At 38.8% G+C, this 288,358-nt stretch overlaps 17 protein-coding genes and 1 pseudogene across 20 annotated transcripts; 7 read left to right on the top strand and 11 right to left on the bottom strand.

Annotated features, from left to right (window-relative positions):
• Positions 1-36,204: 36,204 nt before the first annotated feature.
• LOC125489777 lies at positions 36,205-43,229 on the bottom strand. The gene has a single exon (XM_048626792.1). It carries the CDS (start codon positions 41,698-41,700, stop codon positions 36,481-36,483), a length of 5,220 nt encoding a protein of 1,739 aa, XP_048482749.1. The 5' UTR covers positions 41,701-43,229; the 3' UTR covers positions 36,205-36,480.
• LOC125489788 lies at positions 41,966-67,736 on the bottom strand. Its single transcript, XM_048626855.1, has 4 exons — positions 67,421-67,736; positions 64,232-66,102; positions 42,639-42,980; positions 41,966-42,043 (listed from the first exon to the last, which is right to left on the bottom strand). Exons 2-4 carry the CDS (start codon positions 66,098-66,100, stop codon positions 41,966-41,968), a joined length of 2,289 nt encoding a protein of 762 aa, XP_048482812.1. The 5' UTR covers positions 66,101-66,102; positions 67,421-67,736.
• Positions 67,737-95,458: 27,722 nt separating this feature from the next.
• LOC119691426 lies at positions 95,459-97,460 on the bottom strand. The gene is made up of 2 exons (XM_038108756.2): positions 97,167-97,460; positions 95,459-96,778 (listed from the first exon to the last, which is right to left on the bottom strand). The coding sequence occupies exons 1-2, from the start codon at positions 97,243-97,245 to the stop codon at positions 95,922-95,924; spliced, it is 936 nt and encodes a 311-aa protein (XP_037964684.2). The 5' UTR covers positions 97,246-97,460; the 3' UTR covers positions 95,459-95,921.
• Positions 97,461-100,947: 3,487 nt separating this feature from the next.
• On the bottom strand, positions 100,948-103,825 carry LOC105396136 (phospholipase A1). Of its 2 annotated transcripts, none has more exons than XM_048627052.1 (2): positions 103,714-103,825; positions 100,948-102,058 (listed from the first exon to the last, which is right to left on the bottom strand). In XM_048627052.1, the coding sequence occupies exons 1-2, from the start codon at positions 103,751-103,753 to the stop codon at positions 101,130-101,132; spliced, it is 969 nt and encodes a 322-aa protein (XP_048483009.1). In that variant the 5' UTR covers positions 103,754-103,825; the 3' UTR covers positions 100,948-101,129. The 2 variants fall into 2 exon arrangements, with proteins under 2 accessions (XP_048483009.1, XP_011566422.3); XM_011568120.3 differs by lacking the exon at positions 103,714-103,825 and adding an exon at positions 102,533-102,819 and having other exon boundaries at positions 100,951-102,058.
• Positions 103,826-117,063: 13,238 nt separating this feature from the next.
• LOC119691453 (sulfotransferase 1C4) lies at positions 117,064-123,342 on the top strand. 2 transcript variants are annotated; one of them, XM_038108935.2, is made up of 7 exons: positions 117,064-117,213; positions 119,072-119,212; positions 119,953-120,052; positions 120,671-120,993; positions 122,185-122,279; positions 122,565-122,730; positions 123,117-123,342. In XM_038108935.2, exons 1-7 carry the CDS (start codon positions 117,135-117,137, stop codon positions 123,281-123,283), a joined length of 1,071 nt encoding a protein of 356 aa, XP_037964863.2. In that variant the 5' UTR covers positions 117,064-117,134; the 3' UTR covers positions 123,284-123,342. The 2 variants fall into 2 exon arrangements, with proteins under 2 accessions (XP_037964863.2, XP_048482907.1); XM_048626950.1 differs by lacking the exon at positions 117,064-117,213 and adding an exon at positions 117,220-117,347.
• Positions 123,343-142,642: 19,300 nt separating this feature from the next.
• Positions 142,643-150,824, bottom strand: LOC105389772 (NAD-dependent L-serine dehydrogenase). Its single transcript, XM_038109041.2, has 6 exons — positions 150,609-150,824; positions 148,632-148,814; positions 148,202-148,319; positions 146,728-146,938; positions 144,507-144,663; positions 142,643-142,831 (listed from the first exon to the last, which is right to left on the bottom strand). Exons 1-6 carry the CDS (start codon positions 150,753-150,755, stop codon positions 142,667-142,669), a joined length of 981 nt encoding a protein of 326 aa, XP_037964969.2. The 5' UTR covers positions 150,756-150,824; the 3' UTR covers positions 142,643-142,666.
• A 6,930-nt stretch (positions 150,825-157,754) lies between these two features.
• Positions 157,755-211,121, bottom strand: LOC105389790 (protein tweety). The gene is made up of 14 exons (XM_048626707.1): positions 210,820-211,121; positions 175,989-176,076; positions 174,400-174,541; positions 173,623-173,901; positions 172,684-172,827; positions 172,080-172,292; positions 171,207-171,335; positions 169,076-169,213; positions 167,770-167,914; positions 164,102-164,247; positions 161,822-161,919; positions 161,522-161,686; positions 160,526-160,728; positions 157,755-160,072 (listed from the first exon to the last, which is right to left on the bottom strand). The coding sequence occupies exons 3-13, from the start codon at positions 174,514-174,516 to the stop codon at positions 160,554-160,556; spliced, it is 1,749 nt and encodes a 582-aa protein (XP_048482664.1). The 5' UTR covers positions 174,517-174,541; positions 175,989-176,076; positions 210,820-211,121; the 3' UTR covers positions 157,755-160,072; positions 160,526-160,553.
• A 458-nt stretch (positions 211,122-211,579) lies between these two features.
• On the top strand, positions 211,580-213,071 carry LOC105389773 (cytosolic Fe-S cluster assembly factor NUBP2 homolog). Its single transcript, XM_038108953.2, has 4 exons — positions 211,580-211,743; positions 211,897-212,167; positions 212,268-212,439; positions 212,693-213,071. Exons 1-4 carry the CDS (start codon positions 211,633-211,635, stop codon positions 212,925-212,927), a joined length of 789 nt encoding a protein of 262 aa, XP_037964881.2. The 5' UTR covers positions 211,580-211,632; the 3' UTR covers positions 212,928-213,071.
• Positions 213,072-214,884: 1,813 nt separating this feature from the next.
• On the bottom strand, positions 214,885-236,586 carry LOC105389774 (cryptochrome-1). Its single transcript, XM_048626764.1, has 12 exons — positions 236,362-236,586; positions 226,222-226,371; positions 224,305-224,451; positions 223,686-223,873; positions 223,239-223,355; positions 220,361-220,494; positions 219,554-219,649; positions 218,848-219,048; positions 217,669-217,851; positions 216,709-216,876; positions 215,479-215,602; positions 214,885-215,052 (listed from the first exon to the last, which is right to left on the bottom strand). The coding sequence occupies exons 2-12, from the start codon at positions 226,349-226,351 to the stop codon at positions 214,927-214,929; spliced, it is 1,614 nt and encodes a 537-aa protein (XP_048482721.1). The 5' UTR covers positions 226,352-226,371; positions 236,362-236,586; the 3' UTR covers positions 214,885-214,926.
• Positions 236,587-236,852: 266 nt separating this feature from the next.
• Positions 236,853-237,921, top strand: LOC105389775 (39S ribosomal protein L12, mitochondrial). The gene is made up of 3 exons (XM_011560954.3): positions 236,853-237,013; positions 237,209-237,482; positions 237,655-237,921. Exons 1-3 carry the CDS (start codon positions 236,952-236,954, stop codon positions 237,856-237,858), a joined length of 540 nt encoding a protein of 179 aa, XP_011559256.3. The 5' UTR covers positions 236,853-236,951; the 3' UTR covers positions 237,859-237,921.
• A 159-nt stretch (positions 237,922-238,080) lies between these two features.
• LOC105389777 lies at positions 238,081-243,667 on the bottom strand. Its single transcript, XM_038109174.2, has 6 exons — positions 243,435-243,667; positions 241,889-243,126; positions 241,155-241,364; positions 240,642-240,846; positions 239,412-239,587; positions 238,081-239,064 (listed from the first exon to the last, which is right to left on the bottom strand). The coding sequence occupies exons 1-6, from the start codon at positions 243,568-243,570 to the stop codon at positions 238,171-238,173; spliced, it is 2,859 nt and encodes a 952-aa protein (XP_037965102.2). The 5' UTR covers positions 243,571-243,667; the 3' UTR covers positions 238,081-238,170.
• A 578-nt stretch (positions 243,668-244,245) lies between these two features.
• On the top strand, positions 244,246-253,090 carry LOC105389778 (nuclear autoantigenic sperm protein). Its single transcript, XM_048626721.1, has 8 exons — positions 244,246-244,656; positions 245,004-245,107; positions 245,352-245,542; positions 245,976-246,069; positions 246,335-246,475; positions 249,845-249,919; positions 250,134-250,378; positions 252,263-253,090. The coding sequence occupies exons 1-8, from the start codon at positions 244,481-244,483 to the stop codon at positions 252,473-252,475; spliced, it is 1,239 nt and encodes a 412-aa protein (XP_048482678.1). The 5' UTR covers positions 244,246-244,480; the 3' UTR covers positions 252,476-253,090.
• A 74-nt stretch (positions 253,091-253,164) lies between these two features.
• On the top strand, positions 253,165-262,754 carry LOC105389779. Its single transcript, XM_048626722.1, has 4 exons — positions 253,165-253,640; positions 254,005-254,084; positions 262,093-262,261; positions 262,576-262,754. The coding sequence occupies exons 1-4, from the start codon at positions 253,313-253,315 to the stop codon at positions 262,719-262,721; spliced, it is 723 nt and encodes a 240-aa protein (XP_048482679.1). The 5' UTR covers positions 253,165-253,312; the 3' UTR covers positions 262,722-262,754.
• On the bottom strand, positions 254,253-255,985 carry LOC105389780 (prostaglandin reductase 1). The gene is made up of 2 exons (XM_038109179.2): positions 255,811-255,985; positions 254,253-255,390 (listed from the first exon to the last, which is right to left on the bottom strand). Exon 2 carries the CDS (start codon positions 255,364-255,366, stop codon positions 254,362-254,364), a length of 1,005 nt encoding a protein of 334 aa, XP_037965107.1. The 5' UTR covers positions 255,367-255,390; positions 255,811-255,985; the 3' UTR covers positions 254,253-254,361.
• Positions 259,145-260,363, bottom strand: LOC105380242 (prostaglandin reductase 1). Its single transcript, XM_038109178.2, has one exon. It carries the CDS (start codon positions 260,293-260,295, stop codon positions 259,279-259,281), a length of 1,017 nt encoding a protein of 338 aa, XP_037965106.2. The 5' UTR covers positions 260,296-260,363; the 3' UTR covers positions 259,145-259,278.
• Positions 262,755-263,936: 1,182 nt separating the features above from the next.
• On the bottom strand, positions 263,937-270,385 carry LOC105380241 (neprilysin-4). Its single transcript, XM_011549761.3, has 13 exons — positions 269,950-270,385; positions 269,705-269,860; positions 269,478-269,614; positions 269,230-269,398; positions 268,273-269,135; positions 268,033-268,183; positions 267,768-267,954; positions 267,536-267,654; positions 267,067-267,459; positions 265,826-265,998; positions 265,088-265,272; positions 264,472-264,615; positions 263,937-264,113 (listed from the first exon to the last, which is right to left on the bottom strand). The coding sequence occupies exons 1-13, from the start codon at positions 270,297-270,299 to the stop codon at positions 263,937-263,939; spliced, it is 3,204 nt and encodes a 1,067-aa protein (XP_011548063.3). The 5' UTR covers positions 270,300-270,385.
• Positions 270,374-278,821, top strand: LOC105380282 (annotated as a pseudogene).
• A 1,667-nt stretch (positions 278,822-280,488) lies between these two features.
• On the top strand, positions 280,489-287,610 carry LOC119691459 (E3 ubiquitin-protein ligase CHIP). Of its 2 annotated transcripts, XM_048626968.1 has the most exons (8): positions 280,489-280,798; positions 280,884-281,082; positions 281,433-281,574; positions 282,297-282,399; positions 282,518-282,574; positions 282,974-283,090; positions 283,523-283,678; positions 287,411-287,610. In XM_048626968.1, exons 1-7 carry the CDS (start codon positions 280,679-280,681, stop codon positions 283,646-283,648), a joined length of 864 nt encoding a protein of 287 aa, XP_048482925.1. In that variant the 5' UTR covers positions 280,489-280,678; the 3' UTR covers positions 283,649-283,678; positions 287,411-287,610. The 2 variants fall into 2 exon arrangements, with proteins under 2 accessions (XP_048482925.1, XP_037964886.2); XM_038108958.2 differs by lacking the exon at positions 287,411-287,610 and having other exon boundaries at positions 283,523-285,376.
• The last annotated feature ends 748 nt before the right edge of the window (positions 287,611-288,358 follow it).

Here is a 288,358-nt window from a genome sequence, read left to right as displayed (position 1 = left end):
TCATGATATCTCTATACTGACGAAAACTTATTAAAATATATAGGTAAGTCAAGGTATTAAAACAAATTATTGAGGAAACCTAGGTAAGAAGGTGTAAGTGTAAAATATAATTATTTTATTTGACTTTATCCAAGCATGATAAATTGTAATATTTAAGGTATATCGGAGTACCAAAATGTGATAAATCCGAAACGCAACGGGCCCTCCCCGAGTGTAGTGGAATTTCGTGGATCAAATTGTCGCCGGCTCAGCGCGTGTTGCGGGCAAGTGTCGCTTATTGCGTCGCTTTCTGTCGCATTTTGTCGCGTTCTGTCGCGGAACAACGGTCTACTACGTGAACTGTAACTATCGGGTGCTTATGAAGAGCATAAATCTACGCACATCCACAATTAGTAGGAAACGTAAGTATTACCAAGTAAGCTGGGGCAAAAGTAAAATGCATTTATTACCAAAAATTTTGTTGGTAGGAAGAAATGACTGCACCTATATCGAGGAATTTATATCGTACATAAAATATCTAAGTAGGTCGTAAGTATATAAAATAAACACACAAATCTTATGAATTAAAACAGTTAAGTTTGGATGAAATTGTCTTCAAACTGTGCAAAGATTTTGTGAATTTTTTGAGCGTACAAATCTGTCGAATCTGTATGCCGTCAGATATTTATAGTCCCTGTCCATTTGCACTCGCTACTGGCACGCGGCCCGGTCGAGGGGCAATTTTGACACCAAAAAGTGGAGAATAAATACAAATTTAACGAGCTCAGACCGCCTCTGCTGCATAGGAAGTAGAATGGATGATGGAAAAATTGAATTTTTGTTTTAGGCGATTCAACAGAAAAATTGAGGTAACAGAACTTATGGAAGTCATAGTTTAAGAGAAAGTTACTATTTTCCACGTGTGTAGAAACTGTTATCGTTTTTCAAAATCGAATTAATCGTTCTGTTTCCCAAATACCCATAAGAATTAAAAAAGTAGCAGAATATTGGGAAATGTAATAGTTGAGCATCTTTTAAATAAACCTCTTTATTATTCCTGAAAATATATTCCCTTTCAGTAACAAAACTAAGTGCGGATTAAAACGAGCCCCAAACACATGGATTCATTTAAAACGGTGTACAAAATTTGCATAAAGCAACACTAAATTTAGCAAAATTATTACACTTCGGGACAGAGAAATAGGTGAACCTATACCAATATTATACTAGGTTATCACAATAATAACACAGAGAGACGTGTAAGTAATTCCGTAAAGCGTAAAAGAAAAAATCACCAAAGATACTTACATTTACTAAAAAAAGCGTCAACCTTCCGCCATCGTACGCAACGAACGCATCGCATTTGCATAAAAAATTCACAATTAGTGTGTCCACTTCTTGTGTTTCTCCATACATTTATGACAATCCGTTTGATGTGATACTAACGATAGGTGGACGCTTACTTGTAGATTTTTTTTACCAGGTTATCACTACCTATATATCACTATCACTACATATTACACAGAGAAGTACACAAAGTCCGTAAAGAGTAAGAGAAAAAAAACACATTAAGCAGTACTTAAAGTGTTCCAATTTTTCTGCTCGCCACTGCTCTACCTGCTCACGTCGCTTGAGTTAATCTCATTAACACTGCTCTTTGGTTCTCTATTTTTGTATGTGATCCTGCATTTTTAATGGAAGCCGCGTTTAGTTTAATTACTAAAGGTTTTACTTGCGAGGCACATTTCTGTGGAAAACTCTGGGATGGATTTTAGGAAACATTTTACAATATTAACGTTTACTGAGAATTTCAGTTTTGAAACTGATGCATGACATTCCAGTTGTTATTTAACTTCAGTGCCTATGTTTCATTTCTTAAATATGAAGCTATTTTACATATATAATGTTAATCTTTTAATTTTTTTTGTTATCAAGTTAAAGGTCTTGTAAAAATCGATAACACTGCCCATTTTGTACCTACCTATGTCTTAGCATATAAGTTATGTAACTTGTATAATAAATAATAATATTCCATCTATCAATCAAACTCCTTTAAGGAAAATCCTTCACGACCCTTCTAGTTTATCCGCGTTTTTCTTGTGGAAAAAACATCGTGTAACTCCATCGTTTCGCACTGAGAACATTATGAAAACACCTAATTTCAGGTGAAACACAGGTAATGCCCACAAAAAACAACCCTTTTCTTCAGATGACAAAATAAGTCCCCGAAATGTTGAACAAAACATTCCTGGAAGACCTTTCTTTGGGCTTACCTAGTGCAGGATGAATAGACCAGCGAGATCACTAGTTAAAAACAAGATCTTTTTACTTTTCTCTGTGTATAATAAACATATTATATTCTAAATGTGTGTATGCCTCACCCCACGCTGAATAAATAAGAAATGGTAATAATTTATTTGTCGACTAGGTGGATTTGAATGATGACTACAACTGGCATATAAGCAATCAGAAGGGCTAGTACGGGGCGCATCTCTCTCACTCTCATCGCGCAGCCTAAAGAGCGAGCGCGACGGAGAACTCTTGTCACGTCTAATAGCGCCCTGTGCTACAGGGCCAGTACTTATTAAAGTATATATTTTATAATGTATGCATAAAAGGTATCTCATACATTATACAATTTTCTTGTTGCTGGACAAACTGGAACAATTTTGTTTTCTTTCTTCCAAATCGACTCTACGCTTTATTGCGCTACGGTCACTTTTAGCGATAAGGCCGCCTTTATTGTATTATAGATTTTGAGTTTTAAATGTTATTTTAAGTGTTTTAAGTACAATAATAAAGTTATACTACTACTACTACTCTACCCAATTTAGAGTTTCACTAAAAAAAAGAAACACGCGGACCGGTGACGCGGCGGCGTCAGGAAGACGGATGGCCGGATTAGCGGCCGTGGACGTGCCGCGGCCCTAATGCGGGGGCTAACCGGCCGGATATATCATACCGGACCGATATCTCGTGAGCGAAACGGGCTTTATTAGGATTTTTAGCAGGCTTTTCTATTTTATATATTTACCTACAAATTTCCTTTTGGATAAATTGGCATGATAACCGGTAAAATACTTATATCATACCGGACCGATATCTGGTGAGTAAAGGGACTTGGAGCTTGCGTGTTTTATAACGCATTTATTAGCAGGCTTTTCTAAGATATACTTAAAAAAAAACTTTTTTTAACCGTTGGCGGAATGTACCATACGGGACGTATACATATAGAGTCAATACTTACACCTATATCCTATCACGAAGTCAAAACAAAGTACTTAACATTTACGAAGTAATTTGTGTCAAATTCTAAGTATTTGGAATCCAGAAATCAAGATCGTGATAGGTTCACTGAATATAAGTAATGATTGAGAATCCTAAATGACGTTTTCCGTTCTATAAATCTACAAAAGGAAGAGCACGTGCTCTCGACGCTACGGCCGAGGATTACTTCAATTTCTTTCATTTATACATGTTAACCGTAAATCTTTAACGAAATAAACAAAGTTTCAGGAAATAAAAACGTAAGTAACATTGTTTAAATAAGGTACCGTACCGACGAAGGTTACTTAGTAAAATTTTGGCAACACAAGTATATATTAAACATACTAGGTTGTACTTTACACTGTAAATGAATATTTTTTATATGCACCGATCAGTAGGTATATTATTAAATAGTTAACTCCATATTTATGTAGTCAAACATTCACAAGTTTCTTCACCAATATTAAATTTTGTTCAGAACAAACACGAAAGGTTAGCAGACTGCTGCAGTGATGGATGACGTCGTCCCAGTCCCCCACAGGGACCAATATATCGCTTACCAACCACCAACCAACCAACTTGGAACTGTATCCTTAGCTCTACAGGGTTTGCCAAAGTGGTATATATAGTAAGCAGGGGTGACTCAGGACCTCAAGTCAATGGTTTTACTTAGGACATTCAAGATATTATTAATTTCTTAGTATTATGGTCACTACAAAGACAATGCTATGTTCAGTAATTATGTTATGATTTAGGATAGAAGAACCCTTAAGTAGAGACTGAATAAATAAACTTTTTACGGTTGAGTTGCCAGACAGTATTTGTATGGCATTCTTCTTTTACGTAACCGATAAAGTTGTCAAAATAAAGTCTGTAATAAAACAGCCAATGAGCGTTACACATTACATAATATAATACTACCAATTTATAAACTGTGAATAAAATGCCCATTCGCACTACCGCCGGCTACTCTGGAAATTACCTGCAGTGCATCGGAAAGCCACAGATATCAATTAATCTGTTGACAACATAGATTAATATACAGCTTTGTTTCGTGCGGTTTCGCCCGCGTAATGTACTCGCTACCCGCGTAGTAAATGAATGCGACCGTGGCTATTTAATTTAACCTCGTTGGCATTTACAGGGTGTTGCAAAAAGGGCATACTAAGCCGAAACCTAGAAAATATTATGTCGGTCACGTGACTTTTTACTATGGAGAATGATTTTTTTTTGAGAATTTTGAAATTTTCATTTCATTTTCGGGCTTAGATATACATGCTGCACATGTAGGTTTTGGCTTAGTATACCCTTTTTGCAACACCCTGTATACGCATCAGGGGGTCACTCTCTACTCGACAACTAACGAACGAGAATTGCCACGCACTTGGCACGCTTAATGCAACAAGATGGATTCGTGGTTAGCGCTGCAGTTTGCTTTTTACTAAGCTTCGAAGCGCTGCGCTATTTATGTAGAAAGAGACTTCCCAGCTTCGCTTAGCCTTTTTAGAACTCCCGGAATCATGAACTCCTGAATGCTGAGGATACTGGGTTCGATCCCTACCATGGGCAGAATATCTTGAATTTTGGTTAGGTTTCTTTTTGCTTTTTGTGTTGTATATCTACAATCTGGTGTTGAGTGAGATCCATCATTCATCACGACCCATCACTTCCCAATTGATGTGGCACTGATCTCCTTCCAATGAAAGAAAGTTTAAGCCTAGTAGACCACGCTGGCCTAGTGCGGGTTGGTGGACCCCAACAAAGGCTTGTGTGAGATTATGGCATTAACCTTAATAGTATTTACAGAAGCTTATGTCCTGCTGTGGACTATTTACTGGCTATGTAAGCGTTTGTGTGTGTGTTTGTGTGTGTGTGTGTGTGTGTGTGTGTGTGTGTGTGTGTGTGTGTGTGTGTGTGTGTGTGTGTGTGTGCTTCATGGATAAAATTCAAATCCAATCCAAAAAAACAATCCGATAATCTCCGCTTATCATAATAATATTTAGTAGGAAGATTATGGATTTGGGATGTTTATTAATTTCCTTAATTACACGACGTAATATATATGTATAGATGATATATTATATAAATAAAATTTTAAACCTAATTCAGTAACCGATAAATAATTAGGTATACAACACACAGACAAAAGGCAGGATTATATTTCACTTTGACTAATATTGAACAAAGTTTAACAATGGAAATTGATAAAATAATTGAATATCCATGTACTGTTTAATTCTGATTTAATCACAATGTAAAATAGAACAATACAAATGGATAGCATGACTAGTAACTGATACCCCTCTGAAGCTCAATGGCTCGATTGCTGATGAATATGTTCGGGGTGTAGTTCTATTTTATCAGTGCCCTTTTAAGGTTTCTGTCTACCTTTCGGCATACGTACGCGACGGGCGCATCACATTCATTATATTATTTGTATAGGCATTCACATAAACTCGTCAGATAGATATACACAACACACACAGCTTCACAAATACACAGACATGTTAAACTTATAACTCCCCTCTTTTTCGTCAGGGCTTAAAAATTTATAAAGAAAACATGTAGGCATATAATAGAAGCCCATTCGTTGGCTGCTAGAAAAATTACGGTAACATGCAAAATACTCGATACAAAAACGCTCGATTCTCTACACTCTCGATGTCAATTACTACTCCCAACAGCCCCCAACGTGATGTCGGATGCCAGTGTCAGACATTTCACGCGATGAGGTGTCACGGTGTCAGGTAGCGGTTCGCATTTTTAACTCCAGGCCGAAAATTACAGGTGCTATAAGTCTGACGTTTATCTAGTTCTACTCGTAGTTGGGTCTGTTGTACGTTCTTTTGCAGTTCGAAACGTTACTTAAACCTTTTATGATGTGGTTCAAAAGTTTGTTTGATTCATGTATAAGTTATCTTTACTGCAACTGAATGTATTCTAAATGACTATGAGAAAAAGGATCCATTTAAGTATTTAATGACGATTAACAATTATATTTGCTATTGACACTACGGGCATTTATTTTAGGCACTCCAAGCGTCTTAACCTATGCTACAAAGGGCTGAATTTTCAATGGTCAGATAAACGCTATCTGGGGTATAATTTTGATGCCGCTGCGTCTGAATATTTATTTTGTATTTAGATGGTGATAGCAACAATTTCATTCATCTGATATCAGTATATCTGACTTAGCCCTAAGAAAAATATTTTTTGCAGTGAGTACGGCTTCATCAATGGACACTTTACACACCTACCCCCTTGTTCATAAAAAAGTGGCTGGACGCTTTAGCTAATGAACTGTTTTGTCACTCTCTGACAGAGAACAATTTGACAGAGAGTGACAAACAGTTCAATAACTAAAGCATCCAGTCACTTTTTTATGAATAAGGGGGCTACACTGGATAAAAAGTATAAAAAAAACAAACACAAACACGCACTCACGCCTTGTACTAATGTACTCCCTTGCGGGGTAGGCAGAGGTGCATTGCTGCACCCACTTTTCGCCAGAGTGTTATGTTAGTCCCAATGTAATAGGGGGCGGGCCTATTGCCATCTTACGGGCACATCCAAGACCCGAGAACAAATATCTGTGTCTAAACAAATATCTGCCCCAGCCGGGAATCGAACCCGGGACCATCGGCTCAGTAGTAAGGTCACTAACCACTACGCCATTCGGCCGTATACTTACGTGAGTACTACACAAACTATACACAGTCACACCGTCTTTTCGTTCCCTGGCGGCAATATATCAACCAATCAGGGACCTGCAATAGAATGTCACACAAAATGTCAGCAGTAATCCACGTCCAAACGTCAAACTCTCATTTCATGCCTCGCAAAATAAATCGAACGTTCCGTTTTATAGTGAAAAGTTTTTACTACGATATAAACTCTTTATTTTCAAGTGATAAAACAGTGTACGAGTATATGTAGTAGGTACCTAAAATAAGTTTTTTATTTAACAGTTTTATGTAAAAATATATTTTCATATTGTACTTACCTACCTACAGAAAATACAAGACATACCTACTTGTCACGCATATACAGCGTGATTATAGCATGTGGCATGCACTCTGACCTCTGACCACCCTCTGACCACTACGACCGTTAATACATTAAAACACCCCTACTTTTATTTATTTTTAAATACGAATACTTATCTAAATTTAGTACTTATAAGTTTTTTTTTGTTCACATCACATCCTTTCATCTTTAATATCAGCCAAGTAGGTACCTGTAGATAGATGTTCAAAATAGGGAGCGAGTTATGCTCTGGCACATCTAAATAAGTTATAAAAAGCGCCCACAATCTATCCAGCTGTAAGTACAACAATAAAACAGCGAGAAAGAACATGGCAACGATTTTATAGTACACAATAGGGATGTGTGATAGGCACTATTTATTTATGATACCAAATCATTGCTGCTAAGTATCAAAATTATAAAAAATTAGTACTAAAGTACTAACCGTTCGAATAGTATATTTCATTAACTTATTAAAAATAAAAATCTGTATGAATTTTTATTTTATGGAAACCCATGAAACGCTCATCTTTCAAAGTACCTGCGGAATTGTTGTTTAAATGCCGTTTTTGTTCTGAAACTCACGTATAAGTTATTACACGTAGTTGGAAATATGATTTTCTTAAAGATGTTCTATTCTAACAATTATCTATCTACCTAGATAGATAATTATTATAGAAAATCTTTAAGAAAGTACCTACTTTAAATAAAATTAACAAGATATATTTTTGCAATCCCTGTAGCAAAACCACAAGCCTCTGATTTACCCCTTGCTTACCCCATGCCTAGCGCGGCAATAGGTATCGCCGCTTGTGTTTGATGGCTCCGCATTACCATAATACCCCAGTATTACGGGGGTACGTATATCTCCCCTGAAGGGGTAAGTATCGATAAATATCAGTGCCCCGTTATGGTTGTATTACGGTTGCCCAAATTACCGATATGTGTGTTTGCCAGCGCAAGAAATCTTGTGTTATGAAGCGGTTGATGTTTTGCCAAAATGGTATATCACGTATCTTTGTAGAGTCAGCTGCATAAGTAGGTTATACCACAAGGTTATACACTTATTTACCTTGTCAAACTGAAACTGGAGTTTGTAGCTGGGACATCGATGGATTAATGAATATGTTATCGATACATACAAACAATATGTTTTATGTCACCTCACCTGTCATAGCATTTTAAAATGAAAGCGCTAGGGTATACACGGGATATGTCGCTTTTGCTGACTGTACAAACTTTTTATACATTCATCCATTATTAAGATATTCCTAACTGTAGGGTCTGGTTAGAGAAAGAAGAACAAAGTAATTAATCCATGAGAAACTTCACCTTCAACGAATAAAGACTTAACTCATTTTATCCAACCTTTCAATTTGAGTTTAAACTTTTACAACTTATTTAATTTCGTTAACTTTTCACTCACTTACAGATGTACACCTGTAAAATTATACAGGGTGTAATTTAAACAACTTTTATCGGTCTTATAATGAAACCTGCGCAATCGGGTACATTGGACTGCTTACGACTCCTGCGAAAGGTTTGCTGATCAAATTCCACTCTCTATATAAGTTTTCAGTACGGTTGTACTTATTTTACGGCTTACTTATATGAAATTAAGACTAGAAAACAAAATGACTTTAACAACCCTTTGTAAAGCATCTAAAACACAGCGACTGCTATCAGCAGTTAGCAGCGAGACATGCTCTGATTAGCTCGTTGTTAATTTAAATTCGAAAAGAACCAATCACGCAGCAGTCAGCGTCAAAGCAGATTACATTTCGTGCCCTGTGATTGGCAGCCTAATTCCAAGCTCAAAGTTTTTGTGCACACTCGTTTTGTACTCAATTTAAATATTTTATTATTAAGTTGAAGACAAACGGAATGGCGGAACTTAATTAAAAGTTTTCCCGGGGACTTAGCAGTTTTGTTGTGCAATGATGGCGCCTAAAACAAATGCGGTAAAGGCGAAACTTCACTTAACAAATTTTGGTGAACATTTGTGGCTTACGGATAATACTGAAAATTACCTATCTACTGCACATTATATGCACAATAATTTTTTTATAAATCTATAATAACGGTAAATACCGGTACCTATAAATACTTGTTATACAGGGTGTTGCAAAATTGGTATACTAAGCCGAAACCTACATGTGCAGCATGGTATATCTAAGCCCGAAACTCAAATCAGGATTTGGAAATTAGCGATTTTTTTTATTATTGTCCATAGTAAAAAGGCACGTGACCAACAAAGTTTCTATGGAAAATGAATTTTTTTTTTCGCGAATTTTCAAATTCTGATTTCAGTTTCAGGCTTAGATATACCATGCTGTACATGTAGGTTTCGGCTTAGTATACCCTTTTTGCAACACCCTGTATAATAAAGATTGGCCAGCTTAGCGTCAGTCGCTGAGTGCCCTGGGTGAGCCGGATATAAGGAAGAAGAATAAGGTATAATGTCTGCGATAAACCAACAATGAGTTTCCAATTCCTAAAGCTCAGCCAGTAACATCGCGTACCTACTTTAAGAAAAAAACAAAAAATATAAATTCAAGTCCAAACATAAAATTCAGGAAATTTGAGTAAACGACGGTCTATAATTAAAATTTGCTTTGATTAGAAACAGAATCAAAGTCAAAATATTTAATTTCCAAACGATGACAAGTGGGGTGAAACGGCAATAAGCTATTTTAATTATGCTTGATGTTTCCTAGAGTCAAGTATTTACAATCGTTAATTCCGAATTTCAATGGTCCTTTTGAATTCAGCGTTGAAATTTCGTGGTTTTTATTCGTTGACTGCCGAAGGAGGAGAGTAATGTTTTTTTTTGAATATTTTTTTTTAAATCTAGGTACCTAGGTGCAGCACGTTAAATTTTGTCGTCATCACGTCATTTCAGCTACTTAATAGCGACCCAGTTGTCACGTCACTTAGATAAGCTCCTTTCGTGCACCCCACAATGTATAATCTTACGTCATACCATATCTTACAAAAGATTTCCGATTACTGCATTTACGAAATGGATTCTCTAATAATTGGACGTCCGTTAATACTTGCGCGTCCGATTCATCGATGCTGAGCATTAATTGAATCGGCGGCCGCGGGCGGGATGTGAGCAAAATTTATATTCCATGAAAGTTTAATGAAGGACGCCATTGGTTTGGATCATCCCGAGCTCGCCCCTTGAACGAGGGTAGAAATGTGTTTATTGTGGCTGCTCGCCGGATGCTGCTAGCGAGTAAACCGATCAAATACAATGTAAAATTAAATTCGTGGTTTGTATAATTACTGTAAACGTGTGCTGGAGTGGAGACCACGACTAGGGAAACGTAGTGTAGGACGCCCTTCGGCTAGATGGGGTGACGACTTGCGGAAGGTTACTGGATCGGATGCGAAAAGCTATAGATCGCATCCAGTGGCTCGCTTTGGGACAGGCGTACGTCAGCAGTGGACTGCTATACTTAACTTACTAAACTATACTGCTATACTTATTTGATGATTTGATGATGGTTTATAAGTGTGGTTCTCGTAAGGAAAGGCAATTTTTGAGAATATCTAATATCAGGATGATCATGATATACCTAATCTAGTCTCGAATTCTGGATATCGTACTAGGGTTTGTACTGTACTGTACGCGTAACAAGCGGAATGTAAAAAAATCGTTTAAAACTACACATAAATACGCAACTTTTGAGACCCCTATGTTTTTGATAGCTTTATAAATACCTCCACACATCAACATCTAAATACCCTTGTGTGTACCTATTGAAGTACAAATTAGATCTATTACTCAAATGAGCTACTCACTATTAGCGATAAGGCCGCCTGTGGAGCTTACTCTTACTTTGTAAAGTAATAGGTATTTTGTGTGTTCTTTTTCAATAAAGTCATATTGAATTATATAGTTCCTAATAATGTTGAGGTATAATATAAGTAAATAAAGCTGTGTTCTGTGGTACTGAACCTATTGTTCGTGCGGTGGCTATTTATTTGTCAAACGCCTGTTTCGGGGCTGACTTTACACGTAAATTATACAGAAATCCAGTCAAAACATTCCTTCCACGAATACCATATATCTACAATTCTACATACCTTGTTAATTACGTCGACATACAAAAGGCCTTTCCCGATATGCCTATTGATTCCCCGAACCGTTGAATCTCTTCTAAATTCAAAATCAAACCGACCAGCCAATTTACATTGAACAGAATATGTAAATACGCAACATACTCTACTTTGTGTGGGAATTCCGGGGCTACAGAATCAATCTGGGTGGACACAGGGGCCGCGCCACGGGGGTCACTCTACATGATGAAATACGAAGTTTCGGAGCGCTACTGCGCGAGCCACGACTCTATCTCGTTGTATTAAACGTGCCTATTGCACGACAGCTCCCGGTCGGTCGTATTTTGACATTAGTAGAGTAACCCTCCAGTAGTAATCGAAATCGTATGCCCGAGCCGAATCGAACAATAGGCTACTCGATCCTCGATGTTGCTATTTTTACCTTTGCCTGCGCGAAAATGGGCCGGTTTTCTGAGGCGGCTGAAACTGTTTTATTTTTCTGATAAAAATGTTAAACTCAAGCCTCGTATTCACTAGGCGACAAATTGTCGCAGAACCTGTCTAGGCACATGTCGTCTACGTGTCGCCGCGACGTCGCGCTCTGTTCTGCGACGTCGCACGCGACTATACAGCGACATCCACGTGTCGCAGAACAGGTTCCGTGTTTTGGCTCGCGAGACAGAACTTCCTGCGACATCAGTCTAGCGCATAGAGTATATTTTTTTTACTAGGTCTAGCGACCGCTGTTGCAGAGTGTGGACGCGTGCGCGACTTCTGTATCACGACATGTTACCAAAATGTTCTGAGAACACGCACCGTAGATGTTCTGTAATAGTCTCAGAACTTGTGCCCTAGTGAATTCGAGGCTTCAAGAGCAATGACAAAGTTCCAGTGACAATAGAACCAAATTGCTAAGCTGAAAAGTCTGCAATATTGAAATAAGCACATTTAACAGCGCATCAGAATACCTATTACCAACAACAACAGTAGACAATCATAGGCTACAGATGATGATACTATAGACTAATACACTAATATGATACTGAATATGCGGTGACCATCAGTTTATATAGAGAAAATAAGCATAGAAATTATCACAAATCATGACTTAGAATATTCTGCCACAATGCTATGGCGGCCTAATTCTGCAATGGGAAACCACACCAATAGCAATTGGGCTCAGAATAATAACGGCCCCGCGCTCCGCTTTTGGATATCGGAGCGTATCGTAATAGCATACTCTGTGGTGACATTATTTGGCCGCAGCGGCAGCGCTATCTAATCTGTGAACGATCTAGATAAATTCGGTTTTGACTGGTTCTATTTAGTATAACGCCTTTTCCCCTCCTTTTCCCCCATTATAGTGTGACTGATTGTTACTTTATTTTAAGACGAGGGAGGGCCGGTCCAATTTACCAGGTTCAAATTCAAGTTTATTTTGAAAACAATGGCAGATCGGTCCGGTACTATATCCCGCTATCACCCGAACCACCAAGCGTAGATTAAGATATTATGGAATAATAATTTATTGTAAGTAATATACTTACTTTAATTAATATATTTGAATTTTTACGTAAGCACAGTACAATAATTAGACCAATGCAACCTTATATGAAATCTATTTATAAAAAAATAATCAGTATTTAACAGTAAACCTCTAGTAAATTATTTTCACGCCACATGAACCCACCCACTGCAGAAGTGAGTTTATGAAGTGCGGTATAAAATTAAAACTTTGCTTACTGACCTCTGACAAATTGAGCTATAAACTGGTCGTTAGGCCACCGACAATTTTACACTAACTTCCGTCACAGGACACTTTGTGACCCTCCAATTGACGCGCGCTGTGACGGAAAAAGTTTTGCCCTGTTTTGTTTGTGTAAAGTTGTAGTGGTGTTTTACTATGGAGGGTATACCTATACCAAAAATGGTAAATAAAAATGGTATAAAAAACATTTTTATGCGATGAATTGTCATAAATTATTATACTTAATTAATATAGAAAATAATCAATTTTTATGGCAAACGTACTAAAGAATACCTTACAGTCCTTACACCGACTATATTTAATAACCTACTACCTAATTTATTAAAACTAAAATGTTCTAAAAAACTATAAAAAATAAAATGAAATATCATTAAAGATTAAGCTACCTACAATGAGTATCATACATTAAATGCATATCTTTCATTAAGTACATCTATGTAATCTTTTAATAATAATTTGTACTAGCATAAGTTATTAAATTTATGTACATTAGTAATAGATATTGTGTAACTTACTATATAAATGCGAGTCTTTGTCTCCCGCTAAACTGAACTGCAGTTTGTGAGTATTTATGTAATTTTGTATCTTATAGGTACTCAGGTCAATAAATAAACGTTATAAAAAAAACTTATCATAAGTGTAAAATGTTAATAATAATTTTGTCACCTAAATCTTTTTATAGTTTCAATCATATTTCTGTGTTATTTTGTCCTTTAATCCGAATACGGATAATAATAAACCCACTGTCATGCAATATCGGTACGTTTAATGCAACCATTATAGAGTAGTAAGTATAGTATAGCCTGACACAAATAAATTATTAAAAAAACGAAGTTTCGGAGCGCTGCCCGCAGGTTTCCGCTTTTTGCAACACTCTGTATAATGACCATATAAAAGTGTACAATAATAACTTAAATACTAACACAGACCACTATTTCTCCGTAAGCTAGAGTGTCTTCAGTTTTCAGTGACAGCCCTGATGATACGACTATCACCGCATGACGTCACAGTGTCCCGGACGACTCATTAGCGCCTCTGCCCATTGTCCGCTCCCCGGTGACACGCCATTCATCAGCGGGTCGTCGTGGTCCAGGAGCTGGATGCACGATTGGTGTCCTTGCAACGTAACTTCATCATCACCCAATAATCATCCACTGCAGGACATAGTCCTCTCCCAAGGAGCGCCACAACACTCGGTCCTCGGCCTCAACCACTACCGGCTACCTGCCTAAGGTCCAGCGGGCAGGAGGGCGTCCCACGCTGCGTTCGCCTGCAACGTAACTACAAAAAGTAAAAACTTAATTAAGGTAAACGCAGCCATCACCGTCACCCAAAACAGTGAAGGTATCACCTTAAAAAACAATTTACTGAGAGTACAAGTCGATTTTAGCTTGAGTGTTATGCATCTAATAAGATAAAATTGGTGTGCGTAGCTTTGCTGTAAAAATAAATACCTATTTCCCGCTCAGTAGGGTTTACCAGGTTTTTTCAGTTGCAAGATCAGCCATGTAAGAACATTGGTTTTTTACGAACGTGTTTTTATACAGGGCGAGTCTTTCGTAGGTGCTATCCGGAAGTGTGTTACAGATACAGAGCTCTTCCTTCTGAACAAGTTTTGTTATAATGACCTTGGGATATAATGAAAAAAAAAAAGATGCTTCCCCATACAAAAATTGGTTGTTTACGTGACACTGTGTATGGGGAGTAGATCATTTTTTTGGAGAATAACCCAAGTTCATCCAAACAAAAGTTGTTCATAATGAAAAATTCTGTGTCATTCTTCCGGATATGCACCTACGAAAGAATCACCCTGTATATAATTATCAAAAACTTTCTTACTCCACCGCTCCCGGTCGGTAGCGGTGTCCGATATTTTCCGCTTTTATCACGGGCGTGTTACAGCGAGCGATCAGCGATCGATGCCCGCCGCAACATCGTGTGTCGCAGCCGAAGCGTCATTTCATCTTGTCAATGAAAAAAATTACACCATATTATGTCTGTAACAAGATTATCCATTCTTGGACCAACATAGCGCCTATCTCAGCTATTGCAACACCCAGGCTTGCTACTCCAGTTAACTCAGGAACTAGGCTGGCTGAGCTGAAATCAAGGGGATATGTACAAAAGTTCCACTTGAGAGAGCCACGTTAAAGAGTTTTGTTTATGCTTCTTTGTTTTGCTGTGACCCAATGGAATAAATTATGTATTTTATTGGAGGTTGGAGCCATTATAGTCAATACTCCTGGCAGCGTATCAAGTGTGCTGTTTGCTCGCCTTTGTTACTATGTGAACGATATTGTAATTAGTTTAGCGGTTTCGCAAATCGATAGATTGCTTTCTGGGTGTGTTGTTTGGTTGTTGTTGAATAACAGTAACAAGGGATTTGATGATCAAATAAATAAGTTTAGTAAGATTAGGTTTTATATCTGACACGCGCCTATATTTTTTATTTTTACATACAGCTTCTATACACTTAACTAAAAAAACCGGCCAAGTGCGAGTCGGGCTCGCGCACAAAGGGTTCCGTAGCAGCAAATATAATATTACAGTTAAATCAACCTATCTCAAAAACTATAAGAGATACTTTGATCAAACCAAAAATCGTTGAAAGAGTTAATTAGCATGCATCACCTCTATTTTTTTTAGAATTTTATACCCCGTAGTTATAAAAATAGAGGGGGGGGGACATACTTTTTACGACTTTGAGAGCTGATATCTCAAAAACCGTTCACTTTAAGAAAATGATTTTTAAAAAACTTTATATCATTTTAAAAGACCTTTCCATTGATACCCCACACGGGTATTTATATCGAAAAAAAAAATTTCATCCCTCAGTTACATGTATGGGGGGCCCCACCCCCAATTCTTTTTTTTACTATTTAGTGTCATATTTTTGTAGCGGTTCATACAACACATATTCCCATCAAATTTCATCACTGTAGTACTTATAGTTTCCGAGAAAATCGGCTGTGACAGACGGACAGACGGACAGACGGACAGACGGACATGACGAAACTATAAGGGTTCCGTTTTTGCCATTTTGGCTACGGAACCCTAAAAAGCAAAACTACTAAATAAATATACCCTTAAACTACCCACCACGTGGAAGCAGCCACATATTTATCACAGTCATTAGCAAATTAATAAACAAATCACAGAGCTCCAACGAAAAGTCCGAAGAAATCCACTCTGGAGCCGCGCCAACCATCCAAATTGCCTGACAACCATCCTGGACACGTCTTTAGGGGAAACTCCTCCTTATCACAAAGGGTTACGGTGTATCGAGTGTGAATGGGCTGAAGGAGCTACAGTTGCAGTTTTCATTGAATTAGGCCGGGACAACTAGCTGGGAACGATAATTGAAGGATTTGCTGATCAAATAAACGGGAATTGGTTGTTCTCTGAACTATGAAGGGATTTTTTGCAAGCATTTTTTACAATAATTAGTCCTGGTTTCTATCGGAAAAATGTTGACAATGATTTTTAGATTGAAACTGTATTGAATTGGACACTTATTACTTCGTACTTAAATGTAACTTCGTGTCGATTTCGCGATAGGACTCCTGCAATACTTTATCTACGTCATAGAGTGGCTATCATGAAGTTCCAACTCTTGAATAAAGTTTTGGGTAGAAGCTCTGTCCAGGTTGTTTTTCCTCCAGAGATGTGATGCGTTGCTATGCATGTGTAAGATATGCGTTTTATTTCATTAAATACACAAAGGTCACAAAGATTTTTATGGAACCTAAATTATGACGTAATTTCCTGTTTGAAAATTATGGACTTGCAAGTTAAAAAATGAATTAAATACGAGTCGCCTATTTTATTTATAATCATCCAATTAACGAATAGTAATTGGAGGAGCAAGGGGGAAGTTTGAAGGAAGAAACTGACCTGGCAGGAACGGTTGTCCGGCTGCGCAAATGCGTTTGACCTCTTCGATTTTTCCACCCGTTCTTCTCCAGGTTGATGTGCTGATGCACCGGTGCGCGGCGTACAGCTACGTGTGTTTTAGTACGCGGCGAAGTGTGCTTCTATCGCGGATTGAGTGACGGGAGCGTAAGGTGCGTCGACCGACTCGAATCGCGGCGGTGGTAGAAGTGGACGAGGGTCAGTCGTTGAGGTGGCAGATGACAGCTAGTGTTCATCTACCTGCAGTTTCCATTAGGATAGGGAAGGTGGGAAGGAGTTACAAGCATCTGTGTACCTGTCTGTCAGCTGTTTGTGTGTGTACCCACGAAGTTCCTTGACCCTATGCCTATGGCCCCAACATAAACCGCCCCCCAAAGAGCGTCTAGGCTCTTTAACGAGAAAGTAAAAACAAAATTTGAAAAAAAACATATAAGAAAGATGATTTTCCGAGGTGATTTTCCGCATGAAAAAAATAAAATAAAGTAATACCTACCTAAAAGTTATAAAACTAAATTACCTACCTAGTAAACCTAACAGGGCGGCTGGGGTGGGACCCACAAGCCAGCCTAATCCTGCAAAGTGGGAAGTCGACACAGCTTAGCCATCGAACGCAGGCATGTGCCAGAGCCCGTCTTGAGTTTGACAACCCGCACGACCCCTTCGGGTCCAGGGTGCAGCTCGAGCACTCGCCCCTTGCGCCATTGTAGAGGTGGCAAGTGGTCCTCCTTAATCAAAACCAAGTCTCCCAACTGAAGGTTGGGGAGATCTTTGGTCCACTTGCCACGCTGCTGCAGAGTGTGCAAGTACTCCAGCTGCCACCTGCGCCACACGTGCTGAGCAATCTGCTGCACAAGCTGCCATCGCTTCAAGCGTTGCATTGGGATATCCTCGAAGCAGGGCTCGGGTGGCGCCACCAACGGTTGACCGATCAAAAAGTGCCCGGGGGTGAGCGCCTCCAAATCATTTGGGTCATTCGACAGAGCACACAACGGCCTCGAGTTAAGCACCGCCTCTACCCGACAGAACACGGTCATCAGCTCCTCCAAAGTGAGAATCCTATCCCCGATGGTTCGTTTCAGCAGCTGCTTCGCGGACTTCACTGCGGACTCCCATAACCCCCCCATGTGCGGACTATACGGTGGATTCATGTGCCACCTGACACCCTGACCAACCAGAGCAGCGTCTATGTCACTCTGCTTGCTCCGCAAGAAGGTTTCTACCTCCGATAGATGACGCCTAGCCCCCTGAAAGTTCTTCCCACAATCGGAATGGACATCCGACGCCATTCCCCTTCGCGACACAAACCGATGGAATGCTGCCAAGAACGCCTCGGTAGTGAGATCTGTGGTGACCTCTAAATGCATCGCCTTAGTGGCGAAGCAAACGAAGACACACAGATATGCCTTGTGGGACTTCGCATTTCGCAAAGTGGAGGCCTTTACTAGGAAAGGCCCCGCGAAATCAATGCCGACCTTCAGGAAGGGACGAATTTGGCCTACACGGTTGGGAGGTAAGTCACCCATGAGCGGCTGCAAAGGTCTAGCCTTCAGGCGGTGACACCGGTGACACATATGTATTCGGTGTCGAACCACACGACGCGCTGAAGGGATCCAGAACCTTTGGCTCAGCACCGAAATCAAGCATGCAGGTCCGGCGTGCATGTGAGTGACGTGGTGGTAGTCGACGATCAGATCGGTCAGACAATGCTTCGAAGGCAAAAGGATGGGATGCTTTGCAGAGAATGGCAAGCCGGAGTGCCGAAGACGTCCACCTACACGAAGAAGACCCTCTGAATCCAAAAATGGACTGAGCTGAGTCAGTCGCTTGAGGGGTTTCTTCTCGCGCAGGGCTGTGATCTCCTCAGAGAAGGAAGTCATCTGCACCAACCTAATCATTCTCAGCAAGGCACCATCAAGCTCCGAAACCGTCAATGGTTCCGGTACGACCAACGGGTCATGTTTGGTCGGATGATTGCGACTTCGAACATTGCGGATGAATCGCAAAACCCAAGCCATTGTTCGCTTGGTTCTTGATAGAGAGCTGTAGCGACCGACAATGAAAGAAGGGTCTACAGCTACTACCTCTTCCTCGCTCGCAATGGTTCCAGTATGCACTTGGGCACTGGACGAGTTCACCCCAATGTTCTCCGGCCAAGTGGAAGGGTCGTCCCGTAACCAAGACGGGGACCACCATAAATCATGCCCGGGTCGAAGACCTCTACTGGCGCAATCAGCAGGGTTGAGCGCTGATGGAACGTGTCGCCACTCAGTTGAAGGAACGAGACCCTGAATCTGGGAGACCCGATTTCCTTCAAAGACCCCTAACTTATGCGGTGGAGTGTGAATCCAGGCCAAAGCGATGCTGGAGTCACACCACGCAATTGAGTGGTCGACGATCATCTTACTCTGCAACACCGTTAAAACATGATGCATCATGCGAGCCAATAGGAAGGCTCCTGATAACTCGAGGCGCGGTATGGTCATCTTCTGCTTGATGGGTGCCACACGGGACTTGCCCATGAGAAGATGCACCGTCGCCTCACCTGACGCGTCTAGCACGCGTAAATAGAGTACGGCTGAGTACCCAGATTCTGAGGCATCGCTGAAACCCATCAACTCACGGGTTTGAGGTTGATCAGACGATACAAATCTTGTAATCCGGGGCAGCCGTAAATTGACGAAGCCCTCTGCGAAGGAAGCCCACTCAGTAGTGAGTTCTTCGGGCAGAGGTTCATCCCAACCTAAATTGTGTGACCAAAGACCTTGTAGGAAGGCCTTGGCCTTGAAGGTCACAGGAGTTAAGTAACCACAGGGATCGTAGATACGAGCAACATTCGACATAATCTCCCGCTTACTTCTGCATCTCCCGAAGGGTGAAACATGGTAGACGAAGCTGTCCGAGTCCGAATTCCATTCGATCCCCAAGATCTTGAAGATGTTGTCCCCTGATTCCTCGAATCGAAAGGGACACTCCAAATGATCGCTAGGATAGCCATTGAGGACCTCATCACGGTTGCTGGCCCACTTCCTTGGAAATGACATTCGGACTAGAATTGCTCGAGCTTCTCGATAGTTACTTTGTACATTCATGGCTCAAATACGATCGAACGGTCTTGTTTGATTCTTATCTACCTCACTTTTGTAACATTAGAAATATTAGAATAACTTTTTTTCCGCCTGTTATTTTATTTTGTTGTTTAATAAATTAATTATTAAATTGATTTGTTAAGTAGATTAGTTTATTAACTTATTGGGAAAGAGCGTTCATCCCTAATACAGGTTCTGCGAACTTAAAAGGGATGTACTTTAATATAGATTAAGACTATTTACTTAATAAAGAAATTTTTGATTTTTTTTTTTGATTGATTTTTTGACTTCCGAACAGTGAAACCCCCTTGTGACAACACATCGACCACCTGCTGTTGCAACAGCTTCGCTTCCTCAATGGATCCGCAACCACTGACCACATCATCAACGAAGGTGTCTTCCCGAAGGATACGGGCAACCTCTGGACACTTGACCTCGTTGATGTTGGCTAACTCGTGCAAGACGCGGATCGCTTGATAAGCCGAGCTGGATACGCCATAGGTGACGGTTGTCAGCTCAAACTCCCGGAGGGGCTGGTCCGGTGACTCGCGCCAAAAGATGGTCTGGTACCGACAATCGTCGTCGTGCATGCGCACATTCCGGTACATCTGCTTTATGTCGCAAGTGAACACGACTGCGTATGTGCGAAAGCGCAATATGACGTCCGAAATGTGCTGTTGCAGCTTGGGACCAGGCATCAAAATTTGATTCAGCGAAACACCGGTGGAGCTGGGATGAGACGCATCGAAGACCGCCCTAAGTTTGGTGGTGCTGCTGCTCTCCTTGAGAACCCCGTGATGAGGTATGTAGTACCTTTCGTTACAGCTAGGCGTGGACATAGGCCGCATATGGCCAGTTTCAAGGTAGTCGGCCATGAATGCGCTGTAGAGCTGGTGAAGCCTGGCGTCTCTCTGTAGCTTGCGCTCTAAGTTAAAGAACCTTTTCAAGGCGTATGTACGGGTATCGCCCAGAGGCATGTGGGTGGATTTGAAGAGAAGTCGCACAATAAACCGTCCCGTCTCGTCCCGAGTGTGTGTCTCCACAAAATGCCTTTCACAAAGAATGTTCTCTGGATCTTGCACGGCGGTGGCTGGAACCTCCTCTACCTCCCAGAACTTGGACAAGGTAGAGTTCAGCTCGTCGGTCGTGCAAGACAGAGACATGAGACTACACACTTGAGAGTTGACTGGCGCTTGCCCCATCAAAATCCATCCAAACACAGATTCATGCGCTGTGGGAAACCCTTCACCCAACTGGTAAGAACCGCCCTTGAACACCTGACTATACAGGTCCACGCCTATGAGGACATCGATGGGACCCGGGGTGGACAGCCTGTCATCTGCAAGCATAAGATGTTGGCACCGCTCCATGACACGTGGATATACAGAAGCAGTAGGGAGATTACCCGTGATGCGCTTTAAAACTACAGCTGTGGTTACCAACCCAGGAGCTGACCGATCATGACGGGATGTCACTCGGATCTCAATGCTGCCATTGGTCCGCTGAGCAGATGAACCTCCCAAACCATACAAACTGCCAGATGAACTGCGGGGAAGCCGCAGCTTCTGGGCCAAATTCTCCGTAACAATTGATACCTGAGATCCGCTGTCCAACAAGGCTCTCACTATATGTACGTGACCATTACAGTCAAGTACTCCGACCATCGCTGTTCCCAGCAGCATGGTGCTCTGCACCCTACCGTCAGAGACCGTCGAGTTGAGGGATGCAGCCGAGTGCCCAGACACTGCGGGTAGACTTTCAGAGGGCACTACCATAGATGATGATGATGTGGAAGCTATCGGAGGCGATGATGATGATGACTGTGATGGAGACGTTGAAGATGAAGATGATGGTGCAAGATGCAATTTGGTATGGTGGCGACCATTGCACACTGAGCACCTACTTTTTGATGTGCATCTATTTGCAGAGTGAGAGCGCAGACAATTGTAACATAGGCGCTGCTGTGTGACTACCTCCTTACGTTGGCTAGGTGTCATGGCGTTGAATGTGTCGCAGTTATAAATGCTATGGCTACCCCTACAGAGCACACATGAAATGTCCATAGCGGCAAGACTTGTCCTGTTTTGTGAAGTCCCCGGAGTCCTCTGGTTGCTTGAGCCCCTGGAGCCACCAACAGCCTCCAACACCCTCAGCTGGTTCTCCAAGAAGGCAAGCAAGCAGGAGAATGTGGGTATGGTGCTAGAAGAACCATCGAGGCTAAGCTCAAACCTACTCCTAAGGTCTTGGGTAAGTTTCCTGAGGATGATGTGGAGTAATAAGAAGCTCCAGGACTTCACATCAAAGCCTAAAGCACCCAGAGCCATACTGTTCTCCTTAATAACATTAACAAATTTCCGGAGGTTGACTGCTGAACCCTGTCCCAATGATGTGGACAGTATGGCTTCTAGGTGCTTATCAGCTATAAGCCTCTTATTTTCATAGCGCTCCTTGAGAAGCTGATAAGCAATACTGTAGTTTCCGTCGGACAACTGCAGGTGCTTAACTAAGGCGAGAGGTTCCCTATCCAATGCGCCGACCAAGTAATGCATTTTCTGTACACTGGACAGACCCTCATTGTTGTGGATGAGGCTATCGAACAACCCTATGAAGTTGGGCCACTCGGTGTAGACACCCGAGAAACTCGGTAGATTTATTTTGGGTAGTTGAAATTGAGTTGATCTCGGCTCCACCCGAGTACCGCTGCTAGTCGATAAAAATCCCTCTGCTATCACTTTCACGGAATAGACCATCTCACAGAATTTTATATAATTATGGTCAGCCTGTTCCAGCGCGGACTCCTCAACCGACAGACCCTTCAGGCTCGTGTAGGCGTCCCGATATAGGTCACGCATCTCTTTAAGTCCTCAAAACGGACTCTGAACATTGAAACGCTAGCTGGGTCCGATTTTCCCTGCAAACTACAAGCTAGCTTGTAGATCCCAGCTAGGTACTGCTCTGCAGCCTCCAGCTGGGCCATAAACACTTTGGTGGGGTCGGCTGAGGAACCCCTAACCATTTTGCTTTCTGATTTGCTCATTGTTGTTTGTATTTTCGTCTAATAAAATAACCTAAAAGCAGTCCCAGATATTTAAAAGTTACGTGTCAAAACGAAAGTTGGTCTGTGAACCTAATTCTCAGAATACGGTTGGGTACTAGTGATGGGAACTCGACTAACCGATTTATGCCGATTGACCATAGACACCAAGAGAACAGAACAACGTGACGTAACGATGACACGCACAAAACAGCTGACTGAAGACTTCAGTTTCAGTTGTGAAGTTTAGACAGATGGTTGTAAATAAACCGGGATGGACTGAAAATAGGGAATCCGGTTTACGAAGGACCATGAAATGGAGGAGCAAGGGGGAACTTTGAAGGAAGAAACTGACCTGGCAGGAACGGTTGTCCGGCTGCGCAAATGCGTTTGACCTCTTCGATTTTTCCACCCGTTCTTCTCCAGGTTGATGTGCTGATGCACCGGTGCGCGGCGTACAGCTACGTGTGTTTTAGTACGCGGCGAAGTGTGCTTCTATCGCGGATTGAGTGACGGGAGCGTAAGGTGCGTCGACCGACTCGAATCGCGGCGGTGGTAGAAGTGGACGAGGGTCAGTCGTTGAGGTGGCAGATGACAGCTAGTGTTCATCTACCTGCAGTTTCCATTAGGATAGGGAAGGTGGGAAGGAGTTACAAGCATCTGTGTACCTGTCTGTCAGCTGTTTGTGTGTGTACCCACGAAGTTCCTTGACCCTATGCCTATGGCCCCAACAGTAATAAAGGGTAAAAAATACGAAATGTTGTGCATTATCAATCTATTTATACGTACACGACTACACGTGTACAAAGTGACATTATCAGTTTGCAGCTTAGCAATCTATTGGCAGAGCGAGGCCTAATAGGTACCACCGTGCTATCTCCGCCCATTACATCCATAACTCGATGTAAACTGCCAATTCGGTGCAATAATGTAGGATGCATAGCTTGTTTTGCTCTATATGTGTAGCGGTTGAGAATTATACTGCCACACTGAAATCCTTTCCTTATCATCATCACAACCCATCACGTCCCCACTGCTAGAACTCGGGTCTCCTTCCAATGAAGGAAGGGTGAATAACTGAATAGCGCCATCCAATGAACGGGCTAGTGGTTCAATCAAAAAGGAGATTAAACCAGATGCCTGCGACATATATATTAAATTTGTTAAACTTTAAAACGTATAGTATTAAAAAACGATAGTATAATTAACTTTTTCAGTGAGTATCTCTCATCAAGCGTTCACCACTGAAGCTGAAACCGCAACCTGAAAATAGGCAGCTGATGGCCAACCACAATACAACCACAGATATTTGTGATCCACCGATCGAGTGCGCGCTGGTTAAACAAAAACTGGTAAGCATCCGGTGGTCACCCTTTGTAGTCACGTAGGTGCTTTGTGTAGGCTTTTTGGCTTTGCATTTGGTTTTATTTTACCATTAAGACTGTGTAATGAAAATGATTTAGATGTATTCTAAAATAGAGATAATAAAAGTATTGAAAAAGCTCTCAGTACTAATCGAATGGTTGCCATAATCAACTGTATTTTTTTAGAAATTAATCATTACGTAGTATCTTACAGTGAAAGAACTTCGTGAAGAAACCTGCACATCTAGATTCTAGTTGTGTACGTGCATTGTATACTCATTTAAAAGCGGCGTTTGCTATCACTTGACTACAAATTGACAGCGAAAAGCCGGTGACTCGCTTGCGACTACCCCTACTGGGATTATAGTCTTGAGTACAATTATGTATGTATTAAATTACACATATACGAGTAATAAATACTGTATAACCTTACTTTTAATCTACGAAAATGCACGTCCACCCCTTCTACCTAAAAAATAATAATCATCTAACTATTACTTGGTGCGCCGACTACTGCCGACGTTTAATTCCGAGCCGTGCTTAATTCCGTGAATTGCCACCAGGTGACATGCACCCTCAATATGTAGCAGCACAAGTGCGGATTCAATTAAAGCTGCTCCGAGACCCGTTTCATATAAATAGCAATCAAAGTTCATGTCATGATAATATTATCATGATCATAATGAACCAAATAATGTTTACTGCTACTAAAGGTACAGTTTACAAAAGAGATTGGTAACCAGCAATGATACTACGATTTTTCGTTTAAAACAAACTAGATGGAGTATCAGTGAAAATGAATGCTACCACTGATCTCTTATTTTGAAGTAAGTATAGTTATTAGGTAGACGGCCGAATGGCGTAGTGGTTAGTGACCCTGACTACTGAGCCGATGGTCCCGGGTTCGATTCCCGGCTGGGGCAGATATTTGTTTAAACACAGATATTTGTTCTCGGGTCCTGGATGTGCCCGTAAAATGGCAATAGGCCCGCCCCCTATTACATTGGGACTAACATAACACTCTGGCGAAAAGTGGGTGCAGCAATGCACCTCTGCCTACCCCGCAAGGGAGTAGATTAGTACAAGGCGTGAGTGCGTGTTTTTTGTTTTTTTAGTCATTTGGTTGGTCTTACGCCGTAAAGTTTACGGCATACACTACTGTTTCGACATTCCTCACCACAATAATTTCAATAACAGCTGCCTGCTTACATATTTTAATATGTTGACTCAGTAAATATGAATTGTAAGTTAGTTGAAACGGGCCCTAGTGGTAATAAGATGCGGCCCGCTGCCTCGCAATTACTCGTCGTCTCTTGAAGGCTGTGTCTTGCCACCTTGCTGCAACGCAACGTACTGGGGCATAATTTAACTCATTAATTATGTATTTAATTACATGTGAAATAAGAGTTGTATTCTATTGGGCAGGATTAAGGGTAAGATTCTGGGACAGACTGATCTACAGTGAAGTAATACACTCACGGGCAATGAAAAAGTTCCACTCACAAAAGGCCACAGGCCAAATGAACTAAATATTTTCAACCATTTCATTTAAAATTGGAATAAAAAGGTAAATACTTTTTAGTTGGTAATATTCTGATGCGCTGTTAAATGTACTTCAATATTAAACTATTCTTTTCCGTTTATGAGTAATTTGGTGCTATTGTCACTGGAACTTTTTCATTAATCGCCAGTGTATTGTATATCACATCTGTTCAACCATTGTTTCTTTTACCAGTAAAACAAATATAATAATATATCTAGTCAAGACTCAGATTAATGAAAACGTGCCTAAAGTTATTCCCCATATTAAAATATACTAAAAGTGTATATAATTATGTAAGTATTTTAACGGAGCTTTTCGTAATTCATTGTTTTTCCTATTTTGAAACCCGTGCTCAAGTCTGCTCCAAGGTCGAGGCCGGTGTCGTCCATTGTCCTGCTCTCCTAATTATCCCCTCGGGAGGAAGATAATTCATCACTTACCTCGCAAATTTTACAAGGAAATTACAATTTTGTTAACAAAGTAATTACAGTTTGTGAAATAAAACTGAGGTGAGAAAAAATAGGCAAAAAATAAATAAACATTAACAGTTACTTTTGTGGGAACTACGGTAAGTTTATGCGTCAAATCGTAAAAAATAACGAAGACAGAAAATTCAAAGGAATATATAAAAACGTACCATTATTTATTAGGGTTGATGACAAAACAAAAAAAAAACTTTGTATAAATCCACAAATTTTTTGTCAAAAGAAACGTCCCTGTTTTTGTTCTATTTTCCCTTTCTTTGAATAATTTAATTTACATAAAATGTACATTTATTTTGCCACTAAAGGATTTTCGCGGAAAAATACAATATCGAGTAAATACATTTACTTAGGCATGTATCTTGTGATGATCACCAATCTATTCTGCGAACTTTGTCAGAACAAATTTAATTAATCAAGAATTACCTACATACAGAATACATCAAACATTCTCAAAAGAGAGTTTTGTACCAATAACAAATCATGACGGTAACAAATCGTGAATTTAACTTGGTATTCTAACAACGAAATAATTAATCTGCCAGTCAACAGGCTTGGAAACTTATGCTGATGTTCATTCAATAGCCACCCTCAAATGAATAATGAAAAATGTGGTTTCCGAACGAAACAGTACGATTTGAAATGGATTTAATTAAATTTCCCTCTGCTTTGGACGTCGGAATACATTTCTGAACCTAAAAATAAATTAAAAATATTTGAATCGCGTCTGCGTAATTATGGCTATGAAAAAACGTAGTGTAGTAAAATTACTGTAAAAAGTATTTAGTATAGCTTTAGTAACTTAATATTTTTATCAAAAAGTAAGTACTGATAGATTTTTGGAAAAAGGTAAAGCTCAATTGAGTCTTCCCTCGAAAATAATATATGAACTAGGTACATTTATCTAGGTACATCAGTCAAGTCAGTCCAGCTGTTTTGAGTTATAAATAGTTTAACTTTCACGTATTTTTTTATTATTGTTTCAGGTTTTCATTATGTAAATTTTTTGATTATTTTTTCTGGTCATTTTATGACAATGCCTATATTTCGAAGTTACGACGATCGGATTAAAAAATATATCTAAGTAAGTACTTGTTTACTCAGATCCAAAAGCATATCTTATTTTTTATTCCCATTTCTCTGCTCGTAAAGTTTTTTTTATTTAAAGTTCCCAGTGGACGTCTGTATTTACAGTTGCGCCATTCTGGGTTAATAACAATTTTTAGTCAGAGAGCATCTCCCGGGATTGAACTTGGGAACGGCACATCCGCAGCAAGCGGCAAAGATTAGCGACCTAATAGACAGGCACTTGTAAAGAAAGGCCGATGCACACACACTGTCTTCTTCATAATACTATATTATGTCTACTATATTATAATATGTATGTATACTAACTAAACAGTGTGTGAATCAGCCTTTACACAGGTTACCCCACGGCAACGCCACATGAATAAAAGGAAATATTTTAATTATTGTGATATATATATTTTTTGTTTTATTCAATTAATTGTTTTACCCGACACAAACTAAACACCTTAAGGTATTGATTACATGTTTGCTGCAATCTCTTCCAGGCAACGTTTGTGTCGAGGAACAACTTGAACAATATATATATGACACACGTTACAATTTTTACCAATTAAAAGAATGTTTGGTCACATCTGCATTACCAATGCCATAATCTGTGACGAGAAATGTTGTTTTCTAGAAATTAGGCATCCCTCCCGCTCTAGGCGTATTGCTCATTTGCATACAGAGAGGGTAGAGGGGGGGGGGGACACTTCGGCTGTGATTATTTTCATTGTTTCAATTTGATTCCGGCGCCGACGCGGTGCGAATGGTCCAAATTGGACGGTAATTTAGCACTGTGCTTTAGAAAAAATGCGCAAAAATTTTGCGTCAATTTCACGCGAGATTATTTGATTATTTATTCATTTTTTTCCACAAAACAGAGAGTTAACTTGATTTTGCTCTTTTTGTAAAGGGTGGCGTCTGCTGAGAACGAAATTTTGTTTGCAATAATTGCGTTTATGAAAGAATACAGGTTTTATGTACAAATAAAACCACCATTAATAATAATAGTACATAATATGTGGGGACATCTCACACACGGCCGACCCCAAGCTAGGCATAGCCAGTAATATGGGTATCGGACTGCTGATATTATCTATACTAACAGATACTACAATAGTCCAGCAACCCGCACTAGACCAGCGCGGTGGACTAGGCCTAAAACCCTTCTTTAGGAAGGAAGGACGCCCATACCCCAGCTAATCTTTATGGAATCAATATGACCCCGAAAACATATATCTGAAACACAATAATAAATCGGGCGAGAACCAGCGGAAATAGCAGTCACTTTCATTAGTTCTCCGCCAATATTTGTGGCGAATCCGTCTCGCTGTGGCATTGTTCGACGACTATTGTGACGTCACACATATACATATTCTGAGGAAAGTAAAACATATTTAATATACTGACGCGCATTGAAAAAGTTCCACCCACGTTCCACCTGCCATCAAAGTTCCATAATATATCATTATGTCACTAGAACTTTTTAATTGCTTGGAATTACATATTCGAGATTGACACCATGATTTTTATTCCACAAATAACTATTAATTATCTACTCATTTTGAAACAGGATACTAAGTTACTCACACATTATATTTAAATAAAAATCATGATAAGAATAAAAATATCAAAAGCCTGCCATAAAAAATCCAAGATACATAATAAAATATGCCTGAATAGTCAGAAACGGCCTGTCTCTCCCAATTAAGTGGAAAGTAATTGTCTTTGAAATCCTCTTACGACCACGACCGGGACAACCCTGATTGGACAGACGCTCCGATCCAAGGGGGTCACTCTATACGACGAAAAACTAAGTTTCAGAGCGCTGCTGCGCGAGCCACGACTCTATCTCGTTGTATTAAACGTACCGATTGCACGACAGCTCTCGTTCGTTAGTTTTTGTCAGTATATAGAGTAACCTTCCGGATGCCGTATTGGAAGAAGTCTTCGACTTCGGACAACATTGATGTAGGTACTGGTACTGCAAATTAGCAAAAAAAAGCAGCATAGCTTCACTAAGAACACGCTAAGAAGAACATGTCTTAAACCCAATTTATTCCACACAAAATAATGCATAAACCTTTTTGCAATTTAAGTACAACCAATTTTTTTTTTAGGCCAGCGTGGTAGACTAGGCCTAAAACCCTTTCTTCATTGGAAGGAGACCCGTGCCCCAACAGTGGGGACGTGATGGGTCGTGATGATGATTTTATATTATCATATCAATTTTTACAGCCTCAAGGGTTAAAAGAGGAGTAAAACCGTATAATAGCAAGCAGTAAGCAAACTCCATCCAACGTGTTCTGTTTGAGACAAAGGCTTCACAAAACAAAAAGAGAACAAGTAAAAAGTTTTCAAGTGCTCGAGGAGTGCAATGGCTTTTCTAACTTTTGGTTGAGATGCAACTGCAAAGCTGTGTTTTGGCTCAATAAACCTAATACAAAATAAATAAATTAAAAAACAAAATTTAAAAAAAAAAACTTTTTTTGTTGTAAAAAAAAAATTTTACCCGCAATATTTGAATATTGATACTACAGGCATATTCACACTCAAGCAATATTCGATACCGCATGCGGTGTATAAAACCAGCAAAAAGTTGTGCTGATAAAATAACCGTATACGATTTTGTCAAAAAACTGCTCTTATATATTTAAATATTATTATTATTAACTACCAGTTATCGATAAATATAGAATAACTGAAACTGGGGGCTGATTTTTCATTAGTCAGATAAGTGTTTTTTGAGGAATAAAATTGTTGCTGTCACATCTGAATGTTTGTATTAGACAATGACAGCAACAATTTATCCATTGAAAAACCAGCCCTAAATAGAATTAATTGTACACAACTCACTCATTACCGACCGTAGCTGGAACACCGGCTATCTCTGAACAGAACATCTATCGTCAAATTATTCGAGCTTAACCCTACCGGTGCCGGCGCCTGCGAGTCAACCCTCCACCGAGCGTGCAATTTGCATCACCGACTCTGATGCCGTACAAAGGGGTTACTCCAGTTACTCCACTCATTATTTTAGGTATACAAGTATAATTACATGTTAGTTTGCTGCCTCTGTGGTCTAGTGGTAGAAGCTTTGCTTCATGACCCAGAGGTCCCGGGTTCGATTCCCGGGTGGGACCATCAATTTGTGTTTCTAAATTGTGGTTCTAAGTTTGGTTAGGACATAGAAGGCTGATCACCTGATGTCCGAAACAGTGAAAACGATCCATGCTGTCGGATGGGCATGTAAAGCAGTCGGTCCTGCGCCTAGCTCTCTCCAGTCGTGTCGGTCAATCCGTCCCATTGGGCTATGAGAGTGATGGAACAGAGAGTGCTCCTGTGTACTGCGCACACACTTGGGCACTATAATCTACTCCTGCGTAGATGGCTGATCTCAATTGAGATTGGCCGCCGTGGTCGAAATTCGGCTAGGAGGACATTACATGTTAGTTTATAGATTTATAGTTTGTAGGTGCTTACATAGTAAGAAAACTTTATTTTAATTATTCCTTTAAAATTCTTTAGTACACGTTTTGACCCCTCTTTGTACATAAATATCCTTCCACCCTAAGGTTGTCTTGAAAAAATCGCTTTAAGCGATAAGGCCGCCATTTTTGTACATATGTGTTAGTAGGTATTTAAGTTATGTAAGTTTATTTCATGTGAGTGTGCAAATAAAGAATATTCTATCTATCTATCTTATACTAAAAATTCAAAAACTACTACTGCCGTAAGGTACTACCTGCCGATGTAGATGCGTTTGCTGCAACGAGATAGAGTCGCAGTCGTGATTGAAACCAGTTTTTCGTAGCTAGAGTGGCCTCAGATCTCAACGTCCATCTGTTTGCCGCAAGTTAGGAGAATCTACTATTTTAATGATATTATTAACATAATTATGGTCTCAGACGTACCATATTTACAAAATTTAATTTTTTAGTGAAATGATTGATATTGAAATAATTGATAGTGAAAATATAAATACCCAAGTTTTCGTAGCATTCGTAGCCGAGTATGGTAGTAGCATGCAAGTTTCGTAGCACATCGTAGCTATTATTACGTAACAAAAAACAGACTCTGAAAAAGACTGTGTATCTGTCTGTGGTAGCATACATCACAAACGGCAAAACCAATTTATATTTTGTTTTTTGATTGTCATAGGTAATGATACACAAAGTTAGGCATAACAATGTTACATAAAAATCGGTTTAGGAGTTCCAAATGTATGCGACTTTTGATGTTAAATCTCGGGGGTCTTTACGTTGCATAGGTTATTCAACTGAGCTGGTTTTCTGAACCGATCACAGCATAGCAAACTTCTCGCATCACCCTGTATATTTCCTACACGCTACAGCATGGTCCTCTACCCACGGCCGCCTCCCCCCCCCCCCCCTCCCCACTCCAAACACAATGGGGGGTTGTTTTTGTGGCTGAAGGACCAGTGGCGCTTGCATCATGTATTTATTAACGTTTTTCTTATGTAAGTGCAACCAGATGGACTAAATTAGGTTATAACTTAGGTCTATAAAAAGGCTGAGTTTTATCAGTGATGTTGTCATTGGCAAGTGAATGTACTCGTCATATTGAATAACTTTCATTATGGGTCCATGACTTTTAAGGTAAGCATCCACCGATCGATATCGTATGTACGTATTACACGTACGATATCTATAGGTGGACGGATTGTTATACAGGATGTTGCAAAAAGCGTATGCTAAGCCGAAAGAGGGTGACTCATAGGGTCATTGTAAACAACTTTTGTTCTACGAGTTTTCGAAATTCGCGAAACCCTTTTTACAACACCCTGTACATTTAGTGGACCCAATTGTGTGAATTCCTATTCAAAGAACACAGAATCCGATATACAAGATGGTATACCTATATATAAAATACAGTTGCAATGCATTTAAAAACTCTTACAGAATTTCTCAGAAAAACCCACGCACTCTCCGAATATTACATTCCAAAGTATAGTTCTAAGAACTTTCGTTTAAAAATTATATTGTAGTACAGTGGAAGCAATATTGAATCCAACATGCGCTTTCCAATTTAACCCTTACGGCACGGGAGTTTAGGATTATACGAAGTGTATATTTTATACCACGCTAAGTATGCAACTGTACGTTCTTTGTGACGGTTGTGGAAACGTTCGCGTATTTCTCAAAAGAAGGACTGTATTCCATCCCGGCGCTTGTTGAATGTTTTTTAATTTCAAAGAAGTCTTGCATCTGCAGAACCTGTAGACTGGCTCTCTAGGTACAGGCTTGGGGAAAGAAGGAAAAATTGTTCAAAACACTTTTATTACTTCGTATTTTTCTTAGAAATAAGAAATCTTAGGTGTAACTTTCAATAATAGTGGAAATAAAGAATTATGTTTGTTCTTAAAAACGGGGAAGGAGAAAACTTTGAATTTAAACTATAATAAAATTAAATATTAAATGTAATTTAAATAAAAATACACAAAGTTTCGTAGCTGGATTTATTTATGTATTGCCAAATCTTCTTCTGAGCGGTGTTGGTAGAAAATATACCTATAATCGTTTGCAATAGAATCCAACAATCATGTAAACAAATATGGCGGGCTGACATTGACAGCGTATTGTTTATGCCCATAGTGATGTCATAGTGTTCTAATTAGATTAAATATATAAGCCATATACTATAAAATAAAACTGATTATTATATAAAAAAGTGTTTATTAAAACCAATTTAAATCTTCGTCTTCGTCATCATCACTATCAGAAGTGTCGCCGGTGACCGTAATTATAAATGGAACCACTGTGTCATCGCTTGCCGTGTCTAAAATGCCGTCGAGCTTTTTCATTTCTTCCTCTTCCTTTTTTCGTTTTGGTTAATTATATTAAGCTCTTGAAATTTTTTTTTATTGTATTCAAATAATATTAAATTAAAATAATTTATTAAATTAAAAATAAAAGATAACTTAAGATTACGAACAACACTAACTTTTCAATGACTTATAGAGTTCGATGAGTAAAAAACTAAGATGACAGCTTGTCAGTTTGGTCAGTCACTGGCTCTACTCTTAGTGCCAATTTCTCCATTCTCGGTTAGAGCATAACCAGGGAGTAGTGGTTAACTTTTGACACATCTGTCATGAATTTTATATGGAGATGACGGTTAATTTATAAATCAATCCCTGTCGGTTAGATAACCGACAATGGAGAAATTGGCACTTACTCTTATAATAATACGTCACTGGAACAGTTGATACGTCTGAAGGAGACTGCTCGGCCACCGCAAAAGCCTAATAGAAGGCCGGCGCAAACAATAGGCTTGTCTCATTCTCGGAACCTCACAATACGAGTAAACACAATAAAATTCCCAGGAAATGCCACAGAGGCAGAGAGTTCTAGCAGGACTCCTGGCTGCAGGTAAATTCACCGTATTACCTCCATCACGAGACAAAGAGGTTATGATTGTAAAGAAAAAGTTGCATAGTTCTATAGCGAGCTTTTACTTGCTTGTAATAATATCTAATTATAAATATGAAAATTTGAAATAAAATAAATTTAATAGCTATTAATTTTATAATAATATAAAATAAATAATTTTAATTAATTAATTACTCATGGATATTGTCAATACTGGATTTTCATTAATTATTTAATCTATTGTAGTAGGTATTTAGTTATTAAATACATACTAGTTCTATATTTTAGAGATAATTTTACAACATTTGTTTTACCTTATTTGTGATAAAGTTTTTGTAATACACGTTTCAATTTATTAGTTATGTCTGCATGTTAATTTTAAGCATGTTAAATTTATATTAAGTCTACCAAATTGTACAAGTAAAACTCACAAACTGTGCTATCTTATGGAGGGCACTGTTGCCTGTAATACAGGGATGACCTAGTACGGGTAACAGTGACACTATTTAATTGTAATGTTACTATTTTACTGCTCAAATAAATTTTATTTTATTTATTATTATTTTATTTACTTATAGATAGAAACTCGACGTTTTATTTATAGATAGCTGTTTCCACGCGCTTCGCTTCGCCTTAAAAAGTTTTCCCGTGGGAATTCCGGGATAAAAAGAAGCCTATGTTCTTTCCCAGGGTCTAGACCGTATGTATACAAAATTTAATTCAAATCCGTTCAGTATTTTTGGCGTGAAAGAGTAACAGACAGACAGACACAGTTACTTTCGCATTTATAATATTAGTTTAGATGGGAAATTCCGTTCGTGAAATATTCCTGAATCCTATATTTTAAAGATTTTAACATCCTTATTTATAACATGTCTCTGGCAGTAGAAATAGTAAATTTGCTATCATACCGAAGATAGCACATTCTTAGCACTAAGTGCAATGGCTCGCAACACATACATTCAGATAAAATTTTCCAGTGCTGTGCCTTTTCATAAAAGTCACTGGTATAAAAATAAATTTTTGTTTTGTTTACAATACTCGTCGTTTAAAATACTATTGTTTGCGTTTAAAACCGTCGCCTTAATAATACATAGAGGTAAGGATGGAGTTGCAGTGAGAGATATACATTACAGAGAATTGTAAAAGTGGTATAGTAATCCAAACGGAGGTGACTCAGGGTGGGAGGAGGGGGAGTGCATCTTATGATGGCCGTTTTTTTTTAAATCGGTTTAGTTATTTGAGCCTATTTAACAGATAAATAAATAATAAAAACTTTCCATCTTCGTGCTCGTTGTATAAGTCTAGATTGAAAAGTAGACGTTTTAGCGTTATTCACTCTAACAATAGCTATAGGAGCGAATGCTCTGTGGGCAAAGTGGAAACTCTCCTTTAGACAGAAAAATAAAATAATGTTTTTGAAATAATTTCATGGTATAGCGGCCGGGCTGCGTGGCGGGAATTGTAATTTCTATCCCCAACATTACATTGTGATGAGAATGTAGAACTTTACATATTATTATGCAGATAACTTAATCCGTGATATTAAGTATTGTGAGTTACACTCCCGGGCAATGAAAAAGTTTCATTCAGAAAATCAACAAACTACTCCTATACGGAAAAAAAACTAACAAAATTACGCCTTTTGCAATATTTAATGGTGCATCAGAATATTAGCAACTAAAAACGTAAACATTTTGTTAAAATATCCGATCTGATGTTTATAAACGTACAGAACCTCATTAAACTTACAAAAGAGTTTATAAGCAGTTTGTGAGGTGGCTTGAACTTGAAGCTAATTGAATTTAGATTTTAGGACTGACACAAACAATAAATCCGTGTGTTTCGAGGTGGTTTCGAGTCAATTTACAAACCTTCTACAAAACGTAACTTATGAATACGCTAGATCATTCGTGTACACACGAGGTTCAATTATGCTAACCGTACACAGAACACTGCCGACACTCGAGGGACCACCGTGCTGCTAGTGATACTCCAGTGATACTCGCATTGTCTCAATGCAGCTCGGTGTCTGCATTGTCGTACCGAGGTACAGTCGGCGCCATTACTCGTCACGACACTGGAAAAATCTATGACTTTTACTAATTTTAGTATACGTCTTTCTAACCGTGAAGGTCATGGGGCGGAATTAGATCCGAATCGGAAACGTCAAATAGGCTGATTCAAATCTTCATATATGTCCACGCTATTGAGCGAGACATATGGAGGTCCTAACTAACTTTTCCCTATTTTGGATTTTAATTAAAACCTCGAAAACGTTTTTATACTTGTATTTTTAGACCAATATTTACAATAATAGATATACGAGTAAGTATGATTAGCGTAAGTAAAAAAGGAGCGGGGCATCGCGGGGCCCGCTTATATAGGCTTCGTGACGTCATCAGAGGGCAGGAGGAGGTGGCGCGTTCCGTCTCACGCATATGTAGAATTGGCGTGAACATAGTCCCCGCGCTTGAAGATTCGTTCTTCAAGAAATCTGGTCATCGTCGCCCTTTGGGAGTGGACAGAGTCTGGCAAACGGTCTTCGGATGCGACCCTTCAGAGTCTCGAGATCAGCGACTCGAGAGATGCCATCAGCGCCGGGATAGAGACGTGACACTCTGCCAAGTGCCCAGTTCAGAGGTGATGTGTTGTCTTCTTGGATCAGGACAAGGTCTCCGATCTGTAGGCTGGAGTGATTGGTTCGCCACTTGGAACGTTGCTGTAGTTCGCTGATGTACTCTCGCTGCCATCGTTGCCAGAAGTGTTGGCGGATCTGCTCGAGTCTGGCGTAGCGCCGTAGTGGACTGATGTTTTGTTCTTCCACGTAGGGGGACGGCAGTGATCTTAGTGGTCGGCCAATCAGGAAATGCCCTGGGGAGAGAGAAAGGAGATCTGTAGGAGAGGAAGACATGGGAGACAGGGGTCGGCTATTGAGGATAGCCTCAATTTGTGCGAAGAGAGTGCATAGCTCTTCGAAAGTTAAATTAGTGTTTCCCATGACTCTTTTTATGTGATATTTAGCCGATTTTATGCCGGCTTCCCAGTAACCAGCAAAGTGTGGAGCGTAAGCTGGTATAAATTTGAACTTTATTGATTCATTGGTTGCAAAGTCAGATAGGGGCGCTGAATTTGTCTTTAAAAATTGACCTACTTCTTTGGATGCAGCAACAAAGTTTCTTCCATTGTCACACAAAATCTCTAGAGGTTTCCCCCTACGGCTAATGAAACGACGAAGGGATAAAATAAAAGCTTCCTTTGATAGTTCGCTTACAGCTTCTAAATGAATGCATTTGAATCTTAGACATATAAACAAGCACAAGTAACATTTAGAAGTTTTTGCGCCTCGTCCTTTCCTGCTAAGTATTGAAAATGGGCCTGCAAAATCTATTCCCACTGATTCGAACGGAAATGCTGGCGTGACTCGTTGCGTGGGAAGGTTTCCCATTAGAGGATGAAGTGTTTGACCCTGAAGTCGCCTGCACTTGACACAGCCTTTTACTACGCGCCTAGCGAGTAATCGTCCGTTTACCGGCCATAAGTTTTCCCTAACTGCGTACAGTAGCGCTTGAGGACCAGCATGCATTAATTCTTGATTATGCTTGTGTTCAAAAATTAATTTGCAGAAATGATGTTTTGCACAAATCAGAATCGGGTTTTTTTTATCGTTTTCGTAAGTTGAAAGATTCAATCTACCACCTACTCTTAGAATGCCGTTCTCATCTAGGAATGGATTTAGATTTATGATTCGATTTCTTGAACTTAATGGCCGTTTTTTCATTAGTGAATTAAGTTCCGTTGGAAAGCTTTGACTTTGACATAATTTAATAAGTTCAAAATAGGACTTATCTAATTCTTCTAAGCTAAGATCACCGGAAAGTTTGGAGTTGGATTTATTTATGTTATGTATAAATCGTAAAACGTAGGCAAAGGAACGTACCAAACGCCTATATTTTGAAAATCGTTCAAAATCAACTACGGGTGGATCAGATGTAATGACAGCATGTGATTTTAATTCAGGTAATTCTGTCTTGATTGGAATTTTGAGTTGAGGCCATTGTGATTCTGCCTCTGTTAAAAAACTTGGACCTGTCCACCACTGATCCAAGTTCTGCAGCTGCTTAGCAGAAACCCCTCTTGAAACATGATCCGCGGGATTTGAATCGGTAGGAACATGACGCCAGGCATCAGATTGAGTAATCTCTATTATTTCAGCTACTCTATTGGCGGCAAAGGTTTTAAGACTGTTCGGACTCGTTTTGAGCCATCCTAAGACTACTGTGGAGTCGCACCAATGAACAAGCCTGGTGAAGGATAATCGTAGCGATTCAACGACCGCTTGGCATAATCTTGCAGCTAGAAGAGCACCACAAAGCTCAAGTCGCGGAATTGTGGATTGCTTTATTGGTGAGACTCTAGACTTTGCACAGAGCAAGCGAACAACTACTTGCCCACTGACATTCACTGATCGTAAGTAAACACATGCTCCATAAGCTAGCATGGAGGCGTCACTAAAGGAGTGCAGCTCAATTTGAACAGGGGAGTCTATTAATGAAAGTCGAGGGACTGATATTTGTTGAAGATACAATAGACCATTCCTAATTTTTTCCCATTCTTTTTTAAGTTCGTTGGGTACTGGATCATTCCAGTCAAGCTTTAGTATCCACAATTTTTGAATTAAAATTTTTGATTGAATAGTAAATGGACAGAGAATGCCTAGTACATCAAATATTTTAAGTGACTGAGACAATATTAGTCTCTTAGTTACTACTTTGTCGCTATCATTGCTATCTTGACTGTTGACTGGAAAGTATAGATTATCACATGAAGGGTTCCACCCTAAGCCAAGAGCACTGGTTGAATCACTTAGGGTGAGATTTTTTTGTAAATCTAGATTTGCAGATTTAAAGATAGACGGGTTGTTTGATCTGAATTTTCGAAGAGGAAAACATCCTTTGCTTAAAGCTTCTGATACTGACTCTAATATGTATAGTAGCTGTTCCTCAGTATCTGCACCCGTAATTAAATCATCTACAAGAAAATCATGCTGAATAATTGTTTTGACTAAGTCATCGGAGCACTCTTCTCCAAGCTGCCACAAACACCTTGTACTTAAGTAACTGGCGCTAGCAAAACCGTATGTCACAGTGTTTAACTTTAGCATTTTAATTGGTAGCGATTCGTCTTCTCTCCATAGTATCATTTGAAGATTCCTATCATCCGGATGACACATTATTTGCCTATACATTTTTTCTATGTCTCCAGTAAGAACGTATTTGTGCTGACGGAATCTTAACAGTATGGAGAATATAGAATCCTGAATATTCGGGCCTACTAGCTGCAAATTATTGACGGAAAAGCCTGATGAAGAGGGATTAGAGCCATCGAAGACGACCCTCAGTTTGGTGCTCTCGCTGTTAAGTCGAAAAACTGCATGGTGACATAAAAAGAACGAAGGTTCAGGTTTGACTCCGTTGAACTCCGAACAGTGACCCATGGTTGTGTACTCTTGTATAAAATCACAATATGCCTTTTTAAGCACCGGTTGCTTTCTAAATCGCTTTTCTAGGTAAAGAAGTCTTTTTTTTGCTACTTGGTATGAATCTCCTAAACAGTCAGGAGAATCTTTTAGTGGAAGGCGAACACAAAATCGCCCGTCGGATAATCGAGTTGTGTGTTGTAAAAAGTGTTTTTCGCATGATTGCTCATTTTCGCTTAAAAGCGATTTGCTTGGTAACTGTTCGAGCTCCCAGAAACGAGTTAATTCGTTGTCTAAACTATTAATAGGGGATTCGACTTCATTGCGTGAAAAATTGCATGTAAGTTCTTTGCTAGGTTCGCTACTCAAAATGATAGGACCGGAAACTATCCAGCCGAACAGCGAACTACGTAACCAGGGTTTATTTTTCCCCAATGACGTTTGATTATTAGTAATTATTTCCCAAAATAAATCTGCGCCTATCAAAACATCGATTGGTGCCGGCTGATTAAAAGTAGGATCTGCCAATTTGATATTGGCTGGGAGATTAAAGCATTTTGTGTCTACTAAAATCTTAGGAATATTACCCGTGAGCTCTGGCAACACTGGGCATGACATGCTAACTGAATAGTTAGTGTGCAAGGATTTGATTTGGATGGTACAGCGTTCGTCGAGAAAACTGCACTCCGTTTTACCTATACCTATGAGCTTGACAGTATCCATAGGCTGACCTTTGAGACATAATTTGTCCTTCAGTGCCTTTGAAATAAAAGTGGACTGGCTGCCGCTATCTAAAAGGGCGCGAACGGTCATAGTTTTCAAATTTGATGGGTTTATTATTTTGATTTGCGCAGTAGAAAGATAAACCTGATTCGAGGGCTGGCAAGAAAGATGGGCAGCTAAGTTTGTTTGCGTTTCATTGTTTGGAGTAATGGTAGTGGTGGAATTGGACCCTTCCTGTGACGAAGGAATCACGACTCTATGCAATAAGGAATTGTGACGTTTTCTACAATGCCTACAAGTGCCCATTAGGCACCTAAAACTTTTGTGTCCAGGTCGTAAACAGTTTAGGCATAACTTTAACTTAGAAGCTTCAGATATGCGTTGCTCAATTGATTTGGATAGAAATACTGGGCAGTCGTAAATTATGTGGCTGCCTTTGCAGATGACACATGTTTTATTCGGACTGTTATTATTTTTGTTGCTGTTGTTTTTTTCCTCGGTTGTGCAGGAAAATGATTTTGAGCACGGCCTATCTTGTACCTTCACTGAGGGTGAAGTGAGACTGATACGATTATTTTTTATCAACTTATTTTGGTGATAGGTTTCTAGAACATCGGCCCTGTCCTTTAGGAATTTACTAAACTGTTCCAATGTTGGCATATCTTCAAAGTTATTACGGCACTCCTCCCATTTCATGCTAGTATTGCCGTCTAATTTAGATGAAATCATATGTATAATGAGCGTATCCCACTGGTCAGTAGGCTGTCCTAAACTTGCTAACGCTCGCAAATTTTTATTGACACTGTCAACTAGTGATCGAAGTGCCTTTTCTGATTCACGTGATATCGGCTCCATATTAAATAAAGAATTTAAATGGTTATTAACTAACTGCCTTTTGTTATCATACCGCTCTGTGAGTAAATTCCATGCCTTTGAATAGTTTGAATCCGAGACTTCTAAATTGCTAATTACTCGAGAAGCGTCTCCTTCTAAGTAGGAATTCAAATAATGGAATTTATGCACAGGTTGAATACGGTCGTTTTTGTGTATTAGTGACGTAAACATATCGCGAAATTCAAGCCATCTATAAAACGAACCATCAAATTTAGCTATTTGAATCTGTGGTAATTTAAACCCCTGTAGATCCGATTGTTGACAATGAGAGGAACTACTCTCAAATTTATTACTTTCTGGCTCATTATTTGACGCATTTTTACTAGCTATATCTTGTGCGATTGCAATACAGGACACAAAACCTTGTTCAATAATTTCCCGCTCGGCCAATTCGGAATCAATTGTTGCTGAATTCACTATTTCAATTTCGGTTTGTAACTCTTCAAATTGACTAAACAAGTGTTCATGTTTCGCCGTTCTAACATTAAGCTCATTTAATTGGACAGAGTTTAACTTCGGTGTAGAAGAAATAGTGTTTAAGTAGTTTCTAAATTTTGTAACGCGGCCTTTTATAGAACTGCGCTTTGTAAGTAAATCGTCCAATTTAAGCATCTTGAATGAATAACAGTTATATTTCTTGGTTTTATATAGGTAATTTAATTAAACTTAATGTTAAAACATACGAAACACGGACCAAATACTGTGAAATTATCAACACGCAACCACAGTAGACCACCTTAAGTGACCTTGCAACATTAGAACACAAAATACACAAGCTAACTACCAAAACAGAAGAAAGCAGCTGATGATGATGATGATGATTAGTTATAAAAAACTGTTATCTTACGCTCGTCCACGTTACTGATTACCCAGGTAGCTACAGCGAGGCGGGGCGGGCGCGGCGGGGGAACCAGTTTGTTATTTTGCCAGTTGTGTGCCGGCCGCTAGACGAGCACTGGAATTGAGAAAATAACTAATTGAATTGTGGGATATTAATTTGTATTGCACTGTTTAAGGGATCGCAAGCTGTTATGATAGCTTAATGAGTTTGAGCAAGTGATTTATGTTGTAATTGTTATGGGAAACGTATGGCAATTAAATAAAATGTAAGTATTTCAGCGTTATTTGCGGAGAAAGGTTAATAAAGGTAACAATTATTTGTTTTGCTATTTGTGCGGCTGCAAGCTATGATCATAATAAGGTAGGTCCTATAAAATGAATAGATAGGTAGACATAGGCTACAAAGGGAACCTAGGTACTATGAATAAAATAGCGAAGTAGTATCTACTAACTTCGTAGCTAGCAAGCGGTAGCATAGATTAAATAGGTACGTGCGTTTGCAATAGGCATCTCAAAAATTAGAAGCGGTTGATCGCCGAGACGCAATAGCATTAATAACGCAAAAAAAATACTCTCTTCACACAGATTGAGACCGTGGAGAGTAGGAATGTGATGGATAGGTGATGTAGGACTACAATGTGAAAGGGTAGGATAGGGCTAGGTACTTAGCTTTGATTGGCCGACACGTGGCGGACGAACGTCCGAAGTACTCCGGGCGACGGCGACGGCGTGCGGCGCGTTCTTCTCCACGGGCGGGGCTTGGCTTGAGGCACGATGATGAGTGCCTGGAGGCCTGCTTGGCTCGACGTGACACGTGGTAGTTTGGTCGCTTCTGACTCCGGCTGGACGACGGTCTGGAGTTGCTTTATTGCTTGCTGCGCTGCGGTGTCGCTGCGGTAGACCCAGTTCGCGTAGCTCAGGTCGTAGCGGTGGTGGTCCTCTTCGAACCCAGGTGACCTGGCCTCGGCACGTGGCGGTGGAGCTTCCGGTGGGATGCTCAAATCTTCCTTCTGGTCGGTTCTCTTGAAACGGTCGCCAATTTTATGTCCACGCTATTGAGCGAGACATATGGAGGTCCTAACTAACTTTTCCCTATTTTGGATTTTAATTAAAACCTCGAAAACGTTTTTATACTTGTATTTTTAGACCAATATTTACAATAATAGATATACGAGTAAGTATGATTAGCGTAAGTAAAAAAGGAGCGGGGCATCGCGGGGCCCGCTTATATAGGCTTCGTGACGTCATCAGAGGGCAGGAGGAGGTGGCGCGTTCCGTCTCACGCATATGTAGAATTGGCGTGAACAATATATAATATTTGTTTATTACCAATGCTCACAGAAATAGGTAACACACCATCAAAATTACGGACTTTTATATAAATACATACTGAACTACATTTTAATGTTGGTTGCCGTAGGTATAATTCTCATACTAAAGTGCTCTTTGTTGACCTGTGAGTCGATTTTTACTGCTTGATCGGCTAAGCTACACTTGACCCTCAGCACAAAGCAAGGTTTCTGTCCCATGTGCTACTTCAAAATGGTCATTATTAGCAATGTGGCCGACAGTACCACCTCCTTACATTGCAGAAGCACTAATACACGCTTTTATGTACTTTTTCTTCCCCTTTCTGGTGCATTGAAGATTTTTCCGTCATGTTTTCATTACAGCGGCAACGTCGCTCGGATGTACCCGGCTCTTTGTACTGAAGAAATGCAGTGACGGGTCTGAAAATGTACGAATGCTTCTTATATTTTTTTGTAATATTGTGAAAATCTGGGTATTGTTTCAGTATTTTTATTTTTCTATATGTGTTTGTCCTTTATATAATGCCTGATATGTGAGAATATAGATACATAACCAATATATCTTAAAGTGGATACATTTTTAAGTGGTTGGTATTAGGTAGATTATTGTTTTTCTCCCTATACTAGTAAATTAATATAAGATAATATTTATAAAACTACACTTTTAGTATAACCTAGCTGCACCAACAAACAGAAATACCATGGCCTTAAACCGTACTCAATAAAAAGTATTATCTTACCAAAGAAGCCTTAGCAAGCCCCGACGTCAATTTACATAAAACCTTCTTCAAAACTACAACAATACTCAACTTTCCGCGTTCGTATTTCCATATTTCTCTTTCCAAGTTTCTGTTCAAGTTATTTCAATTTCACATTCGAAGGCTTCACCCTTCTAATTATAAGCCCGAGATGGCTTAAGAGGAATATTCCGCGCCTTATCCTCTAACTTTTCACGACATCATCAGACATTAATCGTTTACTGTTGAAATTGAGGAGCTTGTGCAAGAAACTTTCATTAAAAAAAAACATAAATAAAAGGGTCTATTGTATGTATTTTTAATTGATTTGATTTTAAAACTTGTAGTAGGTAGGTAGTTACTATTTTTACCCTATTTTTAAACCCACATTTATTTATTTTTTGAACTGAATGTACCTGTTTAGTATTAATTTTAGTGGACGGGATGTGGATGGGATAGCTACTGACACAGAGGAGGCATAAACAAAAAATATATATTTTAGCAGTCAGTCAGTACCTACCTATAAGCTATGCAAGAAATACCTTTGCCTCCCAGTAAAATTATATTACATTCAGAAGTTTTATTCACCTCTTCTAACGCAATCGCAAATATCTCTATCGCGATAGGCATAACTGTATAATAAGGCTTCAGCAGGGCGGTTCGTGTTTGCTTATTTCATAAATGGTGTATTTTTAACGACAAGCAACATTGTTGCGACGTCGGCGGCTGCCCGCCGAGACTTCTTTTATAATTTGCGTGGCTTCCCGCCAGTGACGTGGGAGAAATTATAGGAACTTCCACGTTATATAAATAAATATATGGGGACACCTCACATACGGCCATCTGACCCCAATACAGGCAGAGCCTGTGATAAAGGTAGCAGACAGCTGATATACGTATCACCTATCGGTACACATATACACTGCAGCCATATTAGAATATCAATTCTCCAACTTCTTTGTACAAACTCCCACTAGGCCCTTTCGTATGGTGATAAAGTTTATTAAAATGTAGCTTTTCTTATGATAGAGATCGTGATGAATTGAAAATTGTTGCAGCAGTTAACCATCTTCAGAACTATACATACATGTTGGTATTTCATCAGTGACGTTCCCTTTGATGGAGGTAGCTTTTCAGAATTCGCTAAGTAATAAAACTATACTAAGGTATAAATGTAAGTATATAAATTATATATTATGTTATTCAAATCTATAAAACAAATTAATAACTTACAACGATTACTTACAGATTAATATAACTGAGATATTTAAGTTCTAATAATATGTTAAAATGTATTAAGTAATTATAGCTTTTTCTCTGTAACAACGAAAGTACCAAATTATTGTTTGTGAAAACTTTACTGGCCTATGTACTATTCATTTGATAAGTAACATTATGTATTAAGCATGCTGTTTGTTTTCCAAGAAATAAATAAATAAATAAATAAATAAATAAACTGGCTAAATATGTCGCGTACATGAGTGATCGATAGAAGTTGCTCAGAATCTGTTAGGACCATCAATTTAGCAACGGTAACAATAAACATCACTGATAAAACCCCACCTTATTAAGCCTCAACACATTCCTACCTCTCTACCCCCAGTGGGGAGCAGCCGAGTGAATATTCCCCTTTTATATTTGAGAAATTACGTCAAGCGAAGAATTTTCACGGAGCGCTTGAAGCGCCCAGGAAATGTCAGCGAAGCAGCGTGACGTCACAGCCCTTGAGAGCTTCGCCCTAATTTAATTACTCTGTTTGTTTGAGCCGAAAATGAGATGTGAATTCTCTGGATGCTGCGGGAGTAGTGATTGTCTGCTTGGGCTGGTCGTTATGGGTGTTGGAACACTTGCATTGCTTTGGTAATGGCAGATTTGTTTTGTCGTGTGAGAGTGCTGAAGTGTTTAATTTTCACAATGAAAAGTCCATGTCAGCAGGCTTCTTCTTTATTGTATTATAGGGATTTACATAAGTGTTCCGTTACCTAAACATTTTGCGGCGAACTTTCTTCTTTCAAAATACTCATAATCTGTAGAGCCACATAACACCATCGCTCAGAGAGAGGCGTATTGCCACGGAAAATAGCCACGTTGCGTTTTTTTCCATAAATATTTCAGGGTCATGTCATAAAAACATATACTCATGGAAAACCGCACAGCATCGCATCGCAGTGTGGCCACAACACTCGTGTGGCGTCGCTCATAATCGCAAATGGAGAGTCTGTAAATCCATCCGGCAACAGATTAGTATGCAGCGGGCGCGCCGCAAATCACTTGTCAATTTGCCGCAGACGACTATCGGAGATAGATCAATACCTAACTACTTTATACATACCTAAATATTGAATCGAAAATTCTAATTATAATGGTTTTATTATATAACTGGGAAGAAGGTTTAAAGGCTGTTTCTAACAGCATGCGGATTTGATCACGCACGCGGGATCGCTCCGCACGCGTTCATACAAGTATTCATTGTCGCGTGGAATATGATGAAATCCGCATGCTGCGATAACAACAGCCTTATATTGCGTTTAAAAATATACTTGCTGGCATGAAATAAAGATCAAGATGTACTTACATAAAATAGAGGCTTTTAATACTTATATCTGTAAGTTCGTAAAGGTTACGTAAAGAAGTCACAATAAAATATTTCAAGATATCATAAACCTGTAAAGTAAATAATATAGAGATAGCGGAAATAAAATATGAAGCTGTAAGACAGTATAGCGGAGGAATCTCTTGCTTTATAAAACTTTGAATAGCTTCTCAGGCTACGTCATAAGAGCTAGAATTTAACTGAAGTGACTTCCACAGTACATCCAGTGTTCTGCTGTGCTGCTGAGTAGAAATTGTCGCAGTACTAAGGCTGTTTGTCGTAAAATATAGCTCCTTTTATATCCCCACCTCATTCCCCCACTACGTGCCTGAAATAAAAGTCAAATAATGTTGGTTTTAAGTCAACTTTAGTGGTCCATTGCAAACAAATCTAAGTTAACCTTACTGAAATAATAACTGTACATTTGCATTCTAAACATGTAAATATAATGTATTGTTTTATAAAGTATATAGTAGCTACAAAGTCTGAGTAAGTTTCAGATGACCTTTTTTAAGATAAGTTAATTACCTTAAAAAAATGAAATGCGTTTCACAACGAGTAGTACTTAGCGCTATTTATCGAGCATATAAATATAGTTCAATTAGTAATCGTGAATTTGTAAAATCAAATTATTTGAAACAAGCTTCAACGTTGTAATGAAATATTCAAAACCAATGACATAAATTAATTTAGGAAACAGCGTACAGTCAACAATTAGGTATCAGGTATCATTGATTCATGAAAAGTGAATTAGCAATGGGAAATAATTCAAATAATACACTATCGAGCAATGAAAAACTTAGGTTAGCACTAAATTACTACTAAACAGAAAAAAAACTATCTAGAAGTTTATTTAACAGTCCATCAGAATATTACCGTATATGTTGGTATGTTTGTCACCTCTTCACGTCAAAACGGCTAAACCGATTTTAATGAAATTTCGTATGGAGTTAGCTGACACCTTGGATTAACACACAGGCCACCGCGGATTTCCTACGGGAAAACTTTTCTAGGCGAAGCGAATCTCGCGGTAACAGGTAGTAATAAAGTAAGTGAAAACAGCTGAATCAATTTCGACGCAATGTTGTATGTAGGAAGCAGACACTTTGCATTAACATTAGAACACTTCTTAAGGCGCAGCTGGACAACAACTACACTCACGGACAATGAAAAGGTTCCCCTAAGAAAAGCACAAAATTACTCCTCAATTCTGCAACATTGAAGTACTTTTATCAGAGCATCAGGATATAACCAACAAAAAGCGGTAACATTTTCTTCAAATTTTAAATTAAATGTTTGAAAAAATTGGGGTGCTTTGGTGTCGGCATTTTGTGACTGGAACTTTTTCATTGCCTGTGAGTGTAGTTCACTTCAGCCACAGAATAAATAACTAGTATCTAACTGTAGAGCTCACGGCGGACTGTACCCACCGCAGTACGTAGGTGGGCACTATTTGTAAACACAACATGTATTGATGAACCGGCCTCATTGTTAGTACAAACAATATCATGGATAATGAAATACGAACGACCGATAGTTCTCTCTACGGGGTTGAACAGTACTGGGGGGTACTCTTGCAATCGGTACATACTACATACATGAAATATTACACATTATGAAACTGTGGCTAACGAAGCAGTACCAGTGGTTTGAAACTTAATGTAATAGGTATGTGGGGACATCTCTAACAACGCTATTTCAGTGTGATCCGACCCCAAACTTGGCATATCCTGTGAAATATAGGTGGCACCTTAAATATGACTGTATATAGATGATGTATGTACTCATATAAATATATTATACACATCATCATCATCATCATCAGCCTATGTCAATATATAGCCTATACACATAAATATTAAATATTATAAACATAACAACAACAACCCGACACTATGCAAACACAACTGATAATCACACGAATGCTTTGCCTTGGGCGGGAATCGAACCCGGGGCCCTAAGTTTCAGAAGCAAGGTCACTACGACCTTATCTGATACAGTACCGCAACTTTGTATTTCTAAATCAAGTACCCACACTGTAGTATACAATTAGTCTGTTTATTTTAGTGCATACGAATTGAGGTAATATTGGACAGTAGTTTCCGTAAACAGGGTGTTACAAAAAGGGTAAGCTGAAAGAGGGAAACTCCTCATTACCAGCAACATTTGTTTTGCAATAAAAAAAATTCAGTTACCTAATTAAAAGTCACGTCACCAATACTAACACTTTGTTTGGGTAAACAAAGTTTTTAATTGGCATATGAGCCAGTTTAAAATGAATCTGTACGTGTATATAAACGTGATACGAGTATCTGTCTATTCGCCCGTTTCTGTATTATGACAATTCAATAATTTTTTTATGGCAATTTTGGGGACTCAGGGGGTAATTTTAAACAACGACTGTTTGATATACAAATTAATGGCTCATTCATAGAAACATTGTTGATTAAGTAACTTTTGGCCATCTACTTAAAAAAAAATACCGATTTCCATAAGTCGTTTAAAATTACCACCTAAGTCACCCCTTTTCCGCTGACTATACCAGTTTTGCAGCAGCCTGTAAAGTGTATACCTACTCTTTGAAGAAGACCACATACTCCACAGAGTATAAACAGTGCGGACAACCGATTTACACAGAGTAGAAAGTAGTAGCGGGCATCAAAGACGGTTCCTTTGTTACTCACTCCACTTTGTGACAAAGGGAAAGAAATAAAATATTGGCGTTGGTTTCCAAGTGGAAACTGAGTGGAGACACATGCTGTGTGGCACGCTTGTCACTGTGAAGAGTGTTGTTGATAGCTTTTGTTATACTTGCAAAAAACCGGCTTAGTGGAGAGATATGTCTAAGGGCTACTTGAACTAAAATATTTAATGTGAAAAATATTTGGTGTGTAAAATATTTAGTGTTATATTTCGATGTATGGCCAATAATTTAAATAACGTTTCTTAAATCGAGATAAGACACTAAATCTAGATTTAACACATTGGTGCATGTCTCCCTAAGTATAATTATAACAACTCACTTGCAATAGAAAAAATCCACCTGCCATTGACGTTCCATATGACACTAGAAATGTCGGTCGGGGTTTCAATGGAAAAGAATTCTATTCTATTCTCTATACAGGGGTGTAAGTACCTGCACCTGGCTCTCTCGAGTGGAACCTTTGTGCTTATTCCCAAGGTCTAAACTGCCTTCCCAAGCTTGGACCATTTCCCACCACGCTGGTCCACTGCGGGTTGCTGGGTTCACATATCTAGATGTGCTAGATCTAGATATGCAGGTTTCCTCACGATGTTTTCCTTCACCGTAAGAGTGATGGTTATATGATACATTGTACTTAAGTTAAAAGAACCCATTGGTACATGTCAGCGCCGGGATTCGAACCCGCATCTCTTGCGTGAGAAGCGGGTGCTTACCCGACTGAGCTACCACCGCTCATAGAAAAGGTTTTTTTTCTGTGTTTTTTTTTTTCATTCAAAACTTGTAGAACAAAATTCGTTCAGAATGAATCCCTGACTCACCACCTTTTGGCTTAGGCTTCACCCTTTTTGCAACACCCTGTAGAAGTTAGGTTAGGAAATAGGAGTTAGGTTTTTAAGAACATAAAGAAAGATTTTCCTGAAACTTTTTTGGGAAAACGCTCTTGAAAATTTTTTTTTGGTGCTGGTGGCGCTTGTTTTTGTATTAATATGTACAGAATTAAAATTGCCTTCTATTCTATTCTATTCTATTCTGGTAGGGGGTGAAGATCCTGTACGTGGCTCTCTCAAGTGGAACCTTTGTACATATCCCCTTGATTTCAGCTCAGCCAGCCTAGCTCCCGAGTAAACTGGAGTAGCAAGCCTGGGTGTTCCAATAGCTGAGATAGGCGCTCTGTTGGTCCAAGAATAGATAATCTTGTTTCTGTAGTAGGTGGACAAGCTAACAGAATGTGTTCAACCGTCTCATCTACTTCCTTACATAAAATTGCCTTTTTCGGATGGTCTACGTTCAGGTTACGAAGCTGTGAATAATACAACGGGAGACGTCGGGACGAAGCTCACTCTAGCATCACGACACCGATATTTCGAGGCCCGGCTGCGATAGCCACGTTTTTAACCCTTGCATTAAACCTACCGATTGCTTAACAACTCTCCAAAACTTGGCATGTCGTCTAGAGTACCCCCTTGTCCTTAGTCAGACCCAGTGATATTCTATTAATGCCTCGTTATTTTTAGTCCTCAAGTCTGCTGCATTGATCGGGCGCTATGTCTAGCTGAATACCAAGAGGCTGGTAAATTTGCTGATGAAGACAGTGAGCTTCTGATGTGTATTATGTGTAGATTGTACTCTTTGGTCACATAGTTTTATGATATTTGTGTTTTTTTTTTGAACAATTGAAATTAATTCCCCAAATGACAATGCTAATAATATTATGGGTGTATATTTAGCACTTGAATTATGGAGCCCTAAATATTGTCATACTAAACATTAGCCTTCGTTGCCGCGAAAAAGGAAAAGTAAACTCACTTCCGCATTTATAACGAGAGAACGCTAACGTGTGTTGCGGTGTGAAACTTTCATTTGTTTTGCGGCGTCGGTAATGATGAAACGTTTGAAAGTTAAAACGGATTGCCAACAGTAAAGCTCTAACTTGTGAGGTTGCGGTCAAGAGGCTTGAACTGTAAGCTTTGCAGTTCGGTCTTCTTTGAATTTATTGAACTATTTGAAATTTTGCTATGTAATATTTTATACGAGTTCTCGAGTGGAGACCACGAACAGGTAAACGCAGCGTGGGACGCCCTCCCGCCCGCTAGACTGACGACCTTAGGCGGGTAGCCGGTAGTGGTTGGATGAGGAAGGCCGAGAACCGAGTGTTGTGGCGCTCCTTGGGAGAGGCCCATGTCCAGCAGTGTATGATTATTGGCTGATGATGATGATGATGATGAATATTTTATAAAATCTTTTCAATATGACCTTAAAAAATAAAAGCTTACAGCATACATAATTAAGTGTTTCGAAGACGTTTTCGTATATACATAATATAATCGTCAAGTTTTGGCCGGATGTTGCCGAGTGCCATATATTATTCACGGACCATTAGGCCGGATAGGGAAGTCTCCTGAATTCTTGCTCATCCTGTGTTATTAATGTAATTATCATAGTCATAGCTTCGGGGAATATTATCTCGTTTCGTTATCGGCGGGTGGCAACGTTGGATTGGTTGTTGATTCAGTTTGAAATAGTGGTTGAAGAAAATTGCCAGTTTTTCCTGATTCTACTTACTTTGCACTCTTTGTAAATACAAAACGAATATGAATATGGACTCGGCGTCAGAGATACCTCTATTCTATTATATTCTATTCTCTGTGGGGGTGTAAGTACCTGCACCTAGCTCTCTCGAGTGGAACCTTTGTGCATATCCCCAAGGTCTAAACTGCCTTCCTAAGCTTGGACCATTTCCCACCACGCTGGTCCACTGCAGGTTAGTGGGTTCACATAATTATCTAGATGTGCTAAATCTAGATATGCAGGTTTCCTCACGATGTTTTCCTTCACCGTAAGAGCGATGGTATACATTGTACTTAAATTCAAAGAACTCATTGGTACATGTCCGGGATTCCAACTCGCATCTCTGGCGTAAGAAGCGGGCGCTTACCCGACTGAGCTACCACCGCTCGATACCTAGTATTACTTCAAATATCTTATAATTTATTATTAGTTTTGAACGTCAAACGGCATACAGCAATCTAAAAGTGCAAATATTTATATGTCAGAAAGTCAGAATCTACATACATTTTAGATTGCCCTATGCCGTTTGCTATACAAAATAAATATTATTTTAGCTTGCACAAAATATTTATTTATTTTCACGCAGAAAAATAGATACATTTCCTGGACCGCCCAGGGCAACGTTTTTTTTCTGCAATAGGTAGGTCTATAGTTAGTAGTTATAACACCAATATGAGCTGAAGTACTTTTTAGGGTTCCGTAGCCAAAATGGCAAAAACGGAACCCTTATAGTTTCGTCATGTCCGTCTGTCCGTCTGTCCGTCTGTCCGTCTGTCACAGCCGATTTACTCGGAAACTATAAGTACTACAGTGATGAAATTTGATGGGAATATGTGTTGTATGAACCGCTACAAAAATATGACACTAAATAGTAAAAAAAAAAATTGGGGGTGGGGCCCCCCATACATGTAACTGAGGGATGAAATTTTTTTTTTCGATGTACATACCCGTGTGGGGTATCAATGGAAAGGTCTTTTAAAATGATATAAAGTTTTCTAAAAAACATTTTTCTTAAAGTGAACGGTTTTTGAGATATCAGCTCTCAAAGTCGTAAAAAGTATGTCCCCCCCCTCTATTTTTATAACTACGGGGTATAAAATTCTAAAAAAAATTGAGGTGATGCATGCTAAATAACTCTTTCAACGATTTTTGGTTTGATCAAAGTATCTCTTATAGTTTTTGAGATAGGTTGATTTAATTGCTGCTACGGAACCCTTTGTGCGCGAGCCCGACTCGTACTTGGCCGGTTTTTTTTGAACAAAGAGAGGAGAGGAGACTTGCATGATCGCACGCTACCGGAGAATAACAAAATAATGTAGCCTGTAGCTTATAAAAATAAATTGTAGCGATTTATTTTCAAGCAAACACAAAAATAATTTCACGAAAATCATTTGCGTCAATCCGTTTCCGAATTTAATTTACGCTAAAACGCGCCGGAAAGTCATAATCGCAAAATCCGCGTTTTAAATGTCCACAGAGTAAACAAATTCGAAAAAAGAATATGTCATATTTTCAAATTAGGAACGCTACACGGAAGCGACAAATTGGGTGCGGGCGTTTCACCCCCCCTTCCCCGCGCCAAACAAATTCAATCATCGGTCCACAAAACGGCTCATATTTTCGGCCAGTGCGCCTCCCCCGGGAATATAGTTTCATTATATCTGCAGTTACATCCTAACTTGTTATTCCAATTTCGAATGGAGTTGGTGGACGTTAAAGTTGCATATTCGGTGCGATACTGCGCTTTGATTGGTTTGTCTAAACCTACGTAGGTATGTGTTGGCGAAATACGGTTTGGAAATTGCAAATGAAGTTATTGGTGATCGGGATATATTACGTGTACAGGCGGACATTGCAACTTATCTGAATCTACTACCAGGTGTCCACTCAGCTGAGCACCATAGGTCCTGGGTTCGATTCTCAAGTTTTATTTTAAAGTCTCAAATAATGCAGAGATGGCAGAGATCTATGTATCTCTGCCCAACCAAGATAAGGCAACTGGGCAGTTCTTCTTTTTAACCTACATAATGAGTAAAAAATTATCCCAAATTCGAAAAAAAAAACTATAGCTTTTTGGTGAACTCTCATCATTTTTATGATAGCTTCATGTCTATTCTATCGAAAAAGGTGGTTGGCCGCGTAGTTTACCAATTTTTTCAATATTTTAAGGACATAATACGTGGATAAGGCACAAAAAATTACACCTTCGTCACATTATCTTTTATTTTTTTTAACGAGATAGCCTTCGTCGTTTGAAATGAAACTTTTTTGATACGCTAATAAACAAAATACCATTTTAGAAAACATATGAAGGAATGGATTTTTAGTAATAACAAAATATTTATTAAGTAGTTATTACCACTCTGTCACAATTTCAGCTAAAATGAAGCTTGTTTTTGTTATAAATATTTTTTCGCTGCTAATTACAGTAAAAAATTAACAGCATAGACGTTAACATCAATGACTAAATTTAATATGATTTTTCCAAAGTTGTACTACTTATAACATAACATATAAACGACCAAAAATAAGTTGACTACCAGGAGACACCAATCGTTACAAAGTGGTAAACGATGTGACAGAGTTGTTATTCTATTAAATATTAGGCAGGGTTTTGGAATAAAACAGTTTTATTTAATAAGAATAATTTAGTAACTTACATATAAATCATTATGGTTTCAATTTAGTCAAAGAATTAACTGGAGACATCTTTATAATTAGTATAACTAATTAAAATCACACTTGAGAACCTCTGGAGACTGAAATATCCGTATTTCAGGAACTTAAAGGACAAATTTGTTCCAACTACATAAATTAATGTTTATCTGCACAAATAATATTTTCGACAAACTAAAATTTAAGTAATATAACGAAAAATTACGTAATTTCTTAAAGTTTTAATCAGCCATATTTCGAAAGTACAGAAGTGGCTCTTAGAACTTGAAAAACTATTTTTTTTCCTTTTTTAATTACCTTAGAAGCTGGAAGGACTTTAATGTAATCATCAAACATCCGACAAATCAATCTCCACCATATTAAACAGTCTACCACATTCATCGTCTGTTCTTGAGAACAATAGCACGAAATCACCTTTTTCACTAACGAAACTTGTTATTACTGCAGCGCAAGTGTATTGGAAGTTCCTTTCGCTTCGTACTTTAACCAAAACGCGTAGTTTCTCTTCAATTTTTCGTTGATAAATATCCTCAGGTTGGAGTGTTTGGTAAGAATGTGACAGATTTGTCGTGTGACAGAGGGGTAAAATGTATTGCAAAGTCGAATAGTATTTAAACAGTAACATAAAATGTATTATTCACATGTTGATTGCAAAGTAATCGTTATTACCAATGAGTAAATAACAAAATAATAATTTAAATATATTTTATTTTAACAATTACCTACGTGACGAAGCTGTCGCCGAATAAACACACGCACCTCCTGTCACACTTTGCGGGTGGCCGATACGCGGTGTCTGGATCTCTAAGGGGAAATCTTACCAAGGGGGAAAGGAGATCTTAAACTCTGATCGATGGCAATAAGGACGAGTGGCTCAAACAAATATTTTAAATGGCAACCTACGTGACAGAGTGTAACTACTAAAACATTGGGTAGTGAGAGACAATTTTTCAACAATTTTTTTAAATATTTCAGAAATATTTTAAAAATATATATTTTGTTTTACTAAATAAGTAATATCTTCTGGAGTTTAAATAAAATTTTATATTTTATCTCATCATATATATTTTTTCTAACATTATGAAATATACGCAGGATGAAGTGGCAGGAGACAGCCAAGATTCGTATGTAATACACCTCTGTCACGCGGATTTACCACTCTGTAACGTAATTTTAAATACAAAAATATAAATTTATATTTTTGTAAACGTTCACAGCCGTTGTGTTTTTAGTACAATGCACGTTGAAATATAAATAAATAAATAAATATTTGTAAAACTCATGATATTTTCCTCACAACTGGTGGAGACACAGTTATGTAGTGTTCGCGACAATCGCTAGATCGAGTAGATCATTCGTGAAGGTTCTGGAACATTCCATCACTTTCCTGAAGGTTCGATAATGTTCTAGAAAGTTAAGTATGGATTCAATAGATCTACAATAGTCTGGAAGCTTCTAGAACAATAGTAAGGGAATGTTCCACAACGTCCGCGAACTTTCTAGGTGCTAAGTAATAAGAAAACTCCAAGTACAGCACAAATCACTTTATTCCTCTTCACAGATTCACTTTACAAATCACTTAAGATCACAATGCGCAATGAGGGCGCTACTGAGCTCTTGTTGACATCGACTCTGTATTATTTTAATTATAATAATTCAAAAAATAAACTGAATCCGGATTAAAGTGATTATTTGCATAGATAAAGGGATATAGCAAGCGAAGAATTGTTATCAAGGCAAGAAGTGGCGAAATAAACAAGAAAACAAGTGGAAAAAAGTGTAACGGTCAAATCCAGTTACCAGTTTATAAAAGTGAAATAAGAGCATGGATACACCTCCAAAGGAAAGTCTTGCAGGTAACTCCCCCAGGAAGAGTGATACACTGTAACAATCCACAATATTTCGCTATTTTCCTAATTTATAACCTCAAAAGATCGTAAAAATCGATTGTGCACAATCATCGAGCGATATCTGAAACAACGCCATCTAGGCAACAGTAGCAGAACGATTTAGCGCACGCACCACTCCAGAGAAAATATATTTACCAATAAAATTGATAAACCGAAACTACCGCCACCTAGAAGGGAGTAGCGGAACTTCGTCCTTAATTGAGAAGCATATCTAACTTATCTCTGTATTATTACCCAAAGCAAACAGAAGAGGGCGCTTATATCAGAAAAATGGAAGAAATTTTAAATACGCTTAAGCAAATCCAAAACGATCTGGCGACCCAAAAAAGTGACATGCGCAACATAGAAGAAAATATTAAAAAGGAAATAAACAGTCACATAGATCAAAAATTTACCACAATACAAGAAAAAACAGCAAACTTGGAGAGCCGAATTGATAAACAGCAGGAAACTATTGAACGCTTAGAAAAACAACTTAAAAAGAAAAATCTTTTGTTTTTTGGCATGAAAGAATCAGAGAGCAGCTACTATGATTTGTTAAATGCAATATTAAATATTTTAAATAACACTATGAAGATTGATTGTCAGCAAAGCGAAGTAGAGCTGGTAAGAAGATTAGGCAAGAAAGGGGAGAAAGTGAGGCCTGTCGTCGTTACGATAACAACTATGGGGCGGAAAATAGAGATTTTAAAAAAGAAAAAAATGCTCGAAAATTCAACTATATATATTAAAGAAGATCTCACAAAGGAAGCCCTAGAAAAGCGACGACAAATACAGGAAGAATTTAAAAAACAGCGAGACTCTGGCAAAAACGTTGTCATTCGATATGATAAGATAATTACATTGAGCAAAAGAGACCAAAGAAACACAACAGGAAACGAAAATAAAGAGATAAGAACCCAAAAAAGGAATCTATCAGAGTCACCTGAGTCTAAAAGTCAGAAAACCCCAAATCCAGACAAAAATATAAAACAAATACCCAAGAAAAATAAAACAAACAATATTACATCATACATAACTAATTCAAGATCTACAAAACCTCCAAATCAAACACAACAATGCAACAAAGATGATGTACATCAAAAAAACGTATAACTATAGTCCCTCCAACTTCTCCAAGCCGGCTGGTCACCGTGGAGGAGGACGACCAAAACCCCCCTAAAACAAATTACTCTGAAAAAAGTAAAGAAGAAAACAAAAATGATAATTATCTCTATATTGCAAGTTTGAATGTTCGGACATTATTAAAAGATAGAAGATTATTAGAACTAAACCATGCCATAAGCGAAATAAAATGGGACATCATTGGCCTATGTGAAACAAGGAGAGAAAACGAAAAAATTGAAGAACACGAAAATTTTATTCTCTATCACACAACTGGAACGAAGGGAAAAAATGGCGTTGGATTTCTTATAAAAAAGTCACTTAAAAACTCTATAATCAGCTTCAAATCTTACTCGGACAGAATAGCTGCAATCGAAATTCGAATATCTGATAAAGAGATATGGACGATTGTTCAAGTCTATGTACCCACTGAAAGCTATAGCATGGATGATATGGAAATTTTCTATCACACTTTGGATACTGTGTTGGACTCTATTCATACAAAAAATCTAATGTTAATGGGAGATTTCAACGCACAGATTGGTGAGAAACAACAAGGGGAACAATCAATTTTTGGTAACTACTCTCACGGGCAACGAAGCAAACATGGTCAAAGGCTGGTAGAGTTTGCACTTGAAAAGAATTTATTTTTCATAAATAGCATGTTCAAAATCAAACCGCATCAGAAATGGACATGGAAATCACCAGATGGATTATACAAAAATGAAATTGACTACATACTAACTAACCACCCAAAACGCACACACCATTTTAATATTATACACAATTTGAATTTTGCAACAGATCACCGAATGATAAGGTGTAAATTAAAGCTAAATGAAAAAAGAAACAGAACATTTATCAAGAAAACAAATACCATGTCAAGAGACCTACCAAAGTTGACTGGAACAAGTAGCAAATATTGGGAAGAAAAATTTATAGAGTCCGTCACCAAATCGCAAGACATACAGGAACAATACGAAAACTTTGAATTAGTGATGAAAGAACTGATAGAGCAAATTCCAAAACAGAGAAATAAAGAGAAGCAACCACTTAACACCTACACTCTACAACTTCTAAACGACAGGAAAAAATTATACCAAGAAAAAGGATCTAAGGAAATTAGACAGCAAATTACAACAATTAGTAAGGAAATAAACAGACACATATCAAAACACCAAAAGAATGAGAGACAAAGATTATTCGAAACATATATAGAGAAAACTGGAGCCATAAAAAAAGCATTTAAAGAGCTAAGATGTAAGAGTGAATGGACAGCAAATGTGAAAAACAAAAAAGGTAAAAAGCTCTACAAAAGACCGGATATAATAAACGAGGCCACCAACTTCTACGAAAACCTCTACACATCAAATGACTCATCAGAACTACCTATATATTCGCCTTGTGACTCTACCCTACCCGGATGTATACTAAAAGCTGAAATTGAATGTGCAATAAACTCACAAAAAAACGACAAAGCACCGGGGGAAGACCACGTTACTAACGAACTGCTGAAATCATTGTCAGAAACATTGCAAGGTCCACTTCAATTATTGTTTAATAACATCCTCCAATCGGGAAAAACACCTAAGCAGTGGTCAAAATCTACAATTATACTGATCCACAAAACAGGCGATCGAAGTGACTTGGACAAGTATCGGCCTATAAGCCTCATGTCAAACATATATAAAATATTTTCAAAAATACTACTGAATAGAGTGACAAAAATTTTGGACGAAAACCAGCCGCGCGAGCAAGCCGGTTTCCGCAAAAGTTTCTCCACAATGGATCACATTCATGTTGTATCACAAATAATAGAGAAAACAAATGAATATAATAGAACTCTATACATGTGTTTCATCGATTTCACTAAAGCCTTTGACTCACTGAACTATAGGGAAATCTGGCAATCTCTAAGGCAACAAGGTGTTGAAGAAAGATATATAGCTCTACTTTATAACATATACAGCAATAATTCAGCAAAAGTTAAACTAGAAAGAGAAGGTAGAGAGTTCCCAATTAGGAAAGGAGTCCGTCAAGGCGACCCGATATCACCAAAAATATTCTCAGCGGTATTGGAGTCTATTTTTCGTAACTTGAAATGGGATAAAAGAGGACTAAAAATTGATGGCGAATACTTGAGTCACCTACGCTTTGCAGACGACATTGTCGTTTTCTCGGAAAATCCACAAGACATCCAACAGATGCTGAACGATTTGGCAAGAAATAGTAAAAAGGTAGGTCTGTCTCTAAACCCGACTAAAACCAAAATAATGACTAATGGCAGTAGAGAAGATGTTATAGTGGAAGGCAGAAATATAGAGTTCGTGGATGAATACATCTACCTGGGGCAGCGGGTATCTTTCAAAAACCGAACTGAAAATGAAATTAAGAGACGCATAGCCATTGCATGGAGTAAGTACTGGAGTTTCAAAGAAATCATGAAAAACAAACAGATAAACATTAAAACAAAAAAGAAATTATACGAAACTACTATTATGCCAAGTTTAATGTATGGATGTCAGAGCTGGTCCTTAAGGAAAGAAGACGAGGATAGACTGGCAATATGTCAAAGAAAAATGGAAAGAAGTATGCTGAATATCAAACTACAAGACAGAATAAAGAACATTGATATAAGAAGAAAAACAAAGATCTGCGACATACTAAGTAGAATTAAGAAATTGAAATGGCAATGGGCGGGACATATCTGCCGAATGGAAAACTCCAGATGGACAAAGCGTGTCACCGAATGGATACCACGAGAAGGAAAAAGAAGTAAAGGACGCCAAAGAAAGAGGTGGGCAGACATTTTCCTACAAACATGTGGACCAAACTGGATGACCAAAGCTAGAGACAGAAGCTTGTGGAAATCATTGGGGGAGGCCTACGCCGTGGAGGCGACTACTACACAAGAATGTTTTTAAATAAAATCAAACATAATTATAATTAGGTATAATAAATTCAAAATTAATCTATTTATATGAAATCAATCAATTATTTAGTTATGTTTTTATTTAGAATTTTATTAATATTATGAACGCTATATATCTAAATTTGATTTCATTTAATTGCAAATGTTTTATTTAGAATTATAATACTTAATAATAAATTAAAAATGAAATTATGTAAATGAATTCAATCCACTAATTAGTAATGTTTTTATTTAGAATTTTATTTATATTATGTAATATGCATGCAAATTTTACGTGAATTAATTAGAATGTACATTATTTTAAATATTTCATGTGATTATTGTGAAAATGTTTTACTTAATTAATTTTAAGTACATTATAATATTCTATGCATGTACACCTTTAAGTTATAAGTAGTAGAAATAAAGGCTTTTTTATTTTTTATTTTATTTATTTTATTTATTTATAAGATCACAATAACAATCCACAAGTAGGTATAAATAATCTATGCTAATGTAACATCGACCATTCTCGTCGACTGACGGAGAGCGACTGAACCGAGCTAATGGCTCTCACTTGCTTTTATACTGGTTTGGCATCACTGCTCACTCTTACATTTAGCCATAGACGGCGGGACTGAGCAGTGTTGCCAAGTGTAAAAAGACGTAGTGAACTCGAATCATGACATTCGGCCATCCTACATCGCGTAGCCTCCCGGCACCCGTAATAAACAGTCAGACAGTCGTCTTAATCATAAAGTTACATGTACATATCAGCCTATCGGTTTAACACAAAACAAAAACTTTCCTAAACAATTTCATCAACTGGAATCATGACATTCGGTAAAGATATAAATAATTTATTATGCATAGCAATGATAAATTGCATACTTATCGTTATTCTGGGATACATATAATTTACATTTCTTTTTAATGTAACGTATAAACTATACAAGTACATAGGTACACATAGGTGTAAAATACTTAGAAGTAGTTTACATAATTTATATTCTACACATGTAATTTTATAACATACTCAATATTAGGTATTACATAAAAATAGTCTAGGTACCAAATCATATAAATAATTACAAAATCTATACTCCTTTAAATTATAAACAATTGAAATACACACATAATAAGATAGCAAGTAGATATTATAGACAGCACTTTGTAAATATTACGAACCTAATATTTAATCTGAATCTTCACTGTTATTGGAACTACTGTGGTCACTGTCGTGAATCTCTAATGCTTTTATGTGAATCCAAGGTCTTATCCTGTCTACAGCAATGACAGAGTCACAAGCTTTGCCCCTTTTTGGGAAACCAGGCACTTCAGTTACTCTATAACGATCATTACCGAGTACTTCGGAGATCCTGAAGGGGCCAATAAACTTTGACAGTAGTTTGGTACTTTTACCGTCATTGCCGTAATTGTTTCGCGATATTTTTACTAAATCACCGACCTTGTATGTGACGGCCGGTGCTCTTTTTGAGTTATGTCTACTTTTCTGTTTTTCCTGATCTTTTGCTATATTAGAGCTAATTTCTTCTCGAATAGTTTGTAAGCTGTCATTATCGTTTTCGGTGCCAATTTCTAATTTGTTTGACAGATTGTCTCGCATCCGAACACCAAATAGAGCCTCTGTTGGCGTTTTTTGGGTGGTGGAACTAACAGTATTGTTGATTCCCCATTGGATTTTTCCCAATTGCTTGTCCCAGTCGCGTTCATGGCTGTTACAATTTTGAGTAGCTAACGAGTTCAAAACAATTTGGTTATATCTTTCAGCTTGACCGTTGGCTCTGGGACAAGCAACTGCATTTAGAACATGCTTTATACCATTCTCGCTACAAAAATCCTTGAAAGCCGTTGACGTGAACGACGTTCCACGATCTGATATTATCCTAGCTGGTATTCCAAAATCATAAAAAATGCTTTGAAGCACCTTAATTGTACTTTTGGTTTTCGTATCCTTTACCGCACGAACAAAAACGTATTTTGTGAATCCATCCACAATTGTCAGTATGTGAGTATTTCCGGTCTTGCTTTTAACAAACGGCCCCAAGTGATCAATGTGGATGGTGTGAAACGGTACGCTTATTTTTTCGATGGGAAATAGGTGGCCTGTCTTTTGTCGCGACGCATTGTCTTTGTTATACGCACACTCTATGCACGCGTCCACATACTTTTTCACAAATCGCCTAAGTTTAGGAAACCAATATTCTTTTTGAATTCTTTCTAATGTTTTAGAATAGCCCGGATGGCCCATCTCATCGTGATTTGCTTTGCATATTTGCCACCTGGCGTTTCGCGGAACAACTAACCGTAAGCTGTCCTCTACCTTCCTATACACGGTTCGATTTTTGACATGATAATTCTTTTTAATATCTTTACACTCTTCATCTTCTTCCGGCTTAAGGATTTTAAACACCCGTGCGATATCGGGATCTGCCAGTTGCAATGTAAGAAGCCAATTATCCTGTTCAATGTTATAAATATTAACGCATGGATTGTCATCTGATCCCGCGGTTAGCGTGGCATTCCGGCTTAAGGCATCAACGTGTGTCATCTGAACTCCAGGACGATACTCAATTTCAAAAGAAAATTCAGAGATTTGAAGCCACCACCTTGCTATCCGCGGAACCAAGTCTCGTTTCGTTAATGTAGTTCTAAGGGCAGCGCAATCTGTATATACTTTGAAATGCAAACCAAGTAAATACACCCTAAACTTTTTTAGAGAGCAGACGACAGCCAACGCTTCTAATTCGTAGGAGTGCAAATGTTTCTCTTCGGCTGTCGTTTGCCTACTGAAGTAAGCGACCGGCTTTAATACCCGAGTTTCCTTCTGCCACTGCATCAAAATTCCTCCAACGCCAAGGGAACTGGCGTCGGTGTGCAGTTCAGTTTCGAGCTTGGGATCGTAAAGTGCTAAAACTGGTCTACTTACAAGTTTCTCCTTCAAAACTACAAAGGCTTTATCTTGTTCGTGAGACCATTGCCAGGCAGAATCTTTCTTAAGTAGGTACGTTAGGGGTCGGGCAATTTCCCCATAGCCTTGGATAAACTTACGGTAATACCCGGTCAAACCAAGAAATTGACGAACCTCGTGGATGTTACGGGGTGTAGGGAATTCCTCTACAGCCGCAACCTTTGCCTTACCAGGCTGTATACCTTCAGAGGATACTTCATACCCCAGATACTCAACCTTCGTAGTGAAAAATCGACACTTTGATAACTTTAAGGTCAGCCCAAACTGCCTAAAAAGTTTCAAAACGTCCTCCAATCGCTGAAACATTTCGTCAGCATTTTTAGAGGGTATCAGTACATCGTCTAAGTATGCAAGAGCATATTCGAATCTCTTATTGCCCAAAATCTTATTGATCATCCGCTGAAAGACAGCCGGGGCATTCGCTAGCCCGAAAGGCATGCGTTTAAATTCGTAATGCCCATCGGGCGTTACGAATCCAGTAAGATGTTGACTATCTTTTGCCATAGGGACCTGATAGTACCCGGAGGCCAGGTCTAATGTGGTAAAGTAAGTGTTACCACTGAGATTCGAGATCTGGTCGTTAATTATTGGGAGAGGAAAACGGTCTTTACACGTCTTGTTGTTGAGGGCTCGAAAATCAACACAAAGTCGCTGTTCACCAGTTTTCTTCTTAACCATTAGAATGGGGCTGGAATAGCTAGAACTTGATTCTTGGATGATGTCATTACGAAGAAGTTCATCAATAGTTTCCCTTACTTTTTCGCGCTCTAAATGTGACAGACGATATGGCCGATATACCACCGGTCTATTATCCAAAAGTTCGATGTGCATCTCCACATCTTTCACACAGCCAATTTCGTTTAGATTAGTGGCAAAACAGTCCCGATAATCTTGCAAAAGAGAGTATAACCTATCTACTATCTCTGTTTCTAAACCTTCACCTATTTTCACATCCTCTCGCTTCAAAGGTTCCAAATCAGCCGCATTGGTAACGATCCTATTCATTTGGCATGAATCTCTTTCTAAGAAAGGTACGGCTCTTGCTATCAAAGTGCCTATATCAAATTTCACAGCACCGGACGCCAAGTTGGTAATTATCAAATTACCCTTGCCATTTGCAAGGTGGTAAGCACCTTGAAATAAACCGAACTCTCGTCCGGACACAACAGAACAGTATCCCTCAATGTAAACATCACCAGTGTAGGTGGAATCACCAGCCTGTACAGTTACGATGCTTGTTTCCGTGACTTCAGTAGGCTCAGCAATGTATAGCTTAAGTGGAGCTTCATCAGTTTCGGAAGTGAACGGATTGCAAGATGGACTCTTGTAAAAGGTTAACCTATCACTGTTCTTTAAAACCGTAATGAACGGAAGTTCAGTAAAGTTCTGTCCGACAATAATAGATGTTGGCATTATTTCATCAGAAATTACAAGGATCTCAATAGATGCATCAACTTCGTCAATTTTAATCGTTACATGCGATTTATACAAAGGATGAATAGATGAATTGCCAAAACCCCTTACTACAGGTAACCCGTCGTAATTCTTGGTCAATTGCAAGGCGTTTGCATCAGTTTGACGAATGAGACTACACTCGCTACCAAAATCAATGTATGCCTCAAAAGTTTTGTTATTTACTGGGATAACCTTAAAAAATTTGTCGTTAGCCTTATTGGACACGTCAATCTTTAAAGTCTTTCTCTCAGATGTGGTATCTTCATGAGCTTGTGATCGCTGCAGCGGTGTAAGCTTACAGTCATCACTGTCATGCCCGATTCTATAGCAACGTTTGCATTTAATTAGTGGCTTCGGACATTTATAATAAGGGTGTCCTTTTGAACGACAGTTAAAGCAATTAACGTTATTATTCCTATTCGATTGGTTGGCATCGTTTCTATTTCGGTTGATGGTTCTTTGATTACCTCTACTATAGTTTCTGTTTTCATTTTGATTCAGTGACTGTGAACGTTGGGAGCAAAGGAAATTTAATAATCCTTCGGGTTCCCTACAATCTAGAGTTTGCGCCCCACTTTTAATTGAACCTTCACTTAAACCATGTACAATACAATCGACTGCTTTCTTGCCACTTATTTCACACCTGTTTAATAAGCTAAGTTTATCATAATAGTACTCCCTAAGGCTTTCATCATTTCGTGAAGTTCGGCTAAGCATTTCTTCAAGAAGACGCCCATAGTTCTCCTCACTAGGAAATGCCTTCTGAAGTTTGATCTGCCATTCACTCCATGAATAAACCACTGATGGTAGAGTTTCAAACCATCTCTTGGCCAATCCGGTTAATTTTTGTAAAGAGAAATGTACAATTTGCTTTTCGTCCCATGCATAAATGGTGGCGCATTCATTCACCTTCTTTAGCCAGCCTTCGATGGTTTGAGCTCTATTGGAAGGATCAAACTCTGGTACCACGTTGTTCAAGTTGTTACTAAAAGATGAACTCTTACTTGATTCACCCTTGAAGTCAGCCAAGAGCTTTAGAACATCCTCTGTAGTTAGCCTGCTCGAATATTTACGCACTTTCCTGGGCGCTCTCTCTTCACTAGAAGACGATGATGAAGATGTTGAGGGGCTTCTTCTCCTCCTCCTCTTCCTTTTTCTTTTCATAGGTGGCGTCGAGGGCGGTGTAGCGCCGTCATCCTTCTCGAGAGGCATAGCTGTAACAATTAATTTCCTCTGACTAGCTATCCATTCATAGTAACATTAATTCCTATACAATAAAGTATACTGTTCACATCCGATCTTGTTTTATTTTATTTCCAACTATGTACATGAGCACCTTAAACTTTTAATTTTTCCAGAAATAAAAGCAATCTTTAATTCAGTTAAAAAGTCTTGTCTAGTTTTCCTCTATGCATAATTTGGTATATGTCTTAGTTAATCATACTTAATAATAAAAAAATAAACTGTTTCCGTTAACTAGACATACCTAGTTTAACAACTAGTAAACATACATAATTCATTCAAGTAGTAATCCAGTGGACATGGCTAGTCCACTCATACTTCATAAGGACATACCTAGTCCTTTCTAACCAAATAATCCAGTGAACATACATAGTCCACTCAAGTAATAGTCCAGTGGACATACCTAGTCCACTCGTACTTCATAAGGACATACCTAGTCCTTTCTAACCAAATAATCCAGTGAACATACATAGTCCACTCAAGTAATAGTCCAGTGGACATACCTAGTCCACTCATACTTCATAAGGACATACCTAGTCCTTTCTAACCAAATAATCCAGTGAACATACATAGTTCACTCAAGTAATAATCCAGTAGACATACCTAGTCCACTCATACTCACTAACGGACATACCTAGTCCTATCTGACCAAAAAATCCAATGAACATACATAGTTCACTCAACTAATAATCCAGTAGACATACCTAGTCCACTCATACTCACTAACGGACATACCTAGTCCTATCTGACCAAAAAATCCAATGAACATACATAGTTCACTCAACTAATAATCCAGTAGACATACCTAGTCCACTAACTCTCATCAGTTTTGAAAAATCTAATAATTGAGATCAACAGAGATCTAATCTAAGTTCTATGTACCTACTCAAATTGTCTGTCTAATAATTATTCATGTCACCTTTGTAACCGGGTACAATTTAGGTAAAATATTTTGTTTGTTCATTTTTATTTGTATATTATCTTTATCTCAGTGAAATTTCAGCATGTAAGCATCATCATATAAATGTAATTGGAGCAAAAACTACAAAAACAAGAGCTAGGCAGTAATTTATTTGCAGCTTTTAGGTACTTTTAATTTAACGAGTCAGTACGATCGAAGAGTAGCCTCGACCACGTACAGTGTAATGTTATTTAATTATGTTTCTCATGCTTTATATTCAATGAGTATGAATTTATTCAAAAAAATAATTAACTGCCAGTCTAATTCTTGTAGCTTCAACTCATTTCAATTCGACATAAAGAAAAAATAAACCATGTGAGCGTACATACCTTGGATTTTATCCCGCTTCTGAAGTAATAAGAAAACTCCAAGTACAGCACAAATCACTTTATTCCTCTTCACAGATTCACTTTACAAATCACTTAAGATCACAATAACAATCCACAAGTAGGTATAAATAATCTATGCTAATGTAACATCGACCATTCTCGTCGACTGACGGAGAGCGACTGAACCGAGCTAATGGCTCTCACTTGCTTTTATACTGGTTTGGCATCACTGCTCACTCTTACATTTAGCCATAGACGGCGGGACTGAGCAGTGTTGCCAAGTGTAAAAAGACGTAGTGAACTCGAATCATGACATAAGTTAGGTACTTATAGTTAGTAGATAAGTATGGATTGTCTATACCTACTTAGTAATAATAATAATAAATAGTGTGACCTCGATTATCTCTGGAACTTTCGGGAAGATCGCTCGCCGGCCTATATAAAGCGAGGTGTCCGGCGCACATTAAGTTCAGTTTAATAGTAACAGTCGAACAGTTCAGTTCTAATATAAAGCTCGAATAGTGAACATCTCCAGAGATCCTCGAAGTGAATAGTGATAGTAATACTGGTGTTTTCTTTTAAGATTCGTACCATCCGGCATTCGTTATAGTTGTGAGTCGTGTCGAAGGGGCTCACATTTATGGTCCTTCGAGCCGGATAGTTATAGTGGAACCGGCATTCGTATTAGTTCGTGAAGTGACCTTACATTTATGGTCATTCGTGCATCCGGATTGGAAGAAGAGAAGATGCCTGTAACGAGGTCTCAGAAGTCGTACGCAGTGAAGAGGACTACGGACGAGAAATCTGCCGTCTCCACGACGAGGTCTGCAGATGCAACGGAGTACGCATCGGCATTGGGTGCAACCACAGGAGGTACACCAGGTCCACAACCGCCGTCAGAGCCGACGACGGAGACGCTGCACCCTCCATTGTTGCCACCCTCCCCTATAGTCGTTGCCGGTGTCACAACTGCCGTTGCCCCCACCGCCGCAGTCAGCGCTGCAATAGATAGTGTCGAGTCAACATCGACAAATCAAGGAAGATCACGTCTTTCGTGTTCATCGCACTCCACTGCTTCTCGTGCACGGCGAAGAGAATTGGCCCAGGCTCGATTGGAACTTCTCGAGCGACGAAAAGTGGCGGCCATTGCTAAAGCTGAGGCAGCTATGTTTGATGTCGAATTGGCTGCAGCCAAGGTTGCCGTGCTAGAAGATGACTCGGAAGAGGAGCAGATAGAAGAAGAGAATGAAAACATCAAGGTGGCGCGCACATCCGAGTGGGTGCGGAGAAGTACACCCGCACTCTCACCGCAAGACGTCGTCGCGTGCTAAGTCCTGCCTGAACCTCCGGGACCAGGATGCTATGCTGCACGAGCAGCCATGATGAAAGAACAAAGAAGCGTATGTCATGCGCCAGAGATGCCCACTAGCGTGAAGGCTAATGAACCTGGTGTGGTGAAGCACGACTACGAGGAGCTCGCTGCTGCCATAGGCTCTGCTGTTGCACGTTGCATGCAGCCTGCCAGTTCGAGAATAGTGGAACTGCCATACTTTAATGGTGGATCAACAGATTGGTTGCCATTTAAAAGAGCCTTTGAGGAATCTGAGCATCAACTCAGTGAACAGGAGAACCTAGCGAGATTGCGCAGGAGTTTGCGAGGCCTTGCTAAAGAGGCAGTGCATTGTCTCTTTGTTGGAGCAACAACTGCGCGTGAAGTCATGGAGCTTTTAGAACTTAGATTCGGTCGTCCAGAAGCAATCGCCATGGCTGAATTGAATAAGTTGCGCTGTTTACCGAAATTATCCGCAAACCCAAGTGATATCTGCGTGTTCGCTTCGAAAATTATGAACGTGACGGCAACAATACGAGCACTTGAGAAGCCGCATCATTTGTATAACGCGGATGTCGTGCGGGCAGTCGTTGAAAAGATGCCGTCTGCTTTACAGTTTCAATACTACAGGTTCAACAAAGAACAACCAAAAGACCAGCCGAACCTCATCACGTTAACCAACTTTTTCAAAGTTTTATCCAGTGAAGTTGGTGAATTTGCTTCAGCTGAAATTGTTACTGCTGAAGACCGGCGGGAGTTACATTCAAGAAACCCACAGCGAATTCATCATGTCACAGACACGTCGACGCCGTCTAACGCGCACACGTGCCCGGTCTGCAAACGTGACCACAGCATCACAGATTGTTACATGATGAAGAAAGCCAGCGTACAAGAAAGATGGGAACTGGCGAAAGCACATAAGCTTTGCTTCCGCTGTCTTAAAGTTCGACGGTTCGGCCACGTATGCAAGTTTAAGCCATGTGATAAATATGGGTGCCTATCATCACATCACCCAATGTTACACACGGACACAGTGAAGACTACATACAGTGTAACATCGCAAGTAAACGCAGTTAGAGTAGAGGCGACGAGAGAAAAAGTGAACTATGTGTCAAGAGACTTATCTTTTGACCCTGAAGCGAAAGAAGTCGTCGTCAGCCAACCTGTGGTGGAAATCTTGCCCTGCCTTCTCCCGCCTGAAGCTGTGGAAAACGTCGTTGCAAGCGCAGTTACGCCTGAACCTGCGGAAGTAGTCGTCGCCGGTGAAAACCGGCGGGAGCCACAGCGGAACAAACCGCTGCAGGGAAATAGAGTGGCTCCTGTAAGTAGTGTCACATCGACAACTGATCCAGTTAGTGCTGAAAGTGAGGGGCCTACACTGCCGCCCCCAGCTGAAGTCGTCGGAGCACTCACACCATCCATAGACACGGCCAAATATCGTAGTCTACAGAATCGTAGGATGAGTGTGAGTGCCATAAAAACGGAATTCGATAGTCCGACAGATAGTGAGATAGATCGGCATGCGTTGCCGTTTCTGGCGGACAAACCAAAGGGTTTACCGGCGGGAGAGACCGAACTGCTGTGGAAAGTAGTGTCCAACAGCAAGTGTGACTCAGCAGTAAGACGACTTGATCTCATAGACAAGAGATTAACGGACAAGTATTGGGCACGATGGATAAAGAAATGTATGCGAGATTCCCAGCATCGACTAGATGGAATCCTGAGTTCTGCAGCACTCTACCTTGGGGATGATCGAGGAGTTGCCCATCGACGAAGATGTCGCGACCGCGGATAGTTCAGCTACAAGAGCTGCGGCGGGAGTAATGTTCGCGACAATCGCTAGATCGAGTAGATCATTCGTGAAGGTTCTGGAACATTCCATCACTTTCCTGAAGGTTCGATAATGTTCTAGAAAGTTAAGTATGGATTCAATAGATCTACAATAGTCTGGAAGCTTCTAGAACAATAGTAAGGGAATGTTCCACAACGTCCGCGAACTTGTCTGGAAGCTTCTAGAACAATAGTAAGGGAATGTTCCACAACGTCCGCGGACGTTGTGGAACATTCCCTTACTATTGTTCTAGAAGCTTCCAGACTATTGTAGATCTATTGAATCCATACTTAACTTTCTAGAACATTATCGAACCTTCAGGAAAATGATGGAATGTTCCAGAACCTTCACGAATGATCTACTCGATCTAGCGATTGTCGCGAACATGTAGGTTAAAAAGAAGAACTGCCCAACTATATTTTCTGTCACCAACGACTTCTAGAAAAAGTGTAACGATACAGAATCAATCGATAAGAATAGTTTTTCTTCTGTTATGTTTTAATTTCAACCGTACCCATATAAATCATTGAAATAATTAAACGCGGTTTCAGACGAGCGTATTTTTTGTCAACGCTCGTACAAGTTGAGCATGTACAGTAAAAGGCAAATAAATCTGACCCCTCTCAGAAGCATTGTTACTATGAGAGGGGGGCCAGGTTTCTCTGCACATGACCGTACCTACCAAAAGGCGCTCCTATAAGTGATATCAAACACTAGCTCATAAGCTAGTCCAAAACCGCTCTAGGAGCCCTATTCACAATCGCTTCCAACCCGCGGAATAGGGCGCCGCCGACGGTGTTGGCAACAAAGTCCTCCCGAAGTTGCTCTCAAGGCGGCAGTACATCACGACCACTGAGTATATGAACGTGTACACTCGAGTAAATAATACATGGGTCCCGCGCGGCGCAAACTTGCCGAGCCCCACAGTTGGGGGGATACGACCTGTCACGTGGAGGGACACTGTTATAGTGGGTATAACTAGTTATAGTATAGTAGAGTTGATGTCATTGACCACGTTAGACCGTAGAATGCAACGGTATATAGAAACCAAAAATATATCGGTCTAACCAGAAAAACTAGATGCAGGTAAAACTGATGTTTAGCCCTGTATCGGTCAAATTACAAGCTAACACCCGTTAAATTGCGCAATTCACAGTTCCAAAGATAATTATAAAATGTATATCTTGTAATATAGGTATGTATAATACACACTTAGCTTAGAACACATAAAACGACAAAAAAACGATATATTACACCTCCCCTCTAACAAAACTCACACATGCAACAGAAAAAAAAAACAACGAGTAAAAAACAAAACAAGTGAACAGAAAGTTTTAATAACTGGAGTTATTTGGAACATGTCTTCTTTTGTTTCTAAACAACTAACGACGCAAGTTGCCCAGCCGATCGTTCACCCGATACTCTTAGCTTCCTGAAACTTTCGGGTTCCGTAGGAAAATCTTGTTTGATTTATATGTTTGACGAGATACATAGAGATAATTATACCCTAATGCTTAATGATATTATAGTGGTAGCATTAAAATGCATAGATAGATAGATAGAATATTCTTTATTTGCACACACACATGAAATAAATAGCTCTAAGAATGAAGCTACAAAAACCAAAGTGTAAACAGTTTGTTTCAAATAAATTTTATCAAATACTGCTCATAAATTTGCAGACTGAAATTATAGTGCTTTCTGCAGCAGAATAGGTAACCACCGACTAACAGTGTAATTTAGTTAACGCAAATTTTTCAAAGTGTGTGAAATGCCACTTGCCACCAAGGTGACAAAACCTGCCGCTAAGCCTTCTGGAGAAGAGATGCTGAATGGTTGAGCTTTGAAAAGTATTCAGTAGTGGCTGGATGAGGTAGGTCGAGGACTAAGTATTACGGCGCTCGTTAGAAAAGTCACTGTGAACCAAAGGACGATGATTGGCCCATGATGACGAGTCAAAATAATGTTTTTAATATCTTTAGAGCGCTTTGTTTGCTTTCGGAAAAATTGTAGTAAATAAATAAATTGGAGACCCTTGAAATTTCACTTGTTTCGCACTTGAGCGTACCCAAAAACGTATCATCAATCACTTTGTAATACGGTCGGCTGCATTTGTTGAAACAAAGACCGATCGCCGGTCAAAGAGCACGAAATATTACCTACGTAGCCAAAGTTTAAATAAAAATTCTTGCGAAAGTAAGAACTTCGATTAGGTATACTCTACATTTAATTATTTGGACGGTGCAACTTTTGTCCATGAAACATACAGAAAATTATTTTCTTGTAGGCTGAACATAATTTGATGCATTATTCAACGAGTACGCTCCGTAAAGTCACCTTTACTATACCTATACCTGAATTCCCTCAAATCAGGTAAATTTGAGAGCTAAATGGCCACAAAAGACACAAACCTCTAATAGGTACATGCCAAACGTATTTAACACCACTTTTTGAATGGGTGGTAAACGTGCGAGTATTTGATTGGAAAAGCAATAAGTATCGCGAGGCGGTGAGTGATCTGATCCCATTTATTTTTGGGTCAGAATTTGTTGGTAGGAAATTGAACAGTTTGTAATACAATTTGTAACTTAGTTTATAATCCTAGGCGTTGAGTTACTATTCTTCTTCGTCTCTGGGTACCCATCTAGTATGGGAGATGGGCATTCATCGTTGATAAAATCACCGTTTTTTTAAAGCAATGTTTCATAAAATACTTGAAAATGAAAAAAATGAAAAATGAAAAACGTTTATTTGCCATAAGTAGGTATACATTTTGGTTCCTGGCTCCCAAACTAGGATACTCTGTGCTATGGGTAGCCAGGCATCTTTCGTGTAAGTACTTAGGGTCAACTGTTAAAATGAATATAAGTCAATATAAGTCACTTTGTAATATCCCCCCCCTTGATTTAACGCTTCGGACTCTAACCTACCTATTTGAGACGTATTTTTCGCCCTACATAAACTGAAACGGAACTGAAGAGAAGTTTTGTAACGGTATACGTGTTTTGCATTATTCGTTTGGCCAATACGTGATCGTCTAGTCTAGCGGTTAGGACTCTACATTGCCGAAGTAACTCAAGTTCTTTTAGGAGGTTGCGAGAATCCCTACCCTAGCACTAATCCCTAGAACCCTAGTTCATAATCCCTAGTTTATCTATTTGTTAGGACAACAGAACAAAGCTCATGCAATAGTTATTTCTTAAAACATACATGATTTAATTAACCAAAAGTAATTTAAATATATACAAAATTATCTATAAAAAAGGGGTTTTTAATTTGAATAGAAGGTGCGCCCCGCCTCGCACACCCTATGAAGGACGACCAGATCTGTCCACCAGACCCATCTACCTTCTCTAGCCCACTGGCTCTATTCAAACTGTTTTTTTTGTCAGTCAGTCAAAGCCTAGGAAAGGATCTATTGATTGGGATCCAGATGATGTTAATAATATTTTATTCAGCTTCACAATTCAGCACGGATATCTCCTGAGCCTACTTAAGTATTTATTCGACACGGATATTTCCTGAGTCTACTTATGCATTTATTCGACACGGACACTTCCTGAGTCTACTTAATGTATCAATAATGTGTAATAGTTATTCGGCACGGATAGTTCCTGAGCCTACTTCTGTATCCATAATAAGCAATAATTATTCGGCACGGATATTTCCTGAGCCTACTCTTGTATTTTCGACACGGATATTCCCTGAGTCTACTTATACATTTATTTGACACGGATATTTCCTGAGTCTACTTAATAATGTGTAATAGTTATTTGGCACGGATATCTTATGTATCCATAATGTGTAATAGTTATTCGGCACGGATATTTCCTGAGCCTACTCTTGTATTTTCGACACGGATATTCCCTGAGTCTACTTATACATTTATTCGACACGGATATTTCCTGAGTCTACTCATGTGTATCGTCACAGTACAATGTCTTCCAATAATGGACATAATTAGAATATAATTACTATCTCCCATTTCAGCTTGTGTCAAGAGCAATCACTCAAATGTATCTCTATATTGTAGATCTCAGAGTTATGTGACAATTAATATTTTATCGATGCTGGCTTGTGTCTACCATGGTACCTACAAGTTGTTCGAGGTGGTTTCCCTGCCTCTAATTAACTTCATCACAGTCAAGCTCAACATTACTTATTAATAACTAACTGTCATCATCTCCTCCTGTATATGGTATGTATATTGGTCAGTGTGTAAGAAGAATCCAATTCAGCAACTGCTTTCCTTTACCCAAGCTGATAAGAAGTCATTTCAATTTATTTATCGGTAGTAAGTAACTCATGTACTATGAAAATATTTTCCTATCTTATTCCAAACTTAGTAAATTTTATTTAGAATAGAATACAGTTGAAACTCTTACGGTCGCCAATCGCCTCAATGACCCTAATTATAAATTTTGTTTAATATTATCAACATCTTATCCAAACCCAAATCAATAATTATTAATATTAGCAGAATTAAAGGAGGATAATAAGTATAATAAATTATTACTAATCACTTCATATGTAAAAGTTGTCATGGTCACAGTCAATAATATATAGCCAATGATATCCATTTAACCTTCAAAAGTAAAATTGCATGAATATTCACTATGGAAATATTTATTTTATCTTTTCCAAATATTTCAGTTAACTTAAAATAGTGTTAGTGCTCCTATGGCCGCCATCCAACACATTGACCCTACGGGTATAAGTATCTAATTGAAGGTATTTATTTTATTTAATCAGACAAGTAGATCACTTTAGTAAAAGTAAAGTTGGTGCTCAACTAGGTCGGCAACTGACTCATTGACCCTATTATTTATTAATTTTGTTTAATATTCTTAACATCTTTTCCAAAGCAAAATCAATCTTTATTTATATTAATAAAAGGGTATAATGCAGGTTTTTAAGTATTATAAATTATCATTAACTTGCTGAATATATAAGAATTGTCTTAGTCACAGTCAGTCAGGTACAAGTTATGGCCAATATAACCATTGAATAAAAGGAATACTTACTAAATTACATGAATTCTATTCTGTTTTCTGATACATAACTAGTAATTGAGGTACTGAAGTAAATACCTATTGAATTCCAATAAAGCAAACTTTACATACTTAGGTGGGTAAGTAAATACCAAAATCATATCTATCACATCAATGAGTAAGAGGCCTAGATCCACTAACTATACATCAATAACATTCACCACACATGAGATACAAAAGGATAGCATGTTTTCAATTCAATAACCTACTCTCCCACAGTCTAAACCTAACTGCTTAGCATCTAAGTGGTTTGAAGATGAAATGCATTTTATACAACCCCACATTTTACACAATGTTCCTAGTATCAAGTACCTAGTAAGTAAGTATAAATTAAGAATCTGGGTTTCTTAGTTCTGAACTAATGTTTTTAAAGTAGATTTATTTTGCAAACAATACAACACTTAAATGTTTGTTGGTTTTGTTGCTGCCTAATTGTTAAGTATGGTTTTTTTTCTTTTATGATAAACAATACTTCAAATACCTGAATTTCCCAAGTGTAGCTAAACCCATAATAAACCCATAGAGAATCATTAAACTAGTGAATCACACAAGTACACACAATAATTATTCAAGTAGAAACATAGTATTTTATGAAAATATGGTCCGGCCAATTTTCATCCCGGTGGAAAAATGTTTAAAATCATTTCAAATATTAAGAATACAAGTAATAAATAATGTTTATAATAACCACTCTTAGAGAATCAAAGTAGGTTGAGCTAGCTGTAGATTTTAAATTACTTAAGTACTAAATAGGAATGCTGATTCAAATAAGAATATAATTTTGCTAAATAGATTCATAGCTTAATATGAATAACCTGAAGCATATTCTTCATTCTGGTTTCAAGACTGAATAGATAAGTACATGCTTACATGAGAACTAGATGGAGTTGGTAGAAATAAGTTTATATAGTGTATCTCAGGAGATAAGTAAATAAGTACCGACTACCTAGGAATATGAATCTTCTTGTAACCTAAACAATTTCAGAATGATCTAATATGTTACCTAATAGATTTACTTAAATTGCAAGCACTTATCACTGAATAGGATTCCACATAATTATGTTATATATCTGATGAATCATCCATTATTATTACTTAGGTACTTATTCAGATTGTTGTGCAAGCCTAGTAAGGTTGTAAACCAAATATGTTGGAACATAGGTTATGATCCACCACAATGAAACATAGGTACACCTAATGGTCTGTATTATGCTAATTACTGTTCTTTACTGGGTATGCAAAGACTGCTGGGTGAAACAATTTCAGGTAGATAGATTGCTGTGAGTAAAAGTAACATACTTAAATACTTGACTCATTAGCCATCATCTCAATAGAACATACTATTCAATATCTGTACTATATTGATATAAGTAACTAAGTTTATTCCTTCCAGGTAAACAAACATAGCTTGATGAAACAAGTGGGGTAATTTTCCCATAGTCGAATGTACTTATGCTTGTAAATTGATTGTTTTATGTGATAGAATCTTTAAGGCTGATTGATGAAGTAAAAGGTGGTTTCCTTGGGTCTCTCCTAATAAACCTAGGTACCCTAGCAGCCTTCAATTTCAAAATGGCCAAGATGCTGAACAATTAATAATGGGGAACAAGTGGATTTTTAGGTTATGGAAATATTCGAATTTTGAAACCAGAACAAAATAAATAGATATTTTGATATTATGAATGGAGTGGAATATAGATAATAATATGCTGTGATACCTCGAAATAGTGGTTATTATAAAATCCAATCGACACTTAGCTGAGGTTCCTTGTTGCACCGCCGCCGGCTGGTCGAAGCTGCAATCCACCGTATCCACACACTTATAAAAATACATTCTCTATCCCCTTTTCCCTTTAAATAAAACTCTAAAATGCAAAGGCTTGATGTTATCACACGAAATCCCGCGGGAAGACCAAGGGCCAGTTTTCTTCCCGAAATCTATTTATAGCCTCTCCTGACCATCGACTCCCTTTTTCTTTTTTTTCTTTCTTTTCCGGTTCATCCATCGAACTTTATCGATTCAACTCCATCCCCAAGATCCTAGACTACCGGTGGCGCCACTGAGCTAGACAATAACACAACTATTAAATATTTTTAAGGTAATAAACCGATGGACTATTGTTCTATAATTATTGATAATTAATATTATTATTATTTAACTAGTATTTACTAATTTCAAGTCCTGATTCGATTAATTAGAACTAAAAGATACTCAGTTGAGCGTCAAGGAGGCGTAGTACGTAAAGTGTCGCGTAAATTAGTGTTGTGCAAATCTGATCCTCATAATAATAACTTATCACTATGGCGTCATTCATTTCAATAATCAAACAATAATTAACAGAGCCGTATAAACGGTTGAAACATAATATAACCGAATCTAGTATGATATCTCTTTAAACTCTAAGCGTCAACAATAAGACTTGTACTTATTCTAGGTATCTGTCGATTCGAACGGCACAACACCCCCCGAACATTACCATATAAGGAAATGCGTCATCGAGTCTAACCCAATAGATGGCACTAGTGTGGCATTTCTACATCTCGGTATGGTTGTGTTTTCCAACCAGCGTATAGTCTTATTTTGCTTATAATAAAAATTTCGCCCATCTATACATAAATATTGTAATAATGTATAAGTCTGCTACGGACGGACTATGTTCCGTTACAACCACCCCCTAAATTTTTAGGAAATGCAATTGGATAAAAATTTACCTATCTAAGACTTATACATTATACATGAATAACGGTACATGAAAATAACAAACTAATATCAGAACCTTACAATACAAATAAGTTTCGTTACAACCACCCCCTAAATTTTTAGGAAATGCAATTGGATAAAAATTTACCTACTTAACTTGATAGACAATGATAACTCTATATCTTAGTGAAGGTGATAAACCCCAATACTCTCATATTAAATTTACTTAATTCATAGTATTGTAACCAGTGTTTTATTGTCACTTAGTAATATTAAAACCAGGATATTCGAGGTAACAGTCGCTGTACCCTTCGCTATCTCGAATATGCAACGAGTTCGAGGCCCCCTACTGCAGATAGATGCCACCCACTCGGCCAGCGCACCCAATGAGGACAACAAAGGTGTCATTACCCGACAGGCGTGCACATAATCAATCCTATCAGGCAACTCATTTGATAACTCTCTTATAAGAATTCATCAAACGCCTTATATGTTTCTCAGTGATTTCTCCATACGATCGATGCATTGGGTGAATTGCTTACTGTTTTCTTCCCAATGTCTTTACAATTAAGAAAAGAACCTAAGTAACAAAGTTAAACTAAATACTTGAGTTGAGACCCATATCCCCTCTCAAATATGTGATCGATTAGAGCCCTCACTGTAGATCCTCACCGAATGTCCAGTCAAGCAGACACCATCTACGACACAGGTATCATTATCCAATAGGCTTACACTATCAGTAGTCCTGTTGAACAACTCATTCGATAGCCCCCTTATAGAAGCTCACCAAATGCCCTATGTGCCTATCAGTGGTTTACCCGAATCGTTTTACTTTTCTACTTGGATTAACTCCACTTCAACACCTTCACAACACTTTTATCAACAGAATTTTGTAAGGTAAATTTAAGAATCCCTGGGTCTTATCACCTTCAGCATTTACTAAACCTACCTAGCTTTATGTAAACCTGTAAGCTATAGTGACAACAGGATAAAAGTTTATAAGAAAAACAAATAACTGAACGAAACTTTTAACGAAAAGAAATGCATCTCTGGAAGTACTTCTTAATTATAGTTTAGTTACGTAAATATTAATTAATAAATTACGGCACACTAAAATTGTAACCAGTGGTAAGCGTAGACAAAGTATTCGAGATAACAGTCGTTGTGCCCTTCGCTACCTCGAACACGGAACAACTTCGAATCCCCCACTGCAGATTAATATCGCCCCACCAAACCAGCACTCCCGCGAAGGCGACAAAAGTATCATTATTCAAGAGGCTTGTATTTTTAGCCTAATGAATAACTCATCTGATAGCCCCCTTATAGAAGCTCACCAGACGCTCTATATGTCTCACAGTACTTTCTTAGAACGATCGGCTCATTGAGTGACATTTAAATTAGTTCCTCCTCAATGTCTTTGTGATTTATGCAAATCAATAATAACTCATTAATGAAAAATATTTGAGTTGAGATCCAAAGTCACACTATTCCCTTCTCAAATATGAGATCGTTGAAAGCCCGCACTGTAGACCATCGCAGAAAGTCTTAGTCGGTCGAGACAATAAAACGACAAAGATATCATTATCCAATAAGCAATGCTACTAGATAACTCATTTGATAGCCCCCTTATAGAAGCTCGGCAAATGTCTTATATGCCTATCAGTAGTTTATCCGAACTGTTCAGCAGTAGGTATGTATTTAAAAACCATCACTTATCACCTTCACAAAAAAATATATATTATAAAATGTAATCTATCACGGTAAAGTTATTAAGTATAGGAAGAAGTACTCCAAAACTACATTCCATTTCATTACCATACCAAAGTATAGTCACCGACATTAGCGCGCCCAAAAGTATAAAATTTACAGGGCCAATGAATAAATGACACGGTTACACGGTGTGACCATCATCACTGTACCTTCAGATAACCTGTACCTAAACTTAAATCCAAGTAGAAACTTATTTACTATCCCTCTTGTGTAAGTACACAACACACCCCCTTGATTTAAGAATTTATCCACTCTCCTAATCACTAATCATAATAACAATAATCCTATTCCAATCCATAACTTTTAGTTTAACCCAAAATCCTTTACAAAATCAATTAGTTATTTAAAGGAGTGCAATGAGAATTTAAATCAGCTATACTCAACCTGCGGCCCGCGTACAATGACTTAAACGTGTTTGTGGCCCTTACATAAAAAAGGTTGAGTACCAATGATTTAAATGGTGTATCACCCCCAAAATTAAACAACTCTAAAATATTTATCTATGTTGATGAAATACTTAGGTAAGTTAGGCACATTCGTTCACTCCAAGACAGTCAAATTTAAAATGCATTCAAATTGTCAAATAACCTAAGCTCTTATCTATTCCTGTAGATGAATACTCTCACCCCCACGTGTGTAACAACAGAACAATACTTAACCCACATTCACATCACGACCGTCTTTCCTATTTTATAGTATTGATTGACTCAATTCAATCACCTCACTACACTCTCATTCATAAACATTCCTACATTTTTTAAACCATATTTACTAATTTTAAGACACACCCCCACTCTCATATGTCACCTATTCCTAAACACACCCTACTGATGATGATGATGATTATAAAATTGGAGCAGCCCATATTTACTCACTTTAAGAGACACCCCCACTCTCTTATGTCACATATTCCTAAACACACCCTACTGATGATGATGATGATTATAAAATTGGAGCAGCCCATATTTACTCACTTTAAGAGACATCCCCACTCTCTTATGTCACCTATTCGTAAACACCCCCTATTGATGATGATGATGATGATTATAAAATTGGAGCAGCCCATATTTACTCACTTTAAGAGACACCCCCACTCTCTTATGTCACCTATTCGTAAACACCCCCTACTGATGATGATGATGATGATTATAAAATCGGAGCAGCCCTAAGGATACCTATTCTGTGACATTTACCTAATATTATGTTGAACCGCCCGATGATTATGAATCTTGGCCATCATAATCTAACACATCATTATAATCTAATACACATATTATAGTTTATAAAATATAGCATGAGTCCTTTAAAATATACCACGTTTGATTGACAGATCTTCCTGGTAGATGACTATCGACAAATAATTGTAAAGTTTTACGTCGACTAAACCATTTGATTACCGACATAGCTGTCAAAATATGCAAGCTGAAGTGGCAGTGGGCTGGTCATATCTGCCGAAGAACCGATAACCGTTGGGGTAGACGAGTTCTCAAGTGGAGACCACGAACAGGCAAGCGCAGCGTGGGACGCCCTCCTGCCCGCCGGACCGACGACCCTAGGCGGGTGGCGGGTAGTGGTTGGATGAGGAAGGCCGAGGACCGAGTGTTGTGGCGCTCCTTGGGAGAGGCCTATGTCCAGCAGTGGATGATTATTGGCTGATGATGAAACCATTTGACTTTGACTTTGGCTTATGCCTGCTAAATAAAGTTGGGTTTCCCTTGAAAGCGAAGAAGTGACAAATAAAATGTATGGATTTGACAGCTGTCATTCTAATCAAGCTATTTTTAAAGAACTGTAACATACATTCACTAGGCTCACCCCCACTATCTTATGCCTTCCAGCTTCCTCTCCTGGGAACAGTCCTAAACACCCCCTATATGTGATGACGACATTAAAGTAACCCTATGAATACCTATTTGTGTGTAACTTTTAATCTAATGATGTTACGGCCGATGATGATGATGAACCCAAGCCACCCTAATTTAACACATTGATAAAATCAGATATAAGTAAGTATGTAAATACGAACATAGTTTCCTTCACTAGCTCATTTTATTTACACCGTAATCTTACCATTCCTCTATCTCATAATATCCCTAATGTCGTGCACATTATTCACAATATCAATCCATACTCAATCGCACCTACACGCAATTAGCAATCCAGTACCTATACTATATGTAGCTGGCACGCACTCACGCGCAGCCTGTATTTAGGTATACACTGCAGGACACGAACGTCCTCCAATTCCCCAACAACAGAGAGCCACCTCCACAATCTCCATGCACATAAATTTAACACCACAACACACATTGAACACCAAAAACCCGAGGATCGAACTCGAGACAGTAGTCAAAGTCACTATCCACCACAACATTCGGTAGTGTAGCCAGCTAAGTATTTACATACATGTAGAAACATAAGATCATAATATCATAACCTCTCTTTCTCCACATGCTAGGTATCGATTTCCCCTCCTAGTTCCAATTATATACCTAATTACCTATACCTGCGTATTAGCAAAACGCATACCTACTACATACATGCCATTGAAGTAGGTACAACGAAAGGAGTGACATATCCACTGTACCCAACACACGAACAGTGCCTCCGGCATCGGCAAACAGCCACCGACAACTGATCCCACTACATAATCTTTTAACCACGGTGACAAACACCTTAGTGACAATCACTGGAGCTGGACAGCTGTTCGTCACTGACATTATAATAAGAAGTAACATTACCTATCATTGCCTAATTAAATAGGTACATACATGAAGGTCATTGAAACTGTACAAAACAGTCTTTAATTTTGTCGACACGAATGCGGTAACTATATACATATTCAGTTAACCCCACGAAAGCTGAATATACTATTACTAAAATCCACAAAACTCATAACAATAATATTCGCTAAACTTATAACAGCCCTTTCCTTTGTCCGTAAGATACCTACACGTCAGGTACCTAGAACTCACCTACATCCATACCAAATACATGACACCAATCCCCTTCTATCGTGGGTAAAAGTCACCTTGACATAAGACCCAACACTAATCCTATCTTTTCTATGCTGGCAAAATTTATTTGTCATACATAACTAATTCTCATTACACCCCTTTCTCTAGCGTTGAAAGTATAAATATATCAGCATATAAACATACACCAAACCTATAACAACACTCTTCCTTTATGGTTTAATTAAACCCACATAACGGACTACCTAAATAAATGAGTAAGAAAATTATAGAAATGCAAAATATTTTAATATGTATACCAGCGCCATCTGAATTAAAACTCTTGAACTGCAATTAATCATTGATATCTACAGGTAATCAGGTTCGAACATCAAATACAGCTAGCTAACTTCTTCCTGTTGTATCCTTATTTACCTTTTATTTAAAGGTAAGTAGAAGTATAAAATAACAGTAGACAGACAGTACACTTGGAATTAAACCTAAAATCGGATGCACACAATCAAAATAAATTTGCCATGAGTAGATATATCTCATCCGCCGCTGTGAAACTGACACTTATTAAAATGTGTCTACTATCTACCTATAATATGTGTATATGTATGTATAAATAACAAAAAATCTATTCCCTAGACAATCGTAGTCGTAGAAAAAGTTAAATAGGTAAACAAGTACTTAGGTATACTTACTAAAGTTTGCATTCACCAAAACATCTGTTAGTTATAGCTACCTACCACGCTAACTTCGAACGGTCTTTGACCTTACTAGTTTATTCTCGTTTACTTAGTAGGTACCTACTTTATTTTACTATAGGTACCCCTTTTCCTTTATTAATTTAATGAAATAATTACCGAAAATTTCGCAACATCCATGCGCCAAACCTACCAGTTTCAAGTGCACCATGGTAAGATCGGTATAGATGAACCATGTAAAGTGTGCGCAGCTTCTAAATCACAATGTCATGTCTTTACCAAAATAATAATGACAGGACGCTACCTATAACCTATTTGATTGTTGTACTAATGCATTTGTAGGCAACCTACACGTATTTTAAGCACACTATGTTTGAATGCAACAAATTTGAATACAATAGGGTAAAAGTACCACATATCGGCACTTCGAATGTTTCAAGCAAAATGTATAAAAGTATACAAATATTATGCTAAGGTTTTTTTTTTTTTTTTTTTTAATTTTATGTAAAGGGTAAAGTTACCAGTTATTGACCTTTTAAATGGTTCAAACAAAATGTATTACCTAAGTGTACACATTATATTATTATTTTTTTTTTATTTGTTTTTTTTTCTCTTAATGCCTATTTTATTGTACGCCTACACATATGATTTTTCTATTAACGTTTTCTCTCAATCTCCTTCCGTTTCACGGCAACAATTGTAGGCTAAAAGCCTTTTAAGTTTTTGAATAATGCAACACACAAATAAACTAACGTTCCTAATAACCCGATCCTGTTTCTAATAATTCTGATCACCCTATCCTGGTCTACGGCATATCAATTGTAATATCCCCCCCCTTGATTTAACGCTTCGGACTCTAACCTACCTATTTGAGACGTATTTTTCGCCCTACATAAACTGAAACGGAACTGAAGAGAAGTTTTGTAACGGTATACGTGTTTTGCATTATTCGTTTGGCCAATACGTGATCGTCTAGTCTAGCGGTTAGGACTCTACATTGCCGAAGTAACTCAAGTTCTTTTAGGAGGTTGCGAGAATCCCTACCCTAGCACTAATCCCTAGAACCCTAGTTCATAATCCCTAGTTTATCTATTTGTTAGGACAACAGAACAAAGCTCATGCAATAGTTATTTCTTAAAACATACATGATTTAATTAACCAAAAGTAATTTAAATATATACAAAATTATCTATAAAAAAGGGGTTTTTAATTTGAATAGAAGGTGCGCCCCGCCTCGCACACCCTATGAAGGACGACCAGATCTGTCCACCAGACCCATCTACCTTCTCTAGCCCACTGGCTCTATTCAAACTGTTTTTTTTGTCAGTCAGTCAAAGCCTAGGAAAGGATCTATTGATTGGGATCCAGATGATGTTAATAATATTTTATTCAGCTTCACAATTCAGCACGGATATCTCCTGAGCCTACTTAAGTATTTATTCGACACGGATATTTCCTGAGTCTACTTATGCATTTATTCGACACGGACACTTCCTGAGTCTACTTAATGTATCAATAATGTGTAATAGTTATTCGGCACGGATAGTTCCTGAGCCTACTTCTGTATCCATAATAAGCAATAATTATTCGGCACGGATATTTCCTGAGCCTACTCTTGTATTTTCGACACGGATATTCCCTGAGTCTACTTATACATTTATTTGACACGGATATTTCCTGAGTCTACTTAATAATGTGTAATAGTTATTTGGCACGGATATCTTATGTATCCATAATGTGTAATAGTTATTCGGCACGGATATTTCCTGAGCCTACTCTTGTATTTTCGACACGGATATTCCCTGAGTCTACTTATACATTTATTCGACACGGATATTTCCTGAGTCTACTCATGTGTATCGTCACAGTACAATGTCTTCCAATAATGGACATAATTAGAATATAATTACTATCTCCCATTTCAGCTTGTGTCAAGAGCAATCACTCAAATGTATCTCTATATTGTAGATCTCAGAGTTATGTGACAATTAATATTTTATCGATGCTGGCTTGTGTCTACCATGGTACCTACAAGTTGTTCGAGGTGGTTTCCCTGCCTCTAATTAACTTCATCACAGTCAAGCTCAACATTACTTATTAATAACTAACTGTCATCATCTCCTCCTGTATATGGTATGTATATTGGTCAGTGTGTAAGAAGAATCCAATTCAGCAACTGCTTTCCTTTACCCAAGCTGATAAGAAGTCATTTCAATTTATTTATCGGTAGTAAGTAACTCATGTACTATGAAAATATTTTCCTATCTTATTCCAAACTTAGTAAATTTTATTTAGAATAGAATACAGTTGAAACTCTTACGGTCGCCAATCGCCTCAATGACCCTAATTATAAATTTTGTTTAATATTATCAACATCTTATCCAAACCCAAATCAATAATTATTAATATTAGCAGAATTAAAGGAGGATAATAAGTATAATAAATTATTACTAATCACTTCATATGTAAAAGTTGTCATGGTCACAGTCAATAATATATAGCCAATGATATCCATTTAACCTTCAAAAGTAAAATTGCATGAATATTCACTATGGAAATATTTATTTTATCTTTTCCAAATATTTCAGTTAACTTAAAATAGTGTTAGTGCTCCTATGGCCGCCATCCAACACATTGACCCTACGGGTATAAGTATCTAATTGAAGGTATTTATTTTATTTAATCAGACAAGTAGATCACTTTAGTAAAAGTAAAGTTGGTGCTCAACTAGGTCGGCAACTGACTCATTGACCCTATTATTTATTAATTTTGTTTAATATTCTTAACATCTTTTCCAAAGCAAAATCAATCTTTATTTATATTAATAAAAGGGTATAATGCAGGTTTTTAAGTATTATAAATTATCATTAACTTGCTGAATATATAAGAATTGTCTTAGTCACAGTCAGTCAGGTACAAGTTATGGCCAATATAACCATTGAATAAAAGGAATACTTACTAAATTACATGAATTCTATTCTGTTTTCTGATACATAACTAGTAATTGAGGTACTGAAGTAAATACCTATTGAATTCCAATAAAGCAAACTTTACATACTTAGGTGGGTAAGTAAATACCAAAATCATATCTATCACATCAATGAGTAAGAGGCCTAGATCCACTAACTATACATCAATAACATTCACCACACATGAGATACAAAAGGATAGCATGTTTTCAATTCAATAACCTACTCTCCCACAGTCTAAACCTAACTGCTTAGCATCTAAGTGGTTTGAAGATGAAATGCATTTTATACAACCCCACATTTTACACAATGTTCCTAGTATCAAGTACCTAGTAAGTAAGTATAAATTAAGAATCTGGGTTTCTTAGTTCTGAACTAATGTTTTTAAAGTAGATTTATTTTGCAAACAATACAACACTTAAATGTTTGTTGGTTTTGTTGCTGCCTAATTGTTAAGTATGGTTTTTTTTCTTTTATGATAAACAATACTTCAAATACCTGAATTTCCCAAGTGTAGCTAAACCCATAATAAACCCATAGAGAATCATTAAACTAGTGAATCACACAAGTACACACAATAATTATTCAAGTAGAAACATAGTATTTTATGAAAATATGGTCCGGCCAATTTTCATCCCGGTGGAAAAATGTTTAAAATCATTTCAAATATTAAGAATACAAGTAATAAATAATGTTTATAATAACCACTCTTAGAGAATCAAAGTAGGTTGAGCTAGCTGTAGATTTTAAATTACTTAAGTACTAAATAGGAATGCTGATTCAAATAAGAATATAATTTTGCTAAATAGATTCATAGCTTAATATGAATAACCTGAAGCATATTCTTCATTCTGGTTTCAAGACTGAATAGATAAGTACATGCTTACATGAGAACTAGATGGAGTTGGTAGAAATAAGTTTATATAGTGTATCTCAGGAGATAAGTAAATAAGTACCGACTACCTAGGAATATGAATCTTCTTGTAACCTAAACAATTTCAGAATGATCTAATATGTTACCTAATAGATTTACTTAAATTGCAAGCACTTATCACTGAATAGGATTCCACATAATTATGTTATATATCTGATGAATCATCCATTATTATTACTTAGGTACTTATTCAGATTGTTGTGCAAGCCTAGTAAGGTTGTAAACCAAATATGTTGGAACATAGGTTATGATCCACCACAATGAAACATAGGTACACCTAATGGTCTGTATTATGCTAATTACTGTTCTTTACTGGGTATGCAAAGACTGCTGGGTGAAACAATTTCAGGTAGATAGATTGCTGTGAGTAAAAGTAACATACTTAAATACTTGACTCATTAGCCATCATCTCAATAGAACATACTATTCAATATCTGTACTATATTGATATAAGTAACTAAGTTTATTCCTTCCAGGTAAACAAACATAGCTTGATGAAACAAGTGGGGTAATTTTCCCATAGTCGAATGTACTTATGCTTGTAAATTGATTGTTTTATGTGATAGAATCTTTAAGGCTGATTGATGAAGTAAAAGGTGGTTTCCTTGGGTCTCTCCTAATAAACCTAGGTACCCTAGCAGCCTTCAATTTCAAAATGGCCAAGATGCTGAACAATTAATAATGGGGAACAAGTGGATTTTTAGGTTATGGAAATATTCGAATTTTGAAACCAGAACAAAATAAATAGATATTTTGATATTATGAATGGAGTGGAATATAGATAATAATATGCTGTGATACCTCGAAATAGTGGTTATTATAAAATCCAATCGACACTTAGCTGAGGTTCCTTGTTGCACCGCCGCCGGCTGGTCGAAGCTGCAATCCACCGTATCCACACACTTATAAAAATACATTCTCTATCCCCTTTTCCCTTTAAATAAAACTCTAAAATGCAAAGGCTTGATGTTATCACACGAAATCCCGCGGGAAGACCAAGGGCCAGTTTTCTTCCCGAAATCTATTTATAGCCTCTCCTGACCATCGACTCCCTTTTTCTTTTTTTTCTTTCTTTTCCGGTTCATCCATCGAACTTTATCGATTCAACTCCATCCCCAAGATCCTAGACTACCGGTGGCGCCACTGAGCTAGACAATAACACAACTATTAAATATTTTTAAGGTAATAAACCGATGGACTATTGTTCTATAATTATTGATAATTAATATTATTATTATTTAACTAGTATTTACTAATTTCAAGTCCTGATTCGATTAATTAGAACTAAAAGATACTCAGTTGAGCGTCAAGGAGGCGTAGTACGTAAAGTGTCGCGTAAATTAGTGTTGTGCAAATCTGATCCTCATAATAATAACTTATCACTATGGCGTCATTCATTTCAATAATCAAACAATAATTAACAGAGCCGTATAAACGGTTGAAACATAATATAACCGAATCTAGTATGATATCTCTTTAAACTCTAAGCGTCAACAATAAGACTTGTACTTATTCTAGGTATCTGTCGATTCGAACGGCACAACACCCCCCGAACATTACCATATAAGGAAATGCGTCATCGAGTCTAACCCAATAGATGGCACTAGTGTGGCATTTCTACATCTCGGTATGGTTGTGTTTTCCAACCAGCGTATAGTCTTATTTTGCTTATAATAAAAATTTCGCCCATCTATACATAAATATTGTAATAATGTATAAGTCTGCTACGGACGGACTATGTTCCGTTACAACTTTCAGCCGAGGAATTTAGTTTAGTTTTAATATTGTTTATTTGAAATTGTTATACTTCATCAAATAACGAAGTACATTTTTACTATGGCAATAGTAATCAGGGTGTCCACTATCTGGAAAGTCAGGGAAAGTCAGGGAAAAGTCAGGGAAGCTCAAGGTGGTCAGGGAAAGTCAGGGAAATTGATGGGCAACCTGGAAAGTCAGGGAAATTCATGCATATTTTTGGAAAAATATTAGTAATTAATGTTATTATTTTAGACGTGAAATACATAAAGCATAAAATAAAATCTCGTTTAGTTTTCAAATATTTTTAATGATCCATACTATTACATATAGTATGGTGATTTAATAAAATACAAATAAGATGGAAAAATATGTAATAGGAATTTAAAGATTAGCTACGTGTACATCTCTGTCTCAGTTCAGAGGTTTGAATGGTATAATGATGTCCAATATATACAATAGGTTGTTGCAAAAGGTGACTCAGCTCGCCATTCTTAACAACATTTTAATATATTTATTATTTAACATTTTTTTCAAGACTGTCGTCGTCTTGCGTCGTGTCGCGTGACCGCATCCTTGTAGAAGCGCTGTCTCGGCGCGGCACCTACTTAGTGTGAAATTTGAATGCGATCGTACAATACAAAAACTTTTTTGTTCTTCGGTTTCGATGTCGTAGTGAAAGACAAGTCATTAGATTACTAATAACCCTGCTACAAGTTTTATACTAAAAAGAAAAAGTTAATGTTATCTGCCTGCTTCCTTTCTCACACATTTTCTGAATCATGGTTTTCGGGAAGGTGTACTTTTAAAACCTACTAGATCAACCATAAAGTGAGCTTCAAACAGTTAAAACTTATCTTTTATGCAATAAAAACCAGTGGATGCCGCTTGGCTTTCCAAATGTTGTATGTCTTTATAAGTATTTATCTAAAAAAACTTAATACTACGTACTCATTATCGCAAATACAAGAAAGACCGCTTATGGCGAAATAAACGTGAGTTTGTTAGCAAAGTTTTTTTTGGGAATTTTAAGAACAAAAATGTTGACTTCATAAACGACATCACGACGACCGAATGGCGCAGTGGTTAGTGACCCTGACTACTGAGCCGAAGGTCCCGGGTTCGATTCCCGGCTGGGGCAGATATTTGTTTAAAGACAGATATTTGTACTCGGGTGTTGGGTGTTGATATTTATATTTAGTATCTATCTATCTATGTATTTGTGTAGATATATCAGCTGTCCGATACCCATAACACAGGTTCTGCCTAGCTTGGGGTCGGATGGCCGTGTGTGAGATGTCCCCACATATTATTATTATTATTATATTATTATATAAAACCTGTAAAAAGTAAGAAATAATTTAATGTGTAGACGAATTCTATGTGACAGTACAACTATACCTAAGCGGGTACGATTATTTTCTTCACATTAAGCACATTATGCACAGTGCTTAGGTATATTTGTACTGTCACATAGAATTGGTCTAAACATTAAATTATAATTTTATTGTTTTTAGTGTATTTGCAATAATTGACAATCAATTAATGTAAGGTGCAAAATGATACCAATAAGTCCTACTAGTCAATACGAATCATTCAAGCCTTTAGGCATGAGGTAGTTGTTATATCGTTGATGAGTTTCCTTGACTGCATTCCGTTACCATCATCAGATCAGATCCAGGTCACCATCATATTTTTTTTTGTTATAAGAACTATATTTATGTTCTAAATTTCATTAGAATCGGTCAATACGTGCCTCAAATGGAAATAAAAACCCAATTTTTTACTCGTTTTCCAACCCTAACGTCCCACTCATTACATAAAAAATAATCAAAATCGGTCCCTAAATGGCGGAGTAATCAGTGAACATACATTAAAAATATAGTTAACCTCCTCCTTTTTTCGAAGTCACTTATAATTTTGTTTAGAATGACCTCTCCTGAATCACGTTGCAGCCCCCTGTATAAATATTTTACGCAGTCGATATTTCAATAAGTGTCAAAGAAATGAAAGCAAAACTTCAGGCTTATGTCTTCAAATTACTTAAATTTGGTTTTTATTTTCCTCTCTGGTCAGGGAAATTTTCTGAAATGGTCATGGAAAGTCAGGGAAAAGTCAGGGAATTTTTTGATGCATTCAGAGTGGACACCCTGGTAATAAAAAAAACTACATATATTTATGCAACTTCGGTCTGCTTTTGATTAGATTGGTATGTGGCGCTTCATAAGAAATAGTATCGAAATTAAATTACGCCGCTTGGTCAGATATCTTTTTGGCTGGCTGTACTTAGACAAAATTTCATGCACGACACTGCCGCACTCCAGTACACACAAACAATAAGCTAATGACCATCGCCTCCAAACTACGCTAATATATAACGAACGCCGGTAGCGTACCAGCGTACTGTGTACGAATTAGTGTGTGACACAACTAAATGCATAAATTCATTAGAAACTTGCTTTGTGTCGCCGGACGCGGGGGAAACTATACAGGGTAGAAAATTATCTGTGAACATCCCGCATAGGTACCTCTGGGACTTATTCTAGGAAAAAAAATATCCTCATTTTCTCCAATACTAAAGCTTCTAGTATACTTACTTAAGATGAGAGTATAGCACTTGCTCGTCCATACAAAAAGAGAAAACGTTTTACTACCTCTAAATATTATCCAATTTCCATGATTTTTTAGTATGTTATTGACACAAGGAATAACAAGATTTATAGCTTTTTCTTTTTTCGAAATTTTTTATAGGTTCAAAGTTATAGGCACCTCAAATAACGTAATTTTTGTGTGTTGAATCAAGCCGTTGGTTGAACAATGACAATGTATTTTTAAAAAAAAAAGCGAAACCTATAAACCTAGAATATATTATGCTGAAGCGATTGACACCAAAATCTAAAAGATTGGTTAATATTTAGTTAGTGTAAAACGTTTTCTCCCGAAACTAGAATTTCATTATGAAAAGTGCCTATTTTCAGTCGCGTGCTGCAGTGCATCTCTATCGCACCCGTTCCCGGCGGGGCATGAGAGCGCAAGTGATAACAAATCTTTTCCTAAATACCTATTTCGCTAGAATCGCGAAGGTATACTCTCCTCTTAACTACGAGAATAATTAAGTTAATTTACTTACGTATTACCTCTTATTTCACCAATATTGCGTAGTTGCGCATTATTCAATAAATGCAGTACAATTTATAATATTAACATGTACTCGTCTAATAGTAGGTAAGTACATACATTGGTTTATGTTGCCACTACAGAGTAGTACTTATTTTTTTTTTAGGAATTTAGTTTAGTTTTTATTTTAATTTCTTTTTGTTGTATTTTAATTGTATATTTAAATTATATTGCTGTTTTTTTTAGTATTTGTGCAGCACCAAATAAAATCTTTTTCGTTCTTTCTTTTAACCATAATTATTTAAGTAAGGACCACGATAAAGTTGTACCCTGTATACAATGGGACGCGGTCTAATGCCTGTGACTGTAAACTTTTTAACTCGCTAGTGGATTATCTAATATTTTACACTTAATTTGACGACCGAATAACGGTTTAGCGGTACGTAGATATTTTTGCTGAAGATAATTATAATATACTAACTTGAAGATTTAAGGTACTTCCCGTCCCGGGTCAATTCATTTTTCCACATTGTATATCGTATATATAAAATAGCTAGATTAGATATATGTTTTTGAATAATTGTATAGAGATAATTAGGATAGTATAAAAAGTACCAGATTATAAAAAGCTTTTACCAACTTATTCTCAGTAAAATTTTAAAATACAAACTCATCATTAATCAACGAAAATGCCTAACAAAATTCCAAATAAAACTGCCCTAATGAAACCCTTTCATCGTGTCGAAAAATAAATGAAATTTATTCTATAGGGTTGTAAATTCGGCGCAGAATGACGAAATAAAACGGCGTATATTTCAAACGGGCCAATCAGCGACGATTATTTCGCGCCATTTCGCAACACGCGTCTCGGATTGGCTACATGTGTGCTCTAATTGCTCATTACACGCCCGACGTTCGTTGGTGATGCACGTGTTTTAAATAGCCTCTTTTTTATTACGGTTCCGGATTGCCGGATTAATAGGTTTTAAAAAGAAATTAGAACCTTTGGATTTACATTGTTGTTACTTTTATGTTACTCCCTCTTCGTCGATCAGGCTTGTGATTAAATTATGCTTGCTCATTGGGCCAGACTGAAATGCAACACAGTGAGGTAAACATGGATATATCCATAACAAGTATGCGAGTAAACCTATATATTCTTGTTGAAAGTCTGTACTCTGTAACACTATCATCATCATCATGAGCCAAAGTCGTTAATTGCCGAAAGTTTGATTAAATATAATGCTTTACGAGTGGAGCCCCTCCGAGTACCTACCATATCAACTAGTTACATAATATACTTCAGGCGCAATAATATCCTGGGCAGGCAGCGGCTGACGCCAATTTCACTGGCCAATCCTGTCACCACGGTGCCAAACCCTAGTTCTATTTTCTGTCACCGACACGCGATTTTGTGTTGAAAATTTTACTCAAACATGTTAAAAAGCACAACTGACCCTTGGGTCCTCTTGAGGCAAGTGACCACCTATCGATATCGCACGTATGGGACCAAACGGATTTTCATAAATGTATGGAGAAACGGCGTCGACAATGCCGATGAAGTGGACGCATTTGTGTGAATTTCTATACTAAGAATAAATCAATGAATGCGATAAATGAATGAATGAATGAATGAATGAATGAGATGAGTCCGTTGTGTATGCGTCGGTGCCGAAAAGTGTACCTAAGTACGCTTACCTTAAATCACTTGTTCACAATTTGTTTCCAATTCACAAACGATCAACGTGCTCAGTACCAGACGGTCGTGTCTCTCCAACCAGTTGAGTAATCCGATGTTTTCTAAGCGATTGCTCTCACCATCGCGGCCAGGATTTGCGGATCAATTTATTTTCATTTTTTCCTCCCTCCCGCGACCCACGTCACCGCAAATTGGATGTCGGCACAGATTCACGCACGGCGTCACGCCTAGATTGCCGAGTTTTAATTTAAAAGGGGCAAGCCGTGTCACATAGGCTCTGAACTCTCTAAAGACGATATGAAAATGAATAGAATACAAATAAAAGCGAAATAAGCTATGGGTATGTAAATAAATCTATTATCTTGTGAACCCAGAACTAACTGAATTTCATATGTGTAATATTACCCACAGGTACTGCTGCGTACCTAAATACTTACGTAACTCAGGTTTGGGAAGTATTTTATGTAGAATTTACGGTCTTAGCAGATATTTAGCTAATGCTTAGCTTATCTAAAGTAGAATTAGTATATTTATATTTAGGGTTTAATTTTTGCATTTTTGGAGCGAATTAATAATAATAATAATATTTGATAGTGACATATAGTTGCTTCTATCTTTGCACTAGGCATGGAAATTAAATAACTTTACTTCATTCTTCAGTCCCATACCAAACCTGTTACAAAAGTTTTCAACAAATTCTCTTCCAGCCAAATAAAAAAAACAGGTGAATCCAACTGCACATTGCGACACAGGGCGCGTAATAACAAAATGTTGCCATCTTTTGAGGACAGACAAAGGAGAGCGTACCGCAGAACAATCACTTTGAACGAACGAACGTGACAAACTCTACCGCAGTCTGAACTCAGGGACCCTTTGTGAACGACGGCGATCGCCGCCACTGAAATAACGATGTTCAGTTTCTAAACGAAACTTTCTTTTGACACAGCGTTTCGTTTGTTAATTAAGGATGAGTATTTTGTGTGTTCTAAAAATAGATTTTAAGATCCTGAACTTGTTTTGTTTATGTTGAGTGTAAAGTGAATCAATTTATCAATAATTTTACTGTTTCTCAGCATTTCTTTAAATCTAAATAAGTTATTGGGAGTTTCAAATAATGTAGTCCTTAACAAACTTAAAAATTTACATAGCTTAAACAGAATGCGACTTTGAAGATTTCGATTTACATACCATATTTCATATATTTTTATTTATATTCCATTAAAATTTAATGTGCTATGATTAAACAAAATAAAAAAGTTAGAAAGATTACAAAGCTTCACCTAACCTTGTTAGGTTAACAGCGAAAAAAACCCAATAAGTATAGTGCATGTCACGGGACCCTCAACTCCAGTAAACCTCGTAAGTTATTTCGGAGACGTTTCTTTTTTCATTCGGAACAAGATTTGCTTACGGCAGCCGCGGCGGCGTTTACCCGCCTCCAGAGGGCGCGAAGCCGTGACTCAAATAATGCCACCATAACTCTTTACGTTCACCAAACTCACGCCATTTTGTTTTTGTGGCTAAAATGGTTTCTTAAGTTGGTTTAAGGCTGTCGAGGGGGTGACTGGAATAAGTTTGTTGTGATAAACATAATTGTGTGCCGTGCTCCGATTTTAAAACCACGCAACCATGTGGATGTGTAGGGTTTGCGGGCATCAGGCGATTCCCAATAGTTCCATGTTATTGTGACGGTACATCACAAACAAGAGCCAGTGAAGGGCTAAAGCAATATGAACCAGGAACAGCCGAAGAAGGTGGCGGCACTCTGTAGCCCGCCAAAACAGTTTCACAACTACACTGTTTTTCATTACAGAGCCTGCTTTTCCAGATACCAGGCTGTATACTTGGTTGGAACGAGATTGGAGCACATTTGAAATGACTGCAACTCGACATCGTACATCCCTTCTGCACCGATCCACCGTCAGATATGAAGTTGTAATCGGAAATTCTCAGCTCTGTTCCCTCTCTAGTGCTGCAGTGGAAAGACACAACCGTGTCAGCTTGACCGGATCTAACGTGTTCCTTCGGACACTCCTGGTAGCACGGGCCAGCTGGATCCATAGCGTAAATTATTGGGAAAGGTGATCCAGCATTCTTGACCGTCTCCGCAGTGTACCCCATGATCTGCGCGCCGAGGCTATGCCCGCTGATGTTGATGTCCCGTATAGAAACTTTAGACAGAAGCTGCAGAACCATTCTTCCGATAGCCTGTCCGATTGATTTGGCGTAGTCGATCGCCCTTATGTACCCTTGGTTGGTGTATGCGGAATGGTCGAAAAGTATCGCCAGGGTTCCTTTGTTTTTGCAAGTGATTTTGGACAGGGTGCATCGGGCCACTTGTGACGGTTCGCTGTCTATGGTGTTGGTGTAGCCAGAGATGAAGATGTCGATGCACTGTCCGGGGTCGAAGTCCTGGCGATTCAAGATGGCGGCTGCGGCATCGTCGATGGTGTACACCTCGGATATACTAGAGGCGTAGTTGTAAGCGTAAACCTTCACTTCAGACACGTTGTATATCGACGAACGGTCGCAGCCACCTGAAATTAAAAAGTAATTAAAGTATTGGGCAGCAAAGTCTTTATCTTCCCATACTCCAAGATTAGCACTTTCGAACGTTAATCTCGTTAAGCACTTCAATATGATGTAATACACTCACGAGCAATGCAAAGTTCCACCAATTTCTCGCGAGTTTGTTTATAGACTAAGCAGTGTTCGAAAAATATAGCATCCCCTAGTGACGCACCACGAGTACTTTTTAAATGTAAGTCCAGCGCACCCTGGGTAGTCAATGACGCTATTGTGACTGGCTGATCCTATCACCACGCTGACAAAACCTAGACCAGCTTTAGTGTTTGTCACCAATCTGCTTAAAAAATCATCACCTATAGATTAAACAATAAATGCAATTGTAAAGTAGGTACTTACAAATTAATCCGAACGCATATTGGTCGGAATTTACAACTCCGTGGATTTTAGCAGCTAATAAAAGTATGTACAGTAACATACTTAACAGTTTTTTATAGGAAAATGAAAAAAAATCCTAGTAAGTATTTATATTTTAACAATAAAATGAAAGACATGCACCAATGCTATTTGAAGGTAGACTAGTAAATATATAAATATTATGCACCTTAAATAAGTCATTAATCATTATAGTAATAGAGGATGTAATTAAGGAGTTATACATAATTTACTGAAACTAACTTAATCGTATATATATGTGGACTAAGTTTTTCCCCCTAGCTTCGCTTATAACAGAGAGAATGCCCGTGATACTAACCAATTATAATTTAATGCTTAGTTTTAATTATACACCTTATAGTAACTTATTTCTAATCTAATTAATTATTTCTAATGTAATTTATTTTACTTAAATATTAATTTATTAGATATATATTTTATGGTAGTAAATCAAATGATGTATGAGCATTAAGAATTTATAATTGTGTGTTATTTAGAACAAACCAAGATATAAGGGTCAATTTAAGTAGGTATTATTACCATACAGAGTTTTTATACAAGTGTTGCAAAAGTAGCACTATAACGTAAGGTAATTAGCTCGTAATTTTGTTCTTTTTTTGAAAATAGTGGTCGTATAGTGTATATTTCTATAAAATAAATCAACCAATAAATTTTATTCAGATCATACAAACAGACAAACATACAAAAACAGGCTGTGTGTGAATGTTACGTTTCTTTTATCGCTCTGACTATGTACATATCTTAGGTACATAAGTGTGCTGCATAATACCTAACATACTAGTTTTAAAACCTGCGTTATCTACATATGAATTTTATGTATTCAGTTTGAAGCGTGATGCGGAACAAAAGAGCTTACACCACAATCGCAAGGCTGTTTATCAATTTTGAATTAAACACGCAGAGCAGTGCAGCGCTATTTACGACTCTATTTCGTTGCATTAGACGCACTGATTGCATGACAACCTCTCCCATAGGTACTTTGAATTTCATTACAAGGTGTTCGATTCCGGAGAAACAGAGATAACCTTAAATAGACCAATGAGAAAGTCTAGTGACAATTGCAATAGCACCGAATTACACCGAAGCTAAAAATAGTGGGTTAATGATAACGGCACATCAGAATATTACCAACTAAAAATATACCTAAATATTTCGATCAGATTCTAAATTACTTAAATATTTTTAAAAGGGTGGTAATTTGGAGTTCGTATATGTGCTTCAAATCCCCACTTTCGGGTAAAACTCAAAAAAGTTTCTCGTGTCGTGATCTGCTGAATATCTCCACCCTAGAGGTTATCTCCAAACCTCCAGAATTGAGTTTAAGGAAGAAATGATTGCTATTCATCTTAAAGCAGTTTCAGCATTCGCGTGAATATTTCCTTGGAGGAGGCGGCAAGCTCACAACAACCTGAAGACAAAGAGAGCTGAACGTGCCTGGAATAATGCATGCTTATTGTCAGTCGGGCAGAGAAGAGGCTTCTTTTTTATTAAAAAAATCTACATCATTTCGATTTGCGTTTTAGGCTTTTAAGAACCAAATGTAATTTACAATTATATTTTTTTGGGCCTGTGTTTAAGTATATTATTATGGTTAACTATGTGCCGTGCTGAAAAAGAATTACACCCTGAAAAGCGCTGTCCAAACTACAATTTTTGTTTATGACATAACGTACTAGAAATCAGTCGCGAGCACAAGTTTCGAACCTCCGTTTACGTTGCGTATCGTCAACTGTCACTGTCAAAATGTAAGGCAAAGTTAGTTCCAAAAGTGACATTTGTTTTTTCCATATGTTAGGTGGAATTTCACCGAACGCTAAACGTATTTAGTAGCCTATCATACGTCTGTCAGTCAGCTAGTACAAAATGTATTTAAAATTTGATTTAAATACGTTTAGCGTTTGGTAAAAGTGACCCTACGTGTAGATTCGAAAATAGTATCGAATCCGGTGCTCGCTGCACTGGTATTACACTCGATGAAAAAGTTCCAGTGGCAATAACGCCTAATTTCTCCTAAACGGAAAAGGCTAGCTTAATGACACGGTCTGCAATATTGAAGTACATTTAATAGTGCACCATAATATCATCAAGCGAAATCGTTAATAAAATTTTCAATTTAATGTTTTTTTTAAATGGGCTATGTGGTGCCGGCAATTTGTGAGTGTATCTTTTTTCATTACTCATGAGTGTATAAATTGTCCTAAGTTACCCTATTATTTTGCTCATATTTTATTTTGACGAAAATAAACTTACAACGGCCAAATTCTTTCATAGAATAACTGCTCCGATTAGGAAGCGTGGCATTGACTGCTAATTGAATGTACAGGATATTTTGAAGCCATACTATTATCATTGGATATGCTTCGTATTTTAGAATGAATATTAAATAAAATTAAAATAATCATAAGTAACTAAATGCAGTAAGTGCCAAAGCAATAAAACAGTAGGTTCTTTGAATAACGTGTTTATAAAACAACCAACGTACATAGTTATTTAAAGTATTTTAATAAATATAAAAAAAAATAATAGCTTCGTATTTTAGAATGAATATTAAATAAAATTAAAAGGGTAGCAATAAAACGAGTGACTGTAAATTACAGTTCTAAGTGTCAAAATTAATTAATTTGGGTTATAGAATTACTAAGTGAGCGACTGACTGCGAGTGACGAGAAATCAACAGAACAGCAACTTACAAACATTAATTTGAGTTACTTAAAATACAAAATGAGCAGCTTCATAATATTTGAGCGACCTAATATTTGTTTGAGTGTCAACGTTACGTCCTGCATTTTTTTCAATATTTGGCAAATGTATTTTTTATACTGAGCGGCATTTTATCTTAAATGAAGTGTTTCGAATACAAAAACCACTTTAAAAAATACACTAATGAGCAGAGTATAAAAAACATACACTCACGCCTTGTACTAATGTACTCCCTTGGGGGTAGGCAGAGGTGCATTGCTGCACCCACTTTTCGCCAGAGCGTTATGTTAGTCCCAATGTAATAGGGGGCGGGCCTATTGCCATTTTACGGGCACATCCAAGACCCGAGAACAAATATCTGTATTTAAACAAATATCTGCCCCAGCCGGGCAATCGAACCCGGGACCATCGGCTCAGTAGTCAGGGTAAGATAAAAAAGATAAAAAATATTTATTCGGTGACTAGCATCACACACCAAAAATACACAAGGAAACAACAAATAAAACAAAAAAACTTATATGACTAAACTTATAGTACTTATAGTTTAAATCTTTAGCATTTTCGTTGCAAAACAAAGCAAAAAAAGCGTGTCAAAATAAAAAACATAAGCCCTCAAATAGAATATCAGTAACCAATAATCATGAATAAATCGCTAAGTATAACCTCACTTAGAAAAATCGAATCTATCTTAGTATTGAAGTTGCCCTCTCTGTATTTCCAGTCGCTCACTTAGTAATTAAGTCGCTCGGATAAAATTTTAATATCTGAAATGGAATTATCATAATCCACTTTTTGTAAGCTCGTTTTGGATTTTATTATAAATCAATATTCGTCGTCAGTTTAGTTAATTTTTCGCTTACTCAAATTCATACCGCTCAAGTTATTTAAACAGTATGTCATCATCAGTCGCAAAGTTTTTTTTTGTTCGCTCGTTTTATAATTCCCCAAATTAAAATAATCATAAGTAACTAAATGCAGTAAGTACCAAAGCAATAAAACAGTAGGTTCTTTGAATAACGTGTTTATAAAACAACCAACGTACATAGTTATTTAAAATATTTTAATAATCTTTAAATCACTTTAAACCTAAAAGTATTATTAACTTGATTAAGTACTTTGCTTAATAAAGTATATAAATACAAATAAGGCACTGAGGTACTGTAATAAAAATAACTTTTTGAAAGTCCAATGAAAGGCAAATATTATCTATGTTTGGAATTCACATATCGGATCTACAGGGGTGACAAAATAGTATTTTCCCGGAGAGCTGGTCGGAAGCCGGCGGTAGCCCGCCAGAGTGCTCTCATGGAAATCACAATTGCCTTCAATAAAATCGTTAAAAGAATCACAACTCTTGGCCTTCCAGATATTGCTGGCGACCGCTGGAGACAACCCTACAGGAACGCACTGGTAGTGGCTGCAACTGACTGATTCTTCTCCAAACGGGTCTTTGAGCAGCGCACACCCATTTTGAGTCTCACCGTTGTTGGCATAGAAGTCGAAATCGGCCGCCTCTATCTTAGTCCCTACGACTGTGGTGCAGTGTGTCGTCACCACCAGGTCGGCTTGTCCAGATCGAAGATGTTCAAAGGGACAGTCCTCAAAACAAGTGCCGGTCGGATCCAGGGCGTAGATCACTGGTAAAGGATACACTTGGTCCCTTACTACTTCAGCGGCATACCCCATTATATGCGCTCCAAGGCCATGCCCACTGATGTTAATGTTAGCAATTTTGACTTTCGACAATAGTTTCACAATGAACTCCCCAATAGCTTGGCCGATCGATTTGGAGTACAACACGCTTCTTTTATACGTGACTGGGAGGTCAGTTAAGTCTGATCCGCCGCTGGTGTAGGCTGAAGAGTCAACGATGATGCCCATGGTTCCCTGTCCATTGCAGGTTATCTGTGAGTGGACACAGCGAGCGGTCTCGGCGCGGTTGTCGTGGATGGTGTTGTTGAATCCTTGGACGAAGATGTCGACGCACTGGAGAGGGCCAAAGTCTGGGCGGGAGAGGATGGCGGCGGCTGCATCGTGGAGGAAGTAGGAGGCATCTTCAGCCCCCTGGGAGCCGTAGTTGTACACGTGGACTTGTACCTCGGACACGTCCAGGGTTGAGAGGCGGTCGCAGTCACCTGTAGAAGGAAAGTGTTTTGATGCTGTAGAATAGAATAGTTATTGTTTTTATGTGGGTGCACAAAAAGGGCCTTCCCGACCGGAGTCTGACGCTCCCTCGGTAGTCAGAGAGACCTGCTCATCCTATCACCACCATTGACAAAATTTGTTAACCTCAACACGCTAAGAAGTACTGTTTTATTTAGATTTTTAAGCTACTAGTTTCCAAACATGACAGAGGCGTGAATCGGCGTGATGAACAGACGTTATGAACAATACTTATGAATACTAACTAGTCAATGATATAACTAAAGCGTGCCGTGTTATTGGCTATTAAGTACTATCGGTGATAAACAAAAACGTTTTACTGTTCATAACAAATATCAACAATAGGTTTTTCTTGAAAAACACGTGAATACATATCAGTCCCAGTAATCTATTTTTTATATGAACAGGTTTGTATGCATCCTAACTGTACATTTTCCATCACTTACATTCAACACTACTCCACAAAGTCTCGTACAGAGTCACATCGCCGCGCACTACAAACTGACTTGTTAAAATAAACAGAAAAGCAAAAATCAAATTTTCTCCGCCAATTTTCATTTTTAACAAAAGACACTGTGTCTCGACACTGAACTAACTTTTACAAGACTTTTATTGAGAATAATATTTTAAAGAATCCTTGCTTTTTAATTGGCAATTCAGTTCACTTATAAATTGGATTTGTTAGACTGAAACAACTGCTGTAAGAATTATGAACAGAGCAAAAGATAGAAAATGCATGGACATTTATAAACTTTGTAAATTTATGCAGATACCGTCAGCAACTCAGCATACATATTACACATAGGGTAACAATAACAATGTAAGTAAGATGAAGTGACATCTGTCGAAGAAACTTTAGGTAGGTAATTAACCGATGGGGTAAATTTTACCTATTACATAGTTATATGTAGATACATAGTATTACATAGTCAGTGCAAAGCATGGCTTGCAAATGATGTTGTCATGAGTTCAGTAACGTTGACGTGCCTTCAGTCTTTGGTGTTTATTGCCTTGTGTATTTGGTAACAATCTATATCTATTGTTTTTCATCTGTAATAATCGATATCTATCCTAACAGTAATTTAAATTTATTCATCAAAACCTAATAGTCACAAACATGCATACTATACAATACAAGCTTCGTAAAAAATATATATATGTATACTAACACAACTATGTCCATCCCCTCAGACTGCACAATTCTCTTACCACTTTGACAAACCCTAATCAAGCTTAGTGTTTGGAGGGACATGGCTAGCAATGGCTAGGTAATAGTTGCATAGCAATTATGGTTGAAGTAGTATAAGTAAATAATATTAACTTAATGACTAAGATACTTTTCTGTTGACTCTACTTCACTATACTTAATTACAATAAGAGACCTAAAGCCCGACTTCCGTCAATTATTTGTGTATAATTTGCGAAGACACAATTGAAAGATGAATCAAGTTATCGCTGGCCATTGAAACGTTATCGCGACTATTAAAACGTTAATTAATGATTGCTTAATTTAGAATCTGATATGAAATAATACCTCTTAATTATATATTTTATTGTATTTTGATGTCAACACTAAGTTTCTGCCCAGTTGATGACAAAATTAATTATGAAGTTAAATAATTCGTACTTTTTATGTTTCTTTGCTTCTTATACGCTCGGCTAAACATTGAGGTTACAAGATCATCATCAGCTGGACATAGGTACTTAGGCTTTGGTCTCACCCGAGGGGCGCCACTAGTTCCACTAGCCATTGAAGTTCCATAATATGTCTCTAAGTTTTTCATTGCACGTGAGTGTACCTAAAATCAGCACGTATGGTGATGGTGAACCATGTAAACGAGATTTGTATCTACCATCACCATAATATCTGATCTAGGTAATTATGACGATTAGATAACTTTATCAAAATCTAAGTGCCGAGAAATCATTACTAATTTCATAAGTCTTTCTTTAGATTTCGTCAGTCGGGTAAGGAGCGGTGGTAGCTCAGTCGGGTAAGGAGCGGTGGTAGCTCAGTCGGGTAAGCGCCCGCTTCTCAGGCCAGAGATGCGGGTTCGAATCCCGGCGCTGACATGTACCAATGAGTTCTTTTCTGAATTTAAGTACAATGTATACCATCGCTCTTACGGTGAAGGAAAACATCGTGAGGAAACCTACATATCTAGATCTAGCACATCTAGATATGTGAACCCACCAACCCGCAGTGGACCAGCGTGGTGGGAAATGGTCCAATCTTAGGAAGGCAGTTTAGACCTTGGGGATATGCACAAAGGTGCAGGTACTGACACCCAAACAGAGAATAGAATAGAATAGAATACATGTCATATGGCATGGGCAAATTACAAATAGCAATCCCTGTACGTTTGCCTAGAAAAAATAAATACATGCTTTTCCACATTAGAAAAAGCAACACAAATTTAGGGCAATTTTCTCCACTAAACAGGATGTGTAGATCTTTTAATACAGTCACCAAAGAAACGGATATCTGCATATCTCAGAGGCTTCCAGTTTTCAAAAAGTAACTGATGCGGTTGTTATAGTCACATGTTCGAAGCTACATATTATTTTAAATGTTCAAATATTTATTTTATTTTATCAATTAATTATTTTTAATCAATCTATCAATTTCAATGTAAATTCAAATTATTTATTGCCAATTAATGTTATTTTAATAGTGTTTCAATGCAATTATACTTTTTTATAATTTAAATGTAAATTATTAAGGCTCTAATTTATACTTAATTTATATTTGATTTGTACTTTTTTATAATTTAAATGTAAATTATTAAGGCTTTAACTTTAAAATCTAATTTAATTATTACTTATAATGCATGCTGTATTCGCCTGTTATTGAAGATGCATTTATCATTTAACTAATGTATTTTTATTAAGCATGAATTTAATGTAATCTTTGTTGGCGAATCATATATAAATAAATAAATAAATAAAATGGGTACAGTCAGCTGTAAAAGTCGTTATACAGAACACCGAACAGACGGCAGAATTCGCTGCACAACTCATCTACAATGAACAAGCTTTTGCAGCTGACTGTACATTCTAAGTGCTTGGCGATCTACGGCATGGTGGGTGCTCTGAGTTTTCTAGAAAGTATAGAAAGAAAGAAAGAAAAACTTTATTTGGCTTAGACAGCAATATTAATTTACATACGAGTATACAGAGTAAGAGATATATATCACGGATATTATTCTCCTGTGTACCAACGAGAAAGATACTGATAAAATTCCACCTGTATTACGCTAAGTACAAAGTGGTATGTATAAAAAAAATACTTGATCATCAGAACATTTTATACTAGAATACATTACATATTTTCTCCTTTTTTATTTTTGGTTTAGTAACTTAGGTATTGTTTTAGATATTATTCAGTTTGCCGGGTACGTTGAAGTGCACTGATAAATTTAATCCCACTGTTGACTTAAAATAACTAGAAGAGACAACAATACACTGCCGGGCAATGAAAAAGTTCCACTCACAAAATTCCGTCAACAAACGACCCCAATTGTTTGTTGTTTCAAAGATTTAATAAAAAATTGGAACAAAATATTACCGATTTTAGTTGGTAATATCCTGATGCTCTGTTTAATATACTTCAATGTTGCAGAAGACGGCATTAAGCTAGCCTTTTCCGTTTAGAAGTAATTTGGTGATTTTCTCAGTGGAACCCTTTCATTGCCCGTGAGTGTATGATGTAAAAGAATAGAGTTTTTTTATCACTTAAAGTTAGTGAGGCACTGTAATTATTTTATGGCGCGATGTTTGTTATAAAAATAAAGCAAATTAGTTTATTTATGTCGATGCGCACGCTGCAATAAAAAAATCGCGTAGCAATTAGGTTTAGGTACTTATATGAATAGCGAGACTTAAAATGGTGACCCACCACAAAAAACTTTAATGATCATGTTTTAATAAACTATATAATATTTTATAATAAATATGCTCACGTTTCTCTCAAACGGCTGAACCGATTTTAGTTTTGTTTTTTAGAGTCGAAGGTAATGTTACCCTGAGTGTTCTTATTCATACGTATTTCGTGGAAATATGATCAGCAGTTTGAAAATTATACGACTTTTAGTGTTGAATGTCGGGGGTTTTATTTATTAACCCCCAAATTCATAGAGCTTTTTGACACTTTACAATAGGCTTAAAATTTTTGTTGCCATATACGATTTTCAACCTTTTCACTGACGTAAAAAGTCGAAACTCGTGTGTTTCAAAGTGAATTTTAACCTTGTTGTAAATTTACAATACGTTCTATGAATTTGAGGGTTAGACTCTATGCCCATTCTATGCTTGTTCTTACTCTACAGCTTATATTAGGTATCGTCTATTCAGCCGGACTTTGCTACAATCCCGATGCTGATAAGGTTGATAATACCGTATGTTCCAGATAAAATGTTATCATTTACTTATCTGCGAGGAATTTACTTTGCACATGGGTATAGGTTCCAAAGGAAAATGACGTTTTCTCTATGGCGCCATGACCCGCCAGAGCAGCCATTGATGAAACATATGCTGATGTGTAGCCCTTGACTACAGTATATCCTGGTGTAAATTTTATTATTATGAGGCATGGGGGAACGAAGATATAGGTGCTGAAAGAGCAAGTCTTCGTACTGACTAGATGTTTCCTGCTTCCGACTAAGTTTTTTTTTAACGTGGTTTAGATTTTTTAATATATTATATTTTTCCGTCATTTAGAACACCTTTATCATTGAATAAAAATAGGTTTGGTTAGTGGCTGCAAAGCGGGTCAGAATTGGCCATTCTCATTTGTGTTTTAAACAGAGTTTGTAATCATTATTGCTAGTAAACATAGTCCCCCTTATTATAAAACAGAGTCTAAAGACAGTACTGGTTTAGAATAGAACCGGTTATAGTCCAGAGCTTTCATACAAATCAGTTGTCTATAGGCCGACCGAGTTTAAACTAGAACTCTACAAACTAGTCTACAAACGTGCAAACTTTTTTACAGTTACTATTATTATTATTATAAATTCTTTATTGCACATAAAAACATTGTACAAAGGCGAACTTAATGCTAGTAGCATTCTCTACCAGTTAACCTTTGGTGATGTCGAGAAAGTGGTTGGTAGTGCGATAGGCTGAGAGGAGAGAAGTTATTTACTTTAATCGAGACACAGAGATATACTATGCATTTCTGTTTCCGTAAAATGTCCAAATTACTCTAGAAGTCCTTGTCTATACTATACAGGGTGTCATAATAAGCTCAATAAGGGTGATTCAGGGCCTTTTTTTGAACAACTTTTATTCTACGAATTTGAAAATTCACTTTATGTTTTTCTGAAATATTTCAGTAAGAATAATGCCTAGTATTTATTAAATGTACAAGATCATACAAAAAATATCTCTTTTGTTAATGAGTTGCCGATGAACAGTTTTCAAAGGAAAGTGTCGTACAATTAAACATCGTGATAATAACGGCGAGTGTCGCCTGTAGCCCCGCTCATTCCGCCTTAGAAACTCCTCATTAAGCTTGAGGACACCTCAAAGCAATATCACCTTTATTGGTTACAGGCTTTGATCTTGCTTCCACGGAAATAGATCTTCTTATAGTATATATACTTACTTACGTGGGTGTTTGTAATTAATATAGGGGTGGATTTCAACAAGTCCTAAAAAATCTTCATTTCCGTGGACTTTTTTATCTTAAGGTTTTTTATATTAGAAAAACGCTTTTATTAAAGTTTTTGTTAATGTTAGTGTTCTTACTAAATGGGTAGCAGATAAGTTAAAAACTTAACGAGATACGGATGATTAAAAATTTCGTGCCACGGCGATGAAACATGCGTTCACGGCAATGAAACAAGCGTCCACGGCAATGAAACAAAAGCCCACGGCAATGAAACAAACTTCCACGGCAATGAAAGAACTGTTTACAATGGAAATGAAAGAATCAATCCACTGCAATTTTTAAAAAAGACTGTGAGGGAAACGCAAACTTAGACAGGCATGTATGGCAGAAATATTTGGATAGATATTGGAACGAAAGAAAGAACGACAGTTTGTATAAAAAAATAAGAATATAGTATGGAATTCTCTAAGTAGCATTGTGGGGTCCGTATTGCGACGTATAAAACAAAATGTTTCATTTCACACTAATAACGTTCACAACATATAATAAACCTTACCTATAACATCTATATTTTTATAAGGTATAATACCCAATATGTATACTGTTCATTTTATGTAAAATTCATAAAATATACTATAATATGACATGAGTTCTCTGTGCTGAATTACACAACACCGGCAAAACACCTAGCACCAAAATATAAACATAGGTGCGGTTAGGTGCATATGTTGGTCAGCTAAGCGTCTCCCTACATAGCGCCAATAATAATAACGCAGTCAAAACTCCTTGCACCAAAACCTAAACATAGAGCGTCTCCCCATGTAGCCCCGCTTTGCTTTTGCTGAACATGTGCACTTAACCGCTCCTCCTCGCTTTTCTCGTCATCGCACCTATCTTTAGGTTGTGGTGCTAGAGGGTTTGATGGTGTTGTGTAATTTAACACACATTATATGATATGATAGAATATTTTATGAACTTTATGCTAAATCATAATATATTTTAATTGGTATAATAATATGAAATGTACCTATAGGACCACAACCATTTATTGCTCTGGCACCAAAGGCAATAAGGCAATGTCTTACAGATAAAACACTATCCGAACACAATCAGGAGTGGCGAAACCGGGTAGACTGTAGACAAACTAAAGCGTTCATTCCATCACACAACTATAAATTTACACGCTACTTACTCAAACTGTCCCGTAGTAATATATCATTAATGGTAGGATTAATAACAGGACACTGTTGCGTGAATAAACACTTATATACCATAGGTAACTCAACTAGTCCCTTATGTAGGACATGTAAGGAAGTAGATGAGACGGTTGAACACATTCTGTTAGCTTGTCCACCTACTACAGAAACAAGATTATCTATTCTTGGACCAACAGAGCGCCTATCTCAGCTATTAGAACACCCAGGCTTGCTACTCCAGTTCACTCGGGAGCTAGGCTGGCTGCGCTGAAATCAAGGGGATATGTACAAAGGTTCCACTCGAGAGAGCCACGTACAGGAGCTTCACCCCCTACCAGAATAGAATAGAATAGAATATGAAATGTACATGTTGTCATCATCAGCCTATAATCATCCAATGCTGGACATAGGCCTCTCCCAAGGAGCGCCACAACACTCGGTCCTCGGTCTTCCGAATCCAGCCACTACCGGCTACCTGCCTATACTTGCATATTTTGACAGCTATGTTGGTAACCTTAGTCATCTGACGTATAACTTCTTTTCTGATACCATCCATTAGAGAAACCCCAAGCATAGCTCTCTCCATAGCACGCTGAGTGACTTTAAATCGGTGGACCAGTCCCACCATCAGTGTCCAGGTCTCTCACCATATGTCATAACTGGCAGGGCGCAATGGTTGAAGACTGTTGGATGCGCCTTTCAGCCTCCTTGTCGAAGTTGCTTCTGCCTAGCCGAATAGTCTGCCTGAGGTAGTCATATTATTGCACAACTTCGATAGTTGTCTCACGAACGATCACCGGCTCCGGTTTTATGTGAACATTCTACATGACTTTTGTCTTGCCCAAGTTCATACGGAAGCCTACACGTTGCAAGCAGCATTAAGGCCACTTAGCATCCAGATGAGTTCCTGCAGAGACGTATGTTGTATTATATTCTATTCTACTATCCGTGGGAGGTGTAAGTACCTGCACCTGGCTCTCTCGAATGGGCCCTTTGTGCAATGTGCATATCCCCAAGGTCTAAGCTGCTGCCTTTCTAAGCTTGGACCATTTCCCACCACGCTGGTCCACAGCGAGTTGGTGGGTTCACATATTATCTAGATGTGCTAAATCTATAAGTAGATATGCAGGGTTCTTCACGATGTTTTCCTTCACCGTAAGAGCGATGGTATACATTGTATTTAAATTCAAAGGAACACATTGGTACATGTCAGCGCCGGAATTCGCACCCGCATTATTGGAGTGGGAAGCGGGCGCTTACCCGACTGAGCTACCACCGGTCTTATTTATACATAACGTTCATTATAATTATGTTGTGATTGTTATTATTAATGTAATATTATATATTTCGTTTTTATACATCACGATACGCATCCGTTTTAACGCACTGCAAAAAGAGGTAATTTGACTAGTTCTGTAGTTAATGTCAGTGATCGGTATTACCTGTATTACAGGTAAAAGATATGTTACTGTGCCTAATCATACATACCACGGCGATGAAAACATAAGTCACGGAAATGAATTACCTGGCAACGGAAATGAATAACATAACCACGGCAATGAATACAAATTATTTTACAAGACATGGCAATGAAATTTTTTTCATTGCCGTGGTTTTTTTTTCATTGCCATAGCAAATATTGGCCACGGAAGCCACGGAAATGAAAGCATGGCGATGAAAATCAAGGCATTAAATGTAAATAACTAAAAAAGTATTAACTATTCGAAGAAATAAACACTTTATAAGGTAAATATTTTCAAAAAGCTTTCTTTTGAATGCTTACTCTAGAAGACAAACTAAATTTTATAGAAGTTATATCTATCCACGGCAATGAAAGAAAAAATGTCCAGTCCCCAAAATTTTTACTGATTTTCACTATAGCGCAAAAACGCGGGCACCGATGTATCTCCTTCCACGTCGAGCAGTTAGGCGACACTTGTAAGAAACGATTAGCGCACTGTGGGGGGCACCCAAGTTCATAGGTAAAACAATAGCCTTGATCATGTTTAGGACACGGCGATGAACAGAAGTTCTGGGACACATGAATTTTCACTTACCGTTCGTTATATTCTTTATATATTTCAATAAATGTATTCCGTGACAATACTTTAACTATTAATGTATCAAATGAAACTAAGTTTAACTATCAATACTCAATATTTTTTCATCAATGAAGAATAATACAAAACGTGGTAACGTGGGGACAGACACGGCAATGAAAGATTTGGGGGTTTAATTTTTTTTTTTTAAATATCCATTAATCCTATTAATAAAATATTTAGTGCTACACATAGATAACTATTTCACTTAACCGGAAAAAAATATTAGAAAATTATAACTTGGTTTTTTAGTACCGATTTCATTGATGCCACGCAATTTTTGGCCGCGGGAAATTCACCCATAGGACTGATATTGCTATATTTACAGTTTCATAATTATAGTATTACGTAATATTAGGGTGTAAATATAGAATGATCAATAGAGTGTCTTTTTAATCAAAACATTATCAATCAAATTAACTACAGCTAAAACTAATGGTTTCATTGCGAAAGTAACCATTTTTGCTTGTACTTAAGTATTTCGAAATAATCCAATTTTTTTTTCTTATTTTTTAATTTACAACCTTGTTTTTAAATAAATTCAAATAAAAATATACACTAACCCCCTTATTCATAGAAAAGTTACAGAACGTTTTAACTAATAAACTGTTTTGTCCCTCTCCGACAAAGAACAATTTGTTCATTGACAGAGAGGGACAAAACAGTATATTAGTTAAAACGTCTTGTAACTTTTCTATGAATAAGGGGGTAAGATTGTTTACCTTTCTTGCCAAGTATATGAAAAAATGCGGTAAGTATATGCATATAAATGTGGATAAAAAAAAATGATATTATTGAATGCAATATAATTAAAAGCGATGTTGACTATGATATTGCACTATTAGTCGAGTCATAGCTTGATCTCAGGCCTAGATTATAAATATAATAGACACATTGTATTTGTTTACAGATCTAGTAAATAATCGCTTCTAAGAAATGATACGATCATTATGAAAAACACTGTTGGTGTAATTATAGACATATAAGTTGTTCTTACTTAATTAAGTTATAATTATAACATTATGGGGAAAGACCCAAGTTTCTGTTTTAAGTATTATGTAGGTACTCATAAAATTATGTGGAATGTTACTTATTGACCGATCACTCAATGGCCTAATATCTGGTAATAATGTGCTGAAATTAGTGTTGCCCCGTGATAGTCCTCTATCAATACTTGTAGGAATTACGATAGTTCAATAGTCTATCGATAGTATCAATAATTGTGGTTGATGCTATGCAGCGATTATAAGATTCGAAACCTCAGTCTACGTTGCGTATCGTCAAATGTCACTGTCAAAATGTAAGGCAAATGTGTTAGTTCCAAAAGTGACATTTGTTTTTTCCATAGTTAGGCGGAATTTATTTATTTATTTATTTAATCCTTTATTGCACAAATATATAAATTCACCAAACGCTAAACGTATTTAGTAGGCTGTCATACGTCTGTCAGTTAGTACACAATGTATTTAAAATTTGATTTAAATACTACTTCATATACCTTTAGCGTTTGGTAAAAGTGCCCTTAGTGTAGTTTCGAAAATAGTATCGAATCCTGTGATCGCACCTTTGTGCAGCGAGCACCGGATTCGATACTATTTTCGAATCTACACGAAGGGTCACTTATAGGGTATTTAAATCAAATTTTACATACATTGTTTACTAACTGACAGACGTATGACAGACTACTATAGATCGACTTTTTCGTGCGCGACCCTGTGACATACATTTTACATACATTGTTTACTAACTGACAGACGTATGACAGACTACTATAGATCGACTTTTTCGTGCGCGACCCTCCTTGCGGGGTAAAAGAGGTGGCGGGGGCGAGGTAGCACGACATTTTAGAACACGACTACACACGGAGAAAAGTTTGCCCGGATAAATCTCACGATGACTTGTAACTACACTCACAGGCAATGAAAAAGTTCCAGTTAGAAAAGCACCACATTACTCCCAAATGGAAAAATCTAGCTTAATGGCGCCTTCCGCATCATTCAAGTAGGTACATTTAACAGAGGATCAGGATATTAACAACTAAAAACGTTAAGTAATATTTTGTTCATGGTGTCGGCAGTTTGTGAGTGGAACTTTTTATTGCCCGTGAGTGTATTTGTGACGTAATTTAATAGTAAATGAAGTTGATAGGTATATAGGTTCTTAAAACTAGTTTCATTATTTATTTTATTCAAATAAATGTATTTATGGCAGTTAGGCATACTCAGACTATTTGCATTCATTTATGTAAAAGTATTTTATTTTATAAATTAATTTCCATGTCACTTTCACTTTCATGTTCACTCTCTGTTTGAACTTGTCCATCGTCTTCGTCATCATCATCTTCATCATCGTTTTCATTTAGTCTGTCGTGTCATTAAGTCTGCCTTCCTCATTATGGCCGCACCAATCTTTAGCCGCGAAGCAGGGCTGATTCGGCACACGGTTCTACAGGAAGCCTCCGAAGAGTATAGTTTTATAATGTAATCTATAATTTATTTGTTACTTCTATTTGCAAAATTATACGATTTGTTGTTTTGACGTTATTTTATTGATGAATCATAGATAATAAAAATTAAAAAGGTAAATATATTCCAAGGATTATGGTGGCTCTGGCTTCAACACTCATCTTGAGACTAATGGTCACAGGATCAGTGGTCTCATGTGCGTCGTACTCAAATTATGACAGATTCTACAACACATGTGGCCGCCTCGACTGCGCGGCCGAGACTGCCGAAATAATGACGTGCAGTGCACGCGTTGCCCTTCCCCGCTACCTCTCCCGCTACCCGCTGTCGTCTTGGGTACCTTGTCCCCTCTGCGTCTGTCACCCCGCAAGGAAGGTCACGCACGAAAAAGTCCATCTATAAATACGTTTAGCGTTTGGTGAAATTCCACCTAACATATGAGAAAAATAAATGTCATTTTTGGAACTAACTTTGCCTTACATTTTGACAGTGACAGTTGACGATACGCTACTTTAACGGAGGTTCGAAACTTGTGCTCGCATCGCATTATTTTTCATCATTATCATCACTTCTGGACGTAGGCCTCTCCCAAAGCACACCAATGGATGCGATCTATAGCTTTCCACATCCAATCATAACCAACCACCTTTCGTAAGTCGTCATTTCATCTAGCCAGAGGGCGTCCCACACTACGTTTGCCTAGTCGCAGTCTCTTCAAGATCAAATAATCTTTGCCGGCCACAATTATATTTTTTGACCCAGTAATACCTACTGTGTGGAAATCCGCCGACCAGCAGAATCCATGGTCACTTTAGCTGTTTGATGTGCGTTATAACTTTTGTACATTTTTCACTGTTCCGCATTGATCGGAATTAGGGTTTCGTTCCCGTCTTCCCGGGAATTCCCGGGAAATTTGTCTTTCCCGAAACCGGGAAAAAAAATAGCATTCCCGGGAATTCCCGGGTTTGGTTTTTAATCGATTCTATGCTATATTTTCATCTTTATTTATCTGTTTCTCTTAACTTGAACCAAAAAAAAATATCGGCAGGCTTGTCATCTACGATCAGAAACTCGGTTTTGTTGTAAATTATTGGAAAATCATACGTGTTATTGTTTTCGCGCAGCTGCATTGCAAAGATAAATGACTCATCAACATCACCTTGTTTCACCTCTTCCTGATTCAATATTTTCATATTTATTTATCTGTTGGTCCTACCACCTACCGAAAACCAAACAATTGATCGGCTTTTACATTTGTGACCAAAGACTAAAGAGTATGTAAAAGCTAACGCTAGTGTGACGCCTGTCATATTTTTATTTTATGTCCCCGTTTTGTGTCCGCTTTTATTTTTTATAAAATTACTAACGCATAGAAAAAACCAAAATAAGAAGTAGGTTGAGCGATAAATCGTTGAATGAATAAATTTTTCTAAAACATTACCTCAAGTGTAATTAATTTTCTATTTTAATTATATGTCATAATAATATTATTTTCAAACTGGTTATTGTTTAATTTACAATTAAGAAAAACAAATAATTTGGCATGTAAAACAAATAATTATAATTTTGGTTGTTAATTTATCTGACTGTTGCTTTTTTCTACCTATACGAGTGATAAAAGTATATTTGATTAAATTGTAAGTGTTTAAATAGACTTTTAATACCCGAAAATAGCAAAACCAATCATTTAAAATAAATTCCCGTTTCCCGGGAATTCCCGGGAAATCTTGAAAAAAATTCCCGTTTCCCGGGAACAGAAAAAGGTCGGGAAAAACGAAACCCTAATCGGAATAGATATTATTTAATTTCACGGGAAAATTCTTCTTGAAGTCACTGTTTACTAACATATTTAACACGATTTCTTTGTTTTAATCATCATCAAATATCTGTATCCAACGCTATTATTGTTGTTATGTCAAGCAGCGTCACGAGTGTTAAAAAACGAAACTAAAATCTTTTGATGCGGCGGCTAATCTCTCGCCGTATTACATAACCATTACAAAGAGGCCCTGTCTTGTAAAGCGGCTAGCCATAACGTAATACGGCGGATTATACGATCCGGCTGCGACAGATACACTAGATGAAATTAATCGATCTGGGATTAATAAATAGCTATGTATATTTTAATACTTATCTAAAGCTAGCCTATAATAAATACTTTATACCTAATAATCCCTTTAGCGCCTTAGCCGTTTCGATTGCTTATTTTGTTTTGAATTAGTGCACATGCACTTGTTGCACTTTAGTACTATAAAACTTCTGCAAATTATAGAGTCCAATAACGCTCGCTTTGGAACAGAAATATGGAGGCACTAAATACCTATCTACAGTATGTTTCCTAATGAATCATATACATTCGTTAGCACTAGTTACAAGTACCTTTACGCATGACCCGCCAATATAACATCATCTAGAATCAGCCTATAACTCTACATTTGAAAAAGTAATGCATTTCAAAACATCTTTATTTTACTAGTTTTATCTATTTGTAGTAAATAATCGATTTTTAAACCAAATACTCTTGTTTACTTACCTTGCTAAATATGCCTACGTCTCTACATGTGTCTATACACTCGCTAGCAATTAAAAAGTTCAACATACAAAAAGGCGACTCTAAAATTAAAAGCCTCGATTTTTTAATACATTTCAATAAAATTTTAACACAATATTTACGTTTTTGGATGGTAATATTCTGATATTACCAAATGTTGTTAAACTTAAATATTGCAGACGGTTTCATTAAGTTAGCGTTTCCGTATGATTTTCTCACTGGAACTTTTTCATTTCTCGTGAGTGTAATTGAATTCAAGCGTAAACTGCGTTCATTAACATACTAAACTGTGATTCATAGATACCTATTCATTTAAATTGGCCATCTGACTCACTGTAGTAAACACAAACAGTTTAAGTACGGGAAATATTTCAGGTAGGTAGATACCTCTTACGTGGATACGTAAAGTGTTTAGCACTTACACTTCCTAAGTATCATGTTGATACATTAATTCATTAGTGGCTATTAGAATTCCCATATTTATCTGATTACCACCTAATCAGTATAATTATGACAACTGCATTTCTTCACCCATTTTTTTCCTTAGACAACAAAATATATATATCCAGAAATATAAAGCCTTAACCACTTTAGTTAAATTCCTATCCATGGCTCACATAGAATATTAAATTTTATTTACGCATAGGTGCCGAATAAAGCGTTATACCTACTCTCTAAGCTTGGACCATTATCCATCACACTGGTCAATATCAGATTGATCATTATGTTCACTACACAGTACACACCAATGTTCTGTTATTCTAGATGTGTGTGTGTGTGTGTGTGTGTGCTAAGCTCATTCTAGATAAGTACTACTCAAGAATCAAGCTTCGTATCCTCAATCCACATGTCACAAATAGGTAGATTATAATACACACGTGAAAATCGTAACAGCCTTATTTTTTTAAGTTGAATTGAACTACAACCGATGGCCGGTGACAAATCTAACACCAAACCAGAAAAATAAACCCGCGCACCGACAAAACACTGCCCAAAGGAGCCGAATGCCGATGCAATGATGGCTACGATTAGATAATAAACTAAATTATTGAAATCGAGCATTTGCCGATACCCCGCAGTTGTATGGGGTACTCAGGCGAGGCGATACGCGCGAATATACAAAATGGCGCCCAAAAAATATCCACACGATATCACGTTCGTATCTCCTGAAGAGGAAAAGCTTATTGTCAAGTGCATTTACGGTTAGTTTTTTATGTGTCAGCTAAAGAGTTCAAGTTGCAGTGCTTCGGTGATCAGTTTACATGGGATGTTGACCATCAAATGCGCCGGTGCGGTGTTGGTGGTCGTGTTAAAACAGCTGGATAGTTGCCTATATGTAATTATGCTGATATTTCTGTTTTCCCCGATTTAGAAAGAATTAAGAACAAATGTTAACCAAGTAAACTAGAAGTAACCCAAAAATCAATGCATACATAAGTATATTGGTGTGCAAACAAGCAAGATTACTCACTCTATTTATTAACACCCGACAGAAAAAGGGATGTTGTAAGTTTAACGTGTCTGTGTATCTGTATGTGCGTATGTGTCTGTGGTAGCGAAGCTTAAAACGGCTGAAACGATTCCTGTTTTGTTATTTTAGGACCATTGGTAATGTTATCCCGAGTCGCAGTCTTAGCCATATTTTATCAAAATCGGCACAGCCATTCAAAAGTTATGCGTCTTTTGTTGTTGAATATCGGTGGTTTTGAACGTTGGCCAAGGTAGCTTATCTGTTACAAGCTACAACTGAGGCCTAATAATTGACGTTCGTCGTATCAAAACAGACAGTTTGAGTCAAAATTCCTGACAATTTAAATCTTGACATCCCAAAATTAAAAGCAATATGGAAAAGTTACTAAAAATTTTTTTAACAATTTTGTCTTTAATTTTTACAATCTAATTTAATTATTACTTATAATGCATGCTGTATTCGCCTGTTATTGAAGATGCATTTATCATTTAACTACTGTATTTTTATTAAGCATGAATTTAATGAAATCTTTGTTGGCGAATCATATATAAATAAATAAATAAATAAAATTGTTATGTACGGTGGCCTGCGCCTAAAAGTATACAGGCGGAGTTTTTAAAATAGCGATCCCTGATGATGAAGGGACCAGCTACATCTGTTATAAATCCGGGGACGTGTTGTGTGTGATGTGTGTAGCAGTGGTGTTTATGTGGATGTGCTTGAGCAGCATGCGAGCTTGAGATCGCTATTTTAAAAACTCCGCCTGTATACTTTTAGGCGCAGGCCACCGTACATTTACAACTTGCCTATCTAGATAGTTCAGAAATAAATCCTTAGTACAGCCGAACTGGAACACTTATTCACGTAGGTAAGTACTTTGCTCTGATACTCAAGTAGTTTTATCAAGATATCATTATACTACATAGATTGCATAAGAATTTTATAATGTTATCAATATATTTTGGGATCGTTACTCATCAATATTTTGTAAAACGAGATAATTATTATCAATAACAATAGCATTAATGCGATGATTCAGCAGATCCGTATTTCTCAGGTTATTTCGTAGTTTAAAGGCAATCGTCATCGCTATCGTATGAATCACAAATGTATGGAGAAACAGCGTCGGCAATGCCGATGAAGTGGACGCAATTGTGTGAATTTCTATGCAAAAAATACTGAATGCGATGCGTCCCTTGCGTAAGATGCCGAAAGGTGGACTCTTACCTTCAGTGGCATTGGAAAAGAGTCATACATAAGTATATATACCTAGTACAATAATTTAAACTTACAAAGGTATAATATTATCCAGACAGACCTATCATTACACTCATAACTTGAAATTTATAAAATTGGCATACCTAACTACCTATTCCCAGATAAAGAGATTTGCCTTCAGCATGAGCCCCATATCTGGAGGGCGATCCCCCTTAACCTTACCAGAAACCTTACTTAACCAGATTTCATCTCATGGTTTAACACGACCCTTCCTCTTCAGTTAGTTTACATAACTTCCTCTCCATTTCTACTTACATGATAAAAACCGTCAATAAAAAACAAACCTCATCTCCTTGTAACACCACCCCCAGGGTACTTAAAGTGCGGTACGTTCGTGAAGGTGGGTCCCCAGCGCTACGTTCTGCCGGCCAAGTTCCGGCGCTGCGCGGAGTATATCTACAACATGCAGGTGCGCCCCGACGACACCTGGGTCATCACCTTCCCGAGGTCAGGTGAGGATTTCTTAGAAAGAATATTTTCACGAGTATTTAGGTAACTATGGAGTTAATAATTCAAAGTACCCTCATTATGCTGCTTTATTTAATTATCCAAATAATGTAACTGTGTTTTTTGGTAAATAAACTTATTTGTATTTGTATATTTGTATTTGTATAACTAACTACATCTGTGTGGTTCACATGGTTTTAGGTGGAATTTCACCAAACACTAAACGTATTTAGTAGCCTGTCAAACGTCGTGCAAACGTCTGTCAGTTAGTACAAAATGTATTTAAAATTTGATTTAAATACAATTTTAAATACGTTTAGCATCATCACCTTTTGAATTACTAGCTGTTGTAATTTTTGTGAAGCATCTGTTACAGAATTGCAATGCTCTGCTGCGCCCACTTTTTGCTATTGTTATTTTACGATACTATTTCCAGTTTCCTAGTGTAACTTTTATTAGTATTTAATATTTTGCTCAATCCAAACTTTGCCATCATACACAATTACACACACACACTCGAAATTAAGTGTATTCAAACTTGCAGTAAAAACTCAAGATATTCCGCCAAGGCTAACTTTGAGAATGGTCTTCCAAAAGTGTAGGTGAGTCTAGCAGAAGCACTTTCCAAACTTAATGCCTGTGAACCCGCTAAACGCTGAAACTTTCAGGATAAGGTATTATCTTAATGCTATCTGGCGTATCCTTTCCCCTTTTAAACTTAATAGATTAACCTTTACCTCTGCAGGCACAACTTGGACCCAAGAAATGGTGTGGCTTCTGCAAAATGATCTCGATTTCAAAACTGCTAAAGAAGTACCTTTGTATGAGCGGTTTCCACAATTAATGTAAGTAAGTCATTATTTATAATGAAGTTTCTCCATTATACACTCACGAGCAATGAAAACGTTAATGGCAGGTGGAACTTTTTCATTGCACCTGAGTGTACTTCACGTTATAGACTTTCTGATAAATAGTATGTACTTAGCTATATTACTATGTTAGCATAGGTTTGAATAGAGCATTATGCGTGAAAACCAACCTCACTCATGCTGATTAAATTAATTAGCTGACCGCCGTAGAGCAGGTGCCTTATTCATGCCAACTCAGCGTTACCAAAACGACAATGAATTCGTAAAAGGTACATCGAAGATCGAAAGTTAAAGTTAAAGAAGAAACCAGTAAGCTTTTCGAGCAGAATAATCTAAGATGCATGAATTTCTATTTGGGCTTATAACTAGATGATTGATGTAGATAGGCTAAGGAAATAGAGTAAAACGCTTCCTGGAAGAAGTCTGGCCCTATCGCAAACTTGTTTTGACAAAATGTATTAATCAATTACTTCATAAATGTTACTTCGTTTTGGAATCGCGATACTCCCTTTGTATCCAGCAGACGGCGGATGACATTCAACATTTGTGAATTATCTTATACAGTACATAATATCAAACTTTCTCACATTACAGAGTGACGGCCCAGATCCCTGACCTCGCGCACTACCTCATCCGAGCCAACTTCATGAACCTCGCCAACTTCCAAGGGCTAGACGCGGCCATCAGACAGCCCAGCTGGGAGTCCATCGACAACGCACCCTCGCCACGCTTCATCAAGACCCATTTACCACTGTCGCTCCTCCCGCCGAACCTTCTAGACGTGGCCAAAGTGGTGTATGTGGCCAGAGATCCGAGAGATGTCGCTGTTTCGTATTATTATTTGCAGAAACATATTGGGAAGGGAATCGTGCGCGCTAGCTTTATGGAGTTTTGGGAAGCCTTCAGGAAAGACCTACGTGAGTACCAAAATGTTACCTGTGGTTTATGGGATTGGACTTTCAGACTACTGACCAGGGGGTCACTCTCTAAATCGACACGAACAAGAATTTTCACGCAGTAGATAAGTTTAACCCAAAGAGATAGAGCCGTAGTTAGCGCAGTGCTCCGAAACTTTGGAAAAGCAAATCTGCAGCGCTAACCACGATTGAGTGACAAATTCTCGTTCGTACATTCGTTGATTTATAAGAGTGACCCCCCTGGACCCCGAAGTTATACACGAAACACTAGATTATGTCTTATACTACATACTACCTACATGTTATACTACTTTTAGTATACTACTTATAGTATGGAACAACTCGGCTCACGCTGGGAAGGTGGACATCGCGCTTAATGAGACCTGTCGGCTGGTTACAGGCTGCTTAAAACCAACTCCGACTGATAAGCTATACCTGCTCGCTGGAATAGCACCGCCAGCGGTTCGCAGACAGGCCGCTGCGGCCAAAGAGCGCTGGAAACAACTGAACGACTTGCGCCATCCTCTGTATGGTCATGTTCCAGTGCAGCAGCGCCTTAAATCACGCAGAAGCTTCGTCACAACCGAACCGCTGACTAACGAGACAGCGCAGGAGTTCAGGTTGAGCCGCTGGAGAGCCGATACTTCCCACTTGCGTCAGTTTGTCCAGCCAGCCGAGGAGCTGCCTGCTGGAGGGGGTGAAGAGTGGTCTGTATGGAAAACTCTAAACCGCCTCCGGGCTGGCGTTGCCCGGACGAAGGACAATTTAAGGCGATGGGATATGCTCCCAGCCAATGCCAGCACTCTATGCAGTTGCGGAAGCCTCCAGACAACGTCACACCTTATAGAGTGTCCTAATGCCCCAAAATGCAGTCAAGGAGACCTGATGAAGGCCAATGATCTCGCAATAAGAGTAGCAAAACACTGGAGGAAGTTAGCTTAGTGCATTTTACACGATAGAAGAAGAAGATACTACTTTTTACTGAATGACGACATTGATAGTATGAATTTATTACATTGACATTGAAATATAATGTGAATTATGCTTTTTTTACTGTGACATTTTTTGTAATACGTTCTCATATAAGTACCATATATTTTCTCTTTGACTTATAAATTATTATGATTTATGAATAAATGAGTATTTCAGTATTTCAGAGTAATGATATTTAACTATGGTTGTTGCTTCCAGTGCCGTTCACCCCGGTGGTGGCTCACGCGAACGAGGCGTGGCAGAAGAGGAACCACAAGAATCTCCATTTTATATTCTACGAAGATCTAAAAAAAGTAAGTCATACATAATAAAATTATAATACAAATCAAAATCAAAAATCAAAAGCAGAAAAAAATATAAAAAAAAATTTGAGTATGTTTTGCTCTTTACTCAAAACCTGTCCTTCAATGTAGAGGAAACCGAAAGCTAATTCCAGAAGTCACCACTGTCGAGTAGGCCCGTTTCCTGGTTGGTTCAGTCGCCATTTTTCTCCCCAATAATGTAATTGGTCAGAACCTGAAAGGCACACTCGATAGTGCTGCCAAAGTTTCACTTGGTTTTCTTCCCCTTTTTCTCAGGACCTATCCCTGGAAGTGCGCTCAATGTGCAAGTTCCTCGGGCGCGAGTACTCCGACCTGAAGCTGTCGCTGCTGGTGGACCACCTCGCCTTCGACAACCTCAAGAAGAACAAGACTGTGAACAACAACCTGCACAATGATCAGAAAGCACAGTTCATTAGGAAAGGTGAGGGCGGGTTCATACGTGCGTCAGGTGTTAAAAAATAGGATGCGTTATGACGAGTTTTCATTGCGCCGTAAGGGTGGTACTCTTCAAAAGGCACGGACATAAAGTCTGTGGAGTGATAATCACTTATTTAAAAAAAAAAAGGGTGGCACAATATGGCGGCAGAATTTTGGATTGCATTAATTCATCTACTTATCTGCTAATACTATTGCTATGCTATTAAACAAGGATCAACATCTACTTATGACTTGTATTAAAACATTCTGACTATCCCATGTAGATAAAATCAGTGTAAATAATACCCTGACTCTACACTTGACTCCGACGGCAGCACTTTCATATTCATCCTAATCAACAGTTAACTATAACCAGGGATTAACTTCCAGGTGAGATCGGTGGTTGGGTGGAGCACTTTGACGAGAAGATGGTGGTGCAAGCCCAAGAGTACCTGCGCACGCGCCTGGCCAAGGTTGACGTGAGATATCCGACCATACCGTGTAGTGTCACGGACACTGACTGTTGGGAGAGCGAGAAGGAAGTGACGCACTTATAACAGTTGTTACAATTGCTGTTTTAACACTTAAGGACCAGGCTAACGGGTCAATCTATAAAGCTGTGCAATCTAAAAAATATTTATCATACATAATACGGGGTACATTGCAGCAACGAAGGTCAACGATACCCGTTCGTTGGCGTTTGTTTGGCCGGTCTGTACGCAGCTGAAATCGATGAACGAACGAACGAGAATTAGAAATAGAGCCGTTGTTCGTCGTCGATTGAGAAGGTAACCCCCCTGTACATAAGTTTACATAAGTAGTTACGTTTAGTACAAGTTGGGGGCAAATAAACATGTCCTTGAGCTCAGATGCTATCCAGGTTCCTTGGCCCCAGATTTTATCTATAGGTAGGTACTTTTGAAGGCTATAAAGTTTCCAGAATCTGTAGATTAAATAATTAAGGGAAACAATACAAATTATTAGGTAATTATTATTATGTTGACGATGGCCGGACCAACAAAATTAAAGAATGTTATTTATTTTCTGAAATGATTTTTGGACATACACACAATTCATAGATTCTGGTAAAACTTTTATGTACTGAGAGAAACTTTTTATGTTTAATTTAATTTATTATTTATGTTTTCCTAATAAGTTCAGGATTTGTATTAAGTTTTTGTGGTTGTTATTTATAACGTTTATTGCGCATAGCTGTGATAAATTTGTTTGTAATAAAAAAAACGAAGTACATATCTGTTAATTTACTTACCATTCCTTGTCCTAGTATACAAAATACACAACTGGTCAGTCTGAAAAACTTTCATTCTATTGAGAGTTACTGAAATCCGTCATATAAACTAACAACCCCATAATTTCTCACCCCAATAGTAGTTTCTGTAGGTTCTATCAAACCCCAATACAGCAACAACTTTCGTGAATTTCGAACAGTCTTCCACACAAAACTTGCAAGCAAGTAAAGTCTTAAAGTCGTCCGAAACTACAGAAACTGTATCTATAAACAGCAACAAAGCGCTGACTAAACATAATACCGCTACAAGCTTAGATTAGCAATTTAGAAACGAGATGGAGTGTCAGTTCAAAAGAAACGTCACTTCTACCACTGAACTCTTGTTTTGAATTAGTTCGGTTAGAAGATTTGTGACTTTATTTATTGGTACAATGGTTGTCATTAGGTTGAACTTAAAACGTTTTGTCAGTAAACTAAATGGGGATAGTTTTTTGTTTTGTTTTTGTATGTGACACATCATCTTGTTCGTATATATGCGTATATATACAGCTGCGTACAGACCGACCAAACGAACGCCAACGAACGTTTTTGTTGGCCTTCGTTGCTGCAATCTGCCCTGTATTATGATACATAGATAGATAGATAGAATATTCTTTATTTGTACACACACACATAAAAGAAACTTACAAAACTTAAATACTAACAAATATGTACAAAAATGGCGGTCTTATCGCTTAAAGCGATTTTTTCAGGACAACCTTAGGGTGGAAGGATATTTTGTTTAAAGAGGGGTCAAGTGTACTAAAGAATTCTAAAGGAAAAAATTAAATAATTGATGATGATAATAAAATAAATAATATGATGTATGATTAATATGCATCGTTGGGCGTTCGTTGGCCGTTCGTTGGGCCAGTCTGTACGCGGCTTATTGTTAATCTAAGGCTACAAGCGAAGCGCTCTCAGCTGAAAACTCTTGGCAAAAGCTAATCGATTTTGCTTCAGTTTTAGCAGACGATTAATCGCCAAAGTTTGTGTCGAGCGCAGGCCCTGCCACGAGCCTCCGACACTGCCTTGTTATTATAATAACAATTATTATTATAAAAGGTTATGTGGATAACTAACTCTGGGTTATTTAAAGATTGTCAAAAAATAGGGGTATCATCCTAATCCTAACTAATATCATAAATGCGAAAGTAACTGTGTCTGTCTGTCTGTCTGTCTGTCTGTTACTCTTTCACGCCAAAACTACTGAACGGATTTGAATGAAATTTGGTATACATACGGTCTAGACCCTGCGAAGCGAAGCGCGCGGGAACAGCTATAATATATATAACTAGAGGTCGCGTTGTGGCGCGGGCTGCAAGCAGCCGCGCGGTGCTTTGATGCTTTCGGTTTAGGTGGGTGTCTGTTTTCAGTATGAATTTCCTTTTCAGCAGGGTATTGGCTTGAATATACCGTAGCAAATATTTCTTGCGTTTTGTTACGCCTTAAAACTGTGTTCACTATGATTTTTTTTTAATTAAAGGGGTACTAACGATTTTGTTTGACGTGGGAAACTGTTTTCAGTTTTATTTTTTTGTGTACTATCTGTGTTTGTGTTATTAGCGTATAGGTAAATTGTTTTTCTGTGTATGTGGTGTATTTGTGTAGTACTAAATAAATATATTTTCTTTCTTTCTTTCTTTCTTTTCAGTATGAATTTCAGTTTCAGCAGGGTATTGACTTGAACATACCGTAGCAAATCTTTCTTGCGTTTTGTCATGCCTTCAAAACTGTTTTCACTATGAATTTCTATATTAAAGGGGTACCTACTGATGATTTTGTTTTAGGTAGTTATACGTTTTCAGTACGAATATTGGTTTCAGCAGGGTATTGACTTGAACATACTGTAGCAAATCTTTCTTGCGTTTTGTAAGGCCTTAAAAACTATTTTCATTATGAATTTCGATATCATGACGGTATTGATGCTTTTGTTTTTGTTTTCAAAACAGTTTTTTATGTATAATAATCGGTCAGCTGGCTTTACTTATAATATACCAAAAATTTCTGGCGTTTTCCTTTGTATTCAAATTTGAGTAAAGAATACTTATTTTGTATTTGTATTTATTTATTTAAGCAAAATAATCCTTAAAAACTAATATTTACAATATCAGCCAAACAACTGAGCTGTTTATCGGCTGGTAATACTCCCATTTATGTTACACTAAACAAGTACCTACTTAAGTTATAATAAGTACATGCATATTATAGCAACTTATGTAGGCAATTACAATTAACAATTATGTTTACTTTCGTTTAAATAAAAATGCTCGATTTACAAATGGCTTTATGCTTATGATTTTCTTATTATGAAATGTTGCTATTATAATTACTTTAGTGGTATTCATTTCGCCTTAAAAATACCAGTAGTAAAATTCAGGTAGGTATACTTTACAATGACGTAGCGGATCTTTCTGGTGTTCAAGTCAAAGACGCATCCAAATATTCGGACCATATCCCAACTCTCCATCCCGTACTCGTACCCAAAAAAATTGGTTCCTGTTACGGATTGTCTCACACAAATACGGTAGAGAAACTAATCTATATGAAAAAAAATTGGTTTCGTAAACTTTCCCTAGTATCGAGCCGACATCGGCATCGTTTTGTGTACAAATATTGGGTTTTTTAATACCTCATAAATCTGAGTCACCCCCATTCGCGCGTTTTTCTAGCATCTCGATTATTAGTTTACTCTGTCCTGAAGAGAAACTTTTTCATAGAAAAGAAATACACAGGCTTATTTTTATTCATTAATTTCTTACGTGGGTTTGCTGTTTAAGACTATTTTTACAGAACTATGTTTTACTTCAATTTAATCCATAATTGGAACTATAAACGCCCAAACATACACTTTGTATTTTTTTTATTCATTCAAGATATTTCTTAGCCACAATCGGCTCTCAGGTTATATAGTTGTGTTGACGAGGGTTTGAGTAGTGTTGCCTCGCTTCGCTCGGCTCTCCAGGGTTTGAAGTATGGTGGTTCGCCTTGTTTTGCCTCGCTTCGCTCGGCTCCTCTTTTACGGTAAGGTTATACTTAAGTTGTATTGCCTCGCTGCGCTCGGCTCTTCAGTGGTTGTGGTATGATGGTTTGGATTGTTTTGCCTCGCTGCGCTCGGCTCTCCAGTCAAACAGGCAGTTGGTGATTAAAGTAGTTTAGCCTCGCTTCGCTCGGCTCCTCTCTAGGTCTCGGAATGATAATTTCGGATGTCTTTCCTCGCTTCGTTCGGCTTTGCAGTTACATAGGCACTTGCTGTTTATTGCGCTTTAGCCTCCCTTCGTTCGGCTCATCGGGTTTCCGGATGTTGATTTCAGTATTTTTGCCTCGCTCCGCTCGGCTTTCCACTTCTTAAACGGGACTTTTCCCGAAGTTTTTCTTTATTGATAATAAATAATTATGATACGTAATGCCTCGCTTCGCTCGGATTTCTTTTCTTTATGGCAGGGTTACTTGTCGATCGGATGCCTCGCTGCGCTCGGCTGGTTTTATTTTGGTATAGCTTGTAGGAGGACTATGGCCTCGCTGCGCTCGGCACTTAATCTGTGGTAAAGTTGATTTACATTTTGTATATTTTTAGGGAAAATATGTTTTCCTCTAAAAGTGGGGAGTTTTTATTTAAAAAAATAATTCTTTGTATTAACTTCACAAATGCGCCGTATACCATAAATCTGTCTGACCACTTCAAAGGGGTGAAATTGCTAATGTTGGTAATTTTTTCTACGTTTTTAGGGAAATTTTGATTTTTTCCCTACAAGTGGGAAGTTTTTATTTTAAAAAATAATTCTTTGTATTTATCTACACAAATCCGCCATATAGCACAAATCTGTCTGACCACTTCAAAGGGGTGAAATTGCTAATGTTGGTAATTTTTTCTACGTTTTTAGGGAAATTTTGTTTTTTTCCCTACAAGTGGGGAGTTTTTATTTTAAATAATTATTGTTTGTATTTATCTACACAAATGCGCCATATACCATAAATCTGTCTGACCACTTCAACGGGGTGAAATTGCTAATGTTGGTAATTTTTTATACGTTTTAGGGAAATTTTGATTTTTTTCCCCATAAGTGGGGAATTTTTATTTTAAATTAAAATTGTATGCATTTAACTACACAAACGCGCTGTACATTTGGAACCCTTCCGACCATCTTAAAGGGATAAAATTGCATATTTATGTAAATTTTCCCATGTTTTTAGGGAAAATTTGTTTTTTTTCCTATAAGTGGGGAGTTTTTATTATAAATTAAAAATCTATGCATTTAACTACACAAACAAGCCATACATTTGAATCCCCTCAGACCATCACAAAACGATAAAATTGCATATTTATGTAAAATTTCCCATGTTTTTAGGGAAATTTAGTTTTTTTCCCTTAAAATAGGGAGTTTTTATTTCATATAAAAATTAAGCGTACCTAAACACACAAACGCGCTTTACAAGTCAAAACTGTCAGACCACTCAATACAGGTGAAATAGCATAAAAACATGTAAACTCTTTAAACTCTTTACAGTACCATGGACATTGAAAAGCTGATCTCTTCTACTAGAACAGGAGAACAATGTACACTCATCAAAGAACAAAATTAAAAAGTAAGGTGTATTAATATTATATTATAATGATGAAAAATGGCTGATATTGACGACATCATTCAAACCAATGAAACAGAAAGATACCTAACGTTAGAAAAGTATGTAGAATCAATTAAAAGCCAATATTTCTTTACTGTTATTCATATTAACCTACGATCACTGAAGAAAAATTTTGCACAATTAGAAGTAGCGTTAAGTACATGTAGTAAAGATATAGACATAATTGCACTTACAGAAATTAATGTGACAGAAAATGAAATATCTGCATTTCAATTAGATGGCTACGACGCTTACCATAAATGTCGACAAGGAAGATCCGGTGGAGGTATACTCATATTGTACAAAAAGCAGTTTGTATTTTGTAATAAGAATGTAAACTTAAAATCAGCTGAGGGTGTATTAAGTACTTTTTATCACGGTAATCACAAAATACATTTAATTGTTTTGTATCGACCTCCAAAAATTTACAAGAAAGATACTACTACATTATTTATAACTGAAATTAATTCTATGTTAAAATCGTTTCTTCCTAAAGATGAGGTTATAATTGTTGGAGACATGAATATTAACCTTTTAGAAAGAGAAAATACAAATGTTATACAGTACGAAAATATGTTTAGTAATTATGGCTACGATAAGAAAATCCATGGTATAACAAGAGAGGAATTTAGAAAAGACCACCTATGTAAATCTTGTTTGGACCATATATTTGTAAAAGTGTCAACTAATACTATTTCTGCGGTTATAGAAACGAAATTAGCGGATCATTACTTTATTTGTGTCACTATTGAAAGAGAAAAATATCAACAACCACGTCAATTAATTAAAGTACTTAATAATCATAAAATACTACAAGAACTAAAGAAAGTAAATTGGAAAGATTACCTAAATGAATCATGTCCTTTGGTGCTTTACAATAGAATAAATAAAACATTTAACGACATTTACAATGATAATACTAAAGAAATAACTACCAATGATTTTTCTCTGCGTAGAACCTGTCCCTGGATAACAAAAGATATTCAAAATATGATTTCACATAAAGATAACCTCTTCAAAAAATGGAAAAACAATCCAGCTAACCAAGTTTATCGCAGGGAGTATAATAAATGGCGAAATAAAGCAAATAAAGAAATAAACAGAGCTAAAAACAATCACAAAAAAACATTGATCTTGGAAGCTGGAACTAATATTAAAAAAATCTGGGATTACATTAACAAGTGGTTGGGCAAAGAAAAAAAGTCGGTGGATGAAATAATAGTTAGACATATGGGTAAAAACGATGAAATTAAAACAATTTGTGAAAAGTTTTCAAATACTTTTAGTAATGAGATAGATTCAATAAAACACAAATGTGATAAACAGTTTTTAGACCGGAACAGCTATACAATTTATCAAAACAAATCTATGAGATTCCAAAAAGTTACAACAGCTTCAGTAATTAAAATACTAAATAATTTAAATGTCAACAAATCACCAGGAATAGACAAAATACGATTGTGTGATATTAAACTAATCAAAAAAGAAGTCAGTCCAATTATCGCCCACTTTATTAATTTGTGTATACACAAGCAGCTGTATCCGGATGAACTTAAAGTTTCTATAATAAGACCTTTGTTCAAGGGTGGTAATCACACCAATCCTGGTGATTACAGGCCTATAGCAGTTTTGCCTACCTTAAACAAAATAGTAGAGAAAGCCATCGTAAACCAAGTATCATCTTATTTAAATATAAATAATATAATCACGGAATATCAGTACGGATTTCAAAAAGGTAAAAACACAACAAAATTATTATCAAAATTTGCAAATGAAATAAACACTTCATTAAATAGTAAAAAACAAGTAGCTGTACTTTTCATTGATTTTAAAAAGGCTTTCGATACACTTGATCATAGCACACTATTAACTGCTCTGGATGAAAGCGGGATACGCGGGTCACTTCAGGGTTGGTTTGCTAATTACCTAAAGAACCGTACTCTAACGGTAAAAATTTCAGACGAATACAGCTCAAGAAAAATGGTTAAATATGGCGTTGCTCAGGGCTCTGTGTCTGGTCCCGTATGTTACATAGTTCACGTGAACAGCATGGTATCTATAATTAAAAAATGCCAGAAGTACATGTTTGCAGACGACACCTGTTTAATGTACGCTGGACATGATCCCGTCATTATTCAGAACAATATGCAGAGTGACCTGAATAATATTATGATGTGGGCACACGATAACGGAATTATTTTAAATAATCAAAAAACTAAAATAATGAACATCTCTTCCAGCTATCGAAAAATAGATATCCAACAAATTGAGTTAAAGGGACACTCGTACGACTGTTTACATCTCGACTTCAAAAACTGTAAATGTTTAACCATCGAAAGCGTAATTAAATATAAATATCTAGGCCTAACAGTAGACAACCGTTTTTGTTGGAAATATCAAATAAACGAGGTAAGTGATAAACTTCGAGTATTGCTAAGTAAATTTAAAAGCCTCAGCTATTGTACCCCCAGATCAATTTTATATATGTTGTACCACGCTTTAGTGGATTCAGTTTTATCGTATGGGATAGAGTGCTTCGGACTTACTTTCAAAACCCAGACTAATAAAATAAAAGATTTACAGATTAGATTTCTGAAGGTAATTGTGGGTCAGAAGACTAAAAAGCAGTATGCAGAAAACTATGAATTATTATTCCAAAAATGCAAAGTTCTTACAGCACGCAAAAAATGTTTTCTTTTATTAACACTCGACGAATTTTGGAATGACGAATATAAAAATAAAATAAAAAGTAACTATAATACGCGTTCAAAAACCCAACGTAAACTTGTAGTGCCAAAAGTAATTAATTTGTATGGTAGACGGACTAAAGACTGGCTAATTCCAAAGTTATTTAACTCAATCCCAGATAAGATTAAAGATATTAAAGGAACAAAAAATATGATAAAAAATAAACTAAAACAATTCTTTCTAAACGATACGGAACTTTCAAATCTATAGATTTTATTAAAATTTATAAATACCAATTATACACCTAAAACAGCGTACCTATACATCTAAATAATAATAAAGAAATACAATAATAAAAACACATTAAAAAATATACTAACTTACAAAAATAATTATACACCTAACTAATAGTAATTATACATGGCACTGCCAGCGCGACGCACACACAATTATTTTTGTGAACTGATTTTATGTCTACCCGCAGATATCGGTGCGGCTAGGCCGCTTTGTACTACTGTTGCGATGTACCATATTTTTATTTATTTTAGCAAGTAACTTTAGTAGTGAATAGATATTACCAGTAAATAGATTAAGATTAAGTAAGTAGTTTATAATGAGAGCATGTCTGCCGATAAACTGTTTTAACAGTTTGGCGGAATATTTGTGTATTTTTCGTGTTTATTATGATAAAATAAAGTTTTAATAAATCAAATCAAAATCAATCAAAATTTCTCTTTTACAAAATGGCTGCCACTTCATCCGCCATTTAGATTTTTGCATTTTTCGGAATTTTCCCATGAATTTCACCATATATCCAACCGTGTAAAAAGAAAAACATCACCCCACCTCCCCCCCTTCTGGGAGATCAATTCACCTCAACTTGAATCGACGTCGAACTTTTTCAAAAATATAATCTCCTGTATTTCTCAGGGTTGCCAGCCGAAAGTGATAAAAATAGTCTAATGTCATTAGTATGAGCCTTTCTGACTAAACTGCATCATTTTTTTAAATCCAAAACGGTTATTTCTATTTTTTATGTTTTCGGGGAAAATCTCAAAATTTTCCCTAAAAATGGGGAAATTTTATTTAACTTGTATAGTCTACCTTACAAACTACACAAATGCGCTGTACAAGACAAATCTCCCCAACCACTCTAAACATGTGAAAAAACCAATCAAAAATCGTGAAAAAAAGTCACTTTTACACAATGGCCGCAAAAGCAGTCCGCCATTTTGTTTTTTCAACTTTTTGGAATTTTCCCATAAACTGCACAATACATCAGACCGTGTACAAAAAAAATCATCACCCCACCTGCCTCCCTTCTGGGAGATCAATTCACCTCAAGTTGGGTCGACGTAAAAAAATCCGAAAAAATATAATCTCGCCTATCGCGCAGGGTTGCCAGTCGAAAGTAATAAAAATGATCAAATGTCATTAGTACGGGTCTTTCCGACAAAACTGCATCAAATTTTAAAATCAAAAATGGCTACTTCTACTTTTCATGTTTTTGGGGAAAATCTCGAAATTTACCCTAAAAATGGGGAAAATTCTTTCACATGGCATTTCTACTCGTCAAACTTCACAACCGCTCCATACAAGTCAAACCTGTCAAATGCCCCCAACATAATAAAAAAACGCTTTGAAAATCCCCGAAAAAACACGTTTTTATAAAAAAATCTCCCCTCCCCCCGCAATAATTTTTTTTACATTTTTTGGAATTTTCCCATAAATTTCATCATGTGCCCCACCGTTTACAAAAAACACCATCCCCCCACCTCCCCCCCTTCCGGGAGATCAATTCACCTCAAGTCGGGTCTGACACGCCCTAAACTTTGCTTCACTGCAACTCGGCCGCCATTTTGTTTTTTTATTTTTTTATATTTTTTTTATAATCTGTCAGACACTCTTAATACACCCTCGAAATATAAAAAAATGTATGGTCACCAAAAAAGAGGAGCAAAAAAAATTTTTTTTTTTTACAACTTTTTTTAAAATTTCGGATTTTTTCTCTACTCACTTGAGCACCCTGTACATTTCCCTAAAACATTTTCATATCAAAAAATGGCTCCTTCTGGGAGAACAATCATGTCAATGAATCAGTCAGTGGTAATCCAGCTATATATATTATAACTAGAGGTCGCGTTGTGGCGCGGGCTGCAAGCAGCCGCGCGGGGCTTTGATGCTTTTGGTTCGGTTTCAGCAGGGTATTGACTTGAACATATCGTAGCAAATCTTTCTTGCGTTTTGTTATGCCTTAAAATTTACTGTTTTCACTATGAATGTCTTTATTAAAGGGGTAATGATGCTTTTATTTCAGGTGGGATTCGTTATCAGTATGAATTTCGGTTTCAGCATTGTATTGACGTGAACAAACCGTAGCAAATCCTTCTTGCGTTTCGTTATGCCATCAAAGTTTTCACTATGAATTTCTATACTAAGGGGGGTACTGATGATTTTGTTTTAGGTGGAATACAGTTTACAGTATGAAATTCGGTTTCAGTAGGGTATTAACTTTAACATACCGTAGCAAGTAATCTATCTTGCATTTTGTTAGGCCTTAAAAAAGGTTTTCACTATGAATTTCTTTATTAAAGGGGTACTGATGATTTTGTTTCAGGTGGGATTACAGTTTTCAGTATGAATATTGGTTTCAGCAGGGTACTGACTTGAACATACCGTAGCAAATCTTTCTTGCATTTTGTTAGGCCTTAAAAGTACCGTAGCAAATCTTTCAGGTGGGATACAGTTTTCAGTATGAATATCGGTTTCAGCAGGGTATTGACTTGAAAATACCGTAGCAAATCTTTCTTGCGTTTTGTTAGGCCTTAAAAGTACCGTAGCAAATCTTTCAGGTGGGATACAGTTTTCAGTATGAATATCGGTTTCAGCAGGGTATTGACTTGAAAATACCGTAGCAAATCTTTCTTGCGTTTTGTTTTGCCTTCGAAACTGTATTTTCAGTATGAATTTCGTTATCACTGATGATCGTGGGTATTGATGCTTTTGCTTTTATTAAAAAAAAACTGTTTTTTTGTATAAGTATCACACACACATACAGATTATGATTATGTTAAATAAGTCTTAAATAATTAAGTTAACCTTACTTGTTTTTATTTTAATTATTTAATTGTTTATCAACTACTTGTTATATATATTTCTAACTACCTAAGTTTATTGAATTGTATACTAAACGGAAGAGCGAGGCCCCACTGGCACAGCAGGTTTCTTTTAACTTACAAGTGAGGCTCTGGTCACTACTTTGTTACCGAATTTGTAGAAAGAAATAAAATATTCTTTGATTCTTTGATATTCTTTGAGTTTTACAATAACGCAGCGACTCTTTCTGGCGTTTTTCTTCGTATTCCAATCAGATTGAAGAATACTGGCTTTAACTGCTTATGATTTCCCTTCAAAAATGTTGCCATTATAGCTTTAGGTATCTATCTATATAATACCTTTATCTAGCCGATATCGTTTTGTATGCAAACATTGGCTTCTTTAATTAAATACCTTACAAATCAGAGTCACCTCCATTTGCGCGTTTTTATAGCGTCTCAATTATTCACTTATACTCCTGAGTTTTTTAGTAGAGAAACTACCAATATGAACTTTTGTTTTTTTCATAAACTTTACCTAGTATCGAGGTGATATCTTTTGTACACAAATATTGGATTCTTTAGCACCTCTTCAGTCTGAATCACCTCCATTCGCGCGTTTTTCTAGCGTCTCGATTCGCCTGGCTGTGTAATTGTTTTTGTAGTTAGTATTATTTGCCATATTCAGCTCTCAGATTAGTTATGTTGACGAGGGTTTGAGTAGTGTTGCCTCGCTTCACTCGGCCCTTCAGGGTTTGCGGTATGGTGGTTTGCATTGTTTAGCCTCGCTTCGCTCGGCTCTCCAGGGTTTGCGGTATGGTGGTTTGCATTGGCTCGCTTCGCTCGGCTCTCCAGGGTTTGCGGTATAGTGTTTTGCATTATTTTGCCTCGGTTCGCTCGGCTCCTCTTTTACGGTAAAGTTATACTTAAGTTGTATTACCTCGCTGCGCTCGGCTCTTCAGTGGTTGTGGTATGATGGTTTGGAATGTTTTGCCTCGCTGCGCTCGGCTCTCCAGTTAAACAGGCAGTTGGTGATAAAATTAGTTTAGCCTCGCTTCGCTCGGCTCCTCTCCAGGACTCGGAATAGCAGTCTCGGTTGTTTTGCCTCGCTTCGCTCGGCTCTGCAGTTACATAGGCACTTGCTGGTTATTGCGCTTTAGCCTCGCTTCGCTCGGCTCTTCGGGTTTTCGGATGTTGGTTTCAGTAGTTTTGCCTCGCTCCGCTCGGCTCTCTAGGTTTTGGGTTTTGGATGGTTTAGGTTGTTTTGCCTCGCTTCGCTCGGCTTTCCACTTCTTAAACGGGACTTTTCCCGTAGTTTTTCTTTATTGATATGAATAATTATGATACGTAATGCCTCGCTTCGCTCGGATTCCTTTTCTTTATGGCAGGGTTACTTGTCGTATGCCTCGCTGCACTCGGCTGGTTTTATTTTGGTATAGCTTGTAGAAGGACTATGGCCTCGTTGCGCTCGGCACTTACACTGTGGTAAAGTTGATTTACATTTTGTATATTTTTAGGGAAAATATTTTCTCCTCTAAAAGTGGGGAGTTTTTATTTTTAAAAATAATTCTTTGTATTTATCTACACAAATGTGCCATATACCACAAATCTGTCTGACCACTGCAAAGGGGTTAAATTGCTAATGTAGGTAATTTTTTCAACGTTTTTAGGGATTTTTTTTTCCCTACAAGTGGAGAGTTTTTATTTTAAATAATTATTGTTTGTATTTATCTACACAAATGCGCCATATACTATAAATCTGTCTGACCACTTCAACGGGGTGAAATTGCTAATGTTGGTAATTTTTTCAACGTTTTTAGGGAAATTTTGATTTTTTCCCAACAAGTGGGGAGTTTTTATTTTAAATAATTATTGTTTGTATTTATCTACACGAATTCGCCATATACAATAAATCTTTCTGACCACTTCAACGGGGTGAAATTGCTAATGTTGGTAATTTTTTCAACGTTTTTAGGGAAATTTTGATTTTTTCCCTACAAGTGGGGAGTTTTTATCTTAAATAATTATTGTTTGTATTTATCTACACAAATGCGCCATATACAATAAATCTGTCTGACCACTTCAACGGGGTGAAATTGCTAATGTTGGTAATTTTTTATACGTTTTTAGGGAAATTTTGATTTTTTTCCTAAAAGTGTAGAGTTTTTATTTTAAATTAAAAATCTATGCATTTAACTACACAAACGCGCCATACATTCCAATCTCCTCAGACCATCACAAAACGACAAAATTGTATATTTATGTAAACTTTCCCATGTTTTTAGAGAAATATTGTTTTTTTTTCTTTAAGTGGGGAGTTTTTTATAATTAATTAAAAATCTATGCATTTAACTACACAAACGCGCCATACATTCGAATCTCCTCAGACCATCACAAAGCGACAAAATTGCATTTTTATGTAAATTTTCCCATGTTTTTAGAGAAATTTTGTTTTTTTTCTTTAAGTGGGGAGTTTTTTATTATTAATTAAAATTTATGCATTTAACTACACAAACGCGCCATACATTCGAATTCCTTCAGACCATCACAAAACGATAAAATTGCCTATTTATGTAAAATTTCCCATGTTTTTAGGGAAATTTTGTTTTTTTCCCGAAAAATGAGGAGTTTTTATTTCATAGAAAAATTAAGCGTACCTAAACACACAAACGCGCTCTACAAGTCAAAACTGTCAGACCACTCAATACAGGTGAAATAGCCTTAAACCATGTAAAATTTCTCTTTAACAAAATGGCTGCCACTTCATCCGCCATTTTGATTTTTGCAGTTTTCGGAATTTTCCCATGAATTTCACCATATATCCAACCATGTACAAAGAAAAACATCACCCCACCTCCCCCCCTTCTGGGAGATCAATTCACCTCAACTTGAATCGACGTCGAACTTTTTCAAAAATATAATCTCCCGTATTTCTCAGGGTTGCCAGCCGAAAGTAATAAAAATAGTCAAATGTCATTAGTATGTGCCTTTCTGACTAAACTGCATCATTTTTTAAAATCCAAAACGGTTATTTCTATTTTTCAGATTTTTGGGGAAAATCTCAAAATTTTCCCTAAAAATGGGGATTTTTTATTTAACTGGTATAGTCTATCCAACAAACTACACAAATGCGCTATACAAGACAAATCTCCCCAATCACTCTAAACATTTAAAAAAACCAATCAAAAATCGCGAAAAAAAGTCACTTTTACAAAATGGCCGCCAAAGCAGTCCGCCATTTTGTTTTTTCAATTTTTCGGAATTTTCCCATAAACTGCACCATATAACAGACCGTGTACAAAAAAAATCATCACCCCACCTGCCTCCCTTCTGGGAGATCAATTCACCTCAAGTTGGGTCGACGTAAAAAAATCCGAAAAAATATAATCTCGCCTATCGCCCAGGGTTGCCAGTCGAAAGTAATAAAAATGGTCAAATGTCATTAGTACGGGTCTTTCCGACAAAACTGCATCAAATTTTAAAATCAAAAGTTGTTATTTCTACTTTTCATGTTTTTGGGGAAAATCTCGAAATTTACCCTAAAAATGGGGAAAATTCTTTCACATGGCAACTCTACTCGTCAAACTACACAACCGCTCCATACAAGTCAAACCTGTCAAATGCCTCGAACACAATAAAAAAATGCTTTGAAAATCGCCGAAAAAACACGTTTTTATAAAAAAATCTCCCCTCCCCCCGCAAATGAAAAAAAAACATTTTTTGGAATTTTCTCATAAATTTCATCATGTGCCCCACCGTTTACAAAAAACACCATCCCCCCACCTCCCCCCCTTCCGGGAGATCAATTCACCTCAAGTCGGGTCTGACACGCCCTAAACTTTGCTTCACTGCAACTCGGCCGCCATTTTGTTTTTTTATTTTTTTATATTTTTTTTATAATCTGTCAGACATTCTTAATATACCCACGAAATATAAAAAAATGTATGGTCACCAAAATGGAGGAACAAAAAAAAATTTTTTTTTTTACAACTTTTTTTAAAATGTCGAGGTTTTTCTCTACTCACCCGAGCACCCTGTACATTTCCCTAAAACATTTTTATATCAAAAAATGGCTCCTTCTGGGAGAACAATCATGTCAGTCAGTCAGTCAGTGGTAATCCAGCTATATATATTATAATAATATATATAACACCCTCCTTTTTCCGTCGGTAGTTAATAATAAGTTATAAGTATACACTTTCGGCTTCCTATATCATTTTCCACCATCATCATAGTATTGACCTCATTTTATAACAAGATCCTGTGTAATATATTGCAAATTTTATCTGACTGATTCTCAGCCATAGTTATAAATAAACCAAGGATATTGTTCTATTTATAGGTGTTCGTGGAAAGCTTTAATTATAATACCGAATGTCGTATGTCGTAATAACACATTGAAGGTTCCGGGCACAAAGCATGGTTCCGGGACTTCCCTGAATCTCTAACAATGCAACGATAAATTAAGATAAATTTGCGCAGTACTTGATTAGTACAATTTCCCTAATACGGTTATATATTATATACCAGCGCACAGTACCTACCTACTTGATGTGGCCTTAAAGCATTGAATTACATGCATGTTATTTGGTTTAGTACTGCTGGATGAATGGATGTTCAGCTAAACACTCTATCTATAGAGGTACTTAGGTACATACCTACATACATAGGTAAGTACATAACTCTCTATGAAGGTACTTACGAAGTTTCAAAGCTTAGTACTCCAGTTCAATACCTGTGCGTGACTTTACATGAGTTTGATATTACTAAACTTTGTTGTACAGCTCTATATTGTATCATTCCTGTGGAAGGGTAAAGTTTCGATGCACGGAATTATACAGGGTGTTGCAAAGTATTGGTACAGTAAGCCCAAAAGGGGGTGCATAGCTCGTCATTTTCAACAACTTTTGTTCTACGAATTAAGGAAATTCTTGAAAAAAAAGTTCTACTCTGTGAAATTTCAAAAGTTGTGGTGAATGACCCTCTGAATTACCCACTTTTGGCGTACCCATTTTTTGTACACCCTGTAGAACTGTATAATATAGTACACAGTACACTCAGTAGTAACCACTGTCTGTAACTGTTCAGGTTGAACAGTTGTAAACTGTTTACTTTCATTAATTTACAGTTCTGAATATTTATATAAAATATGTCTGGCTGCATACTGCTTATTGCCTTTTTGTATTAATAACCTTTAGGAACTTGATTATTCCGGATGTAAGTATAAATTAAAATCACATCCCTCGTACACAAATTTTCTCCAGTGGGAAACAAAGGTTTAAAATGCGAATACTGTGCCTATATTCTCATTCCCTGAAATCGCTTTTGTATCGTCTGCGGTTTCACCTTAATTAGCGGGGTTGGGGAGGGGAGGGGGGGGGTCCGCTGCTTACAATAGAGCCTTTCTGTTGTCAGACATTGTTAATGTTTTATCTTAGCCCTGCGCGTCCACAGGACTGTGCCGTCAGTGGCGAAGGGTCCATACTACACGACCCCGGCTTTCCTTTTTAACCCCCGACGCAAAAAGGGGTGTTATAAGTTTTACGTGTCTGTTTATCTGTCTGTGGTAGCGTAGCTTCCAAACGGCTGTACCGTTTTTTTTTTTTTTTGTCATGGCTAATGTGTGTTTATTCTTAGCCATATTTTATCGAAATCGGCTTAGCCGTTCAACAGTTATGCGACTTTTATGTTAAGTACGGTGGCCTGCGCCTAAAAGTATACAGGCGGAGTTTTTAAAAAAGCGATCTCAAGCTCACATGCTGCTCAAGCACATCCACATAAACACCACTGCTACACACATCACACACAACACGTCCCCGGATTTATAACAGATGTAGCTGGTCCCTTCATCATCAGGCATCGCTATTTTTAAAACTCCGCCTGTATCTTTTAGGCGTAGGCCACCGTACATATTTAATGTATTTACTATTTAGTAGAGTTTAAGGATTGACTGATTCGAAATTTTGTAGGTACTATTTGCCATTTTTCATGTAACTACCTATATTTTTTACACCAGTATACTTCTCTATATTATTATTTCTAAATCGTCGACGAAATTCTAAAAACATGGCCTCCCTACTTCATAACCCTTCTGTGGAAGGTATTACTGAGTACAATGGAACTGTTACGTTTAATTCAAAACACAAAATCATCATGATAATGCAAAAGAAGTTACGATAACGTAGATAATACTTTAAAATTACGTGCCATAAATACTCGTACCTACTATTTAAATGGGTTTTTATATTACCTTTAAATTTATAATGCTATAAGTTAATCTGCTTCAGTAAAAATATAGACGTTTTTTCATAAAAGATTTCCTACCTTTCATGACTTTCATCATCAATCAACAAGCATCAACTGCTAGACCAAGACGTAGGTACCTCACGGATCACCTGTTCACATAGAACAACGTGGACTCGGGTCCTATTCATCATAAGCCACATTCCTCAGCCAACCAAACATTCAAGAACCAACTAAAACCTAAAACCTCTTTACACAATTTATACCCAAACTTACCGCAACAAAATTACTTCAAAAGATAAGGGACAAGGCCGATGAGAGAAAAGCACCGTTTATTTCTTGATTAATGAAATAAATGAAGGCATTCGCTCAAGAGGATTATGATAGTCTGTACAAAAGAGAGAATTTACTCAGATTAGCAGTGAGTGTAGACGGGGCTCAGCTAAAGCCCGAATCTGTAAAACTTTACGCCTGTAAACAGTGGCGCAACCCAGGCAATTTAAGGTGGTAGTTTAGTTTTCACGATTGCAACATTCTGATAGTACCTATATGAGCCGTATCTGAATACCTATTGAAATTAAAACTTTCAGAAGGGCTAGCACGGGGCGCTCGCTCGCTCTTGAGGCTGCGCGGTGTGAGTGAGGGCGATGAAAAGCTTTTGTCACGTCAAAAAATTATGCGCAACTCGTTCACAAATGAACTGTTCACGAAGCGCCTTCACGAAATGAACGGGCAAATTTTCAGACTCACAACTTTTAATAGTCCAACGCTGCACTCACCAGTCATTATTCAAATAAGACAATATACTGCAGCTCCTGAGCACCAAACTAACAGATAAATCCTGCTCGACTACTCCAGAACAATGTTGCCCTAATGAGCAGAGTTTGTTGGATTCACTCCGCTTTTAAATTCTATACCGACTTCATTATTTATTCAGAAACGTGAAAATCGACCTTACGCCTTTGCATTTGGATCTACTTAATTAAAATGCTTTTGTGTTCCGAAATGTTTAATCTGGTGGCGAGCTGACTGACGCTTTAGATCTGCGGTTTGAATATTTCCAATTAGATAAGTACCCTCTTGACAGGCGCTTGAATAGAGCATGAGCATCGGGATTAAGCTTATAGTAAATAGGATTCAACAGTACTGAAACTCAAGACAACGGTGGTGGGGACTTCCGCAGTTATATCACTGAAGACAATTCCGTCTTGATAGAACTTATCTTATCTCAATATCGAGCCAAAGCTGCACGGCGCATCAGTTTGAGTTGGACTGCATTGGATAACTTTTTAAATGCTTTTTATATACCTACATACTATTAACGGTGATTCCTCGAAGCCTTCAGATAAAAGAGACTCGAGGAACTCAAGCGTCATCATGTCCCGATTATGACTGGTGCAGAAACGTGGCACTTGGCCTTAGTGAACAGGACCCCAAGATTATGTACTGTCATAGTATACTATGTACCATAAACTAAAGCCCATTGAGTAGTAATTGCTACCTGTCGCGGTGAGCTCGTGTCGGCTTGTGCTGATGTATTCAATCAGGGATTTGACGACCATGATGCGATTAGTTAGCGTAAAATTAAGCCATTATTGCGATAATATATCGGTTAATAAACGGGTCATTGCTCTGTATTTGAAACCCGCAAGCGGTTTTCCTGAAACCCAAGTTAGTTTACCCAATGCGTAGAATTCACATGTCTATAGCGCAATAATGAAACAGTCATGTCAAGCCTACAATACAAAACTTCTTCGGTACAATGTACTTTTCACCCTAGTAAGGCATAAAATACAATTTTCATCGACATCGGCTGCCGCTGCATGGATCCGTTATCAACTTAGGTAAACGTTACTATATCGCGATTCACAATAAATACTGTGATTGGTGGAACGCGTATTAAACGAGTTTATCGACGGCGATACCGGAATTACGAAGCGTCCGCGCGCGGCTAAGGATCCAAAAGAAACACAAAAAAACCTTCCATAACGTTATTTATTTCACTTCTTGTTCTGCAGCTCCTCCCTCAACAGCTGGTAGACGTAGGAGAAGTCCTTGTGTCCGTAGCCGCGGCTCTGCACCACGCGGTACAGCTGGGTCGCCACCGCGCCCAGCGGGATGGGCGAGCGCGCGCCCAGAGCCATGCCTGATGCTAGCTCCAAGTCCTATGGAGGATAAATTTATATTAGTTACTGTAGAAGTTCTGGGAACGATAGGGGAACGGGATACAGATTAAAAAAATAAAATGTTCAGTCGTCACACGGGTTCGTTATCGACGTCGTAGATTAATGCGCGTTGCACCAATCACAAAGCCGTATGCATGGCGAATCGTGATATTATAGTGACTTTTATCTACCTACGCCGTGATGAACCGTGTAGCGGCAACTGGGAGCAATGTGGGAAAGAAGGGGTGGGTCTTGAGATAAAGATGAAAAAATAAAATCTTATTGTTAGAGTTATTATTTATCTACGGTTTACAACAACAATTATTTTCTAAGTAAGTACTAAAAAAAAATAAGCTCGAAGGCTTTTGATTGGATTTCGGCGGTTAAAAAATTAAAAGGAAAGTTAAGTTTGATGTGACAAGGCTATGTACCCTCTGGAGAAAGGCAAAGTTTCCCAAAAGGTTATTAAAATGAAAATTATGATTAATAGAACTGAGATTGCTTTTAAGATATGAAAATCATGAATAATGATGTCTCTACTTTGTATTAATTGATATCCATTCCAGTCGAGTTTGAAACTTATATTTATATGGCTGAATCTACAGATGTTAGATAAATGAATAATCCATTTAATTTTGTATTTTGAATAGAGCCCCTTACAAATAGAAATTGAGGTTTTATACCTATACAAATTAAAATCAGATAGACAGAAATGAAGATTTTAGGCATCCCATCGAATAAATTATGAGTTGAACCTAGTATACTACAAAAGACAAACATGTACTTACATCACTAGTATAATTCATTTAAACCACCTCCTTAAAAGTCTTATTTCATGAATACTACACTCACGAGGAATGAAAAAGTTCAACTTATAAAATGCCGACATCAATAAAATTAACCCAATTTTTTTATACATTTAGTTTAGAATTTGATCAACATTTTTGACTTTTTAGTTAGTAATATCCTGATTCGCTGTTAGTCTTTTCCGTTTAGCAGTATTCATTTTGTTCATTCACCTGGAACTTTTTCATTGCTCGCTTGCAGATTATGTTAATCTCCATATTCAATAACCTCACCTTAACCATAAGCTAGTTCTTGAAGCCGCCGTCATAGTACAATTTGCTGGCTGCAATTTGATGCTATGACACTGGATCTTTTTCATTGCTCGCTTGCATCAGTAAATATTACTTTATCTCCATCTTCATCTTACCTTAACCATGAGTTCGTTCTTGAACCCGCCGTCGTAGTTCCGGCTGGAGGGCGCGGTGGGCACCAGCCCGGGCACGGGGCAGTACACCTCGGTGGACCACCAGCGAGCGGAGGAGTTGTTCAGTCTTCATCATCATCATCAGCTATAGGCTACTGCTGGACGTAGGCCTCTCGCAAAGCTTGCCACTGGATGCGATGTATAGCCTTCCGCATCCAATCATAGCCAACCACCTTGTGCAAGTCGTCACCCCATCTAGCCGTTCAGTTCAGTCTTACTTCATGTATACTAGCTCGAAGAATCTAGCTCCATACAAGACAGCCTCACCTTTATTTATCTTAAGCACATTCTTGAAGCCGCCGCCGTCATTGTTCCGGCTGTAATTTGATGCTATTCGACTGGATCTTTTTTCATTGCTCGCCTGCATCAGTAAAGACCTCCACTTTATGTCCATCTTCATCTCACCTTAACCATAAGTTCGTTCTTGAACCCGCCGTCGTAGTTCCGGCTGGAGGGCGCGGTGGGCACCAGCCCGGGCACGGGGCAGTACACCTCTGTGGACCATGAGCGGGCTGAGGAGTTGTTCAGCACGTCCAGGAGCACCTTCGGCTCGAGACCCATCCTGGAGAGGGTGAGAGAGAGGTTTAAATAATCATGTATTGTATACAATACACACAGCAGGGGGAGGGTGGTTACTGTTTAGTACTCGTGCGAATTAACTGTACAACTGGCCTGCAAGAACCAGGGAACGCCGGGTACGCCAAAGCTAGTTAATATTATTATGACTGACTCTGGTTTTTGTCAGTCAGGTGCACAGTTTATTCGCACGAGTAGTACGAAAAAAATACAAAAACCAAAACTTAAAAATAAAACAGTACAAAGAGTTGACGTTATTGCTTATAGGATTCTCTACCAGACAACCTTTAGATGGGTTAGTCGTCGTGATTTAATTATAAGTTTACATTACCTAAGAGGATTTTTTTTTGTATTGTGCAATACGTAAATGATAATTTTGTGTTGTAATAGGGTATCATCCAATTGAAGCGCTTTTATTTATTCAGACATACCTACATATGGTTTTCTCTGGCAAACAGATGTCTGAACATCTAGAACAACCTTTTTACCTGACAACACAAAAAGCTTCCAATTCACTATAATTGGAGATCCCGACAAGAGGGCAGAAATCATAATAATGTTCAGATTTTGTCTCGTTAAAATATGAGCAGGTATGAGAAATTGAGGATGAATTATACGAATTTAATAATGGTTTCATACTTTCATATTTTAAGAACTGAAAGCAAAAAATTGAAATTTATTTTATCTCAATAGAGATTTGTATCTTATTTCAGAAAAAAATATTATTTGAATATCAACGTATCTATACTTATAAGTTAACTTGAATAGTTTAACAAGTTTGAGTTTACCTAATACTCCACACGTCTCTATTGTCGACCACCAGTATGAATAAAATATTTTATTTGTCTATAGGTACCTACTTGGGAGATTATGAGTAAAGTCAACTATAGGTATTTGAGGTGGTGCGGTTTATAAATGAGTCCTTTTCGGTATCAACGGCCCGAGTAGAAGATTTTGAGTTAACTTGAAATATATATATTTTTTTTTATAATAATGCGGAAAGATGTAAAAGCATTGACGTTCCGTTTTTAGCCTTTCTCATCGCAAACAAAAAGGCGTGTTTTGTTACAAAATACAACATTTGTTCTCGGTTTAGGAAGGTCAGTTGTCAGTCGCTTGAGCAAATACCAGAAAGGTCTATTATGTTCCGAGTCCTAAAAGTTTGGTTTGACTTACAGAAACAAATAAAGGAAATGTTATTTCCTATGTATGTTTAACTGAGCTTATCCGAAAATCCTGGAAATCCGCAATATGTATCCCACGTAGGCTCTAAAACTATAGCCACTATTTATTTAGGGTGGAAAGGGTTTAATTTATTAGCATTTTGCAGTGTTTGCACTGTGACAATAGGGGATGGCTCTATTGCCGTCTTCAAGCAGCTTCAAGTTCATCGCTGAATCTCATCAATGACAATGTCATAATGTGGGGATGCAGTAGGTAGAAATTCACTTTATCGATGAGCTTACGATGTTTTTTTTTACAGAATCATGCATCTGGACATCGATCCTGCATTCTTCCGCTCGACCTAACCTCTACTCCATCCTATCAAATATTAATAATATCGTGTATTGATGTGTTGACCCTTTAGACTAGGTATATTGAAGTCCCCGAGCTGCTATCTATTCAGCCCGCATGGCGATATGGTTTCCAACGCGTACGATGTTATGTTTATATTGAGAACTTCCTTTTGGAATAATAAAGCAATTGTATATTGTGTATGCATGTTTCTTTACAAATTGTTTTATTGTATCCTAATAATACGAAGACGACTTTATACGACGAAAACGTAGTTGGTACATGATATGATAAGATAAAAAATTTCAGCAAATCCTTAGTTAAATAACCTCTTTAACTAAACACCACAACATAAAATCAGCAAAATAGTTTCACGGTCGTACCTTTTCTTGAATCTACCTATTTTCTTCCTATCTGATTTCGATAAAATGTTGTATTTACAAAGCTGACACTCCAGATTAACACATAGGCTACTTTTTATCCCTACATTTCTACGTTAAACAATAGCTAGTTAAAAACAACTCAACCAACTCACTTGATCCCCATATTCATGCACTCAGCAGTAGCCATCCCTGTGATCCCCATCAGCATGTTATTGGCCAGCTTGGCGACCTGGCCGGCGCCGGCGGCTCCGCAGTGGAAGTGCTTGGCTCCCATGGCCTGCAGCAGCGGCGCCGAGCGGTCGAAGTGGGCCTTGTCTCCGCCAGCCATGAAGGCCAGGGTGGCGTTCTGCGCGCCCATTACTCCTGGTGAGGGAATAAAGGGGCGGTGGTTAGGTAGGTATTAATAACATAAATAACAACGAGCTTGGTGGAGGAAAGGATGGTGGGTTAGGTGGGTAGAAATGAGAAAGGCATCTAAGGAGTGTGTGTAACATAGATATAAATAAAAGTATAGCACGATTACCGGGTGCCATAAATGGCTTTCATTGGATAAAAGGTTTGGAGTGATGAGGTAAATACATAACATAAGTGTTTATATTCTTTTAACCCTATACCTATTCATACTATAAATATAAAGTCGGAAAATAACGAAACGATTACGACAGTGTAGTTTGATTCTGGATAATTAAAGTAGGCAGTCCTTTGAATTAATTCTCACAGGAAAAGTACAAACTTTCTCAATAATATGGCAAGTACGACCTCAATGATCTAGGTACTTCATAAAATTTATTGTCCCGGGTCAGAAGAACTGTTCCTAACGCAATTTATTTCTTTATTTTCATAAATACCAGTATTTTTATACGAGTTCGTCTTGACATAGCTCTAAAGAGTAAAGTCTTATTTATGACCTGAATTACTTCTCAAGATAGGCGTGAAAAATACGTGCCCCAAAATGTTTCAAGTAAATAATCGCTGACATTGAAAAGGTTGCACGGCAACAGATAAAATATCTCCGTTTAACTTCTCTCTTTCAATGAGAAGATTTTAAATTATTTAAATATGTGTTTCAGTTATGTTTATTTCTGATTAGATATGCTTGACAATAAAGATAATTATAACAACTCTCCTGAAACATTTTTGTATTTACTCGTACATGTGTATGATTGCATAAAAGGTTTTCCCAAAGTCATCACTAATCGTATGATGATATGAATAAGTGTATGATTGCATAAGACAGCGAATTCATATACTTAACAAATGTTTTTAAATTACGCCTGAATAAAGCTATAGAACCTCTAAAGGTCTAAAGCCATCGTTAGACTTTTACATTTCTGGGATAGTGAGAACCTAATAGAACCTTCCATTCATAGTCATATATTTTATTTATTTATTAAGCAAGGAGTCTCTCTTTGTGCACTTCCGAATGTCATACTACTACTGCTGCTGCTGCTGTAGGACATGCAATACCGGAATTATTTTCAATACTGGTATTGAGTTCCGGTATTATGACTCAATACTGGTATTTCAAGTTTCAATACCTACCGGTATTGAATTTCGTCCGTGATTACGAGATCCCGGAATTCCGGTATTGCATGCCATATGCTGCTGCTTATGATGATGCCGTACCTCCGGAGACGGGTGCGTCGATGAACTGGTGTCCGTGCTCGGCGGCGACGGGGTGGATCTGCTTGGGCACGCTGGGGGCGACGGTGCTGGAGTCAATCAGCAGAGAACCCTTCTTGGCCTGCCGAGTGGAGAACAGAGGTCAGAAGAGGAGAGTTTATAGTATGAAACTCTAGTGAAACGCACTCGCGTATGGCGTATGTATTTGGGATCCATTTGATTTGACACATGAGAAGCACAAGGTACGCTGCAATAGCGGCGCCATGCCATCGCACCGCAAAGATTTCAAATTGCGTCGTAATCGTATAACGATTCGAGTCGAATCGCTCAAGCCCAAATAGAGCCATTCAAAACACTTGTTTTAGAACATTTTTAACTTCGATCAGCATAACTTAACCAGTAACTGCTTTCAAAACCTCCACCCCATACTCACATGAGCGACCACGCCGTCCTTGCCCAAATACGCGTCGAGCACGACCTGGTTGGACGGCAGGATGGAGACCACCACGTCGGCCGCCTCCACCGCCGCGGCGATGGACGAGGCGCCCGTGACGCCGTGCTTGGCAGCCGCTGACAGAGCCTCGGAGGACGGGTCGTAGCCTGTCACGTTGAAGCCCTGGGGAAGGTTGGGGTTAGTTTGAATTTTGCTGTGCCCGATGGTGTCTGTTAATGACAATGGGCGTTTTGGGACCTATGGACATAGGATGAGTCATACTGTCATACATCGTTGGATAGCTCTTTGCAAGTGAGCAAAAATATTATGACGACAAATGCGTATAAGTTGTCTATTTTGAAATATATTCGTCGGAAGGAAGTATTTTTCTATGGAATTGCACTCTCTCGCCTGATGACAGTTAGGGCGTAATACACGTAAACACGTATTATTAAAATGGGAGAAATTACTTTCAACTGGTTTTACTTACTGAGATAATAAACAAATATAATATTATAATGATGATCATTTTGTTATAAAAATTAAAAATGAATGTGAAAAAATAACAAAAACATTAAAATTACAGAAATAAAATATAAAAACCTTCAAGGTACGATTATTCTAATTGGACAGTAAATCAGGACTAGGGCTTCCGTTATTCATATTCTGCAAAAAAATACCTTTTCAACGACGTATCACTCATTTCTATTGGTGATGGTCCCAACTTCCATACATTTGGTGCCCATCATCATTTGATAATTTAATGTATTGGACGGACACCTGTGTAGAACTTGTGGATGCAATACAAGATTGAGTATTGAGGTAGAGAAAGGTTGGTTTTGACGTGTTGGTAAAAACTAAAGCAGTAGGGTTACTCTAGATTTACATGAATCTAACAAGCAAGATCAGTATAATATGATGTGCCTATGCAATATGAACATAGACTTAAATATCTATGAATTCAACCTACGTATATTTTATGCTGAAATAATTTCAGCTAGATAACATTTTCAATTTACCCCTGTAAGCTACATTTTAAGCTGCTCCAATTCCATTTTTATGAGTTGGAAATAACCGTTAAAACTTTAAATGGTCGGGAACAGTGTTTGTCCATTATATAACTGTTTTAGTTATCATATCAATGAGAAAGTAGCTTGGTCCAATAACGTTTTTAGTCCAAACACTTGTGACCTTCCATTTTTACATAAGCAGCGGCAATCTGCATACTTTAACATAACTTTGGCATAAATTTAAGCCATTTTAAATTAAAATGTACGGGCCATTAGATATTCTCCTAGGAAAAGAATAGAAAATTTATTTCGCACTGATTTGTGTAATTGGTACCTTGTCCTGGGTTATACAGGCTGTTCTATTATGGCATTAACCAATATTTGCACAGCTAATCTTGTAGGTAAGGTTGAGGCCATTCTACATGAATCTCATGTCTTTATTGACATCAGTAGCTTTTTGTCTAAATTGATATAGGCTCAAAGGTAGTAAGAAGTACTCGTAAAAGCTAGTCCTACTTTTCCGCTATCAAAACAGTGCCTACTGTTTGTTACGGTCAAGTTCAGTGGTCAAGGTTATTGCCAATCGTTATCAACATGACTGTGACAAAGTTTCAGCTCGAACTTGACTGTTTTTGTGTATTGATCTACTTGTGTAAAGTATGATAAGAGGTCAAGAATGGTCAAGCCTTATAAATACTTATGATGTATGACAAACTATACTTTACGATTCAACTTGACCAAGTCCTAACATTAAAAATTAACCCAAGCTAAGGAACCTATCCTATTTATAACCCAAACCACCTTAACAGAAAGATATCATATCACTAATGCAAATAAAAGTGGGTTTACCATTAAAAACAAGTAAGTAGGTACCTAGGTAATAATCTTACCAGTTATTAACATTGTTGACAAAATTCCAAAAGTAGAAAACATGTTTTGGTCCCAAGTACCTACGTCCAACACTTACCTTTTTGACTAGATTGGCAGCCATGAAGCCGCCCATATTGCCGAGTCCCAAGAAGGCGACATTCTTATCAGCCTTGGCGCTGTAGGATCTCCTGCAGAAAGTCACCAAGAAGTACTGGTTGGAGAGAATCGGTCGTACGGCGGCCATTTTGAATTCTTTATTTAAACACACGTCTACCGGCCGGCGCGCGCGCTACTCGACTGTTTTATATTCTAAAGATATTACGAGTCCACATGTGTATTTCGAACCTGTTTGTTATTTGTGAAGCAACAGTTATATCATGAGAGATAATGTTATCAGAGGATTGTTGACGCGGTCGGTGGGTAACAAACATTTTAATGTAGGCTCAGAGTAATCGCACTGTCAGTCCTTATCTGTTATTGTGAATATTGTGATATTAATTGTGACATTATGCCAACTTTTTCAGTTAGCACTTTGGAAAATGGTTTTGTACAATATAACATCTCCAAAAATAATGTTCGTAATCTTCTTAACTTAAACCTACTTATGCTGACTTTTGACCGATTCTATTTTATTACCATGCGTACTTAATTATAATCCTGAGTCGGAAAAGGAAAAACCCTTAGATAAACATAGGTACCTATCTATTCCTACATAACTATAAACTTTTCGGTGGTAATTAATTTTTTATATACTTTGGTTCATTATCTTTCCTAGCGACAGAATGTACCTACCGACTTATATTTTATGTATGAAGTGGGCGCGGTCGTAAAGGTCGTATAGGTTTGCACAATAAACGAGAGTCATTTCATGATTTAAATTAAAATAAATATTTGCAGTAGAGATACCTATGCTAAATCGCAGATTACTAGGTAAGTAGTTGAATTTAAATGCGGTTTCGTTGTCAACAAGGGAGATGGAAGGAAACTACAATCACTAAGGTACTTACCTACTTTTATAATTTTTATTTCAGGTGTGTCGAACCATACCTACTTATATTAATTTTGCCAAATCAAGTCACAAACAAAAACAAACAAGTTGGTCAATATACTAACCATATAGGTACCTACTACCTATACAGTATACACTCGTGTAAAAGTTATTAATGCTATAGGTAGTGTAGCTGAAAGGAATTTATGAAAAAATACTTGATAGCGTGGCTTTATATCACTGTGATTGTCATTCCAGGAAAACCTGATTTAGACTGCTGGGTACTGCTTTTCACATTTCAGCAGATCGTTCTCCAAACTTTTACCTTTTTTGTTACCCCGATAAAGTACATACTTACTTACTAAATATTAAATAAGTAAGTACTTGCCGAGTTGAATTTCTGAAAGAATCATTTTAGGCAAAAGTAAGAATTCCCTCTCTGATTTCATGAAATATCCACCACTAATTCATACAGAATGGAATGTGCCGAGAATGAGAATAAAAAGATGGACGGACAAAAAACGACGTATCACGCAAAAGGCTGAAAAGGTATGAAAAAGCTGGGCAAAAAGGCACAGTAGGTATGTGGCTGACTTTCATTTATTATCTAGGCACATTAACGTAAGACTCCTTTGTGAAGGGAAAAATATGATTATGACACAGCCTCGGCCGCTCCCATTGTCCTTTATTCGATTTTTTGCCACCAAAATCCCAATATAATGCTAGCCGCATTTCAGCGCCCTCTAATTTTATTTATTTATTTATGATCAAACGAACTTACCTGTAAGTGAAGTTCGATCCATAATTAGGTAACAATGCGAGCAGCTTTATTTCACGCGATTTATTTTAAAGCTATTAAAATAAGGATTTTTGAAATAGATTTTATCATTCAAGGGAACGCGTTGTTTGATTGAAACACTGGCATGAATTTTATCAGTGATTTACCCGTCGCGGCGACCTTTCGCATGCCGCTGAAAATGAATGGTATTCTAAATTTTTTTGGTATAAATTAATTAAAGCTATTATTTTCAAAATGCTTATGAAATAAAATAAAATATTGGGCAATGACACGCAAGCTTAAAAAAACTTACGTTAAGTTTCTACCAACAATAATTGCTGAGAAGCCAAGCAGACGTCGGAAGGCGAGTCACGTCCCATTTTTTCCCAAATAAAATTACCGCCTCTTGTTGTTAGTAAAGTATAAAATATTTCTTCAGCTCCGTACAAACTGTATCGACAAGTTGTACCGAAATGACATTCGCGTCACGGGCGGCCATTACTTGCCACTGACTTCCAATTTCTACCCATCCCCGCACCACTCACCACAACTGCTCAACACGAACATTACAAAACAGATCTTAAACTTTGGAAGACAAGATTCAAAATACGTGTGTAGGTACTGAAGACTACCGTTTTCAGCCAACGAGTTAAATGCGGTAACGTGAACGTTTTAAATTTCGTGAATATAAGTGAAATTTGGTGGGCGGATCCTCTATTGACCGACTGTAGCATAGGATAAGATATGATAATTCAGAATTTTGTGTGCTCTATAGGATAGGATATTATAATTCAGAAATTTGTGTGCTTTTGAAACGTGTTCCGAAAAGTTTTACTGGATTTTTGAATAGACTAGCGGTTGTTCTCACGCTGCGTGTTAGTAGGCACACACTTGGACGGGTCCACCACAGGCCGAGTGGGTCCACGAATTACAAAGCTGTAAGTAGTTCTAACTTTACTTAAGTTGTGGATTTCAAAATTAGAAAGTTCCTGAGAATAGTCTGAGTTGTCTGAGATTCTATGAAATAATCAGCAACTTGGGATGAGGTTTACTCGATCCCTATTAAACTTTGTTCATTATAAGTAAACAGAAATATTTAGGAGTTAACTACACAATGCATACGAGTAGTAATCATCTTCATAAGTAGCTAGGTAAGTATAAACTTTTGTACATAAGTAATAAGTATCGATTTAAACTTACAAGGCCTTTAAAAATTTGTAAGTAGGAACTTGGGTAGGCAATAGGCATACCTACCTAATTACCTATAAAGTTTGTAGTATATTTCGTAAGGGCCTAGTACTCCAATGTCATATGCTGGCCTACTGCCCACCGTCAGCGTATGGTTTATGGTTGCATCGTTTATTGAAAGCTTCGTTTGTTAGCTTTTTAAGATATTGAACGTGACAGGTATAATCAGAATAGTGCCAATTTCTCCATCGTCGGTTATCTAACCGACAGGGATTGATTTATAAATTAAACGTCATCTCCATATAAAATTCATGACAGATGTGTCAAAAGTTAACCACTACTCCCTGGTTATGCTCTAATCGAGAATAGAGAATTTGGCACTTATTAGATTTATAAGTAGGTACGTAACTAAAGTTCTATTTCCTTAGCACCAAGTTGCTAAATAATATAAAAGTTTTGTAGATGCTTCTGTACCTTTGGTTGGTCGACGCTAGGTATGTAAACTTGGTTAAAGTTTGATAGTTACGTTCAAAGCGGATTCTATTTATTTTGATTTTTAGGTAGTATAAAACACTGCTTTTAAAACAAAAATGAAGGGTGGTTTAGCTCATCTATAATTTACTTACATAATTATGTAAAAACTTACTAAAACAGTTGCTGTCAAAATCATGGTTCTGAAAAATTTATCCACATAATTTACTGATAAACTCACCCACATAGAAACATAAGTCTAATGATGTATGGTCCTAAGCCGAGTTATCGAAATTTGCACCTATATCCAGGTGGGTTTTCTGGACCGTACGTATGTAGGTATTAGTGAGGATATTAGGTACTAGGTACCTACGATTATTGAACAGGGTGTTGCAAAAGTGCTAATTAGGTACTTAGCCCAATCATGACTTAACAAAATTCGTAGAACAAAAGTTGTCCCGAGCTAAGTCACCCTCCTCACCCTCTTTGGGCTTACTATATAATAGGTATTTATAAGTAAATTATAGTTATGCAGCAGCCTGTATGTAACTCTATGCCAGCAGGAACCATGCGCTTCGAGCTAAGGCGATTGTGACGCTAAATACGAACGGAATAGCGCATTACTACTGAACGTGTCTCCTTCTAATCTAATTTAGCAAACAAGCGCAGACGGGAATTCTCACAAGTGGAGATTTGCTCAAAAAAGCATGGCGTAGCGAGGTCGGTGGCGCAAGCTGTTGGTTGCTGGCGACGGTAGATTAGGTACACCTTTGTGTTTTATCATTAGGTACCTACTGATACACACACATCTAAGTAACATATTCAACATACGGTAAGTATAGCACTGTCGCAGAACCTGGATCTGTCGCAGAAGGATCCACAACAAACACGGATACCTAATTATATCCTTTGATAGTCCAACGATAAAATTTCATCCTGAAAAACCCAGTGGCTGCTATTAACATGTTATATGCATGCCGAAAGGTCTAAAGGTTGGTATAAGTACCTACTATCGAATAGGAGCCTATATTGATAGGATTTCAGGATGTCGCAGTTGGTTGTTTTGTTTACTTGCTATTGTTAGTGAGTCACTTATATGAAATAAAATAAAGAACTGTTTAACCCCTCACGCGTATGGCTTGCGCCGCTGTTGACTGCTGCAGCGCGAGTCAAATCGCGTCCCACCGGGGCCCGCCCTGAATACTTGATGCCGACAGATTAACTCGCGACAAACGACAACTGAACTAACTCTTTTGTTCGCTGCAGCCGGCAGGTAGGTATCCTGTTTGCAGTTAATTTTATTTGCTTAACGAAGCAGCACTCTCTGTGATCTCTGTCTGCCGTGAGTGCTGCAAATATTAACTGTCGTATTTGCTCTAATCCACTATTGCAACTGTATTTTAATACGAACTAGACTAGATGGAGCGTCAGTGCAAAAGAAACGGCTCGATAAATAAGCCATATCACTTCTACCACTAAGGCCTTATTTTGAATTAGTTCGGTTAGAAGATTTTTGACTTTGTGACTTTATTGGTACCTACAATGGTTGTCATTAGGTTGAACCTTGGTTGAACTTAAAAGTTATGGGTGTATGTATCTTGTTTGTATGTATATTGTTAAACTAATCACTAGATCAATCACGAAGAAGTATACTTAGGTACTTATGTTACCTATAACATGTATTAATGCTATGCATCTTTAGTAAGTAGGTACCTACCTATCTAGTTACATAATATAATAAGTCTTATGCTTTATGTACTAACCTATTGTGTTACATCCTTCCGCGATATCTTCGAAGCTTTCGTTAGTACAACAAGTACAACCTACCTCTGCGTACGAAAAAAGGTAAGTACCTACCTAACTACTTATTAGATTTTCGTTGTTACAGTGGAATTTATACTTATCGCTGGCGTTTACACTATTCTTCTGTTTTCTATGGTGGCGTACACTACCTACACACGCAGTCAGAGCGCAATGTGCCTCGTCTAGGGTGCCTAGACTAGGACCTGGAGTACCTTCCGTGGCGACACGGACACTCTAGTGAAAACGGTGGTACAGTAGGTACCCTACTGTACCATAGACTAATTGTACTTACCAGCGAGGTATTTATTATTATACTTATTGGAATGTCACTCTTGAAAATGAAGTAGAGCACTGAAGTTTCACTACAGGACAGTTTTCCGACGCTAATAGCCTCCACCAACTCCTAGTTGAGAGTTAGGTAGCAGGCAGCGGTGTCCATTAAGAACACTGTCTACGTAAATTACGCAAATACCAACAATAATTGAAACTTTCGGGGCAATCAACAATAAAACAATCAGTTTTATTCCATTTATTATATTTTCATTGTAAACTCATACACTTGATCTATTCATCAACCGTTTATAATTTATACGTTATACACGTTACATCACGAAAGTAGACTTACAAAACTATGGCGGAAACACGACATCTCATGGTAGTGACACCGTTTCCGCCCAAGCTGAACCAACGGGCAACGCACCATAATTGACTCGAAAAGCAAAACTGTGCTACCAGAGACAAACCAAATATACAAAATAAACATTTTAAGATAAAAACATGCACCCCGAATTCATATTTCGAACACTTTATGTTACTTAGGGTAAAGAGTAGATAACTAGCTCACTATTAGAAATACTATCTATGCTGCCAGTATTCGAAATATAAATGAGGTATTGACTCGTTGGTAGTATGGCACTCTGTTCTGTTAGTTACAAGCGGCCCGTAGCAGGCAGTCAAATGCAATTCATACCATGTGGTAACTAACTAGTAATTAATATTGTATACAAGCTTCTACAGTGTGCTACTAAAGTAGGAACAAAATTATATCAAAATAAAATTTTCATTAATAATAATAACCAAAAAAATCGTACATTTTCATTCATTCTTTTGTTCAATCTTAAATAGATTAGCCCGTAGAAAATAGAAAAAATCTTTTAACAAAGTCGCTATGTATTTTCCTATATCTAGCTTTATAATAACGTGCATAATTACATTTTAAAATTGGTGTGAACTAACTTTAGGTACAGATTTAATATTATTGCATAGATTCGTTTGTCATATTTATAGCTTAAAATGTAAGTAATAAATACATAATAAGGTTCAATTTCTATGTCTTTATTGAGGGATGTGGCAATCGGATACATATGTACCTATACCGATACATACAAATATGTATACATAAATAATACGTACTGGTAAATAGGTAGGTTATACCGAATATTTTCAATTCTTAATGTTTTAAGATCAGAATAAATTAAATTACACAATAATTATTCGGTAGCTATAATCATCAGATTGCTATTTTTTGACATATCTTTGTAAAAGAGAGAGATAAAGACCTACAGCAGGCAAAAAATAGCAAAATGGCGAACAATACAGCTACATAAATACCTTAACTCTGTAGGTACTTAAGTCTACGTTCACTTAATATAACTTACGTACTATAAATTATGCATTATCTTTGGCGAATACACTGCTTAAAATAGTACCAAGTTTATTAAAAAATATAAATAAGAAAGGCGCGAAAACCAGTGAAAAAATGTACAAAATCTCGTTGTAAATTTTCTCACAAAACATTTTGTTTTATAATACTGTAGTGTCAAAGTTGTTTACACGAAAAAATTACCACTTTATCATTATTTTAATCATTTAATTACGCTGTATTAATTTAAATATAGGTTCTAGACGAATATTTTACAGTATCATTATTTACTGTTTTAGTCTGGTGTTATGAGCGTTTTTTTTCGTTACAATTAAAGTTATTTTTTTAAAGTGATTTTTTTTTTACTTTTAGATAAGTATATTTATGCTAGAAAATCACCTTCAAAATATGAGGCCAGGCCATACTACACCAAAAATTTTCTAAGTTATATGGCTATAATTTTTTTGTTACATTTTCGGTGTTCTGTATCAAACTCAATTTAGTCTTACTGCCTGCAGATTTAATGCAATTCAGCGTCCATGGAATGTTATGTAGGCTTTAGTTCCCGTAACTTGACGCTATAAGGAATTATAACAGTGCAGATTGTTATAATAACAATGAAATATTACATTATCTATATACATTAGGTCCACACTAGAACACATTAAAATCGTTTGAGCTGCTACGTCGAAAAATCCACACGATTCAAAATTAGCTCGCGAGATTCTAATAGAATATTTGTCACATTTGTAATTTTAGATATTTAAAAAAATGTTTGATCACACAACACACCCTACGAAAAAATGCTTATTATAAGTATACATATCTACTTTTTATACACAATATGTGAGTATCCAAAAGAAATTACACTACTTTTGCGCTTTAAGCAGTTTCTCTGCCGTGTAGCCAAAAGTACACAAATCTAGTGTCTCACCGCCTTAACACTATACATAATGTATTCTAAATCAATATCATCATGTACTCATCTATACAGGGACACCCGGAGTGTTTGTTATTTATATTCTATTACTCTATGTTGAGCGACCAAGCTGTATGTACAAAATGTGCTGAAACAAGTCTATCGAGGACACTCACACAGTCTTAAAATCATTCTCGGTTTATCCTTATAGACGCCTTGTTATATTGTATGTAGAAATATATAAATGCAAAATTACCATAATTATGTACTTAATAGAGTTGTGTGTACCATAAATTTTGCATAATTTTGACAGCTGTCCACATTTTCACAGGTATCACTGTTGTGACAGGTCAGGTTTCTTTGCAGTCTTGTGTACGTGCAATAAACAATATCACAAGGCGTCTGTTTAGGCTATATCTAAAAGGCCCAAAAATAACCAGGCGTTGTAAAATTATCGTACATTACCTCGATTTAACGTTATGTACATTGACATTTGAAATTATGTGTGGGTCTAACATAGCTGTTTTATACACATTTAAAATCTTATCCTCCTTCAATTATCTTAATAAATTACACATTCTTAAATTGGATTGAAAGAGAACATTGTGTGAACAGCCAGATTAAACCCACTGGTCAAAGTATGACACACAATAATTTTATTAAGACAACACCAAAAGTAGTAGTCACTTAAATAAATTGGTCACATTTCCCGGATTTCGAGCACAGCCGTATAGAATGGACAATTTTCATGTAACATCTGTAAGTTTTTTTCTTATACTGCATTAGTGAAAGAAAACATTATTATAGGTTGGTGTTTGTTTTGAGGTTCACAGTTATAGGCCTCCCCTTAGAGCCTTACACAGATTAGTTTCACAGTAAAAATATGTTTATAAATACAAATAGTTTTGTGCTATCAAAAGTTGTATGACACAAGTTTTCTACAGAAAATATTTACAAAGTATTCACTACCGCAATGACGCGAATAGAATTTTTTTTTTTAATTCTTCAGTTTTGAGCAAGTTTTAGCTTTTGTGTTATTGCAGTAGATATTTGATCTAAGATTGTAGATCGATACAATCGGCTCGTCTTTAATCGAAACTATTCGTTTACTTTAGTTCAGTCGCTCTAGCCCACACTATGATTCACATAGGGTGTTACGAGCGTACCATTACTTACAAACACTAAAAAGTCACTTTTCACACACCTTTCAATCCCTTCCTTTTCTAAAGACAAGTTAAAATTATCTAGACGTTCAAAATCCTATATTCCTCTACATAATATCGGTTAAGTCTCAGTTCAAACTTTAAAACACAGCGTCCTTTTCTACTTCAAACACTAGACTTATAATCCAAATCCAACGACTCACACTCACAAGTCTCATAACTCCATAATGTCACATTTCGGGCGCACACAAATCTCCTACAGTTCGGTAACAGCGTACAAATCCCTAGTATCATGTTGCGGCTGCTGCTGGGGCCTCCTTCTATGGGTGGTGCCAGTTTGAGGCGGCCTCGAGTCCTGTTGTCTTCTAGGCCTTTGCAGAGATCTATACTCAAGCGCTGCGGCTGATAGCGGCTGAGGCTCATTACCTTGTCTCTTGGAAGGTCTGACGGTGGCGTATTTATCTGGCGAGCAGGCGACAGAGGGGGTGAAGGTGGCGAGCGGCGGGTGCGGGGGCAGGGGCGCCGCGGGGCGGGGGCGGGGCGCGCGGGGACCGAACGAAGCGTACTTCGGGTCGAAACGGTTCAGGCTCTGCATTTTAGCTGCCTGAGCTGTAAGCGAAGGTAAGGGGAAATCGTTAGTACTGGTGTAACATCATAAAAATGATTTCCCTTTAAAACCAACAAATAACATATAAAAAGCATGGATTTGGCTGCAATCAAATCTTTTTAATCGACATAAAATTTTATATTTATTTGTCGATAGCTGTCATTCAGCTGTCAAAGGACCCTTGCTACATTTTACAACGTAGAAATATTGAGGTTACGAGTACAACACTAGGTGTTGTGTGTATGTGTGTGTATATTTGTTTCAGCAAGCCACTAACTCGGTTCAGCATGTGTATAATTTTACAGGATGCGGTATCATCAGTATGTTTAATGTTTATATATCTTTGTAGATATATCGGCTGTCCGATACCAGAGATATGTGGTTTACTTGTCTAAGTCCGATACCCATACCACAGCATTGGCTTGGTGAGATGTCCCTATTTATTATGGACTCACTCTGTTCAGCGCGCGCGCCCGGCCGCTCTCAGTAGAAGTCGTTGGCCTCGAGCGTCTTGCACTGCTTGCTGAGCGTGGCGTACTTCCCGTGGGGCGCTCGGGCCAGGGTGTGGGCTCCGCCGGCGGCGGCCGGGCCGGGGGCGCCGCGGCCGAGTGTTGCCGTGCCGGAGAGCCGGGCGCGACCGGTCGCGGGTATGGAGAAGCTGTGGAGGGAAATTAAGATATAGTTAATGATTGATTGAAGAATCGGCAGTCGTGAAGCCTAGTAAAGGGCGTTCGGACAAGTTGTAAACATCTGACAGTCGGGTTGTCCACTTGCCCGACAACTCAAGCTTACTTGTTTGGGGTCCACCAACCCGTACTAGGCCAGCGTGATAGACTAGGCCTAACGACGCTGCTCGACGAGTTCACTCACCTAGACTCCTAGTATGTAAGTAACCATATTTAGTACACTGTACTACACTGTGACACTAGTTCACTGATGCAATTATCCTATCAAAACTCACCTAGTTTTCTCCGTTGCCAGTTCCGTAAGTAACCGTATTCAGCCCACTACACTACGTATTATCACCCTTCGGTAGATAGTAACAAGACTCACCTAGTCCGCTCAGTAGCTAGCTCCATCAATTGAACACACCACCTATTATGCTCCGTTATTAGTTCCGTAAGTAACCGTATTCAGCCCACTACAATACTTAATAACACTCTTCGGACAGTAACAAGACTCACCTACACTACACCTTGTGCTAGTAGTAACAAGACTCACCTGGCCCTCTCAGTAGGTAGCTCCAAGTCCGCTCCCTTCTTAGTTCCATAAGTAACAGTATTCATCACACTACACTGCGTATTATCACCCTTCGGTGGATAGTAACAAGACTCACCTGGTCCTCTCAGTAGATAGCTCCAAGTGCGCTCCCTTCTTAGTTCCATAAGTAACCGCATTTAGCTCACTACACTACGTATTATCACCCTTCCGCTAGTAGTAATAAGACTCACCTGGTCCTCTCAGTGGCGAGCTCCATCAGCTGCACGGCCGCGCTGTACGAGGGCGGGTTCCCGTTGGTCGCGGGGGCGGCGGGGGCGCGCGGCGGGGGGCGAGGGAGGGTGCTGGACGAGTTGACGGAGAGGAAGGGGGCGCGCTCTTCGCCGGTGCCGGCGCGTCTGTGAGGGGAAATATTAATTATATTTATAACTTTTTAAGGCGAAGCGAAGCTCGCGGGAACAGCTATATCTTATAATCCTTCAAAATATCAATGTTTATGTTGGTCAAGCTTTTAAAATCCGTCTGCAACTCACTTGGTGTTGATGTAGATCCAGGCGTGCGAGTCGACGAGCACGATGGCCGTGAACAGGAAGCCCGCCGCCACCGCCGCCACCAGCTGCAGCGTCAGCGCCTGACAGAAACAATTATAGGGTCAATGTTATGTACTACCATTATGTACTAACGTATAGGAAAACATAAAAGTCGGCTGCCGCTACACGGGTTAGTTATCAACGTATTATAAACGACACTATATCGCGATTTGCCTTGTATACGGAGCTGTGATAGTGGAACACGCATTAAAAGAGTTTATTGACGTCGATAATGAACCCGTGTAGCCCTTTCAGGTACTATCGACTAAAATGAATAACACAGTCTAAAATGAATATCAATAATATTGTATTAATTTAATTTATTTGACATTGACAGTATGAATTTATTAATTTGACATTGAAATATAATGTGAATGATGCTTTTTTTACTGTGACATTTTTTGTAATACGTACTCATATAAGTACCATATATTTTCCCTTTGACTTATAAATTATTGATTTATGAATAAATGAGTATTTCAGTATTTCACAGGTTGATACCAACGTATGAACCATTGGAGAAATCCATGATGGCCCTTGAAAACAATATCTAGCGCGAAACGCATAAATTTTTATTTATTTATGAGAGTAGTAAGAAGAATGTAGATCAGTGCAGATCATGTATGACAGACTGAGTCCCACTGCGCACTGCCTCTCATGACTTCAACAGTTCATCTCGACACAGTCAGCTCTCGTGTTTAGGAAATGCCGGTAAGGTTAGGCTTTAGAGAATGCTGGGTTGTGAGATATATCCTAGACAGTGGTCACCAATATTAAGGGCCAGCTGAAAACCAGCGCTGTGACCTCTCTGGCCACAGCATAGCTGGTGCCGATTTGACGCTCTGGACAGCAACCTAGTTTGTTTGTTTGTACTATGTTGTATAATTCCTGTATTGTTATTTTTTTTGTTTCTTTCTTTTTTTCTGTTGTTGTTCATTGTGTCAAATAAATGTTTTCTTTCTTTCTTTGGTCAGCTCTTTCAGGCCCGCGTCGCACAGTACACGCTAGTGCGCCTAGAGCGGGCTACTAGACAGGGGGCAGATAACTAACCAGATCACTTTTAGTGATAAGACCGCCTTTTGTACCCTAATTAAGTTGCAATTCGTTATTCCTATGATTCTTTGTTGGTGTGCAAATAAAGAGTATTCTATCTATCTATCTATCTATCTATGACGGACGACCGAATGGCGTAGTGGTTAGTGACCCTGACTACTGAGCCGATGGTCCCGGGTTCGATTCCCGGCTGGAGCAGATATTTGTTTAAACACAGATATTTGTTCTCGGGTCTTGGATGTGCCCGTGAAATGGCAATAGGCCCGCCCCCTATTACATTGGGACTAACATAACACTCTGGCGAAAAGTGGGTGCAGCAATGCACCTCTACCTATCCCGCAAGGGAGTACATTAGTACAAGGCGTGAGTGTGTGTGTGTGTGTTATTTTTTTTGTTTCTTTTTTTCTGTTTTTGTTGTTCATTGTGTCAAATAAATGTTTTCTTTCTTTCTTTCTTTCTTTCTTTCTTTCTTTCATTCTTTCTTTCTTACTTGCAGGCCCGCGTCGCACAGCGCGCGCGCGGCGGGCGCGAAGTGCGCGCGAGCCGTGCGGCACTCTAGGGCTCCGCTGAGCGCCGCCAGGGCACGCTCCGCCTCGCCCGTGCCCGCGCCTAGAGCGCCTAGAGCGGGCTACTAGACAGGGGGCAGATAACTAACCAGATCACTTTAGTGATAAGACCGCCTTTTGTACCCTAATTAAGTTGCAATTCGTTATTCCTATCTATCTATTCTATCTATTCCTGTATTGTTATTTTTTTTGTTTCTTTCTGTTTTTGTTGTTCATTGTGTCAAATAAATGTTTTCTTTCTTTCTTTCTTTCTTTCTTTCTTACCTGCAGGCCCGCGTCGCACAGCGCGCGCGCGGCGGGCGCGAAGTGCGCGCGAGCCGTGCGGCACTCTAGGGCTCCGCTGAGCGCCGCCAGGGCACGCTCCGCCTCGCCCGTGCCCGCGCCTAGAGCGCCTAGAGCGGGCTACTAGACAGGGGGCAGATAACTAACCAGATCACTTTAGTGATAAGACCGCCTTTTGTACCCTAATTAAGTTGCAATTCGTTATTCCTATCTATCTATTCTATCTATTCCTGTATTGTTATTTTTTTTGTTTCTTTCTGTTTTTGTTGTTCATTGTGTCAAATAAATGTTTTCTTTCTTTCTTTCTTTCTTTCTTTCTTACCTGCAGGCCCGCGTCGCACAGTGCGCGCGCGGCGGGCGCGAAGTGCGCGCGAGCCGTGCGGCACTCTAGGGCTCCGTTGAGGGCGGCTAGGGCGCGCTCCGCCTCGCCCGTGCCCGCGCCCAGCGCGCCTAGCGCTGGCTGGAGACCTGTGGGGAGACGGTTGGGGTTATGATACAGAAATACAGTAAAATTAGGTCAGTAATAAAAGCTTCGACTAAAATACTACACCAACCTAACCGATGTAGTCGGGAGTCAAGTAATTTTGTAATGTAAACTTAAACCATATTTTATATTCAGAAGTACAATACATTGCTATCTTGGACGTTAAGGGCCCATACAGGGTGACGTGCCGCGCCAATTTTGGGTTTTCAATGCTCTTCACACAGCACACGCAGTGACACGCACACATGTAAGTTTGCACAGTGGGTCGATAAACTTTTACTCGCCAACTTTATTGACAATTATGTTCAAGTCCATTTTGGGTGATTTTAGGGTAAGTAAGTATAATTCTTACTTACACTGGTAGGCACCAGGAAAGAGTAGAAATTAATAGGGGTGCCACTTTACTCTATACTCGGAACCCGATTAGCTTTCTCAAACAAATGTGGTATTTACTTGTAGAAACTACAAGTATTAAAGTGTAGATAATAAGTTTCGGGCATCCTCCAGCCAACTGAACCCCGACGACAAAGCAAAGTAAATACATAGTGTCGCAAAAGGGCTATACTAAGCCAAAAGGGGATGACTCAAGGGCTCATTCTGAACAACTTTTGTTCTACGAGATTTGCAAATTCGCGAAAAAAAATATTCGTTTTCCATGGTAAAAAGTCACATGTCCAACAAAGTTTCTATGAAAAAGGTTTTTTTTTGTTAATTTCCAAAACTCGTAGAGCAAAAGTTCAGAATGACCCCCTGTCTTACTCCTTTTTACCAGACTGCCGAAGGAGGAGGGTAATGTTTTTTGATTGTATGTATGTATGTTTGTCTGTTTCTTTGTTCCCTCCTGTAGCCTAAACGGCTTGATAGATTTTGATGTATGAGGTATTGTTAGAAGCTTATTGATGGCGCAATGGTTATAGGCTATGTGACGTTCCATTAAAATGTACATAGCGCCCTCTAGAGGACATAACGTGATGATCGAAAAAATAATAATTCAACTTTGCCGTGTAAGGTATCAAATGAAAAGGCTTGATTTTCACATTACAAAAATATGCATATTGAAGGTATTTAAATAACAACACCAAAATTATTGAAATAAAAAATGATCATGAACTACTGACGTAAAATTTCATAAAATAAAAACAACTAAAAAGTTACAAATTAAAAAACTTGACCGCCACTCAAGGCCGTTTTCTAAGTAACATTCAGCTAAATGGTGAACCCTCTGCTGGTCCCCGCCTACGATACTTTCCATTAACATTGGGACTTGTTTTCATCTTTTTAGCGTGCAGTCGGGTTTTTTGTTTGTTTATAATTTGTTTAGTACTATATACCGCTTTTTCAATACCTGTAAGTACATTTTTTGGTAGCAGCATAATATTTTTACTTAATTTTAGGGTTTCGAACGTCAAAAGAAAAAAAGCAACCGTTATAGGATCTCTTTGTTGTCCGTCTGTCTGACTGACTGTCTGTCACCGCCCTTTTTCTCAGAAACGGGTAAAGATCATCATCACGACCCATTACGTCCCCACTGCTGGGGCACGGGTCTCCTTCCAATGAAAGAAGGGTTTAGGCCTACTCCACCACGCTGGCCAAGTGCGGGTTGGTGGACCCCAACACAAGCAAGCTTGTGCTGAGAGAGTTGTCGGGTAAGTGGGCAACCCGACTGTCAGATGTTTTCAAGCCGCCCGAAGGCCTCTGACTAGGCTTAACGACTGCTGCCGAAGCAGCAACCGGGACCCACGGCTTAACGTGCCGTCCGAAGCACGGAAGCGTCCAGAAAAGCACCACTTGAAATTGGTCACCCATCCAATGGCAGACCGTGTCAGTTGTTGCTTAACCTCAGCGATCAGTTACGATCACTGAGGCCCGCTCGACTACGGACGCTTCCGCGGACGCGGGTAAAGATATCAAGCTGATATTTCGCATAGATGGGGAGTACCCCAAAAAAATATATTATGGTACTCCCTGTCCTACACAAGTAAATTGGGGCTTATATTTTTTCCAGTTATTTTGATGTGTACCTAAACCTATCCTTTTTTTTCTTTGTTGTTTTGTATAAGTATGTGTTTCTTTTCTTTAAATCTGTATTTTTTTGTTGTTGCTGTCTATGTGTCGAATAAATGTATCTTTATCTTCAAATCACGCCATCTATCGTTTCTTTTTTTTGTATAGAAGAAATTCCGTCACTGACAATTTTACGTTACGAATTTATTTTTATTTATTTTATTTTTATTTTTACATTTTCGTGGAGAAACAACAGCATTTTGTTAATAAATAATTATAACTTATGAACACATAACAACTTGATGCCATTAACAGAATGAACTTAGTAAACCCAGTAAACCTAACACATCCAGAGGAAAAATAAAATCTCTTTCTCTATCTCTGAAAAACATACTTAATATGCCAAACTCGATGCTTTTAGCTATTAACATCTTTGAAATAAAATTGAGCCACCACCGTGTTACTGCCCTCATCAGATCCTCACGAGACCATACCTCAACCAGCACCAAGAGACTGTATTTTTGATGCCTAACCTAATGTTCGTGCGTATTGTCATCACTTAGATCCATTCGCTATATTCCTGCTCCTCATCAGACCTTTACGAGACTGTAATGTTACGAGAATATTGCACACTATCTAATTTAATTTAATGTATTGAATATACTGGAAGAATTATGCTTCCTCAATTTCAAATCAAATTATGTTGGTGTCATAAAAGTTGAAAAAGTGCAATGACAACCAATGTGCAGTGATTTTGTATCTGTACACGATAAGATCGCGAGCTGTCAGTGCTGCCTAAACCGACGTGACCCTTCTTTGGAGGCCAGCGGCCAACTGAGTCAAACGTCACTTGTGTTTATGATTTTATAACACAGAAAGCCGCCATAGATATTTGTATGAAGATTTGAGGGAAAAAAATTGCTCAAGTTTGGGATTAATTTACACAAAATAAGTGTGTGTTTATTAAAAAACAAGGTATTTAGCGCCTAGTCCAAGCCTTTACCTTTATAATATGATAAAAATCATATGAAAATTCTTAATAATTACGAAACAGTTGTTACAATACGGGAGTGTGATTTTCTGGTTTTTCGTCATATTCTGAATTTTATTTACAGTTATCCATAACAATTTACTTAAATTCGAATCATTCAGCACCTAGCTAGACTCTTCGACTACCTGTGTGATTTTTTTCAAGGTTGTAGAGCATCGTTTACTACATAATTCTATGACAATGCCAACCCTCGATTACCCCTTGCTGACCCTTAAACTAAGATTTTATTGCTATGAGGACCAAAGATGTATGCGCACTGGACAGTCGTATACGAGAATAATGAAATACAAAGCCAGTACATACTACAATATCGCTCTTATACACCAGTACCTAAGGCCTCAACATGCACGTGACTATAAGTATATAGTCTAAGAAGTATCTTATACACACTAGTAGCTATGTATGACCGCGGCCATTGTATAGCTTCTTATCACTAGTAGCTCTCACTCACCGGGGTCATTAAACAGCAGCGGCGCCTGGTGTGCCAAGGTTCCAAGTGCCTGCCTCACGGCCACCACGGCGCGGTGACTGCTGCGTTGTTCCGATGTCAGGACGTTCTCTCGAGACACCACGCAGGCCAGGTAGTAGTGCACCATCTGGGGAGAGGGAATGGAGTTAGTTAGGGTTGAAGTAGTGACGAAGGTTTCCGGTAGATGTCGCTATCTGTGATAGCAGATCATGGTGCTGATGCATTTCGCTCTATCATATCCGTACGGTGTAAGCGAACGAGAATTCGCTTGGATAGGATTTCTCTCTAGCGGCGTACTACGAACGTAGGGGAACAGTGGTAGAGCAAAGCGGAGACTGCACAGCAGTGGCAAGTAGAGCTTAGGCGAGGTTGCGAAACTGTGGTAGAACTGTGGTATAGGAGAGTGCGCAATAGTGGCCCATTACAAAACTCACGTTATGTAATTTTGCTCGGGTGCCGTTTGGCCTCCTACGATCATATAAAAGACTAATCAACACTATAGTCTATTTGCACACTCACGTCGGGCGGCAGGCGCTGGCCGGGTCCTACACCGCCAGCAGTGGGCTGCTACAGGCTGCCGGTGATGATGTAGAGACACTACAGTCTAGCACTACATTTATTTATGTACGTGTAGCATATGCTGAGCTCGGGGCCTTTTTGGCGCTGCGCTGATGCACCACCAACACAGACTGGCTAGGTATTCTTTATTAGTTTCTTTTGTATTTTTTGTATGTTTCTTTTCTATTTTTTATTTTCTTGTGTACTATCTGTGTTTGTGTTATTAGCGTATATGTAAATTGTTTTTCTGTGTATGTGGTGTATTTGTGTGTATTTGTGTAAATAAATATATTTTCTTTCTTTCTTTCTTTCACTAGTGTGCACACTCACGTCGGGCGGCAGGCGGTGCGGCGCGTGCTGCGCCACCGCGCTGGCCGGGTCCTGGCACGCGTCCGCTAGAGCCACCGCCGCGCGCGTCGTGCCACTCTCTCGCTCTCTCCCATTAAACACCTGCGAGTAGGAAGGAGACGTTTTCACGACACGACGTCGCATCGTGTTTATGTGTTCCGGCCCTAAGGCAGCTGCCAGCCAGCAGGCTACTACCACCTGGACAGTATCCTGAACGAACGATTGCTCGGCCGAGGATACTGTCTAGCCGCGCTACTCGGAAAGGTGTAATAAGGGTTTAAGCGACACTATAGTCTATCTCTTCACACTCACGTCAGGCGGCGATTTTGCTCCGGGCAGGCGGCGATATGGGAGACTGGTCTACACTGGTCAATCTACTCACGTCGGGCGGCAGGCGGTGCGGCGCGTGCTGCGCCACCGCGCTGGCCGGGTCCTGGCACGCGTCCGCTAAGGCTACGGCCGCGCACGTCAGCAGCGCAGCTGCCAGCCAGCAGGCCACGAGGGCGCAGAGAGCTCCCACCTGGAAGGTTTAGAGGGGGGTTTTGAGGGATATAATTACAGGGTGTGGGTCAGCTTTCGTAGAAAGGAAATTAGATTTTGAAATGTCTCTTAGAACTCATAAGGGGTCCACAGAACGAGTAACTGTTCTCGGGGATAATGTGATAGATAGATAGATCTACGATAGGAGCTTCCTTGAGTAACTTATCAACTGTACCATACGTCCTCTGACAACGCTATTACAAACGCTAGGTATGTCACGCTATGAAATACTTTGTTCCTTATTTTGGTCTGGATCCGTGTCCGTTATCGACATCGATAAACTAGTTTAATGCACGTTCAATAAATCATAGCGTCGTATTTATCACGATGTATCTACATAGACAACGGTCCTGTGTTTCGGGGACTGGAAGACAATGATGTGTAGATAGATAATTCTTTATTGCACTCAAACACAGAAATTACAAGAGGAAATACACAACATAGACGGTACAATTGGCGGCCTTATTACTAAGATAAATTTCTTCCAAACTACCTCGGAGTAAATGGTTATATCTCGCACACACACGCTACAGTATACAGGGTGCACCCACGCCCACACTCGCACACACACGCTACAGTATACAGGGTGCACCCACACCCACACACACACACACGCTACAGTATACAGGGTGCACCCACACCCACACACACACACACACACGCTACAGTATACAGGGTGCACCCACGCCTACACTCGCACACACACGCTACAGTATACAGGGTGCACCCACACCCACACACACACACACGCGCTACAGTATACAGGGTGCACCCACGCCCACACTCGCACACACACGCTACAGTATACAGGGTGCACCCACGCCCACACTCGCACACACACGCTACAGTATACAGGGTGCACCCACACCCACACACACACACACGCTACAGTATACAGGGTGCACCCACACCCACACACACACACACACACGCTACAGTATACAGGGTGCACCCACGCCTACACTCGCACACACACGCTACAGTATACAGGGTGCACCCACACCCACACACACACACACGCGCTACAGTATACAGGGTGCACCCACGCCCACACTCGCACACACACGCTACAGTATACAGGGTGCACCCACACCCACACACACACACACACACGCTACAGTATACAGGGTGCACCCACGCCCACACTCGCACACACACGCTACAGTATACAGGGTGCACCCACACCCACACACACACACACACGCTACAGTATACAGGGTGCCCCCACGCCTACACTCGCACACACACGCTACAGTATACAGGGTGCACCCACACCCACACACACACACACACACGCTACAGTATACAGGGTGCCCCCACGCCTACACTCGCACACACACGCTACAGTATACAGGGTGCACCCACACCCACACACACACACACACACACGCTACAGTATACAGGGTGCCCCCACGCCTACACTCGCACACACACGCTACAGTATACAGGGTGCACCCACACCCACACACACACACACACGCTACAGTATACCTACAGGGTGCACCCACACCCACACACACACACACACGCTACAGTATACAGGGTGCACCCACACCCACACACACACACACACGCTACAGTATACAGGGTGCACCCACACCCACACACACACACACACACACGCTACAGTATACAGGGTGCCCCCACGCCTACACTCGCACACACACGCTACAGTATACAGGGTGCACCCACACCCACACACACACACACACGCTACAGTATACCTACAGGGTGCACCCACACCCACACACACACACACACACGCTACAGTATACAGGGTGCACCCACACCCACACACACACACACACGCTACAGTATACAGGGTGCACCCACACCCACACACACACACACACACACGCTACAGTATACAGGGTGCACCCACACCCACACACACACACACACACACACACACACACACACACACACACACACACACACACACACACACGCTACAGTATACAGGGTGCACTCACGGCCAGCAGCACGAGCGCGCGGCGGGAGCGGCGCGCGGCGGCGGCCAGCAGCGCCACGCACACCGCGCCGCCGAGGCACCAGCCCGCCATGCCGCCCGCCCAGCGCATCGCCTCCCACACCCACACTCGCTGGAATGAGAAAAAATTACGAGTTAGTGGTGTTGTTTGGGGAATGGGGGAATAGAGGGGTTAGTTGTGCTGTGTGGTATAGTAGAAAAGGAACAAGATTGGAGATTGGTTTGAGATCTAGCGAATTTAAAAGACTTGGGGCCGATGGTCTTTCAAGTTCGTAAATAAGCCATGCGTTCGTCTCTCGACGTTAAATCTTGCAAAGCTGTTTACCGGCGTAAATGGTGGGTATAAGCTATCAGACGATACTGTTTTTATAATTTCATGAAGTTTTCTGCTAAAATACCTTTTTGGCACTTCTGTAACAGAAATCCGTCATAAAGGGCAGGATCTATAAAGCCTCACCATCATAAAGTTGTCCAAGTTCAAAGCCACCAGCGGCCGCCTCAAATTATCCGCAGCGGCGGCGGCAATAGTGGCATTGTTCCTCAGGGACGACAGCGCTCGCAGTAACGTCCCTAGAGCCGTCTGGTTGGCGACAAACTATTCCCCTACATACTCTAGATCGTGCGAAACTCTCTGCCGACTATATTATTGTGAAGTAAGCGTAAATGGTGTGATATGAGCTGTCGAAAAAAAATACCTTTTTGTGCCCGCGGCACGGGTCTATTATCGCAATGTGTATATTGCGTTTAATGCGGGTTCCACCAATCACAGCTACGTATCTCAAACCGCGATACAGTTACCTTTATCTACGGGTTGATAAAAGACCTGTGCTGTGGGACAGGATCTATAAAGCCTCACCTTCATAAAGTCATCCAAGTTCAACGCAACCAGCGGCCGCCTTAAATTATCCGCAGCGGCTGCAGCAATCGTCGCATTGTTCCTCAGAGACGACAGCGCTCGCAGTAACGTCCCTAGCGCCGTCTGATTGGCTACTGGTGCGTCGAGGGCATCAGCCAGGCGGGTGAGCGGGGCGCGCGCGCGGGACCCCATCGCTTCTTCGAGGATACTCGACTGGAAATAAATGGGTGAGGTTAGGTTTATGAAGGTTATGATTGTTGGAATGGCTGCTGAACAGAAATAGTTAGGTACAACGGTTTATGGACAGAAATACGGGACAGAACAAAAGTAGTAGCTGACGTTGGTTCTTCTAATTCTTATACCCTTTTTACACCTGCCGAGTGGAGTGGAGAGACAGTATCCTCGTCCGATCCTTGACGGCTTGCAATTGACCGAGTGCTCGGCCTAGGATACTGTCCTGTATCATCTACTCTACTCGGTAGGTGTAATCGGGGTATTACTGTACCCATTCATTAAACTCCATCTCCAACCCGCATACCTAGCATGTAGACTATAGCACAACCTCTGCCCTTATATCTGTAGATCCATATTTTCCTCCCCATACCTGGTTCTTAACAGTATTGACCAGAGCCGCCAGCTGGTTCCCGGCCTGGATGCTCTGCAACACGGCGTTGTGCAAGTCATCGTTGCCGAACAGCCCCACGCCGATCGCGCCGCAACATAGTACCGACAGGATCATTAGTGTCACCTGGAAGATAATACGGGGATGGGGTTAAACAAAAGGGCACTAAATTATGCAGTATAGTGCCACAAACTTATCTGTTCCGGTGAGAGCGAACTAAATTGGTCCATACCTCATTACTTACTAAATAAATTTCATATTGACATAGATTATATGGACCAATTTAGTTCGCTCTCACCGGAACAGATAAGTTTGTGGCACTATACGTGTTTTTAAAAAGAGATTTCGGTGGTGTTAAACATGGAATGAAATAAATTTCGTATTATAGAGTATTTAAGCCATGCGAACGTTTGCTGTACTAACCTTGTTATAAATTGAACAATCCCAAAGAAATATAAGGAAAAGTAATCGACGGCATAAACATATTAATCATAGCATACGTAATAATGTTACAGTAATCATCTCAGGGATGTGATCGTGGGAACCATATTGATGACTTTCCCATTCACAGAATGTTTAACATGAATGTAAAACTGTGATTGTTTTAATATCGTTCTCACAATAATTTTTTGTCACATATTTTAGTGTCATCGTCAACACTGCACCTGTATATTTTGTCTGTATGTATATTTGCCTCATCTTAGAATTACTCTATTTTCTGCGGAAGTTTGCTAAATATAAATGTGCAGTATTCCTCACAATAAATTCCTTATTTCTAAAGGATACTTTGGTTACCTATATGGACGCTTTTTCTGTTACAACACCGCCACCACAGCTCTTTATAGCACGATTGATTAAAAAAACTCATCCTACAACTCCCGACTATTTTCCACTGGTTCTTATGAATACACTAGTCCATACCTTCAGAGCGGTGATGCAGTGCGGCGGGCGCTGCTTGCGGTCGCAGCAGCGCGACAGCAGGTACACGAGCAGCACGAGCAGCGTGAGGATGAGCCACGCGCCCGGGATGGACGCCAGGATGCCCAGACCCTGGAATACACTAGTCCGTACCTTCAGAGCGGTGATGCAGTGCGGCGGGCGCTGCTTGCGGTCGCAGCAGCGCGACAGCAGGTACACGAGCAGCACGAGCAGCGTGAGGATGAGCCACGCGCCCGGGATGGACGCCAGGATGCCCAGACTCTGGAATTATATGAAAGACTCTGGAATTATATGAAAGGGACATTTAAAAAATGAGTCTTAATGTAAAATTTGAGGACCCGGGATGCGCACACTCTGCTGGAATGTTGGGGTTTGGAGTTTAGATTGATGAGCATTGAGGTTACATTCAATTGAGGTGTAGGAATACAGGTGGCCCAGACGTTTGAACTTTAGGATGCGGACTCTAGATTTATAGAAATTCCATTAGAGTTAGCAATATGCAGATAACAACACAACACAATCTATAGCTACACAATTTCTATATCTGCAGTACAAATAATCGTCTAAACTAGGAGAGGTTATCGTCGAGACAATCTAGCCTTCTTTTTAGTCCAAAACAAGTAGCTATTCATTCCAAGCGTATCGTTGACAAACACTAGATCTCTACAAGGTTTGTCACCGCGCAGAAAGGATTTTCCAGTCATGATAAGTCACCCGGTCAGGCTCCTTATCATCAGACTGACTGCTCTATACACTCACCTCGACATAGACGGGCGAGTTGGGCGCGAAAGTGTCGTTGACGCGGTGCAGCGTCACGTTGATGTGGGGCAGCGCGTGCAAGAGGCGCGACAGCCGCGGCGGCGAGTACTCGGACATCGCGGTCCGGGACTAGCCCACACACCTGGAAGCAGATCGAAGAGATGTGATAAGTTGGCGAGCTTCATTAGTAGAGCGGCGGTAGCTCAGTCGGGTAAACGCTCGCTACTCACGCCAGGGAGGCGAATTTGAATCCCGGCGCTGGCATGTACCAATGAGTTCTATGAATTTAAATACAATGTATACCATCGCTCTTACGGTGAAGGAAAATATCGTAAGGAAACCTGCATATCTAGATTTAGCACATCTAGATATGAGAACCCACCAACCCACAGTAGACCCGCGTGGTGGGAAATGGTCTAAGCTTAGGAAGGTAGTTTAGACCTTGGGCATATGCACCAAGGTTCCACTCGAGAGAGCCAGTTGCAGGTACTTATACCCCCACAGAGAATAGAATAGTAATAAGTTTGTGAGCTTCATTAGCGAGACATCGTCTCGTCGTAGATTTTGGTAGAGGCTCTGTCTATTTCAATGTATTATTGCGTCCAAAACATCCAGCATATGCAATTTAGCCCATTATTTTCCCCTTACACGAAAGCGAAAGATAACGTCGGATGAGGTCCAAAGGGACAATTTACTGGTATTCAGTCATATCGTCTTCTGTCATGCCGCTGCGCTGGTATTGGAGAAAAACGTTCGCTTTTGCTTTTGCCTAGAGTGGAGTTTATATTGAATCAAAAATTCCCTTCTTTACATATCGAATACGTAGTTTACCATAATTTATTATTATAATTTGTAACATAAACATAACATAAAACCCAAACGGATCTTCCCCACGATAATTACAATCAGACCGCTCAAAGTTGGTGGGAAGCGCAATCAACGCCTAACAAAACAAGAGTGTTTAAACTATTAACGGACACACACACAAAGCTCTGTTTATAAAAACAATGTGTGCAATGTGCATAACATCTGGCTTCGTTTAGGCGCATCGAATGACATCTTTGCGTCTTTAGGATAAGCTTGAAGATCGCTTGTAGGTGACGGTGTTGGGGAACTATCGTTTGGATGATAGCAATATGTGCGAATACAAATTTGCAGACGGCCGCCACATGGCACGGGCGACCCGGGGAAGTGAGTCCTGATACCAACACTGAGTATCTGTTTTTATCTCTGTGTCCTATTTTCTATTGTGTGATTTGTGTGGCCATCCTAGAGTAGAATTGATTTGAGCACGGAGAGCCGTAAATAAATAAGTATGAATAAGTATTATTTTTGTTTGAATATCCATTTAACTGCTGTTAAAGGCCTTTTTTCATACTTAATTTTCTTTTTATATGAAACAACCGGATCATCAATGCATAAACCGGCCCGCAGGAGACCCAGTGGTCTGGTTATGACATCTACGAATGTAGCGTCAAACCGCTGATCGGCCTTCTTCATCCAACCACTATGGCGGCTGTAGGGAGATATAATCTACGTTGCTCAGTTCGTGGTCTCTACATTAATGGTTAATGTTTTATTTTACTTACTACTAAAACGGAGTGTCGGACGCCTACTCGGCCATGTCGTCGCCGCTGCTCGCGTCAGCACATCCACGCCTCACCGCCGCACCAACATCTGTGGACAACGCATCACGAATGTTCATTATGAGTTTTGGACGTGTGTGTTGTGTGCAGTCATGAAATAGGGTCATAGAATAGGTTTTAAATCGTTCGTTATTGTTTAAGTATATGAAATTAGTCATAGTTGCAGTACGAGTTTGATGTTGTCGTGCTTCCTCTTGAAACTCGTAAAGACAATATTTGTATGATATGTAAAATCTAATAAGAAGTAATGTTAAGAACCGGTTTATAAGATAAATGTTACACACACTGACACTCCACTTAACTAACTCATGTTTTTTAGTGGAGACAACCAACAGAATCATAAAAAATAATTGAAACTATACAGATAAGTACATTAAAATTAACAAGCTTACAATAAGTTAAGTTAATAATTACGAGTCATAGCAACCGTAATTATGTCATTGCTGACAATTTGTTGCACGATTTGTATCTAAAGTCGCAGAAAACGCGACCTTTTTAACATTTACCTAGAACTAGAACCTAGAACCGATCAGCTGGTCACACAAGGCCAATCTCTTACATCGGGCACTGTAGAGTAGAATATTATTAAGGTGATTTTGATTTCCAAGGAATAATATTATAAAACGAAGGTTATACGGTATTTTAAACTAAAATGAAAAGATCATTTAGTCGTAGTGCAGCATGCTAAAGTACATTTTGAATGATGATTCACATTTCCTTTTTGGTAGCCAGTCATCTAACATGCAACTTACACGCATAAAGCTGTAAGTTCACGCACGCAGGGCAGTAGAAGTGGTGTAATTAGAATTAATTAGCGGGCCAGCTGCGGCCCTTTGATCATGCGTCCCGTCCCGACCGCTTACACTTTTTCTTTGGAGTAATCATAACATATGTAGTGAACTCACATTTAGGGGAATCACTCACACTTTAGAATGTTTATACATTTAATTGGTTGTGCTTTTTGTTACAAACATGGTAGATATATTTAGTATTTTAAACTTTACACATAAGATCATTGATTATGATGATGATACACTAAAGTAATAAATAAACAGTAAACATAACAATAAATTTAATAATTTAACGATTCCCCAATAGATCATAAACATGCCTGCACCGCAGTTATCTGGATCAGACATTAAATGTTGAACGTGTGAGTCATCCAGTTGCTCAACTAGCACTTACAGTGAAACCAGTTCGATAAACGAACGTCAGTAAGAAAGTCGGAGAGAATAATCGCAAGAACCTGATTGGCAATGAAACATCGATTCATCCCTCATTGAATTCAAAACAAATAAATAAATTGATGACAGCACTATGATGGAGACATGGTCGATAGATATGAAGACACTATAAATGCTAAATGAGCAATAAAATTAGAGATGTTGGTATTGTCTGACAGCAATCTATTAAAAACAGGTATTGCAAGCTATTTAGCGCGATTTATTAAGAGATTAAAGCTTACAGTATCTCTTACGTTTTAAACATGACACAGTTACTAGACTGAAATTATAAATGATTTATCAACGTCTCATACTTAACGCTTCTATAAAGCATTAATAGACAAGAGATGCCTCTTGCACAACACAACCGTTACCTGCTTTCAAATAGTGCAAGCAATAGTATTACTGTCTATCAACCATGCAACCTTGAACCTTCCAACAATATCATAGTGCAGAACCAACCTTTACCACTCAAAGAATAAGACATACAAAATAGACCCGAGAATGATATTGAAGATCAAACAGAAAAGGTAGAGCATTGAACTGGCATACTTCTTAATTAGGGCCCGAAGGTACTCATACTAGAAATACATCAATCATCTTTAAATATCTGTTTTTAAGGGCGTGTGTAATTGTGTATTGGCGCCTTGAATGGCACAAAATTATGCACGAGAAATAATAATGGTCTAAGTAAGCCCCTTGGGGGACACCTTTTTTACACTAGCTTGATGTTTTTTGCATTCCATAATTTGTTCTTTGCAAAATATCATAAATGTATATTACTTTACCGCCACAGATCACATGCTATGCTAAATACCTACAATTGCACGGCATATTTTATTAATAATGAAACGGCTAATACCAAGCAGCGTTTAACATGATAATTTATGAATGACACATTTATGACGAACTAAAACAATGGTATCTATCAGTGCCGGATATTAAATCATCAGTCATCACTACGACCTTTTGTTTAAACTATCTAGACCGTTTCATGTAATTACCTACTAAATCATTTTATAAAACAGTTTTAAAATTGATAGATGCCTCATTATAATAAAAATCATTTTATCGGTATCATTATATTTTGATACTGATTTCTTCGTTTGCTGCTGGTGGTAATAGGATCAATGTGTTTTTTTCATTATAACATGTATAGGCATAATTATTTTTTTTTAAATTCTGTTAATTAAACAACCCCATTACTCAAGAATACAAAATCTTTCGATTTTTTCTGTCTACAAAATCATCACCTCTTATTTTTTCTTCATCTAACCTAACAACCACATCGTTATCCATACCATCCTGGGCCTACCTAGTTAGTACACTTCATGTCACACTCATTACAACTATTGTATTGTATGACGTGTGTGTCCACATTACTATTGTGCGGTGAATACGCGACGTCGACAAAGCTATCTCGCGCTGGCGGTTCACTTGCCATCTTTTGTGATTCCATTTTGGAGCCTCATTGTCGTGAAACTGTAACGTTCGCATTTCTGTTTAGTTCGTCATCACGTCATGTATTTGTTTGATATTTTTATAAGTAAGTACACAATATCTTAAAGCACCCGACTTTACCAGCACACTTTTGTTTCGCATAACAATACTCCAATCGAGTTTCTAAGATTTTTTAATACGCAAAAAAGACGATCTTATCACCAATAATTTTGCTATATATTGATCTGCCAACTGATAGAAACCTACAGTTCTGATGCGAAAGCTCCAATCCACGTGTCATTATGAGCAATCACTGGAGAAAGCTGATCAGACGTCAGATGCTGCGATGATTCATCTGATACGTGCTATACGACCACGCAAAATTATCGGAACTAGGAGCAAGCATCTATTTTCTAAACTATTATTTTCATAAAGCCATGAATTCTTAACGTGGATACCTAATAACAAATATCTAAGTAAGTACAAAGTAGCCCCAAGCTATAATATCCAAACGCGCAGACAATATTACAGTACAACGTCAGATTTCGCACGAAACCCGTCTATTAAACGGCTAATAGGCTATCAAGAAGTATCATTTACATGGCCGAGTAACCAGATAACTGCTAATGCACCAGACTAGAATATCAATTTCATACGAGGTTCTACACCTTAGATTAAAAATATACAGACAAGATGGTGTGTCACATCCAAAAACAGTGAAAAAAAACTGTCCGCATTTTGTTTACTGCCAAACTGTTGTAAGTTCAACCTAATGACAACCATTTTACCAATAAATTAAGTCACAAATTTTCTACCCGAGCTACTTCAAAATAAGAACTCAGTGGTAGAAGTGGGGTGTTATTTGTCCGGACGTTTCTTCTGCACTGACATTCCATCTTATCATTATCATCATCAACCAATAATCATCCACTGCTGGACATAGGCCTCTCCCAAGGATCGCCACAACACTCGGTCCTCGGCCTTTCTCATCCAACGGGCTGTCGTTGTCAGTCCAGCGGGCAGGAGGGCGTCCCACGCTGCGTTTGCCTGTTCGTGGTCTCCACTCGAGAACTCGTCTACCCCAACGGTTATCGGTTCTTCGGCAGATATGGCCAGCCCACTGCCACTTCAGCTTGCATATTTTGACAGCTATGTCGGTAACCTTAGTCCTCTGACGGATAACCTAATTTCTGATACGATCCATCAGAGAAACCCCAAGCAAGCTCTCTTCATAGTACACTCCATCTAGTTCGTGTTAAAATATCGTAAATCCACGCTTAGCCGCAGACTGATGATATAAATAAGCAATCTTCTCTGCATATTTATGTACACCAGATATCGGAAATGCATAAAACAATAGATGATACTGAATTGCTGAATAGAAACTGACTTACTGAATATCTTATTTTTATTATGTTATTATTGTGATTAATTTTCAAACTATAGGTGAAGGAAATTAATCGGTGTTTGCATCTAATCGCATTTCATGATAATTTCTCACTGTATGTAGTTAGGTAAGATAATAAGCCAATATTAGGTACTTTCTGCGTTTTAATTTATGGTTTCTACTGTACAATATATACCTAAAAAGGTTAGAAAACGACGTACTTACTTACTATAGTCCTGTAATTATATCAACTTGAGCCTTGGATATGCATAAATTCATTCTTAAATGAAGTCCAAACTGGAGTTTAAAACAAACGACTTTCTGAAAAGCCATTACGTAATTATATGACTATGCATAGAATATGTTATTGGATTTCCGAGTTTTCCCTGAAAACGACGTAGTCACGATAATGTTGAGCTCTATTTCCAAGAAATAAGTGCCACATTGCAGGAAACGACTTCGCTAATGTACTCGTTACTGTTCGATTTGAAATTCAGTTTTGGAGCGAGCCAACTCTTGGCAGGAAGCTAAGTAGGTGCTGGGAAATAAAAGACAACTGCAGCTACTTATTTAGGTGCAACTAAATCTAAGTACACTCACGAGCAATGAAAAAGTTCCCGTGAGAATTACTCGTAAACGGAAAATCAGAACATTACCAAAAAAAAGCGTAAATATTATGATCAAATTCTAAATTAAATGTTTTAAAAAATTGGGGCCATTTGGTGTCATTTTGTAAGTGGAACTTTTTCATTGCTCGTGAATGTATTAGGTTAAGTAAATAAAGCAGCTCAACTTGAACAAATACAAGAATAATCCCCAACAAACATTAACTCTAAGCTACCAAAAACCTTCACCATAAACAGCCTTAATACGCAGGAGATAAGGTGCAACGGTGGGTTGCAAAACAGTTAAGCACATTTCCCCTGCCAGTTATCACTTCAGGCTGAAACTCTGCGGTGTAGAGATTAAATATGAAACACGCGGCGGCCTGAATACTGAAACTTACACATTATCTCGTTAGATCTCGCAGAGACTAACTATGTAACATCGTTAGTAGGTAGGAGAAGCATGTGCGGTAGGTATGTTTTATGCACATAAGTAATAATATGTTACAATGTTACTTCGTTGTAAGAAACTAGATTATTTATTAAAAGTGCAGTTGATATTATCTTTATGACCTGCATTTAATGAAGTTTGAATAGATGTAAAACAGAAATAAATAAATGTGATACCTTTAAGCGCTTGTATGCGTAATATGTTTTGGAAGGATTCGCGTTTAGACAGCCAATAGGTTAATAAGGGTGTTTTATTACGCCCCCCACCGAGGCATATAACTATAATTAAAAATTAAAACCGCACATAACTCCCGCTTACTTCAGTCCAATTTAGAGCACAGCACGAAAAACATCATCAATCAAGACATAAACCCAGTTAATAAAGTAATCCAATTTAACCAAGTTGGCGCATAGAGCGCGCGCGACGTAACGTATTATATACGGGCCGGTCCGGTTTGATAACGTCGCCCGATATCCGGCACACAACCGGGATATAGCGGACACGGCCCGGAAGCTAGGCACGACCTCGCCAACACTATCGTGCGAGTTGCTACTTAATTGTTTTGGTTATCACGGGGACTTGGGAAGTGGACTGAGGTGGGAAGAGACTCGGAAGCTTTGACGAAGCTTTAATAAAACTCAGTTCCGGAGAGACGAGGGAGATAAACAACATCCATACATATAATAACTTATAACCTTCCACTTTGTTGTTGTCATTACTCTACAAATTGATCACAGTGAAAACTTATCAACCATCGATCGATAAATCTATCCATTTATTTACTAGTTATGAACTTACGATTCTACAGACAATCTGTCACACGCATAAATATAATAGCACCCAAATTTTCTCTGCACGATTAAAAACCAAAGCCCAACCAGCGAACAATACCTCCCATACCGCCTAAAGGTTTGAAGCTGAACTGAAACCGGAAATTGATATGAGTTATTGAGCAACTCGATCAAAAGTTCGATACTTAGTCTATTCACAAGTTAGCCTGTGGCTTAGCCCCAGTATAACTCTAGCAGCTAGAGTCTAGATGAGCTAACACAAGTTCTATACACTCGCCACATGCACTGTTTGGATACAACTTGACCACATACTGTATGCAAGTTTAGTCTTTATTAGCTATATCAATGTGCAAGCGAAGGCCCCGGTGTTTGAAGTAGGATTTCGACGGTTTGCTTGCGTTGCTTTAGGTCCAATATTCATTATAAAATTATGTAAAACAAGTACTAATATGTTTCTTTTGTTTTATTTAGTATAAGACCGATCAACTGCTAAGGTTGTGGCGCTCCTTCGAAAACGCCTATATCCAGCAACGTACAGTAACGGCCTGGTGCATGACTTAAATAGTCATGCATCAGGCCGTTACTATAATGTGGCAAGTTACTTGGCGACCCTCCTTGCGGGGTGAAAGAAGTGGCGGGGGCGAGGTAGCACGACATGCTACACACGTAGAAAAGTGAGCCCGGATTAATCTCGCGATAGCTTGTAACTATTTCTGACGTAAGTAAAATTTTATTCTATGAGTGTTCCCGTAAATGTCATATTTAGCTTAAAATTTATAGTTTGACAGCATTAAAATTTGGATGTTTACCTTCAGAATATCTACCAATTTGAATTTATTTATGTAAAAGTGTTTTATTTTATAAATCAATTTCCATGTCACTTTCATGTTCACTCTCTGTTTGAACTTGTTCATCGTCGTCGTCATCCTCATCTTCATCATCGTTTTCATTAACTTCAATTATAAATCTAAGACAAAAACCAAAAAACATTATACCTACTTTGAAGTATAATGTACTAGAGTACGCCAGTCATATTAGTTCAGTGTACACCTATAATATTTTATGTTTAATTTACATTAAATTATAAATAAACAATAACATACCTGTCCAATACATCGTCAAATACTCTATCAGATTTATAATATTCGTCTTAATTTTTTATGACATGGTCGTCACAATTTCTCCACTTTTCAGGCGAATAATTAGAGAAAAGCAACTCTTAAGTCTTTTATCTATTTATCTATGTTAGAGTCAATCGACGTTCTTGCGAGCTCGCCTTTCACGTACCGCCACACAAGTTCAATAGGATTTAATTCCAGGTGGTATGGGGGTAGGCGAAGCACGATATGACCATTTTCTTTCAAAATTTCATCAATTTTGTAATTTTTCTCTGTGTTTTGTTCATTAATTACTTTCATTAAATCACATAAATTTTGGTTGCTTTCCTAGTTACAAGAACTGACAACTGACGCACTGTCATATGGACTCTTCGTCTTTGTTGTTTACTTTTTCGTATCTGACTGCGCAGTACCATATACCATACCTTTAGCCGCGTGGCATGACTGATCCGGTACGCTGTTCTACAAGAAGCCCCTATATTGAGACATTTATTATACGATTTGTTGTTTTTAACGTAATTTTGTTGACGAATTATAGATACCTAATAATAATATAATGATAATATTAAAAAGGCCTTAACACTCATCCTAAGACTAATGGTTTCAGGATCAATGATCTCATGTGGGTCGCACTCAAATTATGACAGACTATTTAAGACATGTGGCCGCCTCGGCTGCGCGGCCGAGACTGCCGTAACAATGACATGCAGTGCACGCGTTGCCCTTCCCCGCTGCCCTCCCGCTACCCGCTGTCGTCTTGGGTACCTCGTCCCCTCCGCGTCTTTCACCCCGCAAGGAGGGTCGCCAAGCAACTTGCCAATCTATAACATAACATACAACATAAACATAACTTTAATATGTCACACATGACGATTATTTAATACTTAACATTTTAATATTTTATTTCAGGATTTGATTCTTAGCTACGACTCTAAACAGATTCCAACCTGCCTGGACACAGCAACTCGGGACAGGACGACCTAATTCAAGATCTAGCAGCTAGACTCAGCTAGCTAGGGCTGTGGGGGGAAGTCCCCAATCAGCCGCGCCGGCCGGTAAGACCATAGACAGCGCATTAGCCAGTCAAAGACACGCTAAACGTTTCATGATGTTGGACTTCCGTGATTGGATAATGCCTTAATGCATTTGGAGGGTTTGATGTTACATATGTTAGACGTAGTTAAGATGTAGAAGAAGATTGACACTGAATACCCTTATCGTATTATTGTTTAAGACCTATCTGATATAAATTATAATCCTAAACTCTACATCAGCGAAGGTACATAATATTATATGGCTGATATACGCTACAGACGCAAGTGCACATCATGAAAGCTAAGCCAAATAAATTTTCACGAAAACACCATATACAGGGTGCTTTCGAAACTTTGTTCGTAACGTGACTTATAACTATGGAGAACTAGTAATTTTTTCGCGAATTTTCAAAACTCAAAAACAAAATTTGTTCAGAATGACCGTCTGAGTCATCCGCTTTCGGCTTAGTATACCCTTTTTGCAACACCCTGTATATGTATAACCGAGATTTGCTGATTCAGCCTCGAAATATTCAGGCAGTAAGGAGTGAAACAATAGGGGCTGCGGCCCAGCGGCGGCGGCGGCGGCGCTTCCAGGAACCCCGACACAATGCCTTGTATTTGTCCACGGCACATATTACAATACACACTCCTCCAGTAATTCCGTCTCGGTTCACGACATGAGCGTATACGGTAACGCTTTAAGTGTAATACTTTTACTTTTTTCAGTAATAAAGAACTCTGAATGTATTTTTGGAATACTTCCTAAGTCCAAGCACTTACGCCCTCGCACATAAGTACCTAATAGAAATACAATTGGTCGCTTCAGAAACACGTCCTTTGATGAACATAGATATGAAGAAGTTGAATCAAAAGCTAAATACTTTTCAATCCACAATTGGCCTCACCAACCAAGGGGCCCTGAATACGAGCGCCAAAAAACGAAGACATCTCAGCAGCTGCTACGATTCAATCATATTTCACAAAAGGATCCTTATCCGCTAGACAATATAGTCCCTTTCTGCTTGCACATGACACGGCATACATGTCGGCAGATCTTCGCAGCCATTCAATATTACGATATCCGTAATCTAATCTGACGTCATATTTCCCTTTGAAGGAACAAAACCCTGGGCCGAAGTCGAAGCTTATTTGAATATGAATGCAAGGCCCCGACTTACTGTGCTGAATGAAGGTATTATTTTCATTTTATAAATAATCCTCTTTGCCACACGGCTTCAGCTGAGCGTGAACGGTTGAGTAAACAGAGCTAAACTACGGAAAGTAAAAAGTAAAAATCAATCTTTGCAACATTACTAAAAATAAATGAATATTGAATACGTCCAACAAATTGGACGTGATTCAATAAAAGTTAACAACGAGAGAATCTGTTAAAAGGAAGGACGAATGTAAATACTTAATTATTACAGAAAGACAACAATGATAACTCCCGGGGGGAAGGACGCACGCGTAAATAAAAGAAAAACCTTTCAAGGAGGCGATACTCGGATTACAACTTCATTATTACACTCCGGTGAAAAATTAGATTATATATTCGGATGTTCCTGCCTTCTGAGATTGAGTCAAGAGCGAAATTAAGTTTTCATCGCCGTGCTGAACGCCCCTTTCAATTTGTCCTTCAGTATACACGAACCCGACTCGTCGCATGTTTAAAGATTAATAAGTATTACGTGAGAATTCAATTTAACCTTTTTAACAAAAGTGAGTTCGTTTTTCGCAGCTACGCGGGCGTACCGCGTTGGGCGCCAACTTAATAATTTAAGGCAAAACGTTGTACAAATAAAAGTACAAGGAAAGGGATGAGCAACACGATATATCATAGGTACTTATTGTAATAAATAAGATCGTTACATAAATAGTACTTATATAATATTATTTAATTTTATGTTTAAAACTTATGTTTTTTTTTAAATATGTATGAACATGAATTATTTAAAGTACACGTTCAGATCACACTTAATATAAGTAAAATATTAGAAATCTGTATGTTTCCTGATAAAGAAAATTAAAATGAAAAATACAGAGACATCACAATACGTTTAGAGCCTACCTCTGACAATACCCTGGGTAAATATTTTACGGCAAAATAAAGCTGGCGAATTGAAAACAACAAACCAGACAACACCCGAAACTCTTGCGAAACCCAAAATCCAATCAAGGCTGCCGAGCTTTAACTCAATATCTAGTTCTGAATAACATGTTCAAAAACCTCCACAACAATCAACAGCCAACTTTCTCGGACCTTAACATCGTCGCCAAAATTAACCTTTTGCCGACCCGCACCCACGTGGCGGCCGGCGATGAATGGAGCACGTGGGGCGCGGCCGCTCGATACCGCGGAGGCTGCGCGCTGGGCTCGCCCGGATCTTACTACGACCGGACCGGCTCAGTCGCTTTATTGTGTTATAGTAACGCATTTTGGCTGCTGCAAAACTGTATATTTTTTTTGTCCTGGATTGTAGGTTCGGGGCTTAAAGCGGTTTTAGCATAATGAGGTGGAATAAGTGTGATGTCCATTTGTGGAAAAATGCCATATTATTCACAAGTTCTTTAGGCGAAGCTTTTATCCCGAAATCCCCACGGGAAACCCTTTAAAAGCAAAGCTCGTGCAGAAATGCTAGTTAAGATAAACTAACATAATTATTATGGTCGATTAATGCATTACTGACAAATTAGGCTATGATTACATGATAAGCTCTTGTTCTCATGGGCGTGATTATGTTATTCATATCATAATTATTGTGTTTAACGAGCATTATACGTACCAAGCTGCAGTAAACATGATAAATGTATACTTCAGGCAATAAAAAGGTATGTAAGTATGCGCATTACGTGAAATGTTACAAAGCGGAGGTAATAACAAAGCGCACTGAAGCCTGAAACCGCCGCTAGATACTAATTAGTTTACGCCTAGCTCATAGTGATGGATTACATCCAGGATAAGAACAGCTGAGACAAAACACATCCAGACCAGCATACCTAGAACTACCCTCCATGGTATAACTCTTAATAATAACTCGTACTATGAAAGTGTAGCGTGGCTCTATGTAAAGTGGCCGCAGCATCGCTCCTATTCGAAGTAGATCTGAATTCGGAACAGAGGATACAAGATTAACTGACGCGGTTGCCTAAACGCAGTTTGATTACATTAGTTCTGTAAGATACAAATTCCATATAACATGTTAAACTCTTTACGAGTAGTTTAAGTAGTTTTATTGCATTCAAGCACACTCGTAAAACATTTATCTTATCGCACCACAATTGTGTCTGGAATGGAGTATATCATAAATAAACAGCAATAAGGGTTCCGTTCAATCAATCGCCTATAAGAGCATGATGGCATTAGATTTCTGGCAGCCACTCCGAGGAACTTGCCAAATTACGTCGAGAATATCGTTCGGAATACGACTCCGAGAAAATATATTCCTAAAAGCAATCCCGACTCGGAATCCCGAATAAATTGGGAGTTGTTTATTACGTCATGACTTTATTACTGGAGGCTAGGAGAGCGGCGAAAACGCCTGTGGGCGCCGATTCTCTACTCATAAACCATGTTTCAAAAGGCTCAAACGCCGAACTTTTAATGAGCTATTGGAATATCGCAGTACATCGATGGCCGTGATCTGAACACGTGGAAGTTTCCCTATATCCACCGCGGTATTGGACTGCAAATACATAGGATATATATGTATTAGAAATCCCGCTCGTTCCCCGGCGCTTGGAGGGTTACTCTATACTGACAAAAACGAACGAACGAGAGCTGTCGTACGATCCGCATACCGTAAAACGAGATGGAATCGTGGCTCGCGCAGTAGCAAAACTTCGTTTCCGTCAGTATAGAGTAACCCCACTGTGCCGAGTACGGGCACGTTACTAGTCCCTTGTTTATTTAAATTAGATCTGTGAACTCTGACCTTTGCGCAGTTTGTATCCTGGAGGGCGTTCGCTGCGAGTGTGAGCGAGGTGAGGATTGTTATGTCATGAACTCATAAGGATATTGAGCTTACAACATGTTATGTGAGTGTGTGTTTTTGTTTACCGTACGTTTATGGGTCTTTTTAAGCACCGAACTCGAGTTTTTTTTTTCAATTATGATAAGATTATTAAAATGTTATTTTAATTGTTATGAAGTCAGTTTCTTGTGTTCGACAATGGAAAAAAATTGAAGGATAAAACTGTGCCATCAGCCAAAATCTAAAACTTCACACATCATCTACATTTCCTCTCTACCCCAAACTTCCTACCTCAGACTTGCCTCAAAAAGTGTTTAAAATTGCCAGTTCAGGTGTGAAGCGGAATGCAGTGTTGTATGCCACCTGAACTGCTGAGTTCCCTTTGAGGAACTCCTGACAAAGTTCTGAGCGATGCGGCGGACTGCGAAGTGCTCTGAACTGATGTCTTCATTACCCTCACCTTGAAGGCTACTCCCGCTTGACGGAAAACAAACGAACGAGTCTTGCAGATAATTTTGGTTAGAGCAACAGCAGCATCCGAAACATCATACTTGTCAATATAGTTTTTCGTAAGCTAGTGACCCCTTGCCTGCACACACAGACTATATCAGCACAGCCAGTAAATTACACACTTAGCTACAGTTCAAGCTCGAGTAAGCTCGGAATTCCAGAAATTCGTATAACGAGCCTAACTTTGTTTAGTGCCTAAGTTCTGTTTTTGTACTCTATTAGTAGGTCAAGTTACGGATTTTTTGCTCAAAATTACGTCACTTGACGCAAAAAAAAAGTATTTACTTGCTTCCTTCCGACATTGGTACTGTATTTAATGAGAAAATTGGGCGGTTCCATTGAAAGGAGGGCATTTTAAAAGGCTTTCCTTCAATGACCTAATTTGGAATGGTTTCAGAGATACTGAAGTATTTTTAGCGTTGTTATACTTCGGGGTCACTGTAGCTTGCACAACTCTATCTTGAAATGTAATAAAATAAAATAATGTAAGTATTATTAGTTTATTTCTTACTTACTGCATTACATATCTCGCAAGTTATTCGCCGAGCTACAGTAACCCTAGTAGGTACGGTCAGCTGCATAAGTAGCTATACACTTTTGTTCCTTGTCAGACTAGCTAAATAACATACTGACAAATATTTGAATAGGCAGTTTGTGAGTTTGACAAGGTACAAAAGTGTACAGCTACTTATGCAGCTGACTGTACCTACATACCCGACTCCTACTAACGCACCAAATATGCACGCACTAACTTCCCAACCTTATGGCCATGTGGAGCCACGTTCAGCATAAATACTGCGTAAATATGACATCCGTGACACACGAATCGATATGTCGTTATAAATTCACAACGATATATTCCAATCGTGAACGTGCTTGCCGGCGTCCACAGATATTCCGTATCTTTTGCATCATGAGTATTATCTGTATCTCATTGTGGTAGGTTGAACGCTCCCCAGTGGATAGCTATCTTTATCTATTTGTATTGATGTCACTTCCGTAGTAATATAAAGACGCAGCCTAAAAGATCTGACGTTTGGAGCTTTTATTTAAAACGGGCACAAAATCAACAATTACTACAACTTGGTTAACAGAAAGTACAACCACGTGATTTTTGTATATTACTAATATTAGGTGATGAAGTTTTGTAATAAATAAGAAAAACTTTTTAACAAAAATAACAAATGGAAATGGAAGTTATCCGTTTCTGTCTATAACTATAATTATTGTGTTCTGTGTGAACACTAAAGATAATATACATATCAGATTAAATTGATAATATTGTAAGAGTATTCGAGTGATCCGTTTCATCGTAAGTGGCATCGTGGTGGATCCTTTCAAATTTCTCCTTGATGTAGAAAAATACAGCATTCAACGCTTTTTTAATGTCTCAAGAACTCTTAAACTCGAGTGGCTCCTGTGGAATACTTGAGCGTCTTAAGAGGATTGTTACAAGTATAACATGTTAATTAATGGTTTGAGATTTTACAGAGAAAGCTAATTTAAATCCATGAAAAAGCTCTATAAATTAAGTAACTGAGCACTTAAAATACACTGTAGGAAGGTACTTAAGCAGTATTATCTCTCAAAGTTGCTCCTTTTATGGTGTGTAAACTACAAAGATGCAGCATCATAAATGGCGCCAAAAAAATCTGGGTCGTTTTCAAAGTATGTAAACTTTCATAATGAGGTAAGTTTAAAAAGAAACTCGAGAGACCGGCGCCGAGCAAACATGAGGTTCATTAGCAGGCGGCTCATTTGTAGCCGTCTTCTTCTTCTTGTCGTGTCGGTAACAACACACAATTTGTTACAGTAACAAGCGACGTGACGCTTCTGTGTGTAGCAACCAACCACAGGATGAAACCAAACTGCTAGAGTTACATAGGCTGCATGTCCACCCGAGCGAAGAGGGGTAGGCGTAGCGGAGCGGTGAGCGGAGTTTTTAAGCAATATCATTGGCCGATCTTTAACCATCAAACCGCTCCGCTCCCTTATCCCACTCAGGTGGAAACTGAACATATAGCAGCAAAAGACGTATCACACCGTTTCTACTGTTTACTATGTATTTCTATAGGATAACGTCTACCACTGATGATAATGGACATGCCATCAAAATACATATAGAAACCAGTAACAGTGTAATTGTGACAAGACGCGACATTTGATATATAATCATACCGTCAGCGGCCAATTGGTAGCTTTAAACAACGTATCCACAGTATTTCTCCTACATGTTACTCTTACTCTTACGAAGAGTGATTTTAAAGTATTCTAATACTTTAAAATCACTCTTCGTAAGTACAAAGTAAAAAACTAAACAAATGCAATAAACTGCAAGTCCATTTGTGCTGTTCAATATTTACAGTTATAATTTACACTCCATTAGTGGAACAGTAATGGCGCTGGCGGACATTTAAAACTGTTTTCGCTACAAGCTCAAAAAGATAAATAAAACCTACATTGGAAAAATATTTTATACGAAAGTACACAATGCTGTACTCAATTTTAACTTAATAAAGCGCAAGATAGTTTCAAGTGCTTATTGACATTATCAACGCGCATTAAGTAAACTGTTACTCAAAAATCCCCCACATGCAGACGATAAAAATAAATATTTACGATTACAGCTTTTATTCCCATTCCAATAAAGTCCCATCAGACCCCCCGGGAGCGTTTGCCCAATACTCAACGCTTTATCGAGCGTTCTAAACAACGCAACGACACAACGAGCGTTTTAACGTCAGGGGGGTTACTCTCGCTTGACGAGGCGAGCTGTCGTGGAACGGTTCGTTTAATACAACGAGTTCCAGTCGTGTTCAGCGCAGCATCGCTCCGGAACTTAGTTTTTAGTAATATAGGGGGATCCCCCACGCCTATCAGGGCGTCGCGAATGTTATTGTGATCGCAACGTTATTTAATTAACTTCTTTAATATTTGGCAATAAATATAGTTATTGTTTGGGAATCGGAAAAGTATTGTGTTTAACCATATAAAGGCCGACATAATAAACCTAAATGTTATGATACCAAAACAGAACAGACACTAATAGTATGTCAGACCACATATAAACTCAACTCACAAAATATAATATGTCTTCAGTTTTTCGCATTCTCTGCCAGCTTTCTTTAGTAAGGCTTTTATTGCAGCCAGAGAGGCATTTAATAACCTACAAAGGAAGCAGGACTGTGGGCTGGGAATGCAATAACGAATAAAACGATATAACTATGCTGTTAAATATTATTTCACTATAAATAACGCTTGAGAAGTTCAACGAATCACATAAGTTATTATATATTTCATAGTTCTGGACTGTTTGAGGAGGCAAGTTTATGACAGAATAAATGATGTAAGATGTTTTTCATTGTTTTATTATTTTCATTGCAATATTTTTCATAATAAAACATAGTTTAAAAAGAAGTACTTGAACACTTTGACCGCCAGTAACTTATAAACATAGTAGGTTCATTATTTTACATATCATCATCATTGGCCACGACATCTTTTTCAGATGATTGTTGCATCGTCAGTTTATTCGATGGGAAGAGGTTTGTCTTTTTCTATGGCTGTAGAGTCCGATTACCTATAGCTATTGAACAAAAAGCCTATCAGTTCTACTAATAGGCATTTGATGATCATGCGCAAAGACAGGTGTTAATGACAGCCTTTAATGGTTTACTAAGGAGAAGTCGCATTCGAAAACGATTAAAACATAAAAAGCTGCTTATGTCCAAATTAGTCATTCTGTTATGATGAGTCAGGTATTGAAGGGTGAAGACAGAAATCCGAAAAAGGTGCCGCATCATTATTATACGCCCATTCCTTCATTCATTCCCGACATTACTCATAAATTATACCTATAATTCATAAACTCATGATGTCATTAAGCAAGGGTTTAATGAAAATCGTGTTGTTATCGAGTGTAGAGTTAATGTTTAAACTGAATTCAACTGAAACCACATAACCGCACATAAACTACAAAATGATTAAATAAAACATTCAATGACCTATTTCATAAATTGATATCACACTTCGTTATGTTAAGTTATTTTAATACGTACAGATTTATAACTTCGTAGAATATCAAGGCTTAACTTATAATGCCGCGAAGAACTTAATCTGAACTTAATCTTATCTTATTAGAATTGAAGCTAAGATTCGAATACTTAGTGATTATTAATAGATATTTTCAAAAGCGCTACTGATTGAAACCATTGATATCTTGCGGAGGGTCTCTCAGTATTTTCTTTTCAGAAGACAGATCATGAAAAAAAAACTTTCAGCAGGACCCACCCTATTTCACTTTCGGTAAACAAATTTCACTGCAAGGAACCCCTCATAATGAGCATCACCACACACCGTGACCACAGGAGGGTTACTCTATACTGAAGAAAAACTAACGAGCGAGAGCTGTCGTGCAATCGGCACGTCTAATACAACGAGATAGAGTCTTCTAAACTTCATTTTTCGTCATGTAGAACCCGACAGGCGCCAAAACAAGACATTTAACCATCACGCGGCGCTGTGTTTTCCCTCACCATTACAAGCCCTCGTCGTCTCGCGGGCCTTTTCCTCGCAACTAACGAACCACTACACATAATGAGCTGCGCAGACCTACGTGTGTTCTGCACGGTTAGGAAAAAATATAATGGCCGTGTGTTACTAGGCCCGCGTAAAACAGCTTTTATAGATGTTTTGCCTTGGACTAAGTAGTGCTAATTTGGTCGTGTGTGCTATATAAACAGTATGGTAAGGTTAAGTGGCTTTAATGTCATACAATGTTGTTATTTTTAACACCAGTGCTTTACTGACGGAGCAAACGATTGTGATCACGTCATTCTGTCACAAAAAAAAATTATGGACTATTTTGGTCATGTCATCCGTCAGCCGTCAGGAATTATCAGAATTTCGGATGACCTCAAATCCATTAAATCTCAATTTATTATCAGAACTGTTACTAACGTAATTACAATTAGTTAAAAGCGTTATCGAGTTTGGGAGTCTTTATTGTGCCAGATTGTCAACGTGAATGACAGCTCCATTAAGCGCTGATGTACTTCAGTTGTGTATGTTTTTTGGGTAAAACTGTCCCAGAGCAGTAGTTGGCAGCAGTCAACGAGTAACTTTAGGCTAAATCAGGGTTACATAAAGAGACAATACAGCTTTTGTTGTTGAAATCCAACTTGCTTTGAAATAGTTTTAAGATATATTTCTAGTATGCAAGCTTAGTATAAAGTCTATAAACTAAAAGCTACATTAACATGCAGTAATGCATGCCACTATCAGATTAGCCTCGTAGTGGGCGATCGGTCATAGCACCCATACATAACACTGTGCATCATAATACTCTGTGTAAAGGAGCGGATGGAATATACATCAACATACCTAGCGATCAGAGAATAGTACCTACTACAAAAACAAATATTGGAATTACACTTTGGAATAGTAAAAACAAGCATTTTTATTCCTACACCACGTACCTTCCTCGTAAACAAATTCCCTTAATGGAATTAACAACGCAACCGGGCGATAAATTACATTTACGGTAACATAAAGACGATAAGGCTGATTCTAAATATTTGGGTCAAACGAAAAAACGCCATAAAAATGAAGATAAAACTAAATCCAGGAATGCAACCGAACAATTCATACCGCGTCACGACGAGGATCAAGACTGTCTACTTTTCCCGGAGCCTCTTATTGGAAAATATCCCGTATTGTGATGACTTTTGAATCGCAATTTCCGAGAAATACAATAGTATTTGGAGTTCACGTCGCGTAGTTCTAATAGTACGGTGGATGTGTCCGCGTGGGCGGCTGTGGGCGGTCGGCTTGTGTTTTGAACAGATATACGAGCAATTGAGCGTTCACTACCAGCAGTCCCATCGCTTCTCCGACTATTGAATCATGTTACACTTACAATAAATACTATTATTGCTTCAAACCAAGAGGAGGTCTAGCCAAACTAGGGGTCAAATTGTTCTGGACATTGCGGCATTTCATAGTGAATTTAGTAGTGCTCGTATAGATTAGTCTTGAGGCGAGTGAAATTATGAAACACGTTAGCGATTAATCACAGGTCGTGAGCTATAGACACGAAGCCAAGTTCCGACAGATCGTTTTATTGCTCGACAGCATGTGCAAAGAATGGCTGACCAAAACGCAGACTCCAATTTCATGCCGAACTGAAATCGCAAACCGAAAATCAGCCAATAAATCAATCCAACGATCCTCACAGCTGTCCAATCAGCGCATAACGCGACTTCTCGGAACCAATCAGATGTCCGGGTGGCGTCGACATCCGACTCCGTGCGGCGCATCCGGCCGGTGTCAGCTGTGCACGTGGGCGGATCTATATCGGCGGGGGTCGTCGCCCCCGGCCTTGCCCCGGGTCTCAAACTGGACCGAAGCGGCTTCGGCCTTGGAGTAATGTATTAGCGGCGCAAGGGAACGCGACTATTTAGGGAGCTTAGTAATCGTGTAGCGTAAAATGGTTTGTTTTCAGCCGGTAGCCGACCAAGCTTGTGTAGGATAACATCAATGAGCCGAACTTGTGTAGACGAATATATACGGTATTGTTTTGTTCTGTAGTGGCTGGAGAGGATTACTGGAGCTCATTAAGTAGAGGTCAAAATATTTCAACTGGCACTCAGTGTATGACCATGACCATGGTCACCATTAATGAGGCCTCCGACATGATATGACACTATTAAATATCATTACGAATACAATACACCTATATCGGGATAAATTTATGTTGTACTATATTTATTTAATCGGTCCAAATTGTATAATTTACAAAAACTACCTCAAAGCAACTACACCTGTGTATCTCCATCGATTCAGCACTCACACTTAACTTTACAAACTTGAAACCTATAACTTTACCACAAGCCTTTGTCGCTAAAATTGCACTAGCAGCCGTATCAACAAAGAAAACATGTACTGTTATGTATTCAGCTTTTGAGTAAGGTCGTCGGAAACGAAAGACATTATTATATTAAGCTTACCGATATGTTATCATTGTCGCTAGCCTTGAACTCTCCCCTGTTTACTCAATAATGTTAAGACGTGTATTATCGTTTTCGAGCCACGAAAGTAGCTAACTTATTAGTCGAGATACATTGGAATTGGCAATAACCACCTGTTTTTAACATGGAAATTACCATACAGTTATGGAGGTGTTTAACCATGGAGTCATTTTAAGACGGAACAAACCTATAAAAACTTGTCGGTGATGTTCGCGCAATAAATCATCCTCAGAGTGTACTTAGGGAACATAATTCATAGCAAAATTATATATTCATGTAGAGCTTTCTAAGATAACGGCGCTGTCGAACTGATATGTGATCAAGTGTGATGTATGAACCTTTTGAGAGCAACCGTCCGGGTCATACGACATGAATAGTCATGATAGCATGTATTTCTTAGGCGTACCTATTCATTCTCTTTATTTCCTTGTATTAGTAGTACCAGCGCACACTGTATTTTTTTCTAGCGCGATATTTTTGTCTCAGATATATTACATATTATTGAGATTATAATATCGGTCGCAAAAAGCGGAGCTACAAAAAAGCGCAGGGCGCGCAGGCCCTATAATAGCTACAACATTCCTTTGTCAATTTAACGTAACGCATATAACCTGCACTTTCACGAAACTTCAGCCTGTGAAACGGGGTGAATCAATACAGTACCAAAGGTCGATAATGGACTCAACGGTGGGTAAAGGAAAGTGTTGGATAGATTTACGATATCGCAGTTGATACCTTAATAGCACAATCTATCAGCGGCCGGAGAGTCGGCTAATACCGCCCGGTCGTACAGCGTACCTGTAATGGAGAGAATAGGATTCATTTAGGTCACTAATAATGGTATACTTACATAGGTACCTTTTCAGGGACTATAAAAGTCTACTATAATCAAAACATCAACTGTAATAAAACAAACATAAAAAAATACAATAACGAGATGGATTAATGATCGCATGATGTAGAATTTGGAATTAAAACATTAAAGTAACAGAAATGGTTTCCGATTACCAAACGAGCTAAAAGACGATTGTAATAAATATTATGTGAAAAACTTATACAGAGGTGTAAATTGTGTTAAATTTATAATAAACGCAGTAGCAGTACATAAAATTATTATTTGTATAAACGATGAGTAGTAAGAAATATCTGAATAAACTTCTTTAAGTAGGGAGTTGAAGGTGGTTTATAATGTGTTAAGGTCGTTGAAACTGGTTTAATAAAATGTTCCCAATATAATAGAACCTGTTTTCTCATGAATATTTATCATATAAATTTGAAATATTTTAAGCATTTAACCAAGTGATAATTCGGTACACAGGTAGCATGATTTACCTACTGGTAATATCCGACTAACAAACTCTTCTAGTAAACAACGAATTGTAGAAATACATAATTATTATTATAATGTAAGAAAAAAAAAACACGCACTCACGCCTTGTACTATTGTACTCCCTTGCGGGGTAGGCAGAGGTGCATTGCTGCACCCACTTTTCGCCAGAGTGTTATGTTAGTCCCAATGTAATAGGGGGCGGGCCTATTGCCATTTTACGGGCACATCCAAGACCCGAGAACAAATATCTGTGTTTAAACAAATATCTGCCCCAGCCGGGAATCGAACCCGGGACCATCGGCTCAGTAGTCAGGGTCACTAACCACTACGCCATTCGGTCGTCTATAATGTAAGAGGTTTACTGTTATAAGTAAAAACTAATTATCATCAATGTTTATATAATAGTAGTAATATTTATGTAACAGGATACATCAAATATTCCAGTTGAGTAACTTGCTGATAATTATTAGGATACCGGAGTATTATAAACTGAATACAAAATTTCTCTAAAAGCGAATGATTTGTAGAGAATTAGAGAATCGAGCCTATGTTATACAGTTTCACCTATTATAAATGTATGGAGTCTCACACTGTATGAAATTGTTTAGTTCATTAATTTGAAGTTTAATTACACACTTTACATCAATAATAGTGTACAATCGGATGGACATAATGCTAAAAGCATTTTCTGACAGGAAACCTGCAGGAGGTTCAGAGAGTGATTCGTGGTAAGGTTCAGACTGTCAAACATAAAGAAATTTGAAAAGACCTACTAAACTAATAAGACTACTAGCACGCGCGCCAACAGAACTAGGGGTCGAAGTGGTCGCCATGGCCGAAATCGGTCGGACCAATCATCATCATCATCATCACTAGCAGTGCGACCCACATAATGAAAACAAACTCCATAATAACAAATGACACGCTAATCAAATAGCTTTGTAAACAGCTGCGGTTCCGCGAACAGGATCCCGGGCGGCCGCAAACGTGTCGAGTTGCAATCGATACGAGATCGATTCCCTGTCTGCAGCGAATTAAACATTTATAAGGCATGCATTAATGTCGTCCCATGCGTATTTACACTGCCTAGGGAGGTCTGGACGCCGAACGTAAGTACAGCCGTTACAACTAATAAATAATCATAATTTGCTCAGCTCCGTTTTGTTATTTTAAAATCTTACATAGGTATACTTTAATTCTGTTCTAAAATTGTTTATCTATGGTTTGGATTGTAACATAGTGTCTATATTAAATATGTTTAAATCTTTGGATAAGAACTGTGTTTACAACATATTTTTTATTTAAACTGCTGTAGATATCATACCAAATTAACATTAATTATACTGTAGTTATAATCACTTACAATAATGGAGCACATTACATTGTTTCGTTTGGGCCCCGCTAGCAGTAACTTACAGTTAATAAATTATTTATACTATATTTAGTATCGGGTGGTCGGTGAATGTAAACATACAATTAATGTGGCAACCAGTTAATGTTTTATGGCATTGTTTTAGAGATGTAAATTGAAATACATGGATAATAAAATTAATATTTAAACGTCATTATAAAATTAGCCCTTGCACGCTTGCTTTGCTACGCCTGAAAGTTTCGATTCGATGCCGTTTTCCCGTGCGATTTCCGAGGAGGGTCCGATATGAGGTTAACCCCTTAACTTTCACGGGAAAACGATGATGTAATGATTATAATGAGAGTTTAGAATGATTTTCAATGTTCAGTAATAAGTGGAAAACAACCCCAAAGTTTTTAAAATATGAATTTCAAATTCACAAAGACCCATGTAGAAGCGAAACGAAATCGATAATTTCACTTAACATAAAGAAACGCCACTGCTAAAAACGCAAGGTCAATGAACCTCAGAAAGGGACGCTTTTACACTGAGAATAACGTAAACTGCTTTGAATGTCGTATACCTAATTTATTAAAATAAAACATTCCTTTACAAACATAAAATAGAGATAACAATCAAGAATATAGTCAGTTAGAAAAATAGGCTTTATTATGTAACATACTTATATTAAAATATTTGGTAAATAAGAGAAAGTCTTACATAGACTTTATTTATTTACAGTAATATATTTAATGTGACGCTGCCAAAAGTGCATTTAAGCGTGTAATCGATTACGAAGCGCTCCACAGCTGCAAAGATACATTTTAGAGCCGAACTATTAAATATCACGCCATTTTAGACCCTATATCCAAGCAGATAAACGCTCTAGTGGTGCGAAGGTATAATAATTATTTATGGTTGAGATAACGGGCTAAAAGTTATATCATGCTGAGGTATTTTTCTCACAAATTGCTCAAGATATTGCCACAGCTGCAAATCTGCCTTCGGTAATACCTACCTGCGGATTTTATCGGATATCACTATGAAAACGCAACCTAAAATTTTAATTACATCCACATACCTACTTATCAGCGTTTTTTTAAAAATACAAGTTCTTTTAACAAGGATAGAATGTCTGTTTTGTAATAAAAGCTAGCAATCTTCCCCACCGCCACCTCTAAAACATGGCAAATGATATAAAGCCGGCACAAAACACTGCCGGGTTTTGTCCGTCCGGCTGAAGCAAATCAATTTTAATAATTTGCGAGCACGATAGCGTTAGGAGCCCGAATTTGTGACCGCGATACGCCATACATCCTGCTCCTCTGACAATACAATTTATTTTGTAACTACGTTCTATTATGATATCAATCGCATATCTCATCTTTACTAGCGAACTTTTCGATCAAGGCTTTGTTTAACCATTTGAAAGCTTATGGCCATGACAAACACGTAATTACTGAAAATCCAACCCATATTACATCATCGAAGTATTTCACGGAATCCTTCAAATAATAGCAAGAGTACTTGCATACTGTATGTTTATTGAATAATCACATCGCAACGACACTTAGTTCCGGTGGTTTACCATCAGGAGGGCTACTCTATACTGCCGAAGAAAGAACGAAAGATGTCCAGCAATCGGCACGTTTAATACAACGAGATAGAGTCGTGGCTCGCACAGCAGCGCTCCGAAACTTCGTTTTTCGTCCTATAGTGACCCCCCAGGTACCGTCTTGTCTGTCGATTATTACACAGCTTATGCCTCATTACCCATTGAGCGAGCAGCCGGCAGACTGCTCCAGGTGAGCTTGCACATCACAAGCCTGGCGAAAGAGAGATGACTATATTTTGCATAACGATTTTATAATGGCGTCGTTTCGTCACGGCTAATCAGCAGATCTTGAGGAGTTTTCCAAACCTCCTTTCGCTGTTCAATACAAAAGTGAATGAGGTAACCGCCAAGACCACGCGGGTCATAAAATCTCGCGGCCTGCAAACAAGAGTACTCGTAAATGTAGTGTGTTACCGTAACACGACAAAGAGCAACCATTACGGGCAAATAACAAAAAGCCGTCAAGCGTAAACAAAACCTGGTATTTCCAACGTACGACCCGTGCCTTCAGACACAGTATAAAAATGCAGATTGAAAGTTCTATAGCCAATGGCGTGTTGCAGGCACATTCACGAGCACTCGTAAAGTTCCCCCACTGCTCCACATCTCACTGTGCTGCTCCGGGACACAATGTGACACACGACCACGTAAAAAACGAAAGCCCTGTGCGATAATCCGAACTATTTTATCACACAAATTCCTACCCTACACTCTAGAGTTCAGAGGCTATATTCGGGAACCACGAACGTGCATGAACTGCCTTCGAATTTTGAACTCTTGACTTCTGCGATGAAATACTCCCGGTTCGAACATTTCAGCGGCTGTTTAAAAAGATCTTTCAGTTGCTGAATTTACGGTTCACTTTTGCGGTTGAAGGTAGTTTGTGAACCTTCTAACAGCTGAGGTTGGGAATGAAAGAGTCGGGTAGGCGCGTGTTCCGAACCCTTTTGTGTCGCCTACTTCTTTATGAGGAGGTCGACAATCGTAAGTCGTGCATTGTTTGAACGGCTACATCACCTTCAACATAATTTTGGGGTTCGACAGTCGAATTAAAGGCAGCTAAATTAGTAACCCTTAGCTTACAGCAATACATCTCAGATAACCGAAATTCACACACAATACAATTCATATACTTAAAATAACTAATGATACAAAAAAATAAAAATAATACTTAACGGTACATAGTAAGATAAAATACGAGCTATATGATACGAGTCAGGGCAGGCATTATACAAAAGACTAGAAAACTGAAAAAGAATCAATTGTTCTTTCAAGAAAGCGCACCGAGCTTTAATCCCCACCCTCTAATGACGCCGCCATTGTCCGACCTTTTATTCAATGGAAAAAGAATGAGCCCAAGAAAGGGAATCAGAAGCGGGATATTTGGACAGCCGGCGCGGGGTGAACGGCCCGGCTTATCTCGGACAAGCGACTTTATCTATCTACCATCCGCATCAAACTTACTTCACGCCTTCATAACACCCTATCGATTCCAAGATCGACGCGATAAACATTGGACCGTGCCTCCGACGGTTTAAGATTCAATTCCCGTCTGCGCTGCATTCAGGGGTATTAATCTCGAACCGTAACTCGGAGAGAACCTTTCAAACAGTTCAATGGTTTTATAGTATTCGTTGGACTTATAAAACGATCGACGAATAATTTTCTTTCATGTTATTGGTATAAGTCTACCAATTAACTACAGTTAGCTGGATCCATTCAGTTGATATCGACCATAAACATAATGACGAGGTTAGGTTTAACCACAATGAAATAGCCATTCTGAATTACATTGTAGGCTTTGTTGAATCCAGGTCAAACCTCAATTGCTAGGACACACACGGGCTGGACTAATGAAAATACGTGCCTCTATATAACCCAGTGACTATGGCACTCACGCTTCCCGTCGGTGGCCAACGTAAAAATAAGGATGATAAATCCACAATTACTGAATATCGTTTAATAGTAGAAGAGTAACTACAAAATATGAGTTTTTGAGTATAGCATAAGAAATCATGATACCGATAATTTTAAAAACAATTAGGACGGTGTCTCGGCCTATAATTGATGACAGGTACATACATAAAAAAACAGACGGTAATTAAGAAATCTGAATCTAATTAGTAAAATAACACTAACGTCAACATTAGTGGGAGAACTCGCGACATTGATACAGTTTAAGATAACAACAGTGGTGCAGCATACTAAGCAAGTGCGTCTTGCATAGTGAAAGTAAACCAGCCAGAAATCGATTTCAATATAAACTGTAACTGCATGGCGGGATAGAAAAATCTGATCATCAGTCTTACAAAATTTAGTTTTTATGTCATAGAATAAGCCCCGCAGAGTGCCCCTTAGGGCCAGTATGTTATCCGTACTCAACTCAACCATTGGTCAAAAATTATTAGTTAAAATTATCAAAATCCATATTCATTGGTCAAAGTCACGGACACGTGACTTTCACCAATACTTTTACCAATAAATACGGATCAAAAAACCGGCTTCTTAATATTATGTCCACTGTCGTCACTGCCCCCCTGTGCCACTGTGTCGCGGCGCGGCGGGCCCGGGCGAGGCTCAGCGCGCAGCCTCCGCGCTATCGAGCGGCCGCGCCCCACGTGCTCCATTCACCGGTGCCCCCACGTGTGGCCCAGCAGTGTACACGCCAGCTTTACTATTGTTTTAATTAACTTACTTACATAGAAATATTTATTATATGAATGTAGGATAGGTTTCCAACGAGTTTAATGTTATGTATTAGAATTGAAGAAGTTAAATATAGGGTAGGTTTGCAATGTTATATTTACTTAAATATTCTTATTACAATGGTGAATTGGCGATAGCAACCGCAATAAGACCTACGCACTCAATCAGCGTGGGATTGGCAGTACGCACGCACACACAGCCCGTATCTACTGCAGAACATTAGGCTCCACGAAGACTAGAGGGAATTTGCCATAACCAGTATTGGCACCCAACTTGGGACATGATTTTTAATAAGAGCACACTAAATATTATTAGTTAAAGTATGTATAGTGAAAGATGCCAATCAATATTGGTGCTACGGAATTGTGGCAATAAAATCAAATTGACACCAATTGAAATCTGCGATAAAATATGTCAGCGGCTCGCGACCAGCGCGATAGCTTTTAATATTTATGTCGCGCGATTCACACGTTTCAATTCATTATTGGTATATAGAGTAGGCGGGTGATCTGATGATGCGACGGGTATGTCAACAAGAAATCTGTTTTAATATTTATGTAATACATTCTTTGATCGAAGAATACATTTAACGATGCAGGTAACCCTACCATACTGGACGACCTTTCCACTTCAAAACACAAAAAAATATGTAAAGCTTAAGTAACTCCGAAACTTGTTTCAGATTCGCTCATAAATTTCATTATAAATACACGAGATGTATCGGTGGGCTGCTTTTTATTCAGCGTCTGCGACAGCCAGCGCCGTCCGTCCCGGGCAAGTTCCCGAAGCTCAAGTGGAAAAGTTGTCGGACGCCAGGAAAAACTTCCCGGGAACACCGGCCCGCCGTCTCGGCTGTATCTCAGTTTTACGTCCCGACTTTGCTTTTAACGATTAAAAGTAACACTTGGCTCGGCTTGTGTCAGGAAACGTAAAACGCTTGCTTAGTGGAAGCGTTCAGAATTATTGCGGACAATAACTGCAGTTTATGGGACGCTTTTAGTTGGTCGCCGCAGAATTGTTTTAACGTTTACGAATGTAGGCCGGAGGATATACCATCTCGAATGTAGAAGTCTTCCTAAATTACTAGACGCATCCTTTCAGCTCGCCTCGCATAGAACAGAGATCCGGCAGTACCAAATCTGCAATGCATAGAAGATCAGTGTTAAATAGTAGATAGCGACGGAACTCTGGTTGTATTCAAGTCGCCATCGAGGTTACATAGAGTTTCTCTGATTTTGTACATAGTTAAAGCGACGGAGTTAACTTGAGAAACTGGACCCCTTTGTACCAAAGGATCCAATATTTTGTGAATATTGATGAAAAACTTATTTTTCTCCTCCATTTTTGCTTTTATTTATAAGATTTCCTCCTATTTTGTTGAAAATAGGGTTAACTTTTGAATGGTTAGGACAGCGAGTGCACCGCGTTGAAATAAAACTCGAATTACTATTCAATTTGGCAGTAACTCTGACGGCTAAGCGATTAATCAATTCCATAGAGCGACTATTTTGCTGCTACAACTTGAAAGAGTAAACGTTGGCACGAGGCAAAAACTTTTCCATTTCTGTTTTCTCCGGAATACTCTGGAAAAAACTTTAACCTGGGCGTTCAAAGTAAACAGGGCTCCAGTAATTTAAGTAAAATTTGCCTTTACGATAGAGGAAAAAAACACAGGAACCGCAATTCTAATTTCACTAGACTACGCGGAAATATTATTATTAGTGCACTGTAAATGTGGTTTGAAATGTTAGAAGTGGAATCGTGAAAACCCTTGAAGCATTATTTGCTCTCCTCTTGTGTGTGTTAAGTACATTGCTAAAGAGAAAAGCATATTTATAAATACGTGTATAGTATTGGAATTTGGAGTGCATCAAATTACGAAACCAGCTTAAGTTTAAGGTTGCACAATAAATGGATACAAAGTCTATTTAAGTCGTTATCGTAGGTGTCATCTCATATTATAATATGAATCATAATGGTCTCCAAACTTGGTGAGACCTACACAGACGATGTTACAACAACGGTGCAGTAAATAAAAGTTTAAGAGAAACTCAAGGCAACAGTTTTACGAGACAGGGGGACTCGTTTATAAACGCCCACTTGTATAAATGATAGCGGTGCTTCATTATGAGAAAGGTTATACAATTTTATAGCAATTAACACTTAATAGTAAACACGTAGGTCAATAATAAGCGGGAAACCGACGTAGTAAAGATGTAAATAAATGCTACAGTTGTATGATAAAACTGTTTATAACTTTATAGTACACAGGGCGATTTGTCCACATCAATCATGATTCGAATAACAAACTGCTAAATTAACATTTCAATCACACGTGGCAGGTTTATTTACATGGACCTAGGAAACTGTGCAATGGATTTACATTTTATATAAAAAACATAAGGAAAATATTTATTTTAACTGATAACGTATTATCATCCATAATTATTCATCATGGTTATCGTCATCAGCCTGCACAGGATGTTTCATTTAGATCCAGATAATAAAATAAAAAACATAACCGCCTCTTTTTAATCTGTTCTCAGCTAATCCTCAAGCCAATTTTAATTCATTTAAGTAGAAGGATTGCCAGGATTTTGCTGAGAGTTATTAAATGAGGCAAAAAGTAGCTTGATAGCCATAAAATGTTTGCGTTTCGTCCAAGAGACCAAGAGTCACCTGGACGGGTTCGTCAGTCGAAAATGTTGGTACAGTCAACAAAAAAAAGTTCCGCCCCTATCGCAAACAGTTTCGTCAAAAGGTAAAGATAGAAAAATCAAATTATAGTTTATGGGTATTGGTAGTGTATTCTGTACGTCGACAGTGAAGATTAAAATTTGTCTTTGCACTGTGGCGCCATCTCTTTTGCCGACTGTATCTAGTATTACAAAACTTGTTGTACCAAGAAGCTTTTATCTAGAGACATAATCTCATAGACTGCCAGTCGCCGGGGTGCTGACATGGAAGCAGCATCGACAGACCTCGAGGGCACTCACCTAATCTGTATTCAAGAAGCGCGACCCTATTGGCGGATGTTTTGTTATTGTTGGCAACTGTCATGAAAGTAAAATTCAAAAGACGCGACGCGAAGCGATGCTCCTTTTCGTTTCCGTTTCCGAATAATGTAAAAATGGTTTTAAGATTTAGAAATAAGCTTATTGATCATAATTAAGCTGGATTATCACTTCATAGCGATAGGGTAGCTTCTAGGTAAGTTCTGGCACTTTATATTGAAGATTGTTTTGAAACAATATTGTATGTATTGAATGATGATTCGATTCCGTGCTGCCAGATTATGGTTTCCAGAATATTTAAATGAACTTTTAGTCTTAGAAATTAATATTCTGACCATTGTCACAGCCACATTTCATCCATTTTATAGACTATCGATAGTGACAACCGACTTATTTGGAAATCCCGTCGCCCTTAAAGGGATACGTATGATTCAATGCACATCATTTCCGGTAGGATAAACCATTTCGTTTGGAATGAGCTATGCATGCCTATTTTGGGCGACGTGATATCCTTGGATTCAAATGAAGACGGTCTAAATTGGACATTCAACCTTTTCTTTGAAGGTTGAACAACCCCATGCAAATTATTGTCAATATGGTGAAATAGTTCGGTAGAACTTTAAAAATATTCTTTATTTACAGCATGAATGTTTAAGTACCTAATACAACATTTATATGCTTATATATTCCGACCAGTATCCTCAAACATAGAATACCAAATGTACATTTCTCCATTTGGAAGTCTGCTTCATTTATCATATTGTGCCAAACATTCGTATCAAACTACAATCAGAGCAAGCTATCTGGAAAATAAAATGAAAATTGCATATTTTTATGACAAAAGGACTCCAATATGGAATGAGACGATACAACATACAATTCTAGTACCATAGTGTATAGGATATATAATATAAAGTATGTATAATACAGTATACAGATGTAGCGTATTTTGCATAACAAATAATTTGTTCAATGAACTCGCTGGCCTACATTCAATTCAGACTACAATAATAATTATGCTGTATTGAAAAGACGAGTACCAAATGGAATTGTTGAATAATTTGCGAACATCTGCATCCGCTGGGAAGAACTCGTCTAAAAGTAGGTATACATGTGATATAAAAATTTGAAGATTTTTATTCAGTAATTTCTGTCATTATATATCATGTATGGATGCATGTAGTGAGCCTCCCCGAGGAACGTATCAGCTACACCCATCGGCGCGTTGCTCGTTCGTCTGTTTTCCCCGTAACACTACGTACTCACTGCAAGAATGCTCGCTGTGTAACATGTTACATTACACCTCGTAGCGTTGGTCAGTACCCAGCTTTACAGTCAGCCAGTGACGGACAGTTAATTTGACTAACCCTAACCCGTAGTAGTGTTTGTCACCGACACGATATGAAGGAATGATGTATGTTGTGTAGTGATCATGAGATGTTACGCATGCAATTAATAAATGAAATGAGGGATCGACTATTTGCCATTTCGCAAATGTGAACAGCGAGATGATAAGCCCATTCTGATTACTCAGAGCATCAACAATGCTTGTCACAACGCTGCCCTACACACTGCACAATGTACCTACACAATCTACACATCCGTACACACGCCCACGCACTGATAACGATAACTAGTAATTGCAACAATGCTGGGAATCATTGTGGATACATCATCAGAATCATCACTGTTGTCTTATTATTTTAGCCAATAAGAGGAATGTTTGTATCTTTGCTTTATAAATACGAAAGCTCGTAATTAAAGCGTGTATGTAAAATATTTAAACACCTATATACTTATATTTTATTAATCTTTGACGTGAAAATAAGTTCACACCTGCAGCTTATCAATAACGTAGGTAATACGCATAAGTACCTACGTACTATAACAGATTTTAATTGTGTTATTTAACCAAACATGCCTGTTACGCCTACATGTTGTTTGTTACATTGACAAGTAATATTTTAAAAGTTTTTTTGACGAAATATAATCCGATAATAGTAAGTCCGATCCGAGCAAGTCAGCGCACAATCAGAGGGACGGCGAACTAGCAGGGCTTCCTCACAGGTGGTAGGCGATCAGCTGTCACGCTATCTACACGTTTAACGCAACCAGGCCCTGTAGCACAGGACGCTATTAAGACATGACAAGAGTTCTCCGTTGCGCTCGCTCTTGAGGCTGCGCGAATTGCGCGATGTGAGGGAGCGCGATGCAAAACTCTTGTCATGTCTTTAAATGCGCCCCGTTATAGCCCTTCAGATAGAGTCGTAGTTAGCGAAGTTTCTGAAACTTCGTATTTCATCAAGCGAGAATAACCCCCCGCCCCGTATCGTATTACTTTTACAAGTGACAGAATAACACCTTTGGTCAACTCGTATACGTATTGAATCCAATAAATATGGAATGGCGTTACGTAACCGCGAAGCAACCTTTAAGGTTTTTGAGGTCATGGATTTTGTGACACGACTACCTTAGTTGCATCAGATCTTGAGTCGACTTGATGGATTGTATTGGATGGGATCATACAATGTTGTGATTGTGTCATCTCATCTGACTTCATTTTTATAACAAGTAGCTGTTAGCTTTGGAAGCGTTAAGTTTAGTTAGAAACATACCATTTTAAGACACCTCAGAGCATGAACGTGATGATAAATAAATATTTTGCCATTAACCAAAGTATTTCTTAGAAAAAGATTTTATAGCGCTGTTTAAATATAAAAGTAAAAATTTCAAATAAAATACCTCGTGCAAGTACTTCTCACATCAAACGGGGGTGGTTGATTGGGTTTGGGTGAACCCCTCATCAAAGGGCCCCACACACATACAGCTAGACTAAGTTAATATTGGTAGCTTTTACGCGAAATAAATGATTACAGGTTAGTAGGAAAAATATGTTCTGTTACAAATATTCTAAAAACACGAAGATATTCTCTTTCGTCATTAATAGTTGTTACGACTTTCTTGTAATGGGTGTTCTCAATTAATGTTATCTAGCAGAGAGTATAGTATAACGTAGGTATTACTATGAAAGTAGTTACATTACCCATATATTACACGGACATGTACTTATTTATATAAATACGTAAGTACGCAAAAAATTTGTACTGTGTTTGCATTCGTTTGATAAATAATTTCATTTTAGTCGTATGAGAATAGGATTTATTAGTCCCAAATAGTCCCAATACCAAAGCTCGCCATGCTACCAAGATAAGTAGTAAGTACCATAATGGGTTAGATATTTACTTATTATGTACGAAGCTAAAAGGACCACATCATCACGAATTCTACAACATACCACTAATTATAGTACTAAAATGCGGTTGCACATGCACTAGCGCCAGTCTCTTTGGGTCAATAAAACATAAACTTAATTACTTAGTTGGCGTCTGGGAAATATCTGCTTGTATCGCAAGATCTGCTAAGCTCAACCAGACTTATTCGGTTGTGTTCTCTAAGCTACGATCAATTAAAAGACCGCCCACGTATAAAAAATAAGGCGTGATCTTGTAGCGGTTACTTACGTCGCTGCTTGTTATCGAGCCAAAGGTTCGATTCGCGACCGTAGCAGAGGCAAGTTAATGATAAGTATTTGGTTGGTGACGGGATATTTATGACCTTAATCACACGCCAAACAAAATTACAATAGTCAGCAATTTTTCCAATACTTCCACTGTGTCACCCTTACGGTCATGGGCTCAGCCGCGGCGCGTGCGGGGCGCGGGGCGCGGGGCGCGGGACGAGGGGCAGCCAGTGAGCAATGACTCCCGCACCCTTATTTATTTGACATTGGAGAAGATTGTGGCCTTGGGGATATGTTCTAATTAACACATTAATAGGTTCCTGTGTTGTTATTGCTGTAACTATATGGTTAGAATATTTATTGTAGTATTTTGCTGGGTGAAAATAAAGTCATTATTTCATGCAAGACCATGTCAAAATATAAGTTTATAATACAAGTTAGTTAATTTCATAAGTTGAAGATAACACCTACAGACAACTATGGATGCTGCATTGCTGACATCCACACCGGACTATTGAATGAATAGGAGGCAGATGTGGTTAGCCATAATCTCAGCCTACTGTTATATTAAATGTTGTTATGCAGTGACTTGGTTAACTTATAGTTGTTAAGAAGTTTGATAAAACCTGCATTGGCCTACCTAACACATTTCAATGAGAGATGAAGAGAGGTTGAATGCAATGATCTGACATAAACCTGGCTGTAGTGTCATCAACATCCCACAGCCAAGGGCCACATTTTGGATGCCAAAATGTGGCCCAAGTCTGCCATATGCCTTATGAATAGGTCGCAGAACACTAAGAAGATAAAGATTTATTAAGTTATTGTCCTTTCAATAGAGATGTGACATTAGATTTCAGGCACAGATTTCTGTGGATGTGTATATAAATTTAGGGATGGTTTAATGGTTGGTCAGCAGCAGAAATTACATTTGCAAGCAAAACATTTATTAGACAAAAACTGGTAGAAACTAGGGCATAAAAAGGGTAGAGGACAGAGTGTTGTCACATTACTTAGGAGGACCCCATGTATACCATATATTTGCTTATAATGTAGCAGAAGAATAATAGGTTTGTCATAGTATCATTAAGCTATGTCTGTAGTTCTATCTAATCATCATCAGCCAAGACCATGTTGAAGGATGCACTGATGCAAAGAACATGCAACACTCTATGTGGCCTTACTGATCCAGCCACTAAGTGATTCAAACCAGGTACTTGAGATTTGATAATACTTATAGCAAAGCTTGTACAGTACCTATAGATGTACTTACATGCTACTTAGTTGGACATCTTAATTTTACTATACAATACTACTATGGTCAATAACATTGATATATACCATAGAATCAGATGGGTAAGTGTCATTCATCATAGGAGTGGTAAAGACTATTTATTACTTAGATCTCTTAAGTAAGCCATACAAGAGGTTCATGGCTCATGGTGACCCATGGCCAACATTTTCAAGTACTTATTAGTCAAAACTTTTGGTTTTCAATAACTAATTAACTTTTCCTCGAAGAAAAAAGCAATGTGTTCGTTCGTGATCCGTAATGTAAACTTCGAAGAGCTCTTCTGAATCAGAATTTACGAGAAAAATTGGGCAGGTATATAAAATTAAAAGGCCGGTTTAATCAAAAGTAAAGCATTCGAAGAGGAAATATATTGGTTTACATACCTCATAGATTCGTAAATAATGCAGAATGTTGCAGGAAATAAAAGCTGCAAGCTGTACAAATCCTTCTTCAGACCACTGCACTGAACCAAAGATTACGCCAAATAAAACACTATTTTCACAAACAAATAACGATTGCAACAAATAAAAACGACACCAATAACTGAATCACACACAAACTATTTCATAAAACGTCCAAAAATCCGATATTTTGTGTGAAAAGTGTATCATTTCCTATTTTATCACCCGAGCACAAATAACACAGCTACCGCCACAAAAAATCTTTACAAACTAAAATGAAAATGATGGTTTGATGGCGCCACTGTCGATAGTGCACACATTGCGCAAGCGTGTGGTTGGTGGATGTGACCACAGACTAGTATTCAGAATAATAACAATCTCATAATCTTTGTTGCATGGCCTAGGTAGCAAAGCAATAAAGTGGGTGAATGCATATAACAACGCGGACTCTTAATGAAAAAAAATGAAAAAATACGGCTCTTAATGGGGCGGACTCTTAATGGAGGGAATGCATTTTTCAATCGTCCTCAATGCAATGCCAATCTTTTATTTTCAGAGGCTGGCATGAGAACGGGGCGACAGGAATGGGCAGTGGGCAGCGCAAAAGCGCTGCCAACGTGCCAACATACAATAATATTCTGGATTCTCTGTGGATGTTATCGCAATTTGACACTTGACTTCCCTTGACAACGACTGACAGTGGCAGAACAGAACTTGACAGAACAAAGTTTATCTAAAAAATCTACAGTTTACTTTCTTGTAATTTATTTCTTGACTTTCTTGTAACAATACAAAATGCTTGATGAAGTCAAACGGATAATCTTAGTGCTTTCAGGAAAAGGTGGAGTAGGTAAATCTACAGTAAGCACTCAGTTGGCATTGACTCTAAAAGAAAGTGGTTTTAAGGTTAGAAATATTATAAAATATTACTTGATGTTTATTTTTATTGAAGCCTGTTTGATCTTGCAAAGTTCTTATCTAATCTCGCTCCTCTTTCTTACTCTCAATATTGTCATATTTATAAATAAAGCACCATTCCAACCAACTCTTAACCTGCAGGTTGGTCTACTAGACATAGACTTGTGTGGACCAAGTGTCCCTCACATCTTGAACCTAGAGGACCAGAACGTGCACCAAGGCCCTGATGGCTGGGTGCCCGTCTACATGGACAGTGAGCAGAGACTGGGAGTCATGTCCATAGGATTCCTGCTCAAGTCCCGGAATGATGCTGTGGTGTGGAGAGGGCCTAAGAAGACATCCATGATCAAGCAGTTCCTGGAAGATGTAAGCTGGCAAGAGCTGGACTACCTCATTATTGATACTCCACCTGGTATGAATAATCCTTATGTATCCATCCACCAACATGCATCTTAGCTGGGCAAAGGCCCCCTAATTTGTGATTTATAACTTATATTTGTAAATAATTCCAGGCACATCAGATGAACACATAACAGTGATGGAGAACTTGCGGAATGTGCCTCAATGTTCGGCAATAATAGTGACTACCCCCCAGCAAGTGGCCATTGAAGATGTCCGCAAAGAGATCACATTCTGTCGCAAAACTGGCATCCCTATATTTGGGATTATTGAGAACATGAGCGGGTAAGTTCTGCTTAATCAGACAAATGAGAGTTCCAAGGCTTCTTGTAATCAGGCTCAGCTCATCTAGAAATAAATAAATCATCCAAGAGGTTTAGATATTAGTCATATACTCCATCATCAACAGCATCTAAAAATCATCCATTACTGGATATAGGCTTCTCTCAAACTCATCAGCTTCAGAAAACAATCTTATCAACCTATGACAGAGCCACTAACTATGCCATATTTACCAATCTGTCTCTATTCATTACAGATATGAATGCCCCAACTGCAGTGAATGCACCAACATATTCTCCAGTGGGGGCGGCGAGTCATTGGCTGAAATATCAAAGATCACCTTCTTGGGTAAGGTGCCCATAGACCCGAGAGTGGGCATGCTGGCCGGCAAGGGCCAGGCTGCTGTCACGGAGCTCCCAGATTCAACTACTAGCAAGGTGTTCATAGAACTCGTGAAAATGCTCTCAGACAGCGCAGTTTCAAGCTCATAGTATAATATTGATTCAGTTATACAATCATGTTACATAGAGTTAAGTGAAAATTGTATATTTTGTATATAAAATAAATTTGTTATCATTCCAAAATGGTCATTGTGTAGGTTTTGATAAATAAAACTCAATGTTGTTTCACATGAACATTTATTTTAATTACATTTCCGATTGATATACATAAAGTCCCTGTATATTCGTACATAAAGTTGCCTATTAATACTTTTTGGTTCATCATTGGAATGGTCAAAATGCACATAATATAAGTTTTGATTAAAAATACCCTGCTGGCTTCCAATATTTCGCTTTTTGTTTATGCATAAAATATATTTCATAAAATATTTGATTATATAATTTATTTCTTGTCCTTACGACTAACATTCCCATATATTGGGATGGCATATTTGAGAGATCTATGTATACATTATATTCCCACTAAACTTTATCTAACAAAGTTTTATATAGCACTTTGTCTAAATCTATAACACCAAATAACGTAATACATAATTCAAGTACTTTATGGAAAATACGGAAATAAAAACAGCTAAACAACAATAAAATAACTACGAAATAACATAATAAAAAACCGGCCAAGTGCGAGTCGGGCTCGCGCACAAAGGGTTCCGTAGCAGCAAAATTACAGTTAAATCAACCTATCTCAAAAACTATAAGAGATACTTTGATCAAACCAAAAATCGTTGAAAGAGTTAATTAGCATGCATCACCTCTATTTTTTTTAGAATTTTATACCCCGTAGTTATAAAAATAGAGGGGGGGGGACATACTTTTTACGACTTTGAGAGCTGATATCTCAAAAACCGTTCACTTTAAGAAAAAGTGTTTTTTAGAAAACTTTATATCATTTTAAAAGACCTTTCCATTGATACCCCACACGGGTATGTACATCGAAAAAAAATATTTCATCCCTCAGTTACATGTATGGGGGGCCCCACCCCCAATTCTTTTTTTTACTATTTAGTGTCATATTTTTGTAGCGGTTCATACAACACATATTCCCATCAAATTTCATCACTGTAGTACTTATAGTTTCCGAGTAAATCGGCTGTGACAGACGGACAGACGGACATGACGAAACTATAAGGGTTCCGTTTTTGCCATTTTGGCTACGGAACCCTAATAAAATCTGATCAGATCATAATATTTTTTTAAATGTCTAATAAAACTAAAATGCATGGATATATCTGGAGGCCCGTATCATTTGGCACAAACATACTAGGTAAATCCAATAGCTTTCTAGCTAAACAAAAAAACTTGATAAGTACTTCAAACTCCACATAAAAATTGTCTGTCTTCTATTTTGTTTTAAAAACCGTCGTTGTTAAACTTCCACCAATTTCAAATATAGGCTGTTAAGGCGCCGACACACTAGCAAACGCGGCTGTCAGCCGCGACTGACGCGGTCTTTTGGGATAGTTCGTGCCAAATCGCTTTCGGACGTCTGAAAGAAAGATGCGTCCGTAAGCCGCGTCCGCTAGTGTGTCGTCGCCTTTACCATTTAGTTTGATATAGTACTGTATAAAACAAGAGTGGAGTGAATGGTCGATTTAGATGAGTAAGCGCTCGACTTTTACCTTTATATCTATGCAGCTGGTTGGTCTCGCCGACATTGGTCGCCGATCGAATGGTCGATTTTACACTCACGAGCAATGAAAAAGTTCCACTTACAAAATGCTGACACCAAATTTAAATTTAATTTAAAATTTTAACAAAATATTTACGTTTTCAGTTGGTATGTCACGTAATATTCTAGTGCGCTATTAAATGTACTTCAATTTTGCAGACAGCGGTATTAAGCTAGCCTTTTCCGTTTAGGACTAATTTGGTTTCCCACTGGAACTTTTTCATTGCTCGTGAGTGTATAACTCTACGCGCGCACTTATATGCCAGAATGACCTTCACCAGCCCGCTGATTGGTCGCCGTCTGAATGGTCGATGGTATCACCCTACGCGCGCTACTCCCACTCCTACCCTCATCTCACACCTAAATCCCAGAGTGCACCTCATCAGGCTGGTTGGTCTCGCCGTGCAGCCACATGAACTGGCGGATCTCGTCGTCGCTGGACGGGCAGCAGTGCGGGGGGGCCTTCTGTAGCAGCAGGCGGAGCTCCTGGAATGGATTATTGAATTAGTGTGTGATGTTTTAAGAGTTTAGTTGGAATTTATTGAGCAAAATTCCAGTTGACATAGCAGCTTCCTCGGAAGTGTGGGGTGAGGCACGGGTGGAATGTAGTATGTGACGAAACTGCGCGACGCCATTGGTGCGAAATTAAAGAAACGAACGCGATATATCGCTATTTGTCTATTGTGGGAAGGACTTCCTCCGAATCCTCTCTTATCATTCGTTCAAAAACGCAACAACGAATGTAGGCGTCATGTAGATTATTCTCAAACTGAGTTTTTTTCCTCGGGCTATCTCTATTGGTTGATATTCAAGTGAAATGTCACTATTGGCTATGATTCTCGTCATTGTTCAACACGCAATAATGCTGCAAGCAGACGCGCCATGATTGGCCCACTCTCTCCCACTGCCTACCTGCATAGCGGCGCGGTTAGAGGCGGCGGCCGCGAGGTGGTTGACGATGGGCGCCGGGTAGTCCCGCCCGATCACGCAGTTGGCCCGCTCTTGCACTTCTAGAGGCGCCTTCCATGGCTCGTAGCTGCGGAATTATGGTAGGCATGGTTAGGAATCAACGTGTTATATCTAGCCTTCTTTTAATATCAAGGGGCTCTAGAGGTGCTCATAGTAGCGAGGACTATTGTTACGAGTTGCTAGAACAAACATTTATTTAAAAGATGTATACAGGGTGTTGCAAAAAGGGTATAGAAACCAGCATGTGCGGCATGTTATATCTAAGCCCGAATCTGCAATCAGACTTTCAAAATTCGCGAAAAAAATAACATGCTGGTTTCGGCTTAGTATATCCCTTTTTGCAACACCCTGTATATAATGCTCTTCGTCCAACACCTAAATTGAGAATAAAATAAATATCGACTGAGAAAAAGCGATGTAGCATAGTCAGGGTCTGCACCACCACTGCAGTCCGATAGACGCGGCACTGCAGTCACAAGACAAGTGTCGGATAAATGTCAATTCGTATGAATAAGTAGGTAGTTCCCCGTTTTGCCGTAAGGCTTCAGTGGTGACGTCCTAGGTACTCACACATAGTTGCGCGGCATCTGGCTCAGCTCGGGCACGTACCGGCGCACATATTCCCCGCTCGGGTCGAGCCGCTGCCCGAGGCGCACCGGGTCCGCGCACTCGCCCGAATCAAGGAGGGCTTCGAAGGCGGAAGATGATACCCACATCCAGTTGCCTGCGTCGTCCATTCCATTGGGACTGAGCTTCGGTGCCCGGCTTGCCCCATTGCGTCGCATCGTAGCAAAGTCATAACAAAATACAGGGTGTTGCAAAAAGGGTATACTAAGCCGAAACCTACATGTGCAGCATGTTATATCTAAGCCCGAAACTGAAATCAGAATTTGAAAATTCGTGAAAAAAAATTCATTATCCATAGAAACTTTGTTGGTCACGTGACTTTTACTATGAAAAAATATATTTTTTTTTCGCGAATTTCCAATTCTGATTTCAGTTTCGGGCTTAGATATAACATGCTGCACATGTAGGTTTCGGCTTAGTATACCAATTTTGCAACACCCTGTATACGCCAACTACGACGCCCGTTCTAGAATCTTCGTGAAAAGCCGCATTAATACACGCTAAGTGACTAGCAAGGAAGAAGACTTAGCCTTAGTTTTTACGCACACATAGTTGCGCGGCATCTGGCTCAGCTCGGGCACGTACCGCCGCACATATTCCCCGCTCGGGTCGAGCCGCTGCCCGAGGCGCACCGGGTCCGCACACTCGCCCGAGTCAAGGAGGGCTTCGAAGGCGGAAGACGATACCCACATCCAGTTGCCGGCGCATACTGACCTGGAAGGGGAGAGTATAAGGTATATTAATAAAGGGTATTTCGGAAGGAAAGAAGTTTGTAAAAAAATTACGTTAATCTGATTTTTTATATTTATACGATGATTAAAAGCATTTGACGACCGAATGGCGTAGTGGTTAGTGACCCTGACTACTGAGCCGATGGTCCCGGGTTCGATTCCCGGCTGGGGCAGATATTTGTTTAAACACAGATATTTGTTCTCGGGTCTTGGATGTGCCCGTAAAATGGTAATAGGCCCGCCCCCTATTACATTGGGACTAACATAACACTCTGGCGAAAAGTGGGTGCAGCAATGCACCTCTGCCTACCCCGCAAGGGAGTACATTAGTACAAGGCGTGAGTGCGTGTTTGTTTTTTGTTTTTATTAAAAGCATTTTTTCACTTTGAAGCTAAAGGTATGGGGAACAGGTAGGTGTGCAGTATTTATTATAGGGAGGAGGAAGGTGATTCCAGCACTAGGATGCTGCATATCTGAAGCTACCTAGAAAAGTGATAAGACACTGATTATAGATTTACTGACGTCTATAAGGTGATCTTAACTCTTTAATACTTGAATTTTGTGGTAATATGCAAGAAAAACTTCCCATGCTTGCTATTTTACAAGAATTGCGCTCCTGCTGCCGCTACATGGCTTCGTTATTAACGTAGCGTAGATAAAATTCACTATATCTCGATTCGCCATAAATACAGCGCTGTGATAGGTGGAACGCGCATTACACGAGCTTATGGACGTATCAGCGTCTAGGGCGTTTCAATTACACTCTCGAACTCACCAATCAGCGTCCAGCAGGTACTTGAGGAAGTGGTGCAGCCCGTGCTCCCAGGACAGCCACAGCGTGCCGCGCGTGAGGAACGACGCGACTGTGTTGCGCACCGCGTGGTGCAGCCAGCCCTCCGTCAGCAGCTGGCGCATGGCCGCGTCTATGAACGGGAAGCCGGTGCGACCGGACTTCCATCTGGAATTGGGGAATGTTTCTTGGTTTATATAGGGTTTTACTACATGAGCTAACCAACGTTCAACACTGTGTAGCCATGAAAAAAATGAAACCTTGTTTAATGGGTGTTTATGTCAAAATTTGGCAACATGCTAAACACTGTCAATTGGCATTTGACAGCCAACTGACAGTGTTTAGCATGTTAAGTCTTGACTCTTGGTGTGCTCTTAAAGTCGCATAAATTTTGAACCGATGGGAAACCGATTTTGATCAAATATAGTTAAAAACACTCGAGGCAACATTACCTATGAAAATAACCGTATACAGAAGAAACCAGCGCTGGTGGAAATATCCATAGAAAAGTAAAAAGTTTTGACCTTTTTTTTCAGTATACGGTCTTATACTAACAAACACTAGCTTCACACAACAAACTTTTCTCACTTCTAACCCCCTCATCCCCCTCACCTCTCCAGCTCATCCCCCCGGGGCTGGCGCCACGGTATGTCCAGGCAGATGGGGTTGGCCTCCATCTGCCCGTACTGCGGGTTGTTCACGCTCATGGTGTAGAAGTACTCCCGCCAGATCAGCTGCCCCGAGATGAAGCTGCCTCTTTATTATATACATTCTTTCACAATTTAAAGTACTATCTGCTGTTATCATCATCAGCCCATCAATCTTACATCCCAAAAAGCGCTAAAAAATCTACCCTTTCCTCATCCAGACACTACCTTCTATAATACAATCTTAATTTCGATTAAACAAAAGAAACTCTCATTTACAAAACACAGTCGAAGGTATCCATCCTTAGGCTATATACAGAAAGGGAGCTGGAAACTTATAATCGCTAACTTTTCCATGCTTTGCCAAACCAGCGCTGATAAGTCCGGGTAGTAAGGTAAGTAAGCTTATATGTTACTAGCTTTCTTCTTTCTGTATACGGCCTTACACCAACACACACAAGCTTCACAATAGACACTCAAAAACCCTTCTCACTTCTAAACCCCTCATCCCCCTCACCTCTCCAGCTCATCTCCCCGGGGCTGGCGCCACGGTATGTCCAGGCAGATGGGGTTGGCCTCCATCTGCCCGTACTGCGGGTTGTTCACGCTCATGGTGTAGAAGTACTCGCGCCAGATCAGCTGCCCCGAGATGAAGTGGGCGGCGGGCAGGCGGCCGCGGTGCACGCGACGGAACACTTCTTGGAGGGACCAGTAGAACCTGCAGGAATTATTATGATGGTAAAGGGTCCGTTTAACAATGTCTGGTTAATGGCTATCTGTGGTATAAAGGACTTGCTATCACTTTAACATAATTACAGAGAGTGACAGCATGTCTTTTATCCCACAGGTAGGCATTATTCAGACATTGTGAAAGGTATTTCATTCTGAGCCAAGATCACGTCATATTAACCCATATATGCCCAGAGGGTCGCTAACGACCCACATGAGTTTTTTGCATATTTGCACTTAGAATCTGAATCTTAATCATATCCCAAAGTAAAACAACTTGATAAAAAAACTAGTTATGGGCATATATGGGTTAAAATCCGTCCGTATGTCGCACATTGTTCTGATTACTAATATAAAAGTAGTATATGACAATGATTAGTACCGTATCGCATCCTTAACTGCACGGTCCTTATTTTCTTTATTGGAGAACAAACAATAACACGATATTTCTAAAGATATAGGGAAGTACATAATATGATGTGTGAATGCGTTACCGTCTAACAGAGAGGCATCCGAAGCGCAGCGCTGGGCTCAGCGAGATGGGCGGGCCCAGCAGGTCCGGGCTGCCGTGAGTCGGCAAGTAGGATCCCCTGAAATGAACAACGATTGCAGTGTGTACGTAGAACATGCAATAGGGACACAGGGCAAATAATGGGCATCAGCTGATATGGAGCTAGTACTTTCTTTCAGCCAAAGTTTTGGTAAGTATTACTTTTAGACGCCAAAAACAGGCAAAAGTAGGATGAAATGCCCTTCGACCAGCTGAATCGACACCCTTAGATCGGATAGACTGTGGTAGATGCCTATAGAGTAAAGCGAGTAAAGGATTACAGCCTGATGATGGTAGAAGGTAGAAGAACTAACCTGCTAAAGGTCTCATACTCGACTTGCAGCCGCTGAGTAGCCTGCAGTAGAGCCTGGGACTCGCCTACCCAGCGGATCATGCGGATGTCCTCGCTCTCCAGATACACACCCAGCAGGGCTAGCACGGGGCGCAAGACGCGCACGTCAAGACGTGACAATAGTTCTCCGTCTCTCAAGGAAGCGCGATGCAAATCTTTTGACACGTCTTGGCGTGCGCGTCTTGCACCCCGTGCTAGCCCTGCAGGACTTCCTTGGAGAGGCCTATGTCTACCTATAGAAGTGGACGATTACGCACAGATGACGCTAGAAGACACATGAAGCAACTGACCTGCTGAAGGTCTCATACTCGTCTTTCAGTCGCTGGAGAGGCCTATGTATAAACATAAAAGTGGAGGATTACGGGCTGAAGACGCTAGAATGTAGAAGACGCTCCTTACCTGCTAAAGGTCTCATACTCGACTTGCAGTCTCTGAGTAGCCTGCAGCAGCGCCTGTGACTCGCCGCCCACCCATCGGATCATGCGGATGTCCTCGTTCTCTAGGAACACGCCCAGGTCTTCTGGCTTCGGCGTCTGTAAGGGAATGTTGGTATTTGTTAAAGAACTGGAATATTGGTACTGGTACTTTCGTCGGCAGCGCTGCTAAGACAGTTCTCACAGATACATGTTGCGTGAATGCATATGCGAACGTTGCTTGTAAGTATCCATGTTAGTGGTATTGAAAACACTTACAGTCCAATACACAACTCACGCAACACGCAGCGTGATGTAGGGCAGTGTGAGAACCGCCTAAAGATGTACCGAAGTATGTGTAAAACGGATGAATCGGTTTGAATGTGTCTTTTTTATAGAAAGTGGTATAATGTTTTAAATTGTAATTCAATTTCTGTAACGAAATTACACAACAAATTGTTGTATAACAGGGAAACCAACTAAACTGTAGAGGTAAGTAGACTAGAACCAGGATATCTCCGACTTGAGCGTTTTGTTTTTAATTTTTTATGGCCACATTATCATAGACTAATTAGCTGTCATAGTCTATGATAGCCAATGTCAGTATTTTGTAAACAAATAATTTCTTCAACAATAATAGTTTATTAACACCGTAAAATATGGATAGAAGAACCAGAAGTAACTTTCGAAAGCTGCTACATATTACGATAAGCAAGTTTAAAGAAAAACAAGAAGAAAAAGAAGTTTAATACAAAGAAAAACAACAATGTTTACAGGCGATCTCAGATATTATAGGTATAGTTAGAGAGAAATACTGTGTAATCTTGATCTTTGAAGGATTATTATTCGATTCGACGTAGTTATTTATTATTTTTCTTATGTTAATAGAAAATCTTGGAAACATTAAAGGAATCAACGAAATTAAATTTTCATTATTTGATTTGATAAAAATAATGATTTGGATTTTCAAAATGATTAGTAAATAATTCCGTATTTACTCTCCAAACTAAGACCCATCTGTTCAACCCGTGCGTAACGAGCGCCCTCCTGTATGGTTGTAAAACGTGTAAGAAAACAGTTCAACCACTAACAAACTACAGGTTTCCACAGGTAGAGGATCCGGATCTTTATCTCCATCTAAAAATGTTGGCACTTTTGTTCCCCTTCAAATATTGGGAATAAGTAGGTGTTACGTATATAAGGTTGAGTTTCGCTTGTATAGGTGCAGGTTTTGAGGAAAACACGTCTCTAAGCAACGATGATTTATTAGCAACTAACTAACCAACTTCATACACACTGAATTTGATGATACAAAATAAGTAGATGAGTAATATAGCCGCACGGAGCGTTTTTAAATTTATACAAGAAAGCTAGGCACAAATAGATGAGTAGGTACCTAAATAGTTTAAATCACAATAAGAACAAGATATAACAATCAACAGTAGGTAACAACATCGAATCAAACCCAGATATATATCCTCTTTTATGTGTAGTAAGTAAGAATAATAATGGCTATTAATTATGGCTCTCTCAAAACTATTAGGTAAGAGTAAATCATTGTCAAATGGACAGTCGTAGTGTAAAAAATACTCAAGTATCAAATCTTTTATATACTACACCTACCTTCAATAGACAGTGATACCACATATAATTTTTTTGAATTAGCTGTGCTTTCTTCAGGACACGCATTGGGTAGCCAGACTCTAAGTAGGTACACAGGACTTTATGTAATCATTCTGAAACGATTGAGTCGAACTGTGTTTACGTAATCAATCAATGTGTCGTAAGGATAATATTGTGACGTAAAAATATCGATTTTATTAGAAGTAAAGGCATAATAAGAAGCGAATAAAAAACGTTTAAACGTGGTTATTAAAATTCTACAAAAACTTGTTCAAATCTGTTAAAAGCAATGAAGCCAGACAAACTTTGCGCGAAACAAACTCTTTTCAAATCATTTCAAACTTTGAGTAACTTTTAGGTACGTTCAAGAGGATTGAGTGGAAAACACGAACAAGTTACTCGGGTGGCATAATCCTCAATATGGTCACTGGACCGACTACCTAAGACATGTAGCTACAGTACATGTATACACTATATACTATATCTAATTATACTTAGTAAGTATATAGGTTTTACAAACGATCCATGTTTCTATTTCTTATCAATTCTACGTTTATAAACCGCATACTTCTTCTAAATTATTTATTCATTTAAGTGTAACTATGTTCATAAAATACACTTGCAATAAAATAAATATGAATGACCTAATTATAGAAAAATGCACGTAGCAACAACATCTATCAAGCGAATAAAACACAGGAAAACTATTCTTACAATAGCTAGACCTGAGATCGAATATAAATACACTAGTGCAACTGTAGGTTTTGATTAGCGCTTGAGTGGCTTGAGCCTTACACATATGGATATAAGGTTGATATTTACACGGTACCTTTCTTTAATAGTTTGATTGGGTAAGCACTACGTTTATTGAAGTTGAAGAGTTGCTTTGGAATATTTTGCACACTTACGAGTACCACAGCGTACGCAGGAAAGTTTCAAAGTTTAAACGTGACTGCTACTTTCAGAGAAACCTTATTCGGATTCCTTGGAAGAAAAAGTTTGTGATTTTTACAAAAGGCGTTTCTTATAATAAATTCTAAGGTTTTCTGATTCTTCGAAAAAAAAATACTTTCAAGGTTTACAGCGAGGTCAATCAGCAGAAAACATTATTTTCTGATGATTATTAAATTTATCAAGAGTAAATTTTTTTTTTTCATATTGTGCCTATCGGTGACAAATACAAGAACTAGACTGGGGTCTTCAGAGTCAATGACTACTCGTGTCTTCGCCAATAAGCTCACCTTATCATAGACGGTGAACTCTTGGTAGAAACAGTCGGGCAGGGTCCCGAACGTGATGCCCGTGAAGTCTGCGTCCTCCACCGGCCGCGGCGGCTCGCCCATCGTGCCCACGGTGTGCTGGAGGGTACAGGATAAGTTAGTCTTTATGTCTAGTGAGATAGGTGTTCGCGTGATGAAAATTTTAATCTGGCTGTGGGAAAGGATAAAATGGTTTGTATTTGTAGTTATTGCTAATCTTATCTGCCACTTCAGTCTACATAGATCATGTGGTAAGTCAAAGGGGTTTATGCCCTTTTAAGGAAAACTCCATTATGCCAGGCTGTCTTTTCCGGCTACCATTAGAAAATCACAATGTAAATATTGAAAAGCAGCGGACAAAGTAAACCTCCCTGTGGAACACCAACATCAAAACCGTTACCACGCTCACAAAAACCATCAATATCTCACCAGAAACATCTGGTACGTCAGCGGCGGGATGCCCCCGTTGGCTCGGATGACCTGGTCGGGCTCCCACAGCGTGTGGGACACGTGCTGCACGCATTTGATGCCGGTCTGTGAGCACTCGCGGCGCACGCTGTCGTCCCGCTCGCGCCACACTGGCTCGCAGTCCTGCTCGAAGCAGAGCTTGCGGATGCCTGTTGGGGTTTGAGGGTTAGCTACGACAGGTTTAAAAGGTCTCCATTGAGTTTAGTTGTCATGATGAGTAGTTATGTCATCATCACGACCCATCACGTCCCCACTGCTGAGGCACGGGTCTCCTTCCAATGAAGAAAGGGTTTTAGGCCTACTCCACCACGCTGGCCTAGTGCGGATTGGTGGCCAGCCATTGCCAGCTATTGTATTTTAGATGATGGGATTACACTGCAGTTAGTAAAAACGCTCAAGTCAACGCATTTAAAGCTACTCTAGGACATTTGAAGATAAATCAAAATATATATTTACGATAGAAAACTAGTTTGACGATAAATCAAAAGATAGATTTCGTACTAAAATTAACAGCACATTCATCTTTCAACTCCCTAAACCTGTCGCGGAAAAACACTAGTCTAACAGCTACAAAACTCACCAAACTCCTCCCAAAGGCGTCTGATGATGGTGCTGGGCTGTCCCTTCACCATGAGCAGGCGGCCGCCGTGCTTCTTGAACTGGCTGTCGAGGTCGTCCAGAGACTCCAGCAGGTACCGCATACGGTTGTAGCCGACTATCTTTGTACCTGTTGGATGTTAAATTTTTGTTTGGAATTTTGAAAGACTTGTTGTTTTTGTGATTTTGTAAACTGATTTCAATATTATAAGTACCAAGAATATTGAGGAATTACAGTAGGGCGTTGGTAAACTGGATAGACAACAAACCGAACCGAGTCTCTTCGTATCCAGAATATGCAGATTATAAATTTTCAGAGTTAAAAAACTTGCATTCATAAATGACCCGTAAACTAGTGTAATTTAAATTTAAAATAAGTACCTACCGCACATTCTGCATTTTAAAAATTATGAACAGTTACGTGCCTATAAAAGGTAGGTAGGTAATGTACTTTTAGGTAAATACTTGACCTCGCTATAACCCTGGAAAGTTAATATAAAAGAGCTTTAGAAAACCTTTTTCTCCAAAGTTTTCTTGGAACTTGTTTCTAATAGAAACCTTATTAACATGGTAGGAAAATTTTAGCACATAATTAGTTCTATAAATAAGTACCTAAACAATATAATAAATACCTATAAGTACCTTATTTCGCAGGTAAAATAATTGATGACTATTACGAAACCATGTAACCTATCAATGAACATGATATATAGGTATTTAAAATACCTATACTCGATATTAGTTATCATTGTGGAGACGTATGTGACATTAGCACATAGGTACGAACCTGCAGTCTCCCCGTCGAAGATAAAGAGCGGGAAGAAGGTCTGCCCCTGTCCTCCGTCTATGGATGCTGTATGATGAGACGGGTTAGGTTTCTCTGTCTGTCTGCACGAACCTGCAGTCTCCCCATCAAATATAAAGAGCGGGAAGAAGGTCTGCCCCCTGTCCTCGATGGCGGAGAGCAGCGCCGGGTTGTCGTACAGGCGCAGCCCGTGCCGGAACCAGAGCACGCTGCCGCCGAGCATGATGGTGGTCTACTGCTGGTGTGATGATGACACATGTGACATTAGCACATAGGTACGAACCTGCAGTCTCCCCATAAATATAAAGAGCGGGAAGAAGGTCTGCCCCCTGTCCTCGATGGCGGAGAGCACCGCCGGGTTGTCGTGCAGGCGCAGCCCGTGCCGGAACCAGAGCACGCTGCCGCCGAGCATGGTGATGCTCTACTGCTGGTCTGATGATGACACATGTCACACTAGCACATAGGTACGAACCTGCAGTCTCCCCATAAATATAAAGAGCGGGAAGAAGGTCTGCCCCCTGTCCTCGATGGCGGAGAGCACCGCCGGGTTGTCGTGCAGGCGCAGCCCGTGCCGGAACCAGAGCACGCTGCCGCCGAGCATGGTGATGCTCTACTGCTGGTCTGATGATGACACATGTCACACTAGCACATAGGTACGAACCTGCAGTCTCCCCATAAATATAAAGAGCGGGAAGAAGGTCTGCCCCCTGTCCTCGATGGCGGACAGCAGCGCCGGGTTGTCGTGCAGGCGCAGCCCGTGCCGGAACCAGAGCACGCTGCCGCCGAGCATGATGGTGGTCTACTGCTGGTCTGATGATGACACATGTCACATTAGCACATAGGTACGAACCTGCAGTCTCCCCGTCGAAGATGAAGAGCGGGTAGAAGTTTTGGCTCCTGTCTTCAATGGCGAATAATGGTGCTCCACCAGATTGCCGGTAGCCAGGTTCGCAGTGTCGGTTATTATACGCTAGTAATATTAGTTTTATGGCGCCGGACGTATATTAGGTACTTACAGTAGATACGTCATTTTTGGCTACTTCAGCTGATGATGTAGGTAAATGAAATGTACTTATGTGACATTAGCATACGAACCTGCAGTCTCCCCATCAAATATGAAGAGCGGGAAGAAGGTCTGCCCCCTGTCCTCTATGGCGGACAGCAGCGCCGGGTTGTCGTGCAGGCGCAGCCCGTGCCGGAACCAGAGCACGCTGCCGCCGAGCATGATGGTGGTCTACTGCTGGTCTGATGATGACACATGTCACATTAGCACATAGGTACGAACCTGCAGTCTCCCCATCCAAGATAAATAGCAGGAAGAAGATCCGACCCCTGTCTTCAATACGGACATCAGCACTAGATTGCCGGCATCCAGGTTCACTGTGTCGGTTCTATACGCTATAGTTATATTAGGGGTTCCGCTCATCTGGCATAATCTTTATTGACCAAAACTCATTTCGCATAACTCGTATGGTCTAAACTTTTTTGGCCGAACCATCACTTTGCCAAGACTGATGTGGCATAAGGCTCGTTTCGTCTAAAACTCTTTAGGCACAATCTTTAAACACCTAAGTTTCGTTTGCTCAAATTTATGTTCGTCTATACCTATGTATAATCTTGTTTCTCCTAATGTTATCTTAATAAATAATATATTAAGTATGTAGTAAATGTACAAATTGTGGTATTTTTCTCCTACATCCCGAAAATCACGATATTGTATGATCAAAAAATCGAAAGTTAACGACTAATATAATTATTACAAACCCCATAAGATCGAAACTTGAAAATAGGTGCGACGACGAGCAAAGCGAGGAGAAGCGTGTTAGGTGCACATGTTCATCAAAACTAAAGCGGAGCGGAGCGGAGCGTTTTCCAAACAGCGGAAACAATACAAGGCACCAGTTTGCGCTATGTAGGGAGACGCTCCGTCAAAGTTAAAGCCAAACGAATATTATTACTTTGTATAAACCTATGCCATAGCATTATTAGGCTATTCAAGATTTGGCCATACCATTATTAGGCTAAACAATGTTATGCGAAATAACTTTTTACTAAACGAGATTTATGCCATACGATTTTCGGCTTAACGAGACTTTGACCAAACGTTACTATGCAATACGAGATTAGGCAAAAAAATCTTATGCCAAAAAAGGTAGAACCTTATATTAGTTCTATGGCACCGGACGTATATTAGGTACTTACAGTAGATATGTTATTTGGGGAGGCTCCTTCAGCTGATTTGTAGGTAAATGAGACGTATGTGCCGGGTTGCCGGTAGCGGCTGTGTTTATGGATGCCGTATGATGATGATGATGATGTGACGGGTTAGGTTTCTCTGTCCCGGACTGTACGAACCTGCAGTCTCCCCATCAAATATAAAGAGCGGGAAGAAGGTCTGCCCCCTGTCCTCGATGGCGGACAGTAGCGCCGGGTTGTCGTGCAGGCGCAGCCCGTGCCGGAACCAGAGCACGCTGCCGCCGAGCATGATGATGCTCTACTGCTGGTCTGATAATGATGGTCTGATCTGGCAAATGGCTTCTCCATTGTCCCTAGTGTGGATCCCAAACACGAGTGCTCCGGATGGAGTACGGGAAGTGAGCGTGCCATCAACAGCTCCGGCACCTGTCAGGACATCAGGGAGGGGTCTCACCACCCCGAGGCGACTCTCCTAGTGAGTACTGTGGCTATACGCTGCAGCGGCTAGATCCACTGCTCCATGGATCCCTGATGTCAGACTGCCGTCTGACTGAAGGTATAGTGCCTGTTGTTTATGACCAAGTCGTCGGGAATGACAGGCACTATAAAACAATACGTAGTTTAGAAAACGGGTATCGTGGTCTGATAATGAGACATGTGACATTAGCACATAGGTACGAACCTGCAGTCTCCCCGTCAAAGATGAAGTGCGGGTAGAAGGTTTGGCTCCTGTCTTCAATGGCGAATAATGGTGCTCCACCAGATTGCCGGTAGCCAGGTTCGTTGTGTCAGTTCTATGCGCTAGTAATATTAGTTCAATGGCCGGACGTCTATTAGGTACTTCAAGTAGATACGTCATTCACGGAGGCTCCTTCAGCAGATGATGTAGGTAAATGAGACGTATGTGACATTAACCTGCGACGTGACATTAGGATACACACCTGCAGTCTCCCCATCAAATATAAACAGCGGGAAGAAGGTGTGCCCCCTGTCCTCGATGGCGGAGAGCAGCGCCGGGTTGTCGTGCAGGCGCAGCCCGTGCCGGAACCAGAGCACGCTGCCGCCGAGCATGATGGTGGTCTAGTGGTCTGCTGGGGACAAGGAACAATAGGTTAAAATAATGTAATGCTAATTTTTATTCGGGAATAATGGATCCTCTCAGACAAGTAAACATTGTTATCCATAATCGTATCCATTGCAAAACCAATGGAAAATTTTAAGCAGGTACCTAGCTATGCCTTATTAACCTATTGCGACCCGTAGTCACGATATCGGCAAAAAATTTAGTTTTTTATAGTGTCCGATTACACGACATTCAACCGGTTGAGGATTAATACTTAGTTAGGTAAGTAATTTAATTTCGCGATGGTAGGGCAATGTGGCAGATAAAATTAACAACTTTCGTTTGTTTAACAGAAAAAGCTCAGGCCAGAAAATCAATAGAATAAATGTAAATGTTGCCTAGGACCTGCCGGCACGTTATTGCCGTATTGAAATGCATTTTGAAAAATCAAACACACAACCCCCAACATCCTTCATCAAACATTAAAATAACCTTCCCTCTACGAGACAACAAAACAACCCAGTAACGCTACACTATGGCACGTGACTCGGTCTCGTGATTGAAATAAACACGTGAGGAAAATGTCAGATGCAACACGTGGCTAGGGGGTGCATTATTATCCGAGTAACCACAACATGGTGGTTGAAATATACAGAGTGTTTCAAAAGTGGTAACGTAAGCCGAAAAGGGGTTATTTTATTTTATTTTATTTTATTTATTAGCGAAACAAACAGCAATGTACAAGGGAAAATTATCACAGAATAACTTACAACTATAAATTGCCAATTATATGCTTCGACTATACACCAAAAATATTAGCTTAAATTAGTATAGTTTAAAAATTCAAGATTAGCATAAAATTCACAATTAATACAAAGTTTAAAACATTACAAAATAAATTAAAAAATTACAAAAAATAATATAAAATTCAAAATTATTATAACACAATATTTAAAACATTACAAATATTAATATAAAACTCACAATTTGATACTTAATACAAAATTTTAAAACAAGAATTAATATAAAATTCGTTAAGTACCGTTAAAAATACAAAATATAAAACATTACAAAAATCCATGATCATTTAAAACATTATAAAATTAAAAATTAATGCAATAATCAAAAATTTATAATATACCTACATACGCAAGCAAGTGTGAGTGTTGGTGTGCTGTGTATGTATGTGTGTGTGTGTGTATGTGTGTGGTTGTGTGCGGTTTGTCTGTAACATAAAATATGTCCATCACTCATCGTTTAAAACACCTTCCGAACCCGGTGTATTTGCAATATTTACTCTGATATTATTAGTAAAAACATTTCTTGATGTTGAAAATATCTCTAGGCTACTGAATCTTTTATTGTACGTTGTCATAATTCTTTTTAAGGCGTTATTGGAACAGTAGTTGGTATGGTAGGGCAGTGGTCTAAAAAGCGGAGTTACTCTGGTACGTTTTCTAGGAACACACCATTGCAATAACGACAACAGTTCAGGACAGTCAATATTAGCATGAACAATGTCATAGAGCAATCTCATGTCAGATGCCACCCTACGGTTTTCTAAACTATCTAAACCAAAATAATTCTCCAAAAGTTTATAATTATTTTTGTACGAAATTCGCTCCCTATAAGCCAGATGCCTAATAAATCTGTGTTGTACTGCCTCAATTCGCTGTTTGTAAACGTCATACTGGGGCGACCACACTGGTGAGCTAAATTCCAGAATACTTCGGACGTGAGTCATGTATAAAATTTTGAGGGTTTCTGTACAAGAAAAATCACGACCTACCCTCATAATGAATCCTAACATTTTATTCGCACGAGTTATTATGTGGCTAATGTGTGCATCAAACAACATTTTACTGTCCATAATGATACCCAAATCCCTGAGTTTGGTTTTCTCCGTCAGAACTGTATTAGCTAATGTGTAATTATATACTATTTTATTAGTTTTCCTCGTAAAAGATATTTTGAAGCATTTATTAGCATTAAGTTCCAGTTTGTTATTCTCACAATAATTCTGCAAACGTGTTAAGTCATCCTGTAATCTAATGCAGTCGTCACTAGAATTGACTATAAGAAATAGTTTTAAATCATCTGCGAATAGATTAAAGTGCGCATTTTGAAAGCAATTGCAGATGTCAAAGATATAAGCATTGAAGAATAGTGGTCCCAAGAGTGAACCCTGCGGTACACCAGAACTCATTTTGACAAGTTCAGAACGTGCCCCTCCTACAACTACAGCCTGGCTTCGATTGGTAACATAAGATGTTACCCATCTTAATAGACTACCATGTACCCCCATGGCGCTGAGTTTCGTCAAAAGAACGTAATGGCTCACTTTATCGAATGCTTTTGAAAAATCGGTATAAATAGCATCTACTTGATTCCCACCATCAATATTATTGAGCACATAGCAGGAAGACTGCAATAAATTCGAAACTACCGAACGTTTCCGCATAAAACCATGCTGGTTTTCTGGGATGTTCTTGGATATTAGTGGATAAAGTGAGTCGTATACTATTTTCTCTAGCAATTTACTAATACAGGACAGAACAGATACGGGCCGATAGTCAGTAGCCTTTGATTTAGTGCCTCCCTTAAAAATTGGCGCCACCTTCGCTGTTTTCCATTTACCAGGCATGATGCCTTCTGCTATCGATCTACCGAACAGTATACTTAATGGAATAGCTAAGGATTCCTTACACTTTACGATGAAAATTGGCGGTATGTTGTCAATACCACTACCCTTATTTATGTCCAATTTATCAATGTATGTTTTTACTATGTCAGGTGTGATAGTGATAGTTCCTAGGCATTCCATATTCCAAGAATTTCCGTGATACGTATCAATCGTGTCCATAATATCCATGCTATCATTTTCATTAAAAACACTACCAAAATAATCCGAAAAACAGTCAACTATCTCCTCTGGTGAGTTAGCAACATTGCTACCACAAGTGATACTAGTGGGAATCGAAGATGTGCCCTTTTTGAGCTTGACAAAAGACCAGAATTGTTTCGGATCATCTAAAATGTTACATTCTGACTTTATGGTAAACTTCCGATAGTCCTCTCGAATTAGTTTCTTTTGTCTCGTGCGTAGGAGAGCAAATGTATCATAATCGCGGGGGTTTTTATAGAGCTTGTAGAGCTTGTGGTACTTTGCTTTCTCACGAATAACTTTCCTTAAGGGATGCGAGAACCAATGTGGATAGCTCTTGGTGGTTTTAATTCTGGTGGGAACATGAATGCTTATAATACTATTAATTATGTCATAAAATTTATCTACCGCTACGTCTAAGTTATGATCATTCAATTCAATTTCCCAATTAATATTATTTATTTCATCATTTATTAAATTATAATTTGCTTTAAAGAATTGTTTAATATATGATTTAGTATTACTGTTTGAAGTAGGCAAGATGTCAATGTGTAAGGAGAGAGTTGGATGATAGTCATCTTCTTTGACCAGTGAGTCAGCGTTTCTATGGACAGTTACATGTATGTTACTAAATACTAAATCAAGCATTTTATCAAATTTATTAGGAATTCCATTAAATTGATCAAGGTCCGCATAAGCCATGGTGTCTAATAATATCATGCTTGTTTTACCACTAAAACAGTCCGTACTGTATACACCTGACCCATCACCAGTCCAATATATATTTGAACAGTTGAAGTCTCCTAAAACAACAAAATCATCATTTATATATTTGTCTCTGTAGTTCATAAGAGCTTCAGTAAACTCAATCATCTGCTCATGATGATTTGGACCTGGTTGAATATAAACGCAGCAAATGTGAAGAATACGTGAACCTGATAGTGGTAATTGCAACCATATACTGTCAACGAAACAAGTTATATCAACAATGGCAGCATTTAAAGACTTTTTTATACCAACCATTACTCCTCCACCAGTAAGCGCAACCGAGGCAAGTCTATCTTTTCTAAAAACATCATATTTACTAATATCAAAGAGTTCACCATCATGAAAACCGTCATTTAACCAGCTTTCAGTTACAAAAAAGGCATCGAATTCAAAATTTAATGTACTCATGTAAAAATCTTTTATTTTAGTGCGCAAACCTCGCACATTCTGATAAATAAAATTGAATTAATAAATAAGTAAATAACCAAGAAGAAAACATGCAACAAATGTTTTCAGCAAATCCAAAAATAAAGGTTCACTTGTTTTACAAACAGACGTAAGTGAATAGACATAGAGTGGTGAGTTGTGTGGTGTGTTATGTTGTGAGTGTGAGTTTGCGTATGCCAGCATACAAAGATAAACAGCATACGGTAGGCACAGATGATACTGAGGGCTAATATTTAATTTGGGACATTCCGGGATAGTTTTGACAGATCGTCCTCGCAGTTTATTTGTATTCTGTTTGCACCATCGCTGCACCTTACAAATATTCTGCAGTTTCGCACCCAGACATACTGAAACCCCAGATCCTTGCACAGTGTCTTGGTCTTCTTCAGCAGAAGTTTATTGCTTGGCGTCAGGTGCTCGCTCACAAAAACCTCCGTAGATTTGCCGGGCAGTCCGAGTGCACTTGTAGTAAGCCGTTTCTTCCTGGCAGCTGATATAAGAGTATCTTTAGTGAGCTTCGATTTTAATTTTGCTATTATTGATCGAGGGCGGCCATTCCCTGGATTGAATTGAGCTACACGACTGACAAATTCTACATCAGCATTTTCCATCGGAATGTCACATTTATTTGCTAGGTTCATCAGCATTGACTGTAGATTCTCAGATTTGGTCTCAGGTATTCCAGTTAGCTCAATATTGAGCATTCTGTAACCTTGCTCCCGGTGTTCATTATCAATTTGAATCTTCTTAATCGTAGTAGTGAGTTGTGATATATCAGATTCAAGTTTTTTTATAGTACTAATTTTTTTATCATGACTCATGATCTTCTTCTCAACATCAGAAATTCTGTCACTCGTATCTTGGGTACTTTTCCTAATTTCCTCTATATCGGTTCTTATGCCCTTCAAATCCTCCTTAATGGTTTTAATTTCTTTGATTTCTTTATGAATCTCCTGCAATTCCCTCATCAAAGATTCAAGGTTAATGTCTTTGGTACTTGGGCTACCACTCCCCATCTTCCGAGTAGTTGGTCTTGAAGACATTGGAAAAATATTATTATAACTGATATAATAATATACTATTCGTTGAATGGAACGTATAATTGTACAGGTGTTGCAGAAACAAAACGCAGCTACCGATACTGGTCACACTGAGCGTTGACAAATGTCACCTGTCAGCTGTCAGGCGTCACGTCAGCTGTTCCAAGTTGGTGTGAGGGGGGAGGGGTGACATAAGGTCATTCCATTCCGAACAACTTTTGTTCTCCGACTTTAAATTCGCAAAAAAGGGCCTTTTTCTGGATCTGGGCTTCGCTTTTCAAAAGTAATAGAACGAAACTTGATGTGGATTAACTTTCGGCTCACTATATTACCACTTTTGCAACACCCTGTATATAGTAACCTAAAGGATTAATTATAATTTTATTAATGATTACATTATGTTACAATCTTACCTAGAATCTCCGTGATACACGTAATACTAACTAGGATTTTATTCAATTTGATTTTTGCGCACCGTGTTATACGTCCATACTATTTATAAGCTTTTACTAGAAAAAAAGGTAATGACTGTAAACTGTTTCTATTAGAATGTAATAAACAAGTATCGAATTACTGCAATCGTGTCACTCGGTACGACCGAACCCCAGTGCTGACTGGGTCAACTAGCACTGCAAATGACAGGCTATTCGATACAAATGGCTACAACCTAGCGAAGCGCCCTATAGGTCGTATAGATTTCTTTAGACATTAGGTAGGTACCTACATAAAATTTTAAAACGATTTCTTTAGACATAAGATAGGTACATAAGGTTTTTAAAATTATAAGAATTAATTCATTGGAGGTAATACAGGCGCGTTCTTTTTAAATAAAACGGCGCCGCTTATAGGAACCAGCTAATGGAAAAACGAGTATTACTGCTAGATTACCGCCCCAATAAAAAAGTTAACAAAAATATTCATACACTTCCAGAAGGTTCCCGAACAAACGTCTCAACTGCGCGACTTCCGAACCAATACTGGCTGTTTGAGGGCACTACATAACTTCGAAGGATATGAAAATAAAAGAAAATCTTGTGAACTTTCGAACCAGTACCTACTTAGGTGTACTGGATTTCTAGAACGTTCCAAAGGGATAATTGTGCTGATATTGATCCCTGTAGGCAGCTGTTACGTATTGCAGTAACTATCCACATTGTTAGGATGAATCAGTAAGTACACTCGAGAAAAAAATAAGTAGGTACATAACACCTACATAAGTTAGAAAACTACGAAAATTCGCGTATTATTTACGAGTATGTAAAAATGATGCCATAAATGCAAATACATATAATATTAGCTTATAGAAGTAATTAAAGTTTTTTTTAAATTAATGTCAACAGCTAGAGCTAGAGCTAGGTTACTTTGTTTACGATTTGCTAAAAAGTTTTATTCCTTTTTTGCTAGCAGTACAAGGGCATACTGTAGTTATGTAATTAATTGCTGGTCATGGTGTCCTCTATCTCCCTGTATTTTTTCGGAGAGTGACTAACAGGGCCACCCTGTATATAATTGAGAGGTGTCAAGTTCTTCAATGATCATATTTCTTTTCCTTTCCAATTACTACTACCTGCTTGCTAGGTCTGATATTTTTGTAGATATATTATGAAACTGTACAAATTATGGTTAATTTTGTGCATGTAGAAGGAAAAAAAATCTATTGAATAAATATTCAAAATCAGCATAAATCACAAAAACTACATAGTGTACAAAAAATGTGATTCAGAATCCTGCCAAATCCCTGTATCTGCAGATTACTGCCTATACCCTGTGGAGTGTTTAAACCTTTCATAGGACTTTGCAAAGGGAAAATAGTTCCTACCTTATTTTGAACTCTGCGAGCTTTGGTACCTTGAGTTACGGGCTTACGGGTGAAAAACAATGAAAATTTGTATTGCCATGCCTTATTAAGGCTTAATGTTATGTTTATGTAATTATCAGAGCATAATGAGGCAGTTCTGCATTTAACCTTTTGCATCCCAAAGTCATGACCACACTTGGTGCCAATAGATTTCTATTGTGTCTGATTTCAATATAGTATAATTTTTAATATTATAATTGAAGGTGCATTCTTACCTATAACACTTAACATATAGTGTTTTACACTATTCTGGCACAGATGCTGTAGGTAAGAATATTTTATTAGAAATGAATGAAAGAATATTTTGCAATGGCAGTGGCCAGGAAATTGTAGAGATCATTTTAAATAAGTTTTACTTTTATAATTTCAAAAGGTGTATTTAGTGGTTCTTAAAAAAATTTGAGTCGTGATACCTGGTTTCCTGGTATATGTCCTCTAACCCCCACATAGTCAGTATAATAAAAATAAAGGTAACTGGTATAAATACACAATACTTGGTGAAGTTTAATGCACAGTAAATTTATGTTTATGTTTGTTTCAGTAAATTTTTCAATACTAGATATAATATAAAAAATTAGAATGACAATTATACATATAGTTCATTCTTACTAGGTACAAAAGGTACTTAAACAATCTTTGTGTGTCTTTTTAATTAAAATAATATTAAAGAAAGAAACTAAAGCAAAAATAAATGGTTTAATTACAAAATTAATATAGCTAAAATTATAACTTTTTTACCTGCGCCAGCTATCAAAAAATCGTGGTACTTACACTACTTACACCATTTCAGACATCTTTTATTTCAAAAGATCCACTTCCGGTGGTTTATTAGATTCAATTCAATTTTGTTTTTGTGGCTGGTTTATAAGATTATTAGATGTACTATACTATATGTACATACATTAAATTATAATTAAACAGAAACATAAAACGATAAATAGGTAACCTTGAGTCTTGAGAAGTTATTTGTCCTACCTACCTTTGACTGAGGATCTTCTCCACTGAACCTTAGGTTAAACTGGTCAGACCAATAACCAAATCACACTTGCATCAAACTACAGTAAAATAATTCACTGAAAGTGAAAACATGTTAACATTCTAATAGTCCATAAATGGTAGTGAAGTGAAGTAAATTAAATATTAACTAATACAAATACAATGGAAAAACACAAAATTGTATACAAAAACAAATGTCAGTGTCAGCTGCTATGCTGTTATGTTATGGCAGATGACAGCAGCAGCTGTCAGTGGCACAGACTATACTATGGTATTATTCCGATGACCCGATGACCAACCGTGACCCCAAGCCTAGAAATCCCTATGTCTCCCTTCACTCCGATAAAGATTTAACAAACAGCCTGAAAACTTCGATTCTTCTCATGTATTTCATCCAATACAACAAAAACTTGGCTGGAGTACGGAGGGCACGAAAGGCAGTATAAAAAAACTAGTCTGTGGAAAATTATAAAATAATTGTCTATGGTTTACTTTAATAACCTCAAAATTAGTGAAATTGTAATTTGTAAAAGTGGAGAATTTGCTTGTTGATTGTATTTATTTATAATAACCATGAACGGAATAAGGATTGTGCAACGTCTACCTTTCCGCCAGTGGCGTTCGTTATCACGATGGTAAGTTTAAGTGAATTATTTCTATTATCTAGAATGCAACTAGATGGCTAGGTTAGACAACAATATTACATGATTTATTTGCTTGAAATGATAATGTATATGTACATAACTACCGCCAAAGCACTCAGCGCATTCAATAATCATTATACCTTCATATCCACTGCTACTATAAATATTGCATTATTTTATTTCCAGCTCAATTTTGCATCAAGAAGTAGCCCAAGCGGCGACCCCCCTCTCAGTGCCCGTACCAGAGGGTGTGGACAAGCCAGTTTCCGCCAAAATCGAGAAGATTGTCTCAGAAATCACCACCTTAAGTCTCCTGGAAGTGTCGGAGCTGAGTCAAGTGTTGAAGAGGAGGTTGAACTTGCCCGATGCCCCGGTGATGCCCGTAGGAGGGTTCGCCATGGCGGCCCCGGCTGCGTCTGATGAGGAAGAAGCCCCTAAAGCTGTCAAGTCGAGCTTTACTGTAAGTCTCACATATTGTCCAGGTGCTATGGATAACTTGTAGGTTGACTTACTAAACAAACTTAAAATGGTAGATATGGAATAAGGATTTCTTTTATCTCCATTGCTTTATCACTCTCAACTGGAGATTTCTAGTTTGACTCAACTAATGCAAGATTAATTTTTCTCCACAGGTGAAAATGACTAAATTCGATGACAAGCAAAAGGTAGCCCTCATCAAGGAAGTGAAGGGTCTACTCGAAGGCTTCAACCTGGTACAAGCCAAGAAGTTTGTGGAGAGTGTACCAACAGTCGTGAAGGCTGACATCGGCAAGGATGAAGCTGAGAAACTGAAGGAAGCGTTAACCAAAGTTGGAGCAGTGATAGAAATTGAATGAGCTAGATTTTAGGATTATATCTTAGTGTATATTTGTTAGATTTTATTAAAAGCTTATAAGTTCTGTGATTTGTTTCTTTTTGATTTTCTACACCTTTACATCTTTTACATTTTCAAAATAATTGTCTCAACTGGGTCCAGGAGGATTTTTTCTACTCATTTCTGAAAACATCTGACATGTACCACAATAGTGGACAAATTAAGACAAAATAAAAATATTTTGAACCTTAAAAAAATATATAATCTCTTGATTATAAACATTATCAAAATGCAACTTAATGAAACTTAACTATTAGTTACTAATCTATTTGTACTAATAACAATCCATCGTATTGTAGTCTTCCCCTTCACTGATCTCATAAATACCAAGCACATCATCCAGCAGTGAAGACAGGCTGCGTATGCCATCGTTCCACTGCCGCCTTTGCTCTATGATGGCTTTGAAGTTCTTGCTTTTCAAGTATTTGACGAATGTACTGGGCGTAACAAATCTTAGCACTTTCACTTTAGGCTCAGGCACTGCCCCAGTATCATTTTCCACTGGCTGCAGTGATAGATGTTGCTGATAAATATTACTCAGTAAATTCATGTCGTCAGAGTTTAGAATACCCTCTATGATGTCATCGGAAGATTTTGGAGCTGTACGCGGATATGAATCTTGTCCTTTTTCGGGTTTCGCGTCTTCTGTGACCTCTATAGTTATGTTGTTCATGTTCTGGGCGTCACTTTCGTTCAAAAACTCCAAAGCATTGTACTTGTGTAGTATATCCAGCATTTCCTCAGATATTGCGAGCGACGTCTTAACGATTTCCGTTTCAACATCATCTTGCAGCAGTTTAAGTAAGACAGTCAAGCATCCCAACGAAGACAGTGCGTCCATGGCTTTCACTAGCCTTCGGCCGCATTCCTCAGTGTTTAGGGTGACAATCTTTCTGGTTTCTTTGGAGAACGTTACTGGTGGGAAGGTGCCGTCTAGCATTCCTTGTTCTGAGAACTGCCGGTGGATGACCACTCGCCAGAACTTGAGTGCTGCTATCTGCACCTCCCAGTGGAAGTCAGTTAGAGCAGTGGATATCATGTGATTGAGCAGGGTGTCAGTGAAGGCGGGTGATAGCTTGAGGTTCTGGTATATCTCACAGAGCACGTTGACGGCCTCTTGCCGCACTAAGCCCTCTTGGTTTTCCTTCAGAATTATTATAAGCCGATCCTGAAATAGAAGATAAATTCCTTTAAATATAGATGCTATTTTAACGTATTGCCTAGTTTTTACATAAAGATGAAGCCCGCAGAAAGACCATAGCTGTGAATTAATACAGTAGAATTAATGAATGCGCTGTGACGTAAACGAATTCTGGAGTGAAGATTACAAATAGACAAACGTAGCGTGAGTGAGATGCACTCCGCCGTCACCGCAGGACCCACAAAATGTGGGTAGATATGGTAGACTCAGGCCAGTGCCCCTTGGAGTTGGTCTATGTCAAACAGTATATAGTTAAAGGTTACGAGCTGATGAATATACCTACAAATCTGGAAACAACTTTTGGCTCCACGTACCTCAATATTCGGGTATTCCGACTTCAACTTCTCCCAGAAGCAGTTGACCTTAGTAGCTGCGGCGAGGCACTTGAGCGCCGACGCCTGCGCGTAGAACTGGTGGTCGTTGAGCGCGATGGCCGCGGCCACGTTGATGAGGTTGTTGTCCACTATCTGCTTCTGCATCGGCGGGAATTCTGGGGAAGAATGTTGGGGGTGAGAGAGTAGCGCGGATTTGGATACGAGAGGTCAAGATAGGGTAAGCTCTTATTCTGAAGGACATCTTTGGTATGCAAAAATATGGTGGGAGTAAATTACCATAGGTTACAACTGAATGGCATTTTTTCTCACATCCAAGTCATAACATGGCGATAATGGAACCTGGGAACTTCTCGCTAGCCCAGCCTATGTCCTAAACGCTACATCGTAGGGCCTTCATTTGTATATGTCGCAGGCAACTGGTTTAATCTCCTGTTTGATTGAACCACTAGCCCGTTCATTGGATGGCGTTATTCAGTTGTATGACTAAAGGACAACTCGTCAAGTCGTTGATTGTAACGTTTGACGTCTTGACTGAACGTCATTCAGCGAAGTCGTTGAATGGGATATAGTATAGCAACTTTGTAATGTCTGGTTAGGGTGAACATCACCAGACAAGAGTCAACAAAAAGACTATGTTACAAAGCTCTCATCTCACAAATTAACTAAACAATAACAATAAACGTAAGTACCTTGATATCGTTGTTCATAATTATCCAGTTTCGCCAAAATTTTATCTTTGAAACTATCCGCCCGCGGCGTAATAATAGGTAAATTCATGTTGTCACACTATTTTAACACAAATAACGCACTTTAAAGCTAATTTATTTGCAAAAAACTAACAATATAGGTGCTTTTTGTGTCAGCTGTTAGCTGTTAGACGCCATATTTGTTTTATTCACCACCTGACTGATTTTAAGTCAGCTAACTAGTTGGACGTTTTGTGACGCTTGTACAATCAACGTTCGGCCTAGTCATACAACTGAACAGCGCCATCCAATGAACGGGCTAGTGGTTCAATCAAACAGGAGATTAAACCAGTTGCCTGCGACATATACATATAGAGTCGTCTTTTTTTTCATAAAAAATCCCAAGGTAGGGCTATATCATGTTATTGACATATTGAGAAACTTATCTATGAGATCACCTTAAAATAGCATAATCAACAAAAATGCTGTAAGAACTCGTGAAGATCACTGATAAAACACTCACTCATGAAGGATATCTCCGTGCACACTTGCAGCAGCTCCAGCGCGGAGTCTCGAACCTCCCAGTTCACGTCCAGCAGACGACGGTGCAGCCGCTCCCCAATGTCGCTGAGTGATGAACCTGTTGTCGCTTCCATTAGGAGCGAGAGGTTCGGCGGAAGGAAGTTCTTGATGGTGAAGGTTTGCACCTTAAGGGCTGCTACGACGAACTGTGGAGAAAGGGTTGGGTGTGAATGAGTTTGATAGATTTATAGAATGTCAGGGAAGTAGTACGTAAAATCTGCAAGCTATTGGAAGGGTCATATCGAAAGGAGTTCAGTCAGGAGTTAGACCATAAATACCACGAGAGTCATTTGTCCAGAAGCTGATGATTGATGATGATGATGTGTATCCAGATACATGGGTAGAAGGATTCAGAACCAGACTTAATTTGTCGTGTCTTGAGGTAAGATTCCTCAGAATCCTCTCCGGCTTTAAAAATCTCTGTAAATACCTATACATAATTTCTAAAAATTACCTTAGGACTTAGATTTTGCCTCTTCAAGACGCTTTGCACAATCGTGTACAAACAGATAACTTCAATGCTCTCCGACCAGTGGATCTTGAAGTTGTTCAGCAGAAGCAAGATAGTGTCCATCACATAGGTCATCACCATAGACCTTTCTAGACTCAGTTCATAGAGCTCCTCGGGCTTCCACTCGCCATATTCGTCGGCCGGGTCGTACTCCTGTGAAATTGAAGAAAAAAAATTGAATCCTTGAATGCAATTATAAATAGGAAAAAATGGGTAAATACTTTATCGACGTGAACAATGGGGCAAAGAATCTCATGAATTTGGTACAATTTAAAAAGCATGGTCATCATGCAAAGTGTTGCAGAGATGATAAAGGTATCATTATTTTGAAGAATCATCGCTTTATCATCAATCACTATAATCTAATATTATTATGAGTGTAGATAAAGAGGTAACATTTGATTGATTGTTTGTATTGAATAGGCTCCGAAACTACTAGAGCAATTAGAAAAAATCTTCACCATTTAACTCTTCACGTGCAAAAACTATAGTGCAATAAGGGTGAGGCCACACAAGCGTAATTTTGTGAGTTGTGAGTCGCGTATTCTGATGCGCGGGCACGAGGGGGGCGGTGAAATCACTCGCTCCCCTCCCCACATATTTCTGCCGGAATACGCGACTCACAACTCACAAAATTACGCTCGTGTGGCCTCACCCTAAACTAATTTAGAATTTACCCTGAGACAGTAGAACAGTGTCTGGAAGATGAGGTTGGCCTGCACGTCGTTGAGCGAGCTCTTGAGACAGGAGAGTCTCTTGACGCTCTGCAGTGCGACGGCCAGCGGGTCCATGGTCTTCATCACGTCCCGCAGAGCATATGCAGTCCGGCTCGTGTGCTCGCACCCTAAGTCCATACACTTCCCAACAAAGTCATCCAGCTCTTTATCTATCATTTTGTTCGGGTCATTCTTCATTGCCGATGTTTTCATGTATGTTATAATAGGGACCAACTGTAGTAATATAAATTGCTGCTCCAAAATAATGCCTTTGCTTATTAAATCCTCACTGTACTTGGGTCCGTTTATCCCCCACATTTGTGACCAGATCACGTTGCAGGCGTTGCTGATGTCTAGGATCATTGTGGGGCAGCGCTTGTTAATGTTCTCCGTCATCAGGTTGAAGTAGGTGACGGCTACGTCCACCACATGAAAGCCCTGCACCACCTCCTCCTTGTCCAAGGGTCGATCCAGCAGAGTCCGAGCTATACTCAGCCAAAACAACAGTTTGGCAGCCAAAAAGTTGATGTCCTTTTCGTGTGCTATCCGATCTTTCATAATAACCAAATGATTAGTGATTTTGTAATGGTTCAGTAGAACATTCATGAGCAAGGTTGGCCGCTTCAGACGGGAACACTGCGTGAACAGGTCCATGAGGGTGTGCATCATTGGGATCAACACTCGGCTGTGCTGTGCCTCATCCTCCGCAGTCACAGACAGGACATTAATGAAATTATTGGACAGTATTGGCTGCAGGACAATGTCCAGCACTTTTTTTATAGTGTCTTCATCACCTAAGTCGTTGAGTTGCCATAGAAATATGCTGGCAAACTTGTATGTCTGTCTTAGAACAAAAACTGACTGATTGCCAGAGGTCAGCCTGATAATATTTTCCCATGAGCTGGTCCGAATCAGCCATTGTACTCCTGTAGGGTGTTTGATAAAAGCATGAGCCAACTCTAAATAAGCTACTTTAACACTTGGCTTTTTATCTGGTAGGTTGATTTCATTTAGAGCTTTCTTGAATTGATCTGCAGTTGTTGTGGAAATAATTTTGACAAAATTTAGCTCGTGACAGAATACAAGGGAGCACAGTCGAACCAGAAACACTTGAACTGTGATGTGAACTTCATTAATCTTCTCCAACGCTTGAATGAGGAGATCTGACAGAAGGGTTAACTTTTCCAAGGCTATGATATCTGTAATAAAGCAAAACTTCCATGGAATATACTTATATAAAAACTGTAATTGTTTAATGTACCATGTACATTTTGTATTGTAAATAAAAATTTAAAGGGCTTTTATTTATATCTTATAGAGTAATAAATAAATGCCTCAAAAATTACTGGGCACAGTGATACTGATAAATTTCAGATATTTTTATCACACACAATTTCACTTGTTTTAACCCTTCTAAAGGAGATATTCTGAGTGTTTACGAGCTTTGCGACTATTTTAATATGATTCAAAATAACTTATTCTTTCTCTTTTGTTAGAAAACACTTACCAGGGTCTTCTTTTGTCGATATTTTGTTAATTAAACCGTCGGCATAGTAGTTATCAAGTATGTAATTGGGATCTGCAATTTTCTGAAATAACAGTTTTATCTTGTTTGCTATATTTCCTGGTTCTATTACCGACATCTTCACATAAATTATATTTTATTTTGCGTTTGAGGTTGGATTTCACAAAATTTTTGGGGATTTGTTTGTTTTGAAGTTCAAGAACATTTTTATGTCCGTTATTCTGTGTGACGAATGAAAGACAGTACATTCGGCTAGTATCATCATTATAGAATTCCAATATGTATATGGCGATTAAACGGCAATGTAAGGCGAGTCGTAATCGTATGACTTGAATCGTAACTATGATTGCGACTACTCATTCGTGATGTGTATGAATGAGAATGAAGTGATCGTAAAAAATACAATCATGATTGACCACACCGACTGTGTGGAGGGTCTCCTTATAATGTTAGTTTAAATTAATCTGTGTTTTTTGTCTATGATAAAAAAACACAAACGGGCGGTAACGGCAGCAGACTTTTTCATCCTTTTTACGAGAAATAAAACGAATTCCCGAAGAAAACGTACGTTTGATTAGCATTTGCTGTATTTCTGATTGTTAAATTCAAGCCTGGAAATTTATAAGTAATGTAAGTATTTCAGGAGCTTTCAGCACCATAAAAAATTAGTTGACTTTATTTACTTTCACTGTACGGCGGTTTTTGCTGTATTACATTGACTCATACACTTTTCTACTTGTCTAGAGATAACTAAACTATACGACTCTGTAAATTAAATGCTAAATGTAATGTAAATCATTCTAATCACGAACACGTGGAACATCTATTGTTGCTTTTCTCCGATGACCGTTACATTGCCGTGAATGGAACCTAACCTTTCATCTTAGTATATTACCCTATAAATTAAACAAACTAGGAGTTTACCACACACATTATGACCGCAAGATCAAGTTAATCATTCCTAATTAACACCGCATAGCTTCCGAATCAACAAAAACAGCAGTTAAAAACCTAACTCCTTTCTAAAGATGTCGGAAGCCCCGGTGGTATCCACGACGACGCCGACGGAGCTGCTGGCCACGGGGCGGCGGCACCTGGCCGTGCGTGACTACACGGCCGCCACGGAGGTGCTGGCGGGCGCATGCGAGGCCCTGGCTGCGGAACATGGGGATACCGCTGACCAGTGCGCTGAGGCTTACTTGTGGTATGTGTGGATCTGTGGATGATTCTGAGTAGGTTGTGAATGTGTAGTATTGTGTGTAGTAGTATTTTGATCATTCATAACAATGGGCATTTGAAAATTTCCTTATGAAAATGGTCTGCTGATGGATTGAACAATAGACAGCTGCTGCCATACTGGCCCAGGTCAGCCATGAAGATGATTTTCAAATTTTAATGGTCAGTACTCTGAAGTGGAACCTAATCTTAAATTTTGCAGCCCATGTAATTTTTTGGATGTGCTTTGTTGAACCTAGAATAGACTATCTTGTGACCAAGATGTTTGTTGTGTTATGTTTAGTTTTGTGTAATGTTTATCACTATAATTTACAGGTATGGCAAAGCCTTATTGGGTCTGTCACGAGAAGAGAGTGGAGTTCTCGGGGACGGAGTGCCGGGCTCTGGCAATGCAGATGAAGAAGATGAAGGCAATGAGGGTAAGTTAATATACAGATTTTCAACAGTTATTAATGAAAACTGCATCTTATTCATATACATAGATCTGTAATGATCTAGCGCTTACCACATCAACAAACCCTAGTGTTGAGAGAAGAATAGATATCACAGCAATAAACATCATTTGAGTGCAAATCTGCAGATAACTTTGTGGCCCTGTTATAACTTATAACAAGGCCACACAGTTAAGTATAATGTACAAAACAGATTTTTTAAATTTCACAGAGGGAGATGAGAATGGAGATGCGGAGAATGGTAAAGATGAAAACGGCAAAGATGAGGAATCAGAGAAGGTGGTCACAAACGGAGGGGCTGAGAAGAGTGAGGCAGAATCCACTACCAAGGATGAGGAGCCTGCCGCCAGCTCCACCAAGCCTGAAGGAGAGGCGGAGGCTGATGCTGAGGCTGAACAACCAGTAAGTTCATTTAACATAGGCCTTCACCATAAAGATTTATTTTATTTTATTTTAATTTATTGCATGGTAAACCAACAGCTTTATACTAATAACAAGTTAACCTTATTTAAACATAAATAGACAAAAAGCTAATTATACGTTTTCGCATATGGAGACGATATAACAATAACAAAGATCTCCTTATTAAATGGTTATTCTGATAAGGTTCAATAAAATTATGCTCAGTAAAAGGCATGTGCCATTGTTGAAGAAGTTGGAACATGATGTGTTTATAAATTTCTAGAGGTGGATTTAAAAAAAAAGGCCATTTGGTTATTTACACTGGTGAAAAGGTTTCTGTCAACCACATATTTATGGTATTTAAAGTAGTACTTATGAGTGTTATCCTTTACTAAATGCATTGTCACTAATATATCTTAAACTATTTGTTCAGGGCCCATCAAATGGAGAAGTAGATGAATCCACAGCAGAAGACGCAGAGGACGAGAACGACGTTGACAACCTGCAGTTGGCCTGGGAAATGCTTGGTAAGAAATATTATACATCATAATTATATTGCAAACTATTATGTTCAATTCACGATTCAGTAGCAAAGGGCTGTAAGCTGCCGAATGATTTATGTATACTGTAGAATATTTGCCTGTTATCAATTAATAATCAACCCCATAGAGGCCTCATCCAAAGCTCTGATCATCGTCCCACGGCCAAGTGAGCATCATTTTGTGACGTGGACGGTGTTTGTGGTTGAGATGGCTGGTCTTTTATTATAATTATTATTAACTCTCTCCACAGAACTATCCCGCTCCATCCTCGAGAAGCGCGTGACAGCGGGCGGCGGCGACGCGGCGCGCGCGGCGCTGGCCGACGCGCACCTGGCGCTGGGCGAGGTGGCGCTCGAGAGCGAGACCTACGACAAGGCCGTTGTTGATATGCGTGAGTGTGCCCTTATCTGAGGTCTCTATGTACTTAACTATTCTGAACCTCCTATTGGTTGTCTGGGGGATAATGCTTTTTATTCCGCATTAAGTCCATCCGTAATTAACTTTGTAAGTATAAGTATGCCACACTTCTCATAATTTTAAAATGAAATGATAATGGAAATCATCTCTTTAAATTTCTGAACAGCAATTAGCAATGTTTCACGGGGAAAGACATCTGACAGAACCCTTTTATTACATTCGAATAAGGGTAATTTTTGTTTGTATCAGATGTCTTTCCACTTTCCGCTTAGCTCAAGACGTGATAAGAGTTTCCGTCGCATCGCTCTCGAAGCCTTACGATGTGAGTGAGCGCGAAGCAAAACTTTGTCACACTTAGCGTGCGCGTCTTGCGCACTGTGCTAAGACTTCTATTTGATATATCTGTCGCAGGCATCTGGTTTAATCTCCTGTTTGATTGAACCGCTAGCCCGTTCATTGGATGACGCTACTCAGTTGAATGACTAAAGAACAACTCGTCAAGTGGTTGACTGTAACGTCCAACGTCTTGACTGAACGTTATTCAGCGAAGTCGTTAAATGGGATATAGCATAGCAACTTTGTAATGTCTGGTTAGGATACAAAAAAAAATACAAAAATACAAAAATATTTATTTCTTTAGCCATAGGTAGGTAATCAATTACAAGGTTGGAATCTCCTTTTAAGTGCACTAAGCACCTGTGCCAGAAGAAACCGCTCTTTATTAACATAAAGGTGTTAAGTTTAGGCTAAGAGTAAAAATGTATGTAAAATATTGTTTAGACTTAAGACAACCCTAGTTTAGCATTTATTTAAATAGTGTATGTCTCGATGAGACTGACATGGTCACAGTTTATTGTAAGTGACCTAAGTCTCTTTAATAAATAAAGATAAAAAAAAAAAACATTTTGTGGTAAGTACTTAATTAAGTATATAGTTAGCTAAGAGAATAACAGAACCACTTATCAGGCCTATGTAAATGATTTTGGTTTGAGTTTAAAAGTGAGTACTGTGTGTTTGTGTGTGTGTGTGTGTGTGTGTGTGTGTGTGTGTGTGTGTGTGTGTGTGTGTGTGTGTGTGTGTGTGTGTGTGTGTGTGTGTGTGTGTGTGTGTGTGTGTGTGTGTGTGTGTGTGTGTGTGCGCGTGCGTGTGTGTGTGTGTGTGTGAGTGTGTGTTTGTGATTTTGAAAATTAAATATTGGTATAGTATTATATATTGTATATACTTACTGTTTATAAATACATAATTTTATACATATAGATACTTATTACTTGTCATATTCAAGAAGTTTTTCAGTTTCATTATAATTTAGAGTTTTTAGCCAATCAGTGACTGTGTGTTTACACTCATGATATAACATTGGATATATATTAAGGTGTTTGTTTATGTGGTTGTAAAGATGGGTTGATTGACTTACATACTGATTTCTGGCGAAAACTGTTCTTGCTGTTTGGATTTTAGCAACAATATCCTTCCGTCTTTTGTTTAATAGGCTCGAGTCATATCCTAATGATACGTGCTTTCTTAGTAAAGTATGTAATACATACAATTGTCTTACTGACAATAGATCTGCAGTTAAGTAAAGGTCGCGTGTACTAAAACTACGCTTTTTAAAATACATGACTTTTAGTAGTAGTCTTTGTGCTCGCTCAACCTGAATAAATTTAGTTTTTAGTGCACTTCCCCACACAGTAATACAGTAAATGATTATAGATTGTGCCAAGGAAACATAAATATTATTTAGAAGATCTTTATCTGCCACATGACGCAATGTTTTTCAGGATGAACATGACCAGACAAGAGTCAACAAAAAGACTATGTTACGAAGCTCTCATCTCACAAATTAACAAAACAATAACAATAAACGTACCTTGATATTGTTGTTCATAATTATCCAGTTTCAGCACATTTTTTTCTTTGAAACTATCCGCCGGCGGTGTAATAATAGGTAAATCCATGTTGTCACACTATTTTAACATAAATAACGCACTTTAACCCTAGAGTGCTCGCGCTATGAGCATTTTGCCGCGCTCAGCAAAGAATGTTTAATATTTTGTGAACTATGCACTCCTCAGGTTCCAGCGCCTATGTAGCTGCCCTCTCGGTCCTCTCCTACATGTAACGTAAATTTGGAGAAATTCAGTGCACAGGTTACAGCAGGAAGAGAGAATTGAAGAGAGTGTGTCGCACGGGGCGGCAAAATGCTCACTGCGCGAGCACTCGCGTCAGTAAAATTAAAGTTATTTTCTTTACAACTTTTATGAAATATTATAAGTTTTTCAGTGTTTTTTGGTTATAATAATGTAAATGTAATGTAGGTATGTATCTATTTCAGTTTACATTCGATTTACGATATAACTTTGTTAATTTACTAACCAGTTAATTTTACGAAGAATTTACCTGAAAGAAATAGCTCTGCCCATAACTACACCACGTATAACAATAAAATCTTACATATGGACAGTACATAAGTGTTTTTTGTTGGTCCGGTGGTACAAATCTCCCGTTTTGTAAAACCGAACCAACAAAAAACACCCTAAAGAAGAGAGGGTACATGCCTATAACTATGTCCATATAAGAAAAATAGCAGGTCAAAAAAGGGTGCAATACATGAAGAAAGTTACTGTGCAACGAACACTTTATGTTCATGTTTCAGGATTGTATTGCTGAAATAAATGCTGCAGATGACAATAACTTCTAATTTTTTAAATAATTTTGAGATTTGTTGATTTTGTGTGGCTTAAGACGCATTTATACCTAAAAGATCAGAAATTTTCCCAAAGCATGAACGATAGCTCATATAGTGAATAATTATAATATTAAAACTATAAATATTACGTTTTCTAATACCATATGATTCATTTTATTCAAATTATATACATTTATAAGATATCGTAATTATTAAGTGTCCAAAAAATACATTTTAATATGGGCGGCAAAATGCTCCCCACGCGAGCACTCGCGTCACACAAAAAGGCGCGACTACTCTAGGGTTAAAGCTAATTTATTTGCAAAAAATAACAATACAAGTGCTTTTTGTGTCAGCTGTTCGCTGTTAGACGCCATATTTGTTTTATTCACCACCTGACTGATTTTAAGTCCGCTAACTAGTTGGACGTTTTGTGACGCTTGTACAATCAACGTTCGGCCTAGTCATACAACTGAATTGCGTCATCCAATGAACGGGCTAGCGGTTCAATCAATCAGGAGATTAAACCAGATGGCTGCGACATATCCACTCTAAAACTAGTCTACCGCTATTGTCTTCAGAGGATATGACTGGCTGCTATATTTGATTAAAATGTTTGAAGGTAAATGATTAATGTTGAACATGTATAAATTTCAGAGAGCTGCCTGGAACTTCAGAAGGAGCTGTACAGAAGCGACGACCGCCGCATCGCCGAGACACACTACCAAATAGGTAACTTATCCTGTAGAAAAATATCAATAAATACTTTAATATTAGTAGGTGCTAAAGAAATCCAATAACCCTCTTGACCCTAACTAAAGTCATCTTTTGTATAAAGACCCACAAGGCATAACCAGATCTTAGAATAGTATAGCTATTCCCTTACTAATTATCCTTTTCTACCTCTAAAAATCACAACTATTTCTACATATCAACCTCTCCTCAGGTCTCGCCAACTCACTCGCATCCAACTTCGAGGACGCAATCACACATTTCAAGAACGCGGCGAACATTCTAGAAACCCGCATCGCAACCCTCGAGAACCCGACAGCCGCTAAAGACGACGCCACCGTCAAGAAATACTCCGCCAACGATCCCTTCTACACCGTAGACGGGGAAATCAAAGAGCTGAAGGAGTTACTGCCAGAGATTAGGGAGAAAATACACGACATGATGGACTACAAAGCTGAGGTAAGACCCTGCGAGTGTATAGAGGAGACGAGGAAGATGTTGCGTGATATGATCCTTATGGAGAAGAATAGGTGCTATGTTGAATGCAAGTGAATGGTGTAAGATGGTGTTTTATGCTAGCAATGATTCAGTTTGTACTTACCGACATCAATGTGTGACAGAATTTTTAAAGAGGCTATGGTTGTTGGATGTTAATACGATTGATACCGCTAATTATTGTATTCGGTACTGTCGCAAATGAGCTAAGTAGGTGTTAGTACCCATATCGTATCAGGTAGCTGCAGCATAAGACAAGAAAATTCTTTCAGTTATTAGATTTTGGTCTTTGCATTTCATGGTATAATTATGATAACTTGCCGTAGGTGATTTATGTCCATTGATTCTCTAGTAGGCTAAGTTTAAATGTTCCTCAAGTATACTCGTTAAGGAAAAATATACATTCCAATAAAATAAACCAAATTAGGGATAAAACTTGCCAAGGATATGTGATATTTTTAATGTTTCTAAAAGACTGTTTCTTGTCAGTATTTTAAAATAATTTTAGAATTAAATTTTTCGACTGATTGTGCCTTGAATCTCAATTCGATTAAAAACTGTCTGTATTGTTAAGTTTAATTTAATTCGTTTTTTAAGATAACCATGTGGCCATTTTGTATTGTATTGTAACATTTTTGGATTGAAATAAAACTTATCAGAATCAAAATGGTGTGTTATTTCAGGTGACAATTCAATACATGAATGGCCATGTGGTTCGCGGTTTGCGTTATTTAATTCAGCAATTACTAACATTAATTAAAGACCAATAACATGGCCATTTATGTCACACTATTCTACCACTTATGTTACAATATTTGAACCACTAACATGAAAAACACAAAAACTAACATAAGTAGGTAAGTACCTTCATTGGATATTAAAATTTCAAAAGTAAAGTAATGGGTCTCTATGTACTTAACTATTCTGAACCTCCTATTGGTTGTCTGGGGGAAAATGCTTTTTATTCGGCATTAAGTCCATCCGTTGTTAACTTTGTAAGTATAAATATATAAATAAATAAATATGTGGGGACATGGTTCACATGGTGTGCACATTACGTTACTTAATGATAATGGAAATCATCTGTTTAAATTTTTGAACAGCGATTAGCAATGTTGTTTGTAAACAAGTACCTAGTTATTGATCAATTTATATGTCCCACTTGATCTTTGATAACACTACAAAGTGTAAACTACAATTTTGCACTAACACTAACACTTCACTACACACAACAATGTTCTAATAAATTAAACTACAACGTTGTATGATACTCTTAAAACAGAAAATGCTTGTAATGGTGTACTTACGAGTACACAGAATTTATAATACGCAGACGCACAGACATGATGACAAGCAACTTTTTATGTTGTTTAGAAAAGATAAAAACATCAAGAAACGCTACTTGGTGTAGTTATTTTTATTGTTTTTGGCAAAATATTATTAATTACAAGTGCTAAAAAGGTGGACTTAGTACCATATCTAAGCATCTTCTATCAGTCAACAACTAAAACAGTTGTAACGAGATCGCACAGCGGATAATAGTTATGCCGAATGCCATAATCGAATATCTTCTTATCGTTTCGGTGACATGACTGTCTATAACCGTGGTGATAGGATAAGCCAGACAGCCGCTTACTGCTTAGGGTGCGCTGGACGTATACAGGTGTTGCAATAGTGGTAGAAGCTACTGTGCCGAAAGGGGATGATTCAGGGCATCACTGAACGGACATGGATCAAAGCAACAGAAAAAGAGCGAGGGCATTAGTCACTGACTAATCTTACAAAACAACCTAAGCATATATTTTTCCATATTCATAAAAAACTGTAATCAATACTTCTCTTCCACAGACAATAAAGCGAGTAAGAGAGACTCTCTGTCCGTCCAACGGCGACGGAGCATCATCCAGCAGCAATGGCGGTGGCATCATATCCAGTTCTTCAGGCGCATCGTCATCAACAGCTAAACCCATCTCCAACATTTCCCACCTCATCAAGCGGAAGCGGAAGTCAAGCGAGGGCGCCGCCGACGAAGGATCCGCGGCAAAGAGGACCAACACATAGAGTAAAAACTTTTTGTCTGTGGTTTGAAGAGAAAAAAAGTTCTCTAAAAGGCTCGAAATTTGAATGGGACTCCGCGCGTTTATTCAAAGTTGTAAGCTGTTTGGTGTTTCTTCGGTTTATACTGTTGTTTGCTTTATAAACGCTTTGGATTTATACACGCGGAGTTTGAGACTGAATAATAAATTATTTGTACATTTATGTGGCGACCGCGAATGTTTTCGCATCTTTTCTATCATCTACAATATAAGAACGTTGATATTATAGGCACATTTCATGTTTCAAGGTCTACGTCTAGCATTTGTTACTGTTACTGAGTATGATGGTTATTTTGTTAACTATCTGAGGATTAGCAGTGCTGTAGTGAAAAGTGAACTGTTTTTGTTTAGTACCCAGTGTCTAATAGGTAGTGCTGAGTAGTGCATAGTTGTTAAATACAATTATAATAAATTAGATAAATGTCAGAAGGAAACATTTTCAATAGATCTAGATATTCTTAATAAGTGTCCTGAATTTTTCTTCTAATGTTTTAAGTTTCAGCTAGTTTTATTTATTTTATATTTTTATAGCGTGTAAGATTAATTAAGTTGAAAATACATTTTTAAGTAATAACAATAACTCTTTACACTCTTTCACTGCGAAAATGAGCAACACTCCTGTCCTTCAGAATAATGGCTTTATGTTATTATAGACCTCCTTAGCCGACATAATAAACAGAACAAAATCAACCATTCTGTCATGTCAAATTAAATGAATCGATCATCGATCAATGTCAAATTGTGAAATCAAGAGCCAGCCAACAGAATTTTCCTCAAATAAAAACAAAAACAACAAACCGAAATGGCCAACACCGAGCAACCGCGCCTAAAACATGCCCCCTACTCCAAATCAGCTCTACCCATTCTGGGCACTTTCATCGACTACATAGACACCAGCTTCGAATACCTCTGGCACAAGACCATGACCCAAGCCGAGGCTATTTACGCTAAAAGGACCAGGCCATCGCTTTCTTCTTCCTTCCTAGCCGTGGCCTGCATGATACTGGGTCTTATTTGCAACGTGAAGTTCGAAGTGGTGACGAAGACTGGGGATCCGTTGATGAATGACTTGCATTTTTTGGCGCTGAGCCCTGACGAGCATTTGTATGTGGACGATGTTGATGGGGAACGTAAGTTTATGTTGGAGTATACTTGTGCAGGGCTTAGAATAATAACGCTTTTGCCGAATCAGGTATAAGTTATTACAGGCCTCTGAAACTCTACCTACGTATTTGAATTTCTATTGGCTGAACTGAAGTTGAGGCGTGGCATGGAGGGATACCTATGACAATATTACTACTAGGTATTGCTACAGATCTTTTTGGACCCTATACTTAGCCCTAGCATTTGGAGGACCTGATGGTAATGGACAGTAGAGTATGGAAAGCTGATGATGATGATGATGATGGTAGGTAAATTGATAAAACCTGGCTTAGAACTGTCATTTTATGATTCATGGTAGGCTGTACTGTAAACTGAACTGTCTGATTGCAGATATGCTGTGGTGCCTGGAGTCTTCGGATTGCATTGTACTGTTGATCAGCTGTCTCCTCATTTGGAATACCACACGGGTTGTAAGTTGGAACCTGTATTAGAGCTCGTATAATAACATACCTATAAATAGGTACGTAACTATATTTTGCTTACTTTATCTTATTCTGTAGATAAATAATAATAACTTAACCTACCAAGGTAGGTTGGTATAGATTTTCCATCGATAGACTAAGGTCAATGATAATACGTTAATTCAATTTTATATTAAATTAAATTTAATAGATAGGTACCTTAGTTATCTTAAAGATTTACGAAGGTGGCGTTAACAATATACAAATAGATTAATTAAAGGTGTATTTACACTTTGACGACGGCTTTCCCCGTGTTCTCTCCCGCCAACATGCCGACGAAAGCATCAAACACATTCTCGAACCCCTCCGTGACGTGATCGCGAGTCTTCAGCTTCCCCTCGTGGATCCAGCCAATCAGATCGGCGAACGCCTCGGGCCAGCGCGCCAGCCACCGCGACACTATGAAACCCTCGATCTTCAACTGTTTGAAAACAATCGACGGCTGCAGGATGGTCGCTTTCGGTTGTTTACTCGCGTCTTCATTGTAGCTGCTGATGGAACCGCAGACAGCGGAGCGCCCGAATAGGTTCATCTGACTGATGATGACGCTGCTGATCTCCCCTCCAACGTTGTCGAAGTAGCAGTCGACTCCTTTCGGCGCGGCCTCTTTAAGAGCCTTGGCGATGTCGGCCTTCTTGTAGTTGATGGCTTTATCGAAGCCGAGCTCCTTCTCCAGCCATTCTACCTTGTCATCAGAACCAGCGAAGCCGATGACTCGGCAGCCCTTGATCTTGGCGATCTGACCTACGATGGACCCGACGGCACCAGCCGCGCCGGTCACCACCACCGTCTCACCAGCCTTGGGCTTGCACAGCTCTAGCAGCCCAAAGTACGCGGTCGCTCCAGGCATACCCACTGCGCCGATGCCCACAGAATTCGACAGTCCTTTTAGGTCAGGGAGCAAATAGTCGCTGTCTTGTGGGTTGGTTTTCTTCTCACTGATGACGGTGTAGTCCGCCCAGCCCTTGTGTGACACCACGCGGGCTCCGACTGGGTACTTCTTGTGCTTAGACTCGACCACCACTCCCACTTGGTAACCAAACTGGTCGTAAGGGGTGGGGACATTGGGGTTGTACGCACGCTGGTACGGGTCCACACTGATCCACTCGGTCTTGACCAGGCATTCTCCGTCCTTCAGCGCTGGTACTTCATACTCCACTAGCTCGTAATCTTCGCGTTTAGGGACGCCCTTGAAGTGGTTCTTGACAACGTATTTGCGAGCCTTCACCATGTTTAGGAATGTCGGACGTTGAACCTGTCAACAAGGTAATGGAAGGATGTTTACAATCAGCACAAGCGGGTCTGAATATTGTTGTGATAATAAGTGATGAGAGGGTTCTTTGTGCGCTGGTATAGGTATCGAATTTAAAGATAAAGGTGACAAAGCAGGCACGGCTTAACTAGATAAGTTAGTTTTGTATTTGAAGCTACTTTTAGTAGGCTATGATCGACTGTTGCTATTTATTGCGACGGAAAAATAATAAACATCATTCTAGTAACGATAGGTAACTAATAATTAAAAAAGTAGTAGTTAAGTTATACCGGCCGGCGAATGAATGGGCAATTAATAAACGTATTTATAGACACCTACGTAACTATCTACCCGACGACAGTAAGTATAAAGTGGTAAACAACGTAGACTTGAGCCTACTTCCATAAAGACAAAAAAACTTACCCGATTGATGCTTGATGTAAGAAATGTTATCACTATTCCACTAACTTAACAATTGAAGCGTGAGTTAACTTCAGGCGGACCGGTAGAACTGAATTAAATAACAGCAGACAGTCAAGCCAGACAGAATACACCGCTATCGCTGTCAACGACAATGAACGAATGAAGTAAACAGAGCGATAAGTGCTTATATGGTTATGGATTCATTGAACGATAATTTAGCAACTGATAAATAATTGTCATCCTAACCAGGCATTCTCGGAAACTACCTATAAAATATAACGCGGTCTACGTCCTATTGTCCCCCTGGTTTAAAGTCCTTCTATAACGTGATCAACTACAGTCAGAGCTCCTGAGTGTGCCTACCAAATGTTATCATATCTTCAAACAAAAATTTACCCTCTATTTCCATTTTCAGTAAGCTGGTGGGTCATGACTCTGAGGCGCACCCTAGACCTAACTACAATAATATTGTGCAATATATTTATTGTGCAATAAGTTTTGTATCCAAATGACGTTTGCGCAATCTTCAATATTAGCCCTAGACGATTAATTTATATTGCGCAATTATCAATATTGGGCAACATAGGTACTTAGTTAATTAATCGTCTAGGGTGCGCCAAACACATTCAAAAATCTTTATACTAATTCCTTGCTAAATGCTAACCGAGTCAGACAAAGCAGGTGCAAATTAGGACGGTCGTGGTCGCACCTGTGAAGGTCAGGGTCAGAGGGTCAGTTAGTCATCGAAAGACCGCTAACAGTTACATAGCATAGCAATATGTTGCATCCGTGGAACTTTAGCGTACAAATTTTCCGTCACGGGAAAAATATTCCTCAATATTAATGAACTTGGTTTTAGATCTTAACTCTACTTTATTCTTACAGACTGAAAGTTTCAGAGATCACGTTTATGTCGGTCCGTAGATAAAAGCAGCTAGTTAGGTATCTTGTAGTAAACACTTGAATTTTAGAAACTTTGTTATTTTAGGTGTTTTTGATAAGATTACTGGGTACTTAGGTGGTTCTAGCAGCATATTGTAATCTAACTGATTCATATTATGATACACAAGCAATTTATTATCTCTTGTTCGTAGTAAATACCTACTTAGGTAGATTATAAGTTTTTAGTTCCAAAGTCCTTACGTTTGCTAGGACTTTGGACTTGGTACCGCTCCACTGCAGGTACCTAACGAGACGTCATCCATAGTCCAAAGATCATACATAAAATCAAACCAAATAAAAATATTATGTCCAGCAGTGGATGATTATTGGCTAATGATGATGATGGGGTCGGCCAGCGTGGTGGACTACCTGGGCGGGGCGAAGGCGAGGGAATTATAATTTTAGTGATGCCAAATGAAATTAAAACGGCTATTTTTGATTTTAAGAATCTAGGTAGGTATCAGAAGTTAAGAGGTTCTGTGGAATTAACCTGATGAATAAGTTGTACCTACTGGTACTTTTTTGGATAAGTATACACTCTTCAAAATAAGTTACTTATGTTTTTTTTGACGCGCGTTAGCTTTAAGAAAGATAATATGTTAGATAAGATGCTCATCTCCCTTCAGTACTTTTTGATAATGTTCAGATACAATTTGCGAGTACTGTTAAGAACCTGGGAATCTTCATCGACAAACACTTGTCTTGGGGACCGCAAATTGAATCAGTCAGCCGAAAAGTGTTCGGCTCAGCTGCTTCGCTTAGGAGATTGCGTAATTTCCTTCCTACATCCACTAAGATTGCGCTTTCTCAATCTCTATTATTACCAATTCTTGACTATGCCGATGCCAGCTATCTCGATCTCACCGAGGAGCAACTTAATAAGCTTGAGCGACTTCAAAACTTTTGTATACGGTTCATATTTGGTTTACGTAAATATGACCATATTTCCGAATTTCGTACTAAACTCAAGTGGCTTCCAATTCGCCTTCGACGGAATACTCATATCTTAACGCTTCTCTACAACATACTGTTTAACCCGGCATCCCCACAATATTTAAAAGAGCGTTTTCAGTTTCGGCACTGCTCACACGATCGCACACTTCGGTCTGCTCAGAACTTGCGACTGCTAGTTCCGCCGCACAAAACTGACTTCTATGGTGACTCCTTTACGACGAAATCAGTGGTTCTCTGGAATGCTCTTCCTGAAGAAATTAGACGTGCACCATCTGTGGCCTCTTTCAAAGAAAGGGTCAAAATGCACTACCTACAGTCACTGACTAACTAGTTGAATATAATATTATGTAATGTATGTATTTATGTATGATTAATTATGTAAGTATATTATAGGTATATATGTCGCAGGCAACTGGTTTAATCTCCTGTTTGATTGAACCACTAGCCCGTTCATTGGATGGCGCTGTTCAGTTGTATGACTAGGCCGAACGTTGATTGTACAAGCGTCACAAAACGTCCAACTAGTTAGCTGACTTAAAATCAGTCAGGTGGTGAATAAAACAAATATGGCGTCTAACAGCTAACAGCTGACACAAAAAGCACCTATATTGTTAGTTTTTTGCAAATAAATTAGCTTTAAAGTGCGTTATTTGTGTTAAAATAGTGTGACAACGTGGATTTATCTATTATTACGCCGCGGGCGGATAGTTTCAAAGAATAAAAGTGGCGAAACTGGATAATTATGAACAACAATATGAAGGTACGTTTATTGTTATTGTTTAGTTAATTTGTGAGATAAGAGCTTTGTAACATAGTCTTTTTGTTGATAGTCATAGTCTCTTGTCTGGTGATGTTAACCCTAACCAAACATTACAAAGTTGCTATACTATATCCCATTCAAAGACTTCGCTGAATGACATTCAGTCAAGACGTCGAACGTTACAATCAACGACTTGACGAGTTGTCCTTTAGTCATACAACTGAATAGCGCCATCCAATGAACGGGCTAGTGGTTCAATCAAACAGGAGATTAAACCAGTTGCCTGCGACATATATATATATATAGTTATTAGATATTTATTTGTTTTATTTATTTAGTGTATGTACTGTTTAAGTAGTATATATTTTTATGTATATACTTGCACCACAACTACCTCACAATCATTATAGACTCACTCACTTCCATCCAAAGGTTGTCTGGTAGAGATTGCTATAAGCAATAAGGCCGCCTCTTTGTACTGTTTTATTTTTAAATTTTGTTTTTTTTGTAATTTTTGTTCTTGGTGCAAATAAAGTGTATTGTATTGTATTGTATTGTATAATATTATAGTTAGGTACTTACCAAAACTATTCCCTAGTAACGCCCTTAACTAGGAATATTATTTCAAGTATAAGTAGGTATATAGATATCTAAGTAAATAAACAGGGAAAACAAGAATTCGGCAGTCAACCATCAGATTTATTTCAATATCAATCTTTCCATAACTCACACATTACAAACTTCTGATTTTAAATATCCTAACGGTAAGATCAAGATACCCCTACTTAACAATAAATTACAGCAAACGTCATTTACACCTTCACCACGGCTTTGCCGGTGTTCTCTCCGGCTAGCATTCCGATGAACGCGTCGTAAATATTGTCGAAGCCTTCCGTGACATGCTCTCGGACCACGAGTTTCCCCTCGTGGATCCACTGCACGATCTCGGCGAAGGCCTCGTGCCAGCGGTCGAACCAGCGAGAGACGATGAAGCCCTCCAGCTTGAGTTGCTTGAATACGATCGACGGCTGAAGGATCGACGCCTTGGGCATCTTGCTAGCGTCCTCGTTGTAAGAACTGATCGAGCCGCACAGAGCCACGCGCCCGAACATGTTCATCTGGCTGATGATGACGCTGCTGATCTCTCCGCCAACATTGTCGAAGTAGCAGTCGACGCCTTTAGGAGCAGCCTCTTTCAGAGCCGCAGCCACGTCGGAAGTTTTGTAGTTGATGGCCTTGTCGAAACCGAGGTCCTTTTCTAGCCACTCCACTTTGTCGTCGGAGCCGGCAAAACCGATGACTCTGCAGCCCTTGATCTTGGCGATCTGACCGACGATGGAGCCAACAGCACCAGCCGCGCCGGTCACCACTACAGTCTCTCCCTTCTTCGGCTGACAGATTTCCAGCAGCCCCAAGTACGCGGTGGCTCCGGGCATACCCACAGCACCGACCGCTAGAGAAGGCGATAAGCCCTTGAGATCCGGTAGCTTGTAGTGCGGGTGTCTGGGGTCGTAGTACTTGCTGGTCTTGTCCTTGCTGAGGATGGTGTAGTCACGCCAGCCGAGGTGGGAGACCACCCGGGAGCCGACGGGGAAGTCCCGGTCGCGGGACTCCTGGACCTGGCCCACTTGGAAGCTGAACTGGTCGTAGGGCACGCTGCGAGCGGCGTTGTAGGCGCGGATGTAGGGGTCCACGCTGATCCACTCCGTCTTCACGAGGATCTCGCCCTCCCTCAGCGGGGCCAGCTCATACTCGATGATGTCGAAGTCGTACCGCTTCGGGACTCCCTTGAAGTGGTTCTTGACGACGTACTTCCTTGCCTTGGCCATGTTGTCGTGATGTGGGTCGCCCGGTGATGCGTGTCTTACTGCTGTTATTGTGAAATGTGGCAGTAGATATGTGAGGACGTCAATATCGTCAGCATTATCGATGGACTCGGAGATAAGGATTTGGTGTTCCGCACATTCATTATCGTAGATAAGACTTTATAAAAGAACGGATTTACAGCAGTCATCGCAGGCATGTCTTTAGAATAAATTTTGTGGTTCCCATTTAGTGGTTATACCTACGCAAGATACAAAACTACCTGTGTGTGCTGATCTATTGGTAGAAGTTTCGCTTTATCATCCAGCCCGAGGCTTGATTATAAGTTCGGGTGGGATCATAAATTTGGGTAGTGATGGTTTTCAAAGATTACGCCATGAATGACTCACTCAACCAGTCAACCACCTTTTCACTGGAAGAAAATAGTTAACTATTAAATTATTAACAAGCGGCTTCGGATGGGTACGCTTCTGTATCGTTTCGGCTTTCCGTCCTATGGCAATGGCCTTCAGGTTTAATGCACCATTTAACCTAACGTGCTAAAATCAATCCAATTTTATGATGAATTTATGAGTACGTATGAGTAAAGTTAAAGTACTTAGTTACCTATTGTAAGTAAGTATAATGGATTGGTTAATATGTTTACCGATCTAATCCTAATCCTGCTTATTAGAATTTAAACAGATCATAATCAATGAAATTGACGAATTTTTGTGTAGGTACAACCCGTACAACGTATAGGTAGGTACTGCCTTATCAGGTAACATTACATAACTAATTGTTTATTTCTACATGTATTAGGATATTTATAAAGTTAGACAAATTTATATGCCTACCACTAAAGATAAATACCTAATCAACCAAGATGTAGGTATGTATCAACTGGTTTTTTCCTTTGAGATTGTCTATCGTGAACGTTGCTTAGACGACCCGTGGATTGACCTGCCTTCGGAAGTTCATTTAAAAACCATCCATCTGGTAGATGTAGCAATTTACTTGATTTTTTATGTTCATCCGTTTAGCTAAGTTCGACATTCTTTCTCTGTACCTACCTATCTCCTCTTCTCTCTCTCTCTCTCCCAGTCATCCCCACTGAGCGAGTACCTATTCCTCCCGTGGCTGAGCGCGGCGCTGCGTGGCCTGTGCCCACGGCCGCGCCGACGCCTTGTTATACACATATATAGCCCACTATACATATAGTACTGTACTATGTTCAAGCATTTAGAAACGGAAGCGGTGGCGGTCATCCCCACTGAGCGAGTACCTGTTCCTCCCGTGGCTGGGCGCGGCCCTCCGTGGCTTGTTCCTCCGCCAGGTGCCCACGGCCGTCGCCATGCTGTGCACATAGCACATTATAAACATGTAGTACTGTACTCTTTCTATCTCCCAGTAATCCCCACCTCACTGGGCAAGTACTTGTTCCAGCTATGGCCGTATCTCAGGCATGAAGAAAAGGTGGCAGAATTTTACACATAACTAGAATGCTATACAATATACATGCTGTACTATTCTCTCTCTCCCAGTCATCCCCACTGAGCGAGTACCTATTCCTCCCATGGCTGGGCGCGGCCCTCCGTGGCTTGTTCCTCCGCCAGGTGCCCACCGCCGTCGCCATGCTGTACACAGTACACTATACATGTAGTCTTAGTACCTACTCTTTCTATCTCCCGTCTCCAGAGTCTCCACCCCACTAAGCGAGTATAAATATGTTCAAGCATGTAGAAACGGAAGCGGTGGCGGTCGCTATATTATTCATATAGAACGATATATAGTTACATGCTGTACTATTCTCTCTCTCCCAGTCGTCCCCACTGAGCGAGTACCTCTTTCTCCCGTGGCTGGGCGCGGCGCTCCGTGGCCTGTTCCTGCGGCAGGTGCCCACGGCCGTCGCCATGCTGTACACGGTGATCGTGGTGAAGAAGAAGTACGTGCTGACGCCGGTGCTGCTGACCGGGTTCTCGCTGCTGTTTTGTGAGTTTTTTTTCAACCTAGCAACTGATGTTATCGTTAGAAGTAGCTCGTAATTGTCACATGCTAAATTGTAGATAGGCATCTCTAACCACAACACTGTCCTCGGCCATCGTCGTCAAGCCACATCCAGCCTACCTATGTTAGGTCGTCAGTGGTCTGATGGGCGTCCTATGCCACTCTTGCCTGCTTGGTCATACACCAAGAACTTTCATCAGGTGACTTTAGTCACCTATGTGAACGGCGTGCCGCTAGATTTAAGTAGCTAGCTACTGACGAGGATGATGATGACGATTATAATGATTGTTCCCCACCAGTGATCGAGTCCCGCCTGTGGGTGGAGGTGGTGCGGCTGGTGCGGCTCCGCTACGAGCAGCGCCATCTGCCGGCCGTGGAGGTGCCGCTACAAGATCTCCACCGTGGCGAGGTGCCTAGTGTGGAAATGCGGAACCATCTGTATTAGACCACTTACTGTTGTGTTTTTAAAGACTTATTAATATTTTTGTTGCATTTTTTATTTGTTGAAATACATTTCCTGTTTGAATAATTAACTATGATTGTGTTTGATGTTATTCGAAGCGATGAGGGCACAGAATACGAGGAGCATTATTATAATGTAGGTATTGCATATTTCAAAGGTTTAAAGGTACCTACGTCCCTTTAAACCTTTAGCGCGTAAGATAGTGTTTTTTTAAGGCTCTGGATGAAACAATAGGATGTAAGTAATAAAATTAGAAAAATCTTATAAATTATATTAATGATACTATAACTCTTGTAAAATGTTATGAAAAACAGCTAAATTCATATAAAACTTTGGTTACTACTTATAAACTTGCATCTATGGTAGCTACCTAGCTACTGATGTCATGTACCTATATATATATATATATATATATATATATATCATTGGCCACAGCATCTATATAGATGACTTGTTGCGCTTGTTTTTTTGATAATGTTGATATTTTTGTTGCATTTTTTATTTGTTGAATACACTTTTCCTGTTTGTTGAATAATTATATTTGTGTTTGATTTACTTCGATATTTACTGTGATAGCGCGTATTGGTAGAAAACATACCTGTAAGTATTTTTAAGGCTTATGTATTACTAGCTGTTCCCGCGAGCTTCGCTTCGCCTTAAAAAGTTTTCCCGTGGGAATTTCGGGATAAAAAGTAGCCTATGTTCTTTCTCGGGGTCTAGACCATATGTATACCAAATTTCATTCAAATCCGTTCAGTAGTTTTGGCGTGAAAGAGTAACAGACAGACAGACACAGTTACTTTCGCATTTATAATATTAGTTAGGAAAGATTAGGATTAGGATTTTATCTATGGATGCAATAAAATCATAATTACTCATGTACAAAGTTGAAATGTCTTTATTTCCTAGAAAAATCTTACAAAGTAAATGATTCTCTAACTCTTGTAAAGTCTTATGAAAAACACCTAAATTCATATGAAACTTTGGTACTTATAAACTTATCTATAAACCTACCTATTCTACAATAAAATAAATACGAAATTTCTAGTCACAGCAAACAATGTGTTTTCCGATTCTATAGACCCAGTCTCGATTGACAAAATCAGATTTCAGAAATACTGATAAAAAATTAGGTTCGAAGGATCCAACGTTCAAAAACTACAATCCTCTTTACACTGACAAAGTTCCAACCTCAGTCTACCAGACGCTATTCTTCTCTTCCGGGTTCATTGGGGAGCCAACAGGACAGTTGAACTCTCTCGCGAAGTCGTATGAGTTGGACAAGGTTCCAATGACGCGGAAGCGACCGGGCGAGTGCACCGCTGTCTTCAGCTTGTTCCTCATCGCTTCGGGACGCATCGCGCCGCACCACACCTGGGGAATGGGAGACTGGCGGTTCAGACTGGTATAGGTAAGTAGGCTTACAGGTTTTGTCAGTTTACCAAAATTTACAAGTTTCAGTGAATGGGAGACTGATATAGGTTCAATTAGGTTCAATTAGGTTCATATCGGTAGGTACCGTAGCCTTGGTTTTGTTAGTTTACCAAAATGTACAAGTTTCAGTTTTCTTCAGTCATCATCCATAGCACATGAAGTAATGTCGTCTTGCTACTGGTTATCATCAGCTTACGTTTAAGTACATGGTTATAGAGAAGAGACACTTTTTGGACGCTTTGTATGTTTAGCAGTGGTTACCTAACTATTGTTTCATGCTGATGGATACACAAATTACCTGCGCAAAGTTAAGGAAGAACAGCTGCGTGTGCGTGTGGTTGACCCCGGGCAGGGTCTCTCCCTCTGCCCCGTGCCGCTCCAGCCAGCGCAGGTACGCGCGGAACGCTTGCTTCACGCCGCCGTTGTCGGCTATGTTCTCTCCCTGGTGAGGAATATCAAGATTTAAGTAATGTTGGCACAGGAAAGGCTGTAGCAAGGGTAGCAGAAAAGATAGATTAGGTTTGCTCCTTATCTGCCGAAGTGGTAGGATCCTTATCGTCAAGCATCTGTCTACTATTTATGTAGACTCAAGTTCGGTGGCAATAGAAGCTTACCTCTGCGTTACAACTGCATTAGGGTGTGTCATCTGGATAAAGCGATTAGCTACTTAGAAGGTCAAACGATAATTCTATTGGGAGTAGATGCTTGGACACCAGGCTATGGTGCAGTATCGCTATGCCTCTAATCCCAACCCTCGTATATCTAGCAACAATAACCCTTCCATACCTGAGTATTAACCCCATCAAGCTTCATCCCTCCTCTGTCTGTTGGTGCAGTAGCGATCTGACTCTACCATCCAGCTTTGCCGTATAATCCCAACCCACGTATTTCTAGCAACAAAATCCCTTACATACCTGAGTATTAACCCCGTCGAGCTGCATGTGCACCTCGGGCACGACGTAGCGCGCGTACTGGCGCGCGAGGCCCTGCGCGCGGCGGCGGAACTGCGCCACGGCCGCGTCCGACCACCAGCGGTGCAGGTTGCCCTCGTGGTCAAATAGACGGCCTTTGTCGTCGAAGCCGTGGGTTATTTCGTGGCCTGAGAGCAAGTAGTGAAGGGTTAATGTGAACGTAATACTATAAATGTTCGTAAGAAAGCCGTTAGAACGGGGAAACACTATGCCGATGCGTTGCGGCGCCGCACCGCAGAGATTTGGTCTTGTGATTTAGCAAAATCACTATACCTATTTGATTGTCAAATTTACAAGACAAAATCTCTGCGGTGCGGCGCCGCAACGAACCTACTGTACGCTTTTGTACTTACACTCATAGGAGAAGTAGGTAAGTTTCTACGGGAAAACCTTTAGCGGCGATGATTACGGCAAAATTGAGAGAGCACATTACAAAATAGAATGATTGGTAGCGGTAAGTAGTGTTATTAAATATTACGTAGTTCCATTATATATTCCTAATAGCTATGGGCATAAAATAAGACCCTGAGGGGGACTGCTTAATTAACAGTAGTTATAGTGGGTTTGTCGTCAGTCATCAATTGAGAGGTCACTGAACATCAGCGGTTTACTTCTGGAGTAAACCGCGAAGTGAATCACTGGAGTGAATCGAGTAAGGGCATTAAAAAGAGAATGAAGTACCAATGACAACCCCGATGCCTCCGTAGTTGAGCGAGCGCGGGAAGTGGCGGTGGTAGAAGGGCGGCTGCAGGATCCCGGCCGGGAACATGATCTGGTTCTTGTTGCGGCTGTAGTACGCGTTCACCACAGCTGGTGCCGTGTTCCAGAGCGTCTTGTTCACCGGCTGACCTATGCTGTGGATGTTGTGAACATCTTCAGAGGAAAGTAATTTCTTAAAAATGCAGGACACAATCTCTGATGTCAATCGAGATAGTGCATTTGTGATTCCTCGCTGGAAGTCATCACAGGATCAGCGAGCAGGTATTTATGCATGACACACTAATACAGTAGAGGTTTTTAGACGTTTTATAGGTTACTAGCTGTTCCCGCGCGCTTCGCTTCGCATTAAAAATTCCCGTGGGAATTCCGGGATAAAAAGTAGCCTATGTTCTTTCCCAGGGTCTAGACCATATGTATACCAAATATCATTCAAACCCGTTCAGTAGTTTTGGCGTGAAAGAGTAACAGACAGACAGACAGACAGACAGACAGACAGACAGACAGACAGACACAGTTACTTTCGCATTTATAATATTAGTTAGGATTAGGATCAATAAAATAATATACCCAATAGAAGTATTTGAAGAAAACTACAGTGTTAATCCTACACCATGCTTCAGTATATATTTTACTAGCTGTTCCCGCGCGCTTCGCTTCGCATTAAAAAGTTTTCCCGTGGGAATTCCGGGATAAAAAGTAGCCTATGTTCTTTCCCAGGGTCTAGACCATATGTATACCAAATTTCATTTAAATCCGTTCAGTAGTTTTGGCGTGAAAGAGTAACAGACAGACAGACAGACAGACACAGTTACTTTCGCATTTATAATATTAGTTAGGATTAGGATTAGTTAGGATACATATTTCAGTTCGATATGATAGTGAATAAATTTGAATCTAGAAACATTATGTACACTGTACAGTCCAACTATAAAGTCCTGAAAATGGAAGTTGATACCAACTAATTGTTATACTCGTATACCATATTAATTTAATTGATCTTTTAGGTTTATTAAAGCACAAATACGTTAAAAAACCAGTATCGATCGGTACTTTATTTTTAAAATGGATGTAAAAGTAAGTAAATAACTGACAAAGATAAAAAGTCTTAGCAAAAAAACACTCTTTATTGTTCGACTGTAGGTACCTAGGTAGTTCTTCGGGTTGAATAGCTCAGTTACATGAATGTACTTTTTAGGACTTACCGAGTTTGCTCCATTTTGGTCAAGTGCTGAAGAATATTTAGAATATTCTCGAAATACTTATCCGGGTGGATTATAACTTCTTTGTATCTGTCGTCAAGCTCTTTCTTGTTCAAAATAAAATCTGGATATCCAATCCTCAGCATCATGGCGTCTACTTTTTCAGCTGCGAGCTTCTTTGTGTCATTGTCAATCCAATCGGTCATGTCTAAAAGTTCCCGGAAAGATTCCTGGATTTCCCTGGTCATGGTGAGTGTGTCGTTTTTGCTCATCTCATCGAAGTACTTGCGGACAAACATGGACCCAAGAGCCATGCCCATGTTGGAGTTCACTTGGGAGATGCAGTTCTTCCATCTTGGCGGTGCTTGTTCGCGACCGAATAATATGAAGTAAAATCTGAAATAATTGATTTCATCAGTAGGTAGGTACTTATTCAAAAATGCTTTGAAAATATAATTGTTCAATAACTTACGCCTGTTTTGCAGATTGAAAACGATCATCCAAGTTGTTGACTCGATGTCTCACGAATCGCCAGAGCAAATAATTTGATAACACTTCTGGATTCGTTTCTTTGATCAGACTAACTAAATTCTGGAATAAAACATGTAGCATTAGAGGTAGGTAGAAAATAGAAAGGAATTTGGAGTTAACAAACCTACAAACTTAGTATAATTCTGGAAGCGAATACCGAAATATGGACTTACGCGGACATACGGCAAGGCAAAGAGCACCACAGGTTCCTCAGGATGGACAGTCCTATTCATGACGATGCAGAGGTACCTGGACCAGTCCACCTCCGGCACCAGCGTCGTCAGCTCAGAGAGGGACATCCGCCGATACAGCTCCGAGACATTGCGACGATCCTCCGGAGCTGACGTTATTAGAGCTAGCCTGGAAACCACAGTAAATTAATTTGTTTATGTCCTTTTTTCGGAAATTTTCACAATAGGTACTCGCTAGTATTCATACCTCATTTCGAATAAAATGAGACTATCCGCGCTACTCTTCACATGTGTCTCTTCACCGCCCAATAGGATTGCCACAGTTTCTAGGTATGTCTGATAGGCATCCAAGTAGGGCTTGTTAATATCTTGAAGAAAATAGTCCCTAGTTGGTAACCCTGCAAAAATTCCATACAAAATGAACACATCACAAATTGCGGGGATTTTTGCTATACAAAAATAGTCATAGAAGGTCAAAGGTCCATACCTAAACTAGTCTGATCAAATTGTATGACAAACTCGTTGGAATTCTTGATATCTGGGCCAACCCATTCAGAGATGAGAATGTCATTGTTGAACAATCTGAGCTTGGCCATGAGCTCTAGCCAGTCGAAGTCAGTGCTGTTCCAGTTAGGGTCTAATATAGGCCATCCTCCGAGCAGATTGAGGAGGTCTAATAGCGGCTGGTGCCCTCTTTCCTTCAGTATGTCATAGTTCATGCAAGATTTAAACAGGTACTTTGCTTTTAGTGCCGCGTCTCCGCCTGAAGAGTCCGATAACTTTTTTTGAGGCATCGTTTGAAAATGAATTTGGTTGTATAAACGGTTCGGTTGGGTTTCAATTTCTTTTGATAATCCTAGTAAGCGCCTACCAATTTTGATAAGTTTAGGACTCATTGGCGATTTCTTGTTATGGAAATATTTTTTGCTTCTAAAATGATTTGAGTCTCGTTTATTATATTTTTTCAGTTTATTTATTTCTTGTGGGATATGATTTAAAGTAATTTTATATTGCTTTCCAGCCCCAATCTTATTTCTGGTAGGTCTTCGTAAAAATCTTCGCATACGGTCAATCGTTTTAGTTTTATTCGCTTTGAGCGAAAATGCGGATAGTTGAGGATTGAAAGTAGTCTTCAGTAATTCTTGGACAGAATCTTTTCTTTTCTTACTCAGAAATTGTTCAACTAATTTTTTTTGTTTAGTGACAGGAAGATGATGTTGTAAGTATTCGTCATCCAGGTTCAGGCTTTTCCCTGGGTACTCAGATGGAACAGTTTCATTTTTGGGAAAGTCCAAAAGATCTTTTAAAACTGCATCCAGGTTCTCACGCAACATTTCAAATGTATCGTATCTGGAATGAAAACATACATAAAATCCAATTTCAAATGATATAGGTACCTAAGTCCATCAGTAAGTAAATTAATAAACACCTTCAAAATACATACCCAGCTTTATCAGCAGGGATGGGGTTCAAAGACGCCCAGTTGCCACATGCGTACTGATAAAAGTCCTCACACGGGTTGGCTCCAGCGTCCATATACTTGCTCATGATGTTGGCCTGAGTAGAGCGAATCGTCTCACGGTCACCCTGGCCTTTCCAGAAAGAGTGTAGGACTGATCGAGAAAAAAAACATCAGTGGATAGCTTTTTTATATTCTAAATTTATTATATAGGTGTGAATAATGACTTTTACCTGTATATGACCTGGATGGTTTAAAAACTTGCGCGGATGATCCAGTCTCTCCCTCTTCCAGTTCGGGTTGACCGCGAATTTGATCCACCACATCATCTAAGGGTCCTCGATCTACATGTAGCTCTTGCGGTGCTGGACTTTAACAAAGAAAATACTTATGTTTTCACTTATGTATACTGCATTGTGAAGCTCTATTGCCTTATAAATATTTATTAAATGTAACAAACCTGTCATCGTCGTCCTCATCGTCATATTCATCTTCATAACTTTCACTAGTTTCATCTTCGGTGCTAGGTTTACAATCAACGTCATCGTCTTCTACACTTTCAGCTTCTCCATTATTATTTACGTCTATGTTACGATGTTTTCGATCACACGGCACACTGAGGTAAGGTAAAACGTATTTATTGTTTTTGTTACTTACGTATAATATAATCTTCAATATCAATGGGATGATACCATGTAAACTTACTCCTCAAGCGAATAATCACTCATACGTTTCCGTCGTCTCCTGTGTTTGGGTTCTGGTTCCGCCCTCGTCATCATCACCTCTTCGGACGGCAGAAACGAAGTTTGGAAACCCTCAAACACATCACGATCCTCTGGACTGATACCCTCGGGGCAGTTATATTTATAACTCACTGGTATGCTCGTTACTGTGAAGATATGTGTGAAACGGTCGATGCTTTGCTGCGGGAGGGTGAAGTATGCGATCAGGCAGGTCGACACTAGGGCTAAGTAGACGATAAACCAGCAGATGTTGGAGTTTTTGTGTTGTTTTATGCAGACAAGTTGGTTTGTTTGCGTGTTTTCGCGTGTCATTGCAGCGCGACTGGCTCGGTGACATTGATGACAATAGTTTGAAGCCCGAACATCGCACCTCTGCGGGCTGCGGAATGTGCTGTGATTGTGCCGCTCCTCGCATTGTGAGCTTGACCCTGTAGCGTACGAGGACTCAATTGATAGTAATTACTTTTGTATTATTTACTACACTGCGAAGCTGTAGTAATTTCGGAGCTCAAACATTTTCGCGTGAATCATCATATTGTCCTTGGACAGGTGGACCTCTAAATTTTTTCCCTTTTACACCGAAGACATAAAAAATAGACTTAAGTCAGATATAAATAATGTACTCTGTGCTTAAGTAAATGTAAAAAAAAAAACTTTATTTACGAAACAAATAATGTTATTTTGGTTGTAAATAGATATTTTGAAAAAATATGAACTTCTCAGAGCTAATGGTCGAGGTCCATCGCGTTCAGGATACTATACTGAACGACATGGTTTACAGTAAGTACCAATAATCTATTAACCTATCCGATGATATCAAATTCATATTACCAATATCTTTTAACTTTTACCAATGTTTTACCATGATAAACAGGATAATCCAAAGTAGGCAGGGCGTTCCTCAAGGTGCAATTCATCACCCTTTCTCTTTCTAATATATCTCAGAAAACACCGACGAAGAAGACCTGCTGAGGTTCCGCAAACACCTGTACTGCACCAAGCGCTGGTTCAGCCGCGTCGCTCACGTGAACAAGCTCCGGTTTCTGATGCTGCTGCTAGATGACGTCACCAGCGTGTGGACGCTGGCGTCGTTGATGAAGTGCATATGGAACTGCAGGGTCAAGGATTCGGTGAAGTCTTCTAATTCGTAAGTTTACTGATATTAAGATATGAAAAATTAACAAAGTAGCTATACACATAAAACTTGTTCATCTAAATTCGAAATCACTAAAACGGTGATAGAGGTTTCACTACGAGTACAAATATATGCAGCGAAATGCTCCATTAAGTACCAACACCATTAAGGAGTTTCGATTGGATATTCTTAAATAGCATAATATACCTATGTAATTCACCTACTTCCACCACCAGACCGATACCCTGGAGCAGCTACACCCAGGTGCCTCTGGCCCAAGATCGCGCCGCCCCGGCAGCAGCCCTCGACGACGCCATGGCGGCTGACCGCGCCTGGTTCCGCACTCTGGATGCTGTCAGTAGCCGCGTTCACTTGTTTAAAGTTGTTGAAAAATTTGGTTGTAATACCAAGGCCTTTTGAGAAATAGAAAATTCTATATAACTTGGAATAAGTAGAAGGCATAGTGAATAAGTACTTACTTACTGCTACTTAGAAAGTTAATAAAACAAAGGCTAACGTAGTTAAAATATTATACTGCGCCTATGTCCGAAGCCACCTTGAGTATGCTTCCCAGATCTGGAATCCCCAGTATGATATTTATATCGACAGACTCGAACGTATCCAAAAAAGGTTTATTAGGTATCTCGGCTTTAAATTCAAACTTATTGATTCAAGTTACGAATGTAAATGTATCAAACTTCACTTGCTTCCTCTTAAATTAAGAAGGGATATCAGCGATATAATTTATTTAGTTAAAATATTTCGAGGTTACGTTGACTGTCCGGATCTGCTAGGTAAACTTGGTTTAAGAGTTCCGTGGCGAAGAACGCGTAACAGACCGCTTCTTAGTATTCCTCAATGTAACAGCAACTACAGACAAAATTCATTCTTAGTAAGAGCTAGTAATACTTTTAACCACATGTGTAATAGTAATAGTGTGGACCTCTTTAGCGGCAGCTTATGTTCTATTAGAAAACATATTATAACTAACTTTAGTACGTAATAGATACCAAATAAATAAGTAGCATAAGTATAATCTAAGTAGAATTTATTATTAGGTGAGTATGTGTTGTTATTGTTATATCGTCTCCATATGCGAAAACCTATAATTAGCTTTTCGTCTATTTATGTTTAAATAAGATTAACTTGTTATTAGTATAAAGCTGTTGGTTTTCCATGCAATAAATTAAAATAAAATAAAATAAAAATAAAATAAGTAGGTTTCAGTCAAACTTGAGAAGAAGATAGGTAGCCTCTTCACAAAATAATATTACAGTTAGTATATGTCTTCAAAAACATAAAATACTGAAAGTAAAATACTTAAAAATAGCAACTTCTATACGACAAAATTCATACGAAACAAACCACTCTGTAAGTACTGATCCCTCCAACCAGGACCGTCAAACAGAAGTACTCCTGGAGCTGCTACTAGTGTCAGGAGGTCCCCTGATGGCGAGGGTTCTCCAGAGAGCCGAACAGATCTACGACGCGAGCCGACGGGAGCAACTGCGAGAGATCAGCGAGTGTGTGGCCGTGGCGCCTGAGCTGTCTCCGAGGTCAGCCAGGTCCAAGAAGAAGAAAGGGGATGAGGGTACTGCGAGGTCAGCTAGGTCCACGTCTAGGAAGAAGAAAGGGGATGACGCTACTGCCAGGTCAGCTAAGTCCAGCAAGAAGAAAGATGATGAGGCTAGTGATGTCGGGGTCAGTGTGTTCATTTGACTATTATGCCTTTAATTTTTTTTACTAGCCGGTGGTTATAATATACTAAGTACCTGTCCGGTTTTATGTTGGCAACCAAAACATACTTAAGTACCTACTTAATAATGTTAAGTATTTCTAATATTTTATAATTTCAGAAAGACAAAGATACGATTCCAAAAGGGACACAGCAGACACCGGCAGAAAAACAGGTAAGTAACCTCTACCTACTCTGCAGGACAACATTACCAACCTATGTACTTAATTGTACATATTTATACATATTCATAAGAGACTACGAATACCACGACATAAACCAACTGTAAATTACAGTTAGAAGTGAGTCTTTCGAACTGGAATGCGGCGATCACGAGACTCCGAAGCAGCATCAAGATGGAAGAAGTGGAGATTGTCTGCGGAGATGAGAAGAAGAAGCTGTGGAAGGTCCAGAGACCCAAGATTGAAACCCTTGAAACCTTAGATCAGGTAGCTATACCTATTGCAGTAACTAATTATAGGTACATTAAGTACTTTCTGCATTAAAACATCATATAAGACAAAATAAGTTTAAAAGGGTGCCATCGATACTATTACGTTTTTTAGAATACCTACACAGAGATCTACATCATAGAATAGAATAGAATAGAATACTACTTTATTGACTTAAAAACAATTTACAGAAATAACAATTTACAATATAACGCAATAGGCGGCCTTATCGCTAAAAGCGATCTCTTCCAGGCAACCTTTCATCATCATCATCATCAGCCCTAAACAGTCCACTGCTGGATGTCTCTTGGAGGAGCGGCACTACATTCTGTCCTCCGCCTTCCGTGGTTGGATGCAACCACTACCGGTATATCTCCACTAAAATAATTTTTTTTATATCTGACCTTGCGTACAAATTAATGTACCTAGGGTCAGGTACCTAAAGCACAAAGCGGCGGCGGCGGGTGGCTCGGCTAGCGAGTAATCTGTGGACTATACCCCTAACTACTTACATACATAGTCGTGGTCGCGACTATCTATGTAAGTAGGTATATGATGTAGTTGTTTAGTTGAGGTTTAACTTTTATTCTTATAACAGGCAATGATAAAATCATATGTTACAGCTGCAGTTAATTCCCGACAACGTCTTTAAGCGGATCCTGGCCTACCTCCCGCGCTCCCAGCTGCCGGAGCTGTGCAAGGTGAACAAGTACTGGGCAGCTGTCATTGAGGATCTGAAGGCGGAAGAAGCTGCCAGACTCAAGATCAGTATAGAGCTGGAGAAGTTGCGAGTAAGTAATTATGTGATCGACTATATACAAAGAAATTCGCGAAATAATTCATAGTTAGTAAGTAATTTGTTTATTAGCGACCAATATTTGTCTTTTGGCCTTCGATTGTTTTTGGACGGAGTAGAGTTAGACCGAACACAATAAGTACAATATAATTATTACTTCATTGAAAAACACACAACATACATTTAATTACGTTACAAAGAAAGACTAAGCATGATAGGCGGCCTTATCGCTAAAAGCGATCTCACACACACTTCATGGTGATTGATTACTTCTTCTTCTTATAGTGCCTCTCCATCATTGAAGGTTGGCAGTCAGCTCTTTGCAGCGCTCTCTATTCCTGGCTGTTTTAAATAATTCTTCCACGGTTTTTACACCGGTCCACTCTTTGATGTTGCACAGCCACGTCAATTTTCTCCTTCCAGGCCTTCTCTTTCCTTCCACTTTGCCCATTATTATGGTATGTAGCAGCTGGTATCGTTTATTACGCAAAACGTGTCCTAAGTAGGCTACTTTGCGCTGCTTAATGGTACGCACGAGTTCCACTTGCTTATGCATTCGTTTCAGAACTTCGACATTGGTGACTTTATCGGTCCAACTGATTCGAAGCATGCGTCGGTAACACCACATCTCGAAAGCTTCAAGTTTTTTCTTGAAGTTTTCCTTTATGGTCCATGACTCGCACCCATAAAGGACGATGGGCCACACGTAGCACTTCAGAATCTTGGTACGGAGTTTTATAGAAAGTTGTCGACAACACAGAACTTTTTTCAGATTCATGAATGACGCTCGGGCAATTTCGATACGCACTCGTATTTCAGTATCACTCCCCCATGAGTCCGTCAGCCATGACCCAAGATACTTGTATTTGTCAACTCTTTCAATGATGTTCGCTCCTATGCGTAAGTCTGTCGTCGTTTTGGGCTCATTCGCGACTACCATAAACTTCGTCTTGGACACATTCATGTTCAACCCAACTCTTCTGCTGCACTCGTAAACTCTGTCTACAATCTGTTGGAGACCTTCTTGGGTGGATGCTAATAGGACAGTGTCGTCCGCGTAACGCAGGTTGTTGACCACGCGCCCGTTGACGACGACTCCTGCTTCCACGTCTTCCAGTGCTTCTCGTATGATTGTTTCGGAGTATAGATTGAAGAGCAACGGGGACAAGATGCATCCTTGACGGACACCTCGTTGAATACCAACGGCACCTGTTTCCTCTCCATCCACCAATACCGTTGCTGATTGCCTTCAGTATAGGTTGCTGATGATGCGTATGTCTTTGCTGTCTAGGCCGATAGCTACGAGTTGTTTAATAAGTACCTCGTGTTGTACACGGTCGAAAGCTTTCTCGTAGTCTATAAAGCAAAGAAACACAGTTTGCTGCATTTCCCTACACTTTTGAACTAGCACGTTGAGTGCGAATTGAGCCTCTCTCGTACCCATGCCAGCGCGGAAACCAAACTGACTTTCCTCGAGCTGATCTTCGCATTTAGTTCTGATGCGATTGTGTATAATGCTTAAAAACACTTTTAACACTTGGCTCATGAGGCTTATGGTACGGAAATCTTGGCATTTCTTTGCGCCCTGTTTCTTAGGTAGAGTGATGAAGTTAGATTTCAACCAGTCTTCAGGTATATCGCCAGAGTCGTACACGTAGTTGTAGAGATCTACAAGAGCAGCTATGTTATCTGATTCTAGTAGTTTCAGGATTTCTATATTAACTTTATCTGGACCAACTGCCTTTCCCGATTTGGCTTTATGCAAGGCGCTGAGCACTTCCGACTTTAGAATACTAGGACCTTCAGCAACACCTAAGTCTTGAGTGCAGCTTCGGGTATCGTCGCTGAACAGCTCTTTTATGTACAGTGCCCATTGTTGTTTCTTAACTTGCACGTCCAGTATAATTTTGCCACTACCATCGGCCAGGAAAGATTGCTGGCGCTTTTTGTGAATGCCGGCCATATTCTTTATCTCCTTGTGGAGATTAAATGAGTCATGCTTCGCTAACAAGGACTCCACATGTTCGCATCGTTCTTCGTACCATTTCGATCTAGCATTACGACATTTACGGCGAATTTCTTTTTGTAGACTTCTGTACCTATCTTCGTCTGAATTTTTGTAGAGTCGGCGTTTCTGAATCAATTCTAGAATGTCTTCAGTCATCCACACCTGCTTCTGTGCTTCCTTTGATGGCCGTAAAATAGTAGCATTAATATCTGAGACCAAACACTTCATGCTGGACCAAATATTTTTCCGTTGCGTAGCTGTTACGTCTCTTTTATATTCGGCTGCCCAAGCATTGATCCTAGAGTGCACTTTCGGCCTAATATCTGGTTGGGATAGTTTTTTAATATCAACACCGGCGCTGTTATTTTTTTTTCTATGGTATTTTAGTCTACATGCCATATCTACGACTACAGGATTGTGGTCTGACCCTATATCTGCACCTGGATAGGTTTTGGCGCTAGATATACAGTTCTTGAACCTACTGTTAACCATCACAAAGTCAATTTGGTTTCTAACTATGTTCTCATCTGTATGTGCTGGTGACGTCCACGTGTACAGTCGTCTCATTGGCATCTTGAACATTGTGTTTGTGATGATTAGTTCCTTTTCTTGGCAAAACTGTACCAAAAGATCTCCCCTGTCGTTCCTGGCTCCGAGACCCCATTTTCCAACAACGCCTGGTACCTCTCCTTGCCCGATCTTCGCATTGAGATCTCCCATTTTGATATTGATATCCTCTTTCTTGGTTAGCTGGTAAAGTTCGTCTACTTCTTTGTAGAAATCCTCCACTTCAGATATCGGCTTGTCTGCGGTTGGTGCATAAACCTGAATGATATTCATCTTACGAGGCTTAGTGTCAAGTTGAATCATCATGGTGCGATTCGAAAGTGGTATAACGTTAATGACTGCTGAATTTATATGGTTATTGATGATAATAGCCACACCGTAAGTTTCAGAGGACGCATCGTTTCCAGAGTAATACAGCGTCTTATCCTTATGTATTCTTAATTTACCAGTCCCAGTCATTTTAACTTCACTCAATCCCAATATCTCAATCCCTAAACGATCCATCTCCATAGCTAGATTAAACACTTTCTCTTCCCTTCTCAGGCCTCTTACATTCCAAGTTGCCGTTCTAAATTTATGTTTCTGTTTCCTCCCGGAGATTCTTAGCACCCCTGTTCCATTTAAGGAACGCCGGTAACTCGGGGCCGTAATTTTTGGGCTTTCTTCCATAATTGCTGTGGTCGAGCTGACCAACAAGGGAGTTCTAATGACAGTAGTTTCCCGTTGCTTTCTGTCATCGCAGGTGTGTCTGGTGAGAGCCCTAGAACTTCCAGTTTTCGTCCTCGCACCAGTACTAATGCCGCTGCTGCCCGACACTAGGCCACAGAATTCACGCCCCTGTGACAAGGCCTGCCTCCTCCGCTAGATAAGCCGTACCGACACCCACTGTCTCCGCCCTTTCTACCGTTGAGGTCTTCACCCGTAACCCTGGGCACGGGTTCTGCGTTATACCCCGCAGGCCTGGGTCCCTGGACGAACTCAGCCACCAGCTCACTCCGGCCTACTGAAGAGAGAGGTGCCCACCCCCGCGACGTGGACGCGCCGAACAGGAGCTACCCCAGTGGGGCTCAGAGGAGATGTCTCTGATCCCCCTGGGGCCGGGTTAATGACCTTGTGTTTACCAAGGAGCAAAAGATTGATTACTATATACGTTGAATGATTTCCCATATATGGCAAAAGTTTTGCCTGTGTCCAACAATGCACGTCTATTGGCTGATAACAACGCCCCTTACTTCACTCCAGGAGCTGAAACTCGCTCAACCCAGCAGCGTCACCCAGCTCGGGCGCGCGTCGCCCGTGTGGCGCTCCGACAGCCGTCTGCTGGTGACTCCCTCCCAGTGCGGGGCGCTGATGAGGGACCGGGGCTTCGAGAGGGAGAGGGTCGTCGCTGAGAGAGAGGAGGCTAGGAGGAGGAGAGAGAAGCCGAAGAAGTTTGTTGCCGTTAGTGTGAAAACTGTGAAACGGTTTTATGAATGCAGGATTATTATAGGTAGCTACTTACTTAGGGTCTATTAGTTAACTACCAAGCGAAAAGGTGTGCTCAAGTCTGCGAACGTGTGAATATCAGCGACAGCCGAATGGCGTAGTGGTTAGTGACCCTGACTACTGAGCCGAAGGTCCCGGGTTCGATTCCCGGCTGGGGCAGATATTTGTATATAAACACAGATATTTGTTCTCGGGTCTATGATGTGCCCGTAAAATGGCAATAGGCTCGCCCCCTATTACATTGGGACTAAACATAACACTGGCGAAAAGTGGGTGCAGCAATGCACCTCTGCCTACCCCGCAAGGGAGTACAGTAGTACAAGGCGTGTGTGTGTGTGTGTGTGAGTATCCGAGTATTATATTAAGTACCTATAGTTACCTATTATTAACTATGTAATTTATTTTATTACAGAGTAACTAGTTAGGTATTTTACTGTTCTTTCGGTTTCTCTTCGCAGTCTCACAAGCCAACCAACAAGTTCAATGACATAAGCGAGAAGCTAAACATCCGTGGAGCCATGGATAAGGACATGTTCCACTGGTGCGAAGCCGTCATCAAACTGGCTGAGGAGGATCAATACGTAAGATCATCATCATCATCATGAGCCCGTCCACTGCAGGAAATAGACCTCTCCCAAGGAGCGAGCGCTACAACATAACTAGGGGAACCCGGGGTAAGATGGGGTCACGGGGTAAGACGGGACCCCCCACATATATGCAAAACTATACACCTTAGGAATCTGAGTAATGAGCCGATAGAAAGGCTTAAATGATTGACCTTTAGTGCGCCAGTGACAGCAGGTGTGAGCGCATGCGTTTTTTGTGTAAGTTCAATTGTTTGTTTTTGCGTAGTGTCCATGTTATTTTTGACCAGTAGAAACAACGTCACAACACAGTAAGTAAAACAGTGGCATTTTTGGTAATTGTGTCTTTTTATTTAAGGTTTGGTACGCTTTGTTTAAATATGTGCAAAATCACTTTAACATTGTAAGTATTTTTTTAATGAATTATTTTTATAAAAAATATAACGTGGGGCAAGATAGGGTATTTTTGGAGGGGCAAGATAGGGTACGGATCTAGCTTGGTTAATTTTTTTTTTCTCCAACCCGATATTTGACATTGTATAAGGGCTCTAAAAGGGCTACAGGGAAGTTGGCTAAATAAACAAAGCAGATACTGCCCACAAAGAAGAATAACAACGAAGATGACTGTGTCTACCTCTACTTGAGGATATCAACAGTCCTACTTTAAATCTAAGGAAAAGTGAGTCGGATTTCAAAGGTGCAGGCGTTGGGCTCATACTGCAGGTGCTGATGTTGACGATAAAAACACAGAAGAAGTGTTGTTTGTCTGTTTTGTGCCCCACATAGTATACTTACCCCATCTTACCCCGTACATGGGGCAAGATGGTTTATTTCCCATTTTTTACATTTCTTAAAATAACTCAATTGTAATGATTACTTTTTTGGCAAAAGCTGTGCCAAAGTGTTCGTCATTAAGTTCCCAATGAGCCATAAATAATTGATAACGTTGTGGTTATAAATACCTGTTGTTTTTTTAATTTTCCCTTAGCGACCCCGTCTTACCCCGGGTTCCCCTACCTACTTTGATAGGTCTTTATTAGGGCGAAGTAGAAATAATAAGACAATGATACGAAGTAGGTCAAGTAGGTATGTCTGCTGTGTGCAATTCATGTGTGCAAGACCTGACTAACTATTACTTTTCTTTCTAGAAAAACTGCAAAAATGACGACATTGAGGAGGTTCTTGGACATTTACCCAGTCCCTTGATAGAGAAGCACAGGAACGTCGCCATCCCTCACCTGGCTCATCTCTACCCCGCCTACAAGATTGTTGCGCACGAGTCGCCTATTTAGAGCTTTTTATTTTCAATAAAGTTTTCTGATTTGGATATTACCGTTTTTTACATTAGTACCTACCTAGCAACTTTTGCCACCACTGGAGGTTGTATAGCGCAGAGCACGGGGACTCTAGTGGGTGCGCTATAACTCGGGCCGAGAATAATGCCGAGAGCAAGGAACCTAATACTTCTCTAACACATGAGAAGGCCGAGGGTCAAGTTTGGCAGGAATAGCCGAGCTCGTGCTGTAGTAAAATTCATTATTATTTTGAGCGCTGCCTTTACCTAATACTTCTCTAACAAGAAACACATGAGAAGGCCGAGGGTCAAGTTTGGTAGGAATAGCCGAGCCGTGCTCGTGTCGAGCCGCTGTAGTAAACTTCATTATTATTTTGAGCGCTGCCTTTATTTAATCTGGCAGCACTATAAAAAATATGAAATGTCAAATCAAATGGTCTGTCAGTGTCATGAACGTCAATCAGATGTCATATTTTCATTTCATTTGTTTCGTCAAACAAATAAAAGATTGTAGAAATTCTAGAAAATTGACCTACGTATAATTGGATTTGTGGCTAAATCATTGCAAAAACAACGCGTCCACGTAAGATGTTATTAGTGAATTAGCGACTCGAGTAGTTTGAACCGCAGCAACAATGAGTAAGCATATGTATTCGACTGCTAATCTTACTGACAAAGAGTTAAAGGAACAGGGAAACAGGCTTTTCAGCTTGCGACGGTATGAGGACGCTATGAATCTATACACGAAGGCTATTGTGAGTATCTTATTTACTTAAAAACCTCTCATAAATCATCCCAAGTTGACTGTCAACAATCATAATAAGTACCCTAACATTCTAGATCAAGAATCCTTCAGTGTCCACGTACTTCACAAACCGTGCGCTATGCCACCTGAAGATGAAGCGGTGGGAGGCGACGTGCCAGGACTGCCGGCGCGCGCTGGACATCGACAACAACCAGGTCAAGGGACACTTCTTCCTCGGACAAGCACTTGTGGAGCAGGAGTACTACGATGAAGCTATCAAGCATTTGCACAGAGGTCAGTGTTGGTGTAGCTTTGATATTGGCTGATTGATGTTGTGAGAGATGTTATTGACACAAACTAGCATAATACATAAGAGCCTTGTTATTCTCAACCTCTGCTTTTTAGTAATCATGTTATTAGCATACAGTACTTAAGAGTCAACTATTAACCTTATTGGCCTTTCTCTTTCTGTCTGTTACACACAGGGCTTTCTTGAGTTTAATGCTGGTACCTTGGCTAGCCAGCCTGCTATTGGCATGTAATATAGAAATGTGGCATTCAACAGACCATTGATGGCCAATGAATGTCATGAATTTTGTTGTAGAATACTTAGCTCATTACTAAATGTTTTTATATTATTCCAGCAAGTGACCTGGCCCGAGAACAGAAGCTGAACTTCGGGGACGACATTGCGGCGCAGCTCCGCATCGCCAGGAAGAGACGCTGGAACCTGCAGGAGGAGAAGCGGATAGCACAGGAGATCGAACTACAGTCTTATTTGAATAGGTAAATATAGTGAATTTTGCAGTATAAATTCCCTTGTTCTTGAGATTATCTAGAAATAGAGCAGCAAATTAAATAAATAAATAAATATGTTGGGACATCTCACACACGGCCATCCGACCCCAAGCTAGGCAGAACCTGTGTTATGGGTGTCGGACAGCTGATATATCTACACAAATACATAGATAGATAGATACTAAATATAAATATCTATATAAATTAATAATTCTGAAAGCCAAACCGATGTGAAGATGAGGACAGTAAAGAATATAAAAGTTTTAATAATCTTTCATCCTACATAGAGAACAGTTACTGTTAATTGCTTGTGGGTGTGAATCTGATTGCTGCAGTAGGGCTTCTCAGTGCTCGTAATAATATCTGTGCGTAGGCAGCGCAGGTGGGTGGAGGCTTATTGCCAAGTTTGTAAAAACTATTTCCGATTCATGAACATAATCCCTTTACAGATGCATTAGTTCATGTAATGTTAGTTCCAATAGCTATATTATGTTTTGGAAATACATAAGACTCATTTATAAATATCTGATGGCCAGGCTGGAAATAAAGCTGAAATTATGATGAATCAAGCTAAATTATTGCATGCACCTGCATTGTATGACCAACATCAGGTGATAGTCGTCTACTGCTGGACATAAGTATTTTATTTATTTACAACCACATATTCCGCATATTTTATTCCCAGTATTGTTGCATTTTCTTAATTTCAGGTTAATCAATGAAGACATGCAGCGTAGAATAGAAAGTCTTAAATTAGGTAGCCCTAGCGATGAAGAATCTAGTATGAGTGTGGCTAAAATAGAAGAGGAATCTGTGAGTATATTTGGTATTCTAGCTGTTAATTAAAAACGATTATTTTGTACCTTATTATGTTATTTATAAATAATACAAATTATTATAAATGTTAACCATTCCTTAATATTTGTTTCAGAATAATTACAGTAGTGAACTAAACAATTTGTTTGCCAAAGTTGATGATAGGAGAAGGGTAAGTTATTAAAAGTGCTCATTTAACAGCAATAAGAATAAATTAATAAAGGCTCGAAATGTTAAGCTTTCAGGGACCACAAGCCACACCCATACTGGACAATCATTACACCCACAAACTACATACACATTTGGAAACAAAACATTTTATTGAGCAATCATTCTGTAACTAACATTCATGGGTCAATCGAAAGCAGCCTGTTTCCAAAAGTTTTTGTATAAAAATACATCAGAATAACACCCTAAGTGTTCCAAAAGTGATTTATCTTAAGGTGAAAAGAGGTGGGTTAGCTACAGAATGTTTGGTCAATTAAAGGTTAGAGAGTAGATGATGGAGTCTTCCGCTGTTCCTTTCGTATAAAAGTGATAATGTACTATAAAATAAATACTTCCTATACAGAAGCGCGAGGTGCCGGACTACCTGTGCGGCAAGATCAGCTTCGAGATTCTGAACGAGCCCGTCATCACGCCCAGCGGCATCACCTACGAGCGCAAGGACATCGAGGAGCATCTAGAGGTATACGTCATGAATACTTTTCTTAGTTTATTCATTATTTTATTTCATACTACATTAGATATTACTTATAAGTAATATAGGTACTTTGTTTGTAATAAGCTATTCTGTGTAAATTATGTCATGTTGGAGACCCTTTAGCTAGCCAGCAGGGACATCCGGCCAATACTGCCTAAAGTCGTTAGTACAGCCATACTAACGACTTTAGGCAGTATTGGCCGTATGTGTAAGTTAGTACAGTAGTGTTATGCTCTTTGGGAGAGGCGTATGTCCATCAGTCGACGATTCTTGCACATTTTATTTTTGATTCTAAGGGCCTGTCCACAATTTCGGGATAATGGGTACCTGTGGGATAAAAGACATGCTGTCACGCTGTGTACAGGTAGCCATTATCCAGATATTGTGAAACAGGCGCTGACTCTTCTATTGTTGCAGAGAGTGGGCCACTTCGACCCGGTGACGCGCGTGAAGCTGACGGCGGACCAGCTCATCCCCAACTTCACCATGAAGGAGGTGGTGGACGCCTTCCTACAGGAAAACGAGTGGGCGCTCGACTACTGAGTTGTAAGCTTCAGTTCTTTCATGTAACTATACAGGGTGTTGCAAAAAGGGTATATCAAGCCGAAACCAGCATGTGCAGCATGTTATATCTAAGCCCGAAACTGAAATCAGAATTTCAAAAAAGTTTACCGTTTTCGAGTTATTGACGATTAAAGTTTCAAAAAATCATGCAGAAAAAAAGTGGTCTAACAACCCTAAAACAGCTGATTACAAGACCCACTGACATACATGTCAATGAACTCTGTCTCTGTTACTAGGACATCATGCACAAAATTTGAATCATTGCCATTTTACCCCATTTTCTCTTTTCCCTAAAAGTAGGGAAAACTAATTCACAACAGAATTTGAACTTAGCTACATTTAAGTAAGTGCTTACATGTAGTGTTCAGGAAATGTAAAACTAAGATAATTCATAGGTACCTACAATTGCCTACTACAGCCTAGAATCAAATTAATCGTGTAACTAGGTAGGTACTTACGTGCGACATCCAAAATCCCGAATATTCCGATAAACACACATAACACAATCACACCTACCCACTATCACTTGGTTTTGACGCACAATAAATTTACCTACTTACCTAATTCTACCATAGTAGTAAATTGAAAACTGTCTTTACAACAAACATTTCGCGGCAGAAATATGTAAAAGCACTACACAGTCTACACTTGTGTATGCTTAAAAGTTTGCAATGTGACTAAATCAAAGTACCTAAATAACAACGAAATGTGCATTTGATGGAGCCGCCGCGCCGCGCCGCCTTTGAAAACGCCGCCTGACGCTGCCGGCCGCGCCGCCGCGCTGTGCCGCTTAACTTCTTTGATCTAGTTGGGAGAATAACGTATTTCCTATTCATACCTACCTACTGATTTTCTGTTAAACGCGAGCGCAACACACGGGTCAATGCAGGTGTGTAGGTACTTACTAATGAATCACATCACCTCAACAATCGCGTTCTGCCAATGCAAATTTTAGGTAATTTATTTATTTGTTTCTGGTATCCCGTAGGCACTATCTTATCTAAACCATTATTAAACAAAGATAGAAATAAGTTAAAAAGAGAGATGAGAGTTTTGACCAATAACAAAAGCAATAAATATTTATTACTTTTCACCAATGGTTCTCCAACTTTAAGAATTCGCGCGCAGGCAGCGCATATGCCCGCCTGGTACCCTGGTAGTGAGTCCGCCGACGCGACGCTTGTTCAAACTGATAATTACCGATTTCCATTAGGTACCTACCAAAAGGAAGTGAGAATTGCATGAAAAGAGGCATTGAGCTCCTTTCATACCATGATACCAGTGACGTGAGGGAATATTTAGATTAGTTTTGTACCTACTTAAGAATAACTCGGTTCCTAATAAGCTTTCACCACTTAGGTAACAAAACAATGTACCTACCTACCTACTATGTGGTAGTAGTAGTACAATGTACTAACCTACTTTTATAGGTATTTTATTCAAGAATTCGATTCTTCAGTGAATTATTACTTACTTTCATAGTGTGAGTAATAGGTATTAATACCTACTTTTACCTTCATAATCATAACCAATACCAACACGACGGTGACAAACCCTAGTTCAGCTCTAGTATTTTCACCGACACGCTTATAAGAATAAGTACCTAGGTACTTACCTACCTCTACGTATGGGATCCACTTCGCCTGAAAGAACTTTGAGAACCATTGAACTCAGATTGTCCTAGTAAAAGTAACTACATTATTAAGATAGAAAAAGAAAAAAGATAGAACTTATCTATGAAGTAAAAGAGAGATAGATACTTCTTTATTTGTATTACTTTAAAGTATTTTAATGTCTAATTGTCTATGTATGTGTTAATGTGATGATTTGCGTAAGAAAGAGATAAAACTTTTCGTTGTTAATAGCCTTCGCGTGAAATAGAAAGAAACAGCATAATAACATGCATTTTCGTCCTTAAAGCTAAGCCTTTTGTCAACACAACTGCATTTCCTCAGTGACGCTATGATTGGTTCGCAGCGCGTCAATATTTTCGGCGCGAAATTAGAAATTAAAGGACTCAAAGGAATGCCGCCGGGCGGGCGGTCTCTCAATCAGTTCAGTCAGTTGCCCTGGCGCATAGCACCGCGAAGCATTATTATGCTAATTTAATTAGTTATTTGGGTTTGGTGGCGTAATCCGTGTAATGCGAAGTGAGAGTTCATAAACAACCTGATTGTGTTATTTGATACGGCGATAATTAGGTATCTAAGCATAATCTTTAAAAGTGTAGTGAAAAACCTAAATATCGTATGGTAGACCTTGTAGTGAAAAGTAAAAGGTCAATTAAGTGTCCAAGTTCAGTTGTAATGTGAAGTGTTAATAATGATAAACAAAATCAATGTGCCGGCCGGCGTTATTTCACGATTAAGTACCAGAGGATTTTCCTCTTACCTACTTGTGGATGTAAGAGGTATGTTACCTATCTTTATTTAATGTAAGTAGGTAGTATTTGCACAAAGGTTCCATTCGAGAGAGCCAGGTGCAGGTACTTACACCCCCACAGAGATAGGTAGTATTTTTTTAGTATCTATGGTATTTATTTTGGTGTGAAATTCGTTTGATGAAGTCATTAGTAGGCAACTGGTTAGGTATCTAAGGCTTGTCTAGTGCAAATCCACGTTTAACGTAAAAAATGGTAGGTACCAGGGTGGTTGAGCCGTGTCCGCCAGCCAGGAGATGCCTGCTTGTGCTATAGTGCATCTAATACTTATACAGAAGTGGGGTACTAGGGTTATAGCTTATAAGGTCGTCTGGTATGTCATGTATGTGGGTTCCGCTCATCTCGCATAATCTTTATTGACCAAAACTCATTTCGCATAACTCGTATGGTCTAAACTTTTTTGGCCGAACCATCACTTTGCCAAGACTTATGTGGCATAAGGCTCGTTTCGTCTAAAACTCTTTAGGCACAATCTTTAAACACCTAAGTTTCGTTTGCTCAAATTTATGTTCGTCTATACCTATGTATAATCTTGTTTCTCGTAATGTTATCTTAATAAATAATATATTAAGTATGTAGTAAATGTACAAATTGTGGTATTTTTCTCCTACATCCCGAAAATCACGATATTGTATGATCAAAAAATCGAAAGTTAACGACTAATATAATTATTACAAACCCCATGAGATCGAAACCTAAAAATAGGTGCGACGACGAGCAAAGCGAGGAGGAGCGTGTTAGGTGCACATGTTCATCAAAACCAAAGCGGAGCGCAGCGAAGCGGAGCGGAGCGTTTTCCAAACAGCGGAAACAATACAAGGCACCAGTTTGCGCTATGTAGGGAGACGCTCCGTCAAAGTTAAAGCCAAACGAATATTATTACTTTGTATAAACCTAATAAACCTATGCCATAGCATTATTAGGCTATTCAAGATTTGGCCATACCATTATTAGGCTAAACAATGTTATGCGAAATAACTTTTTACTAAACGAGATTTATGCCATACGATTTTCGGCGTAACGAGACTTTGACCAAACGTTACTATGCAATACGAGATTAGGCAAATAAATCTTATGCCAAAAAAGGTAGAACCCATGTATGTAGTTATACGGAAGTAGGGTACCAGGGCTACCAGAAACAATCATCAGGGTTGTCAAAAAAGTTACAAATAAAATATGGATTAAGTTTTGTATGGAACTTTTTTTTATTCGTGCGCCCAAATCTGACATCGCCAATGACTTTTCCAGAACGAGTTGTGTGGACCCTTTTCGGCTTGATATACCAATTTTGCAACACCCTGTATATGTGTTACGCTAGCAGAAAAAGGAGTAAACCCCTTCTCCCAAGACGATACGTCCGCGCGACTCTAGTCTCGGAGACAAGTCGCCGCGAAGTATCTCACATACATTTACGCGTAGTATAACAGTACCGTAGAGTCTCGTAATGGGAGTAGGGCAGAAGATGAAAGTGGTAGCCGTTCTAAGGTTAACAATACGAACAAGATTTCAGTGTCAGTGCAAAAGCAACGTCTCGACAAATAACACCCCACTTCTACCACTGAGCACTTATTGATGTCGATTCTGAAGGTAGAAATTCTAATTTTAACGCTGTCAAACTAAAAAAATTGCTAGCATAAAATGACATTTACGGAAACAATCATAGAGTCGAATTTTAAACAATGAAATTAAGGTTTTGACAGCACTAAATTTAGAATTTCTGCCTTCAGAATCGACATCATTTTATTTTTTATTTACGGTACAATAATAATATAATAGTTGTCATTAGGTTGAACTTAAAACGGTTTGGCAGTAAACAGAGGACAGATTTTTGTGTAGTTTTTTGTTCTTTTTGGTCTTGTTCGTACATTGTAATCTAAGATCCGCAATTTTCACAATGTTTCTTTATCTGCGAGCGTTATAACTTTAATCGATTGTTAGATGGTGTTAGGCTGCATTCCCAGTAGGCAAACTGTTCGCCGCCGACTGAGTTTAGCGTATCGGTCTAGTACCCAATAGTCAAACTTACTATTCGCGGCCTTTATCAGTTTAGTATGCCGACTGTTCACAGTTTAGTAGTTGTGCCCTCACTCTACGAATTTTGGGAACGCAGCCTTATGGAAAATAAGCGATGAAATCGATTTTAATAATTGGTGTTTTTAATTTTTTATTTACTTATCGCATTGCCGATGTTTTAATGATAAGTGCACTGTGACATCTTATTTCCTTGGAATCTTAACGTTTATTTGTGA

This window comes from Plutella xylostella, chromosome 17 (assembly GCF_932276165.1).
Source record: "Plutella xylostella chromosome 17, ilPluXylo3.1, whole genome shotgun sequence".
Taxonomy (NCBI): Eukaryota; Metazoa; Arthropoda; class Insecta; order Lepidoptera; family Plutellidae; genus Plutella; species Plutella xylostella.
The sequence above is the reverse complement of the archived record's forward strand: the minus strand, read 5'-3'. Positions and strand labels throughout refer to the sequence as shown.

Bases quoted from the DNA above. Each gene is read 5' to 3' on its own strand.
- LOC105380242 (XM_038109178.2), bottom strand. From the start codon at position 260,295: ATGGCCAAGGCAAGGAAGTACGTCGTCAAGAACCACTTCAAGGGAGTC.
- LOC105389790 (XM_048626707.1), bottom strand. From the start codon at position 174,516: ATGTCCGAGTACTCGCCGCCGCGGCTGTCGCGCCTCTTGCACGCGCTG. The intron at 172,828-173,622 runs GTATGGACTAGT...ATTATCTTCCAG, and splicing joins ACTGCATCACCGCTCTGAAG to GTGACACTAATGATCCTGTC. The intron at 160,729-161,521 runs GTGAGTCTTATT...TTCCCTCCACAG, and splicing joins CTCGCCACTGAGAGGACCAG to CTTCTCCATACCCGCGACCG.
- LOC105389772 (XM_038109041.2), bottom strand. From the start codon at position 150,755: ATGGCCGCCGTACGACCGATTCTCTCCAACCAGTACTTCTTGGTGACT. The intron at 148,815-150,608 runs GTAAGTGTTGGA...AACCTTCCCCAG, and splicing joins CTGCCAATCTAGTCAAAAAG to GGCTTCAACGTGACAGGCTA. The intron at 142,832-144,506 runs GTGAGATGAAGA...TATCCTCCATAG, and splicing joins AGAACGAACTTATGGTTAAG to GACTTGGAGCTAGCATCAGG.
- LOC105389777 (XM_038109174.2), bottom strand. From the start codon at position 243,570: ATGTCGGTAATAGAACCAGGAAATATAGCAAACAAGATAAAACTGTTA. The intron at 240,847-241,154 runs GTAATTTTTAGA...CTTTCTCCACAG, and splicing joins GGCAAAATCTAAGTCCTAAG to TTCGTCGTAGCAGCCCTTAA. The intron at 239,588-240,641 runs GTGAGTGTTTTA...ATTCTTCCCCAG, and splicing joins CACGGAGATATCCTTCATGA to AATTCCCGCCGATGCAGAAG.
- LOC105396136 (XM_011568120.3), bottom strand. From the start codon at position 102,644: ATGAAAATTGGCGGAGAAAATTTGATTTTTGCTTTTCTGTTTATTTTA. The intron at 102,059-102,532 runs GTAAGTGATGGA...TTCCTTCTACAG, and splicing joins TTTGTGGAGTAGTGTTGAAT to GTGACTGCGACCGCCTCTCA.
- LOC125489777 (XM_048626792.1), bottom strand. From the start codon at position 41,700: ATGCTTAAATTGGACGATTTACTTACAAAGCGCAGTTCTATAAAAGGC.
- LOC105389773 (XM_038108953.2), top strand. From the start codon at position 211,633: ATGCTTGATGAAGTCAAACGGATAATCTTAGTGCTTTCAGGAAAAGGT. The intron at 212,168-212,267 runs GTATGAATAATC...AAATAATTCCAG, and splicing joins CATTATTGATACTCCACCTG to GCACATCAGATGAACACATA. The intron at 212,440-212,692 runs GTAAGTTCTGCT...TATTCATTACAG, and splicing joins ATTATTGAGAACATGAGCGG to ATATGAATGCCCCAACTGCA.
- LOC105389774 (XM_048626764.1), bottom strand. From the start codon at position 226,351: ATGCTCGGCGGCAGCGTGCTCTGGTTCCGGCACGGGCTGCGCCTGCAC. The intron at 223,356-223,685 runs GTGAGATATTGA...TGTACCCTCCAG, and splicing joins TGACGTACCAGATGTTTCTG to CACACCGTGGGCACGATGGG. The intron at 215,603-216,708 runs GTGCGTAAAAAC...ATAATTCCGCAG, and splicing joins CAGATGCCGCGCAACTATGT to CTACGAGCCATGGAAGGCGC.
- LOC119691459 (XM_048626968.1), top strand. From the start codon at position 280,679: ATGAGTAAGCATATGTATTCGACTGCTAATCTTACTGACAAAGAGTTA. The intron at 280,799-280,883 runs GTGAGTATCTTA...CTAACATTCTAG, and splicing joins ATCTATACACGAAGGCTATT to ATCAAGAATCCTTCAGTGTC. The intron at 283,091-283,522 runs GTATACGTCATG...CTATTGTTGCAG, and splicing joins ACATCGAGGAGCATCTAGAG to AGAGTGGGCCACTTCGACCC.
- LOC105380241 (XM_011549761.3), bottom strand. From the start codon at position 270,299: ATGACACGCGAAAACACGCAAACAAACCAACTTGTCTGCATAAAACAA. The intron at 269,399-269,477 runs GTAAAAGTCATT...TTTCTCGATCAG, and splicing joins ACCATCCAGGTCATATACAG to TCCTACACTCTTTCTGGAAA. The intron at 265,273-265,825 runs GTACTTCATTCT...ACTTGCTCTCAG, and splicing joins AGGCATCGGGGTTGTCATTG to GCCACGAAATAACCCACGGC.
- LOC105389778 (XM_048626721.1), top strand. From the start codon at position 244,481: ATGTCGGAAGCCCCGGTGGTATCCACGACGACGCCGACGGAGCTGCTG. The intron at 249,920-250,133 runs GTAACTTATCCT...ACCTCTCCTCAG, and splicing joins CGAGACACACTACCAAATAG to GTCTCGCCAACTCACTCGCA. The intron at 250,379-252,262 runs GTAAGACCCTGC...TCTCTTCCACAG, and splicing joins TGATGGACTACAAAGCTGAG to ACAATAAAGCGAGTAAGAGA.
- LOC105389780 (XM_038109179.2), bottom strand. From the start codon at position 255,366: ATGGTGAAGGCTCGCAAATACGTTGTCAAGAACCACTTCAAGGGCGTC.
- LOC105389779 (XM_048626722.1), top strand. From the start codon at position 253,313: ATGGCCAACACCGAGCAACCGCGCCTAAAACATGCCCCCTACTCCAAA. The intron at 254,085-262,092 runs GTAAGTTGGAAC...TCTCTCTCCCAG, and splicing joins TTTGGAATACCACACGGGTT to TCGTCCCCACTGAGCGAGTA. The intron at 262,262-262,575 runs GTGAGTTTTTTT...GTTCCCCACCAG, and splicing joins CGGGTTCTCGCTGCTGTTTT to TGATCGAGTCCCGCCTGTGG.
- LOC125489788 (XM_048626855.1), bottom strand. From the start codon at position 66,100: ATGCCTCTCGAGAAGGATGACGGCGCTACACCGCCCTCGACGCCACCT. The intron at 42,981-64,231 runs GTATATCGGCCA...CTCGCTCAATAG, and splicing joins TTTTGGATAATAGACCGGTG to CGTGGACATAAAATTGGCGA. The intron at 42,044-42,638 runs GTACTTCGGACG...TCTCAATTCCAG, and splicing joins CGCCGTCGCCGTCGCCCGGA to TGCTCGTCTAGCGGCCGGCA.
- LOC119691426 (XM_038108756.2), bottom strand. From the start codon at position 97,245: ATGTTACTGTACATACTTTTATTAGCTGCTAAAATCCACGGAGTTGTA. The intron at 96,779-97,166 runs GTAAGTACCTAC...TTTTAATTTCAG, and splicing joins ATATGCGTTCGGATTAATTT to GTGGCTGCGACCGTTCGTCG.
- LOC105389775 (XM_011560954.3), top strand. From the start codon at position 236,952: ATGAACGGAATAAGGATTGTGCAACGTCTACCTTTCCGCCAGTGGCGT. The intron at 237,014-237,208 runs GTAAGTTTAAGT...TTTTATTTCCAG, and splicing joins TGGCGTTCGTTATCACGATG to CTCAATTTTGCATCAAGAAG. The intron at 237,483-237,654 runs GTAAGTCTCACA...TTTTCTCCACAG, and splicing joins CTGTCAAGTCGAGCTTTACT to GTGAAAATGACTAAATTCGA.
- LOC119691453 (XM_038108935.2), top strand. From the start codon at position 117,135: ATGGCGCCCAAAAAATATCCACACGATATCACGTTCGTATCTCCTGAA. The intron at 117,214-119,071 runs GTTAGTTTTTTA...CACCACCCCCAG, and splicing joins TATTGTCAAGTGCATTTACG to GGTACTTAAAGTGCGGTACG. The intron at 120,053-120,670 runs GTAAGTAAGTCA...CTCACATTACAG, and splicing joins GAGCGGTTTCCACAATTAAT to AGTGACGGCCCAGATCCCTG.